Source organism: Danio rerio, chromosome 1 (genome assembly GCF_049306965.1).
Source record: "Danio rerio strain Tuebingen ecotype United States chromosome 1, GRCz12tu, whole genome shotgun sequence".
In the NCBI taxonomy this organism is placed as follows: domain Eukaryota; kingdom Metazoa; phylum Chordata; class Actinopteri; order Cypriniformes; family Danionidae; genus Danio; species Danio rerio.
In genome coordinates this window covers 44,687,850-44,976,207 of record NC_133176.1, presented here as the reverse complement: position 1 = coordinate 44,976,207, position 288,358 = coordinate 44,687,850, and the positions used below count along the sequence as shown (strand labels likewise).

General features: G+C 37.0%; 6 protein-coding genes and 1 long non-coding RNA gene across 15 annotated transcripts in view; 1 reads left to right on the top strand and 6 right to left on the bottom strand.

Moving 5' to 3' along the window:
* Positions 1-85,475, bottom strand: part of fbxo41 (F-box protein 41) — a 100,275-nt gene extending 14,800 nt beyond the window's left edge. Inside the window, exons 1-6 of one of the 4 annotated variants that reach the window (XM_073953180.1) lie at positions 85,397-85,475; positions 85,155-85,298; positions 49,306-50,292; positions 24,599-24,803; positions 16,345-16,418; positions 9,558-9,919 (exon numbers count right to left, since the gene is read on the bottom strand). In XM_073953180.1, coding sequence (XP_073809281.1) covers positions 9,558-9,919; positions 16,345-16,418; positions 24,599-24,803; positions 49,306-50,024 — 1,360 coding nt within the window. In that variant the 5' untranslated portion in view covers positions 50,025-50,292; positions 85,155-85,298; positions 85,397-85,475. Of the gene's footprint in view, positions 1-9,557; positions 9,920-16,344; positions 16,419-24,598; positions 24,804-49,305; positions 50,293-73,571; positions 73,819-85,154; positions 85,299-85,396 lie in introns of those variants that run through there. The other 3 variants (XM_073953170.1, XM_068220877.2, XM_691106.10) reach the window with 3 other exon arrangements.
* Positions 85,476-107,600: 22,125 nt separating this feature from the next.
* LOC797711 (uncharacterized) lies at positions 107,601-120,465 on the bottom strand. 3 transcript variants are annotated; one of them, XM_073953222.1, is made up of 6 exons: positions 119,831-120,465; positions 119,651-119,704; positions 119,538-119,581; positions 112,781-112,809; positions 110,467-110,575; positions 107,601-110,280 (listed from the first exon to the last, which is right to left on the bottom strand). In XM_073953222.1, the coding sequence occupies exons 5-6, from the start codon at positions 110,549-110,551 to the stop codon at positions 109,016-109,018; spliced, it is 1,350 nt and encodes a 449-aa protein (XP_073809323.1). In that variant the 5' UTR covers positions 110,552-110,575; positions 112,781-112,809; positions 119,538-119,581; positions 119,651-119,704; positions 119,831-120,465; the 3' UTR covers positions 107,601-109,015. The 3 variants fall into 3 exon arrangements, with proteins under 3 accessions (XP_073809323.1, XP_073809314.1, XP_001338177.4); XM_073953213.1 differs by lacking the exon at positions 112,781-112,809; XM_001338141.9 differs by lacking the exons at positions 112,781-112,809; positions 119,538-119,581; positions 119,651-119,704; positions 119,831-120,465 and having other exon boundaries at positions 110,467-110,717.
* A 2,861-nt stretch (positions 120,466-123,326) lies between these two features.
* mogs (mannosyl-oligosaccharide glucosidase) lies at positions 123,327-131,155 on the bottom strand. 3 transcript variants are annotated; one of them, XM_073948174.1, is made up of 5 exons: positions 131,064-131,155; positions 130,361-130,758; positions 130,037-130,260; positions 128,176-128,369; positions 123,327-125,410 (listed from the first exon to the last, which is right to left on the bottom strand). In XM_073948174.1, the coding sequence occupies exons 2-5, from the start codon at positions 130,707-130,709 to the stop codon at positions 123,652-123,654; spliced, it is 2,526 nt and encodes an 841-aa protein (XP_073804275.1). In that variant the 5' UTR covers positions 130,710-130,758; positions 131,064-131,155; the 3' UTR covers positions 123,327-123,651.
* Positions 131,156-134,320: 3,165 nt separating this feature from the next.
* On the bottom strand, positions 134,321-144,348 carry si:dkey-56e3.3. Of its 2 annotated transcripts, none has more exons than XR_012407403.1 (8): positions 143,983-144,348; positions 143,714-143,823; positions 141,126-141,243; positions 140,084-140,181; positions 139,895-139,997; positions 138,730-138,821; positions 136,968-137,766; positions 134,321-136,634 (listed from the first exon to the last, which is right to left on the bottom strand). XR_012407403.1 is itself a non-coding variant. In XM_005160080.6 (8 exons), exons 1-8 carry the CDS (start codon positions 144,317-144,319, stop codon positions 134,763-134,765), a joined length of 1,728 nt encoding a protein of 575 aa, XP_005160137.3. In that variant the 5' UTR covers positions 144,320-144,348; the 3' UTR covers positions 134,321-134,762. The 2 variants fall into 2 exon arrangements, 1 of the variants encoding a protein (XP_005160137.3); XM_005160080.6 differs by having other exon boundaries at positions 134,321-135,550; positions 137,685-137,766.
* Positions 144,349-146,987: 2,639 nt separating this feature from the next.
* wu:fc34e06 lies at positions 146,988-230,508 on the bottom strand. The gene is made up of 131 exons (XM_073953148.1): positions 230,420-230,508; positions 226,720-226,772; positions 223,206-226,529; positions 223,002-223,123; positions 222,854-222,915; positions 222,581-222,681; positions 222,437-222,485; positions 222,201-222,355; positions 221,958-222,079; positions 221,807-221,868; positions 221,548-221,648; positions 221,399-221,447; positions 221,156-221,310; positions 220,946-221,067; positions 220,734-220,795; positions 220,469-220,569; positions 220,326-220,374; positions 220,083-220,237; positions 219,856-219,977; positions 219,707-219,768; positions 219,447-219,547; positions 219,298-219,346; positions 219,055-219,209; positions 218,845-218,966; positions 218,630-218,691; positions 218,365-218,465; positions 218,216-218,264; positions 217,973-218,127; positions 217,763-217,884; positions 217,612-217,673; positions 217,366-217,466; positions 217,216-217,270; positions 216,973-217,127; positions 216,744-216,865; positions 216,595-216,656; positions 216,356-216,456; positions 216,208-216,256; positions 215,950-216,104; positions 215,727-215,848; positions 215,574-215,635; positions 215,372-215,472; positions 214,048-214,120; positions 213,789-213,958; positions 213,564-213,685; positions 213,387-213,448; positions 212,752-212,876; positions 170,290-175,308; positions 170,076-170,197; positions 169,924-169,985; positions 169,708-169,808; positions 169,558-169,624; positions 169,278-169,432; positions 169,068-169,189; positions 168,853-168,914; positions 168,588-168,688; positions 168,438-168,486; positions 168,195-168,349; positions 167,985-168,106; positions 167,770-167,831; positions 167,505-167,605; positions 167,355-167,403; positions 167,112-167,266; positions 166,902-167,023; positions 166,687-166,748; positions 166,422-166,522; positions 166,272-166,320; positions 166,029-166,183; positions 165,819-165,940; positions 165,604-165,665; positions 165,339-165,439; positions 165,189-165,237; positions 164,946-165,100; positions 164,736-164,857; positions 164,521-164,582; positions 164,256-164,356; positions 164,106-164,154; positions 163,863-164,017; positions 163,653-163,774; positions 163,438-163,499; positions 163,173-163,273; positions 163,023-163,071; positions 162,780-162,934; positions 162,570-162,691; positions 162,355-162,416; positions 162,090-162,190; positions 161,940-161,988; positions 161,697-161,851; positions 161,487-161,608; positions 161,272-161,333; positions 161,007-161,107; positions 160,857-160,905; positions 160,614-160,768; positions 160,404-160,525; positions 160,189-160,250; positions 159,924-160,024; positions 159,774-159,822; positions 159,531-159,685; positions 159,321-159,442; positions 159,106-159,167; positions 158,841-158,941; positions 158,691-158,739; positions 158,448-158,602; positions 158,238-158,359; positions 158,023-158,084; positions 157,758-157,858; positions 157,608-157,656; positions 157,365-157,519; positions 157,155-157,276; positions 156,940-157,001; positions 156,675-156,775; positions 156,525-156,573; positions 156,282-156,436; positions 156,072-156,193; positions 155,856-155,917; positions 155,601-155,701; positions 155,446-155,494; positions 155,194-155,348; positions 154,984-155,105; positions 154,833-154,894; positions 154,640-154,740; positions 154,469-154,520; positions 154,213-154,391; positions 153,953-154,074; positions 153,771-153,832; positions 153,511-153,614; positions 152,721-152,790; positions 152,454-152,629; positions 152,149-152,264; positions 152,012-152,067; positions 147,701-147,935; positions 146,988-147,533 (listed from the first exon to the last, which is right to left on the bottom strand). The coding sequence occupies exons 1-131, from the start codon at positions 230,440-230,442 to the stop codon at positions 147,438-147,440; spliced, it is 21,102 nt and encodes a 7,033-aa protein (XP_073809249.1). The 5' UTR covers positions 230,443-230,508; the 3' UTR covers positions 146,988-147,437.
* LOC141386139 (uncharacterized) lies at positions 208,072-210,820 on the top strand. Its single transcript, XR_012407406.1, has 2 exons — positions 208,072-208,665; positions 209,546-210,820. It is a non-coding gene; the product is annotated as an uncharacterized lncRNA (long non-coding RNA).
* Positions 230,509-243,968: 13,460 nt separating the features above from the next.
* On the bottom strand, positions 243,969-285,111 carry LOC141386138 (uncharacterized). Its single transcript, XM_073953132.1, has 8 exons — positions 247,529-285,111; positions 246,052-246,106; positions 245,796-245,974; positions 245,562-245,683; positions 245,380-245,441; positions 245,178-245,281; positions 244,932-245,089; positions 243,969-244,428 (listed from the first exon to the last, which is right to left on the bottom strand). Exons 1-8 carry the CDS (start codon positions 285,090-285,092, stop codon positions 244,330-244,332), a joined length of 38,343 nt encoding a protein of 12,780 aa, XP_073809233.1. The 5' UTR covers positions 285,093-285,111; the 3' UTR covers positions 243,969-244,329.
* Between the last annotated feature and the right edge of the window lie 3,247 nt (positions 285,112-288,358).

Genomic DNA, 288,358 nt, shown 5'->3' with positions numbered 1-288,358 from the left:
ACTGCACAGAAACCTGCAATCTTACAACCAGGAGAGGTTGTAAGATTGTAAGACACACAAAAGTAGGAGAGGTTTGTGTGTTGTTGGTAAAAAACAAATGGTTTGTCTAACCCCATTACTTTGTTCACTATGGTCAAAACCAAAAAGTGTTACTTTGTGCCCCGCTCTCCACTATGAGATAAAAACATGTAATAATACTCCAATCTACAGACTGGTACTACTCCCAACTCGAGTTTTATGGAAGCAAAAACAGATTTTTTTTTTTTTGAGATATCATGTTTTATACTGTAATTTAAAAAGTTCAATTGCAAAAAACAAAACATGATTTAAGCAAATTACTAAACCTGGAGATTTTAGGAGACTAAAAACTTTTAAAAGATGTTGGCAATTTTTACCATCAAGAGATGTAGTTATTATCAGCATTAAATGTTTTTTTTTTACAGTGATTAAATAGATATTCTTCAAGACAGGACTTTCTGTATGAAATTTGTTCTAAAATCTATAGGACAATCAAAGAGAAACACACTTTACATCATTATGAACACCTCCTCATGTACAGTAGAGGTGAATGAGGTGCAGAGCTTAAGGAGTTTAAGCTGACTTAAACTTGCTCAGAGAAAAGCTGCTGCTATCAATCATTGTTTACTTCACTAATGATAAAGGGATCAATGATGAAGTTCAATGATGAAGGGATTGATCCAATAGGCCTATTGATAGAACAATTTGTGAAAAAAATTAAGCAGTATTTTGTAGTATTTTTAAAATACAAAAATACAGTATTTTATTTTGATACATTTGTGACTGCTGCATTTTGTAGTTCATTTTGATACACTGAAAATTGAGGTTTTTAGTAACTAATTTTAAAATACATTTCAATGTATTTTCCACATCCCAGTATTTCCCTGTATAGCACCAAAACCATAAAAAAGTGTGAAATAAAGTACAGTTGAATACAATTAAATAACGATAGAGATTCAGGATTATACTTTGAAAAAAAACAAAAACATATTTAAACATATTTGAATAATGTAACTCTTTTAATATTTTATTTTTTTAATTAAAACATAACGTAAACAGTTTTATTAATATATTAATATTAATGCTGTACATTTTCTGAGGCCCTCTAGTGGACTACTGCTTGAGAAGCGCCGCTTTTACTGGCCACATTCTGCATTACCACTGATTCCCATGATGTGGCGCCAGAGTCAAAATGAGGAGAGTTTTCATTTTCCGTCCCTTATTTCACTGCCTCCCACAGGTTCTGAAGATCCTCCAAATCAAGCAATCAGCAAGACATTTCTATCTCACAGCTCCAGCCTGACAGACCCAGATCTCCTGAGTCACACACACACACACAATCTGCTGGAGATCTAATAAGACAGAGACTGAAGAAACGGGTGCTGGCAGATTCGCCTACATTTAGAAAACACTTCAGATCAATCAAGCAAAATCTGGCAAAAGTTGTGACTCAAACAGACTCTTAAAAAATCACAGAGAACTAACGGTCCTGCTGCCTGAGCCTTCACCTGCGCATGAGCACGACGTGTGTGAATACACTCAAATACAAATGTCAGTGGTAGAAATGGGATAAATCAGACATGATCAACAGCCTAGAGACTCTGTTACTCTAACCGATATAAAATAACCCAAAATCAAACTATTAGTGGGGTCGAAAAAGTGAATTGTATTATGAAATATAATATCACAATGTATTAAATATCACAATAAAAAAATATGTAATTTGTATGGAATAATTGTATGGAATCTTATAAAATATATTATAATAAATAGAAAGCCAACATACTGTTATGCTACTTACAACATACTTGAGAAGGCCAATACTGTTATGCTACATAAAATTCTTCTTCTTCTTCTTAAGACTATTTTAAGAAGGCATCTCCTCTAGCTACCGCTTACATCAACCTAGCAACTGTTCCATAGACTTCTTTAAAAAAAGAAACTGCCATTGCCTTTACATTGAACAAACACCAATCCATACAAACAATACACTAATCCATACTAGAAACACACTAACAAACAAACTAATCATACTAAATTCATGTTAACAACATGCTAGTTTATGCTAGAAACATGCTAGCAACATGCTAATTCATACTAGAAACATGCTAATTTCATACATTCATTCATTTTCTTTTCGACTTAGTCCCTTTATTAATCTGGGGTTGCCAAAGCAGAATGAACCGCCAACTTGTCCAGCATGTTTTATGCAGCGGATGCCCTACCAGCGGCAACGCATCACTGGGAAACACTCACACATTCACACACATACACTATAAACAATTTTAGCTTACCCAATTCACCTGTACCACATGTCTTTGGACTTGTGAAGGAAACCGGAGCACCCGGATGAAACCCACGCAAACATAGGGAGAACATGCAAACTCCACTTACCTTAACAACTGCCTAGCAACCACTCAGAGCACCCTAGCGACCACCTATCAACAACTTAGCAATGACCTAGAACACCTAAGCAATTGCCTAGCTACCACCAAGCAACATCCTAGCAACCACCTAGCAATCAATCAGAACACCCTAGCGACCACCAAGCAACACCCTAGCAACCATTAGCAACATCCTAAGCTATGACCTAGCAACACCTTAGCACCAACCTAGCAAGACCTTAGCAACAACCTAGCAGCACCTTAGCAACCACCTAGCAACCACCTAACAACACCTTAGCAATTACCTAGCAATACCCTGGCAACACCTTAGCAATGACCTAAAACACCTTATCAACCGCATACCGACCACCTAGCAATTCCTTAGCAACCACTTAGAACACCCTAGCAACCAACTAGCAATGTCCTAGCAACCACAAAAACACTAAAGCAATGCCTTAGCAACTACTCAGAACACCCTACCAACCGCATAGCAACAACTTGCAACTGCCTAGCCACACTTTAACTATCTGGAACACCCTAGCAACCACCCAGCAACCAGTTAGAACACCTTAACATACCGCCTAGCAAAGCCTTAACAATCAGTCAAAACATCCTAGCAACCGCCTAGCAACCATGCAGAACACCCTAGAAACCATTTTATAAAACTACTTCAGTGATTCATTAATTCATTTTCTTTTCAACTTAGTCCCTTTATTAATCTGAGGTCGCCACAGTGGAATAAACCACCAACTTATCAAGCATGTTTTACACAGCAGATGTCCTTCCAGCTGTAACCCATCACTGGGAAACATCCATACACACTCATACACACACATACACTAGGGACAATTTTAGTTTACCCAATTCACCTATAGTGCATGTCTTTGGAGTGTGGGGGAAACCCGAGCTCCCGGAGGAAACTCACACGAACAGGGGAAGAACAAATGTCAGCTGACCCAGCCAAGGCTCGAAACAGCGACCTTCTTGCTGTGAGGCGAACGTGCTAACCACTGCGCCACCGTGCAGCCATACTTCAATGATTTAAACTGTAAAACTACTTCAAACTTTCAGACTTGACTTTCTCAAGCCACCGTTTGTCTACGGACTTTACTGTTCTAGTTAAACACTAAAATATGAATTTTTTATAATAACACACTGATGATAGAACGATGGCTTTTTAAAATTATTATGCAAATCACATGATTTGAATTAATTATTTTTAATTAAACAAAAATAACATAACATTAAATACATAAAAAAACTCTTAAAGTGAATCAGTATTAGAAATGTGTAACCAAACTTTTTAAAACCACTACATTACATAATAAAATAGGTAATTAATGAACAAAATTTCATTATATCCAAAATAAACTCTACAATAAACTCTAATCCAGGGGTGCCCTAACTTTTTGTATAAATGGCCAAAAACCAAATACCATCGAGAGCTGTGGGCCGAAGGTAAATATACTAAACTATATTAAATTAAAGTTGCCATGCGTAATTCCTAATGCACTTTATAATATTTCAAAATAAAAAGAAAACATTACCTCAAATTAGATTAAGTAATGCAGTATAACTTTATTGCAATAAAAACAAACAATCCCATTTATAACACAGTGGAGTTCAATGCTAAAAAGTTTGTAAATAGTATGTGCTGTATACTATGGTATACTTTTTCCATTCGTAGGCTCAAGCATTGGCATATCTGTATTTACAAATCTATACTGGGTTTACCCCCATCATACCTACAGAATTACATTTGTAAAAAATCTGTCATTAACTATGGCCTTCGGTCACAGGATTTTTATTTACGGTCTGTTCCTAAAGTGCGTACTGAGATGGGGAAAACGGCTTTTAAATACGCAGCACATATTTCATGGAACAATCTGTAAAGTGATCTAATCTAATAAAGTTGCAGTTTCAAGAGTTGATTTCACTAAATGCTTTTTATAAATGATTTAGAAATTTAATCACAGGCTTGTATATGTTTTGAATAGTATGTCAATGTGTGATTCGTGTTAGTTGTCAATTGTTTTTTGTTTGTTTTTTGTTAGACCCAGGTGACGTGTATTGCCTAATCTTAGCCAGGACGCTCTTGTAAAAGAGATGTTTTTTATCTCAATGTGTCTTTCCTGCAAATTTAAAGGTTATAATAATTATAATAATAAATGCTAAATACGCTAGTCATGCAGAATCTGCCTTTGCCTTGACTTGCGTCAGCTGGTGACAGTATGTAGATTTAAACTAAATCTGATTCATTCACACCATTTAATTTAATCATTTATTTCAGTTTGCTTTTAACAACAAAATAAACAAGGAGTTACATTAGATTTGAATTGACAATCTCAAAACCATCCCCATCATTCTCCCTGTCTTCTCAGATGGGATGGTGGGCTAAATAACCATGGGCCAACTTTGGTCCTAGTTTGGGCATCTCTGATCTAAGCGCACTATTCCACTATTCTCCTCTGGAATTTGGGCCAAAATCATTTTCAGGCTAGTGCTGATATTGTTGGCATGGAGCACTTACAGTTGAAGTCAGAATTATTAGCCCCTAATTAATTCTAATTATTAGAAATTATTGTTTATTTCTTTTCCAATTTCTGTTTAACGGAGAGCAGATTTTTTTCCAACACATTTTTAAACATAATAGTTTTAATAACTCATTTCTAATAACTGATTTAGTTTATCTTTGTCATGATGACAGTAAATAATATTTGACTAGATATCTTTCAAGACACTTCTATACAGCTTAAAGTGACATTTAAAGGCTTAACTAGGTTAATTTGGTTAACTAGGTTAGGGTAATTAGGCATGTTATTGTATGACGATGGTTTGTTCTGTAGATTATTAAAAAATAGAGCTTAAAGGGGCTAATAATTTTGTCCTTAAAATAGTGTGTAAAAAAATTAAAACTGCTTTTATTCTAGCCAAAATAAAATGATAAAGACTTCCTCCAAAAGAAAAAATATTGTCAGACATACTTTGAAAATATTTAAAAAAGAAAATATAATTCAAAGGGGCAGCTAATAACTCTGACTTCAACTGTAATCAAGATATAGGGTTTTACAATGAGCTCAAACCATGCACACATGGTCTTAATTCCTTTTGAAAATGATTAAAATGGTGGTTCATTTATCTGAGAAAAGAGAGTTGGCACAATCAGCCCAAATGTAAATAATCAATGTAATGCGTTCAAGATATTCAGTATAATGGCCTGAAATCACACACTGCACAGTAGCGTCTAGTTCGTTGCTCTGGCGTCAGTATGTGGAAAAGTGTGTTCATTGCTCATGGTGCTGTGACACACTCTCTCCACTGATCCCTGGCCTGTGCTCCCGATGCCAGTTCATTCATCTGACCTCATTTCCCTCCGCCAGACTCCTGCTCCTCTGACCTGGCCAAACGCCGACTGACAAACTCTTCACTCGCTAATGTACATTCAGCACACTGACATTTGCAAGAATAGAAGATTGACTGTTTCTGCCCTGGATTCTTCTGTGAATGATTGACAAGCACAAAATGACATTTGCTTTAGACAAATGACAGCTACGCCATACTAGAAAAAAAAACCTGACACTGGGATATTTTGTTTTTCTGTGACTTATTGCTGTACATGCTAAATAAATTGAGACTTTATTTAATCAACTAAATATGACAATTATTATTAATTAAACTAATATTAATTTAAATAATTATTTAAAGTAAATAAAACAGATTTTACATATGGTATTAATACAATTTTTTTTACATCCTATTGAAAATGTTCAGATTTGAGTTACTTAGTTAGTTTCTTTGCATTTATTTGTGAAATGTACTAGTAAGCTTTTAGTAAAAAATAAATCTCTTAAAGTAAATCCTATTCCATTGATTTTTTGTCTTGTTCTTTCTCTCTTTCTCAACTTGAGATCTCAAATGCCTCAGGTTTTGACCAATTTAATGATTAAAGTAGTAATTATGTTCATTATTATGTAATTAGTAAACAATATTGCAACACTAGTGTACTTTAAAAAAAAATATAAGAAAGATAAATAGATTTTATTTAAGTTTACTGTAAAAACAAACCTGAAATTTATGTGTTCATTTCTTCAATTTCAACTTTAGGCCTGTCATAGAAACATGACGTTAAAAACTCCAGCAGGTGACAGCATGTTTCTATTTTAATAAGTGAGTCATTGAATCAATTACTTGACGAAGGCTGAATCATTTTGAAAAAAGCAAGAATGAATGGATTTATGAACGGATCATTGCATCATTGACTCAAATTATTCAATTAGGAATGAAACACTGTAGTTTTAGTCAGAGATGCATAATCGGTTTGCTCTTCTTTGTTCAGAATTTTTCCACAGGCGAAAACAGAAACAAACATCCGCTTATCTAAATTTCCAATTCGTTGAACTTGTATAAAATCAATATTAGGTTTATAATTATGTTCATGCTGACATTCAGAAATGTGTGACGTAGTGATAGTTAAAGGGATAGTTCACCTAAAAAAAAAAATTGTCATCAGTAACATCCTTTACTGGATCCAAAACTATATATGTTTTTGATTCTTCTGTTGAACACAAAGGAGATATACTGTTGGAGAAAATCAGCCATTGACTTTCATAGTATGTATGTTTTGTTGCTAGAATAGATTTCAGTGGCTGCTTTTTCCAAAATTCTACAGAATATCTTGTATTGTGTTTGAAAGAAAATGAATCATAAAAGTTTAAACCACTTGAGTGGGAATAAATCGTTAAGACAATTTTCATTTTTGGCTGAACTATCCCTTTTTTGTTTATATCCACAAAATGGTCTGCTATCTTTATTGTGAATTACAGCACATTTAAATACATATTAATAATCATCATCACATAGTGAGGATATGAAGACTAAAGTTTAAAGATATTCTTTTGCTTTTATTTTATTTTTTTGCAAAGATTGTGACATATTTAAATAGACCCCTTTAGCGGACACTTTTATCCAAGCAATGAGCAAAAATAAAAAAAGCATATAATTTTTGAATAATTGATAAGAAAGTGTATTCTAGATTATCTTTCCAGGATTGTTTTATTTAAACAAGACACAAACTGAATTTTTTAAAATAAGATTTTCCCAAATGTATTCTTATTGTGCAATAAATGTAAAAATTCTGAAGGTACACTGACTTACTCATTCTGGTCATGCTATATAATTAGCTCAATTTGGCAGAACATTTTTAATTTAATATCTGAAGTATACAGGATTGATTTGGCACTAGAGCCAACTTGGGCATTTTTGGAGACACCTCAGAAATAGGAGATAAATATATCTGTTTTGCTCTGGGAATATTGCTTGTGTGTCTCTCTCTTTCGATCTCTCTCTTCTTCTCTCTTGCGCACACGCGTACCTGTTCTCTCTGTCTCGCTTCTCTCTCTTTCGGTTTTACATGTTCAACCCTGATCAGATTGTTATTGGCTGTAGGGTCAGTCAATCATCATTATCTTCGGTGACGTGGTGGCTTCTGCAGCCAATCTGAGTGGTCGCCAGGTTTTTAAAAAGACAACGAGTGGGACTCTGGACAGAGGATTTTGCGTTCCTGTTTTGCACTTTATTTCAATCTGCCCCCCGTTATTTCTTTAGTTTTTTTTTTTTTTGGTACTTTATATTGCTTTGCCACAAGTTGTTAATGCCATCTTGTTTATTTTTATTAATTTTCTTTTTATTCTTCACTTGAGATCATTTGCTGGAATGATTTGTTTTCCTCAGGGGGATTTGGAGAGGAAGATGTCACGTGATGTACATCCTTACATCACCCACTGAACCTGTGTATGGACACACCAGGTTTAGGAGTGAGCGCTGGTATTTGTATTTTTCTGTTTGGTTAAGTTTAGAGTAGGTAAGTTATGGCATGTAGACTTGCTTTCGATTATTTTGCTTTTAGTTAGGTAAAAGGATTATACTGAGTTTTTGGTTTAGTTATTTTCTTTCCTTTCAGCGCCACTTTTGTCCTCTTCCCCTGTGGGGTTTATTGTTTTTTTTTTGGGTTATTTTGTTATTATAAATTGTATTTAATTTACCTTTTGTGATATTTGTTGTGAACTATATAATTCGTCTTCATTATTACTATCTTCTGTTTATCTTTGATTTTTGTATAATAAATGGTTCTCTTTTTTGCAGTATTTTGCTTGATGCATGGTTCTTCTTCTTCCATATTACACAAAACTGTCACAATATAAATGTTATTTACTTCAGTCCCTGATCTAACATCATGAAGTTGAAACAATATCACAGGAAGTATCTTTGTGTATGATATTAGCAAAGAAAATACTTTTACAAAATTGGTAGTCAAATTACGCGACTGCCTTTGAAAACTAAATTAGGAGCGTAAATTATGTGTTGGAAGAAATGTGATATGGGATGGCAAACAAACAAAACATAGTTTTTTAAAATCTGGAACCAAATTAGGTTTTATATCAGTAATGCTGACTTGTAACTCATTATAGGTGGGATTGGTTTGGCATAATGTCGAGTTGTGGAGTTTCTTTTTAAATAATTAATTTTTTATATTGACATATTGTAATATGTTGTGTCCGACTGTTTGTGTATTGTGAAATGGCCTTTGTACTCCCTCTTTTTTTCTGTTTATGTTATTGTTTATTTTGTTATACTAAAAAAAAAAAAAGAAAAGAAATTGTCTGGTGCATATGGAGAGGAGAGAGTGTGTCCTAAAGGTAGGTTTGTCAGGCGCAATGACCTGTATGGTGCACACTCAGGATTGCACAATGGTTTTGATGAGAATGAGCTGCTTAAAAGACAGTGTCTGGTGCATATGGAGAAGAAAAGACTATTCTGTAATGTCAGCTTGTAAGGCATTAATTTAAAGTAAAATGGCTGTTCATTTTGTGATTTTGTAACATGAGAAATTATTATACAACATAAAGCAAGCTACACTTTTTAAAAAGGTAATCAGCAACTTCTTGTATTTTTGCTGTACTTTTATTAGTTTAAATGTGTTTGATTGATTAAAAAAGATTTTTTTAGAGAACAGTAATGATTTCATCTATGAACCTGGTTGTTTTGACGACTGCACACATACTGTGATATTGATTTTAATTCTTAGTGTTTTAATGAAGCATTACTCTCACACTCAACCGCAGGGCAAACGTGAACCCACAGAGGTCAGCGACGCACCTGTAGGCAGCCTGTATCCTCCACGGTGTCCAGCGTGCTGACTGCTATCTGCTCTCCTGTCCTGCTCCCACATCTCGGCCTCAGACTCTGTTGTGCGGGACCCTACGTCAGACACATCCCCTTCCTCTCCCTCCATGCTGTTGCGGTACGGCCGGCGCTGCCAGTTCTGGATGGCCTGTTTGCGGAGACCCCAGCTCCGTGAGGCAGCCGCTCTTTCATAGCCTGCGCCTCCTCCTTCCCCGAGTCTGCACTGCACGTGGTAGTATTGGGCATCGGGACAGTCCTCCAGAGCGTGGAGATCCACACTGTCACTGTCATAACCTCCGGAGCCCTGCGACACAGACTTTCCTCGCACCGATGCACTGTTAGAAAGAAGACACAGAGAAAAACTCATAGCAGTTCAAGTGAGGAATTTTTGGCAAACAAACACAAAATGGTGCTTGCTTTATCCTTTTTTTTTTTTTTAAATGTTAACATTTACTATATACAATATTTCTATATGTGCTATTTTATTTGGCTATTTTTATTATGTGGAAAATACTTCATGGATATACAATTTTTGTATTGTTGTATTTCAACATATGTTATATTTTAACATTGCAATAGTTTAATTTACCTTGCAAGCTTTATAATTTACTTTGCAAATGGGCATCAGTGTCAATACTGTTAGTTCAAATAATTTTCAATAAATAAAAATTAAGTTAAGCTGAAGTATACTACAAATATCAGATACAAATCTAACTAACTAGTTTTGTACTAACTAACTAAACTAAATTATTATTCAGATAATTAAGTTGACGTACTACTATTACTAAAATTAAAAATGAAATGAAGTTATAAAGAAACACACAAAAACAATAATAAATAAAAACTTAAAAAATTCAACTTAATTTAAATTGAGTAAACTATAAAAATAATTCAAAATATTAATGAATAACAACAATTTACACTTAAAATATTTTAAGAATATTCATACTAAAAATATTTAACACTTTATGTATTTTATCATAAAGATGGTGAATGAATTTATGAATTTGTAACAATAAATACAAAGTAGATCTGTGCTCTTAACCATATCATCCTAAGGAACACAATGGATATTAAAAAAAAAATTCTATCATATTTACAGATTATGTAGTGTTAGGCAAAGATTAATCATGATAATTACATCCAACATTAAAGTTTGTTTTGACATAATATATATTTATGTATTATATATTTATTATGTGGTACACATGCATACATGGAAACAAAATTACACAAAACACTTTTGTTACATAGACAAATGTAATTCAAATGTATACATAATTTGTATCATATACACATATTTTATAACTAAATATAAATAAAACATTGCATGCTAGTATTTTAAACACATAATAATTATACACAGTATACATACACATATTATGTCAAAAACTGACTTTGGCTTTTATTTTGATTGCGATTAATCATGTTTTTTTTACCCCCATATATATATTTATTTCTATATTTCTAAAGTAACTGTCTGTCTTTTAATACTAAAAATGTCATTACAAATTTTGGTGAAAAAAACAAACTGATTTCACAGAGCCCTAGCATAGTTTTGTCTAGCTTCAACCAGGTATTCGGATCAGTAACTAAATGTCAGGATCGCATTCTGCTCTCTTTTTAGTAATGCTTTTTTATTTGCAATTCTAACTACAAACAACTATATGGTTAATTACATTTTCTAATATAAATGCCATGCTCCGAAAAGTCTTGCAGCTTTTTTTCTGTGTCTAGTCACCAGTAAAAGCACTGCTTCAGGATTCAGTGTTTGTGCTCAGAGTGTGAGAAAGAGCAGTGAGAGTTATCCAGGAAATATGATCAGATCTGTCTAGACAGACTTCCTAAGACACACACAAACACACACACACCCACTAATTTAGTAATAAGAGACTCTGCTAACTCACTTAGAAGGGAAATGAAGATTCAACTCATCCTGCAAATACTATTTTTAAAGCCTGAATGAGTAATGAGTTATTTCCTTAATTGCACATACGAGAGTGACTCTCGGTTGTTTTCAGTCAAAACACTCCAGAGAAGACTGTTCCCACCACTGAGCAGCCTTAGGAGAGAACCCCATACACTCCTTCCAGCTCCTCCGGGGTGGATCCCAAGGTGTTCCCAGGCCAGCAGAGACATAATCTCCAAGCATATCATGGGTCTTTCTCGAGGGGGACTAATAATTCAGGGGGACTAATAATTCTGACTTCAACTGTATATATTATGAAAAAAATAAACTTTTTAGATTTTTTATTATTATTAACAAAAATTGTAGATAAAATGTGGAAAAATTTCAAACTAATAGTTATCACCATACTTCAGTTGATTGATTACATTAGAAACTGCCAACATTGTAATATATTTAAAAATGCGAATGAGTTATGTGATTACCTAATTAACCTAATTTGCCTTGCTTAATCAACCAAGTTAAGCCTTTAAATTGCACTTTAAGCTAAATTCTAAAATTCCTACAAAAACAGTAAATACTGTCATCATAGCAAAGACAAATATATTAGTTATTAGAAAATAGTTCTTAAAAATGTTATGCTTAATAATTTGTTGAGTTTAATTGGCATTAGCACCACACACAAATTTCCCATAATCATTACAAGAGAAATCACTGAACTCAGTGAGGAGTAAAGGGTTTCACATGGGATTGCGGGTATGGAAGGCTTAGCAGGGACAGAATTTCCACTGGGAAATCCAGCCAGACATTTAGTCACTCTCCAGATGTTACAGTTCAAAAGACTTGCAGAGATCCTTTGCTAAAGCAGCCACCAGTCACTGCAGGCTCTGCTGAAGGCAGACAGCACAATGGTGGACTTTTCTACTCCACTGTGGTCTGAAGAGCAAAGAACCTGCTAGAGATGATTTCTGCACAGTAGGAGTGTGTAATCCGTGACTATATATAAAAGAGACCTCTAAAGCTATTTATATGACCACATAAAAAGTCTAAAATTCTGAAGAACTACAGGACAGAATGTGGTCTCTTTTTTATGTAATACACAGTTTTCCTGATGTTTCAACACTTCTTACTTCATGCAAGAACTGCAAATTTGTGCCTTTTATTTGAAGCCAAAAATAGGGTTGCTGGGAAACAAAGAAAGATGCAGCAGCTAAATCTACTGCCAAAATGGATTACTGTATATAGTACAGCATGATTTAATTCAGAAAAAAAATGTTTATGATACATTATGTTTATGTATTTACATACATACATTACATAGTTTCATGTACCTAATAAAGTGAGAGTATAAATATTTTTTCCAGAGTCTTTATTGAATATTAAGTTAAGAATAACCAGCATTTATTTAAAATAGAATATTTTCCAACTCTATAAAAATATTTTTTGTTACTGACATTAAATGTAGTACATCCTGGCTAAATAAAATAATAAGTGTCCTATTAATATGCCATTTGGTTATATAATATGTTCATAGCTGCCTCAGATGGACGATGACGGTTATGTCAGAATAAAGAGCAGCAGTGATCATTTCAGTCCTGCCTGCCACGTCTGTTTCAGGAGGAAGTCCTGTGGATTCTGTGATGTCAGTTTAGGGATAGCAGACTCTGGGCAAACCTACGCTCCTTACACACAAACACACACACACACACACACACACGCACGCACGCACGCACGCACGCACGCACACACACACACACACACACACACACACACACACACATATGTAAGCACATGCACGCACACAGATGGACGACGCTGTGTCATTCACAAATCTTAAAAGATCAGCCATTTTAAAAAGGGTGCAATTTGTTAGCGATTCATATGTGTAGCCACATTAAAGGTGCTGTATGTACGTTTTTGACTCTTCTATAGCATAAAATACTATAATATGTTTGCAGATATTTAAGAAACATGCTAAGCAAACATTCTTGTTTATCTGATAACAATGCTGAGGTCAGATATTCTACTTTGAAAATGTCCGTTATGTGCCAGAACGTGTCTCCATTTTGGTCATTTAACCCACCTATGCCACTTTAGCCAATTATATTTCAGCACCCTGGGTTACTTGACAACCGATTCAAATGTTATCACTCGATTTAATGGATGTTATCAGTGGTTATCAGCTGATAGATATGGGCCAGTAGGGGCCTTCTGCACCAACTGGTAGGCTCAGAAGGCTGTTATCATCTATACTTGTGGTTAATCAGCTATAGATTACATATGGCTGCGGTCGGAAGTTAAAGAGAATTATTTATATTATTTATTACATTTCCAATAAATTGTATATAATTTACATCTACCCCTACTCCAACCCTAAACTCACAGTAATGTAAAAACAGATCTGAAGTCTTCTCTATAGCTGATTAATCATGGACGGATGGTAACAGCCTTCTGAGCACTGATAACGCCCATTTAATCAAGTGATAACATTCGAAGCGGATGGCCTTGACAGAAAACCGCATGTTTCATTCAATCAGTCATGAAAGCTCTCAAAGCATGCGTCCAATACCAAAAGCAGACTCTAAAATAAGACGCAGATTCAGAGTTCCACATCAGGTTATTAATGAGCAAATAAAATAAATATTACGAATGTAAACATTATGTGAGCAGGTTACATTGTAACCCTGTGACACTCACGTGACGAGATTTGCAGTAATAAGCAATCTGGCTGTTTGCCACAGACGAAAGAAATTTAAATACAGCCATTCAGAAGCACAGAATAGTGCACTTACTGGACTCTAACAAAATGGTAAGGTTTAAAATCTAATACATATTAAACCTCTTTAAAACTATTAAATGTAGATGCTGAATCACTGGTATGTGTTGGCTTGCACAGAAGTTCCATTTCAAATGGTTTATTTTACTTTCAAGATCTGAGGTGAACTATCTGCTGCTGCTTTCAGTGGTATGGCAATAAATGTCAAGGTAAATAGCATTCAAACTCACATAATTAGCATTTAACACTGAATAAAGCACATGAAGTGTACCTGAGGTGATCATTTAGTTTATCCTGTTGTTCAGCTGTGAGAGATATAGGCCGTTCCTAAAGTATAACCCTAAAATATAAATTTCAGTTGTTGTTGAGAGTTTTAATATGGAAAATGTTCCCATTGCTTTAATACAGAACATGGTTTAAATCACACTGCTGTTGGTGTCGTCAATCTGGCAACCTGTGCTTGCATTTGTTTTGAGCCAGGTGTGCAATACCTAGTTCAACCACTGGGTGTCAAACTTACATACTGCACCTTTGAAAGCAGAATTTATAGAGCTGCAAAAAATACATACTTCACCCTATGTTGTCCTAAATTAAAGCTTTACAAAAAAAATTAAAAATTCTGTAAATGAAACATCTTTTATAAATTTGGTAAAAATATATGTTTTGCTATCTGTTTTTCCACTATGTAGCCAAACTGACTGTAACACACATGCTCTCGATACACACACAAGAAGTGTTCACGACTCTTTCTCAGCCTTGGGTACTGGTTGTTTTTGGCCTTGTAGTTTCAGGCACTTTAGGTTTCTACACACAGAAGTGTGTTCATGTGTCTGTGTGTTTCCTTTCGCATATCTTCTGCATGGCTGAGAGATTACAAACTGGTTTAACCCCCGAGGCAAATGCAACAGTCGAGTGATTTTTTTCCCCAGACACATCACAAACCAGGCTGACTCCAACAAACCTTCCGCTCACGGCAGATAAAAACAAACTTGCTACTGTGCCATATTTGAGATATAGCTGCAAAACTTCTGATGCCAAATTTAACATTAAATCTAATATTTCAAAGCTATGAAGCACACATTTTATAATGTGTCTTATGATTGAGTTATTAAATTAGACACTCAACCAAAATGCTCAAGCACATTAATTTTTTCAGGAGCTTGTGACTTTTACTTAACAATTAAATGATCTGTAAACAAAAAACAAACCCAGACTTTCTCTCTGCTTCATATCATGAGAATCAGTTTAGGAAATAGTGTCTATTTATTACTATGGAGTGCGTCAGCTGACAGTCATGAAGCGCTACATGACTGTTTTGAGGATTGCATATGAAAGGGAGACAGCACCTGTAATGAAAAGGAAGGGAATTGTGCCATTTTATGTTTATTTCGAAGTGTTTTCATGTCCGAACAAAGCGAAAGCAAAGAACAGACTCATATTTTAAGAGCAAGGGCAGCCCCTGGTGGTTCGGCAGTATGGGATGAGTATTGGGAGGCTCAGCTCTTTAATGTTTATTTGCCACCCTTCAGAGAAAGACTGAATATACGGGAGAAATAGGGGAAAATATTTTTATGGGATGATAGTGGGATAGAACCGTAAAATATGGGAGAATCTCGGGATAAACGGTAGGGTTGACAGGTATGTACTGAAGTCCATGTAAACATAGTCACTGTCTATCTCCCCTGCGTCTGTGTTTGTGTTGCCACTGTGAAAATCAGCTGTTGTGCATGTAATGAAACTCCCCTATTCATGCAAACCCTTCCCTCTTTCACTGTTAGACACTCCCACCTAAACAAAGCTGGACTCACCTATTTTCCTGACTTTTTTTAAACTAGAGGTGTGAAAACACACAACACTTCTCTGCCACTGATGAGATAATTTGGCTTTGTTTTCACTGTCATATGAAAGAGGCACTGTAACAATTTTGTTACAGATCTCCAAAAAAACTAATGATATTATTGAATAAAATCTAAATACAGCATAACAATTGTGTAATACTACAAGTATACAATTTTGATAAAATGTAGCTGATGAAAAAACATCAGTATATTTGAGAAGTTACACAAGGCAACACTTACGCAGTACTGGGCGAGGAACGTCGATCTGACACTTGGTACATTCCTCTGGACACACCGGACAGACTGGAGTTTCTCTAAGAGGGAAAGAGTCAGAAATCAATTAGGGAAAAAATTCTCCAAAATTACACTGAACACTTCTAAAATACTGTGACAGAATCAAGGTAGACCAATTGCAAGGTAGGGCAATTGTTCAGACATTACATTTATGTCAAAACTTTATTGACGAGAGTACCACTTAAACACTTTTACCTAACCATCCATCCTTAATGAGAACTAGCATAAATCTGGGTCAACACCTAAAGTAAAAATTCAATGTGTGCAAAATAGCCAAATTTATAGCAGGTTGTGTTGCATGGCTGATTACTCCATTGACTAATTTCTAATTTGTCATTTAGCTGCTTTTATGTAAATTAGCTCAGCAATCACATGGTACAACCTCTGATTATACACCTTGCTGAAAGTCTTAACCAGACCAAATAACTGATAAAATTTCCTTAATTACTGTTTACAGACAATCACACTCAAACTATTACGAAAGTTCAACAACTCATGTCACATTGAATGTTTTGACAATGCTTTTGGTTCCCTTTTCTAGGCTCTGAGGGATGAGGGACCTCTCAGATTTCATCTAAAATATATTAAAGGGCCATGAAACCCCCTCGTTTTAGCAGGGTGTTTTCACACCTCTACTTTGGAAAAAGTCAGAAAAGTCGGAGGAACTAAAGTGGGATGGTGTGGGAGTGTCTATTTGGGCACACGCGAGTTTCAGTCAAAATACACACACATGAGAAAGTGATGGTGTTTAACCTACATGGACATCTGTAGTCGAATTATTTGCCAAATTATTAAATGTTGGACTTTAACTGCAGTTTGGCTCTTTCATTCAGGGAATTCATTCATGCCCCTTGCGACAAACGCGATATTTGATTCGAGGATCTGCTCTAAGCGTGTATTTTTCATGCAATGTTTGATACCGCACGGCGAACGAGAGAAAAAAAACTCTGCATTTCCCGGAAACTTGGATGCACACGGCAGGTAGCGTCAGAAAGCCGCATTTTTATTCCGGTCACAAAATGCGGTGCTATGTTTGCACTCAGTGCAATAGTTAACTTAATTCGATACGAATAAACTGAATAAACGAAGAGCACTGGTCGCTCACTTACCAAATCTGTAGAGACAGGACAATCACCAGCAACTAGAGCCGCGTCTTTATGAAGAGAAGACTAACGTTACAAGCGAATCCGGATTTCAGCGTTTGCAGATGAGAACAGCTCTCAGGTAAACAATAATCCTCCTTAGACACGTAAGTTATTGTTGTCGAGTGTCGCGTACACTGTTAATCCACACGTGACTCCAGATGAGCTCTCACAGAGAGAAAATGAAAACGAAACTTAATGGCAGCAAACTATAAAAGCAACACTTCACGCTTGTTTTGCCAACACAACGTGGCGTCTCTGTGGCATAAACGCGGTGACACTAATGAATATTAATGAAGTTGCACAATAGAGCGCGCTGATTGGTTTGAAACCAAGCCTTACTCATGCATTAATGCAACACACTGTAAGACGTAATAAGACACACTCTGGCACAGACGCCCAGTCTGCACGCTGGAATACACGCTATTATGTCATGACCATGACGCAGCTTCAAAAATTCGTTTCAAACAGGAAGTACGAATTTGCTTGAAATAACGCAAAAACAACCAATTTACACTTTTTAGTGAAATATAGGTGTCCTAATAGTGTTTTTAGCAGTGTGGGACACATATACGACTGTCAACAGCTCAAAAAATGTGTTTTGGTGTTTCGTGAGCCTTTAAAGGTGCAGTATGTAAGTTTGACACCCAGTGGTTGAACAAGGTATTGCACTCCTGGTTCAAATTACATGCAAGCACATGTTGCCAGATAGACCAACAGCAGTGTGCCTGACTGTGGAGCCTAAAGGCTGATTTAAATCATGTTCCATATTAAAAGGAGTTTTTGCTTTAATCAACACCAGAAATATATATTTTTAGAAACGGCTTCAATTTCTTGCAGCTGAAAACAAGGGAAAATTGTGTGTTTAACTCAGGTACACCTCATGTGCTTTATCCAGTATTAAATGCTAACGGCGTGAGTTTGAATGTCATTTACATCACATTTATTGCCATATACTGAAAGTAAAGAAAATACTGATCTTGAAAATGAAATAAAGCTTTTTGAAATTGAGCTTTAGAACCGTGACTTAGTGTAAACCAACACATATCAGTGAATTAGCATGTACATTTAAAATGATAAAAAGGTTTAAAATGTATTAATTAGATTGTAAACCTTACCATTTCGTTGGAGTGCAGTAAGTGCACTATTCTTTGCTTCTGAATGGCTTTATTTCAATATCTGTCGTGTTTCATCTGGCGCAAATAGCCAGATTACTTATCACGGCAAATCTCGTCACGTAGCGTGTTGTTAGGACACTGGGTCACAATGTAACCTGCTGACCTAATGTTTACGTTCGTAATAATTAAATGATTTGCTAATTAATTACCACCTCATGAAAAACTCCCACATCTGAGTCTCATTTCAGAGACTCTTACTGTCCATCGGAGGTCATATTTCAGTCACGGATGCACACTTTGAGAGTTTTTCCTGACTGAATGAATGAAATACACTGATTTCAACTAAGGCAACCCAGGGTGCTGAAATATAATTGGCTAAATTGGCAGTGGGCGGGTTAAAAAAAACAAAACAAAGAGTTGTTCCGGCACGTAATTCACATTTACAAAGCAGAATTTTTGACTTCAGCATGGCTTTTCAGATAAACATGAATGATCACTTAGCATGTTTCTTAAACATCTGCAAACATATATTTTTTACGCTTTAGAAGAGTCAAAAATTTACAGCACCTTTTATTTGTACTCAAAAATGAATAAAGGTCTCAGGGGTTTGGACTTTAGATAGCGTAACTATTAATAGAAATTTAATTTCTGGGCAAACCTTTAAACAAATTGGAGTATTTGATTCCCCAGGGTCATGCAAGAAACAGGAAAACAGAGCCTTTAAATAACTGCTGTAGCTGGTTAGGTGATACACCCCAGAAAATGTGGGCCAAGCAAGGTGCCACAGTGCTGACAAGGCACACACACACATTCACATTCACAAACACACAGTGGGCGCAGCGCCCGCAGGAAGAAAAAGCAGCACTATTGATCTCCTGAGAGATGCATAAAATGCTAGACAAAATAGTGGGAAACACTTGAGACGGGAACAAGAAATCTGCATTTTCCTTTTATTTTCCATTTTTCCAGCACCTGTTTCTGCTCTAATTTAGGCCAAATGTCCTGAATCACAGCATGCATGCTCCTGAAACACTGTGCCCTTCTTCTGACATCACCGAACGCTCTTCCTCTCCAGATAGTAGGAGACGGAAAGGCTTTGGCTGGCATTTGGGAACACAGGCTGCGTGTGAACTGAATCTGAGTCAACAGTGCTGTGTGCTGTCTATATAAGCAAGTGACAAATGTAGATTGCTGTTTCTATGGTGATGAAGGGGGGTTCCCGATGATGTCAAAGTTTTAAGGTGTCGCCTGAATGGGCCATTAAGTCAACATGAATAACACAAGAAAATCAATAACCATGCAGACTCTTGAGTTTTGTTCAACCCTGACTATTGCTAATATATGCAGTGGCCAAAACAGTTTCAACAAACTAAAGTCACAATTTCTATACTGAGTTTTATTTCTTCAGGGAAAAACAGAAAACAGGTTTTCGGTGATCTGAATTGATTTATACTGAGTGGAGAAGGATGAAACCACTGAGTAACCAGCCACATTTTATTCTCATCTAGTGCGCCAGGCCAATCTATAAGAGCATCTCTGGAGGTTTACAGAACTCAGGTAAGTATTGATGAGCATTTAGCACAAGGCATTTCTTGGGTGCTGCATTAAGATTTATTTTTATCCCAACAAAACTGCAGACAGGACTGCAGCCATGACAAAGCACATTTATGCAATTTAGGTCACTGTGGGTTACAAAAACCCTGCATAATTCTCTAAGAGGCCAAAAAAGGTAATCAGTTTTTATATATGCATTGTTGTACATGTTTATTGAGACAATGTACACTCACCAACTACTTTATTGGCTACTTTATTAGGTACACTTGTCCAACTGCTTGTTATTGCAGAGTTCTAATCAGCCAATCACATGGCAGCAACTCAATGCTGAGTCAAGATGATCTACTGCAGTTCAAACCGAGCATCAGAATAAGAATGAAAGTTGATTTAAGTGACTTTGAATGTGGAATGGTTGTTGGTGCCAGACAGGTTGGTCTGAGTTTTTCAGAAATTGCTGATCTACTGGGATTTTCATGCACATCTGTATGGAGTACAGAGAATGGTCCGAAAAAGAGAAAAAATCCAGTGAGCGGAAGTTCTGTGGGCGCAAATGCCTTGTTGATGCCAGAGGCCAGAGGAGAATGGCCAGACTGGTTCCAACTGATAGAAAGGCAACAGTAACTAAAAAGCTGCTTTTCCACTATCGTGCCAAACCGTTCTAAGAACACTTCGGTACGGTTACGGTTGTTTCTCTACTGAGCCTGGAACGGCGCGGCACGATTACAAACCGTTCTCGGCCCGGAATTCTCGGCACGGTTAGACAACCGTGCTGAACTGTGCTGACAGATTCTGTGTTGACGTCGCGACTCGGTTGCTAAGCTACCACAGCTGGCTCAGCAGAAGCGCGCTAGTCATCAGACATCCTCAATAAACTACAGTACATTTAATATAAAATAATGATCCAGGTCTAAACGATACAGTTTGAAAAGGGTTTTAAAACCATAGAGCAGTCTCTGGCAGAGAAGTGAATAGCTCATCACATTCTTACGAAGATATTTTATTCATTAAAGTTATTATTTTATTGACTTTAATACAGACCCTTCTTCGCCTGCCTGAATGTGAGTTTATTGCACGCAGTGCTGTATTCCACAGCACAAAACTCGCTCTGATCCGGGAGAGACATGCCAGCGACTTGCGCTGCTGACTTTTTTTTCCTGCTGCGCATCGAATAAAGCGAATAAAGTCACGCTTTGCATCTTCGATGTCCAAATTCCACAACAACATCACTATATCCATGGAACACGAACTTGCAGACTCTTTTAACAACGAGGAAATAATTGCACTTTTTAATTCAAAGCCAGGACAGCTTGTTAATACCGGCGAGACCACCTGAAGGACGGCGTGTTCGTGTTGTAATGTCGGCCGTCCAAAAGACTTTGCTTGAAAGCTTTACGGAGCGGCACTGTAACTGTCCAAGGTACTGTTGTATGATTTATATTATAGCATATGCACTAATAAACAAGTCAAAAGAATGAATGAATTAAATAAATATGGATTCTTAAATGTCAGTATTGCTTTTACTCAAAAAATATCAATACGTTTTGACAAATGTTTTATAAAAATAAAATAAGCAATTTTCATAATTTCAGCTATAGGCAATTATATGATTCAGTTAAACATAAGTTATATGACATTTATGAGGCATGTAACATGTTTCTGTGTTTTTGTTTTTTTGTGGTGATCTTTAATATAGCTACGCAAATATTTTCTAAAACGTCTAGCATTAATTCGCCTACAGCTTGTTAGTTAATTATGAACACAAAAATAATTATAATAATAAAAATAAAATGATCAAAATAAAAAGATAATAGAGCAGCATTTTGCTAAATATAATAGTGCTTTATATGATTTAAATCCTGCGATATACCTATGTGTTGTTTCATATTCTTTTTTTTTTTTCACTTGCTGCATTCGTTATTTAATGTTTGAATAGTAAAACAAATAACTGCCATCACTTAATTGGTTTCATTTTACCATCAAAATGTAGTATATTTTATATCATTATCAACTTTTGATATAAAAACGCAGTATAATTTAATTAATTGTTAAAAATGAAATAATTTATGTGCTATGTTTTTATTAGTGAAAGTGCCCGCTCACCTTTGACAAGGCCTGTCCAAAATTATATTTCTGCCACTATAATGCAAATGCACTATTATTGTGGTCTTATCATTGTTTATTTTTCTGTTATGTTCAGAGATTTTAAATATTATTTATTTCCCCTCCAATTATTTTCAATCATCACGTTACATTTTGGTAATTTTCCCTCCAAATAAAATTTAGCCAGAGCTGCGCAACATATAAATAAGGGTGCACATGTACCTATATTTAGCACCCCTATTTGATAGAGCGGCATAACAGTGTTTAGTCACATGGTTGCTTTTGCTTATATGAAAAAAAAAAAAAATAGTTTTGGCTCTTATTTAACTTTAATTGAACAAAGTGAGTCGTTTACATTGCGTTACCAAGGCAACTACTGATGCGTTTTTTTGTAATGTTTTAAAGAGCTTTGTCGCAGCACGACAGTGGAAAATGAAACTGTATCCGTGCTGTCTGGCCCGGTTTGGCACGGAATGGAACAGTTCTGTTTAAAGAACGATTCAGCACGATAGTGGAAAAGCGGCTAAATAAGCACTCGTTACAACCGAGGTATGCAGAAGAGCATTTCTGATAGGCCTCCACAGTCACCAGTACTCGATCCATAAGAGCACCTTTGAGATGTGGTGTAACGGGAGATTTGCATCACAGATGTGCAGCCGATAAATCTGCAGGAACTTTATGATGCTATCATGTCAATATGGACCATTATCTCTGAGGAACATATCCAGTATCTCATTGAATCTATGCCACGAAGAATTAAGGCAGTTCTGAAGGCAAAAGGGGATCCAAGCCGGTACTTGTAAGGTGTGTACCTAATAAAGTGGCCAGTGAGTGTACATGACAATGTATACAATAAACAATAGGCTAATATATTTGGCTGGTATCATAACATGTATATGTTTATAACAAATAAATAGTAACACTATAATAACTACACACTATGAATGATTTATTAAGCATCAGCATCTAGTGAATTCAATATTTGTTAAGCATTAACTCTACATTAATAAACGTTAGTAAGCAGTTTATAAATGAAGCAACAAATGATGTATTCTTGACTTATTACCACCCTTATAATGTGCTTAATAATTATACTTTCATAATTTGATACTGGTTGATTTTTCATTACTAGATTAAGTATTGAATTATTTACAAACCATTTGTATTTGTTGGTGGTTTTTAAGATAATTCAGAATGAGCTAGTTAATGAGTAATAAACTATTGCAATCAACATTTATGTATTTTATTATTCAGGCATTTAGTAATGGTTACTACGTATGTTATTAAATGCTTTATTAACTCATTTCATGCATAGTGACCTAATCTAAATGTTAATTTCAATAGTTCATTAACCATTTACTAACTCACTCTGAATGATCTTAATAAACACCAACTATGCTTAAATAACTTGTTTGTAAAAAATGCAATACTTAATTTAGTAATGAAAAATAAATCATTAACGAAGTATAAAAGTACAATTATTAGGCACATTACAAACAAGCTTATAAGCCAAGAATACAGCATTTGTAGCTTCAGTTATAAACTGCTTACTAACATTTATTAATGTAGAGTTAATGCTTAACGGATAATGAATTCACTGTTTGCTAATGCTTAACAAATAGTGTGTAGTTATTATAAAGAGTGACCAAAAATTCTTGTGTTATTAATTTGATCATATTATAAGATATAACTAGTTTTGTGATGGGAAAGCAGCATTTTCAGTAGACATAACTACAGACTCAAGAAACGTTTGTTATTATTATTTAGTCAGTACTCTCCTTACATGTTAAGCAATTAAATAAGGCCCCTGTGGCCATCAGAAGGCACCATGGTGTTAGACTTTAATGCAACAGTACAATGAGTCTGTGTAAGATGTGAGGGTGTTGAGTTGAGCAGTGAAACAGCTAGGGAGAAATGTTGAGAAACTTGTAATGATTTGCTAAAAGCTCCTGAAATATGAGGTTCAGTCCTGTTTTCAATGTATAAAACATTAAACATAGTTGCCCTGTTTGATATTATTGGGAAAATAGAGATTTTTTCTCTTTCAACTCTTTGCTGTTGTTCTATTTTTATGTTTCTGTATCTGAAAGCCTTTGATGGCAAATTGAAGGGCTAATCCATGTCGATACAGTATCAAAACATTTCAAAATACAGACTTTACGCTGGCATAAAGTCCAGTCTCGTCAAAATATAACTTTCATGTACTGTCAGTGATTTATCGCATAATCCCTGATATCTCTCAGTCTTCAATGCTTTCATGTAATTCATCTTTCTCCATAATTTTACCTGTCGTCCATTAGATTTGGAGCCCAGACTGCAGTGTCCCAGGCTGCCATTTGGGGTTGTGCCGCAGTTGCTGATGATCTGGAGCTGTTTCTCAGCCCGGTCGGCCCGGTCCAACAGTTCCTCGATGAACTGCTGAAGACGCAGTTTAGCGTTGGCTTCACGAGCAGCTGTTTCCTGCAGGAACTGGTCGATCTGAGACACTTCTCTGAATTAAGAGGAAATAAACAAGAGAGGAAAAAAAATATGTGAGGATTACTGAGTGGGAAGAACAGTTAGAAATATTGATCAGTGTGTTTTGAGTATGATAATATTAGTCACTCTATTATGCTTTATTGGAATATTGCCTACAATGTAGTATGTACTATAACATAGTAACAAGAGCACAGCACATGATAAATAAGAGTTTGTCTCAATCCCACTCTTACTTTCTGCACAAACAAATTTGCACAGTGACAATCTATGGCAGGGGTGGCCAACTCCGTTCCTGGAGAGCCACCTTCCTGCAGACTTCAGTTGCTACCCATATCAAACACACCTGAACCAATTAATTAGGACCTGAACACCACGTGATAATTACAGGCAGGTGTGTTTGATCTGGGTTGCAACTGAAATCTGCAGGAAGGTGGCTCTCCAGGAACAGGGTTGGTCACCCCTATATAAATATGAGCCACCAGTATACTTTCTCTATTATTTTAAAACTTAATTTCTATAAATATAGTTCTGCATACATTCATGCATTCATTTTTTTTAGGTTAAGCCCCTTTATTAATCAGGGGTCACCACAGCAGAATGAACAGCCAGCTTATCCAGCATGTGTTTTACACAGCGGAAGCCCTTCCTGCTGCAACCCAGTACTGGAAGACACCCAACGCTCTCAATTACATTCACTACAGCCAATTTAGCTTTTTCAATTCACCTATAGCACATGTCTTTGGACTGTGGGGGAAACTGGAGCACCCGGAGGAAGCCCACGCCAACACGGTGAGAACATGCAAACTCCACAAAGAAACGCCAACTGACCCAGCTGAGGGTCGAACCAGCGACCTTCTTGCTGTGAGGCAACAGTGCTTCGGCATACAATATATAGTTTAAAACTACTACTACAAAAAATCTATGTCACTTTGTTAGAATTATAAGTTATAATTAGTCACCTTAGAATTATAAGGTTCTAGCTGACATTTTTGTCAAAATTTAGTTATTGACATATTCATATTAAATGTCAACTTATTTACTTTATGGGAAGTTGTTTACATTTTAAGACATGTTATTTTAAAAAAACAAATGTTAGACACATACTGTTTGCTATGTAGTGCAAAAACTTGAAACCTCATTATCTCAAAATTATTCAGAACGCAGACAGAACCTTATAATTCCAAGGTGACGAAATAGAGTATTAAATTTGCAACAGAAAATGTTGGAGCAGTGGTCAAGGTCAAAAAAACGTGTTTTGAATCAATACATAAATAAATGGAAAACACTTACGAATTATGGGTAGACATCTTTTAATCAACATATATTTTTGTGCAGATCCTTAAGAGATGCATTTCAAACACTGAGAGCAAAAATGACGTAATATACAGGTACTGCATAGTGCTCAGCATAATTTAGTAGACCCCATTTAGAAAATTTATATTTTTTCAGTAAATATAGGCAATAGATTTTAGTGCATTTGAACAAAATATAGGTTTATTAAACAGATAAATTTATTTAAAAAAATATTTTAGTCACCAAACATATTTATATAAATAATACAATTAAATTCAAGCAAAATATTGCAGAAAAAATTTACAAACTACAAAATTTCAACTAACTTTTATACATATTTGTTTTATCTTGAATTTTTAATTTTTTTTTTATAAATCTTTTATTTAATATTTTCTCTAACATATAAACTTGGGTGTACTAGTTTTTGGAAGTTACTTGTAAAATAATCTCCAGATTTGGCTTAAGTACTGACTAATCTAATGTTTATGCACATATTTAATTCAAACATATTTAACTTCCTAAACAATTTATTAATTAAAATGAGAGATTTGTGAGGGGTGTACTTCTATATGTTGAGCCCTGTATGAGAAAATTAAGCAGTTTTTTGCCCTTGGTTTTATGTACAGTAAGCTTATTGTAAGACACCTCCAAAAATCAAGCAAAATCTTGAACTTTAAAATGTGCCGGTATGGTCTGACTTACAACTGATACATCCTCACCCCAACAGCATTTCCTTTAAAGAAATGAAAGTCTACAGAGCATTCAGATTTAAACCTGTCACACCTCAGCAAATGGGAAAAGGGCATCTGATACCACTTTCTCCCTCCCTATTTGTCCCTTTTCTCATACTTGTTTATCTTCTGCAGCATTCTGCAAATCCCTGGAGGGCAAATTCAGCCAATGAAAGCACCACAACTGTTATCTCGGTGTAGGAAATGTCTCTGTACACATAAACACTGGCTTGCGCCTCTGTCGACACCATCACTTCAGATATTCTAAGCTTCTCTCACACTCATAGCAGATTCTCACGCAGTAGGACTTTTGATTTTCATACGCCAACAAAATCATATTTCGAGATACTGACATTTTCGGTATGGCATCAACAGAGGATGAAATCAACGTCATAGTCCGGAGTGAGCATGCAGCGATCCCTGTGCTGCTTTAATTATCCACTAAAATTAAAAGCAGCGATTTATAAAGCAGAAACATGTGCGTAAATGTGATCTCAATGGTTTTTATGTAATTGTGTACTCTCCAATGATCCTGTAAGTAAATGACAATGATAAAGATCAGGCTGTATATTGAATTATGATGTCAGGCAGACTCTAGTCTTCTTCGCAGCCTTTTAATAAATCACGGATCTGGCGTACATCATGTCGGAAATATTATTTCCAGATTGCTTCTCTGGTGCAATAATTAATCATGACCAAATTAAGACTTCTGTCACTGATCAGAAGAGAACTCATGCCCAGTGATAAACACATCAAAACTGAAATATCTTCTCCTGTTTTTTGATGTTCAGTAGATATTTAGTCAGTCGTAAGAATTTAATAATATGGTCTACTTCTGTATGTTTGTACAGGAGAACATAGACTTGAAATTTGTGTAACCTAAACCTAAAACCAATACAAATCAAGTCTAATTAAAGACTATGTTAAAGTAAATGAATACAGCATTATAGAAGATCAGTAATTGAAATCTGATGTTCGAATAAAACAAATATATTATTTAAATAGCAGGTGGGTAATACTATATTATTAATAATATCAAACAAACAAACAAAAAAACATAAGGTAAAGCTGTTTACACAAAAAGTTGAAATTACTCTTGTTTTTTGTTGGTTTGACAAAAAAACAAAACAAAAAAAACAGTAAAATTTTCAGTACAACCACATTTACCATGTTAACGTAATTCAAAATGTTCTTCATTAAATTAAAAAGATTAGTTTTGTGAGCAAAAATAATTAAAAAATTAGTTTATCCAAAAAGCTTCTGCCAACTTGTTGAGTTGAGTTAACCTCCTTGCTTAAAAAAAATAAAGGTTACAGTATTTCTAACTCTAATAACAATGACAAAAATAATAATAACACCAATATTAACACTCATGTCATTATTATTATTAACAACAACAACAACAAAATACTGCATTTGAAATATTAATCATTCGTAGTTTACCTTTTTTGTGTGCGTGTGGCGAGGGGGGGGGGGGGGGGGGACTGTTGTGGACTGTTAATTTGTATTTAATTGTTATATATATGGATGTTTTTTCCTGACAAAATAAAAATGAAAATTCAAATGCCTAAAACGATCAAATAATAAATCAAACTTTTAAAACAACTACCCAAATGATAAATCAAATACTCAAACAATAAATCAAAATGCATTCTCAAATGACAAATCAAATGCTCAAACTATAATGCCGCGGTCACCCTAGAGTTTGTGCTTGCGAAAGTCTGTCGTAAGGCGCTGCAAAAAAGGCGGGATTATACAAGATGATTAGACATTGAAAAACGCAAGTGATTGCTCCATGTTTTAAATTTCTGTTCAGAGAGGTCATGTTTTGATGCATGCAATCATGTGATGTGATTACCAGGTTATAGTACACCAAGCTTGAACTTTCCAACACATCGAACTGTGAAACTTGTCACGCAAGCTTGCTTTTCCGGGCTGACATATTTGCGCTCTAATAAATAAAAGTCTATGGGAAAAAATGCAGTGTGATTGCAGCCTATTTAAAATGAAGGAACCAATTTAAGTCTCCTGATTACACACACAAAGCTGTAAGCTCATGATGGACTGATTACTAGGATTATAAAGACACCTCATTCACACATATTTTGCTGAGTCTTGTTTTTCGCTGTGAAGCATTACAAATCATTTTTTCCTGTTTGCCCTGCCATGTTTTGATCCTTGTCTTGTTTACCATTTTTTTGTTGTTTTGCATCCAGTACTGTTTTTAATTCTGTGTCTAATAAATGTTTTAACATTTTTTCTCTTTTTTTTCAATTAAACTATGTTTGTTTGTTCTGATAATGTATTGTTTCTTAGTATCAATTTCCACAAGAGTTTTTTGTTCCCTCAACTTCAGACATTTTAGGTCAGTGCAGATGATGTTTTCAAAAATTAAGTAAACATGAAATAATAAAAAGTAAATAAGAATTGTTTTTTTTCCTGCTGACTCAACTTCAGGCATTCAGTTCTGCAGACAAAAAAATGTTCAGTTGGCACAACTTAAAAAGTTTTGTCACAGAGTAGTTCACCTCTCCAGAAAACTAACAATCTTGTGTTAACCCAACTAATTGTTTTTGTATTACTGACAAATAATTTTAGGTCAGTGCAGCTGATGTTTTCAAAAGTTGAGTGAACAAGAGAAAGCAAAAGGAAATAAGGATTACGATTTTTTTGTTATTATATTGGCTTACGTTTTTTTTTTTTTTTTTTTTTTTACAGTGCAGTGCTTTAGTATCTTTTAAAGCATGAAATCATAAGTCTCCATTAGTTGTCAATTTATAGAAAATAACATTTAAGTAACAGTACCTTGTTAGAGATTCCTCCTTTAGTTTTCCATTGAAGAAATCCTATTGGTTTGAATTGGTCTAGGGGTGGATACATTTCAATTTTTGTGTATAGCTATAAATTCAAAACAATTTTTTTAATTCTTCTTCACAACACCTCTCTATTCACTCACTCGCAGCATTCTTATTGTAGTAAAGGTCAAAAATGCTTTTGTTTACTAGGAACAGAGAGAATGACAGTCAATCAACACAGTGTAAACGAGACTAATTACAGGCCCTGTATTGAGTTGGCAGGGCAGAGCAGTGTGTGTAGACTGTGTTCACCACATGCACATTCACATACATTATGACTGCCTCTGCCTTCACTGTATCTTCAATTGATGTAATGACTTTTCAGTAATTAAAGGGCTGCCACTTAATTTCTTTGGTCAGCTTGATCTGTTTATCTACTCATAATGTGAAGGACCTCTCAAGGCGGAATAAGGCTGTGATCAGTGTGTGTTTGTATTGGAGACCCCAGGAAATTAATTTTTTTTTTTTTTTTAGCTCATGACTTTTGCATTGTGACTGTCTCTACGTGAAAATAAGTTTATAAAACAGTTTCATGGAAAATAAGCATTTTCATATACAATAAAAAAGTAATTTTTGGATTGACATAATTTTGGTAAGTTTTTGCAAATAATTTTCATGGGCTGAATTTAAACAAACAAGTTAAATTGAACATTACTAAATTTGTTTTGTTCAAATCCAGCCCATATAAATTGTTTGCAACCACTTGCCCTATTATGTATATTATGTGAATGCAATAAATTTTTGGAAAGAAAAAGACAAAACTAAATGACATTTTCATTAGAAACTTTGTAACAAAATGTTATCAGACCTTCATAGAATAAAACAAATAATAACATTTTATCCAAACCCAAACAAGCAATTTAATTAAAGAAAATTACATTTGTGTTTAGTTTCGACATATTTTTGTGACATTTTTTCCCCATTATCAACTATTAATCCAATATTAACAATTATTATTAAAGTCCTTTTAAGGCAAGTCAATTCACTCTTTGGCCATCTTTAAAAAGTCTCTTGGGCGGTATGCTCAGGCATTCTGACTGAATGGGGAAACATCAAATTCATCAAAACTGTTTGCCAAGCTTACGATTACATTACATTTTTTGGAATAAGAAATAAAATTAAACAACTGTCTCTTTAGTTCCTAAACGTCCGAATCAAACAAAATCAGCATATTTTCAGGTTGACCGAGCTAATGTGCATGTGCACTTTAAAGAAACGAGATCACGACACCAACCTTATTTATGGCTGTTTTACACATGATCATCCTCTGGTTCAGGGGTCTCAAACTCAAATTGGGGGGGCATTTCTGTGACTGACAGTTCATAGGAGGGCTGTTTTTGGTGCATTTTAGGACAACAGGCATGATGTTTATAATTAAAGCATTACCGGTTACAAATCAACAAATCAGCATGTTTTTTGCTTCACACAACTGATGAAATATATCTGTGGCTGTTTAAATTAGCATTTTGGCATTTAAATAGTAATAATAATGGTAATAATAATAATTATTATTATTCTGTCCCAACCAACTGTTGCTTTAACAAAAGTTTAACAGATAGTGTAAGAACAGCAGAAAGCAGATTGAGTAACATTAGTGATTTTACTGGCAATTGTTCTACTCAGTATCTTTCTTTTTTGTAAAAAAAATTAAATAAAATAATAAAAAAAGAGGGGGAAAGTAAGTATATATTCAAATTAACATGTTCACTTCATCCAGCAGTTAAATGTACATAGTTTTCATAGAAATCTTAATATGCATATGAGGAAAATCTGTTACATGAGACCATTTGAATCGAATAGTAGCAAAATTAGCATATTTGTTAGACCACCAGCAAAAGGTGTAAGCCATGAAAAAGTTTTTGTTCAACATAATACAGGTGGTATGAACCTGATAATAATCAAATGACCTTTGAATGTTTACAAAAATAGAGCTATAGTAAAAATAGAGCATGTATGCACATTTATTTCAACGCTTATATAAGTGACAGCCCAACAATATTGAGTCAAAAACATGTGTTTTGGGGAAGTGAATCTCATCATATTTTTGACGTCAGTTGCAGGCCAGGTCGTAAATGGTACCTTGCATTCGCTTTATATAGATTACAAAACTAAAAAACTTTTGTTTTCAAGTGTACTTGGTTTAATTAAAAGTAGAGATTTCAAGCTTAATCTTGATATATTTCTTATGTCTGAGAAGCAAGTATTCGCTGATATTCCAGTGTGTTTTCCGATCTTCTCTATCAGTTATAGTAATTACTGATCGGCTCCTGTACTAGTAGGCGGGGCTTCATTCACTATATTGACCAATACACTTTTCCCCATTCATAACTATATGAGTGACATGTCTTGTGTATTCTGTAGTTTTTGTTATTATTTATTTAATAGTTATGAAAAGACGACGTGGATTTCTTAAAAATGTGTGCATGTTATACGGTTCATCTAAAATTTGAGGGTCCTTCATTCAGTGTATTTATCACACAGCTTCTAATGTACAAATTAAATCTCAACAGGAGATGATAGAGCATGGTTTAAAACAGTCTGTACTGTATACGGTATAAGAACTGGCACAGTGTTCAGTGATTCTCACAGAGTGTGATAACCTCTGTGCCTGGTTACTTCCACACAGCTCTTATCTAAAGCAATGGATTAAAACTGCTATTTTGATGTTGATGTTGATGTTGATATGGTGTTGCCAGTTGTATGGACTCCAAGGAGAAACAGTTTGAAACGTACGACCAAAAGCATATGCTGTTCTCATGGTTGTAGCTTATCAAAAAATCCAGTCCAGGCTCCTTGGAAATATGTGCTTTAACCCAGGGGTTACCTATTATACTTTTTAGCCCACGACCCCCAAAATAACAATTCCAATGACTCACGAGTTCCATTACTCTCGGAGGTGGTTATATACAAACATTGCACACGAGGGTTGAATGGCAAGAATATTGAAGACACAAAAGAGAGCAACAGTCTAACAACCATATCTTTTTTATAGTCATTATTAATTTGTTAAATTTAATATTAACCTCGCTTAATGAGAATGGTGAGAACAATGCTTACAGCATAAGAACATTCTGGATTTAATTTTGGAGATCATCCTCCATGTTTAGTCGTGGCCTTTATTTTTTAATGTACGTGAGTGCCGTAAAGGTGTCAAAGGTGCCGCAAAAATCAATCCGCTGCATCTAACACTATTGCTCTGTTGTTAATCTAGCAAATAATGCCATGGGTCGCAATCCAATGGAAAACTAGTTAAAAGGCTGATGTTTTTTTGTTTGCATGTTGTTTAAATGTAACTATTAAATAATTTTTTTAAATACATAAAGGTTATGAATAAAATATGGTAATTCTAATAATTTAACAACATACAGTTGAAGTCAAAATTATTTGAATTTTATTTTCTTTTTTTAATATTTCCCAAATTATGTTTAATAGAGTAAGAAAACTTTCACAGTATGTCTGATAGAATTTTTTCTTTTGGAGAAAATCTTATTTGTTTTATTTTGGCAAGAATAAAAGCAGTTTTAAATTTTTTTTATCCAAAATTATTCGACCCTTTGGCTATATTTTTTTCTGATAGTCTACAGAACAAACCATTATTATACAATAACTTGCCTAATTACCCTAACCTGCCTAGTTAACCTACTTAACATAGTTAAGCCTTTAAATGTCACTTTAGGCTGAATAGAAGTGTCTAGAAAAATATCTAGTCAAATATTGTTTACTGTCATCATGACAAAGATAAAATAAATCAGTTATTAGAAATGAGTTATTAAAACTATTATGCTTAGAAATGTGTTGAAAAAAAAATGTTTAACAGAAATTGGGGAAAAATAAACAGGAAGGGGGGGGGGTCATATTTCTGGGGGGCTAATAATTCCAAGTGGTGCTCGCTGCAGAGCCATTTGAGGAGAGCTGAGCTCCAGCGAGGGGGAGCTTAAGCTTGAGCTCCACCTTTTTTGCACTTCTTCTACGAGTGATGTCACTGGGGGTAGGGTTAGGGGTGGGGTTGGTGTACGCATTAAAACAGCTTACAGGAGGAGGAGCGACAGCTCATGCTCCCCCTCGCTGGAGCTCAGCTCTCCTCAAATGGCTCGGCAGCGAGCACCCTCTCAATAATTCTGACTTAACTGTATATGAGATTTTTGGAAATCACCAAGCGACCCACATCATTGTCACGTGATCCTCACTTTGGGAACCACTGACTTAGCTTACGTTTTGCGAACCATAAAATATGGTCAATCAGTGCTTTTTAAAACACTATTAGTTGGGTTTATGGAAGGGGGAGCATGGTCAGTCAGTCGGTCAGTCAGTCATTGAGTCAGTTGACAGAGGCCTCTGGTGGATTTACACGAGAACAGCACGAGCAAATGGTTCTCGTGAGAGAAATTTGAGATCTGAAACAGTATACAGGGCGACGCGGTGGTGCAGTGGGTAGCACGTTTGCCTTACAGCAAGTGGTTTGTTTGTTGGTCCAAAGACATGTAGTACAGGTAAATTGGGTAAGAATAAATTGACAGTGGTGTATGAGTGTGTGTGTGAATGAGTGTGTATGGATGTTTCCCAGTGATGGGTTGCAGCTGGAAGGGCATCAGCTGCATAAAAAACATATGCTGGATAAGTTGACGGTTCATTCCGCTGTGGCGACCCCAGATTAATAAAGGGACTTAGTGAGAACAAAACTGAATAAATAAATGAATGAACAGAGTACAAAGTGGCCTCTGGTAGTTTTGCGAAAACAAAAACTGGAAAAAAAGTAGCTACTGAGACATATTTTGCTCTGTTCACAAATGTATATACAATTACATAATCCGAATGAACCTGGGTTGTTCACAACATTGAATAAGTGAAAACTACAGCAGATATTCTGACTCAGATTGGTTGTTGTCATTTTTCACTCTTGTCTTGACTCATAAGTATTTATTTTCTCCTCTGGGTTCACCTTTGGGCTGCTCAAGCCAATAGCAGAACAGCAACTACTGGTAAGGCAGGGATCAATATAGTAGGGCTGGTCAACTTTAGATAATCAACCAATGCATAAAATAAATGTCATTTATCAGACGTTTGCCATACTGTATATATGTATATACATACACACACACACACACACACACACACACACACACACACACACACACACACACACACACACACACACACACACACACACACACACACACACACACACACACACACACACACACACACACACATATATATATATATATAGTCTTTAATGGGACTTTTATTTCAAGAGCCCTGATGCAATCCCTTTGGACTCTAAGGAACTGGACTGAACTGCATGATGGTGCAGGACGCTGGTGCAGCTGGCACACAAGGTTCAACTTGTATTCAGAGAATTATGAAAAAGGAGGAATTTATTTAAAAAGAGACCTTGATCCTTCAATGACTACAGACTGTTTCCATGGAAACAACTGTTGGTTGGCAGTCAGAAATGTCTTAAACAATAATGTTTCTTACTGCTATAGGGAAAAATATTGAACAGTGCACCAGGGGTTTTAAAGAACACTATGCTTACATTTCAAAAGCTATTTCATTCATATTGAAAGACTGATATGCCATTCACATAAGGTAAGATGACTAATAAAAGGTGTACAATGTATAATATCTTCATTGCATAATACAGAATTAATTTAGTTCAGACGCAACTAAATATGAAACCCTTATAATAACATCAGCATTTCTTTATGCTGTATGTAATAAATGTCAAATCATGATATGTATGTAGCACAGGGTATACATACAGTGTCTGTTAACATTGAATGACGTTCTTTAGAGACGTGTCAAGCATTTTTAGCATGAAACAGACAAAAACGCTTCCTAACTAATTAGCTTATCAGTTGTTGGACAACAACATACTGAATGTAAATTGCATACAAATGAGCTATTTAAATGAGCTAACTGACTTGCTGAAAATGATGGAAATGGAAATGAGCCATTAGCTGCATATCGTCTCTTGTGAGAATAATGTTGTTTGTGCAACATCCCTGAGAAATTAATAAAATAAACTAACATATTTTCAGAAATGAAGTCAATTTTCTATCTTATGGCTGGCAATATGGAAACATCATTAATCAATTAGCTATCATTCTCCGGCAAAAATAAATAAATATTTGTAGATTATACCACAGTAAAAATTGCTGGGTTCCACACAACTGATTTGTGTTGGGAAGACATAAAGAAATTGATTTAGCTTGCAAACATAAGTGAATTTTTTTAAAACAGCTGTCTCAAAGAAACTGAAGAATTGTGTTGTTTCAGCTCATTTTATATAAGTAGTTAAAAAAACTTTTTGAGTGTATGGTGATTTATATAATGCAAAACAACAGGCACTTAAGGCATATTTTGAAGAATGTTGGTCGCTGGTAGTCTTCGACTTCTTTAGTTGGAAAAAAATTACAATGAAAGTCAATGGGTGCCAGATATACCAGCATATTTCAAAATATTCATTCATTCATTTTCTTTTCGGCTTAGTCCCTTTATAAATCTGGGGTTGCCACAACCGAATGAACCGCCAACTTGTCCAGCATATGTTTTACGCAGTGGATGCCTTTCCAGCTGCAACCCATTACTGGGAAACACCCATACACTCTCATTCACACATACACGATGGACAATTTTAGCTTACCCAATTCACCTAAAGCGCATCTTTAGTCTTAGGACTTGTGGGTGAAACCAGAGCACCCAGAGGAAACCCACGCAAACACGGGGAGAACATGCAAACTTCACACAGAAACGTCAACTGACCCAGCATAGGCTCGAACCTGTGATCTTCTTGCTTTAAGGTGACAGCACTACCTACTGCGCCACCGCGTCACCTTCAAAATATTATATTCTATATTATTTTGTTTTCAACAGAAGAAAGAAATAGGTTTTAAACAAGTAAAGGGTGAATTTAAATAAAATACTTTTCTTTTTTTCTGAAATTATCTGTTTGCACAAGAACATTATTACCTTCGATTCTCAAACTAACCTGAGCATAAGATTAATGCATTATTTGTTTGCTTCTCTATATTCTTTAAAATGCCAATGACCATTGACTTACAATTTAAGAATTGCCAAGGACCAAAATTTCAGCAAAAGTCTTAATTAATGTTCGACTGAAAAAACAAAACATTTCGTTTAAAAACCCTTCATTTCCAGCCGAATACGAATGTTATCACTTGGTAGAAGGGGTGTTATAAGTGGTTATCAGCTGATAGATACTGTCTCATCAATCCACATGGTTAATCCGCTATAGATCACATATGGTTGCGGCCGGAAGTTAAAGATAATTATTTATATTATCTATTACATTTCCAATTAATTGTATTTAATTAGGTAGTGCTGTTGCCTCACTGCAAGAAGGTTGCTGGGTCGCTGGTTCGAACCCCGCCTCGGCTCAGTTGGCGTTTCTGTGTGGAGTTTGCATGTTCTCCCTGCGTTCGCGTGGGTTTCCTCTGGGTGCTTTGGTTTCCCCCACAGTCCAAAGAAATGCGGTACAGGTGAATTGGGTAGGTTAAATTGTCTGTAGTGTATGAGTGTGTGCATGAATGAGTTAGTGGATGTTTCCCAAAGATGGCTTGCGGCTGGAAGTTCATCCGCCGCATAAAAACAAGCTGAATAAGTTGCCGGTACATTCCGCTGTGGTGACCCCGGACTAATAAAGGGACTAAGCCAACAAGAAAATGAATGAATGAAGGAATTTAATTAACGTCTACCCCTACCCTCACCCTAAACCCATTCATCATAGTAGTGTAAAAACAGATCTGGATCTGGAGTCTTCTATATTACTATATTGCTGCTATACTGCTGATTAACCACAATAATTGCTTATATTATATATTAAATTCCCATTAATTGTATTTAATTACTGTCTACCCCTACCCCAACCCTAAACCCAAATGTCACAGTAATGTAAAAACAGATCTGGATCTGGGTAGAGTTGCACCAGCTGTTTGTAATTTCTTTCTTAAACTGGAACGTAAAGCCCAACTTTAGTTCCAAACTAGCTAGTAGTTACTAAGCCTCTAGGGAGATGACAGAGATGACGTGAATGCATGCAAAATACACTTCAAGATTTCACACTCAGCTGATGATTTATTATAAATCTTGTTTGGCATGCTGTCAGATAGTGATTGCTCTTAAGAGATAACTACATACTAAGTGCATGTCTATGGTGCTGATTTGGATTAGTCAATTAACTTAAATTGCATGTTTTTGGACGATGGGAGGAAACCGGAGGACCTGGAGGAAACCCACGTGAGAACGGGGAGAATGTGCAAACTCTGCACAAAAATGTCAGCTGGTTTGGTAATGACCAGAACCAAAGACGTTCTTGCTGTGAGGCAACAGTGCTAACCACTAGGCCACCATACCTCCCATCTAGGAAAGGAGGAGGAGTAGTGGTGAAAGAGGGGATTCTTCAAAACGAAGATGACTGTGGTATGAAACCTCGGGCACTTATAGTGGCTTAGGAGTTGTCTGATTGGTGAATAATAAATTGGATAATGCGGGGCCAGCCGCAAGCAATCATAAGCAAGTTATCCTCTCGAAATTAGTTCATAAATAAACTTCACAAAATTATCCAAACATTAAACTTGATTTTTTTATATCCTACACATAAAAAAAGAGCAGGGAGAAAAACTCAGTAATGAAGAAACTCTCGATTTAGTTGATGGATACAATTAATAGAAAACACTCCTTGAAAGAAAATGAAACTCTTCTTTCACAAACCAAAAGAAATGCGGGATTTGGAAGGAAAATAGGGCTGTGAGTAGGGGGAGATCATTCTGCATTATCATAGCGAGCTCCTCAATGGTAACTAATCTCACCGTCATCTCACTTCTGCCGTTATACATGGGGGGAGGGGAGGCTGCCGTAAATATTTAGTTGTAGTGTAGCGTTACGTTTAAACTAAGTGAAATAGTGCAACACAGAAATATTTAGTAGTGTGTAAATTGTTACTTAGTGTCCCTTTAAGTCACCACTAGGCTACGTTTTAACTTATGCACTGCTGTTGCAACCGGCCCCTGGAGTCTTCTCTATTAATATAGCTGATTAACAATGCGGATGGATGATAACAGCCTTCTCAGCCTGCTAGTAGGAACAGAAGGCTACTACTGGCCCATATCTATGAGCTGATTACCACTGATAACACTCAATCGAGTGATAACATTGGAGGCAGGTGTCATTTCACTTTTTAAATTGTGTAATGAAGTGAATGAGCTGAAGGCACTTAAGTAGGTTTTTATAAACGCGCAAAGATTGTGATTTACTGGAGTGGAGAAACATGAGTTCATTCATCAACTGAAAACAACGTGGACTGACGAACTGATTCTTGTGGTTTGAGAATGGAAATGGGTTCATCAAAATGAGAATCTATCAGCTGTAATCTACAATAAAGTTCCATGCTTACAGTAAGCCATAAATGTTGATGAATGCATGCAGATGAGAAAACAGAGATGTTGATTGGATATGAGAACTGCTCATCTGACACTTAACATTCTTCCGCACTAATGTGGTGACAATTATTTCAAGCACACATAAAAATAGCAGCAGAGGTCTAATCAGCAGCTCACTGTATTCAGAATAGTAAAGGATTATGTAATGCATAAGCAACACAGTGTCTCCAGACAATATCAATGATAATTAGATACAAAAAACAGATGAAACACGAGTGAGTAACGAGGTGAAATTAGAGAAAGGTAAAAACGGGGTCTTGGAATGCTTTGGAAGTATTATAGTTTATTAGCTTAAATAAATTACACTCACGCTGCAAGGGCGTTCATGCTATATAGTCACTCAACTGACCCTCATACAACTGGCAGATTTATATTCGCATGCGACAAAATGTACAAAGAGATGTCTAGACAACAGCCTCATGTCCTCAAATGTTTGCCAGTCCTGTAATTTTGGGATCGGTGTGACAGGATAGGTCACAGAAAAAGACAGAAATAGAACATTTAGCGGGGATATGTTCTGAATAAAGAGAGGGTATTATGTGAGCCCCCTTATGAACAGAATATTAACCACACCATAAAGCAAATCAAGCTGACATTCACAGCTCTGGCCTCAAGATGAATATTATCTTAAGGCTGTCTGTTTTTTAAGGAAAAAATATCTAATGCTGTTGTTTTTTTCTGATAATAACTGTAACTGCAATTAAAAATCTGCCATACATATGTGACATTTATACTGTATATAAAGTATACACTCACCGGTTACTTTATTAGGTACGTCTTACTAGTACCGGGTTGGACCTTCTTTTGTCTTTAGAACTGCCTTAATCCTTTGTGGCACAGATTCAACAAGGTACTGGAAAAATTCCTCAGAGATATTGGTCCATATTGACATGATAGCATCATACAGTTGCTGTAGATTTGTCGGCTGCACATCCATCTCCCATTTTTCCACATCCTAAAGGTGCTCTATTGGATTGAGAACTGGTGACTGTGAAGGCCATTTGAGTTTGCGAACTCTTTGTCATGTTCAAGAAACCAGTCTGAGATGATTTACGCTTTATGACATGGTGCATTATCCTTCTGGAAGTAGACATCAGACGATGGGTACTCTGTGTTCATAAAGGGATGGACATGGTCAGCAACAATATTCAGGTAAGCTGTGGTGTTGACACAATGCTCAATTGGTACTAATGAGTGTGCCAAGAAAATATCCTGCACACTACTACACCACCACCTCCAGCCTGAACTGTTAATACAAACGAGGATGGATTCATGCTTTCATGTTGTTGAAATCAAATTCTGGCCCTACCATCTGAATGTCGCAGCAGAAACCGAGATTCATCAGACCAGGCAACTTTTATCCAATCCTTTATTGTGCAATTTTGGTGAGCCTCTGCGAATTGTAGTCTCAATTTCCAGTGGCACCCGGTGTAGTCTTCTGCTTCTGTCGCTCACTGGATATTTTCTCTTTTTTGGACCATTCTCTGTAAACCCTAGAGATGGTTGTGCGTGAAAATCCCAGAAGATCAGCAGTTTCTGAAATACTCAAACCATCCCGTCCGGCACCAACAACTATGCCACATTTAAAGTCACTTAAATCCTCTTTCTTCCCCATTCTGACGCTGGGTTTGATCTGCAAAAAATAATCTTGACCATGTCCACATGCCTAAATGCATTGAGTTGCTGCCATGTGATTGGCTGATTAGAAATTTGCATTAATGAGCAGTTGGACAGGTGTACCTAATAAAATGGCAGATAAGTTTATTTACTGACTGACTACTTAATTGATTAACTGTTCTAGACTTTAGGGCACAGCTTTACACCCCTTTTATTTTGGTTCTCCCGGTGTCCACGTGGGTTTCCTTTAGGTGCTCCGATTTCCCCCACAGTCTAAAGACATGCGCTATAGGTGAATTGAATAAACTAAATTGGCCGCCGTAGTGTATGAGTGTATGTGTAAATGGAAGATTGTATCGGTGCTTCCTATTTCTGGGATCATTCCGCTGTGGCAACCTCTGTTAAATCAGAGACTAAGCCGAAGGAAAATGATTGAATGAATGAAGAGAGATCTGTAACAGGTGTACTAATTTATTTATATATTATTATCATTAGTATATTCTGTTATCATTTATATATATTACACTATAATAATTATTAATGTACATTTTTATGGCATGGAAAGACAGATGAATAATCATGGTCCACAAACCTACATTTGCATAATAATGGCAGCCACAGACACCGGATCTGTGAATATTCACATGTAAAGCAGCTGAATAGGACATTGTGACACAAATGAGCATCCAATGGATTCAAGGATGATCTTTGTTTAATATGCAGCAAGAAAATGCTACAACAAAGATGCCAATAGCAAGCCAGATGAAGCCAGCACATAACTGCTTTTCAGAATCTCCATGGTGATATAAATCCACTCATTCGATCAGTTAGAAATGTAAGAAGTTAGAACAAGCTGAAGGTCTGTGTTTAGCTTCAGACACCATGCATAAAATCAGCAAACCGAGCCAGTGAGAGAAAGAGCGAGTCTACAGAGGACGATCAGAGATCAGATGGGGATATGAGGTGCTAACAAGATCGAGGTGACAGAGAGCGACAGAAAGTGAGAGCCGAAGAAGGGCGCTGAGGGTCAGAAAACAGAGAGGTGAGAGAGAGAGGAGAGAGAAATGAGGCCTCTTTCTTTCTACCTGCCAGCGGTGCGTGACCGGTTTTTCAAGAAAGCTCTAATCCACAGGCAGCTACAAATCAATCACAGCGGGTGTGTATTTCAGATAAAGTCCTGCTGAGAATATCCCACTCCGCATGAGGCTCTAACTCAGACCCCTCCACCAGCTCAATCGCTTCTCTTTTGGCCTTCTGAATTCAGTAGATGAAACAAAAATCATTTTGATATTATACTTAATGGAGTAGTCAAAAGACCCTTTGTGACAACTTTAAACTGGGATTTTAAGAAAATGGAAGTGACATTGTCATTTTTCTTACAGCCATTTGAAAGATCCACTCTTAAAAATAATAGTTTTCCATTGCACAAATTTTCCTTTATAGTGGAAAAAAGCTCTTTGGATTTGTATGACATCACTGAGTACATGTTCAAAGACATCAATACTTTGATCTTAATACCATTAAGACAATACTCTAATTAAGAGTCTAACATGTAAACAGTGATTTGACATGAAACAGTTGAAACATCAAATCATGAAACAGTTGATTTGATCATCTTAATCTGACTAAAATCATAATCCAACTAAACAGAAATTGAATTAAGATGTGGAGTAATCCTATTTTGGTCACATTTACATGCAGTACATGACATGTAAAGACTGTAATCAAACTATTACCATCAAGTAAGGCTTTTTGCAATTTTGCAAGAGGACATACACGGCAGTTGTGAGACATTTGACAAAAAACAAATGAGAATGGCTTCAAGCTCGAGAGCATTTTTGGTAAGGAAATAAAATAAAACTACAGTGCATGCGGAAAGTATTTATAGCGCTTCACTTTTTTCACATTTTTTTTCTATGTTACAGCCTTATTCCAAAATGGATTAAACTCATTTATTTCCTCCAAATTCAACACACAATAGCCCATAATGACAATGTGAAAGAAGATTTTTTGAAATTGTTGCAAATTCATTAAAAATAAAAAACCTGAATCACATGTACTCAAATAGTATTCACAGCGTTTAGATTTTCTCTAAATTGAGCTCAGTTTCCACTGATAATTTTTGAGATGCTTCAGCAGCTTAATTGGAGTTTACCTGTGGTTGATTGGACATAATTTGAAAAGGCATACAACTGTCTACATAAGGTCCCAGGGTTGACAGTGCATGTCAAAGCACAAACAAATCATGAAGACAAAGGAATTGTCTGTAGACTTCCGAGACCAGATTGACTCGAGGCACAAGGCTGGAAAGGGTTAAAGAAAATTTTCTGTTGCTTCCAATGAGCACAGTAGCCGCCATCATCCTTAAGTGGAAGATGTTTGGAACCGTAAGGACTCTATCGGGGGAGAAGGGCCTTAGTCAGGGAAGTGATTAATAACCCGGTGTTCACACTGTCTGAGCTCCAGCGTTCTTCTGAGGAAGGGCAACCATCTGTGCAGCAATCCACCAATCAGGCCTGTATGGTTGAGTGGCCAGGCGAAAGCCACTCCCTGCCTGAAATTTGTCATAAGGCATCTGAAGGACTCTCAGACCATAAAAAACTAAATTCTCTGGTCTGATGAGACTAAAATTGAACTCTTTGGAGTAAAAGACAGGTGTTACATTTGGATTAACCAGACACTGCTTATCACCAGGCTAATACCATCCCTGCATGGTGGTGTCAGCATCATGCTGTGGGGATGTTTTTCAGCAGCAGGAACTGGAAGACTAGTCAGGATAGAGGGAAAGATGAATGCAGCAATCTACTAAGACATCCTGAACGAAAACCTGCTTCAGAATGCTCTTGACCTCAGACTGGGGTGACATTTTATCTTCCAGCAGGACAGTGACCTAAAGCACACCGCCAAAATATCAATGGAGTGGCTTCACAACAACTCAGTAAATGTCCTTAAGTGGCCCAGTCAGAGCCCAGACCTAAATCCTATTGAACATCTCTGGAGAGATCTGAAAATGGCTGTTCACCATCGATTCTTATCCAACCAGAGGTTCTGCAAAAAGGAATGGGCAAAAATTCAAAAGACACGTGTGTCAAGCTTGTGGCATAATATTCAAAAACACCTGAGGCTGCAATTGTTGCCAAAAAAGGATCAACAAAGTATTGACCATTGCGTATTGAATACTTATGTACATGTGCTTTTTCAGGTTTTTTATTTGTAATAAATTTGCAACAATTAAAAAAAAATCTTTTTTTCACATTGTCATTATGGGGTATCGTGTGTAGAATTTGGAGGAGATAAATAAAAGCTATGAATACTTTGCGGATGCACTGTATACTGAGGATTCTTAAAGAAATGAACATTATGAAGTGCTTTGGTTTTAATGTGACTTTGTCATTGGGCATGAATGAAAGGTTAGTGAATGAAATGGCAGAGCTGGCTTGTGCTTGAGAATGTCTTTATTGCTGCAAAGTGTGAGAAATAAACTTGAGTTAAAATTGTAAATTTAAAAAATTGTAAATAGTAAATTGTAAAAATTAAAAATTAAAATCGAAATGACCACCAAAATCACATATGGTGCCATGACGAGCATGAACTGTTGTTGCATGTTGACGTAATGACAATCAAACTACTGTATGTACTATAACATGTATAACAGAAACTTGAAGAGAACATTCAAAAAGCAGCTCATGTAAACACCTTAATCATTTTATTGTCAATATAGATTAAGGGACATAATTTGATTATTGATGTCCATGTAAACAAAGTCACTCTGAAAACCTCCATTCAAAATAGTTATTGTGTTTATAATCCGTTTTGTTTCGTTTTTCTCTGGTATTGAGTTTGAAAAGGCTTTCTAACTTTGATACGATACACAGAAAAGTATCGATATTAGATATTATAAATGTTGTAGATACATAGAACATCACTAAAGCTGTGACTAAAATTAAAAATGAAGCAAATTCAAACTACAGTTACTTGATACTAAAATGACACTAAATAAACTAAGATATCTAAACGACTCCAATTTCTCTCAATGTGAACACTCTATTATGACAGTAAAATCTAACCATGATAACATGAATATGCTTTTATGCGATGCAAGTTTCAGCTTGAGTTGCCTCAGATGACTAGAGATGGGATGTGTCAGTGACATTATAAAAGCAGAAGTGACTACGGTGAAAGATCTGCAATTAGAGGCAATGGCCCGTAGGGTGCAGTTGAGTTTGCATCAGCTCTAAGAGAGACACAATAAAAACATCTGCAGACCACAGGAACACAAGCCTTCAGAACACAGCGTTACAGGAATAGTTTACCATGGAATTAAAACTCGCAAAAGTTGTTTTTATTACAAACCTGTTTGACTGATCTCTTCTGCACAACATTAAAGAGGATATTTTTGAATATGCATTTAATGAAAAATATTTACATGAATTGACTTCAAATGAAAAAAGATGTTTGCCAAAAATAAAAATTTTTGTGTGTTCCACTAATGACAGTAAGTTTGAAAGAACATACCAGGGTGAGTGCATGATTTATTTATGCGTATTATCCCTTTTAACAGTCCCTATGTTCAGCCTGCTGTAAGTTCATGTTTAAGAAGAGATGCCCAGGGCACCTATAAACTATGCAAATTCTGGGGAAATACAAGCTGAAGGAAAAAAAAACATGTCCTACTACAAAAATCTACAAACAACTATAGACTTGAAAAATACACTACTTGAAAAAAGTCTTGTCGTCAATCCCAGTTGTAAGAGCAACAAATAATAACTTGACTTCTAGTTGATCATTTAGAAAAGTAGCAGGAGGTAGATTTTTCGGATAAATCCTCTGTTGAACTGCTTCCCAATCTTCACAAATACTGCAGAAGACCTATTGAACCCGAGATTCTCACAGAAATCTGTCAAGTTTGGTGAAGGAAAAATAATGGTTTGGGGTTACATTCAGTATGGGGGCCTGCAAGAGATCTGCCGAGTGGATGGCAACATCAACAGCCTGAGGTGTCAAGACATTTGTGATGCCCATTTCATTACAAACCACAGGAGAGGGCAATTTTTTCAGCAGGATAGCACTCCTTCTCATACTTCAGCCTCCACATCAAAGTTCCTGAAAGCAAAGAAGTTCAAGGTGTTCCAAAACTGGCCAGCCCATTCACCAGACATGAACATTATTGAGCATGTCTGGGGTAAGATGGAGGAGGTGGCTTTAAAGATGAATGCAAAGAATCTTGATGAAATATTGGAGTCCTGCAGGAGAACTTTCTTTGCCATTCCAGATGACTTTATTAATGAGTTATTTGAATCATTGCTGAGATGTATGAATGCAGTTCTCCAAGCTCAAGGGAGTCATACACAATATCATTTTTTCCCCTTTGCCTTTCATAAAAGCTATTCTGATACCAAATGATCAACTAGAAGTCAAGTTATTATTTGTTGTTCCTAAAACTTGGATATGAGACAAGACTTTTGTCAGGTAGTGTAGTAGGGTAGGTAATATTAATTACAATAGTAAAATATAAAACTTTGAATGTCTGAGCAATTTTGAAATAATACCTTTGTGTTGTGAGCCAAGATATCTATGGATTGGGGATAAAATCAGATGTATTTGACATTTCTTAATTATGTAATTGTTTTGTATCTGTTAAACTCACACGCACTCACTATCCTTCAGCTTAGTCCCTGATTTACTGTATCAGGGGTTGCCACAGCAGAATAAACCGTTACAGTGCCATATGTTTTATGCAGTGGATGTCCTTCCAGCTGCAACCCAGCACTGAGAAATGTCTGTTAAACTTGTAACTTCAATTTATTTTTTTTTAATGACATTACATTGTACTACTAAACTCCTTGCTTTTTTTGTACAGTACCTCACAAAACAATAGTAAAAAATATCTTTTTAAAGGATTGATTAAACTGACCTAAAAAATAAGCCTTTTTTTCTATAAATGATCTTTATATGTTCTGAACAGTTTTTAACTGTTATTGTATGTGTGTATTGATAGATGAATGATGTTACCTGCTATTAGTTTTTTTGTTTGTTTGTTAAACCCATGTGAACTGTATAATGCCAAATCTTGGGTAGGATGCTCTAATAAAAGAGATTTTTAATCTCAATGTGCTTTTCCTGGTAAAATAAAGGATATAGTAAATAATAGGAATAAATATCAATTTATTAATGAGTTTCTATTCATAACCAATATGTTATATTATAATAGTTTTCAATAATAATAATATTACTATTATTAATGAATGTTTCTTGAGTGACAAATTAAGTTGATTTTTGACCATTTTTTAAAAACCTAAAATCAATTTGACAAAATCCCAAACTATTCAATGGTAGTTTATGATGTATTATACTACATGTCTCCGCTGTTATATTTCTGTCTAGCTCAGCCGTAAAAATGTTTAAATATTTGTCACACCAATGAAGTACACTAAAGTGAAACAACTAGAAAAATAAAAAGCCTGCCAAAGAGAGCAGATTAAATCCGACTGCAGACATAGTTAACAACTCAGCAACTGTGGCGTCTCTCTACTGTCTTGCTCAACTGCCTAGTCCAAATGAATCTAAACTTAGGCGAAATCAAAAGCGAATCTAGCATGTCTTCTTTTGTGAAAACACTGTTTGCTGCACAGAGTAAGGTCTTTTGAAAATAAACTAGAGTGAATCAAGCATTCAAGCAAAAACCCTGAGGTTCAAGCAGTTAAAAGGACAGTTCAGCACAAAAATGAAACTTACTATTTACTCTGCCTCGTGTTATTTAAAATCTCCTTTTTTTCAGTTAAACACTAAAGAAGATATTTTGAAGAAAGCTAAAAACCTGAAAGCATTGGTTTTCAGCTTTCTTCAAAATCTTTTGGGTTTAACAAACAAAAGAATATCATAAATGTTTGATACAAGGATGAGTAAATGATGACAAGATGTGCATTTTAGGTGAACTATCCCTTTAAGCTAACATTTTCTACGTATACCAGGATAAAAGTCCAAAGTATACTTGGATTTTACCTGTGCATTAGACATATGCATAGTCAAATATAAAAGCAAAGAACACAGGTGACTGACACATGCATACTAGAAGGAATCCTATTTGTCTAATGTCTGTCTTCTCTCACTAAATGTTATGATTGATCCTTATAAAACCTTGTATCACAGTGGTTATTCATAGTTTTGACATCTTCAGTAGTTTATTTTTTTGTTCGGTTCCATCTGCTGAAATATTTTACAATTCTGTAAAAAAATAATAATAATAATACAAGCGTGTATACATAGAAAGAAAAAATGGCATGTGAGTGTGAAATTTGTATTAAACACACAACCTTTTCTGTCAGCACTACCAGTCTATTTTATTTATATTCTGTTTTAATGAATCTAAAATAAAATTCTTGCTCTTGTACTGCTTATGAATAACTAAGACTTATCATAGCACTTACAAATTGTTGTTTTTTTGTTGCCTAATTGTCTTAATTTGTAATAGACCTTATACTTAATTTGCCAAGTGAATAAATGTAACTGTAAATATAGTATAAGAGTAAAATCAAAATATTTGTTGGGGTTTTTTGAACAGTTGCTCACATTGTTTCAAAGTACGCTCCACATTTACAAACACAGGTGCTCAAGACATGCACATTAGAAAGATTTCATGCTACTCCACAGAAATGAGAAATAAAATGCTTGCTTAAACTAAAGCTTTGGGTACCTGTTAATCTCACTGATCACTCATTAAGGCAAGCGTTTATTGTTTTTGCTGTTTTTAGTAGTTTGTTGCTGTTGTTGCTCAGTTTCTTCATGTTTTTTTGATAGAAACCACAGCCCAACCCACATTGTGGGCAAACCAACTAGTGGAAAAAACAACTAAATACAATAAAAAGATTATGTGTATCTGCGCTGATAGCCTAGTTGGCAGAGTGGCATATAGCACCACAGCACTTCAGGTATCCTGAGTTTTTGGTGGACTCATGGACCTTTCCCAATCCCATCGCCCAATCTCTGTCCAAGTTCATTTCCTGTCTAGCTACTGTTCTGTCACAATGATTTCAAAAATCTTTTTAAAAAGTGCAAGGTCAAAGCTCAGTGGTTAGCACTGGTGCCTCACAGCAAGAAGGTTACTGGTTTGAGTCCCGGTTGGACCAGTTGACATTTCTGTGTGGAGTTTGCATTTTCTCCCCGTGTTGATGTGGGTTTCCTCTAGGTGCTCCGGTTTCCCCCACAGTCCAAAGACATGTGCTATGGGTGAATTGAATAAACTAAATTGGCCGTAGTGTATGAGTGCGAATAAGTGTGTATTGATGTTTCCCAGTACTGAGTTGCAGCTTAAAAGGCATCCGCTTTGTGAAACATGTGCGGGATAAGTTGGCGATTCATTCCGCTGTCGCAACCCCTTATAAATTAAGGGACTAAACCGAAGGAAAATGAATGATTGCATGGTTAAGTTACATTTTGTAACTGGATGGTACAAAGTATGCATAGTTACAAAATTCGGTCAGCATGCACACAATACTATTGCGGTGATAAAATGTGAAGCATTTAGGTGTAGGAGGTTTATCATGAAAAAAAGAACTCACTGTTGTTTGTGTGAAAGCTCCTGCTCTTTGTTAACCAGATCCTGCTTAAGGCTGGCCAGCATCTCCACGGACACGTCCACTTGCCGTGAAAGCTCTGTGGCTTTGTCCTCCAGGTCTTGCTTCTCCTGACTGAGCCTCTCGCTCTCCAACTTTGCCTTTTCCAGCTCTGAGCTTTTCCTCTCCAACTCGGCCTGCAGACGACTGACTCTTGCTGAAATCTTTTGCTCCACCTCTTCTGACAGCTTCTCCAGCCTCTCGTCCAGCTCAAGTCTTTCAAAAGCTCGGGCTTTCAACCGAGCCAGCCCTTCCTCGTAAGCTGCCTCCACCGCACTAGCGGCCACATTAGCGGCCACTGCCACGGCATTGTTCCCTGCAGAGGACAAGGCGTCGCTGGAGCTCATGGCTGTCTTCACCAGAATCTCCCCCAGGGGAAACTCCACATTGGGCAGGTAGCAAGCAGTTGACGAGGGTGCAAGGCCAAGCTCTTCACCAGAGCAGGGCAGCTCGCGGTACGGAAAACGAGATTCTGCAGTGAGGGCTCCGTCAGCCACTAGGGGGAGCAGCGCTGCGGCATCGCATACGCTGTTGGACTTGGACAGCACATACAGGGTCTCGTAGGTATGATTGTACTCCAGATGGGCGCGTAGAGAGGACAGGCTTCGAAAGCGCTTGTGTTCCCCACAGCGAGGACAACGGTATGGCAGGTCCAAAGAGGCCATTCCACGCTCCCGCGGCTGCCAGGATGGAGCAATCTGCTCACGCCACCAAGCGCTGCCAGGAGCAGGCAGGGACGACGGCCGGGCAGCACAGAGGATCACTCATCTCAGACATGCTGGGTTTGCTTCGGGCTGAGCGGGAGCAGGGGATCATCACACATGCTCCTTCTGAGTCACAACTTCTTGAATTAGTTCTTCAATGAGGTCTTGACTGCTGTTACGCCTCTTCCTGCCACCTAATCCGTCTTTCTCGAGGTCCAAGCCTTTTGTCCTAGAAAAAGAACAACAAAAAGTATTGACAAATCTGCACAATTTAATACAAACATGCAACATCTTGCTACATAATAATATTAGTAATAATAATAATAATAAATTGTATTTTATTTGTAACGCACTTTCATGGATGCCCTTCCAGCCACTACCCAGTACTAGGAAACACGCTCATAAATTACGGCCAATTTAGTTAATCCAAATCACCTATACCGCAAGTCTTTGGACTGTGGGGGAAACCGGAGCACCTGGTGGAAACCCACGCCAACTGAGGACAACATGCAAACTCCACACAGAAAAGCCAACTGACCCAGCCGGGACTTGAACCAGTGAACTTATTGCTGTAAGGCGACAGTGCTAACCAATGAGCCACCCTCACTACCAAAATTCATTCATTCATTCATTTTCTTGTCGGCTTAGTCCCTTTATTAATCCGGTGTCACCACAGCGGAATGAACCGCCAACTTATCCAGCAAGTTTTTACGCAGCGGATGCCCTTCCAGCCGCAACCCATCTCTGGGAAACATCCACACACACATTCACACACTCACTCATACACTATTACATTTATCAATTTAGCCTACCCAATTCACCTGTACCACATGTCTTTGGACTGTGGGGGAAACCGAAGCACCCGGAGGAAACCCACGCGAAGGCAGGGAGAACATGCAAACTCCACACAGAAACGCCAACTGAGCCGAGGTTCGAACCAGCGACCTTCTTGCTGTGAGGCGACAGTACTACCTACTGCGCCACTGCCTCGCCCTACTACCAAAATTAATCACCGGAATTTAATTTTGATCCAGAATTTTTTTGTGCCTCAAAAATGTTATTTCTTGCCTGTGTGAGCCTACATGGCCCAAAAAAACTTTCTTCTGATGTTTAGCAAACAAGCACAGGATGCACAGACATGCTTCGCTTGCAACCTGACAAACATAAAAGCTGATATCAGCTCACTGGAGGCACACCTTTGTATCTGTGTAATGCAATGTGCTGCAAAGTTTGAATAAAACCATGGTTTAAATAAACCCTGCACAAACCGAAAGTCATTTCTTTTGTCAACAACCTAACAACCCTTCTCTGGACAATTTCCACTAAACTCTGCATGCATGAACTAGCAAAATAAACAGAGCATGCCATTTAGAATGATAAAATAACCACAGGACATTTGAGGAGTAAATGACTTTAAGTCAGCTAATCTCTCTGAGCGATTCAAGCCTCTACGGGACTGAGAATGTACTATTGCAGAATAGAACTGATCTAGCTGAATATGCATTTTTGTGCACTTATGAAAATTATTATATTTTGTCTGGACCGCTGTCTGGAAAATATATCTTACAATACGCCACACTACACCATGATTGCTAAATGTAACTTCTGCAACCGTTTAAGAGACAGTCTCAAAGGCTTAATAACAGCAAAGAAGGCACCTTTTGTGTGAAATTATTGGTAGTAGGTTATGTGCTATGATATTATCTAACTATTCTCAGAGAGAATAAAAGTCTAAAGGTCTAAAAGTCTGAAGGTGTAATTAATCCCCATTAGTGTTTTTCAGCCTTCTATACTGCTCCAGTTCTTACCCTTTTCATCCCCTCAGCGTTGTGAACAAAGCAGATAAGAATGAGAATGAAATGAAAATGATGAGAATTTATCCTGCACAGTGCACACACAATCCTGCAATCATTTTCAGCTGAAAATCCAATGCACAAACCAGTTATATATTCACTCAGCTGGGATTTAGAAAAGTTAAATTCCCCGAATTTAATCCATGATACTGAATCAAATAATCTGCAATGGCACGTTATGTGAAGTGCATTTAACAGGTCAATATAGAACACATCGTTCACCACTGAATTATCCGGCACTTTTGCCTTTGGAAGTTTATTTGACATTTGTGTCAACTTAAATAATTATTTTGAGCTTGGAACCAAACTTATTAGCTGTTAAACGTTTTGAAAGACTTAATATTTCAAATCTTTGAGTGTGAATCACATTTTGAACTTTCATCTAATATATCATCTAATACAGGGTGTCACGGTAGCGCAGTGGGAAGCATGATTGCCTCACAGAAAGAAGGTTGCTGATTAGAGCCTCAGCTGGGTCAGTTTTCTGTGAGGAGTTTGTATGTTCTCCCCATGTTTGCGTGGGTTTCTTCAAGGTGCTCTGGTTTCCCCACAGCCCAAAGGCATGTGGTGTAGGGGAATTGAATAAACTATATTGGTTGTGGTGTATGTGTGTGAATGAGTGTGTACGAATGCTTAAAACTTATGCTGTATAAGTTGGTGGTTCATTCCGCTATGCCGACCCCAGATTAACAAAGGGACCAAGCCGAAAAGAAAATATATGAATGAATGAATGCATGTAATATAAAAAAGTACTTCTAAATCATAATATGAAATATATTAAAAAATATCTGAGAAAATGAAATATTCTTAAATATTCATTTATAGAAAGTACAAAATATTATATTAAAAAAGACGTGACAAAAAACTGTTGTTATCATTAATTTATTCTATATTGATTGTATTTTTATTTTACAGACCAATATAGTCTGTCCAGATGTTTAGGATGTATTGTTATGAGGGTTTTAGATGCATGCTCTTCAATTTGTGAGAAATCTTAAACAGCCCCTATTTTGGTTTTTTGAAAATGACCTTCTATGCAGTCTGTAACACAACACTGAAAACATCCAGCTGAGGTTTAAATCTGAAAGTGCACTATGTTTCAAACTATTGATTCTTTAACAAAATAGTCGACTTAGAATCGAATAAATAAATCGAGTTGGGTTTGGATCTTTTGCCTGAGCGCATTGACATCGATGCGGTACATCACCAAATATGAAGTGCCGGATCCGGTAAAACGTGAACGCACCTTTCCCTTCAGACATTAGTGGAGTGAGGGGGAGCACGGGACTGATCATGGCACTAAGATGACAATCACTGATAGATGGAGATTTAGGCCCCGTTTACACTTGTGCGTTTTAGTTTTAAAACGGCGTTGTAGAATGAAAACGATCCGCGTCCACACTCGCGTTTTACCCAGCGTTTCTGAACTGCTCTCCGTCCACACCAAAACGCTGAAAACGCACATCACGTGACCACACACACACTCTCGGGCAAGCGCACCAGCTTTTCTACCCAGATGAGAGCTCTGCTTGTCGGACTGCTCATCAAGCATCTCCCGCTGGATCTAATCTCACTATATTTGCTAAACGTGATATTTCATTCATGTTGTTGTCTTTATCTAACGACATAGGCCAATTCCCTGACTTTGGTCATTGGAATCTATTAAGTTACTTGTTCACGGGTAACATGTTTTGGTTAAGCGCAAAGATAAGTTAATGATTAATCCAGGTACATTGACTGATCGCTTACCTTTATTTCCTACAATGTATAAACTTATTGTATGTTATACTTTTATAATTATCAATTATTAAAACTGATATTCAGCAAAAGAGAGGGTGTGTTTCGTATTTTCACTGAAATTGAAAGGAGGCAGTCGTTATCGGCTCCGTTTTGTTATAAATATCCACACAGTGAAGATGACGCTCATAAATGCAGCACGACGCCTCAACATTTCTGCTGTCTGTTAAGTAGCTAATATTAAAAAGAAAATAGGCAGTTCCTTAAATCATGTTTACATTTTATTGTTGAGAAAGTGAAACAACGTAGTGTGGAAATATAAATTTCTATCAACTAATTCCAAATGAACAATAATCTACGTATAACTGAAAAGTTATATTCTCTGTTTTTTATCTATATAATTTCATTAACATCCCAGCTAGGAGGGACATTTAACCTTTATCTCTCTGACTACAGGTTAAGCCAGTGATGCAAATGCTTTAAACGACTCTGTCTTTGTCTTCGGGTGTTGCTTTTATGCTACAGAAACCCTATGTTGATTAACTTGTGTGGTCAGTAGCTGGGCCGTTTTTTAACACCTATGCCATGCTGACTCCAACTCTTAATTTGCATGCTCTGTTTAGCCATGTCCCCTCCTCCTAACAGGACAATATAGACAGGACATCTTAATTCAGACTAATTCAGACTTGTGTGAGACTTGTGAGAGACTTGTGAAAGAACTTGCAGACTGCGGACCTCTAGTAGTCTCTTGCAGACACATTGGACACCTTGAAGACGCTGTATGACTGCAGATTAACCAACACGTCTCAATAAAGGAATTCTGCTTGTTCTGAGTCTCCTGGACTGGGTTCTCTCTCTTCTTTTTCACTCATTTATTTTTTTTTACAACAGTAGCCAAGGTGATGTGAATGAAGTTATAAAGTACACTGTTCCCTTTAAAGATTTACGCGTGTCCTCGGTATGTTTTCCATATCAAACTGAGAAGGGGGAGACTGCAGCCTTGATCAAACTTGCGAAGTCTTAACTTACAAGAAGAGGATGCGAGACTGAACTGTGTGTGGGCTACTTAATATTGAGGAAAAGCCCCAATCAGATAGGCGAACGTTTGCAGCCCCGCCTCCGTTTTCAGATGTCTCCGTCTTTCCCCATCCACACTGAGACGGAGCAGCAGCGTTTTAGAATGAAAACGGCCTTTCCAGCGTTTTCAAAAAGCTCCGTTTTCGGCGCTCGAGAACTCCGGCGTAGTGTGGACGGATGGCGTAACCGTAGCAAAACTTATGCGTTTTCAAACTAAAACGCACTAGTGTAAACGGGGCCTTAGCTGCAGGGAATAAACAGTTCATTTTCACAACAACACCACAGTATAGCCAACCATGTGCTGTGTTTGTTCCTGTCATTTTCCTGATTTTTTATACAATAAGCTACGCTACAATAACATGTAAGTGTAAGTAAAATCGATGCCTCATTTTGTGTAGTTTGCAAAATATGTAACATTATTTAATTGTGTGATGTAACTTGTTATCGCTCCATATGGCTTGTAATCCTTTATCTGTTATAGATCAGTGCTTGTAATGTATCTCTTAGGTTTAATCTTTATAGGCTATTCACATATTGCGTCCAAAACCACGTTGAAAATGTGAAGCATGCTTCTTCCTTAAGCAATTTAAATACATTTCTGAACTTACGATCCTCTGCTGGATCAATTTTCAAAATAGCTCAAAATTTTGCCACTGTGTGGATTAATACTGAGGCCATGTTTACACTAGTGCGTTTCAGGTTTAAAAACGGCGTTTTAGATCGAAAACGATCCGTGTCCACACTAGCCTTTCACCTAGCGTTTCTGAACATATCTCCGTCCACACTACGCCACCAAAAACGTATATCACGTGACCATTCGCACACTCTGGGCATGCGAGTTCTAGTATAAACAGAAAGCATAAGTCTCGCTCTGCATTTGGTTATTGTTAGTCAACAAACACCGGCTGAACAATGAACACGAAGGAAAAGAAAGCAAGAGAGGTTTTTTGTGGACAGACGACGAGGTCGAGTTGTTACTAAACGTAACAAATGAATAACTGCACAATGCCGCCTAAAACAGACAATGTTGTTGTTTACAGTGAAGGCTGGTCTGCTGTCTTCCGGTAGTGTTAAAGTCACGTGATAGGGGCTTGACGAATAAGGGAAGGATACGCAATGACACAAAGGCCCCAATCAAGTAGCGAATCTCAGCAGCCCTGCCTCCGTTTTCAGATGTCTTCGTTTTCCCTCATCCACACTGAGACAGAGCAGCAGCGTTTGAGAATGAAAGCCTCTCCAGCTTTCCAAAATGCTCCATTTTCGGAGCTCGAAAACTCCGGTGTAGTGTGGACAGATGGTGTAACCGTAGCAAAACTTATGTGTTTTCAAACTAAAATGCATTAATGTAAACAGGGCCTAAATGTGTATCGTACTTGGGTTTAGGGTTAAGAGTACAGTAACATGCTGGTGTTTAACTGCATTGCTTTAATGCATTTATGCATTGGGCTCTCACATACTTTTTGGCTGCTACTTCATAGCCGTGTTGGACGTTTCTCTTTGTCTCGCACTGAACCCAGTCGACCAACAACAGACTGGGTCATCGGACCAATCACAAGAGATTAGCGTCATGCAAAGGAGGGCTTTGGTAACAAATTAATCACTGAAAGAACCAAATGGGAGTTGTTGGGATAATTAGGATAAAATAAATGCATATTTTAAGACAATGAAAGTGTTTTTTGGCCTTGCATACATATCAACCTGTTGTTGGAGACCCCCAAAACCAAAATATGACCTTTTATAATGCAAAATAGGGGCTCTTTAAAACCTGCTCAAAACAGGTAACACCTGGTGTATGCTGTTACTATCTAAATGACCAGTTCATACTCCCGAAACACAGTCTGAGGTAATAAATGAAACGTGATTTCAGAGTTAGTGACATTGAGCCAGATTGTCTAGACTACATCTCATTGCCAGAAAGGTGAAAGAAGGAAAACAAATCTGACAACATGCTTAAACAATCATGTCAAAACCCAGAGCGCATCTGCTGTCCAGAGCTCATCAAATCCTGCTTCTCTCCCACAGGGTCCAAAACACGGGCTCTTACCCTGAGGGTGCTTGCTGATTTAAGAGCGTCATCATTATATCATCTACTGTGACACACATTTTAAAGCATCTGCAATCAGTGTCATTATGTGGATGTCTTCATATGTCAATCCATCAGGGGTGCACATCATTATAGGCACTTTGATCCGTCCCGGTTGTGCCAAAAAATGATCTCTGTCTGGGTTTGTCTTCCTCCATAACCTCCTTCCTCCTTCAGCCGAGGAGACGGAGAAAACCTTTTCATTGCTAATGGGGCTTGAAGACTCTCTCGTCTCTGATCCGTAATGGGATAACAAAAGACTTTTGATTAGGGTCTTCTTAGCGAGCATTAGCAGCAAAAACATAACTAAAACCATTAAAGCGCTCTTTTAAAGGCAGCTATTTAAGCATCAGATGTGGCTGGGTGGTATCAGAGGTTATGAATGAGCATCTGATCAACGCTCCTGTAGTCAGTTTGACCTTAATGACCGAGAAACGTTTGAGTCGCGCAGACAAATGACTGCTTCCAAGATGGAGGCCCATTGTTGCCAAGGATACAAGCTCAGAAAGTGATGTACAGTAATAAATGGATACAAACAAGCCGGTCGGTAATGATGAATCATCAGAGAGAGGAGGATCAGCTGGAGGAGTGCAGGAATGCAGGACAAAATGATGGACTGTGATGGTGAATAAATGACAGTAGATTGGTTTTCATAGAGATAGGTGGATGCTGAAGAGAACAAAGGAAATATGCTAATTCCTAATCACCAAAATAATTAGAATACATATAAAAATATACAGTTGAATCAGAATTATTAACCCCCCTGAAATATTAGCCCCTCTGTTTATTTTTTCCCCAATTTCTGTTTAACGGAGAGAAGATATTTTCAACACATTTCTAAACATAATAGATTTAATAACTTATTTCTAAAAACTGTTTTAGTTTATCTTAGTCATGATGACAGTAAATAATATTTGACTAGATATTTTTCTAGACACTTCTATACAGCTTAAAGTGACATTTAAATGCTTAATTAGGATAAGTAGGTTAACTAGGCAGGTTAGGGTAATTAGGCAAGTTATTGTATAATAATGGTTTGTTCTGTAGACTGATCAAAAAAAAATATTGCTTAAAGGGACTAATAATATTGACCTTAAATGGTTTTTAAAAAATTTAAAAACTGCTTTTATTGTAGCCAAAGTAAAACAAATAAGTCATTCTCCAGAAGAAAAAATATTATCAGACATATACTGTGAAAATTTTCTTGCTCTGTTAAACATCATTAGGGAAATATTTGAAAAAGAAAAAAAAAATCAATTCATTTTCTTTTCAGCTTAGTCCCTTTATTAATCTGGGGTCGCCACAGCGGGATGTACTGCCAACTTATCCAGCATATGTTTTACACAGCGGATGCCCTTCCAGCTGCAACCCATCACTGAGAAACACCCATATACTCTCATTCACACACCTACACAACGGACAATTTTAGCTTACCCAATTCACCTGTACCGCATGTATTTTGACTGATAGGGAAACCGGAGCACCGAGAGGAAACTTACTCGGACGCGGGGGGAACATGCAAACTTTACACAGAAACGCCAACTGACCCAGCCGAGGCTCGAACCAGTGACCTTCTTGTGGTAAGGCGACAGCACTACCTAATGCGCCACCATGTAGCTGCTAATAATAAATTTCGTCCAAATTTAGAATAAAATGTTTTGAGTTTTTTTGCTAAAATAAACAAAAATACATGCCAGTTATATTTTCATTAAAACTCCACGTTCATGTTTTTGTATTGTTATGCTTAAATTCACTAAAATCACCTAAAATGTCATTTATGTGTGTTTTTAAAATTATTTTAAAATATGCACAAAATGTATCATACTGAATATTATTCTAGTATTACTTTGAGCTGTTTGCAGTTATAGCCAGTATTGTTTTAGTTGATTACTAAGCTATTATATTATATTATATTATATTATATTATATTATATTATATTATATTATATTATATTATATTATATTATATTATATACCTACTTACAGGGACATTTATATCGAACTTGATATTTAGGCGCACCATATACTGTTTCATAACATCTAGTTTTATGAGGTGGGTTGTTAGCCCAATGCTCAAACAGCAACCTGGAGGAACAGAACATATACACATACACTACGGACAATTTAGCTTACCCTGTTCACCTACAGCACATGTCTTTGGACTCTGGGGTCAACCAGAGAAAACCCACGTGAACACGAGAAGAACAGGCAAACATCACAAAGAAATGCCAACTGACCCAGCCGGGGCTCAAACCAGTAACCTTCATGCTGTGTTGACCACCGTGTCAACGTATTGTAATATATATATATATATATATATATATATATATATATATATGTATATATATATATATATATATATATATATATATAAAAATGTAAATAGAGATGCGCGGATGGGCTATTATTTCATCCGCAACCGCATGACAAAATTCATCATCCGTCCGCCATCCATCCGCAGTAACATTTTTGACCAATTTTTAAAACCGCACCCGCCCGCCATCTGCTGATTGGGCTCTTTATTTGAATGGCTTATTCCTTTTTTTATTAAATGAATGTTTCTTTATTGATCATTATATAATAGAGAATGACTTATGTAGACATGCAGTTAATCCAAACGTGCAAGTCATTAATTGACGACGCTTTGAAGTTACGCTAAAGATACGAGGACGTGTCTTTTCACTTGATTCGATTCCTCGGTCCTTCAGTCTTTTTCTTGCGTCCTTCCCTCGTAACGTTATCCCGGTGGGGTGGAAACACGAGGAAAGAAAGCAAGGAAAGGAAACGAGGATGCACAAATAAGAAACGAGAAGCACCCGAGCTCTCAGAATATCAGCAGTGAACTCCGTCTCCAATCGGCGCACAGGGACAAAAATAAATAAATAGCCTAAATTAAACGCACTGTACTATAAAACTTTTTTTTTTTATTGTAGCCTAATAGAAAACGCATTGACACGTCATTTCAACATGCTGCTATTTAGCCTAATACTAAATGCCTATTTCACTTATTTTTTTAGTAAATAGATAGAATAATAAGTCATTTACATTATAGCCTAATAATGTTTACATTTGTAGTTGTCCATAGCAACCCCAAAAACGTACCTGCTTGCCTTGCACATATAATTATTGGGCACAGTTTTTCGACTATTTTTTATTTTTTGCTGTGGATGTTATTGAGCTTGTAGAAATCGGAAACAACACAGTTCTGCGACACAGATGAACCTTTATTGATATCTCTATCAGACAATACCTATTTTCTATGCCAAAAGAAACAACAGGCAGTAAAAAAAATATTAACATAAATATCTTAATGTAGGCATAGGCTATAGTCGCATGCTTTGGCAAACAAATTTTTAATAAAAACGTCATATCGTGCCTAAGCCTTGTAGGCTCAGTCACCCCCACAATTAGAAATTAAATTAGAAAAATAGATATGCCATCCCTCTTTGAGCGAACCTGACCAGGCTAAAGTGCATGTATGACAAGTGCCCCAATAACCCATGGACTTAGGATCATCCCCATTCCCCTCAAACTTGAAGCATAACGAAATACTACGCCATTAAATTTGCGACAAAGAAATTCTGGCAAAATAACCTTAGCCTCGGAACGTAAAAGCGAGGCCAACATGTCTAGAATAGAATAGGCTCAACCAATATGAACGTAAAATTATCAGCTGACCGAACTCAAAAGTTTATATTGAACATATGTGTAGCCTAAATAACATAGGCTAATTGGTTTAATATGCCTGACCTTAGGTCTAGTTTGATTTTTTCTTGGCACAATGCAGGAATAAAATAGCATCCACAGTGTCAGGATTCAGACGGGAGCGCCTGCATAGCCACTGCGCCCTGCTGCACTGAAGGAGCGCTCGATCGCAGCACTTGTTGCTGAAATGCATAGAATTCTCTTGGAAAGGTGCTGCAGTCGTGGGAATGCCTGGCCTTATTTCTCCCAAAAGGAAAGTAGATTTTCCTCTGCTGATCCGTCTATACGGAAGTTTGTAGAGGAATACTTCTGTACACTTCATCCAGAATTAGTGTATCCGATTCCTCCTCCCATTCTGTGAAGTCAGTCCTAGGCTTTTTCGTTGGTGCGCCAGCTATGAATATAAAAACAGTACAACCACCCGCCACCCGCCCAAATTTAATTAAAATATTATTTTTTCGTAACGTCATCCGCCCGATCCGCGGCTATAACCGCCAACCGCGCATCTCTAAATGTAAACAAATGTAGTGTTTACACAAATGTGCTGCCATTTTTATATTTGTCCATACTATATTTTATAAATTTTGTTATTTTGATACAAGTTAGACCAAAAATTTTATTTGTTGTTACAATGACAACAAGCTAAAATAAAATAAGTGTTTTGCATTATTTTTTTATTTAACGTTTAATTTGTTACAAAGTATAAGTAATTACATTTAAAGCGTGTTATCGTTTCAGCTTTAGTTTCCTAACATCTCTGAAAAAATATTATCATATAGAACACCAGTATCCTTGATTTGTAAGGCAGAATTGCACATATTTTGTCAATGTTCCAGCTTAATTTTTTTATGCAACACAACAAATGACCAAATGACAAGCCATGTCCCTCCTAAATCTCAGTGGACCACTCATTCATGTTTGAAAGCGACTGAATGTGGAACATCAGGTATTATTTTGTCAAATACAAAAAATGGCATTTAAAGCATAAGAAATACTTATGAAAAAATCTTGTTTTTTAGTGATATGATTGTCTGTGCTTTTCATTTTTGCTTTCAAAGCAGATGGAAAAACATGCTTTTTGCATCATGTCTTGCTAGGAAAAAGCCTTAGCATTTTACTAAAAGATTCATTCAAATGCAAATCATATGTGTCCATATCATTGTGAAGTATTTCATCAGGTCATAGTGAGCACTGTTCTCTGTACGTCTTGCCACATCAGTCCATTACATATAGTTTTCAGTATGACAAACCTTTCAATTCTATTAATGGATTTAAAAGAGGCTTTGTACAAGCTGAATGCTGTCATTTCATCCATTCAGCCACCACAATGACATTTCTTTACTTTTTAAGTCTCGGAACTAAACAGTCATATTATTAGGCAAAGAATACAGTTTTGTCTGATCTTTTGTTATCTAAAAGCCTAATGCAAAATTCATGACACCACGCATTTCACATTCAGTGTATGAAGTGAGGTGTAATGCAGTGAGTGCATCTCTGGAACAGCTGCTTTCTCCTGAGTGAGTAAAGCCAGACACGGTAGCGTCATCACAATACCCTCGTGATTAAAAAGTAGTAGCCAAAATAGCTGCATTGTGTGAGAACACAAATCTATTTCCACCGAAAGACTGACAACAAGCAAAAATCTATAATTCTAGTGGAAATAAAGAGAAAATGCAGAAGCACCAGACTGCAATTTTCAAGAAGCTATTACTATGGTGGGCCACTAGTGCACATCACACTTAAACAATTACTTTTGCTGCTTTTTCAAACTATCTTTTTAACATAAGTTGGACCAACACACTTCTTCGGGACTCGAACCAGCAACCTTCTTTCTGTGAGGCAACAGTAATAACCACTGAGCCATAAGGGTGTCACGATCCTCCAAATCCTCGATTCGATTACATTTTCGATTCTAAAGGCACGATTCGATTCGATTTTCGATTATGAATAATTAATTAATTAATGACCAATTAATTATTTGTAGCCTACCGTTTAAACTACCTGACCTGCATGGTATTTGTTTTACCCATAAACAAATCATACAGTAAATAAATAAAGGCAAGATACACACATTTTACAACACATAATTACAACCTGTCAATCACTTTTTCAGCGGGACTCCTGAATAGGCAGTGATCTGTGTCGTTATAATGGCGTCGGTAAAAAAGACGCACAACCAACAGGAACCAGCCAACAGTATCTGAGGTGTTCGCTAAAATGACAAAGTACAAGTGAGTGAAAGATTGAAGCAGTCTACTGATCCTCTGACTGCCTGGACCTGCTGTCTCGAGCCAATAGCTGTGTGTGTGCGTCTTTGTGTGTGTGTGTGTCAGAGGTAGAGAGGAAGGAGGGCTGTTTAGAAATGCTACACGCCACTGTGGATGTCAAATCGTTGGATCGAGTGGATCTGCAACGGGGGCGGGCGGAGGATCGCGATGCCGGTGTTGTCTATCGGACGAACCCTAATACGTACATAGCAGAGCTAGCAAAACTGTGTTTTTTTTTTTTTGTCGACAACACGAACGTTGTCAACATAACTCACTGGAAATCCAAAATGCTTACACACCGGCGACTTCATTGAAAGAGGAGAGGGTTTAAGTTCTGTCGACGGGTCTCCTGTATCTGCAGTTCAACAAGCACTTCAACAAGCCTGTTATTTTCCCGCTTGGCAAGCCAAGCTGACGTGACATGGGGGCGTGGCAGCATCGACGATTCTATTTTTTGATTCGCTAATCGAAATTGAGCATAAATTTCGATCGACTGAGCCACCATGCCACCGTTTTATTAATTCCCTTTAAATGTGTAAAATTAACCTAAGCGGTTTGTGTTAGGACAACAGGAAGAAATTGTGTGGAACCGAGCATTTTTTACAGTGTAACATTTACAAAAAAATTCACATGTTAAGCTCACAGCACAACATTTAAAAAAAAAAAAATTCAAAACACAACATTTCAGAAAGCAAACATTAACTCGCAACACAACGACATTTAAGAAAACAAATTTTAAAAATTTTATATTATTGTGTTGTGATTTTAACCCTCTGGGCTCTGAGGGTGTTTTGGGGCTCTGCAAAGTTTGGACATGCACTGACATTTGTGTTGTTTTCAGTATCTTAAAAACATAGTTATGGCTAAAGTGTGATAGCACTGTAAACAGCTACAGTAATACCTAAGCAGAATGTTTGTATGTGTTTGTGTTTTTGAGAAAGAAACGTTTATGCGTGGTTAGTAAAAAAGTAAAAATTTAAAGTCATTGAAACAAGGCCATGAAACACACTGAGAATATTTGTGCACAAGACTTTTGAGAACTGGATCTTGTAGCCTAGTGTTTTTGCTTCAAAATGATGTGAGAATCATCTTGTTCACTTGCTCACAGTAAACAATGTAATGAATTTAAATTTCTAAGTCACTTTTTGAGTGAAAATGGTTTATGAGAGAAGGCGTGAACTATCATTACTATGCAGTGAGTCACACCTGAGAAGACGAAGACCTGCATAATGATCTGCATAATGAGCCATCAGACGGGTATGTGACTAAAGGCTGATTTATACTTCTGCGTCAAACGCCGGCGTATGCTACGGCGCTGACGCATAGCCCTTCGCCGTGGCCGTCGCTGTCACTGATGTGCACCTCTCAAAAATTGTAACTACACGTCGCAACGACGCGTAGCGCAAGCTCTGTGATTGGTCGGCTTGGTAGCGCTGACGAGTCTGGGCGGGACCGAGAGCCGCGCGAATGGCGCGAGCGATTGTTTACAAGTGTGGAGTCCCGTGAAGTAGCTCCGGATGGAAAGTTCTGTTTTGTGTTTACCTCATAGTTAAAGTTGTTGTACGTCCGCCGGTTCCTGCCTCAAAATGAGCGAGTTTGAGCCACTTGTAAATCCCGGAAGTGTTCAGGAAAAGCCAAAAAGCAGCGAAGAAACTCGACACAGAGGAAAATTTACACCTCACTGCCAACTAGCGTTTCGGAAGTGTTAATGCAGACCAACAGAGACAGCGTGCAGAAGTATAAATGCACAGCCACGCGCGTTGCATGCGCCGTGAGTTACGCCGGTCACTTGACGCAGAAGTATAAACCAGGCTTAAGAGGGAAGAGTTTCAAGAAGGAATCAAAGAAAAGTTTATATACTTTTTTGTTTGCAGTTTATTTAAAATATATTAATCACACAAAATAACTGGATATACACTTTTGAGAGTCAGCGCACTCTATAAAACTCTTTAAACTTTATAAACTAACAAATAGCAAATCTACTGAAAAAGTTATTTGTAAATGAAACATAATAACATATAGAAGGTGCTGCTCAGCGTCAGTCACACAACACTAAACACCATTATGGTAACAGACATAAAATTTAAGTAATGCAATAAACAATATTTATCAAGATGTAACATGAAACTCTAATTTACAGTCCAGGCTGAAATTATTCATACTACTGGCAAATTCTGACTGCCATTTTTCTTGTTCAAAGGTAAATAAAAGCTGAGAGGAAAAAATCCACATTGATGCCTCTTGTGCGTCATATTATTATTTTTTGGGAGAATCCCGTATCATTTCCAGTCAAAAAATATTTCTGGTTGAATAAAGATAACTTTAAGTCACAATTTGCCAGCTGTATGAATATTTTTGGGCTTGACTGTGCATAACTGATGACTTAAAAAACTTATAAGGATCATAGTCACCAAAAAACCATAAAAAGTGAAGTGCCATGGGGAATTCTTGGAAAGTCAATATGCAATTATTCACCATATTTACTGTACAAAGGAAAGTTGCTGTTAGCCAGGATACAGATTTTAATGTAGCATTTTTTAAATAATGTATTTAATTGTTTACTAATTTATCTTAATCATTTCCTAAAAATTGAAAGGGAAATTCATCTACAGCAATTTAGCCCCAACCAAACTTTCAGTTTAAAGAAACCCACATAAATGAGCTCATTATGTAAATTTAGGTCACAAATGATATGTACTGGAAAACCCAATTTACATAATACATATTTATGGTCTTACTCTGCACACTTCATCATGCACATTATTCCAAAGGAAAAAGATTTGTCTTCTACTTTCATCAAAATCTAACAACTTATTTTACCTCACAAATAATTTTCCAAGACGGTGCCATGATAAAGATTTCTACTCAATTTTATCTCAGTTGATCAAATCAAGTTTAGTCCTACACTTCTGACGTCTGATTAAATATGTTGTCACAGCCAGAATCTCACAACAGAAGGGTTAGTATCTCAAGTAGGCATGTGACAATGCTGATAAATGAATGCGATAATTGCTTAAACATATAAAGGTATAGTTCACCCCAAAATTTAAATCTCTTTACAATTTACTCACAATCAAATGGTTCTAAACTTTGATTTTTTTTTCTTCTGGTGACCAGATATACTTCAGAACGATTGAAAAAGTAGCCATTGATATCCAAAGTGAAAAGAATTAAACGTATGTAATACTATAGACTTTCTTTAAAATATCTTTTGTGTTCAACAGAAGAAAGAAACTCAAACCAGTCAGGAACAAGTGGAGGATGAGTATGACAGAATTTTCCTTTTTGCATGAACTACCACTTTAAAGTACTAATAAAATCGGTAACACTTTACAATAAGGTTCATTAGTTAATGCATTTACTAACATGAACTTATCATGAACAACACTTGTATAGCATTTATTAATCATAATTGAACATTTACTAATGCATTATTTACATCCAAACTCATGCTTTTTAACATTAGTTAATATACCGTGAGTTAACATGCTCACAATGAACAACTGTATTTTCCAACACAATCTCACGGCAATTCGTAACTTTTTCATTTAGTGGCTAATTCGTATGAATTCGTACGATCTAATTCGTACAATTTAATACGATTTGCTTATCCCCCAATGATGGTTGGGGTTAGGGGTGGGGTCAGGTGCCACGCCTCCTTTTAAAAATCGTACCATTTCGTACGACTGAACTCGTACGAATTCGTACGAATTAGCCACTAAACTGGCAAAACGTAAAATACTTACGTTTTCTCGTGAGATCAGGCTGGTATTTTCATTAACTAACGTTAACTAACATGAACAAATACTGTAGTAAATGTATTGTTCATTGTTTGTTCATGTTAGTAAATGCATTAAGAAACATTAACTAATGAACCTTATTGTAAAGTGTGACCATAAAATCAAAAGTAACCATACGACTTTGTTAGCTCACATTGCTAGTTTTGTTGTGAACAACTCATCTGTGCATGTCATTAAGATAAAAAAATAAATAGTTTGCCCTTCTAATCTTTAATTGAAATCTAAAAATACACTTCCTGTTTGTTTTCAGATAAATTCTCATAGTATGTCTGTCTGAGGTATTGGACGAGGCTAACATACTTAACCACGCCCCTCCAATGGTCAGATCTGACAGCACTAAGACAACAAACAGAAATGGTGAGGAGGAGCAGTCTGTTAGGTTGTAATAACACATCTGAAAGCCTTTTCCTGATCTTTTTAAATGCAATGCCTACTGTACTACATCCAATCAGCTCGGAGTAGAAAAAAACAAGCCACACCCACTGTTTTCTCATTTAAAATTTCATTTCTCTAGAAACTGCATAACAATATGAAGAAAAAATGGTTGCAGCTTCCGATTTATGCAGACATGATGTACAGTATCATCATAATATTGACAAAAGCAGGAAAACATGGTTACTTTCAAAAACCAAAAAGAAACATATCAAATAGCACAAGGATTATAAAGTGAGACAGGTAGCTGGCATTAGGTACTATAAGGTCTAATTAGTAAATGTTAGTTAATTGGTAACTATGTTTAAAAACGCAATTACATTTTATTAGCTTTTAGGTCTATTAAATAAAACTGTTTTAATGGTTTCTTTTCTTTTTTATTGAATTATGCATTGGGCGACACAGTGGTCACTGGTTCGAGTTCCTGCTGCAGGCCCGTAGCCAGCCTGGTCAAAGTTGTGGTTCTATTTTTCTCAAATAGTGGGCCTTTTTGCAGTTATGGGCCTCATTGAAGCTACTATTTACTGTTGGATGGTCGTCATAACTAAAAAGGTGCATTTAAAAATTCATGGATAACAACAGCCAAAATAGTATTCAAATTAATTTAAATTTTTGGTCATTTTTGGTGCTTAATGGCTTTGAAATTGGTAAAAAAAAATTGGGATAAATGTTTGGGATAAATTTTGGACATTTGTCAGTGAGGGTTCCGTCTTTCAAACCACCCGAACTCCCCCTGGCTACAGGCCTGGGCTAAGTCAGTTGGCATTTGTGTGGAGTTTGCATGTTCTCCCCGTGTTGGTTTCCTCCGGGTGCTCCGGTTTCCCCCACAGTCCAAGACATGCGCTATAGGTGAATTAAATAAACTAAATTGGCTGTAGTGTATGAGTGTGAATGAGTGTGTATTGATGTTTTCCAGTACTGGGTTGGAGCTGGAAGAGCATCCCCAGTGTAAAACATATGCTGGAAAAGTTGACGGTTCATTCTGCTGTGGTGACACAGGATGAATAAAGGGATTATTGATAAATGAATGAATGAATGAATGAAATCTATCTATCTGTCTATCTGTCGGTCTGTCTGTCTGCCTAATCAGCGCTACAAATCCTCCTTTACACAATGCCACCACACAGTTTGGTTTCTCCGCATGTCACAGCAGTCATGACCTACCAGGAATTTCATTAGACAGCAGTACCTCCAGAAGAAAAAATACCCAAAAATACAGTTTTGAATTGTAAAGAAATCTGTTTTAGAAACTAATGAAGACAGCAGAAGTCAATGGTCTATTTGAATTGATGCATAAGAACATCATTTGGACTAATAAATGCTTTACAAATAGTTTTCAACATCAGTTTAGTTTAAAGACCTAATGTCAACAATTAGTTTTGAGACTTTCAAATGGAATGAAAAACAGAAAAGGACAAACGGATCAGAAAATCAATCAATATCTCAGGCATATACCATGTTAAAATGTAAAAAAAAAAATATTTCTGACAATAAATAGACTGTTAATTCTTCAAGCATTTGGTGGAGTAATGAGCAACAATCATTATTTTAAATTGCTTTCTAAAAGTTTAAATAATAAATAATTATTAAAAGTATTCACAGTATTGAAGTGCCCACAATAAAAACAATATTATGCATGTCCATGATAAATTGTATTATGGAATATGTGCAAGTCTAATCTTAAATGTTCCTGTAAAAAAAAAAAAAAACCTTAAAGCTGGTTATTTATTGACTTTTAGTTCATTTTTTAGTTATTTTAGTTCATTATTTGAGTGATACTTCTATGCACTGATTTTGCAAAACCACAATTTTGGTTTTATCTGATTTAACCACAGCAGCCATCTATTGTTTATATGGACATTTGCAAAACCTCGGGAGGTTCTTGAAAATAAAAAGAACTTCAGAGCACATTTAACATCAGTTGGACCACTTGAGATGGATTAACCATGAAGTACAATGGGTTGTGAATGGCATTTCAAGTGCAAGCAAAAAGGCAAAAGTCAATGCAGGAAAATAACTAGAAGTACAAGAGCCAACTAAAATAGCAGAATCACAAGGACAATACTAATGCTTGTAAGAAACATGCGAAAAATCTTGGTAGCCGCCTCAGAAAAACAAAAGACAGTGAAGGCCAGGCCAAGGCTGCTCTGGATGCTTGGTTCCAAAACTTAAAGCTCGGCTGGTGAAAGACTTGTCTGGATCCTATTGATCCATGGGATTTCACTGAGCCAATTATCCATCATTAACCACAGCTCATCACATGCCACTAGTCTGGGAAGAGATCCCAATAAAACACTAAAGGCCCTCTCACACTTCTCTTTCTGTACCGTGAGCTGATGCAAGCCAATCGATTTCACAATTATGTTATTTTTCACACAGGTTAGCAAACATGCACTTCCACTGAGTGCACTGTTTTCTGTGCTTGAATTGCTAAGGAGGATGTGTTCTTAAATAACACATTATTATTGTATTTAGAGCTGGGTGATTGACTTTTCATTAAATTAAATCAAGGAATATTTAAAATATTGACTATGGATATGTTTTCAAGGTATACCATAGTTTGGAATAGTCAAGGTTTTAAGACAGTCAAACTTTTCTGCTGTCTGTCTGTCTGTCTGTCTGTCTGTCTGTCTGTCTGTCTGCCTAATCAGCACTGCAAATCCTCCTTTACACAATGCCACCACACAGTTTGGTCCCTCCGCATGTCACAGCAGTCATGACCTACCAGGAATTTTATCAGACAACAGTACCTCCAGAAGAAAAGATACCCAAAAATACAGCTTTAAATTGTAAAGAAATCTATTTTAGAAACTAATGAAGACAGCAGAAGTCAATGATCCATTTGAATTATTTACCCTGACATGTTTACTGCTCCAAAATACTTAAAATGTTTCTCAAATTAAAATAAATTGTATTTAAAGTGGAAAAACTACTCAGACATTTAAAAAGAATATATATTAGAGAAGTTATCACAATATTATGAAACAGTGATATATTTATCCAAGGTTATCATACTGTCAGAATCTGATACCGGTCCATCCCTAATATTAAGCATTTTTTTACATTTTAAAATAAATTTAAAAAATGCTTCCTATTCAATTGTTTTCTCACTTGTGTAGAACATCTTTAACTTTTTATTAAAGAATGTAAAACATATGAAATATATACAAAATAATAAACAAAGTAGGGCTGCACCATATTGGAAAAATCGGACATTGCAATATTTATCTTTTTCTGCGATATATATTGCGATATGAATACAATTTCAGCAGATGGCTTAAATAGCTCTATTTGGAATTAAATCAATAATTTAGACTGATTGGAATAATCTTGAATCTAAGAAATAGAAGGATAAAAAGGTGGAGCAAAAATAAAAGTGAAATAAGTAGTCAGATATTCAGGTTAGAGCTGGGCGATTTGGTCTAAAATCAACATCTCGATTAATTGAACATTTTAACTCAATTACAATAAGTAAACCATTATTTTATTTCTTTATTTTATTTTTTTGCCCTCATAGTTCACGGACAAGTTTGTAGAGTAAATATGCTCACATTTTACAACTGAGAGATTTCACATTGAAGGGTGCATTACTAGATTTTAAAATAACTGAAGGAAATACACGCCAACGTTAAACAACTGAAATTAAAGCACACATTGCCTAAAACCATTGCCTAAAACCACGCAAAGTCACGTATATTCTTATAAAAAAGTGAAAATAAATAGCTTGCACCTTTGGAAACATTATAAATAATAACTAAAATAACTTTTGCATATCCTGTAAATTACATTTTAAACACTACATTTCTTGCATCTTCTGTAAACAAATGTTTTAATGTAAATAATAATTTTAATGAAATGGATAATATGCCGTCTCAAGGAATCTCTGGCACAGCTTACAATCATCGTCAGTGAAGTGCAAAGTAAGGCTCAAAAATGAGTTCATCATCCGACTTGATCAGAGATCCGATGTGGCTGCAAAAGTAGAAATCAGCCACAGCCTTCAACAGAGCGGGGTGACGTGACACATAGGGAATATAATTAGAAAAAATCATCTGGTTCTGAATGTCGATTTCAATTACTTTTCTATTAATCGCCCAGCCTTAAATCAGGTACAGTAATACGTTACAATTTGATATTATCATGATATTTTGCCACCAGTAATGATAGATCACAATGTCTGCAATACTACAAGAAAACCATCCACAATATATCATGATATATGTAATTGAATGGGGAAAAAATGCCTCAAAAAGTTATAAGATGTATTTTTTTTACTATTATTTAATAATCAAACGGAATGTAAAATGACACTGTAAATTCTTTATTGCTAATTAACTATAATATATATATATATATATATATATATATATATATATATATATATATATATATATATATATATATACACACACACACATATATGAAACTCATTTCTAATAACTGATTTATTTTATCTTTGCCATGATTACAGTAAATAATAGTTGACTGGATATTTTTCAAGACACTTCTATACAGCTTAAAGTGACATTTAAAGCCTTAACTAGGTTAATTAGGGTAACTATGCAGGTTAGGGTGATTAGGCAAGTTATTGTATAACGGTGGTTTGTTCTGTAGACTATCGAAAAAAAAAAACATTTGCTTAAAGGGGCTAATAATTTTGACCTTAAACTGTTTTTTTAAAAAACAAAAAGCTGCTTTAATTCTAGCCAAAATAAAACAAATAAGACTTTCTCCAGTGGAAAAAATATTATCAGACATACTGTGAAAATTTCCTTGCTGTTAAACATCATTTGGGAAATATTTAATAAAGAAACAAATTTCAAAGGGGGCTAATAATTCTGACTCAACTGTATATGTATATAATAATGAATAAAGAGTCCACACAGGAAGTACACAAACCAGTCCTGAACATGCTTGAAATCAATAGCAGAACAGACACAGGGGACCACCAGTGTCTGAAGCTGTAGATAATACTCGCTCTCATTGTCAGTTCTCATTAAAGGGATAGTTTACCCAAACATGGAAATTCTGTCTTTATTTACTCTACCTCAAGTGTTTACAAACATGTTTACATACTGTTGAACATAAAATAATTTATTCTGGAGTATGTTGGAAACTGGTAGCAACTGACTTTCACAATATTGTCTTTTTTCTGTCAGTGGCTGCCACTTTCCAACATTCTTCAAAATATCTTCTTTTGTGTTCAACAGAAGAAAAAAACTCACAAAGATCTGGAACCACTTGAGGGTGAGTGCATTATGTGTTATTTTCTCTAAATCTCATTCTAATCATGTAATGATACAAAAAGATACAAAATTTAAAAAAAGATTCTGCATTAACAAGCATGTTCCCCTTTACTATAGTAACAGAAGTGATGTACACTCAATTTCACTCAGTATCAGTAATTGAGTATTCACTCTTGAAAGCAGCTCTTTAATACAGTACCACCACTATGTTTGTGTGAATTTTCAGTCACTGAACTGAACTACACTGAACCTCAACTCTTAAAACTGGACTGACACAGTTTCGGTTTACTAGAACTTCTATGTTAGGCTGCTTTGACACAATCTACATTGTAAAAGTGCTATTGAAATAAGCATGAATTGAACTGAATTTGTGTGTAAAAACATTTCGGCTCTCGGCATTCAACAAAAAACAATTTTATAGGTGAAGTGTCCAAAATAGGAGACTGCATGGACAAACAACTCTGCATGCATAACAATATTATAGAATAATTAAATAAATCTAAAATAATAATATTGAATTTGAAGTTTAGTAAAACTTAAATTAAAACAATGTTTAAATTAACAAGAAATTAAATTAAATCTGAAATAATTAGAACTCAAATCTACACATTGGCTATCTAGTTTGACATTTACACCAAACAATCTAGTTAGTCTTTATAACTTTTGTATCACTTTGAAGTAAAGCAAATGAAACATCAATTAAAAGAGAAAATAATACGTTTTAATTTTTAGTCAGACTGATCTTAATATTGCAATATTAAGCCATAAAATTAAGCAGTAACCTGTCTAAAGCAGCCTAGTCAGTGTAACAAAACAAAGGTAAACGCAGGTGTAAATAGCAAGCATCATGAATTCAAAGTAAATGCTTTAAAACAACTACAAAATTGTTAAACTGATTGAGTTACTGTCCACCATATCTGGAATCATCCAGACAAGAAAAAAGGCCGGCGACATTATGGTTTACGTAGGCAGCTAACTAGAAAGGCAGCTCAGTATGTTTTGAGATACAACCTATCATTTGACAGGGGATTTCTCCCTAAATAATCAGGATTGTTCTCCGTCTCAATGACAGCTGATGCGGTCGTGGGCAAACATGTCATGTAAGATAAGGGTGGAGGCACTAAATAATCAGAAATGGAGCTCATGCTCTCACTCTCCTGGGTACATAGATGTGAGGGATGATTCCGCATGCGGCTCTACCTCTTTCACATTAACCGTGGAGATGCCACAATTCATGAGACAAATAATAATAATGTCAAGCGCAATTCGAGCATGTCGGTCACGGGCATATATTTGGAGGTATGTTACCTCGCTGCAAATTCGTGCCCGACGGCGAAACCACGGTTCAGCAGATTTTCACCATTTTTCTCCAATAACGTAGGCGAGTCGCGGTACAAATCCGTCTCCTCGAGCTCACTACGTGACCGCCGTTTGATAATACCAGCAATACCAATGACAAGAAACACGTCGTCCCCGCTGTCATCATCCAAAACATGTTACATGTGTCAGAAAGTGTGCCTCTCACCTCGCAGATCTGTGCCCATTTTCCGCCCGTGCCCAGCAGCCGCTCCAGCAGGATGACGTCACGAGCGCCACTCTCTGCAGCAGAAGAGCGCGAGCGAACACGCGTCGCGTAGAGCGGCAAATGAAAAGGGGCGTGTGTGACGCGCGCCGCAACGAGCACAATACTTGCCCTACTTGTCCCGCCAGGAGCTCGGGGTTTTTGTAAGTAAGGTAACAACCGTGTTTCAGGATTGTTATTGGTGTATTTAAGGATGAAAAGCTTTGCGGATTGTTTTGAGTCCGAAAATGATGATGTAGGCAAGGCTACGCCACACAGAGTAAGATACACGCTATGCTTATTATTACATAGTAGTCATGTTAACTCTTATGGAAAATTACCAAAATATATATTTTATTGTTATCCACTCGCAATAAAAGCAGATTCAAACAGCTGTGAGGAACTGAACCACTGAATGTTTAGAGTCTGTTTGCCCATGCGCACCATTTAGATTCAAAATACAATGAGATATTGAGAAGTATTATAGAAATAATAAAAGTATAGCATATATAGTAATCTATAAATAATGATATATATATATATATATATATATATATATATATATATATATATATATATATATATATATATATATATATATATATATATATATATATAGTATTTATCCATTTAATTTAATGTTTGGATTGCATTTCTTATCTCCTGTCGCTAGTTAACACATGCATTTTTTTTCAACACATCCCATAATTTCTAAAATATCAGCCTCTACCAAATTGTAGACATGTCAATATATGGTAAAAGTACCAGACTTAATACTATGAAAAATCTGAAAATATGTATTGTAAGTGACCAATTTATAAGTGACTAATTAAAAAAAAGTAAATAAAATCTTTTTGAATACTTTTTTTTTTTTTTTACAATAAAACTAAAATCAAGTCTAGTAGTGCAACATGATGTTTGTTTGATTTGATTGATTATTTAAAACAGTCAGTCTTTAAATGACTTTGTCATTGTTTAAAACAGTAAAACATGGTCAACTGTTTGGTAGAGGGGCAGTCAAAGGGTTAAAATATTTTTCACCAAAATATGAAAGTGCATAACGTCAGAAACCTTTCCTGAACAGCAAATCAGCATATCAGAAAACATTTTACCATGATTTACAGAAGACACAAACTAAAAGTACTGCCAGGCATATTTTGAACAGAAATAATTTGATGAGACATTAAAAGGCTATTTATGTATCACAATAAAGCCCAAAAAATCATTGTCATTTTAAATCTTTAATAAACTTTGCTGTTCTTTATATCTCTATATCGTACAATGTTGTCAGCAAGTAGTATTACGTTATTTAAATTTAATAAAATGTAGTAAATTATTTGTTTATATATTTAATGTCAGAATTATTAGCTACTGAACTATTAGTCCAATGTATATTTTGTCCCCATTTCTGTTTAATGGAATTTTTTTTTTCTTATGGGCAACATTCATTAGATCAAATATAATTATTATTATTAATTAATAATTAAATGTGGAATAATATTTATTTTACTTTTCAATGTTTTTTTTTTTTTTTGCTGAATTGCTCTACTGTAATAATAGTGCTCAATTATTAATATTGGTTCCCATCAATGTTGACATTTTTTAGGCTACTTTTATTACGGAAAGCATTTTAATGTCATGATTATTTGTTGAATAGAAGATGTAAAATAATACCAATTATTTCAAACTAAATAAGAAAAGGGTTATGTTGTTGTGTCACTTTTGATCAATTATATTTGTACCTTTTTAAGAAAATGCATTTTTGAATTATACTTTTAAATGATCATATAGCATATAAAGTAATTAATAATAACAAATTCTTTAATATTATATTAGTATATATATATATATATATATACTGTAAAACCCAAAAAGTTAAGGTAGCTCAAACCATTTGAGCAAATTAATTGCAACAAACCATTTAAGTTAAAAAACTAATCCTATTGAGCACTGTGAACTTTATCCATCAGTAAATGAAGAAATTTTAGCAAAGTAAAACCCAATAAATGAAGAGAACTCAAACCAACTGTACTGTAAAACCCCATTAGTCAAAGCAACTTAAATTGTTTGAGGAAACTGATTGCTACAAACCATTTGAGTAAAAAGCTAATCTATATGACTTTTGTGAACTTACTTCCTTTAAGTTGAAGTAATGAGGTATTTAATTAACTCAACAACATCTACACTTAGTTCAAAACTCTTTTCAAATAAGTAGAATTAACTTTTAGTCAATTTTAAATTCACTACACTCATTTTAATTGATATGGTTAACTGTTGGGTTTTACAGCGTGGTATTTATGACAATATTTTTTTTCACCAAAATATGAAACAGCACAACGTCAGAAATGTTTCCTGCACAGCAAATAAGCACATCAGAATTATTTATGAAGGACCATGTGACAATGAAGCCTAGAGAAAATGCTGAAAATTGAGATTTGAATCACAGGGAAATGAAATAGTGTAGAATTGTAAAAGCATATAAGTGTGTGGAACTGCAGTGTAGAATTGTCCTGTCTCCCTAAGGGCTTCCAGAGGCTTTATGTTTGACAGCAGCTGGATACATTTGTAAAAAGCCCAGTGGAAAAGATTTAGATAGAGCAACATTACAGCCTGAAATATACTTGAAGATTTCACTTCAGAATAACATCTGCGCCATCTACTGGTTGCATCTTTAATACGCACTAGGCACCCAATTTAAATCTATCAATCTATCTATCTATCTATCTATCTATCTATCTATCTATCTATCTATCTATCTATCTATCTATCTATCTATCTATCTATCTATCTATCTATCTATCTATCTATCTATCTATCTATCTATCTATCTATCTATCTATCTATCTATCTATCTATCTATCTATCTATCTATCTATCTGTCTGTCTGTCTGTATGTCTGTCTGTCTATCAACTGTCTATCCGTCTGTCTGTCTGTCTATCTATCAACTGTCTATCCGTCTGTCTGTCTATTTATCTGTCTATCTTTCTACTATCTATCTGTCTGTCTGTCTGTCCGTCTGTATGTATGTATGTCTGTCTGTCTATTAACTGTCTATCCGTCTGTCTGTCTGTCTGTCTGTCTGTCTGTCTGTCTGTCTGTCTGTCTGTCTGTCTGTCTGTCTGTCTGTCCGTCTAATCAGCGCTGCAAATCCTCCTTTACACATGGCCCTTATACAGTTTCCCTCAGTCCCTCCGCATGTCACAGCAGTCATGACCTACCAGGAATTTCATCAGACCTTCATCAGTTCCCTTAGCTTTATCCATTCCCTTCCCAGATAACAATGTTCAGTCTTGTTATCTGCAAAGGAGCATCACATAATTGTGTGTGTTCCAGTGTCCTCCTCGAACAGCCTTTTTTAATGAGACCAGTAATTCTTAAACACCTGCTGCAGATGAAACGCTGTCGTCTTCAACGCTGCTCAATTATAGCAAGTGTTCCCCCCCAATCCTTCCATACACACATGCGCACACACACACGCGCGCGCACACATTCTCTCTACAGTCTTTTTAATTCAGACATTTCAAGAAGTGACAACCACACTATGGGCTAATTACTAGCCTGTCATCCACCTTTGTATTTTGATGGATTCCATTCATGACGTGCAGTGCTTTTCCATAGCTTTTTAGCAATAAATGCTTACTGAGGATATTATTAGCTTCTGTTTGCTTAGCAACGATAGCATGTGTCTGAAATGTGTCGCTTTTTCTGCTGTAATTTAAACACTGAGACATTGCAGACATGCAGCTCTGGAGCAAAGCAAGCAATCAGAAGGAAATCTCTTAGCATAATGTGTGTAAATGGTATGTTGCTGTGCATAATGGTAAAATGTGCATTGCTTTTTGCAGCCAAATGGAAATCAATGTACCTGCAAACCATATGCATAAGGCCTACTCACATCCTGTATTACAAGAGTACTATCAACAGGGGACAGCAAAAGCTTCTCAAAAGGGGCAAACAACAGCATGTACCACAACCACAGAATTGCTGTCACATATTAAGGCGCTAAGACCATGAAAAAAACAAGACATATGAATGTGCAGTACAGCTTTGACGCTGTGTGATCATTAACATAATCAAAGGCAGCTTAAATAAGAAGCCATTTATACAGTTTCTGTAAATAGACCTACATAAAACATTTTTTTCTGGAAAGACACCAACTAAAAGAACTGCCAGGCATATTTAGAATATAAATATTTTTAAGAGACATTAAAGGGCACGTATGATGAAAATCATCTTTTGTAAGCTGTTTGGGGTGTCATATTGTCATACAGTCATATTGGGGTAATATACACCCAATAATTCTCTTTTTTAAATTTCCTGACCTTAAAATAAGATCCAAATCCCTCCTATTTAGAGGCCGACAGCAACATGATGTAGGAGTGCTGTTTTCCCACCCACCGAATTGATTGACAGCCGCGTATTAACATGGCTCCGTAGTCATTCATTCATTAATTTTCTTGTCGGCTTAGTCCTTTTATTAAAAAAAGGGATCGCCACAGCGTAATGAACTGCCAACTTATCCAGCAAGTTTTTACGCAGCGGATGCCATTCCAGCCGCAACCCATATCTGGGAAACATCCACACACACATTCTCACACACACACACTCATACACTACGGACAATTTAGTCTACCCAATTCACCTGTACCGCATGTCTTTGGACTGTGGGGGAAACCGGAGCACCCGGAGGAAACCCACGCGAAGGCAGGGAGAATATGCAAACTCCACACAGAAACGCCAACTGAGCCGTGGTTAAAACCAGCGACCCAGCGACCTTCTTGCTCTGAGGCGACAGCACTACCTACAGCGCCACTACCTCGCCCCCTGGGCAAACAACCAGGATTAAAAGATCTGTTCAGCGCTCTGTGATCATCAGTCATCATCAAATGTGATTAAGAGTGAGTTTTACAAGTTTAAAGTGTTTTAAACAGTGCATGTTTGTAATGAATTACAGAGATGTTACCATCTTTATCACCACAGCCGCGTGTCAGTACAATTATAAAAGAAGATGCTTCAATCCCGGTTTGTGAACGTTAAATCAGGTTTATTATGTAAATTAACATAACAGATAGCCATACAGCAGTGGATATTAATGTGTATTCTGTCACATTGGCATAAACATGCACGCCGTGTGTATGTGCATGAACTTTGTAACAATATTGTGTGCAACTCATCTTTGCCGAAAGGCTTTAAATTAACTCCACAACAAATACAGTTGAAGTCTGAATTTTTAGCCCCTTTGATTTTTTTTTCTTTGTTAAATATTTCCCAAATGATGTTTAACAGAGAAAGGAAATTTTCACAGTATGTCTGATAATATTTTTTCTCCTGGAGAAAGAATTATTTGTTTTATTTTGGCTAGAATAAAAGCAGTTTTTAACTTTTTAAAAACCATTTTAAAATCAAAATTGTTAGCCCCTTTAAGCTATATATTTTTTCGATAGTCTACAGAACAGTACATCATTATACAATAACTTGCCTAATTACCGTAACCTGCCTAATTAATCTAATTAACCTAGTTAAGCCTTTGAATGTCACTTTAAGCTTTATAGAAGTGTCTTGAACAATTTCTAGTCAAATATTATGTACTTTCATCATGGCAAAGATAAATTATAAAATAAATCAGTTATCAGAAATGAGTTAAAACTATTATGTTTAGAAATGTGTTAAAAAATCTTCTTTGTGTTAAACCGAAATTGGAAAAAAAAGGGGGCTAATAATTCAGGGGGGTTAATAATTCAGACATCAACTCTATATGCAGAAACATGAATAACAACATCATTGGTGTTTTGAGCGGAAACTTTACAGACACATTCTGGAGACACAAAGACTTATCGTAAATCTTGAAAAATTTGTAAAATAGGTGTAAATTTGTAAAACAGGCTATTTCTATTTCACAATAAAGCTTCAAAAATCATCGTCATTTTAAATCTTTACCAAACTTTGCTATTCTTACCCCTATATCGTACACATTTGTCAGCAAGAAGTTTTACGTTATTTAAAATAGAAAGAAATGCAGATATAGTTGAATATTCATTTATATGTGAACACTTTTGTTGAAATTATTAGCACTCCTGAATTACAGTATTAGCCCCCCTGTATATATTTCCCAACAATTTCTGTTTAATGTAAAGAAGCTTTTTTCAACACATTTCTAAACATAATAGTTTAAATAACTCATCACTAATAACTGATTTATTTTATCTTTGCCATGATGACAGTAAATAATATTTTACTAGATATTTTAAGACACTTTTACACAGCTTAAAGTGACATTTAAATGCTTAACTAGATTGGTTAGGTTAACTAGGAAGGTTAGGGTAAATACACCAGTTATTGTATAACGATGGTTTGTTCAGACTATCGGAAAAAAAAAAAAAACATTTGCTTAAAGGGCCAATAATTTTGACCTTAAAATGTTTTTTAAAAAATTCAAAACTGCTTTTATTCTAGCCTAAATAAAACTTTCTTCAGAAGAAAAAAATTTTATCGGAAATACAATGAAAGTTTTATTTAGGAAATATTTGAAAAAGAAAACAAATCGAGGGTTAGGAAATTTGACTTGAACTGTGTATAAAGAAGTATGGGTCAGAATTTATCTTTATTCTGAACCAGACCACTTGAAAAAAAAATCTCTGGATTTATTTGTTATGTGTTGAATGTTTGTTTAATTCTTTATACTATAAAACTCATAACATTTCTTCCATTTTGTCACAGAATTTGCCATAAAATAACAGAACGAGTGGCATGTTTTTATAATTGCTTATGCAAATGTTTGCCCAACACAATATCAATGTTAAGAAATGAATATCTCAATAATCATTAATAACCCTGATTTTCAATCACTTCAAATCAGGTTCAAATGCATCACACGCATAAAGTTTGTTTTCTCAGTGAAATATTGTGGTCCAAACAATAAGCATGTATGTGCTAATAATATGACTCAAGAGGCCATTGAGCATAATGAGAGGAAAATATGAACAAAAAAGGCTCAAGTGAAGGGTGTGATTATAACAGGCACACAGTATGCATATCAGCCTAGATTAGGCACTACATGCCACAAACCACATTTCAAGGACTGTTAGCTTACTGAAGACCTTCACAGGCAGGCGATGTTTAAAACTAGCACATCAAGTCAAACTTGTGCACAAAAAAAAATCCTAGTAATCTTTATGCGTTAATGACACTGTGCAGATAAATGTGTGAAAATCACGTTCAGCAATGACAATAGTACAGACCTCTGCATTCTTAGCTTGAGCCACAGATGTTGCCATAGTAACAGAGTATATCTTATCAAGTATGGCTCTTGTGTGTATGTGTGTGTGTGTGTGCGTGTGTGTGTGTGTGTGTGTGTGTGTGTGCGATTTTGTGTGTGTGTTTCTGCAACTTATTTGGGCTTTCAGTGTAGGTATGACAACAGGCTGTTGAGTTGTTACACTGATTTGCATTTTAATAGATTTAACAGCTATGTGTTTGTTTAACCTCGATCAAAAGGATCACGCCGCAGCCATATAGCTAGAATTAAGATCAATATGGGCTTTTATGTAAACGGTAAAGACACTTGTAAACTAAAAATAGCCGGCTTCCAATGTTAGGGTGGATGTGGCTGTCAGAAGTATTAACTGTACACCAAGCCAGTAATTCTTCACACCTCTGAAAAAAATGCATCCAGTTTCGTAGTAATTCAAATATTTGCATCCCGAGGGGAACTGACTATCCCAGGCATGGGTGATTGACAGGTGTAACTGTTCCAAACCCAGGCTTTGACGCTCGTGCGATCTGCTCTGAGCTATAAGGCAACATGAATTTCACTTCCTTAGCCCTTAATTCAACAACGTCTCCATAAAACAAGACGGGTGGCCCATGGCCCTTGTTGCATATCCATACAGACTAAATTGTTTGAACCTGTTAGACTTTATAGCCCCCGCTCTGCTCAGGGAATGGCCTGGCGCACATCCCATTGTCAAATATAATGAGGGTGTTTGATGTAAGGGCAGTGTGGCACATAATGAGGTGCACATAAAAGCACATCTGGCCAATGCTGACCACTGCTAGAGCAACTCTGAGCCCTGGTGGCCTGGACATAAGATTTTGGCCCATTTTAATGGAGATCTGCAAACACTATGTTGAAATAATGTAGATGTGTATGCTGTGTTGAATTTAAAAGGCACCAGCATGTACATTCTTTAAACTTTTCATGTAATTTTGTATTATGTATGTAATTTTTTAAAGTAATTTTATATTGTTTATGATTGATTATTAATTAGATAGTTTCAGATAATTGAACAAAATGTTAAATGAATATAAAAGAACATAATAAAGAGCGTTTTTTTCCATAAAATGAATTTTATTGAGGTCCAAATCAATTGATGAAGAATTTACTCATTTATTTTTATGGGGAAAACCATTGGAATTTTGTCAGTTGTTTACTACAGAAAAAAAAATAGAATGTCGTACAGATGTTTGTTAGTTTATAATAAGTGATAGTTTCAATGTTTTGTACCCATTTATTTTATTTAATTGGAAATTATTTAATATCAAATTACAAAAAAATATTGTAAAATGTATGTATGAGCAATTCCAGCATTATGTGACATTTGCAGTAAAAACTCAAAACATAAAGTTCACAGAGAAAGTATATGTTAATATTATATTGAAACAACTGTTTATATTTCCAAAAAAAAAAAAAAAACTAACCACAGACTAACAAGAGCAGAAAAATATCAATCTGTAAACATGCTTTATACTTTGGATGAGGAAAATAAATTTGCAACATATGGATGTGACGTGACCAAAACAGTTAGCAAGTTTACAGTGAACAACATACTTTGTAGAAATTCTGTAAATGAAACTGCACAACCCAAAAGGGAAAATTCTAATCAATGGATAAGAGTTGGCCCTCTACAGGACAGAAGTTATTGATTTTATTTATTTTACATTTTTGCATTTATGAAGAAAAAGCTTTGGTATGGATGTGGCGTTATGATGTGACAGATGTGAAATTGCCACTTGTGTGAATTTGGTAAATCAAATGTAATTGCTTGAAATCATTGACAGAAACATTTTTGAGTATTTCCACAGTACTGTAAAATACATGCCTACACACACAAAAAAATGTAGAAAGGTTTTTGCTATTTTGATGACAACTTAATTTTTTTATGGCAAGGTTGACATTTGCATGGAATTACTCGTATTTGGAAATTAAAAATATGCATTACCTTATGCTTTTCAAAGAAAACCAGAAATAGAACATTCCCAAATGACCCTGCATGACACATCTCATATTTATATATATATATATATATATATATATATATATATATATATATATATATATATATATATATATATATATATATATATATATATAAAATCAATTTAGAGAAATTTTGCATTTAGTGAAAATAAAATGTGGGTGGAGTAATGTTCCGTTATCATTTACTTTAACAGATAGATAACCATAAAAATACAAGTAGAAATAATTATATTTTATAAATGTACTCACATATAAGTTACATTGAAGAGTAAGTGGTTATACTAAATTCTATTTAAATGATTAAACACTTCTTACTGAAGAATCTTTTCTAGGTGAACTATTTAGGTGTATTCTATTTTAAATTAACTATTTTAACCATTTAATTTCTCATTCTTCATTAAATCGGTTAAAAATATTAATCTTATTCATTATTTTTGTGTCTAATTTTCCACCATCTTGTATACAAATATACACTACCTGACAAAAGTCTTGTCGTCAATCCCAGTTGTAAGAGCAAAAATAATAAATTCACTTCTTGATTATTTGCAAAAGTGGCAGAAGGTAGATTTTTCTGATGAATCATCAGCATCCCAATCATCACAAATACTGCAGAAGACCTACTGGAACCCACATGGACCCAAGATCCTCACAATGTTTGGTGAAGAAAAAATCATGGTTTGGGGTTACATTCAGTATGGGGCAGTGCGACAGATCTGCAGAGTTGATGGCAACATCAACAGCCTGAGGTATCAAGACATTTGTGCTGCCCATTACATTACAAACCACAGGAGAGGGCAAATTCTTCAGCAGGATAGCGCTCCCTCTCATACTTCAGCCAATAAAATCAAAGTTCGCTAAAGCAAAAAAGTTCAAGGTGCTCCAGGATTGGCCAGCCCAGTCACCATTCCATAATACCAGAAAAATCATTCTCATAATATTTTTTATTAAGAATATCTAGTAACCTCAGCTAAATGTAACAGGATCTTTTTTAAGCTTTCAGTTGGACAATATAGCTACAAACTAATATCCCAAATAATATGTAGATCCATCAACCCGTGTGTTATCGGCTGAAATGTGGTATCTATCACTGTAGAAATAAAGATGGATGATGTATTCTTGCCTTTGGAGATCTTTGGCATGTTCAATTGTTAGACCGAGCCTGCAGGATGCTCAAAACTTTACCTCAAACATCCAGATACACTGTACTGGGTTAATACTTAACCTGTACATCCTGCCACCAGCCTGTTAAGCACAAAGAAGCAAACCCTGTAGATCAGCCCAGTGAAGGAACGGGCTTCCCTCTTAACACTGTTTCCCTCACTCAAGTGATCGCCAATGGCAGAAGGCTGACACTTCATGAATGCATTAAGCCATCAATCCAATCTACTGTCAATGCTCACTGAGAAAAGGACGAGAGGAACGGGAATGGGATCCGTCTCCCACTGACTTCTAATAGATCTGAATGGGTAGCCAACACTGAGAGGATGTAAACGGCATCTAACAAGCCGTGAACGTCAAGGGATCAAAGGTGTTCCTGCTGGTTGATGTATAGAGTACTTTGAGAATAGAAACTAGATTTTTTTTAAAGCTGTTAAAGCAATGCTCATTTTGGCTTCACAAAGCCTGCCAAGAAAGTTTCATTAGCTTAAATTTTGACAGACAGACATACAGATAGATAGATAGATAGATAGATAGATAGATAGATAGATAGATAGATAGATAGATAGATAGATAGATAGATAGATAGATAGATAGAGTTCTTATGGTTTATAAAAAGATTTGGTGAAAATTATATTTCTTCCACATAATTTATATATTATTTAAAGAAAATCCTGACTTTGACCATTAGTCTATGTGCATGACTGCATATTGATGAGACTATTAGCACCATATTTTACCATAAAATGTGACAAAATACTAGTTCTAGTTATCACGTTTTTCCGTTTTGATCCACTTATTATTTTTAGACATTGTGTTTCATGTTTTATTCATCTTGATTTATCATATCAGTTATCTTGTGTGTTTTTTCTGGTTAAACTGACATGAACCGTGGAACTAAAGACTGGGACTCACCAAGCCGATGATGAGCAGTTGAGTAGTGTTGTTTGGTGTTTTCCACATGTTGTCTCTTGTCGGACTTGGACGAAGATCAACAAATTCGGCATGTTCAATCGGCATCAGAGAGTGTTCTTATTGGCTGTTCAGGTACATACAAATCTGAAGCAATGAAACAAAACAAACGAGCAAAGTGGAACACAAAAGCTGGCAGCCATTTTGTTGCATTTCTTAAATATTTGCAAACAATATAGATATACATTTAAAACTATTCCCGCATACCACACATGCGCTCCTGTGTGAATCTCGGTTGTTTGCATGCACGTCAATAACATATGCACTGCTCATGCGCCGTGAAACCGAAGTAATAGTCTTTTGTGCAGAGGTGTCGGCATGCAGCGAGTTTTGCAAGTTGACAAAATTAAAGTTTAAGGAATATGATAATGCATTGCTATAAAGCAGAAAGGAAGGATGAAGAGTCCGGGAGCTAAGACTTTATAACATTAATTCTCAGCCATGAGTCGGATCTAAAACAACAGATTTTTTTTTAATTGAATTGAATTAAATTGTCATAATATTCATGCAAAGGTTTTCTTAAGTGATCTTAGCATATCACTCCAGTTGTTACATGGTTTTCCAGTAACATTTAGGATTTATTTCTGCTTTTTATTCAGAATAATAATTTTATAATAATATTAATATTATCAAAGATAAATAAATTGTTATATTTATTGAAAAATAAATATTACAAAATAAAGGGGAGGGGTGTATGGGGTGGTTTGCCCAGGGTGCCATTTAAACTAGAACCGCCACTATTTATGGACAGAACCAGATTCAGCAGACGCAGTGACAACATTTGACGTCAGCTTGATGTCTATGTTTATGTTCATGTAACACATAGCATAGCACGTAGACATAGCTTGGTGTGTCCAGGGCTTTATAGTGTTGACTATGTTATTAGAGTCGAGTATTTTATTACAGTATGGCAATACAAACAGTCAAGGTCAGGATTATCAGTGAATTCATTCATTCATTTTCCTTCAGCTTAGTCCCTTTATTCACCAGGGGTAGCCACAGCAGAGTGAACTTATCCTGCATATGTTTTACGCAACGGATGCCCTTCCAGCTGCAAACCAGTACTGGGAAACACTCTCACATTCACACATATACACATATACTGACCCAGCTGGATCTCGAGCCAGCAACCTTCTTGCTGTGAGGCGACAGTGCTAACCACTCAGCCGCCGTGTTGGCTGATTATTACTAAATAGTACAATAAATTTCAATTTGTCTTCCCTAAACTTTACATGCCCAGAACACTTGGAATCTATGCCATGTGTCACATAGGATCATTCGTTGATACAATTGGTTTTTTTTTAAAAGCTTGATGCTGATTGCTACTCACTGTCATTTTAAGAACAAGCTTAATCAGGATTCTTTTATTATTATTATTTCTCCTGTTGTGGTTGAAAAACAGAAGAAATTGCATATGGCATCAGAAAAAGCACCAGGGTTAGTAAACTATGACTGAATGTTCATTTTGAGCTGAATGATCCCTTTAACAGACCGTTAGCTTTGACAAAAGTCTTTGATTTGTCAGCAAAATGAAGCAGATTAAAATCAAAGTTGTGAAAAATAGCTCAAGTGCCCTCGCCGATAGAAAATCTCACATCTATCTAGGTGAAGATTGTGTTGTGCACAGGGAGTGACCATGTCTTATATATATCCTAATGTAATTTCAAACAGACAGCAGTGTAGCCAAATCTCTATCGGAAACACTTCCTCTCAGTAGTAAATGCCGATAATTACTGTAGAGAAGAGTCTACATGTGTCCTCCCAGTGCTTCACACACATCTCACCTGATGTGGCCTCTCGAGGATAAGAAAACTAGGCTTTCTACTAAGAGGAAACAACTGTTGTTTCCTGCTCTGCTTTTAAAGGTATTGTCCTATTTAATTTGCACACACACATACACACACACCAGCATTCAGCCTATGTCATTTCAGTAATTAACACACGTTAGAAGAAGTCAAATAATTATACAATTTATAATGGCCTGGTAATTAAGGGTATAATTGAAGGGTATTTCTGAGTGCTCAAGCACTGTAGGATACTAGCAGAGGTCAGTTTCATCCTCCGTCATTCTCTTGCCTACCCACTGGTCAAGTAGAGTCCTTAAAGAGCTACTGAGTTTTCACAGCAAGGTCCCCAAAAAGATCTCCCACATTTCAGGGCCCCCCCTTCACTCTCGGTGACAATCCATTTCCAGCAAAAAGCCACAGTGGGAGGGAGCGGATCTCAGTGTGAAGGAGAGGGGGTGGGGAGATGACAAGGCTCTTACGCTTCAGTTTCTGCTCAAACAGATGGGAAAAAAGAATAAAAACCTGACTTTTTTTCACAATACCATGCACATATTCCCCAGAGACCAATAACAAATAACACAGCTTGAAAACAAGCCTAAAACGAACCAGATTAAACAAAGAATTTAATATTTCTGGTCATCAGTGTGTGCCAGAGATGGTTAATGAGGTTGTAATGCTCTTAGATCTCCCATAATGTGTAACACAGATGAAACCCAATTATATAATATCACTTTCGAAAAACAAATTAAAGCAGATTCCAATGCAATACTTATGGTGCGTATAAACACCGACATGCACATTCGTCTGGATGTGGAAGTGTTAGCTGCTGAATGTTTCTGTGGAAACTTTTGTGCATTTCTTATGATTTTTTTTTTATTATTGAAAACTCAATAAAAGTTTAAATTCACAATTACAATCAATTAATGCCAATATAAAGATAAAGTATATATTACCTTATGTATACACTGTAAAACCCAACAGTAAACTTTATCAAATGAAATGAGTGTAGTTACCTCAAAATTGACTGAAAGTCAATTCTACTAATTTGAGTTTTGAACTAAGTGTTGAAGGTATTGAGTTAATTAAATACCTCATTACCTCAACTTAAATGGAGTAAGTTTACAGTACTCATATAGATTCGTTTTTAACTCAAATGGTTGAAGCAATCAGTTTCCTCAAATTATTTGAGTTGCCTTAACTTATTGGGTTTTATAGTACTCAGTTGATTTGAGTTCTCTTTACTCATTGTGCTCATGCGACCCTGGAGTTTTTAGTGACGATTTACGAATGAATTAACTAAATTTTAAAATACTGAAAATTGCTGTTTTATTGTATTTTGGCCTTGCTGAGCATAAGATCCTAATTTAAAAATATTATTTTAAAATCTTAAGTAGAATACCTGAAAAAAGTGTGATTGCTGTCAATCCCAGTTGTAAGAGCAACAAATAATAACTTGACCTCTAGTTGATCATTTGGAGAAGTGGCAGAAGGTAGATTCTTCTGATAATTCATGTGTTGAACTGCATCTAAATAATTACAAATACTACAGAAGACCTATTGGAACCCACATGGAGCCAAAATTCTCATAGAAATCAGTTAAGTTTGGTAAAGGAAAATCATGGTTTGGGGTTACATTCAGTATGAGGCCGTGTGGGAGATCTGCTTAGTGGATGGGAACATCAACAGCCTGAGGTATCAAGACATTTGTGCTGCCCATTACATTACAAACCACAGGAGAAGCAAATTCTTCAGCAGGATAGCGCTCCTCATACTTCAGCCTCCACATCAAAGTTCCTAAAAGAAAAGAAGATCAAGGTGCTCAAGGATTGGCCAGCCCAGTCTCCAGACATGAACATTATTGAACATGTCTGGGGTAAGATGAAGGAGGAGGCATTGAAGATAAATCTTGATGAAGTCTAGAAGTCCCGCAAGAATGCTTTCTTTGCCATTCCAGATGACTTTATTAATACGTTATTTGATCATTGCAAAGATGTGTGGATGCTGTGGTCCAAGCTCATGGGAGTCATACACAACATTAATTCTTTTTCCACTGCACCATGACTTTATATTCTATAATGTACATTATTTCTGTTAAGTGACAAGAATTTTGTCCAGGCAAAGTCAGACTTTACTGTCCTAATGCAATAATTAAAAATTAAAGGCATGAACAAACTTTATTTTAATAAAATTAGCATAACCTAGAGGCATTTGCCTTTCATATAAACCACTTTTGATGGCAAATGATCAACTAGAAGTCAATTTATTATTTGTTGTTCCTAGAACTTGGATAGGCGACAAGCCTTTTTTTCAGGTAGTTTATTCTTAATCGATAGGCTTACATATTTACACACACACACACACACACACACACACACACACACACACACACACACACACACGCACGCACGCACGCACGCACGCACGCACGCACGCACACACACCACACACACACACACACACACACACACACACACACAAAGAAAAACAAATGTAAGTTACTGAAAATATATCACACCCCTAAGTTGATCTATAAATAACAGAGATAAGAAGCAAATATTGAAAGATGAGAAAAATTGTTCCAATTTTAGATTTCTTAAACAGAATATAATCTGTCACATATGTCTATGATAAATTAATAGCACAACACTAAAAATAAAACATCTTTAGGTTCAAGGAAGTGCACTTACCTTTCAGATATATCTTTGACTGTAAATGAAATAAATGAGACTATTTATCTTGACGGAATGTGGCTTGTATGTGCATGAATGAATATGAAAAGTGGCTGATAATTAAAGATCAGTCCATTTCCATGAATAAATTCTTTCGCAATCATCATAAAACAAGACGTCAAGAAAAGTCAGCTACATCCATCTGGACACAGAAAAGCAGGTTAACTCTCTTACAGAGAATATACATCAGATAGGTGTCATTATTGTCATAGCATGACACCTCAAAAATGCCATTGGACATTAGACTGAATGGTTAAAATTCAACACAAATATTAAGTCTACCAAGGACATAAATCTCACTGAAAGCACTGAATAATGTTGCAGTCAGCATGCATTTAGTGGTAATTATATGCCTCCACCAGAGCATTTGCATGAATAAATATATAAAAATACCTGTCCATCACATTCTGTGTCTTACAAAACATTCTTCATGTGGTTAACCTTCTATAAAGACATTCTCTGAGTGCTAAACATTTTACCTAACCATAACACAACCCTTACATAACCCCTCAAGAGTGCACAGGGGGCCACTGTCATACTTTTATCTGTGTGCAAGCTATTTTATGTGCGAGTCGCTTTGCGTTATTTCTACAACAAACTTGTCATTTCTCAAGCATGAGCCAGTGTGAAAATGTCAGCATAAAAAGCAACATGTCTGTTCAGACACAAATGATATATGTGCATACAGCTCATGCACATATAATGGCACAGTGATTCACAGGCAGCGTTGAGGAATAGTACAGCAAGTGTGTATGTATAGACTACTCCTGCTGAGCCCTGACAGTGTGAGTTAAGCACAGCCAACCCACTCATTTGCTAATGCCCTTTTGGAACAGGATTTCAACTATTACATTCTGATAGTGTGGGGGCGGTGGGGGTTGGGGGGTGGTGTGAAAAAAAAAGGATAAACATGTAGGAATATGATGCCGTATAGAAATGTAATCTACAAATGATACTAAGAAAAAAATCTATAAACGCAAAAAATAGGTTACAACGTAACGAATGGTGGGATTGGGGAGTTAAATAATATGTGTACACAAAGACATGTTTCAAATACAAAATCTGAGTAACTTTACCTCATTATAGATACATTTGAAATGAAGTAATGACATTACAGGTACGGTTGAAGTCAGAATTTGTTAGCCCCCCTTTGAATTTGTTTTTCTTTTATAAATATTTCCCAAATTATGTTTTACAGAGAAAGGACATTTCCACAGTATGTCTGTTAATATTTTTTCTTCTGGAAGAAAGTCTTATTTGTTTTATTTTGGCTAGAATAAAAAGCAGTTTTGAATTTTTTAAAAGCCATTTTAAGGTCAAAATTATTAGCCCCTTTATTAGCTATATTTTGTTACGATAGTCCACAGAACAAACCATCATTATACAATAACTTGCCTAATTATAAACTGCTTAGCCTTTAAATGTCACTTTAAGCTGTATAGAAGTGTCTTGAAAAATATCAAGTCAAATAATTTTTTCACTGTTATTTATTTATTTATTTATTTGTTTGTTTGTTTGTTTGTTTATTTGGCAGGGACAGTGTACACTTATTAGCATTTCTGCCAATGCACCCGAATTAACCGGAAGGCTATTTTTCATCTGTTGTCCCTTAACAACCTAGAAAAAAACAATACAAAAATTATACAATCTATCAAACATATTTAAAAAGTACTAAAATAGACATGGTCATATAGATGTTAAAAGAGAATACTTACAAATTAAGCTAAAACACCAACATTTTGTAATAGAGATAAAAATAGTTGAAACACATTTAAACAACAGACCATTAAGATGGTGGGGACAATTGGAAACATGCTAATCATGGCAAAGATAAAAAAAATCAGTTATTAGAAATGAATTATTAAAACTATTATGTTTAGAAATGTGTTGAAAAAAATCTCTGTTAAACAGAAATTAGGAAAAAAATTAAACAGGGGGGCCAATAATTCTGACTTCAACTGTACATCAGAAAAGTGTTTTAAAAATTTAACTGATTTAATTTATTTCAATCAAATTTATTTCATTTAGACTTTAATGTAAACTGTAAATGTCAATGATGTAAACAGCAATTAGCGATTACTCTGCAAAAGCATTCAGCCACAGTTCATAAGTTTACATATCCCTTGTATACAACTGTAGCAGTTTTAAGCAAAAAAAGAGGAATCTTTACATTTATTGTCACGTTATTTAAGCTATTTCACATTTTAGCATGTTTACCCACACTGTAAAAAAAAGTTTGTAAAACAATGGTCAAAAGACTAGCAGCAGGGTTTCCAGAGATATTCAGTTAAACTACAGAAAATAACCATTTCACAAAATTACAAGCAAACTGTAAAAATACAGAACATTTACGGTCAAAATTTATTAAATTACAGATTATTACTGTTGATAATTTGCATTTAAACTCAGAATAAAAAATGTAAATAATCTGTAAAGAAACAGTAATTTCTTTCTTCATAATTACAAGTTATTACTGTCATTTTACAGATTATAACTGTAATGATACAGGTAATTGCTGACATTTTACTAATTATTACTGTAATCATACAGATTACTTCTGCCATTTTACAAATTATTACTGTAAATATATTATTTATAATTGCAATTATACAGGTTAATTGATGTGATTTTAACGATTATTAGTGTATTTATACAGGCAATTAATGTAATTATACAAATTAATTAATGTGATTATAATGATCATTACTGTAATTTGGCAGATTAATTCATGTGATCATGTTTATTACTGTAATTATGTAGATTAATTAATGTTATTATACAGATTAATTAATCTTATTATGCACAAAATCTTAAAAATGTTAAAAAAGAAAAAAAAGCTTTTAAAGAATGATAAAAAAAAATGTTTAGGTACAAATAATTGCTGTTATCATGAAACAATGTAAATAAAACTATAAACTATAATATAGTTTAACAATTATTTTTTATGATATGTAGGTTAAACTCCAATTTGCTTGAAAAAATTACAAAACTGTTTTATATCTGTTTTTATATCTTTTTTATTTATTTATTTAAATTTTTTATTTTTGTTTTACCATTTGCTCATCATTTAACAATAAAAACAAGATTGGTGTCATGTGGGGATGCCTGCACAACATCAAATGAGGATCAAATAGCAATTAATTATTTGAATCGTCTTGCAATTAAAGGTTGAAACAGGAATAAACAGAACAAACAGGTGCATACAATCCCAAGCGTGAAGGAGGCAAAAACAAAGTAAGCAAAGCAAACCAAACATTTTATAGTTTACAGTGCATTCATAATATGCAGCCTACAAACAATAGGCTATTATTTGACATTATTAGCCTCCCTTTAATCTTCATATGATTACTATCTTCAATAGTACTAAAAACAATTTGACAGAATTTTTGTTTTCCTATTTTTACAGGAATAATCTGTGAATATTGACGTAAAATTACGTGTTACTCTCTGAAAATACAAAAATTACCTTTAAAAACAGAAAAATAAAGTTTACCAAAATACAAGCAGTAACTGTAAATTTATTGTTAGAATTGTTTATTACAGAACATATCTGTAAAACAACAGGTATTTCACTGTATAATGAAAAAAACTGGAAAATTACCTGTAAAACATTGTTTGTTTTTGACAGCGTATACAAGATAATTACATTTTTAAAAAGGCCCTGTTAACACTTTACTTTTATGTGGTGAGTATGTCATGGCACCTTCATAATCATGACATGACTCATATTTTATGCATGCTTATGACAACTGTCATTAAATGTCATTATATCCTTTTCAAGAGTTCACACTTAGCCGATGTTTGATTATAAAGCATGTTTGGCATGCTGTTCCAGGAGAGAGCCCTGAGCTCATAAGCTAATAAGGGGAGTTTGAGCTCAGGTAGGTCTTGAGAACTCCCCTGCTTATTTATGGCTAATATAAAATTAGGCATCACTATGGAGAGATATACTGCTGACTAGAAGCTCATCTAAGGTGCCAATTTGGTTTGGTCAATTCACTTATGTCACCGGAGAACCTGGGGAAAACACAAGCGAGCATGGGGAGAACATGTAAAAAGCCAACAGAAGCGTTGACTGGCCAGGAAGTGCTAACCACTGGGCCGCCATGCTGCCCTATCAGGGGTGGAAGGGGGATTTTTCAACATAAAAAAAGATTAGGTAAGAAACTATATTATTTATTTTTAGAATCAGTCGATTAGTGAATCATGTGTTAGCCAATGTGGGACCAGCTATGGTCAATCATAAGCACGTGATCCTCTCGAAATCAGTTTATAAATAACTCACCATAAATGTGGAGAGAAATGGGTTATTATACCCAGACTTATGTCTTTGATTACCAGATTTAATAAACTACCATGGACGTTGTACAAGTATAAAGTTCAAGATGTAACAAATGGAAATAAAGATAACGTTAAGCAATTTGGTAAACAAAGACCAACTGTGTACAACACGTAACATATTTAAAGACAATTATAAAATGCAAGAAAATAACATTGACAAAATAATACATCTGAGAACAAATAATGGATTTAAAAGACCAAAAGTGGCCGATAGATTTACACAAAATGTATTAAATATCATGTTTTAACTATAATGGATAGATGAGATGGACTGGACGATGTAAAGTTGCTCTCGATGGGGGATGTGATGACGGAGCTCAAACTGACAAGATGGGGCTCAGGGTCCGCATCAATTAAAGAACGCCATTAAATACAGTACATGGCATCTTTTTAAATAAACAGCAGATTTGAGGTTGAAAGAACCACATTCTTGCCCTGAAAAACTCTGAAAACTTACAGAGGAGTATTTTTAAAACAGTGCAGGTTTTCTTCTCCGCCATTAGCTTTCGCTAGTTGGTCTGCAATGCAGTCTGGGATACCTGTGCTTCGCAAGTTCATGTAAGTCATTTCTGAATGCGTCCTAAACAAAAGGTGCGGAGCAAGTACACATCTGGGAATTTTATCTGTACTTAGCAAGATGTGAACTTTGAGATGGAACAGTACTTTGGCGAAGGTTGATGATGTGTCACGAGAACACAAGAACACAAGTACAGACAAGAACGCATGTTGTGAAACAGCCCCTGTCTTTGTCCTTATCATGACAACTTGATATTACCACGACAACATAACTCACATAAATCAGTCATAAACATGATTGGCAGCCATTATAATTGTGCATGAATATTTTCTGATCCCACTTTTTCAGTGAAACAAACTGAATATTTACACTAAAAGTGTCAATGCTCTGTGATATTATTTTAAAAGACTCATTAATATTCATTGACATTTAATGATAAATTCAATTCGTACCAGTGTCGTTGAGGTCAAGAAAAATATTATTTAAAAAATTTATGACACAAATAAAACAGCTTCATGAAAATCATGTTTATGACAGGTTTATGACAAGTTTTGTTGTTGTGGTAGGCCTAATGTCAAGCTGTCATGAAAAAGACAGACAGGTTATGATGAATTTGAATGTGTCAAGTTGTCATAACAGGGCATCTCGGTGGTGCAGTGGGTAGCGATGTCACCTCACAGAAAGAAAGTTGCTGGTCGAGCCTCGGCTGGGTCAGTTGACATTTTTGTATGGAGTTTGCATGTTCTCCCAGTGTTTGTCTGGGTTTCCTCTTAGTGCTCCGGTTTCCTCCACAAGTCCAAAGACATGCGCTATAGTTGAATTGGGTAAGCTAAATTGTCCGTAGTGCATGTGTGTGAATGAGAGTGTATGGGTGTTTTCCAGTGATGGGTTGCAGCTGAAAGGGCATCCGCTGTGTAAAACATATGCTGGACAAGTTGGCAGTTCATTCTGCTGTGGTAACCGCAGACTAATAAAGGGACTACGCCAAAAATATAATGAATAAATGAAGTCATAACAACAACAACACAAATAAGGTCATCCTTGCATTTAAAATTACATAACTGAGCAAATGGCAGTTGTCATAAGCATACATAAAATCTCCTTCATATTCAATTTGTATCATGTTTTGATTATAAAGGTCTGATGACAATGAACACCTTAAAGTGTTACCCTGACCCCTTTCAGCTGTTTTTATGTTTAACGAGTCCCTTCTTTCTGCAGATCAGTAAAAACGCCTGCTGTTCTTCAAAAAAAAAAAAAAAAAAAAACATCCAGCTCCTTCAAATTCTTATGTTTACAACATCTTCTGCATATTTTTCCACTTCCCAGCTGTGACTCTGTGATACTGACATCCATCTTTTCAGACAAAGTAGTCAGCAGTTGATGTTGTTTATGTTCACACAGCTACAGCACACATCAACTAAAGTTTAAAATATGATATCGTAGTGGACCACACTTTTAAAGAAACCTTCCTCTAATGTACTTAGATTAAGTAACTATTTGACTAACCTAACAAAATACATTACAGATGACTTTTTAAAGAATGTAATTTTGTAATAGATTTTAAAAGCAACTTTCTCAACCCCATGTGCTGGCGGTGATTACAGCAGCGCAGCACTGGAGCCTGGTTCTGCCAGTGGATTCAGTGTGTAGAGTTGAGGTAAACTTCATTTGAGGTAACTGTTGCCTCACTGTGGCACTCAATCGTCTGACACGGCGTGTGAAAGCATTGGCAGCGCGCTGTGACTGTGACTGACCATATTGTTTTCTCTTTCACGCTTAACAATCTCAATATCTCTCCATATCCGAATACATGTCATGCTGTTTCTTTCTTTTTATCTTGGCCAATTTCATCCCTCTCTTTCTCTTTCTTTACCTCTTTCTCTCTTTCTGACACACGCTGACATGGGTGGCCTGAAGTGACATAGCCGTTGCTGGCCAAGCCTCATTACCGCGGCACAAATGTCAGCCACACCACAATCACTGTCCCGCTGAGGACAGGGTAACGGCCTCTACTCAAGGCTTTTTTTGACTTATCACTACAGAATTTTTGCTATGGATGCATGGGTATTTTTGCATTTTAGTTTAATGTGTTGAGTTACCATGATTATGGACTTAATATTGGCTTCTGCTAGATACAGCTTGTATATATTTACAATTTCCCAGTGCGGATATCAGCAATATCTTGTAACTTGTCAGATTGGACAATGAGGTTCATTGAGAAAGCTGGTTTTAGCATTTGCCTCCATTCATTCATGTTTAATTAGGATTTGAATTAATACTTTGCTTTTATCAGCTGCATTTTTTTTCTATTTTGTAGTGTTGCATACTTTGTACTTTGCAGCACTGCATGTTTTGTATGTGTCTCCTTTGTCTGTCACACCCATTACAGGTCTTTCAGTCTTTGCTAATTAGCTGTTGATCTGAACCAGGTGTGTTTGGTTAAAGAGACATGGGCTGCTTCTCAATTCCAAGAGCACAGAGAACGGACTTGTGTTCTTGTGAAGACTGGTTTTGCCAAGATATCTCAGAAGAACAAACTCGGGAGACCACGGATGTTTCGCAATTCCAAGAACGCAGAGAAGGGACTTGCGTTCTTGTGGAGACCGGACTTGCCAGGTGTCCTCGGAAGAATGAACTCGGGAGACCGCGAGGACAATGAACGCGATCTGTGAGAAATGAGATGCTGTGTTCTACCTGATGGTCACATGACCTTCAAGTGTTTTAATGGAATATTATTTAAACATTACAGCATTCATACAGGGATTTATTGTTTTTCCATTTTTTTAATTATATACTATGCATAGAAACATTATAAATATACGTTGCACAATGCAAATAAAATAGATTTTAATATGAATTTCAGCAAACAAACACCCTTAATGTGTTTATTCCTTTATTAAGATTTTTATAATAATGTTTATATTCACCGTTTAATTTAGGGAAACTCTTGAGATAAATAAGTCATATCTCAGAACTTTAATAATAAATCTATATAAAATGCTGCGCTTCCCACCTCCAGTCACAATGACTTTTGGGACTTCTAGAGTGAGTTCGGTGCCAAGTCTGCATCGGTGTGTCCTCGATATCAAGAACACATCCTGGAAGTTTCACATATCCTTCTTTCTTGCGGTCTTGAGTATTGGAACTGAACTTAGTCAGCTGAGGATGACGTTACACAAGAAAATGAGGACGCAAGATCGCTGAAGAACACATATTGAGAAACAGCCCTCATCTTCTGAGAAATGAGATGTTGCATTATTCCTGATGGACACGTTAAAATTAATTACAAAATTACAGCATTCATACAATGATTGATTGGTTTTGCTCTTTTCTATATATATATATATATATATATATATATATATATATATATATATATATATATATATATATATATATATATATATATATATATATATATATATATTGTCTCATTTAGAGAAACTCCTGAGGTAAATAAGTTCTATGTCTGAACTTTAATAATAAATCTTCATAAAATCAACGCAGGCTCATTCTGAAAACAAAGTCCCACAGATGTTTCTGCAGACCGCAAATTATGTAGCCGGAGGTAGGTATGGCTGTATTAAATTTTTTTAAGCGAACGCTACGGGGTGGTATGACGCCATTCCTTTTGACGCTTACCGGCTGACCGCTTTTCTAAGAGTGGAGAGCTTTTCACCGCAACCAGTTTGTCCAGTTAGCTCGTTGTTTACGTTGGCGGACTTGAGGTGCAGAAAGAAGTTGACCATGAGGACGACCGGGTTCGAGTGCGGGGAAGAGCTGTTCCAGAAATTAGGTAAGACAAAAATAGAATCCAAAAAATAAAATGAATGAGTGAAAACAGGGTGAGAATGTGGTAAAATCTGAAAATGTGGTAAAAATCAAACAAGGGCTTTTCTTTTTCTGGATGGCATTTTTAAACCGTCATTTGGGTTTAGGGAATTAAGCGGCAAGTGGGCGGGTCAATCGGTAAAATTAGTTGGGTTTAGGGAAGGAGAAGAGTGGGTCAGTTGATCGCCCAGTCAATCATTCAGTCAGTCGACAGCGGCCTCTGGTGGGTTTACGCGAGAACAGCGTGGGCGTAAACGGCACTCGCAAGAGACATTTGAGATTTGAAAAAGCACAAACAGCGACCTCTTGCAGATTTGCAAAAACAAAAACTGCAAAAATAAGTACCTCGAAGTACATATTTCGCGGTCTACATAAACGTCTATAGGACTAAGTTTTCAGAATGAGCCTGGGTTGTATAAATTGCTGTGCTTCCCACCTCCTTTATTCAGTTGCAATGACTTCTGGGACTATTAGAGCGAGTATGGTGCATCATCGATACTAAGAACACATTCTGGAACACAATTCTCAGTTTTGAAATGGAACTTTAGTGGTTGATGATGACGTTACATGAGAACATCAGGACACAATATTGCTAAAGAAGGCATACTGTGAAATTGCATACTTCCATACTATATCATACGCTAAAAACAGTAGTAGTATGGTAGTAGTAGTACTACTTAGTATCAAGTAGTATGTCCGAATTCATAGAATTCGAAAAACTGTATGCGAGACGCACATGGATAACTTACTACTTCCAGCGAGTTTCTGAAGTGCTCATTCAATACATGCTATGCTATCCCATGGTGCCATTTGAGAGAATTCATGAATGGGAGTGAATTGATGCAACTGACCCAAGTAGATAACGTGATCATGACAAAATGGTGGATGTTCTGTAATACGTGTGAGTTCCATTCACACTGCTCATATTCATACGGTAAAGAAAGTACCTTTTTAACGGTCGAGTAGTACGTTTGAATTCAAATGCAGTAACTACTGAGTAGTAGGCGGTTTTGGACGCAGCCATGGAAAATATGCAGAGCTGGTGGTCCTTCAGGAACATGGGTGATAAACACTGTATTAGATTACACATTTTGGGTAATGTTTTCTGACTACTGTAGATTACTTGGCAAGCCTTTTATTATCATACAGTTGAAGACAAAATTATTAGCATGCAATGAATTGAAAAAAAAATTCTGATATTTTAGATGTACTTTTTTGGAGTAAGGACATTTTTCACAGCATTTTCCTGTTATTTTGTTTCTTCTGGAGACAGTCTTATTTCTTTTAATTTGTCTGGAATAAAATATTATATATATATATATATATATATATATATATATATATATATATATATATATATATATATATATATATATATATGTCTAATGATTTGCCTACTTAACCTAACTAGCCTTGTTGACCCAATATGTTAAGCCCTTAAATTGCACTTTTAGTTGCATAATAGTATCTTGCAAAACCACAAAATAACAAACTAATCTTGCAAGTGAAATATTATGTTCTGTCATCATGCTGGTGTGCCAGTTGATGAAAAGTTAACAATCCAATTAATCATTAACATGTAATATCAAAATGACCATAATAAAGCCAAAATTTACTAAATATTTTACTAATTAACCTGAACGTCACTGTAACAGTTAACTGATATGCAGGAAAATGTGAACATCAAAATGTTTTGGTGGACTTTAAACAAAGCGTTTCTGAACTCGTATTGCCTTGTTTGGAAATCTCTGCATCACACATACAAACAGCAATGGGGTATGAGCACACAGACTTTTAATTTTAGCCAGCCAGCATTTAAAATTATAAAATTGCCACATTGAAGGTCTGATTTCCTTTAAAATCAGTAATCTTCACTGCCTGATAGATATGCGATTTAAAGTGGGTCTCAGACAGGACAAGAGGCATTGTATAAGCCTGTTTCCCCCTACCATGAAAATATGACCATTTTTTTTTACCCCAGAATTTTCAATTGAGTTTCTGCGCTAGCCTGATGGCAATGATGGTGCTAGCGATTACACAGTCCCTCATCTCGTTTTATGCTTTAACAACTAAATGAATGCTTAAGTCTATTTAACTAAATGATTTGTAATTACATTACAGCATTTACAGTATGCTGTAAAAGGAACCTTATGAAATTGAAAACAGTCACATTAAGCTTTCACTGTCAGTTTATGAATGCTAAAAACACTGGCTGTGTATAGAGCCCATTACATGGTCGAAGTCCATGTTTTGAAGTCGAATGTTTTGAATATTTGCACCTTGTACATGGTAAATTTGATTGATATATGCTTTCGTCACTAACTTTAGAAGCATGGTTTGCAAAATAATTTACATGACACCTGAGTAGACATTCAATACTGAGACTATTCAAAGTAAAATAAAATGTCAGAGTAATGAATAACACTTAAGTATAATCTGATATAGAAGAATCTGATAGAAGTTTTGGGATCTGATTACAAAATACAGGTTACATTTAATCGGTTACTATTCAATGAAATAAAACAATAATAGCAGCTTTGTAGCAGTGGCCTACCAAAGCCTAAGCGTTTACTGCAAGTTTTGCTTGCTGAATTTCCACAGTGTGTTTCTGTCAGCTTGTGTAACCCACAAAAAGACACGTATTACTCGTTTGCAAGCCCCATTCTTCTGCTTCAAAGCCGACAGTATTATACCAACAGCATTGCATTAACTCCTGAGAGTTTTAAATGAACTGTTTTGGGGGTCTGAAGGCTCTTTGCCTCCACCGCACCATCAAGGACAGCTCTGAACTGTTCCAGCATGTGATTGAATTGCTTTCAGGCAATTCATCTCACTCAAAATGTTCACCTCTCCATTCCGTTTTGGCGCACCGTGACGCTTAACCCTTGTTGCCATAGTGATGTTCCAGCGTGGATAACAGCGGTAGCCTGGACAAGACTCCTTGACCCCTCGGATTAACTTGCCATTTAGTGCGGAATAAAAACACCTCGGCAAGTTCTCGAATCCATCCACTAGTGTCTACCCTGACCAGTAATACTAATGAAGAAATTCGCTTTCGGAACAATGGTGAGAATCAAACACTTAAATGTTTGCATAACGAGCTCTTTTACCTCGCCACTTCTCCATCTTAATCATTTGCACTCTCCAAAACACCCACACCCTTCTTCAAGATCAGAGACAGGACCGCCGGGCCGGGGAGCCATCCGATGAATTAATCCGCTAAGGCTGATTGCCATCAGTAGCTTATGATTATGCACCCTGATTACGAAGCCCACCCGAGGACCATGCAACGCCGGCTACACATCGTCAAGGTGGATATAAAATCACGCAATGATTGCACTGGGACGGATCAATCTAGCGGCCGCATCGTCTTTTAGCTTAGTCTGAAGTGCAACTATGATTAATAAGGTGTACTTGAGACCTATATAGCTAGTAACACTTAACGAGACCTCCGGCTTTTAAAAGTCGGGCCTTTACGCGTCATAAAACAAACACTTAATTTGACGGACAAGGAGACATTTTTGCTGCCAGTGAACTGGAGGAACTGCTGCAGACAATGAGTCTGTCTTATATAAACTAGAAGTTCCTGTTTGCTAGTTATTTTTAGATTGAAATTAACTAGCCCACAAGAAACCACCCAACAATAACCCAAGCTAAAAAATGTTACTGTAAAATGTTGACCAGAAAAAAATTGCCAATCCTGAAGTTTGCACCACTCTGATTTCTTCAACAAAAACTAAACAATGGTGCCCTGCATTGACATTTTCAGGAGCAATGTTTTCAGAAGCATTTTTGCCACAATAATTTTAAAAAGTGTTCAAATCGATGACCCACATCAACCAGTTGAGTAGAATTATATCATGACAAACTTTGATTGGCCCAATCACAATTCGATTTTTGTACCCCTACCCCTTCCTCTTGATCTTTGAAACAGAGTGTGAAGGGGAAAGGCTTCAAAATTGACCCCTAAAAATGGGACAGCACTACAACACCACAACACATCATCATTTGTCATCCTGATCTCTTGCTACATATAAGGTTGACGATCGCGACTGCTGTAGTTATTCCAGTTCTTGGTATTTATCTTCAGAAAATCACTGAAGTCATGTATCAAGTTATTATAACGATATATTGTGGCAATAAGATCGTAACTATACTGCGCATTTACACCGTGGCCATATTTATCTATGTAAACACAAGAAAACAACATTAACATTATAGCAGACACTGTAAAAAGGTAATCCCCAGCCACTAGACTTCTCTGACAGGGGATTTGAGTGTCATCAGGTGACAGATGTGAAAGTATGTTGTAGGACTACAGGAGTTATTATTAGGGGATATAGATAATGAAGTTTAGATGTTTTTCTTAAAAGCATGGTGGTAAAACACGAACACCGTTATGAATGTATTAAAACAAAAGCTTGTTCGTCATAAAAATTCATAATATTGACAAAAATTGTGCAGCCATGCTGCTGTTGTTGCTGGTGTTTTCTGGGAAATTTTCTTACCCCTTGGTTTTGAGTGTGGCCTTGAAAAATCTTTGTTTTATGGGCTATATAGCCTAATCCCTTACCCCTAAAGAGAATTAGGACACCCCTTCCCTTCATGTGAGTGCATAAAATGAGGAGTAGGGGTAAGGGGATACAGGGTAAAATTGTAACATGAAATCAGACAAACAGACAAAGGTACAATACTGGAAAGAATCCCACAAAGCATTGTGAATTCTGTCTGTAATTTTCTTGTTGTGATTAATTATAGAAACTTGTGGAAAATCACAGTATATCTGGTATTATCATGATATTGACCTAACCTATAAAGATTACATGAACAGGTATAAGAAACATATGATAACTCGTGCTGGCGTAGTGTTTTTTTTTTACACTCATTAATTCTCCTTCGTCTTAGTCTCTATTTCAGAGGAATGACCCGCCAACTATTCCAGCATGTTTACACTGCGGATGCCCTTCCAGCCACAGCCCAGTATTGGGAAACACACTCATACACTACGGACAATTTTAGCTTTTACCCAATTCACCTGTACCACATGTCTTTGGACTTGTGAAAAAACATAAATCATCATATAAACTAGAAATTCCAAGAGTTCAGTCAAAGCAGGGAAATTTGGCTTTATGCCCCCGCTGCTGGAATCAGCTTCCAGAAATGATCAGATGTGCTCCAACATTAGGTATAAATCAAATCAAGACTGAAAACACATCTGTTTAGCTGTGCCTTTACCGAATGAGCACTGTGCTACGCACAACAGATCACACTAATATGTTTTTTTTCTTTTTCATTGTTTTATAACCTGTTTTTAATCATTTTTGTTATTTGTTTTTATTTTTATATTTTATTTATTTTTATATTTTATTTTGTATTCTTGTCTCTTTAATTCCTATATATGTAAAGCCCTTTGAATTGCCACTGTGTATGAAATGTGCTATATAAATAAACTTGCCTTGCTTTACTCCCCAAAAAGTAACTATTTGATTTACTTAGATACTTTTTATGGAAAGTATTGTTTTATGTTACTTTTGAGTTACATTTAAGTTACTTTTTTATACCTGCCTGAGGCTTGATCTCTTTCAAAACTTGCAGGGTATTTTTCTTTTTTAAAATAGAGGAGCTCTGCATTTAATGACACACTATATAACTTACACCTTCATTTTCCTTTAAAAAATAATAATAATAATAATTAAAAAAATTTAATGTTCCCTTCTGAAACCTTCCTGACGCTACATGCCGTATTACAGATTAGTGAAAATTGAAAGCAATGTGCTTGCTACTTTTGTATTTTTGTCTTATTAGTTCATTTAAATCACTATTCATTGAGACTGTAATCCCCTTTACTTCCATGTGTTTAAATAATGAGACTATTTTCATCGCAGAAATGTAAGCTCTGCTATCTTGGTTTTGGTCTGTTCCCGCGGGAAGCTCATTTTCTCATTGAGCGTGATTCAACATTACACTGATTTTAATTAATTCAGCAAACTATTTTTAAAAACTCAAGTTACATTTTTAAAAAAGTAACTCAAGTATTATAACTTAATTTTCTAATGTATATGCATTACTTTACTCATTTTTTTGAAAAGTAATATTATTTATAATATTATATGTCACTTATAATGCGTTACTCCAGCACTGGTTGTTATTTATCTATAGAAATTAAATATACATAAAAATATAGAAGCATTTTGACTGACTTGACTACATTTGTGGTTCTTCATGGGAATGGGCATATCTCTGCTACATTTATATTCTCATTTTGAAACTGAGTGTTTCATGAGTAATGTACTTTTACTCAATTAAAGCACACAAATAGATTCAACAAAAACATATCCTGTCAATTTACCACCAGAGAGCTCACAGCAGTGTATCTTTAAAACTTTTTAAGTTAATCAATTTATCTATGTTATGAACGTTTACTTCTGGAACCCAGCTGTTGTACTTTATAAGACTAGTCCATAACTGGCTTTAGGATCAACACAGATAATTTGCACATTACTATGGACACATCAAGTCTCTGAAAGCATTTCTACTACTTTGTGGATGAGCTTCCCTATCCAGCATAACACCGTGCACTCTCCCAGACAATCTCTGCAGATCTAATTTACCGACTTGTGTATTCTGAGACACATGTTACTCTAAGTACTAACTTTCAAAAATCGTATGGGGTAGTATAGCAGACTATTTATGTAGTAGAATAAAATTGTGTTAGTGTTAACGGCTGACCTTTTTCAACTCAAAAGTACTTTTTTTGGTAGAAAACGGAGCAGGAAATGTTCAAACAGTAATTATTTCCCAAGTTTTAACCTTAAAAAATGTATAGCATTCCTGCAGCACTCTGTTTCAATGAAGACTCTCAGACACCAATTATGTGGCTGTTGATATCTGTATAAGACATATGGCTGCCTAACGTAGGCTGTTGCTTTTTTAGTCACATGAAGTCATATCAACCAAAAGAGAAACTTTCACCAAAGTTTCAGATATACTACACTTTTCATCCTCCCTTTTTCTTTGACTTCATTAAATCAGCTTCAAGTGGGAAATGGAATGATTTGAGGCAATCAGAGCATTTAGTTTTGAAGTTATTTTTCAGTTCTGGAGATTCTACACTAGTAAGAATTGTTTCAACAATTTAACAACAATCAAGCAATGTTAATAGTTAAATATGCTCTTCAACATAAAGGTTTTTGCAGCAATGCCTTAGAAGAACATTTGTTCTTTTTTTCCCACTCTCAAACAGCATTTGTGGCCTATTCACCTTGTTCTTAGCATATGCGACGTCGAGTATTGAATCACAGCCACTTGAATCTTTTTGGCTCAAGACTTCCGGTCTCATTCACTTCCATTCATTTTTAGACATTAAAAACAGCTCATTAAACTGCTTGATGTTGCAAACTGATATTTTCTTTCTGTATTTGTCTGCAAAGTCATGCAAACACTTGCTTGTAAAGCTTGACCACGTTCTGTCATTTATTATTTATGATCAATTCTCCCATAGATAACTGATTCAGAAGTTCTAAAACAATCCCAAAAACGAGTGCACTTCCACATTGAAGAATAAGATTCCATGGTTTGATATTCCAAATCCCTTTTGTTTACTCTACAGAGCTATTTGTGCAGCTAAAAATGTTTAAGAATGCTAAAGTTTCTTCATGGATCTTTTGATGCCAATAAAGAACCTATATTTTTAAGAGTGTAAAGACGTGTTATTAGCATGTATGGTTTCATGAAGATCCATTAACATCTTCTCAAGTTCATTCATTTATTCATTAATTGTCCTTCGCCTTAGTCCCTTTATTCATCAGAAGTCGCCACAGTGGAATGAACCGCCAACTTAACCAGCATATGTTTTACACAGCGGATACCCTTCCAGCTGCAACCCAGTACTGGGAAACATACATACACACTCATACACTACGGACAAGTCCTTTATTTTATTCACCTGTACCATGTCTTTGGATTGGAAACTGGAGCACTCGGAGGAAACCCATGCAAACACAGGGAGAATGCAAACATGCTAACCTCACACAGAAATGCCAACTGGCCTGGCCGGGGCTCGAACCAGCATACTTCTTGTTGTGAGGTGACAGTGTTAACCATTGAGCCACTGTGTCGTCTCTTCTGAAGTTTTTTTTTTAATGTTCTTCATACAAAAACAACAATATTTTAAGATCTACATTCACTGAAAGCAAAAAATGGTCCTTCTAGGCACCCCTTACTTTAACCTCCTAGGGCTTAGTGGCCCCATATGTGGACCATATTTTAGCTCTTAAGTGGCTATTTAAAATCCTTTGAATGTTTTATATTTTGTTACAGACATACAGTCTCATCCTGCATCTGTTTTGCAGCATATGAAATGTCCCCAACACTATTTTAACTGTCCAATATGGGAATAAAATGTTGTTTTTACTCTCTGATAGTTTAAAATTTTCAAAAAAATTTAGATGTTATATATGCATTAAAAACAGTCAGGAAGAAATTGTTTTATGTAAATTCGGACCACGAGTCCACATATATGGACATATTTTTTTCTCAAAAAGTACATCATATTAATAGATGATACTTAAATTTTTATTCTAAGTTCCAATTAGCCCAAATAGCCAAGAGAAATAAAAAAATGCATGTAAAAAACACCTTGGTCCTGGTTTCTGGATTGAATACAGGCTTGAGTCTGTTAACCCCCACTATTGAAAATGTGAATGACATTGATAGAAGCACAGCGCTATAACTGCAGCCACTACAGTACAAAAGCAGCACTTAAAACACTTATCATCCACGACACACCCTGTTCCAAAGAGGACAGCGATGGCATCCGTATCAACTAATCGACCAAATTGACCACCGTTTGATCAAATGCATTATGGCGTAATGTAACGCTGCGCAGTCCATCGCATGCTGATAACTGACAGTAGTGGAGTGTCAGGCAAACAGCACAGGCTCTTACGCACTGGAGTGGGAGCCAGTGATGTACTGCCAGCGGGACGCGTCATGTGTACAGGGCAGCCTACATGCTGAGGAGACCCGTTTGCTGCTGCTGAGCACTTGGCGACAGATTGCAAGAACTCAGAGCCAGTTTAGACATCTACATGAGAAGGGCAGGACAGATGGGAGGAGTATAACATTTATAGCACATGCTGCTTTCCCGTAATCACTTGAATGATCATTCTCAGTCAAAGGCTTTCTCTTTAAACACCTCAAGAAATCGTTTTATTCATAAATATTCGTCATAAAAATAACACACATCAATGTTCATCCAAAGTATTGCGTATAAATGGTTCTCAATATGTACAAAATCATTTCTCCAGTAAAGTTATTATAACTTAAGGCAAATGCACATTTTCTACAATTCTCCCTATTGATTAAATTGGCTAGTACAATACAAAAGCTTGTATACTGAAAGGCATGATGAACTCTTCTGAAAGACTATTGAAAACTGTATGCTTTCAAATCACTCAACATCAGTGTCAAACTCTGTTCTAGTCTACTTCTCATCGCATCACAAAATATAGGAGCCGTGTGAACTGGATAATTCATGATTCATGAATTTGTGTCAGAAGCTCACACAATAACACACAACAATGATGTGGTTAAATCAAAAACGATTGAAAAGCAGATACTCAGGGTTGGGCAATTGGCTTCATACATTCAAATATTCTAGAAATTGTGGACTGAACAAATTTCAAGACATCTTTTGCGTGGCCTGTGCTTTCCATAACACAAGGGACACGTTGAAAATAAGGATATAAATAGTCTTTCAGCTCAACAGAAAATGTAAAAAGTAGTACTTGTTAGAAAAATACAAATGATCATTGGCATATAAATGTATTTATTTCTTCCCACTCGCTGTGTAAGTTTGACAACAGTAGAACTGGATTTTTTTTTCAAATGTACAACACAATTACTATTGGATAGGCATAGCAACAGAAATTAAACATATAAAGAGGGGGAAATACGTTGTAAAAACCTTGGCACAATGATCAATCAATAATGCCAGCATGTCGTAAAACGAGGTAAATTTGACTTGTGCTGTTAAGCATCTATCGGTGATTATTAATATCACGTAAACATATACATGCATTGTTCAAGAAGGTGACAGCGTTAGAATAGAAAAGACCAAAAAGCACGAATTAAAACGATTTGAAGTTTGAAAGTGGAGATAAGTGCAATACATTCCAGCTGTGCGTTTTACTGCCGCATTACAATGCAAGGTCGAGGTTGGAGCTGTTCCGTAGTAAAAGTGCTGAACTGCAGTTCGTTTTCTTCTGCAAAACACGCTCCTCGATTGTGAAATATAGTGGTCGAGGAATATAGAAATTAAGTTTATGAGCTTGCTGCACGCACCTCAAGCTGCGCGCAAGACTCATTGTGGGAGGTCCAGGTTTTAAAGTCAGTCCCCGATTCAAGATCTGTTACCTCGCTGGAGCTGTACGCTCATGTGGGTCTCTCGAATCAGTTTCCACAGCGTTTACTTGAGCTTTGGATTTGTAATCTGTAGCCTAAGCAACTGTATTAGTAAGATTGAATCTTCCAAGACGGAAAGATTTGACATCACGCACGACGAGTGCTTTTTACGCCGCTCTCTGCAATCGGCGCTTAAATTGCCTCAGGCAAAGTGAACGGCCACGCGTTGACCACTTGTGGCTTCAACTCCATCTTTTCTTTCTGTTTGAGATGCACCCTTCCGTGCCGTTTCCTTTCGTCGCTTCTGGCGAAGCGTTTGCCGCACACATCACACGAGAACGGTTTCTCGCCCGTATGAGTGCGGGTGTGTGTGGTCAGATGGTCGCTTCTGCTGAAGCTGCGCAAACAGATGCGGCACTGGAAAGGTTTGTGTCCCGTGTGGATGCGGATGTGCCTGTTGAGCTCATCCGACCGAGAGAAACGCCGGTCGCAGGTCTCCATCGGACACGTGAAAGGTTTCTCTTTGGCCGGGCCGGTAGAGGAGGCAGGGCTTTTTCTTACCCGATTAGGTTTTTGAGCCCGTGTATAAGTTTGACTGAAAGACTCGGGCAATAACGATGAATACAGAACCGAGTCTATTGTAGAAGTCGAGTAGCTTGTGTCGCAACTGGACTGGAATTCAATATTGGGGAAAATAGTCGGTTTTAAAAGACTGGTGGGTGGGATATCCATAACTGGAGTGGGGTAGTTAAACATGGGAGCACTAAAGCCTTGTGTGCAAGCATCTCCAAAGCACTGCTCTTGTTTTAGGGTGCTTTCCACTTTGAATTCAGTCTCTGTGTTCGAGCAAATGGGAGAATATGAGTCTAAAAGTTCCTTCACGTCCACCTGTTGTTGATCAGCTGAAAAGCTATTCGACATGGAGAATGGCTCTGACTGGAAGCCAGCATCCAAGTAGGACTTGCTGAAGGTCCCCCACTCATAGCAGCTGCTCTCGAATTCATTTTTGATGACCACCGGGAACGTCGCGCTTTCAGACAACGGTTCAGCGTCTTGCGCAGAGGAGGCAAAGTTTAAATGCGATGTGGCGGAGTCTTGGGCCTGCGTGGCGGTCTGAGTGTCCGGGTAGCTGTGGCCTGTCTGTCCCGGTGAATACAACGGCGGGGTGGTGCACGTGGAGGCCTGCGTCTGGACCCCCTCGTCACCAAAACTGCTACGGCTTGCGTTCATTGTACCGTCTCCACACGGATGCGCATCCGACACAGGGGTTGTTGAGATGCCAACGATTTCGGTGATCATGTTGAGCAGCGTTTCCGTGCTGCAAGGTGTTCCTTGAGATGTTTCCACATAGAAGCTGCCTGAGTAAGCTAGGGAGGTTGTGTAGCTTTCTTTCGGACCCTGACAAGAGTTAAACTGATCTGTACTTGTGGGCTCCGTTTTGGGGGTAATAGGCGCACCTGATGTGGAGAAGAAAAAATAAAACAGCCATGCGTCAGTGCCTTGAGTGATATGTGCAAACAGTTATATAACGATACAGTTTCGTGATTGCCTTGAATTGACTTGCATTACATTATATCTACTGCACCTGATATTCGGTCTATAAAAATTACAACGAAATAAGAGCTAATATCTCAAAAACTCACCGTGTGAAAACTGGGCAGGTGCTGTCCTTCCAGAATCCATGAAAACATCCTGGCTGTCTTTGGAGCCCTGAGTTTCCATCCCCATCGCAGAACTGTTACAGTTTTCAAACTGAGAATAAAAAGAATCTTGAGAGTTCAAATCCATGTTGTTAAGCATCTTTCCGTAAATGGCTTTCCAATGGCTATCAGTCCGAGCAGGTTATTGATCAGAGGGTATTGCAAACTCAAGAAAGAGCAAGAACGGTCCGACAGTAAAGTCCGTAAAGGCGTACGTCCAGAAAAGAAATGTAAATACTTTGGAATTCCCCTTTTTGAGATCTGCGTCAAGGTAATATAGCTCTCCAGCTATCTGTAGATGTGTAGATCTGTTGATTCTCACACTAGCGGCTTCCCTTCGCTCGGCTTTTATACACTCCGTCTCGGCGATCAGCCCTCCTCCCCATTCATTGTCTCCAGTGAGAGGATTCCCCGCTGCGTGTCATCTTCGTGACCATATAAGGACAGAGGATATGACGGGCTTCCCCAAAAAAGGAGAGTTACGGTTCTGACGCTTCGATAAGTCTGTCGTTAAGTGTAAGGAAACGAGGGAGCGCCATGCATCGGCAATGTATGTTTCTTATCGCTAATTCCAAATACATCTCTAAGCGTTAGATTGCATTTTTTGTAGATATAATGAACGAATAAACGCAAGGTGTTTCTTTGAGTTATTTAATTATTTCGTTTATTTTCCGTCTGCAAACAAAGTTTAAACGTCGACAACGAATTTCAGCTCATTTAATTTGATTTTGTTTAAAGTGAAACTTTATTAAATCTCACGCCATGCTGTAGCAGCATAAAAACGCAAACTCGACTGTGCGAACATGCCAATAAGAAGTTATTGGGTAAAAAGCAGTGCTCCAATTTACTTTAAATGGCAAAAGCAATTATTAAAATATATTATTAAATTGTTACCTCCCTTGAGCAGTCTGGAAAACCTTTGCTGTCCCCTTTCCCTCCAGAATTCAAGATCTGATAATAGACCTTTTTTGTGCATGTGCAAAAACTTCCATATGCACGCTCCGTGGGTTATCATAATATACGTAGATAACGATTTGTGTGCAAAAGTAATTATACTGTACAACGTTAAACAAAACGGCCCCTGGAATATGTTTTTCCCAAAGAAAAAGATTGTGGAGATGCAATGGCTGCGTCGCGCAGAGCTGGCGGTAAAAGCGCACTGCTGTCCAGCACCATGGAGAGCGCGCAACTGAAAATAGCAGGCTACTCTATTCTACAATTATAGTTCACGGCCTGCAGTCTGTGTTCCAAGAATTATTGGTGACATTCTTGCCGTGTTTTTTTCTTTATGACATTAAATTTGAATTGAGTTATTCCAAGTATAGAATAAGTATGTTTTTAGTAATTCATAAAATTAAAATTATCTTCTATAGAAAAATAGCAAATGTGACAAGTTTAAAGGTGCAAAACGTGTGATATTTACAGCCATTAAAACAGTCACTCACTCACTAATCTTCAGCTTTAGTCCCTGGTTTATCTGGAGGTCACCACGGCGGAATGAACCACCAAATACTATAGCACGTTTTATGTGGTGGATGCCCTTCCAGCCGCCACCCAGCGCTGAGAAACACCCATACAATCTACATATCTTTGTATACTGTGGAGGAAACCCACATGAACATCGGGAGAATATACAAAATCCACATGGAAATGCCTCTTGGTTTAAATCGAATTTAATGCTTTGAGGTTATGGTGCTAACCACTGAACCACAGTGCCACCATTTGTCATTGACAAAAAGAAAACTGAATTTTCAGTATTACTTAAATTAATAAAAATGTGTGTTAAAAAATTAATGTTCTTTTTTCAAAGACGTCCAGCCAATTTGATCCTAAATTGAAAATACAAGACGGAAATTAATTTTTCACAGTGCAAGGGAGGTGAATCTAGGACAGTTTCTAGGATTTTGGTTCTCCAACAAGATATGACAGGAATATTGAAAGCTGTTTAACAATATTTATAACACCTTCCCTGAGAATGTATCTGACAAGAACAAAAATGTAGCCTAGATTTTAGATTAATAGAAGTTCTGTTTTGCACTCTCTTTAAAGCCAAATGTTCTTAAAAATACCACAGTTGAACACAGAAACTCCTACACTGGTGGCTTTACTCTCTTCAACTACAATTCCCTGTTGCAAAATCCAGTTTAATCTTGAAGCTGTGTTTTGGAACATGTTAGCAGATGGCTGATCTGCTATAACGTTCCACAATATCAAGGGATAGTTCACCCAAAAACAAAATCTGTCATTATTTACTCACCCTTCACTTGTTCCAAAGCTGATTGACTTCTGTTGAACACTAAAGAAGATATATTGAATGCCAAAAAGCTGTAACCATTGACATACAGTGTTCATCATATATACACACCCATCACAAGTCTTTCTAATAAATTCATATTTTTAATAGGAAGCTATACAATATTATATTTGTGCAAATACATTAGTACTGAAGACAAATCTGGAGCTTATCTAACAAAATAACTTAGAATAATGGTCCAAAAATTAGTACACCCAAATTTATGTTATAGAATTTTTTTTAAATACAAATTTAAAAAAAAGAGGAAAAATCAAAAGAAGCAAAAAATTGAAAAGTTCAGTTGAAACGTTTGTAGGTTGTACTTTTTTTTTTTGCAATATTTTTCATGAATTTAATTGTATTTTCTCTCAGTTTCTAAATATGTTTGGTGACTAAAATTACTAATTAATAAATTACTAATTATTTTAATAAATATATCTGTTTAATAAAACTGTTTTGTTTAAATGCACCAAAATACATCGCCTATATTCACTGAGAAATGGATACAGATATTCATTTTCAAAACGGGCTGTACTCAATTACGCAGAGCACTGTACATATTTGTTTTTCCTATATGAAAGTCATTGATTACAGGTTTTCAGCTTTCTTCAAACTCCAAAGCTTTAGTGTTTAACAGAAGAAAGAAATTAAAGAAGGTTTGGAACCAGTTGAGGGTGAGTCCATTTTAATTTTGGGGTGAACTTACAATTTAAGTAGCATTTCTATGCAAAACCCCTATGAAAGAACCACTGAAGAGGCACAATGATGTCCACTTGTCCTGTATTAGGTAGGTGCCTTCAAAATCACTTGAGAATTGTGGCTTGCTTGATCTAAACGTGCAGTAATAGCTGTGACTGCCACTCTTGTGCAATTTACTTTGCACAGGCCAATGAAGCACCAATGAAAGACAAAAGGAGACGAGGAAGAATATGTTGAGCTGTGGGCTGAAAAAAGCGAGGCTCTCATTTAGCACATGCCTACTCAAGTATCCTTTGCTCACCAAGTCTATTTATGTATTTTTTTGTTTTATTTTATGGCTTATTTTTTTCTCCAACATGCAGTGTGTGCATAGAAAAGTTGAAAAATGCAGGCAGTTGTTGTATTTTATAGCTATTTTCAGAATGAACCAGAGTAAATAGGTTAACATGCAACCCATTCAGGTGCACAATAGATTTTTTAAAGAGATAGTTCTTCCAAAAATGAACATACAGCTGTTAATTTACTCACTCTCAGGCTATCCAAAGATGTTTTTTTTTCTTCAGCAGAACATTAAAGATGATTCATACTGTGGAAGTCAATGACTACTGCCACTTTGAGAATCAGAATAGCATACACAGGGGAAAAAACTAAATTACTACACATGGCTCCTGCTGCTGATTTGTTACATTTTACAAAGCAAAAGATTTGGTCTGTGCAAAGAAAGTAGAACATGATTTACAGCATTATTACCTTTAATAGAGCATGAATTTCCTATTGTAAAATGATGTTGCAGCATCCATGATAAGTTCATGCTGTTTTGGTAAAAACACAGCATGCACCCTCTCTCTCTCTTGCAAACAAATAACATCCTGAATTTGCATCCTAACATACAGCATTATGCATCAGGTTACATGTCAGACTGTTGTAAATGCCCTCTTGACAATTTTAAATTTTTTTAAAAATTAACCATTTACCAGATAAAGAACCCTATAACTTTATTGACAATATTAAAGAAAGTAAAGTAAAAGTAAGTGTTGTGCTATTCATTCATTTTCCTTCATCTTAGTCCCTTATTTATCCATAGTGGAATGAACCGCCAACTATTCCGGCATATGTTTTACACAGTAGATGCCTTTCCAGACCCAACCCAGTACTGAGAAACATTCATACACACTCACACACTACAATCAATTTCAGTAGGGATGTTCCCCCATTACCCCCCGATCAGAACTATATATATACTCATTACTTTTTTAATACGTCTATAGTTTTGCAGTGGCACAGACTTATACCTCTTTCTTGACTTCACACGAAAACAGCAACGCGTGCGGGATGACATCACTTTGTTGCAGAGATGCTATTGGTTAAACGCTGGCAAAGTAGAACATGAAAGCAGCTTGAAACAGAAAGAATGAGTATGTCTGCCAGATATGTAAAGTTGGGATTGTCTGCCAGGTATTTTAAGTTAAGGTGCTATTTGTTTTATATTTATATTTATATTAGATTCTTTTTAATATTTACTGTTGCACTAAAGTCCAAAAGTGAAGAACTGATATTATTTATTACTTGATTGTTCAAGCTATCTCACAAAAGTGCTCTGTTTGTTAACGGAGTTGTTAAATGTTAAAATAAGGTGAATAAAATAAAAAATAAGGAATATACCGGATCTGTTTCTTTGGTCTTTATTCTTTTTTACGTATTATAGAAGTATTCGACTGGGTTTCGGTATCGGTAGCTACTCAAAATCAAATGACTTGGACTCGAGGGCAAAAAAACCTGATCGCAACATCCCTGGATTTTAGCTTTTCCAATTCACTTATAGTGCATGTCTTTGGACTGTGGGGAAAACTGGAGCACCTGGAGGAAAACTCCAGACACACTCCACACAGAAATGCCAACTGGTCCAGCTGGTCGAACCTTCATGCCATGAGGTGACAGTGCTAACAACTGAGCCACTGTTTTGTAATTTTTGCATATATACATAAAAAAATAAATAAAAATTACATAGATCATTTCAATGTGGTCATGTCATTGGCCCATTGACATTTCCTGCTTGTTATTAAACTATCTCATGACTGTAACAAGAGGCAATTCAATCATAACCTAATTTTAAAACAGCTCTCATAACATTATTTATCAATGTTTGGCTCTTTTTGGATTCTCGGAAGCTGTAGAAATTAAAAATGTAAAACAGGAAATATCCTGGGGATACTGTTTAAGTTTACATCTCTCAAAATGGTCTATAATTCTTTTTTTTTTACCACAACATTTACCATAAAACTTGTAATAACCCTTAGTAACACTCCAGGACTTTTCCAATGAGTATTTCAAGGAGTGCCTTATAAAGGGTTAAAGGTAATAATGTTATAATGATTCTCACACAGATATTAATGTATTCATTTTTGTTCATCATTGTGTTTTTTTGACCCTTCAGGTGCTTAAGATGTTGGTTTGTATTTTATGAAGCACCAAGTACCACAGTTACAGCTAAAAATCTTAATGTTCTGCTGACAAAAGTCACTTAGATCTCAGACAGCATCAAGGTGAAAAAATGAAGAGCAAATGTTCCTTTTTGGGTAAACTAACCCTTTAAATTCATATGCACAATGATGAACAAAGCTATGAGCATGATGGAGCTGTGTTTGGTGGTGCACAAAATATTCCTCTTTTATTATGATGCACGGTGCAAAATCGCACTTAACAACGAGTTTGACATTTTCTGGAGGTAACTGTTCACATCATGCTATACTTTCCCCTATTCGAGGCCCTAATATCCCCCTCTCCAGTGGTCTCTCCCAGTTGACCTAAACCTATTAAAAAGCTCTCCTCTTAAAGAGTTCATAACACTGAGACGCTGTTGTGATAACTGCCGAGCAGCGCTCACCTCTCGCCTCTGCAAAATGCCACGGAGCTCAGTAATGGATTTATGTAATTCCTGCACTTACCAAGATTATTATACCAAAGAAATGCAATGAAGGTAAAAGTGTAATGAGACCATCGATGTGTCTGTATTTTCTTAAAAGTTTGTTTGAAAGGAAACGCTAGGTGATCTGAGCTGGCACTGCAATATCTACAGATGCCTTAAGCCCCTTTCAGTTCCTAAATCAAGATTTGCCAATGGTAAAATAGATGATCTCTATACTATAAGCTCCTGACAGTGCAAAGCATGGGAAAATAAAATGAATACTGTGTCTCTACTATGCCCTCACTCGTTTTCTTTTCATGCTTGTAATCCATCTGTTCAGAGCAGCATTTTGTAGATGCTCGGCAACACCATTAACAAATGGTATAATCATATCCACACATAATTTGACTAATTCCCAAGGCAATGATTGAGCTGAGGGAAGAGGCAGCACTGCAAAAGGAAAATATTGCAACTAAAAGTACAAAAACCGAGCCATAAAAAAACAACAACTAAGATTTACCACTGCAAACATCTTGTGTGCTTGCAATGCCGAAAGACATGCTGGAAAAAAAAAGGGTTGGAGCACTTTCAAAAATGTCTGGTAGGTTTTCAAGAAGCAAAGATATGGTACGCCCTCCACATCACATTTCTGCAGTATGTCCCATATTCTAAACCCCCAACGGCACCGGATGAAGCCTCGTCTTCCTCATGCCATAGCAACAATGACAAACCGAAAAAAGGGATTGGGAGCACCAACATCAGAGATTTCCACGACCGGAAACACGACTCGATGCAAGCTTGCATCACACTGCCAAATCATTTAGCTTTCTTTTTGCCTTTCACTCACAATCTCTTGCATGACTACGTTCCAGTGCTTGAACCCCTTTCAGAAAGCATAGCTCTTTTGAACCAGCAACTTATCGCCCGCCTCCATCTACCAGTGTGGGAGTGGGGTTAGGGAAGCCCGATTGCGAAACCAACCAAAACCCCACTCAGCGAGCTGCAGGTTTCCCTTTCAGTTCCAGAAATACACCCTTGCGCTCGCCCACCCTTGTCCCCGGACATCCATCCTCGCCTCTCAGGCTGGGAGGGGTCGGAGCTTCGGCTTTCTTCCTGATCGTGACTGCGGAGGGTTCCAGCAGATCCCCGCCCGCTCTGACTGACTCCCCCACATTCCCAGCAACCTCCTCTCTACTCTGAGCCACAGCTACAGAGCACACCAGCAGGCCAATCTGGCTCTCCTCCAGCTACCTGGAGTTATCTAATCACAGATAAACGAGGATCAATTAGCTTAGCAGCACGCTGACAGGGCTCACTCCATGTCACGCAGCAGGCCCCTCAATGTTTCAGCACTCTTGCTTGTTATGGGGACGAGGCCCATAACTTTTCCCTCAACTCCCAAACCGGCACCTGAGCCGTTTGGAGAAATAAACAAAGTGAATGTGCACTGCGAACTTGCTTCTCTCCCTGCGGTGTCATTCGAGCACTGCGTATTTCTTTATGAGCCAGACTTCATAACGCCTGACCCTATCAAGGTGATTCTATAAAAGGCTATAAAAGAATTCATCACCTTTTCTGAGGGACAACTATAGACTGAAAAGGGATGAGTCTATTCAAGCAGATTGCACTGCTGCTATGAGGAAACCAAATAAGAATGTGGCGTCTCTCTCTCTCTCGCTCTCTTCTCGCTAACATAAGTAACTATGGTAACAGGCGCTCTGCATGGCACTGCTTCCACAAGCTCTCCAGAAATAAAACTGTTGGGCTAAGAGCGAGCAGGTAAAGACAAAAGATCCCGGGCGCCACTATTTATGGAGGCAAGCTTACATAATCTCCACACAGACCAGCGCTGGTCGAGGGAGGTTGGGTTTCGGGGTGGCACTGGGGCTGCGACCCTAGAATCGAGTGATGTGTAGATGTTATGCTGTCGATTGAGCAAACATCGAAGGCTAGGGGAGGGGTATAAATTGGGATAGAAAGAGTTTAAATGGAGAGATGAGGATGATGATGGTTGCACTGCTAAAGGGTGAACGTTTGGCATACAAGCGCTTGTTGATCAGCATCTCAAGCTCCCATGGGACGCATATTAGCCTGTGGTGGTGGGAGATATTCACCACTGAACGTCACTGTAGCTGTGATTACATCACCACCAGATTCATTGAGGTAACAAGTGTTTATGACACAGAAAAAGAGCGCTTTCAGGGATAACAAACACAAGAGTTTACCCTCGGCACTATGAGCCATCCTCACAACATTTCACACAAAATCAAGAGAGCAATGCTGACGACAACATCAGTCTGTTCGGCTAATGATATTGAAATGACTGAAAGATAGAATGAAGGTAAATTAGTTAGACCAAGTGTCACAAAATATGTATTTCTGATCCACAGTGTGATTAAATGGCTCCCCCTAGCAGTCTAGTGTCATCATTACAATCTCCACTCTATAATATTGATTCTTTTGAGCTTGAAGTGTGAATGAACAGCTCTATTCTGATCCATTGGCTGATATAATCAGCAAATGAATCCTTCAGACTCCATAAAACAGGAAGATTTGAGAATTTAATTCAGTAAGTGTCCCATTACGGGGCAAAAGAAAGTGTGACTCACGTAAATATGCCCCAACTACTCTTACCAATGGATGCAAACAGAGGCTCAGGATCTCATCAATGCGCAAATGGAGGAACTCTGACTCATCTATTTATGCCTGTGCGTTAGATCTCGCTAATGCTGTTTTGGCTATTATCCCATTGTGCCGTGCGTCTGGGGAGAGGGAGGGGGATTGCGCTGTGAGTGTTTTAGTCACACTGAACAACCAAAAACTACAAAGGCTGGAAGATGCATTTCAAATGGCAATAGCTATGAGGGCACACATGCTACGATGCTGAAGGGGAATGAAAATGTAGAGGAAGATGTGTGCTTATCTCCTCTGATCATTCGTCAGACTGCTCACGTTGTCACATGGTTGTGAAAATATGCTGAAGTTTGAAAAAACAAAATACCAAAGAGAGACTGACTCATCAAGAGACTCAACCAGGAGTGTGTGAGCAAACTTTTGAACCTACCTTCTAATCATCAACAACACACTTAAACAATCATAATTAATCTACAAGCTTACCTAGCTTTCCTGTTACAGGCCTGAAAAAACTGTTGCTCCATTGCCTACATGAATAAAAAACATGAATTACAAAGTTTAAAAGACCCTTTAAATAAACTAGTGAATTCACTTACATTTGAATATGAGTTTCATTAGAATCTCCTGTTGAACATGGCACCATTGGAACTCTGTAAAACAGACCTAATTATTAATTCACTCTTTATGTAGTTGTAAAATACTTCACTTAATTTGTCTAATGTATACTGGATCTGGTTTCATTTGTGAATTGTTGACTCCATGTCCTATACACTTGCCTTATGTTCAATACTGTCTGTGACTGTCTGCCTGAAAAAGAACAAAGCATAACATGCAGAGAATACAAACATCACTTCCTGCCACACACAGACAAGCAATATTCACACTGAAAGCAGCCTAAATGGTTTTGAACTTTGTACAATCTCTGACAAAAGTCTTGTTGCTTGTGTTCAAACTGACTTTACAAGAAATGGCTCGTTTTAATCCCAACAGCTTTTGTAATAATGTTTCAGTACAAAGTGAAACTGTCAAAAAGTATTCCAATATTCTGAGCGTGGTAAAGTCCATTGAGTGAGTTTTTGCAAAACCATGTGTTGCCGCCTTGTCATTAGAACTTCACCTGTAACTAATAATGAATAAATTAGGTCTTAGGTGTGTATAAAAAATACCCCAATACACTAGACCTCTGCAAACAAGCCTACGATTCACCTAGAGACAAAAGGGTTGGTTATCAAAAGGCAGACACCTTCAACATGTTTCAGCGTCAAGTACAGAGGATAACAAAAAGGATTTGAAGACTGGAGACGTTTTTGACTTGCCCAGGTCAGGCAGACCCCGCAAGAAAACTGCTCGAGAGAACCGTTTGTTGGCTCGAAAATCCAAGGCCAGCCCATTTTCCACAGCAGCAGAGCTCCACGGGACCTGGTCACCTGGAGTCCTTGTGTAAACAAACAGTTTGTCGAAATCGGTTTCAAAATGGCCTCCATGGCTGAATCAGTGGCCAGAAGCCAGCACTAAACAAAAGACAATTGAAAATACGTGTGGCATTTTTTTTTTTTTTATTTTTTTTTTTTGGCTTATTCTTGTTGCTTTGTTTGCTGAACTTTATTTTTCTTCTCTCTTATTGTTTCTTTTTTCTTCTACTCCTCCCCTTCCTTTTCTGTTTTTATTTTTTATTCTATTTTATTTATTTATTTTTATTATAAGTATTTTATTAATTTTTGTTTATTATCATTAGTTTATTTTCTCTTTTCCTCTATCTCCCCTTCAAACTTACTACTTACTACTATTATTATTTGTTATTATTATTATTATTATTATTATTACTTGTCCTCTCCCTGATTTTCCCATCCTTTTTCCCATCCTCCCCTCTCCTCGACACCTTTGTCATAAATGGTATTACTTTTATTTTTTGAAATCATTATTATTATTATTATTACTGTTCTGACTTGTCCTGTTATCTTTCCATTATCATTATTACAAGTATTTATACCATTATCATTATTAAGGTTGCAGTTGTTGTAGTAGTAGTAGTAGTAGTAGTTGTAGTTGAAGTAGTAGACAGTGTAATAGTATCGATTGTTATTGAGTAATTGTTACGGAGATTTTTGAAGTAGTAGTTCATGTAAGTAGTAGCAGAAGTAGTAATGGTGTGGTAGTTACAGTAGTAGTAGTAGTCGTTGTTGGTGTAGTAATATCAGTAGTAGATGTTGTTGATGTAGATGTAGTAGAAGTGATTGTAGTAGTAGTAGTAGTAGTGGTAATAGTAGTAGTAGTAGTAGTAGTAGTAGTAGTAGTAGTAGTAGTAGACGTTGTATTAGTTGTAGCAAACGCTATAGTAGTATCAGTAGTGGTAGTCGTTGTAGTAGTATCAGTATTAGTAGACATTGTAGTAGTAGTAGTCGTGGTTGTGGCTGTAGTAGAAGCAGTAGTAGTTGTAATATAAGTAACTTTTTGTAGTAGTAGTTTGTGTAGCACTTGTGATTTATTATTATTGTTGTCAGTTATTACTGTTGTCCTTTCTTTCTTTTTACTCTAATTTTTACTATCATACATTAATAAGCATTGTTGTTACTCCCTACCTCTGACTGGTTTCTTTCTATATGTTTTATCTATATCTGTGACACTTGCTTCATTTATTGACTGTTATTGTTCCTTATGTATGTACTCTGACCTGTCCACCAAGTTACCTTTACATGCATACACACACTCACACACACACACTCACGCACATACCAGTACATGACTATATTGTTGTTGTTTTTGTTTTGTTTTTGTTTCGTTGCTTTGTATTTGTTATTTGTTGACGTTTTCTTGTATTTGTATGATTTTTGCATATTCTAATAAAAAAAAAAAAAAAAAAAAAAAAAAAAAAAAAAAAAAAAAAGAAAATACGTGTGGCATTTGCCAAGGCGGAAGATTTTTTTTTTTTTTCAGATGAATCTTTTGTTGAATTACACCGGTTGCCGCAAATATTGAAGGAGACCTACTAGAGCAGGGGTGTCTAAACTCGGTCCTGGAGGGCCGGTGTCCTGCATAGTTTAGCTCCAACTTCCTCCAACACACCTACCTGGGACTCTAGTATACCTAGAAAGAGCTTGATTAGCTGGGTTAGGTGTGTTTAATTGGGGTTGGAACTAAAATATGCAGGACACTTGCCCTCCAGGACCGAGTTTGGACACCACTGTCCTAGAGTCTGCATGGATATAAGATTCACCTAAAAAAAGTACGTAAAACAAGGTCTAGAGTTACATCCAGTATGAGGGTGTGCGAGGGATCTGCAGGTTGCAAGTCAACATCAATAGTCTAAAATACCAGGAAATCTTAGCTACCTCTTATATTCTCAACCATAAAAGAGGGCAAATTCTGCAGCAGGATGGTGCTCCATCGCATACTTCCATCTCCACATCAAAGTTCCTCAAGGCGAAAAAGATCAAGATGCTCCAGGATTGGCCAGCCCAGTCACCAGACATGAACATCATTAAGGATGAAAGAGAATACATGGAAGAGGAAACCAAAGAATACTGATGAACTCTGGGAGGCATGCAAGACTGCTTTCTGTGCTATTCCTAATGACTCTATCAATAAATTGTATGAATTCTTGCCAAACCGCATGTATGCAGTCCTAAAAGCTTATGGAAGTCATTCAAAATATTAAATTTGGATCTCACAGCACCACAACCTAATGCACTGTTATATATTTTTTGCAGTAAATATGTTCAATTTCTGTAAAGGTGACAAAACTTTTGTCTTACTAAAATTTGACCTTTCTTTCTTGATTAAATGATACATCTTTTTTCAGTGAAACTAATTTATTTCAGTGCATCAAACATCATTTGAGAGAGGTTTAGCTTTTCATATGAGCGATTTCTAACTTCTAACATTTGGTTGATTAAAAGTCAGATTAATAGCAGGCGTTTGTACAAAATAGATAAGCGACAAGACTTTTGTCAGCGACTGTATACAAGCTTAGAAATTAAAGCATACAAAAGCTATCACTGGGGTGCATCTATTTTACCTAAAAAAGTACAAAAGTATACTTTTTGAAAAGATAACATTCCAGTGACCGCTTTCGTATCTTTACTTGCATCTTTTCTATTTAATTAACAGCACACATAACACATGAATTACACACAATAAAATAAAGCAAATCTTATCAATCAGAAAAACACAACGGTTTAAAAAAAATCATAAAGAGCAAGATATGAGAAAATCTATGAATATATTATTTCAATATTTAAATAAAATATTTAATTAAACTAAAGAAATAAGAACTTTTGGATTTATTTTCTTTAATGAAGCCAAACAGCAATGGACCAAAATAAGTGCACTGTTGTCTACTGGTTCACACAGATGACATTGTATTGTCTGAGCCAGAAAAAGCCTTCAGCGCTTCAAACCTGAGGATATAATCACATTAAACCAGATGTAAAATTGACATAATTTAACAGGCTTCCAGATTATTACATTAAACAAGCAAATAAAAAAATTACACCAATTATCTAAATCACTTAAGAATGAATTACACTTTGTTGTAACAAACATATGGCACCAGTTGAGCATCTTGATTTACCACTCGATTCTGGCTTGCTACTGATTTTTAATACTTCTCAGCCATAATAAGTACAGTCAAAGCCGACCAGCCAGTAAAAGGGTGACTTCCCTGCCCCCTTCCAGTGCTATCATTGTACTGTTCCCAAATGTATCCTGTTTCCAGATACTGCTTGTAAACATTATTCATGAGGTTAGTCCTGAGCTCTTGGTATAAGGTAGCTGCCTTTTCCTTGTATGGCCCTTCTATGCTGCCATAGTGATGCAGTGCTCTAACAGCCAGGTAGTTGATGTTGATCCAGATGGGTCCACGCCAGTAGGGGGCGTCATGTTCTGTGTTCCTCTTCATGTAGAGTGGATCTGCGCGGGACAGTGAGCGGAGGCCATATGGTGTCCAAAGGCGCTCTGGATCTTTAATGGCTTGCAATATATGCTCAATTTTTGGCGAGTCTGGTGTCAAAATATGTAGCAAGAATGGAAATAGGCTAACGTAGCCTAATGCATTCACATACTGCAGCTTAGGGGCTCTGCGGACAGAACGAACCAATCGAGCAACTGGGAACTGGTGCCGTGGTTGTCCAGGTGGCACAAACACTTTCTCCTGCTGAAGTGAGACTGCTTGGGTATGATTTCCGTAATCACTAAATGCGTGTAGATTCTCGGACCAGTGCAGCTCGTTCAACAGGTCGTTATTGCTCAGACTACGATGGGTGTTTTCATATACTTGGTGGGGCTCTCCAAGTATTCGTGCAACATTTGCCATGACACCAGAGGCTAAGGTCATCCAGCAATACAAGTCCACGTGCCTTTCATCAGCAGATGGGTGGGAAGCCCGTGGGTAGTCATCCAAGCCAGAGGTCAGCGTCTTGGGATTTAGGAAAAGATTGGTGTCTTTGTCCCTTCCTCGCCAACGGTAGGAGTTGGGAACAGGTCCAACTTGTGTGGTGTTAAACCACTCGAACCAAACCTGCAATCTAGGGTACAACTTTCTCAAGAAAGGAAGCATGGTCTGAGAGGACACTAACTCTGCATCAAGCTGCTCCAGCAGCTCCTGTAGGGCCAGGAAGAGCGTGGGAGGGTTTGCGTTTTCATTGTGCTGCACTATAAACTCAGATGGTACTTTGCTGCGTGCTTCATCATCCAAGATTTGCTCCCGTGGGATCCAGCCTTCTATGTTGATCAGATCGAGCCAGTGTGCAAAGACCTCCTGTGTTAACTGGGTGTCCCATTTGCTTAGGAGAAGCTGATGAAATCCTTCATCCCAAAGAAAGCCTCTTGGAAAGAAAGATCGCGATGGTACTGCTGTGAACAGCGGCCCCTCAGGGTAAAGCACGGGGTGTTCATTGTAAACCGACTGCACCACCGATGGTCCGAAAAAATATCCCATGCCACCAAGCATGTTGCTTAAAGCTGCCTTGGCAAATTTGATATGTGAAGATGTGAATCCTTTAGCTTGAAGACCAAACGTAGCCTCAAACTTCTCATCAAATGCCACCTTACGCTTCTCCAGTTCATCCGTGAGCACAGAGCCCACAAGCTGATTCGGTCGTTCACGGAAACTTCCGGATTCAAACAAGACTTCAATCTGAAAAGGTGTTTGAACAGTCACCTGATGCACGACAAAATCACTCTCCATCTTGGGATCGTTCTGTTGATTCTGGTGGTTAGTTACTTTGTAAGTATCCACAGCAAAATAAGACCTTTTTTCACCTTTGGGAGGACTGAAAATGAACTTGTGATTCAGGCTGTTCTTCACTATATCTGTCAGCTTATCAAGACCAGGGCTTCTTGTTTGCAAGAAATTATATCTGAAAAGATATAAGAAATAAAGTAAAACAATAGAGTAATTTGAAATAAGATGTTTTAGTATTTAATTTTCCCTCACTCGTCTGCTCTGCATACAATTCAAGTATAATTTTGTTCTTAAAGAGCTGTACAATATTTCAAATAGATTTAAAAATTAATTTGAGCTCCAATAAAATTTCATTATAAATTACTCATTGTTTCACTGCTCTGTAAACAAATGTTGCAAATATTCAGTCTTTTTTATTATATTGTATATACTGTTAAAGTCAGAATTATTAGCCCCCTTTGATTTTTTTTTCTTTTTTTTTTAATTTCCCAAATGATGTTTAACAGAGAAAGAACATTTTTTACAATATGTCTGATAATATTTTTTTCCTCTGGAAAAAGTCTTATTTGTTTTATTTTGGCTAGAATAAAAGCAGTTTTTTTTTTTTTAAACAACAGAACAAACCATCACTATACAATAACTTGCTTAAATACCCTAACCTGCCTAGTTAACCTAATTAACGTAGTTAAGCCTTTAAATGTCACTTTAATCTGTATAGAAGTGTCTTTAAAATATTAAGTAAAATATTATTTAATGTCATCATGGCAAAGATAAAATAAATCTGTTATTAAAAATGAGTTATTAAAACTATTGTTAAGAAATATGTTGAAAAAAAAAATCTCTCCATTAAACAGAAAATGGGGGGGAAAAAAACAGGGGCTAATAATTCTGACTTCAACTGTACATTGACTAGTACAGCTCAATATGTACAAGTAATTGTTTTTTTTTTATTCATTATTGTTTTTTTACTGATTGTGTTAAATAGGAACTTAATAATTTTTGTATACTGTACAATCACGAAAGCAAATTTATATTTTGAAGACTTTGGGGTTTGTTTGTGTACATAATATCGGCATTTTGCAATAAACATTTTAATATAATGGCTCTCAGTGCAACTCTGAAGACATTAATGTTCACAGGCAGTAGTCCAAGTTGTGTTTGGATTAGGCGTACAGCATACTTTTGCTTTATTATTTTAAATCTGCCTCATTCTGTAACATCAGCTAATTATGCTCTTATGACTTGATTCCATAAAATAAATAAGCATTTTCTGCATTAAAATCCAATGACCCATATTATAGAAAGTAATTAAAATTAAATAAAATCCTGCATTTGACCAAATACAGGGGCGCCCCCAAGGGTAAACTCTGGCCACCCCTGTGGCCACCCCTTTGGCCACCCCAATATAATTTTGCTGTTGACATTATGTACTTATAAATCCACAACGTTTAAATAAATAAAATGGAGCCACTAAATTATTGTTGGTGTTACTGATGTAGCTGATTCATTGTCTCTCCCCCTTAGTGCTGGTTCAATGCTGAATGCTGGTGAAAGCAAACTGACGCATGCGCGCAGAAAACCATTCCCGCGCGCCTCACGCACTCCTGTGTGAATCCCGGTTGGTTGTTTGCATGCACGCCGACAAAATACAGTACGCGCCGCTCATGCGCCGTGAAACGGAGTAACAGCCTTTTGTGCAGAGGTGAAAGTCGACTAAAGTTTATATAATATCATGATGATGATGATGATGTTACTTTCACTAAGCATGCCTTTAAAGCAGAAAGGAGGGATAATGAGTCAGGGAGGTAAGACTTCATAACATGATTTCTCAGATCTGGTCTAAGACCACAGATAATTCTATAATACATTTTTTGTTTTCTTTAGAATTGTCATAATTAATTTTCATGCAAAAGGTTTCTTAAGTGATCTTGGCATATCACTCCAGTTGTTGTTTTCCTGTAATATTTAGGACTGATTTCTGTTATTTATTCAGAATAATAATTGTATAATAATATTAATTGTATTTATTTAAAATAAATATAAATAAATTTTTATATTTATTGAATAACAAATCTAACAATTCAAGGGAGGTGGGGTGTATAGGGTGGCTCGCCCAGGGTGTCATTTAAACTAGAACCACCACTACCCTTCCCGATCGTCGTTGACAGCACGCACACACCTTCAATAGACAGCAATGGCAAATTAATATTTACCTTAAGGTACAGTATATCAATAGAAGAAGCTGCATTAATAAAATGGCTCAAAAAGTAATATGGATAAATGATATTATTTGGTACAGTGAGTGTGTATAGTAATGCCTTTTTGTTTCAGTTTGATCATTTGTTTGGGTTATTAATAAACTCATTATTCTTTCATTCATTTTCTTTTCGGCTTAGTCCCTTTATTAATCCAGGGTCGCCACAGTGGAATGAACCGCCAACTTATCCAGCACATTTTTACACAGTGGATGCCCTTCCAGCAGCAACCCATCTCTGGGAATAATAAACTCATTAATCTTCATTAATTTTAGACATGGCATATACCGTATGATGTACAATAAAAGCACGTAAAAAGTTATTTATGTATATATATATATATATATATATATATATATATATATATATATATATATATATGAAAAGTGTTTTTAAACTAAACATAGATTTTTATTTGGTTTGCACATGTACTTCTTGAATTACTTCAAGGAATAAATAGCAATATTTCAAGAAGAATTAATTAAATGAATAAAAACTACATTATTACATTTACCAAACACAAAAATATAACATTACACTGAATTCATAATTTTTTTTTTGTGTGCCACCCCAAGATTTGGTGCGGCCTCTTCTGGCCACCCCTAAGAAAATTTTCTGGGGGCGCCACTGACCAAATACATACACAATATTCACAGTTAATAATTATTACATGAATAATAAATACCTGGCATATTTGGCACTAGCACCTTCTCCTGCTGTCGGTTTGCCAAAAGTAATCTTAAAGTTGCCAAGCTCCTCAGATGTTCCTGTGACAGAACTCACACGATTTTTCTCCTCAACGTGAGCCTGCAATGAACCTTGACCATCTGTGGAAGCGTAGAACATTAGCGAGACCACAGGAGTCGACAAAGCAGTGCCCTGTTAATCAGAAACAGAAAGACTTGAATTGACAAAGCATTTTTGATAAACCATAAATCTTAATATTCCTATACTTTTGATTTATCTAATTGAACCACTCTAACTGTATATCATTTTTTTTAAATAACAGGAAAAGTGTAAAGTTATGTAAAGCTGATTAAACTACCATATAGTATCTGACATTTGAAAGATTACAGAGACAATAAATCATAATAAATAAAATAATAATGAATAAATAAAACGACCCAATTAATTTTAACTTCCTGAGCATGTGTACTGACAGTAGTTAATTTTCTTTATTTTGTGTTTCTTTCTGTACAACTTATATTACAGGGTCAAACATGAGATTTCCCATTTTTGGTGTCTGCATCAAGTTAAATTTCCAAACAACTAAAACAAACAGAGACCATATTAAAACCAAAGCTTGTAATGTTTCAAATAACAATTGTGAGGATAAAACATCAAAATATGGGTGTAATACTGTTCCACTGTCATTCAGAGTAACATTTATTTATGTACAAACAAAAGATCATTCTTTTTCTGCCCTCTACTTCCTAAAATACTGTATATAAAAACATATGTGATGATCAAAAATGTTATATTTTAAACTAATAAAATCAAATAGGCAAAACCAAGTTGTTTTATTGATAGCGACAAAATGTAAAAATGTAAAATGACAATTCATTTGTGTTTTGGAGATGCACTGCAATCCCTACATGGAGTCTTTCAATATGTTTTCTAAATATTACCTAAAAATAATTTTAGTACATAAACTTCTGTTACAATAAATAACTTCTGTAAATCAAGATAAAAATGTATGATAGTCATTTATTTTTTGCTCATATAATTGTAAACATAATTTTCCGAACAATAAAAAAACAACACTTTTAATCTATAGACATGGACATCTAGACAGATAATAATATAGATAGATAGATAGATAGATAGATAGATAGATAGATAGATAGATAGATAGATAGATAGATAGATAGATAGATAGATAGATAGATAGATGGACGGAAGGACGAACGGACGGACTAACGGACAGACAGACAGACAGATTGATAGATGGATGGATGGATGGATGGACGAACGGATAGACAGATAGGATAGATAGGATAGATCGATAGACGGACGGACAGATAGATAGAAAGATAGACAGATCAATAGATAGACAGACAGATAGATAGACGGATGGACAGATAGACAGACTGATAGATAGAAAGATAGACAGATAAATAGACAGACAGACAGATAGACGATGAGATGGATAGACAGACAGACAGACAGACAGACAGACAGACAGACAGACAGACAGACAGACAGACAGATAGATAGATAGATAGATAGATAGATAGATAGATAGATAGATAGATAGATAGATAGATAGACAATTATATAGATGGATAGATAGAAGGATGGATGGTAGGATAGACAGACGGTTGGACAGACTAATGTACCGTTAATTAAATAATTAGCTAGACAGAAAATTAGATAGACAGATGTATAGAGAGATAATTAGGCAGACAGACAGACAGATAATTAGATAGATGGATAGATAGACGGATGGTTGGACGGATGGACAGACGAACTAACAGTTAATTAGATAAGCAGATAATTAGACAGACAGATAGAGAGATAATTAGACGGACAGATGTGTTATTTACATGTTGTTTTGCAGTGATTCTCCAAGTCCAGTCTCCCCCATGATCTCCACCCATGCGCTTGACGAACTCTGTGGTCAGGGTGAAATCCCGGTCATGGATCTCCTGGACTCCAAAAGAGACTCCATCATGCATTAACCATCCATAGCCCAGCAAATGGTCCCCTTGCTCACATGTGTGCCTGAGATTTCCATCCATTTCAGCAAACTGGTGCATCCACATTAAACCTAAAGAAAAGGTATGTTTGTAACAACACCACGAAGACAAGTAAAAACCACACAAACTAAGCAATTTGGGCACACAGAGAAAGCATACAAAACACCTCACCTGTCACAACAGATCGAGGACTTCTTGTTTTCATCCCAAAGTACACCTGGGGACGATAGGAACCCCAGTATCTTTCGGGAGAGACTGCAGGGCTTGAACTATTAGCATCCAAGACCCTTGGAGAGGGGTGCAGTGTCACAACCCTTCTGGCTAAGGATGAGCGCATATAAAGAGCATAGAAGAACCAGATGAGGCTGAAGATGCACAGACCGATGGATATATTGATGAACACTTTCCCGATGTCAGTTTTTTTCTTCTTCTCCTTGCGTGGTGGAGCAGGTGCCTTTTCCTCCTTTCTTGGACTTGGAACTCCATCACCTGTTGCAACCCTCTTCCTCCGCCTACCCATCTTTCTTATGATCTGACCAGGCCCGTCTGAGGATCACATTCAAATGCACCTGCAAAACACCAAAAGTCAACAGATTGATAACAGGATTAGATGATTAGCCAAGTAATTCATTAACTAACGCTACATTTACATCTTATGATAATGCATTTCGTGGAAAATAAGCCACTAAATATCACTATTAGGTTAACCTTTCAATTGCTTTTCAAGTTGCTGCACATATAATAAACAACTAGCTAACTTAACAAAAGGACAAGGATATGAATGAAAGAACGAATGAATGAATGAGATTCAGATCGAGAGGGCCTATTAAACGCGTCTGCAAGTGTTTTTCTCTATACTAATTATGAACGATACCTTAAGCTAACTGAATATAGGCAAACATATGTTTTATTTTATCGATGACGTTACCTTATGTACGTGTCAGTAATCTACTGAACATGGTAATCAGCAGCACAGGCACTTCCGCGTTTCTTGAGAAGCTGTCAGACGACTGTAGATGCAGAATCACTCCTTTTCAAAATAAAAGTCCGCGTTGTCGCATTTATGGTTTGTTGAAGAACACGCCGGTTCTCTATTCATTATCACCACACAAAAGCCATGGGAACCTTTATATCTGAGGCATCTGATGTCTGTACACTTGTTGACGTTTTATTGTTGTTATTTGTGTAATAATTTTAGAGAACATTTGATAATTAATTTACACTAGACGTTTACACGCTATGACTCTCATCAAAAGACTAACCAAATACAGTTCTTAAATATAGTTTGCAACAACGACAACAAACAGTCCAGAATTTTAATTGGATTTAAACAACCTTCAGAACTTGTAACTTGTAAGGAAAATACAAGAGGAAAAATAGATTAGGATAATTTTGGGTTTTCCAAACCTACTGGGTCAGCATTGTCAATATCACTCTGTACCCCAAGATTGGTTGCCCACTGAGGCTAAGCAGCATTGTACATCTGTACTTGGATGCTGGACCACCTTGGAAAACAAGCTTCGGGTGGTGTTGGTGAAGCCAGCAGGGGGTGCTCATCCTCATTGCCACAAAAATGGGGACACTGTTATCTGGTTGGAAGCACAATGGGATCGTCTCGTCCTCACCTATAATGGCCTCCAAATTATCCCTTTCACTGACCTGTCTCTATCAAGGTCTCTCTCTCCACCAACATCTTGTGTGGTGAGTGAACTGGCTGTTCGGTCCTGTGGCTGCAGTCATATCATCCAGGTAAAGCTGCATACTGGTGGTGGTGGTGGTTGTAGAGAGACCACTTCTTATGATTGCAAAGCAATTGGGGTGCACGACAACAATACAGGTTAAAGGCACTATTTCCATGCAATAATTCATAATATCACTAATATACTAAGATAGAACATACATTAAATCAGTTTTATACTAATCAGTACATATTAATACAAGAAAATGTAGGTTTCTTTGATTTAACATTGAAAAGTACTTACAGGTGGAATAAAGATTCAAGATCTTTAAAAGTTTAAAGAACTTAAGCTGTTACCTTGATGATGCTGCTACCACTAGAAGACTTATGAAAGATATTAAGGTTTTCCTGTAAGACTATAAAATTAATAAGGTTTAACTGTTTTTGCATATTGTATTTGAATGAATTATTACATCCCCTAATGAATCAAATGCCACAATGTTAATAAGGTAACTGTGTCCCAGACTTACAAAAAAAAAATAAAATAGAAATCACCTGAATTTGTTTCTCTGTGCGATGTGGCAATGTGAACTATAATATAAGGACTGGTCTTTAAAACTATTGTCCTAGCCATGAACTAAGCTCTTATCTTTCCCTAATGCTGATCATTTGTGCAATAATTAATGTTACAGTAACATGCATAAAATAATTATATTCATAGATCATTTTTAATTTTTAAAGGGTTTTAAAAGTTCAAAACATACAGATTGATAGATTTTCAACTCTGGGCAAACTACAAAAACTCAAACGGAAGTGTCATGGATATACGAGTACTCATCAACCAAAACAACAGTGGTGGACTACAGAACCATAATCATATGAGTGCAGAGTAGAAAAGTTGCGTTTCTTTACAAAAGTGACATCTAAAACCAATGGTCTGGCATGCGTAATACAACATTTGTTTGTCATTTTCATGGATACATGTTGACAATGTTACTGTCAGTATAACTGCAGAATTGCAGTTATGGTTCAGGGTTCATACACATTTTTCCTACAATAATTCCATGACCTTTCCAGGGCTTTTCAAGTCAATTTTCATGACCTTATGTTTCATGTAATGTCTACATATGCATGGTAAATCATAAAGAACGTTTAATTTTATTGCAGCATATCATAAAACATGCAATAGTTTTAATTTATTTTTATATCTATGTAAAATAGATGATGCTTAAACAGCATTAATAATGTGAGAGCATGTTTTTGGCAAAGAAAAGAAGTAAAAACAACTGACCTCCATTCCAATACACAGATATTTGTCAAACTAATTTTAGATAATCTTAATAGTTTGTTAAACCAGTAATAGTAGGTAAAACTACTTCTATTATAAAGCCGTGATCACACTGCACTTTTCACTCCACAGACTTCCATTCATAGGCATGCAAATGCGGCACACCAGAAACGCAAGCACTTGTGACAAGTTTCGCATTTCACTGCATTCGAAAGTTCAAGCTTATTGAATTCTTACCTGCAAAATCACATTAGGTGATTGTGCGAGACCGATAGAAGATAATTAAAAAAAAGAAATGTAAAATATGGAGTAATCGCTTTTATTAATGTCAAATCATATTGTTTAACCCCGCCCATTTTGCAGAACAGATTTTTGCAAGCACAAGCTCTAGTGTGACCGCAGCTTAAGTTGCTTTGGACAAAAATGTCTGCTAAATGACTAAATGTAAAAGTAATTTCCATGACTTTTCCAAAATCTTGTGGGTTTTTCTGTATTTCCAAAACTTTTCCAGACCCGGAATTTGCCATGTCAAAATTCCATTACTTTTTTAGGTTTTGCATGACCGTATGAACCCTGATGGTTGAACTTTTGGGTTATTTCAACTTTTTAAAATAAAATATATATTATAGTCTTTTTGTTGCCGTCACGGTGGCTCAGTGGTTAATACTGTTGCCTCACAATAAGAAGGTCGCTGGTTCGAGTCCTGGCTGGGCCAGTTGGCAATTCTATGTGGAGTTGACATGTTCTCCCCGTGTTGGCATGAGTTTTCTCCGGGTGCTTCGCTTTCCCTACAGTCCAAAGACATTGAATAAACTAAATTGGCCATAGAGTGTGTGTGTGAGAATGTGAGAGTGTATGGGTACTATTTCCCAGTACCAGGTTGCAGCTGGAAGGGCTTCCGCTGTGTAAAATATATGCTTGAATAGTTGGTGGTTCATTACACTGTGGCGACCTCTGAAATAGAGACTAAGCCGAAGGAAAATGATTGAAAGGTTTTCATAACAAATTACACACATCACTATCAGTGTAAAAAAGTATGACAATTAAATGAAATATATACAATTAAAAAAATTTGTAAAATAAATATATATGTTCATATTTCATGTATAAAAACCCAAACAAACTGTAACAGTCAAAACTTTTGTTCATAAATAACCATGCGATCTGCTGTTATAAGGTGTATTTATTAAGCATATAATAATATTTTATGTTAAAATGTATACAATAATCTGTCACATTTACTTCAATTAGTGTAAAGACAATATTACAATGTTTACTGTACATTACAGCACAGATAAAATCAAAGAAAAGAACGTGAAAGTAATTTCCATGAAATAAGTAGGGTGTTGAATTTATCCACTTGCAATTGTTTGAATTGTTGGGAATGAATTTAATATTGATTATTTTGTTGTTAATGGTAAAAACTGCAATTGCACATAGTTCCTTTTGATAAAAGACAGTCTTTTCTATTATCCGCAATAACGAGCAACAGTAGAACTTAATACTGTAAAACCAATAACCATGGACAAAGTATGTAGAATCAATTTTTAACATGGTTAAGTTAATTTTGAATTGATTGATCATGACTTCTTTCTACCTTATGCCATCTACACTTGTCCAGTAGACATGCAGATTCTCTGTTGGTGTTTTACCAAAATGTACTTGTGTGCAAACATCCGTCCGCATCGATCGCAACCGAAAGGCTTCTCACGCGTGTGGATCTTCATATGCGTTTTGAGGTTTGAAGACTGGTTGAACATTTTCCCGCAAAGGCTACAACCATAAGGCTTTTCGCCTGTGTGAACAGTCACATGTTTTTTGAGGTTACTTTGGTCTGAGAAGTGTTTCCCACAGTGCTGGCATCTGAATGGTTTTTCTCCTCTATGAATGCTGTGATGTCTTTTAAGGCTAGACGCCTGACTGAATCTTTTTCCGCAGAGCGTACAGTTGTGAAGCCTTTCTCTGGTATGAAGTTTTTGATGTAAAAGAAGAGTGCCGGGTTGAGAGAACACTTTCCCACAATGTTTACACATAAACCTATCTTTCCTCTGCATGTGAGGAGAATCAGACTGTTTGAAAGAAAAGCATGGTGTGAATGGAGGCTGTTCAGATTGAGAAATATTACCTTCATTGTCGTGTGTTAAATGGCCTTCAATATTAGACACAGACAAGCTATTGGAGTTAATTGGAGTTGCATAGGAACACATGGGATCGGTGCTCCCTCTGTACATCAAATACTGATTCACAGACGGTCCCCCATTGCATTCAGATTCAGTGTAGGATGGATGGTTTGCGCTTGCGTCAAATCTTCTGGAGACCCATGAGGCATAGGAAGACACAGGCTGGAGGTTAGAATCCACCTCTCCATCACAACGTCTCTCCATTCTGGTGTCACCTATTTTTAAATGACATGCTTACTATATTTTGAGCAATACATGGCAGCTTTATTAAATCATTTCAATCTTATCTGAAATTAATTAAATGGACATTAAACAAACAAACATGCACAAAGCAGGCACACATTAAGTTTAAATGATGATAAGAGACATCAGTTATTCATTCATTCATTTTCTTTTCGGCTTATGCCGAGTTCAGACCAAGGTTATTATAGTTAATGAAAATGAACAAAAAAAACAAAAACTTAAATGTAAAATAATTGTCGTTAACTGAAATAAAAATGAGAGTTTTTAAAAAAACTTTTACTAGCTGAAACTGCATTGTGTAAGTACACAACTAACCGAAATGAGCTAAAATTATAGCAAAAACCTCGCTGTTGTTCCCACGACAAAAACAATGAGTGGACACGACAGCAGCGTGGTGACAGCATTACATACAGACACATAGAACTATTACTTTAATACATTTGTGCCCAATAATGGGTTTTATTTCTACATAGCGATTGCAAATGATTTTTTTTAAACGGACCTTCTAAGTGAAGAACTAGTACACCAAATCGAACCAAATCATTTAAAACGATTCGCTTCTCCAGTAAGCACTCATCCACAAACGACTAAAATACCCCCACAAAGCCCAATACCCCCTCTGACTCTAAATAACTTAATAAATATACTCTCATTCAGTTATTAAAACAGTAACGTTACACTGAGATCAAATTTGAAAGCAGTTACCGATAATACTGCACATGCGTGATTCAGTGAACCAAACACAAACAGTACATGACAGGCTGCTGTGACTGAACTAAACTTGAACAACTGCAGCGCGGGTAAACCGAGGGCTTAATGAAAGGATCTGGAGAAAAACGAAAGTTTATTTTATAACGGAAAATCGTAACGGAATTTAAATAAAGTGAGCCATGATTCAGTTTGGTTGCAAAACTTTACTGTGAGACATTTTTCAGATCATGGTGATGTTTTAACTGACTGAAATTACTATTGCTGACTACATAATGTTGAGTCCTAACATTCGCGTTAAAGATCTGAACTTCCCATCACTACTGTGTATCTAACCTCAGAAGGAGCCTTGCACACATATTGTACTTAAGGCTGCTATCTTATGGGCTGCTGTATTTGAATTTGAGGATGGGTAGATGGTTGTGGTAGATGATAGTGTTCATGTGTCATCTGAAAACAGGTTTTAAAAGATGTTGTTTACACTGTAGGATGGATCGGCGACAGGAGAGTTCAAACTGCATTACTTTAAAATAGGAAGTATTACAGACAACTCTGTGATTTCAGGCATTTGTCTGCGATTTCTCAAAACCTGTCGGCGAGTCAAAATCAGGGCTAAAATCATGCAGTCTGAACTCAGCATTAGTCCTTTTATTAATCTGGGGTAGCCACAGTGGAATGAACCACCAACTTATCCAGCATATGTTTTACGCAGCGGATGCCCTTCCAGCTGCAACCCAACACTGGAAAACACCCATACACACTCTTTCACACTTACACACAATGGTCAATTTAGCTTATTCAATTCACCTATAGCCCATGTCTTTGGACTTGTGGGGGTAAACCGGAGCACCCGGAGGAAACCAACACGGGGAGAACATCCAAACTCCACACAGAAATGCCAACTCACCCAGCCAGGGCTCAAACCTGCGACCTTCTTGCTTTGATGTGACAGTGCTAACCACTAAGCCACCATGCCACTTTAAAGCGACATTTCACACCAACAATATTTATTTAATTACAATTTTCTCACCCTGAAATGGTTCCAAACCTTTATGATCTTTATTTATTCTGTAAAAACCTGTAACCTTTGATTTCCATTGGAAAAACTAACTATATGCAGGTCAATGGTTTTCAGCTTTCTTCAAAATATCTTCTTTTGTGTTCAACAGAAGAAAGTAAGTCAAACAGGTTTGGAACAATTAAAGGGTGAGTAAATGATGACAGAACTTTTAATTTTGGGTGAATTGTGGCTTTAAGTCTTGGAAGAAATTAGCAATAGCAAGCAAAAAATTAAACAAATGTAGTAATTAGGTCACTTACACCCAACATCATGCATGTCACATCAAGCTAACTATAAAACATGCAAGTGAATAACTGAAAACCCAATTTTATAATTACCATTGAGTAAATGTGTGTCTTCATCTATAGCATTGACTTCTGTATTTTCATCCTGAAGGAGATCAGGCTGGATTGCATCAGACTGCCAGAGAAACAAATGATTGACAACACATTTAGCAGAACAATTGGCAAAATCTGATTCAAATGTAAAATGTATCATTGTTAACATTATTTAATGAGAATTCAATAGTTTGTGTTAGTTCACGTCCATTAATTTTAACAGAAGCAACTTTTGATTTTTAATTATTACACCAATACACCTTTTATCTGTCTTGTTGCATGTACTTACCATAGTAATAACAGTAAATTATAAATAATTATACACAACCAAACACTAAACCCATATTAAGTAGTATGTTTATATGTTATAATTACACTGTAACATGGTGGATTAATATATGCTTTAGGAATTTTCCTTGTATTAATGGAGTTGTAGTTAATCTAGTTATACAATGTGGGCTCACTTTATATAAGGTGGGTTTTATTACAATAAACAACCAACAACTATGTAAATATGTTAAAGGTTTAGTTAAGCCAAAAATGAAAATTACCTTTGAATTTATTCTACCTAATGCGGTTTTAAACCTTAATGAATTTTCTTCTGCAAAACAAAATATATATTTTGAAGAATTCTGGTTGCAGGCACCCATCGACTTCTGTAGTAGGAAAAATAAACTCTTCATGGAAGTAAATGGGTACCATGATTTTTCAAAAAGAAGAAAGAAACTCAAATAGGTTGTGAAAAATTTATGAGTGACCAAGTGTGAACAGGATTTTTAGTTTTGGGCAAACTATCCTTTAAAGTACAGTTTACATGCAAAATTACTCTGCTGTTAAGGTGTGGAGGTGAGGAGTCAACTCTGTAATTATAAATGAAACTAACTACAGAAACTAACAAGAGATATAATTATATGGATTTATTTTTAAATAAAAGAATATCAATTTCTGAGTATGTGGAAACGGTCACTGCTTGAGAAAAGTGGTTTGTCTATAAAGAGCCTCATATGGAAACTATTACAGTTTTGTTGGAGCATGTCGTATCTACCTCTTGATGGCAGTGCTGGACTGTGTCCTGGTCTATGTAGCTTTCTCTGTGGACTGGTACAAACACTCCTGCACTCCCGTACTGTGTGCCATCTTACAAAGAAAAAGTAGAAAACAAAAAGTAACAATAAGACAGGAAAAATAAAAAATACAAATATTATCATTCTTAATTTCAATACCAATTCAAAGTTTTTCATATTGAAATATTTTTTTATAAATGATTAAAATAAATGAACAACACCATTTACACTATGCATACATGCTATATTATTATTATCACTTATATGGATTCATTTTATTTAGCCAGTTCAATTGCTTCCAGTGAACTGTTGCTCCATTTCAAATTCGCCACATTTTGGATTTGATTTCTTTAAAAATTAACGATCTTTACTGCTTGACTGATAAACGATATAAAGTGGGTATCAAACCAGAGAAAAAGCACTGCATTAAATTCCATTTTTCTGTGCCATGTCTTTAATATATAGACATTTATTTTAACCTAGTATTTTCAATATTTAGAGTTTCTGCACTAGCCTGCTGCGACTGACAGTGCTTGGGTTGGCCATATCACCCTGCAGCCCAAGACCAGTTACTCATTGAAGCTAAGCTGGGCTGAGCCTGGTCAGTACCTGGATGGGACACCACATGGGAAAATTAGGTTGCTGCTGGAAGTGGTGTTAGTGAAGCCAGCAGGGAGCACTCAATCTGAGTCCTAATGACCCAGTAAAGTGAAGGGGGCTCTATAGTGTCAGTGAGCGCCACCTTTAAGATGAGACTAAACTGAAGTCCTGACTCTGTGGTCATTAAAAATCCCATGGCACTTTTCGTAAAGAGTAGGGGTATAGCCCCGGTGTCCTGGACAAATTCCCCAATCGGCCCTGACCCATGATGGCCTACCTATCATCCCTCTCCGTCGAATTGGCTCTATCACTGTCTCTTCACTCCCCCTATAGCGTGTGTTAGTGTGTGGTTGCTGTCGCATCATCCAAGAGAGACTTATATAGCCCATTATGCGCAAAAAGAAAGCCCCGCCCCTTACTTAATATTATATTTCAGTTGGAAGTGCTTCGACAAACTGGAATAAAAGTCCCAGCAATTTTCGGTTCATGCAGACATGAGGAATAATTTAAGAATAAACAAACAAACATCAAGTTAATCATACTCACTATTATTTGTAGCATTTAATTCCGTTTCTGAGCGTTCACATCTCATGTTGTCGGGTCTCTCCTCTTTAATAATGATAACATCTGACTCATCATCTGCTACAGGCTGATTCAAAGCAAAACACAGTCAGGATTCTGGATACATTATTAGTTTTAGAATGAGCTCAGAGATTGAGGAAAGCAGATTTCTACCTCTTGATGGCAGTGCTGGACTGTGTTCTGGTCAATGAAGTTCTCTCTGTGACCTGCTACACAAACCCCTGAACTTTTGTTCAGAGCTTCATCTTTATCTGAAAGATGGACATACCAGCAATGCAAATATATATAAAAAATGATAATAATACAATGTACAATGTTTTTAAATACATATCCATTTATACTATAGTACATTTCAAAACATTAATTCCATTGTCAATGGTCATTTATGAGTTGTTTTAGAAAACATTCAATAAAAAGATGTTTTTTTTTTTACTGTGAGTGTAGGTTTTTCCATGTTTGTTTTATTTTTATTATGTATCTATCTGTTCATCTATCCATCCGTCCATCTATCTAAAATGAATCAACTCTTAATTAGGGATGCTCCGATCAGAATTTTTGCAGCCAATACCAAGCATTGATTCCCTGTCATGGTGATACTGAATACCGATTCTAGCTTCAAGCTTTATAATGCATTAAGCACATTTTCCCTCCAAGTATGAACCTAAAGGGAAGATCTCACCTTACATGAGAGAATAAATTAAGGATGCTGCATAAAATACCTTAAACACGTTTCTTATAACCATTTAGGTGTGAACGTGTTATCGCCAGAAGCAGCTTTACAAAATAGCAATTAATTCATTGATTTTACTTAAGCTTTGGCTATATTTTATATATGGGAGCGCTTGTCCATCTTCCTCTGCTTTAAACTCATAAACAAACACCTGCGGTCAGTCCATGAGATTGGCGAGTACCGATCCAGTCATGAAATGTGATTATCGGCCAAAGCTCGATTAGAGCATGCCTACTATCAATATTTATTAAACTAGTAATATACAATTTATTTATAAAATTCACATATTATTTCACAAATTATTAGCGTCTCTTAAAAATTTATATTTTGATACAATGTCTAAAACAACATGAACAACAACTAATTCAATGTCTGACTCTAAAGTAACACACAAAGGACAAAACACATAAAAGAGATGCATTAAGCTATTTGACAGCCCCTATTACAAACACCTCCCATACTCACGATTCTCGGTGGTCTGTTTTTCTCTTTCAGACTGTTCACACCTCGTGTTTTCAGGCCTCTCCTCTTTAATAATGAGAACATCTGGCTCTCCATCCTCTACAGACTGATGATAAGCCTGCTGTTAAAATGAGTGCAGAGAAAAATGATTAAATTATTGTTCAGCGGATATAGGTCTTATATATAGTCTTAATTTACATTAGGCTTCATTTTCTGTATCGGCCGCTAACAGTTATCCAAACCATTTTAAAAGATTCATTTAAGAGGTTATTAAAAGATTCAAGACATATCAAACCTTTTTTTGTAAGTACTTCTTTTGAAAATTACTTTAGCTAACTCCAGTTGTTTTTAAATGTGATATACAAGTTTATATACAAACAAACAAATAAATAACAATAATAAAAATTATTTTCTTGGTATTACTATCATTAAGCCTATATGTTACTCAATGATATTCCAATTATATTTAATTTAAGCTGATAATTGGCCACTTTACTGGTGATTTTGCAGCTGCTGCTGTAACTACCTGCATTCTGACTCAGAATTTCTGAGCGGTTGTGAGATATTGAAGATTTTGAATTAAATATGGGAATCAAGTTTCCAAGTTTATATATATATATATATATATATATATATATATATATATATATATATAATACATTTTGTTTCACACACTTTGAGTACCTTGAACTAATTATTGCTGTTTATTCTAATGAATCCCTTATCCAAAATGCACTGACACATTATTTATGCTAGCCACTTTTTAAACACTTTTTTTTGTTTAATTTTGGTTATTTGTAGTTACCAAGGGAAAAAAAGGAGTGTACAAAAGTTCCCAATTGTTCTTGATATGCTGGACTTATAACATGGTTTCTGCAGGTTTCACCTAACTCAATTTAAGACTTGAAGACATTCTTAAGACCATTATGAATGAAAGTTTAGACCCATAAAGGGCTAAAGGCTAAGGAATTTTTTGAATGGCCCAAATGCCCTATGAATTTATATAGATAGATAGATAGATAGATAGATAGATAGATAGATAGATAGATAGATAGATAGATAGATAGATAGATAGATAGATAGATAGATAATTTAATACATTTATTAATAATTATTTATAATAATAATAATATTATAAATAGAATATTTTAGATTTTATTTCTTAGCAAAATATTTTAAATATTGTGTAAACAAGCAAGTTTGTATCCATACACTTTTTTTTCCCAACATAAACTTAAAAAATATTTAAAAACTAGAATAAACTAAATGGATGCACAACAATCTGTCTAGGCCAGTATCCTCAGCTGTAAACACAAGGAGCACTTTTAAACAAATGTTATTGTAAGGAAAATAATTAAACTATTATGATAAATAAAGCTAAAATTAAAATAAATAAAATACTGAATAAAATTAAATAAAAAGTTTAAAGTTTTATTGAGATTATTGTCGATAATTGCATGGGTTTTGGTCAGATTTGGTGGCAACACATGAACAAAGAAAAATTAAGACCTGTTAATAAAAGATTTAAGACCTACAACACAATATTTCTGTAAAATTAAGACTTTTACAAGCCTATAATTTGGATTTTGAGATTTAAGACATTAAGACTTTTTACGTCCATGCAGAAACCCTGTATTAGATATGTGTGAACAAGCAAATAACAATAATAAAAAGTAAATAAAATAAATTATTTTATTCTAGAAATATTGGTTTAAATTTAAATTAAAAATAAGATTTATTGTTATTGTTATTTGTATTTATTTGTTGAGAGTCAAAACAATAAATATTTTCATTTTTGTGACTGAAAATTATGGCCTTACCACCAAATGTTCACTTATAAACTCTTTGGAAGTAAATCAATGGTTTTGATGTCTAAAAATAAATTTATTCAAAAAGAAATGTTATGAAACCATAACAGAATAAAACAAATGTGCAATTCCAGTGTTATAGATGTGACATTTGCAGTAAAAACATAAATTCAAAGAGAAAGTATACGTTAACATTATATTGAAAAGTTTATATTTTGCAAAACTACTAACCACAGACTACTGAGGTCAGAAAAATATCAATTTATAAAAAAAAAATTATTTAAATGAGGAAAATAAACATGCTTTATGGACGTGACAAAAAAGTTAGCAAGTTTACAGTATACGGTATACTTTCTAGAAATTCTGTGAATTAAAGTGACCAACCCAAAATAAATAATGCTAATCAAAAGAATAAGAGCTGTCTCTTTAAAAACAAAAAGGACTGATTTTACTTATTTGACAATCTTGCATTTACAAGGAAAAACCTCTCTGTAATGGATGTGACAGATGTGAAATTGCCACTTGTGTGATTTTGGTCAATCTACTATAATTATTTGAAAACACTGAAAGAGACATTTTGAGTATTTGTAAAGTACAGTAAATACTATTTTGGTAAAAACTTTTTTCATGCAAGGTTGACATTTGCATGGAATTGCTCATATATAAAAAAATTTACTTAAACTCACACCTAATAAGAAACTGGTAAGAAATAAATTGCTAAGAGTAAATGTACATAAATAATCTGACTGTATATAATCAGTTCCAGGTGTTGGTTGTGCAGACCTGGTCAAGCCTTTGTTGTTGTTGTAAAACTGAGGAGTTTGAAGAGCGAACATGTCCTTCTTCATGATTAGCACCAGAACACACAGAAGACACTTTTACGCTGATTCGTCCTGAAGAAAAGAAAAACACAATGCCTTCCTTCACCACGAGTAATAAGCACGTTATAACCATAGTTTTGAATGTTATTAGAGTTGGTTCGAAACAAGTCAGTAACGTTAGTGGCTAACTAGCCTACATGACCATTACCAACGTTACCACCTTTAACTTACCTGACTGTTTTTCGCGAACACTAGTTTTGTTTAAGGCAGTCGACTCGTTCCTCAGTTTATTTGCCCTTCGATAAAACGAATCCCGGATTTCTATCATTTTCAATCTCTTTTTAAGCAGGCTATTTTCCTTTTGCGTTTGAGATATTTCAAGCTGTAAATCGGCATAGCTGTCCTCAACAAGTTTGCAGATTTCTGCCACAGCGGCGTTTGCGAGAACTTCAATAACTGACGTGATTTGCGTTTGGAACGTTATAATATTCGCCATTGTGTTAAAACAAATCCGTCCAAATGAAAATGTGTGTGTACGGGAAGCTGCTGTCCCGTGTGTCAACAACATCCGCTTGTGCTATTTTAAGATAAAAGTTCTCATTCAACCTGCGTTCCACTTCTTCTTCTTCAATTTATTGGCGGTTGACAAACAACAGAATTCTGTGTTTCCGCCACCAACTGGTATGGAGTTTGGATATTTATGACTTTACCCTCCTCACTCTCACCTACCCATTTCTTTTATAAAATTCTCTCCCACAAATGAGTATATTTAAGATAATAAAATTAATCAGCAATAAAAAAGGTATAGCATTTATTTCAGGAGTTATTTTGAAGAATGTTACTTAATTTAAAACTTTTATCTCGAAAGGCCCACCCTCCTTCTGACAAAGTTCAGAATTTGGCCCTTACGAGCTTGTTTGTTTCATTTTTGACAGTGAAAATAACCAATAGATGAGTTGTTGATTAATGGAGGCTTTGAGAAGAATAACAAATAACAATAACAAATAACATTAGCCGTTTATTACTTGAATGGACAAATTCCGACTGAGGAAATGAGCTGTACGGTTTTTTATTTGCCCATAGGCTAGATTTTTTATTTAAAACGAATTTTAATAGAGTCCTAATTTTGTTGTTGCTATTTGTTTGTTTTTTTAATGGCTGATAATAAATTAGCATTTAAAATATTATTAAAGTATTTTTTCATAGTTCTAAAATTTTAATCTCATTACATTAAGTATAAAACTGTAATAACTTACAGTTTAAATGCACATTTGTAAATAAACATACATTTTTGTAAACAAAAAATAGTATGATAAACACTTTGACAAAAATGTAGGTAGTATTTTTGTTCCATCAAAAAATGTGGTAATGACAACCATGCGACAGGCTATTCCAGCACAAATTACAGCTTAAAATGTCACTAAAATGCAGTATTTAAACCTCCAATAACTGCAAAAAGGTCCACTTTATAAGAACAAAGGACCACCCCTTTTAATAGGCTGACTACGAGCCTGTGTTCAACTGTTTCTTCTTATCCATAAACTCATAAACTCCTATACCATGTTTGCCCATTTTAAAAAGTATGCTATTTAATTTTGTGTCCAAATCTTACCCTATTGGTATTATGATCTCCTCTCCCCCTTTTTCCCTACACTTCTCATTTCTTCTACTTTCTTTTGAATTCTGTAAAACCACCAGCCCTCTTTCTCATCAACCAATATATTTTTGTCACCTTTTCTTTATTCTTTTCTTAATAAAACTCTTGATTTCACTCTTACTACTTACATTTAGACTAATGTCATTATTTTTAACAGCTTGTTTCAACTAAGCCATTTTCTAGTCTTCTTGATTTAAATAACAGTGGACAAAATTGGAACTCATTTTTTGAAGATTAGCCATATTAGCAAAATTTACTTTAGCACCATTTCACAATTAAGTGAATAAAGTGGTTAATTTTTTAATAATTTTAAGACTTTTTAATAATTTTGCAACCAAAAAAAGAAGTGACCAGGCTTTTCTGTGTTTGAAGTGAAAGTATTAATAGATCAACATTTACATAAAGTGCTTTTCTTCAACATTTTTTTTTTTTTGCTTATGCAGGTTTTTAATCAGCAATCACTTTTGATTTTTATTATTTTTATTTATTATCATTTCGTTTTTTTTATTACTAAATATTGATAAAATTGTATTTTTTAAATTAATTTTTGGTGTCGTAGTGGCACAGTGGGTATTACGATCGTCTCACAAGAAGAAGGTCACTGGTTCAAGTTCCATCTGGGTCAGTTGGCACTTCTGTGTGGAGTTTGCATGTTCTCCTTATGATTGAGTGGGTTTCCTCCAGGGATTCAGGTTTCCCCCAGTTCAAAGACATGCTCTATAGGTGATTTGAATGAACTAAATTGGCCATAGTGTATGTGTGTGAAAGAGTGTCTATGGATAAATCCCAGTGTTGGGTTGTGGCTGGAGGTGGAACCACTATGTAAAACATATGCTGGATAAGCTGGCGGTTCATTCCGCTGTGTCGACCCCTGATTAACAAAGGGACTAAGCCGAAAAGAAAATGAATGAATGAATGTTGATTCTTTGTTGTTGTTTTTTTTTAATGCATGTTCTTATTTAATCTGGGTTTTCTCTTATTTTATTAATAGATTTTTCTTATGCTCTATAATTTGCAGATTTACATTTATATTTGAAGGTTTGTTTAGGCCTATGTATTATATAATGGGTTTTATGCCACTTAAAATTCCTAAAACATGATGAAAATGTATTTACATTCTTGTTGTTGCCAAGTAATTTCTGATGTCTCTATGGAAAAGTATACTGGTACTGTATGTTTTGATTTTGCTAGTCATATGCTGATCCTGACCAGCACTTAAAGTTCCAGCATTTTTAAGTAAAAGCATGTCTCAAGTTATAAACTTGATTCAATACTAGCAATGTATTGTAAACTAAGTATGCCTATGAAGAACAAATGCCAAGTATGCAATTGACCCTAGGCACACTTGCCTTCACATGTCTTATAAAGCTTTTTATTTTACCCTGTTCAGTCAAACAATAATAAAATGGATAGATTTTTAGTACAAGAGAAACATTGCATGAACAGAGAAAAAAAAAGTTTAAATGTAACAGAACTAAGAAAAACTTCTTCAATGATGCATAAATTGATGTACAAGATTAACAACAATCATAAGCAAACTTTATGGTGATATTATGAACAGAAACACAAACATTTTATATTGATTTAATTATTAATTTGTTTTATTACATTTTTCACAGATTAAAACAACATTTGTATTACATCTATAAAGTGCATGGAGTATGAATAAATAAATATTTCATTTAAAAATATTCTACCCTTCTCCCTATTAAAGGTGTTTTGTCATATGAAGTATATTAAAATCATTAACTGTAAACTCTGCAGATTATTATAAATAAATAAAAATAAATAACAACACAATTTCATAATACACTACAGAGAAAGTATGAAAACATCACATTTAGGAACATTTTATGCAGATCCTGTCTGCCTAATAATACAGGCAAAATAAATTAAATAATTCATAAAAGTACATTCATAAAAGCAACAAAAAAAATATCACACAATGAATACCCAAAATCCAAAGATTAAATTATGATTTCTGATAGTTGTTCAGTCCGGTTTTAGTCATTAAATATCTCTGAACTCTTTAGAAGAGGCTGTTTCGAGTGGTGTACTGTACATTGTAAGACCGTCTCCTGTGCCAGCGTCTTCTGATTGCTGCACAGCAACCACACAGCAAACACTGAGGACATAAACAGATAAAGTAGGTGTAAAACACTTGTAATTAGCTGTGCATAATCATAGTCCCAATTATAAATCACATTTAATAGGCAGATTAAGGAAAGAACATTTCATTATTAATCTCTTCCGCAATGCACAATTTTGACATTGAGTCATCATAATACTTACGCAAAGGAGAATCCAACAAGGTACAAGCATAATGACAATAGCGCAGGGTACAATGATAGCCACAACCCATGCTGCATTTGTGCTGTTGCCTGCGACTGTAGTGTTAAAGAGGGTTGGAGTTGGTGTGGGGAAAGGTAAGTAAAGACTGCTGACTAAAACACCCGCAGAGCCATTGCTGTCTTGTGGTGTGAACAAATATGTAACATTGGCCTCAATCACCGTAGGAAAAACATCCCTGTGAATAGATTAAAACACAAACAAAAATCTATTAAAATAAATATTAATATATATTTATTTATTGATGCATGGGAAAGACCACTTAAAAATGCAGATTTCTTAAAATCATTCATCGTGCAGAAAATGTTTTATGCAGTTTGACCCTACTTTTTACCTAACAACTGCTTTAGAGACCTGAAAACACACAAATCTAAAAATTACTGAAAAAAAAAAAAATCTTCATTTCTACATTGTAAAAGGACTATACAAATAAAAGTGAATTGAATTGAAAGTTTGACAAGGACAATCAAAGAACTGTACCAGAATTTGCTAGCTACAAAGGTAAATTTCATCTGCCTTTTCTGGCGCTATATAATGCGCCTGTATAAAAGTGCACAGCATAAATGAGTATACCTCTTTGTAAATAAATATTTTTCTCAGTATGTAAACAATATATTTTGGTAAATTTTTTTTAAACAGTTATATTCATTAAAATAAAATGTGGTCACCTAACATCTTTAGGTATATAAAGGTAATGCATTTATATTCAAATTGAATGTACCATTTAAAGAAAACCTGGGAATATGGGCAAGGTCAATTAATAGTCAAGTTCAGAACATGGAAATTATTTATACCATGAGCCTCAAACACAATTATTTCCTCTTCTCATGTAAATTCCTGGTGTAAAACACCAGTGAAAAGCAGGTCATTTAGAACAAGACCGACTTACATTATTTACAGCCCATGCTTAGTGTTGTCAGATTGGGCAGTTTTGAATTTGATGTGGGTAATAATTTGGCAGCGGGATGACAAAATTTGGGTCGTTTTGAAACGTAAATTTTATGTGGAACTTATTTAACACTTATCTACACTACTTAGTAGTGACCAGTGTATAGCACAAATGACAGCAAGAACAAACATTGAAGCATTGTCTCCATGACAGGCAGCACCTGATTATGTTCAAAAGAATTTAAAACGTCAAATAGGATGAATTTACACCCCATTTCGAAAGTAAAAACATACTCTAATAGGTAGTGTAATCTACACAACATTAAGTGCAGTGTGTGTGTGAGAGAGGGTAGTGTTTCGATGGGATCGGGTTATGTTGTAGTTCTGTGACTGCTGGTGTTCCCTGCTGTATAGTTAAAATTATGACAGCTAAAGTAACTAGGTTAAATTTGAACACTGCCCATACATGTATTTTAGGTCACATTCTACTCATCTCTACGTCTTGAGCATTTGAAGATTACAACATCAATGATTTTCCTCCCTTCATTTATAAGTGTCTGAAAATTTGTATTAAACCAACTTTGTATGTGGGACTCGTATTTTGAAAACGAGTGGCGCCGCAAATACAGCAGTTTTTTTTATGTGTTACTAAGCAACGACTCAAACGGTCGTCCCTTTTAGTTCTTCAGAACGCAAAACGAGGCGGGAAATGCAGATTACAAATGTATTCAGCTCCACCTAAGAGGCATAAGGTAAGCTGAAGTGTAGCTTTTGTTCATTTATCATGTTTATTGAGAAATTTGTATTGTGTTTAATACACGTTTCTAAACTGTTTTATCATTCAGCTCTTACTAATATTTATCTGAAGTGAGATAATAGCAATACAGTACACTTTATTAACGTAATCTGTTTACTGGTTGATACTACTTTCTGACTGTATTTACATGTATACTATGGCTTCAAAATACAGCACAATACAACTCTGTCAGACTTTGTTGTCTAGTTTAATGAGAATCACACAAAATAGGATTCTCTGGTGAATTATATTAAATATCTCATTCACTCAATCTAAGGGCGTACTATAGGCTATATAGACTATAGGCCTGGTTGCCTTAAACCGTACAGAAGCGCGGTTGTCCCCCTCCCCTCTCCCCCGATGACCTGCATTCACACTACATCTTTACCAATGACTGTAAAAAATATGGACGACGCGACAGCCCTTTTTCCCATTGAACGCCTTGAGGGCAAAACGCCTGCTTGACGGGCACAAACTGTCGCAAAAGACTGCTGAAATTGGAGCCTTGACATGCGCAGAAGGACTGTCTGATGGAGCCAGAGGAGGAGCCGCGAAAATGAGCGGAGTCGAGCTTCCAACCAAACGCTTTATGTAAAATCAACCACGCCCCCCGAACTTCTCAGCATGCGTTTGCTGTCATATCAACACAAATGGATGTAATAACGTGAACAAATATGAGGGTTTTATATATTAAATCGCGCCACCTCCGGACCGCAGCGCATAACCTACTCGCGGCGTCGCGGGCTGATTCTGGCTCGCATGCGGCAGCGCCGGCTCGCTCGGCCGCCGCATCTGGCTCGATTGACTCGGGCTGGAATCGGGTAGTGAGTCCAGGCATCCGCAGTAGGTCCAGCAGAGGTAGTCAGTCTGAGCTCTAAGGGATAAGTCTCCGGCAGGCGAGAATCTAGCCGGAACTGTGTTTTGCTATCTGGGTGGTTAGGCGTGTATCAGCAAACTAATAAAGCCCGAAAAAAGCCCTGAACTTAGCGAATAAACAGTGTTCCACCAGGATCATGTATGTCAGAAACTATAGTTTACTGCTGAACTCATTTTGTCATGGTAAAATAACACAGAAATCGAATAAAAACACTTCAGTCTTCTGCCGAAGCTCAGACGCGCTGCTTTGAGAAACTGTCAATCACAGCTGTCAATCACGATGACACGCCCAGCATTAAATTACTGCTAAAAACAAACTGTTTACAAAAATGAAGATCTGCACCTATTTCAGCACCATAACCAGTGCCTTAATCGACCAGAACCATCTTTCGGGACATTTTATTGCAAGTGTAATTTTTTTTTTTATTTGGGCTCAAGTCTCCTTCATTAACACGGAGGAGGCGGGCTTTATGACTTGTACTGCAGCCAGCCCCCAGGGGGCGATCTAACGGCCGAGACCTTCACTCAAACGCAGGCTTGCGGCACACTTGATCTTTACCTACCGAACCTGAGCAGGCTTACATTATTGATGATGCGACTGTTCAGTTTAACAGAAAGAGAAGCGCTCTCGCTTAGCACAGTGAACATTGCTTTAATCAAATTGTTTTAGTCGTTTAGGATGCAGTTACATGCAGTCAAACATTTTGACAAACAGATTCACAACTTTTGACGCTCATAATTTATCATAAAAGCCCTTGTGCTGCATGTATTAGGAGGTTTCTAATTAGGAGGTGAAGTGTGGGGTTTGTGTCTTTAATAAACTACAACAGCTTGTGTTCATTGAAAAGTAAGAATGATTTATAAATCCATATGAAACAGTCTCTTAAAAATGATGTTGCATCTTTAATTTCGGGCTAAGGCGTGCTTTGCATTGCGCTATAAGCATACCACGCCAAAGCCCAGCTAAAACACGCTCTGGCACACATCTTTCAACTGGGCCAGGGTCAATATCCTGACATTTTTTCTACCCATTAGATTATGCTACCAACACTGTATTTGAATGGTTCCAAGGATTAGGTAGGCTAGGGCGATACTACAGCTTTATATAGAAACTAATAGACATTAAAGTTTACACATATTGCATCATCAAAATTTGCCACCCACTTTTTGAATGGGAGGTAGGACAATCTGACAACGTAGGACAAATAGAAAGAACACCGCCGGCCAACTGAACCGTGCCTAGGCCAGATTCGGAGCACTCACATTTGTCAAACGAACCGGGAAACGTGCCTGGGCATGGTTCAGGTAGCTTAGTGTGAGTAACCCCTAATCAAGTCAAATCAATATCTCTTCCGGTTAAATTAAAAAGATCTAACAAGGCATCTACTTGTCAAAATATTATGCACACAAGCATTTATTTCAGAGCAGGGGCACTGCTAGGGGGCACTGCTAACCCACACTTCAGTTTTGTCCGCAACACCCTCTCCCTGCTTTTTCAATTTCGCGATCTGTCAATTTGTGAAAATGTGAAATGCGAAAATGTGAACTTGGATTGGTTTAACCACATAATAATCAGAACAAAAAACATTTGATGGGAAAATAAAATCCTTGTGTTTTCATTACATTGTTTTCATGTAAATGTTCCCTAAGAAATACTTTTACTCAGCGCAATGAAGTTTATCAGAAGAACTCACGTGAAAGTGGCTGGAACTAGCACAAACGAAGAGGGGCTCTTTAGGATCTGCGTCATCTGATAGAAAGATAGAGAATAGGTTAGCGTTATTTAAAAAAGTTTTAATTTCTGAACCACATATATGTGTTTCCAACTCACAAGTGCATTGATCTTGTCTTGTATTTCTTTATAGGCCACAGCTGTTTGTGTCTCTGTCACAGGCACTTGACTGATTTTAAATTTGAAGAGGAGTGCATATGCGGTGTCATTGATTTCTTGAAAATACAAAGAATAAATATTTAGTTCTGTTATAGTAAGTGGTTGTCAACATTTTTATAATCGATTAGCCTTAAAATAGATTTACACAAAAGCTTCTAACAGACCTACACAATTACTACAGGTATTTTTTTTTTGCATTCAAATGTTGTACACACAACAAAAAGGGAGCAACACAATAGACCTACTTGTATAGACGACATTGTCCAATATTACAGGGTCCCTCACAGTTGTTGCTACCCTAGAGGTAGTTGTAAGATTTGAGGCCAGCACAGATTTAACCAGCTGTAGGACATCACTCTCACTTGGTGCTGGACCCAGTGTGATAAACTCAAGACGGATGTAAATAATCACACTTTTGATCCTAAAAAGAACAAAAACACAAAGAAATGTGAGCACAGAAAATGGACAATAGTGGCCTTTATAAAACAACTTAGCTGACTCATTAGCCTTACGTGGTTGCTAGTGAAGTCGTCGATGGCGTTGTGGTTGTAGGAGGTGAAGCTGTGGTTGTCAGACTGCTCTCTGTAAGAAGATGGAATAATTAATGGAGAAGTCTCAAACTCTGAATTACTGTAAATTTTAAACAATGCATTTAAAACACGACATCTTAGATAAAGGTAAATATAACCTTTTACTATCAGTTTGGGACAGAATTTCTAAACAGCCAAGTTGGCGTGAAATCACTATCTCACAATAAATGTAGAATATAGAAGTGGACATATAGGCAATTAACGAACACTTTTCCAAGATGATCAACAAATACACCAAGAGCAACACTTATTAGCACAAAGCTGCAAATATTTTAGGTGCTGTCAATCTACTGCCACAGGTGTGAAATACTCTATATAGCTTTTTTGTTGCTAATATTGGCAGAAAAAGCCATACTGTATTTAAAGCTAAAATGGATTTGTGGGTCAAGAAAATACATTCCCAGCTTTACAATAACATGTGGATGTATATCCAAAGTATCCATTTTAAAAAAAAAGATGATTTAGAAGAATGACATTTTAAAATAGTTTAAATCAGGTTGCATGATTCATTTTTTGTGGATTCTTAAATCTCCCAAAAATGTTATAAATAAAAGGGAAACTCAGACAAATACATTTGCATTTAGCTGCAAAAATAATTGCATTTAGGCCTTTAAATCAATACTTTACACTGTGTAAAATACAATAATACACTAAAAAACTGCTGTGTTCAGCGTCACAGGGTAAAGAGCAACAGATGTGAATGTGGCAATACCTGCGTTAATTTGGAGAAGCTGCTGGACAAAGATGTTGGGCTGTGTGACATCACGTTCTGAGAAAACATACTCCACATTGGCCCGAATTACTGTGGAATTACCTCTGTGGGGACATTAAAATATTCAATTAGAGAGTCAATAATTATTTAAAATAACCAACTCATGTAGTACCCAGGTAACAGCACAGTTTTAACACAATGAAGTCATGTTAAAGTCATGTTAGTCATTAAAGCATAATGGCTCAACATTCAGAACTTACGTGAAATCAGCTGGTTGGAAATTAATCAGAGGAGCCGAGTTATTACTCAAAATCTTGTTCAGCTGAAAAGTGCAGCAAAAAGTATGATTATTATTGATATTTATATAAGTTGAATATAGAAAAATTCAGGTCAGGGTTTTGTTTATGTTAAAGGTCTCTGTATCAAAATGTGTCCAACTCACCAGCCCATTTATAGAGTTTTGAACTACCAGGTAGGTTCCATTCCTGAACTGAACATTTTGAGACATGGACACATTGCTGATTTCAAATCCAAAGTTAAGACCATACGCTGTGTCATTAATTTCTAAAATAGAAGCAAATAGTTGGGTGGTTATATACAGGTAGTCAAAAATCATTGATTTATTACATTGCGTACTTCAACGTCAAAAATTGAAAAAACATTCACTATTAAAATCAGCCATATGACTGGAGAAATACTCACTTGTAAATGTTACATTAACAAAGCTCACAGGATCACTCAGGGTTTGCGCTCTGTTTGCTTGTTTAGTTGAGAGACTTGACTCCAGCAGAGAGTTAGCCACCTTAATAATTTTATCCTGATCTGGTAGGGGGCCCAGTGTTACAAACACAAGGCGAATGTATATAAGCACTTTGCCAAGCCTGTGAGGATAATGACAATACAGATTAAAAAAGATAAAAACAATAGTTAAAGGACAGGCTACAAATTTTGTACTTACAAAATTGGCGGAGTAGTTGTGGTTAATGGCAAACTGCTAGTTGTAGTTAAAACTGTAAAAAAAAAATTATAATCATACAAATTAAAGTTTGCAAATACAGTATTTGGTGGATTAAATCCCTTAAAATGCGGTAATACAAAGAAATCTAATTAACTGTCTGTTTTCACAAACCTGTCTGTACAGTAAGCTCATTTAGAAAGCTGACTGGTTGGATGACATCTTTATCCTTGAAGGTGTATTCCACAATGCCATCAACTTGGTTAGATGTGCTCCTGTAGGGAAAAAAATAGATATTGTTTTAGGTCTTGGGCCTATATAAAAATGACTCCTTTAAAAAGCCAAGAAAGTCCAGATTTTTCTTTACATGAAGTTTGCTGATTTGGGTTGTAAAGGTGCACTGGTCGGTTCATTCAGAAGAATATTCAGCTACAAGAGAAAACCAAACCAGTTATCAAACTCTGGAGAAGATTAACATTGAACTCAACCTGGTTTATTCATTAATGCATTATGCTTACTGCATTATTGACATTATTCTCCACTTGATCATAGCTCTTGTTTTTGAGTACAGGGTCTTCAGGAATGCTGATATTGGGCAGATTAAATGTAAAGACGATGGCATATGAGGTGTCTGAGAGTTCTGTTGGCAAAGAAACAATCAATTATTTCAGTTAATACCTACATTAATCAGTGCTTGAAGTGTTCATAATGCAAAATATGAAACTTACTCTCGTAGGTGACATTCACAATTTTCACTGATGGATCCAACTGTGGTTTTCTTGAGTCACGAAGAGTGTTGACAGCAGTGAGGACCAGAGCTTCACTGGGGACTGGAGATGAGGAGTCGAACAACAGCCTGCTTGTGACCACCGCTAATCCAGATCTGTAAAGGGCACCACTTGTTATGCATATTGTTGAGGGTTGTGGGTTTGAAATGTAACTTTCTGAACTAGTATCTATTACAAGGAACAAAACCTTACATTGGGATTGTAGGAGTCATTGTAGAACTGGCTGGTGTAGTTGTCACTACTAAAATAAGAAATATGAATAGAAATAATAAGTACTAGTGATTAACAGCGAAGAAAAAAAAACAATAAAAAATGTAATATCGCCACAAGTCAAAAATTTTACAAACCTGTCTGTGATCGAAGTTCATTTAGGAAGCTGACTGGTTGGATGACATCTTCATCCTGAAAGATGTATCCCATAATACCATCAACCTGGTTAGATGTGCTCCTTAAGAAAAAACAAGACATTTTTCAAGACTTCCATCTACATTGAAAATAACATGATAATGAGTACATTATTAATGCATTTATTACTTTATCATTAGGACTGCATAAAATAACCAAAGACTAATTAAAGGTTGTGAAATCAGGATGTTTCGTACTTGAAATTTGCTGTTTTGGGTTGTAAAGGTGCACTGGTAGGTTCATTCAAAAGAGTATTCAGCTGAAGGAGAAAACAAAACCATTTGTTAAACTCTGGAGGAGATCCTTTTTATAAAGATTTTTTTCTTCTTCTTAGCTTTGAATCAATGGTGCTTAACATTTCTATTTTTATTTTTGGACTCAAACTGCTTAATTTGTTAATGGAGAATGCTTACTGCATTGTTGACATTACTCTCCACTTGATTGTAGCTCTTGTTTTTGAGTACAGGGTCTTCGGGAATGCTGATATTGGGCAGATCGAATGTAAAGACGATGGCATATGAGGTGTCTGAGAGTTCTGTTGGCAGAGAAACAATCAATTATTTCAGTTAATACCTACATTAATCAGTGTTTGAAGTGTTCATAATGCAAAATACGAAACTTACTCTCGTAGGTGACATTCACAATTTTCACTGATTGATTGAGCTGGGGTGTTCTTGAGTTAAGAAGAGTGTCGACAGCAGTGAGGACCAGAGCTTCACTGGGGACTGGAGATGAGGAGTTGAACAACAGCCTGCTTGTGACCACCGCTAATCCAGATCTGTAAAGAGCACCACTTGTGATGAATATTGTTGAGGGTTATGGGTTTGAAATGTAACTTTATTCATTATTATCTAACAAAGCCTTACATTGGGATTGCTGAAGTCACGGTAGTACTGGCCGGTGTAGTTGTCACTACTAAAATCAGAAATAGAAATGTTCAGTGCTAGTGATGTACAGTAATGAAAAAAAATCGATTAAAAATGTTAAATGACCACAAGTCAAAAAGGTTAACAAACCTGTCAGTAAACGAAGTTCATTTAGGAAGCTGACTGGCTGGATGACATCTTGATCCTGGAAGGTGTATCCCATAATGCCCACAATCTGGTTAGATGTGCTCCTTAAGTTAAAACAAGACATTCTTTTAAGACTTCAGTCCACAATAAAAGTAAGATGAAAATGAGAACATTATTAATGTATTTATTCCTTTATCTGTTGGGCTGCTTTAAAATCCAAAAATGCACAAAGACAACTAAAAGGTTGTGAAGTCAGGATGTTCCTTACGTGAAGTTTGCTGATTTGGGTTGTAAAGGTGCACTGGTAGGTTCATTCAGAAGAGTATTCAGCTAAAGGAGAAAACAAAGCCAGTTGTTAAACTCTGGAGAAGATCCCTTTTACAAAGATTTTTTCTTCTAATTAGCTTTGAATCAATGGTGCTTAACATTTCTATTTTTATTTTTGGACTCAAACTGCTTAATTTGTTAATGGAGAATGCTTACTGCATTGTTGACATTACTCTCCACTTGATTGTAGCTCTTGTTTTTGAGTACAGGGTCTTCGGGAATGCTGATATTGGGCAGATCGAATGTAAAGACGATGGCATATGAGGTGTCTGAGAGTTCTGTTGGCAAAGAAACAATCAATTATTTCAGTTAATACCTACATTAATCAGTGCTTGAAGTGTTCATAATGCAAAATATGAAACTTACTCTCGTAGGTGACATTCACAATTTTCACTGATTGATTGAGCTGGGGTGTTCTTGAGTTAAGAAGAGTGTCGACAGCAGTGAGGACCAGAGCTTCACTGGGGACTGGAGATGAGGAGTTGAACAACAGCCTGCTTGTGACCACCGCTAATCCAGATCTGTAAAGAGCACCACTTGTGATGAATATTGTTGAGGGTTATGGGTTTGAAATGTAACTTTATTCATTATTATCTAACAAAGCCTTACATTGGGATTGCTGAAGTCACGGTAGTACTGGCCGGTGTAGTTGTCACTACTAAAATCAGAAATAGAAATGTTCAGTGCTAGTGATGTACAGTAATGAAAAAAAATCGATTAAAAATGTTAAATGACCACAAGTCAAAAAGGTTAACAAACCTGTCAGTAAACGAAGTTCATTTAGGAAGCTGACTGGCTGGATGACATCTTGATCCTGGAAGGTGTATCCCATAATGCCCACAATCTGGTTAGATGTGCTCCTTTAGTTAAAACAAGACATTCTTTTAAGACTTCAGTCCACAATAAAAGTAAGATGAAAATGAGAACATTATTAATGTATTTATTCCTTTATCTGTTGGGCTGCTTTAAAATCCAAAAATGCACAAAGACTACTAAAAGGTTGTGAAGTCAGGATGTTCCTTACGTGAAGTTTGCTGATTTGGGTTGTAAAGGTGCACTGGTAGGTTCATTCAGAAGAGTATTCAGCTAAAGTAGAAAAAAAAGCCAGTTGTTAAACTCTGGAGAAAATCCTTTTTATTAGGATTTTTTCTTCTTCTTAGCTTTGAATCAATGGTGCTTAACATTTCTATTTTTATTTTTGGACTCAAACTGCTTAATTTGTTAATGGAGAATGCTTACTGCATTGTTGACATTACTCTCCACTTGATTGTAGCTCTTGTTTTTGAGTACAGGGTCTTCGGGAATGCTGATATTGGGCAGATCGAATGTAAAGACGATGGCATATGAGGTGTCTGAGAGTTCTGTTGGCAGAGAAACAATCAATTATTTCAGTTAATACCTACATTAATCAGTGTTTGAAGTGTTCATAATGCAAAATATGAAACTTACTCTCGTAGGTGACATTCACAATTTTCACTGATTGATTGAGCTGGGGTGTTCTTGAGTTAAGAAGAGTGTCGACAGCAGTGAGGACCAGAGCTTCACTGGGGACTGGAGATGAGGAGTTGAACAACAGCCTGCTTGTGACCACCGCTAATCCAGATCTGTAAAGAGCACCACTTGTGATGAATATTGTTGAGGGTTATGGGTTTGAAATGTAACTTTATTCATTATTATCTAACAAAGCCTTACATTGGGATTGCTGAAGTCACGGTAGTACTGGCCGGTGTAGTTGTCACTACTAAAATCAGAAATAGAAATGTTCAGTGCTAGTGATGTACAGTAATGAAAAAAAATCGATTAAAAATGTTAAATGACCACAAGTCAAAAAGGTTAACAAACCTGTCAGTAAACGAAGTTCATTTAGGAAGCTGACTGGCTGGATGACATCTTGATCCTGGAAGGTGTATCCCATAATGCCCACAATCTGGTTAGATGTGCTCCTTTAGTTAAAACAAGACATTCTTTTAAGACTTCAGTCCACAATAAAAGTAAGATGAAAATGAGAACATTATTAATGTATTTATTCCTTTATCTATTGGGCTGCTTTAAAATCCAAAAATGCACAAAGACAACTAAAAGGTTGTGAAGTCAGGATGTTCCTTACGTGAAGTTTGCTGATTTGGGTTGTAAAGGTGCACTGGTAGGTTCATTCAGAAGAGTATTCAGCTAAAGAAGAAAACAAAGCCAGTTATTAAACTCTGGAGAAGATCCCTTTTACAAAGATTTTTTCTTCTAATTAGCTTTGAATCAATGGTGCTTAACATTTCTATTTTTATTTTTGGACTCAAACTGCTTAATTTGTTAATGGAGAATGCTTACTGCATTGTTGACATTACTCTCCACTTGATTGTAGCTCTTGTTTTTGAGTACAGGGTCTTCGGGAATGCTGATATTGGGCAGATCGAATGTAAAGACGATGGCATATGAGGTGTCTGAGAGTTCTGTTGGCAAAGAAACAATCAATTATTTCAGTTAATACCTACATTAATCAGTGCTTGAAGTGTTCATAATGCAAAATATGAAACTTACTCTCGTAGGTGACATTCACAATTTTCACTGATTGATTGAGCTGGGGTGTTCTTGAGTTAAGAAGAGTGTCGACAGCAGTGAGGACCAGAGCTTCACTGGGGACTGGAGATGAGGAGTTGAACAACAGCCTGCTTGTGACCACCGCTAATCCAGATCTGTAAAGAGCACCACTTGTGATGAATATTGTTGAGGGTTATGGGTTTGAAATGTAACTTTATTCATTATTATCTAACAAAGCCTTACATTGGGATTGCTGAAGTCACGGTAGTACTGGCCGGTGTAGTAGTCACTACTAAAATCAGAAATAGAAATGTTCAGTGCTAGTGATGTACAGTAATGAAAAAAAATCGATTAAAAATGTTAAATGACCACAAGTCAAAAAGGTTAACAAACCTGTCAGTAAACGAAGTTCATTTAGGAAGCTGACTGGCTGGATGACATCTTGATCCTGGAAGGTGTATCCCATAATGCCCACAATCTGGTTAGATGTGCTCCTTTAGTTAAAACAAGACATTCTTTTAAGACTTCAGTCCACAATAAAAGTAAGATGAAAATGAGAACATTATTAATGTATTTATTCCTTTATCTGTTGGGCTGCTTTAAAATCCAAAAATGCACAAAGACTACTAAAAGGTTGTGAAGTCAGGATGTTCCTTACGTGAAGTTTGCTGATTTGGGTTGTAAAGGTGCACTGGTAGGTTCATTCAGAAGAGTATTCAGCTAAAGTAGAAAACAAAGCCAGTTGTTAAACTCTGGAGAAAATCCTTTTTATTAGGATTTTTTCTTCTTCTTAGCTTTGAATCAATGGTGCTTAACATTTCTATTTTTATTTTTGGACTCAAACTGCTTAATTTGTTAATGGAGAATGCTTACTGCATTGTTGACATTACTCTCCACTTGATTGTAGCTCTTGTTTTTGAGTACAGGGTCTTCGGGAATGCTGATATTGGGCAGATCGAATGTAAAGACGATGGCATATGAGGTGTCTGAGAGTTCTGTTGGCAGAGAAACAATCAATTATTTCAGTTAATACCTACATTAATCAGTGCTTGAAGTGTTCATAATGCAAAATATGAAACTTACTCTCGTAGGTGACATTCACAATTTTCACTGATTGATTGAGCTGGGGTGTTCTTGAGTTAAGAAGAGTGTCGACAGCAGTGAGGACCAGAGCTTCACTGGGGACTGGAGATGAGGAGTTGAACAACAGCCTGCTTGTGACCACCGCTAATCCAGATCTGTAAAGAGCACCACTTGTGATGAATATTGTTGAGGGTTATGGGTTTGAAATGTAACTTTATTCATTATTATCTAACAAAGCCTTACATTGGGATTGCTGAAGTCACGGTAGTACTGGCCGGTGTAGTTGTCACTACTAAAATCAGAAATAGAAATGTTCAGTGCTAGTGATGTACAGTAATGAAAAAAAATCGATTAAAAATGTTAAATGACCACAAGTCAAAAAGGTTAACAAACCTGTCAGTAAACGAAGTTCATTTAGGAAGCTGACTGGCTGGATGACATCTTGATCCTGGAAGGTGTATCCCATAATGCCCACAATCTGGTTAGATGTGCTCCTTTAGTTAAAACAAGACATTCTTTTAAGACTTCAGTCCACAATAAAAGTAAGATGAAAATGAGAACATTATTAATGTATTTATTCCTTTATCTGTTGGGCTGCTTTAAAATCCAAAAATGCACAAAGACTACTAAAAGGTTGTGAAGTCAGGATGTTCCTTACGTGAAGTTTGCTGATTTGGGTTGTAAAGGTGCACTGGTAGGTTCATTCAGAAGAGTATTCAGCTAAAGTAGAAAACAAAGCCAGTTGTTAAACTCTGGAGAAAATCCTTTTTATTAGGATTTTTTCTTCTTCTTAGCTTTGAATCAATGGTGCTTAACATTTCTATTTTTATTTTTGGACTCAAACTGCTTAATTTGTTAATGGAGAATGCTTACTGCATTGTTGACATTACTCTCCACTTGATTGTAGCTCTTGTTTTTGAGTACAGGGTCTTCGGGAATGCTGATATTGGGCAGATCGAATGTAAAGACGATGGCATATGAGGTGTCTGAGAGTTCTGTTGGCAGAGAAACAATCAATTATTTCAGTTAATACCTACATTAATCAGTGCTTGAAGTGTTCATAATGCAAAATATGAAACTTACTCTCGTAGGTGACATTCACAATTTTCACTGATTGATTGAGCTGGGGTGTTCTTGAGTTAAGAAGAGTGTCGACAGCAGTGAGGACCAGAGCTTCACTGGGGACTGGAGATGAGGAGTTGAACAACAGCCTGCTTGTGACCACCGCTAATCCAGATCTGTAAAGAGCACCACTTGTGATGAATATTGTTGAGGGTTATGGGTTTGAAATGTAACTTTATTCATTATTATCTAACAAAGCCTTACATTGGGATTGCTGAAGTCACGGTAGTACTGGCCGGTGTAGTTGTCACTACTAAAATCAGAAATAGAAATGTTCAGTGCTAGTGATGTACAGTAATGAAAAAAAATCGATTAAAAATGTTAAATGACCACAAGTCAAAAAGGTTAACAAACCTGTCAGTAAACGAAGTTCATTTAGGAAGCTGACTGGCTGGATGACATCTTGATCCTGGAAGGTGTATCCCATAATGCCCACAATCTGGTTAGATGTGCTCCTTAAGTTAAAACAAGACATTCTTTTAAGACTTCAGTCCACAATAAAAGTAAGATGAAAATGAGAACATTATTAATGTATTTATTCCTTTATCTGTTGGGCTGCTTTAAAATCCAAAAATGCACAAAGACAACTAAAAGGTTGTGAAGTCAGGATGTTCCTTACGTGAAGTTTGCTGATTTGGGTTGTAAAGGTGCACTGGTAGGTTCATTCAGAAGAGTATTCAGCTAAAGGAGAAAACAAAGCCAGTTGTTAAACTCTGGAGAAGATCCCTTTTACAAAGATTTTTTCTTCTAATTAGCTTTGAATCAATGGTGCTTAACATTTCTATTTTTATTTTTGGACTCAAACTGCTTAATTTGTTAATGGAGAATGCTTACTGCATTGTTGACATTACTCTCCACTTGATTGTAGCTCTTGTTTTTGAGTACAGGGTCTTCGGGAATGCTGATATTGGGCAGATCGAATGTAAAGACGATGGCATATGAGGTGTCTGAGAGTTCTGTTGGCAGAGAAACAATCAATTATTTCAGTTAATACCTACATTAATCAGTGCTTGAAGTGTTCATAATGCAAAATATGAAACTTACTCTCGTAGGTGACATTCACAATTTTCACTGATTGATTGAGCTGGGGTGTTCTTGAGTTAAGAAGAGTGTCGACAGCAGTGAGGACCAGAGCTTCACTGGGGACTGGAGATGAGGAGTTGAACAACAGCCTGCTTGTGACCACCGCTAATCCAGATCTGTAAAGAGCACCACTTGTGATGAATATTGTTGAGGGTTATGGGTTTGAAATGTAACTTTATTCATTATTATCTAACAAAGCCTTACATTGGGATTGCTGAAGTCACGGTAGTACTGGCCGGTGTAGTTGTCACTACTAAAATCAGAAATAGAAATGTTCAGTGCTAGTGATGTACAGTAATGAAAAAAAATCGATTAAAAATGTTAAATGACCACAAGTCAAAAAGGTTAACAAACCTGTCAGTAAACGAAGTTCATTTAGGAAGCTGACTGGCTGGATGACATCTTGATCCTGGAAGGTGTATCCCATAATGCCCACAATCTGGTTAGATGTGCTCCTTTAGTTAAAACAAGACATTCTTTTAAGACTTCAGTCCACAATAAAAGTAAGATGAAAATGAGAACATTATTAATGTATTTATTCCTTTATCTGTTGGGCTGCTTTAAAATCCAAAAATGCACAAAGACTACTAAAAGGTTGTGAAGTCAGGATGTTCCTTACGTGAAGTTTGCTGATTTGGGTTGTAAAGGTGCACTGGTAGGTTCATTCAGAAGAGTATTCAGCTAAAGTAGAAAAAAAAGCCAGTTGTTAAACTCTGGAGAAAATCCTTTTTATTAGGATTTTTTCTTCTTCTTAGCTTTGAATCAATGGTGCTTAACATTTCTATTTTTATTTTTGGACTCAAACTGCTTAATTTGTTAATGGAGAATGCTTACTGCATTGTTGACATTACTCTCCACTTGATTGTAGCTCTTGTTTTTGAGTACAGGGTCTTCGGGAATGCTGATATTGGGCAGATCGAATGTAAAGACGATGGCATATGAGGTGTCTGAGAGTTCTGTTGGCAGAGAAACAATCAATTATTTCAGTTAATACCTACATTAATCAGTGCTTGAAGTGTTCATAATGCAAAATATGAAACTTACTCTCGTAGGTGACATTCACAATTTTCACTGATTGATTGAGCTGGGGTGTTCTTGAGTTAAGAAGAGTGTCGACAGCAGTGAGGACCAGAGCTTCACTGGGGACTGGAGATGAGGAGTTGAACAACAGCCTGCTTGTGACCACCGCTAATCCAGATCTGTAAAGAGCACCACTTGTGATGAATATTGTTGAGGGTTATGGGTTTGAAATGTAACTTTATTCATTATTATCTAACAAAGCCTTACATTGGGATTGCTGAAGTCACGGTAGTACTGGCCGGTGTAGTTGTCACTACTAAAATCAGAAATAGAAATGTTCAGTGCTAGTGATGTACAGTAATGAAAAAAAATCGATTAAAAATGTTAAATGACCACAAGTCAAAAAGGTTAACAAACCTGTCAGTAAACGAAGTTCATTTAGGAAGCTGACTGGCTGGATGACATCTTGATCCTGGAAGGTGTATCCCATAATGCCCACAATCTGGTTAGATGTGCTCCTTTAGTTAAAACAAGACATTCTTTTAAGACTTCAGTCCACAATAAAAGTAAGATGAAAATGAGAACATTATTAATGTATTTATTCCTTTATCTGTTGGGCTGCTTTAAAATCCAAAAATGCACAAAGACTACTAAAAGGTTGTGAAGTCAGGATGTTCCTTACGTGAAGTTTGCTGATTTGGGTTGTAAAGGTGCACTGGTAGGTTCATTCAGAAGAGTATTCAGCTAAAGTAGAAAACAAAGCCAGTTGTTAAACTCTGGAGAAAATCCTTTTTATTAGGATTTTTTCTTCTTCTTAGCTTTGAATCAATGGTGCTTAACATTTCTATTTTTATTTTTGGACTCAAACTGCTTAATTTGTTAATGGAGAATGCTTACTGCATTGTTGACATTACTCTCCACTTGATTGTAGCTCTTGTTTTTGAGTACAGGGTCTTCGGGAATGCTGATATTGGGCAGATCGAATGTAAAGACGATGGCATATGAGGTGTCTGAGAGTTCTGTTGGCAGAGAAACAATCAATTATTTCAGTTAATACCTACATTAATCAGTGCTTGAAGTGTTCATAATGCAAAATATGAAACTTACTCTCGTAGGTGACATTCACAATTTTCACTGATTGATTGAGCTGGGGTGTTCTTGAGTTAAGAAGAGTGTCGACAGCAGTGAGGACCAGAGCTTCACTGGGGACTGGAGATGAGGAGTTGAACAACAGCCTGCTTGTGACCACCGCTAATCCAGATCTGTAAAGAGCACCACTTGTGATGAATATTGTTGAGGGTTATGGGTTTGAAATGTAACTTTATTCATTATTATCTAACAAAGCCTTACATTGGGATTGCTGAAGTCACGGTAGTACTGGCCGGTGTAGTTGTCACTACTAAAATTAGAAATAGAAATGTTCAGTGCTAGTGATGTACAGTAATGAAAAAAAATCGATTAAAAATGTTAAATGACCACAAGTCAAAAAGGTTAACAAACCTGTCAGTAAACGAAGTTCATTTAGGAAGCTGACTGGCTGGATGACATCTTGATCCTGGAAGGTGTATCCCATAATGCCCACAATCTGGTTAGATGTGCTCCTTAAGTTAAAACAAGACATTCTTTTAAGACTTCAGTCCACAATAAAAGTAAGATGAAAATGAGAACATTATTAATGTATTTATTCCTTTATCTGTTGGGCTGCTTTAAAATCCAAAAATGCACAAAGACAACTAAAAGGTTGTGAAGTCAGGATGTTCCTTACGTGAAGTTTGCTGATTTGGGTTGTAAAGGTGCACTGGTAGGTTCATTCAGAAGAGTATTCAGCTAAAGGAGAAAACAAAGCCAGTTGTTAAACTCTGGAGAAGATCCCTTTTACAAAGATTTTTTCTTCTAATTAGCTTTGAATCAATGGTGCTTAACATTTCTATTTTTATTTTTGGACTCAAACTGCTTAATTTGTTAATGGAGAATGCTTACTGCATTGTTGACATTACTCTCCACTTGATTGTAGCTCTTGTTTTTGAGTACAGGGTCTTCGGGAATGCTGATATTGGGCAGATCGAATGTAAAGACGATGGCATATGAGGTGTCTGAGAGTTCTGTTGGCAAAGAAACAATCAATTATTTCAGTTAATACCTACATTAATCAGTGCTTGAAGTGTTCATAATGCAAAATATGAAACTTACTCTCGTAGGTGACATTCACAATTTTCACTGTTTGATTGAGCTGGGGTGTTCTTGAGTTAAGAAGAGTGTCGACAGCAGTGAGGACCAGAGCTTCACTGGGGACTGGAGATGAGGAGTTGAACAACAGCCTGCTTGTGACCACCGCTAATCCAGATCTGTAAAGAGCACCACTTGTGATGAATATTGTTGAGGGTTATGGGTTTGAAATGTAACTTTATTCATTATTATCTAACAAAGCCTTACATTGGGATTGCTGAAGTCACGGTAGTACTGGCCGGTGTAGTTGTCACTACTAAAATTAGAAATAGAAATGTTCAGTGCTAGTGATGTACAGTAATGAAAAAAAATCGATTAAAAATGTTAAATGACCACAAGTCAAAAAGGTTAACAAACCTGTCAGTAAACGAAGTTCATTTAGGAAGCTGACTGGCTGGATGACATCTTGATCCTGGAAGGTGTATCCCATAATGCCCACAATCTGGTTAGATGTGCTCCTTAAGTTAAAACAAGACATTCTTTTAAGACTTCAGTCCACAATAAAAGTAAGATGAAAATGAGAACATTATTAATGTATTTATTCCTTTATCTGTTGGGCTGCTTTAAAATCCAAAAATGCACAAAGACAACTAAAAGGTTGTGAAGTCAGGATGTTCCTTACGTGAAGTTTGCTGATTTGGGTTGTAAAGGTGCACTGGTAGGTTCATTCATAAGAGTATTCAGCTAAAGGAGAAAACAAAGCCAGTTGTTAAACTCTGGAGAAGATCCCTTTTACAAAGATTTTTTCTTCTAATTAGCTATGAATCAATGGTGCTTAACATTTCTATTTTTATTTTTGGACTCAAACTGCTTAATTTGTTAATGGAGAATGCTTACTGCATTGTTGACATTACTCTCCACTTGATTGTAGCTCTTGTTTTTGAGTACAGGGTCTTCGGGAATGCTGATATTGGGCAGATCGAATGTAAAGACGATGGCATATGAGGTGTCTGAGAGTTCTGTTGGCAGAGAAACAATCAATTATTTCAGTTAATACCTACATTAATCAGTGCTTGAAGTGTTCATAATGCAAAATATGAAACTTACTCTCGTAGGTGACATTCACAATTTTCACTGATTGATTGAGCTGGGGTGTTCTTGAGTTAAGAAGAGTGTCGACAGCAGTGAGGACCAGAGCTTCACTGGGGACTGGAGATGAGGAGTTGAACAACAGCCTGCTTGTGACCACCGCTAATCCAGATCTGTAAAGAGCACCACTTGTGATGAATATTGTTGAGGGTTATGGGTTTGAAATGTAACTTTATTCATTATTATCTAACAAAGCCTTACATTGGGATTGCTGAAGTCACGGTAGTACTGGCCGGTGTAGTTGTCACTACTAAAATCAGAAATAGAAATGTTCAGTGCTAGTGATGTACAGTAATGAAAAAAAATCGATTAAAAATGTTAAATGACCACAAGTCAAAAAGGTTAACAAACCTGTCAGTAAACGAAGTTCATTTAGGAAGCTGACTGGCTGGATGACATCTTGATCCTGGAAGGTGTATCCCATAATGCCCACAATCTGGTTAGATGTGCTCCTTAAGTTAAAACAAGACATTCTTTTAAGACTTCAGTCCACAATAAAAGTAAGATGAAAATGAGAACATTATTAATGTATTTATTCCTTTATCTGTTGGGCTGCTTTAAAATCCAAAAATGCACAAAGACAACTAAAAGGTTGTGAAGTCAGGATGTTCCTTACGTGAAGTTTGCTGATTTGGGTTGTAAAGGTGCACTGGTAGGTTCATTCAGAAGAGTATTCAGCTAAAGGAGAAAACAAAGCCAGTTGTTAAACTCTGGAGAAGATCCCTTTTACAAAGATTTTTTCTTCTAATTAACTTTGAATCAATGGTGCTTAACATTTCTATTTTTATTTTTGGACTCAAACTGCTTAATTTGTTAATGGAGAATGCTTACTGCATTGTTGACATTACTCTCCACTTGATTGTAGCTCTTGTTTTTGAGTACAGGGTCTTCGGGAATGCTGATATTGGGCAGATCGAATGTAAAGACGATGGCATATGAGGTGTCTGAGAGTTCTGTTGGCAGAGAAACAATCAATTATTTCAGTTAATACCTACATTAATCAGTGTTTGAAGTGTTCATAATGCAAAATATGAAACTTACTCTCGTAGGTGACATTCACAATTTTCACTGATTGATTGAGCTGGGGTGTTCTTGAGTTAAGAAGAGTGTCGACAGCAGTGAGGACCAGAGCTTCACTGGGGACTGGAGATGAGGAGTTGAACAACAGCCTGCTTGTGACCACCGCTAATCCAGATCTGTAAAGAGCACCACTTGTGATGAATATTGTTGAGGGTTATGGGTTTGAAATGTAACTTTATTCATTATTATCTAACAAAGCCTTACATTGGGATTGCTGAAGTCACGGTAGTACTGGCCGGTGTAGTTGTCACTACTAAAATCAGAAATAGAAATGTTCAGTGCTAGTGATGTACAGTAATGAAAAAAAATCGATTAAAAATGTTAAATGACCACAAGTCAAAAAGGTTAACAAACCTGTCAGTAAACGAAGTTCATTTAGGAAGCTGACTGGCTGGATGACATCTTCCTCCTGGAAGGTGTATCCCATAATGCCCACAATCTGGTTAGATGTGCTCCTTTAGTTAAAACAAGACATTCTTTTAAGACTTCAGTCCACAATAAAAGTAAGATGAAAATGAGAACATTATTAATGTATTTATTCCTTTTTCTATTGGGCTGCTTTAAAATCCAAAAATGCACAAAGACAACTAAAAGGTTGTGAAGTCAGGATGTTCCTTACGTGAAGTTTGCTGATTTGGGTTGTAAAGGTGCACTGGTAGGTTCATTCAGAAGAGTATTCAGCTAAAGAAGAAAACAAAGCCAGTTATTAAACTCTGGAGAAGATCCCTTTTACAAAGATTTTTTCTTCTAATTAGCTTTGAATCAATGGTGCTTAACATTTCTATTTTTATTTTTGGACTCAAACTGCTTAATTTGTTAATGGAGAATGCTTACTGCATTGTTGACATTACTCTCCACTTGATTGTAGCTCTTGTTTTTGAGTACAGGGTCTTCGGGAATGCTGATATTGGGCAGATCGAATGTAAAGACGATGGCATATGAGGTGTCTGAGAGTTCTGTTGGCAAAGAAACAATCAATTATTTCAGTTAATACCTACATTAATCAGTGCTTGAAGTGTTCATAATGCAAAATATGAAACTTACTCTCGTAGGTGACATTCACAATTTTCACTGATTGATTGAGCTGGGGTGTTCTTGAGTTAAGAAGAGTGTCGACAGCAGTGAGGACCAGAGCTTCACTGGGGACTGGAGATGAGGAGTTGAACAGAAGCATGCTTGTGACCACCGCTGAACCAGATCTGTAAAAGGTATAAAATGTTTTTTGACAACAGTTTGTAAATGTTTTCAGTTTGTAAAACTGAAATAAAATAACTTCTTTACTTTTGATTGGAAGTTCTTTAAATAGAATATAATAATAACTTACAATAGTTTTACAGGAGCCAAAGTGAACGACACTGTTGATTCAGGAATCACCGTTGTAGTGATCAATTCTGTGATAAATATTAAAAATAAAAAAACCTTATTGATTTCCAGAATATTTTATTTATAAACTAAATCATAAATATTAAGTAACCTGTTGGAGAACGAAGCTCATTCAGGAAGCTGACTGGTTGGATAACATCTCCTTCCGGGAAGGTGTAAACCATAAAACCATTAATTTGGTTTAATGTGCTCCTGCAGGAAACACAAATACCATCTGTAAGGCGGCTCAGTCCATATATCCAAATAATTTATTTTATTTTTTGAGAGTTCCAAAAAAAGATCATTTTAAAATCACTTGACTGCTTACGTGAAGTTTGATGATTTGGGTTGCAAAGGTGCACTAGTGGGTTCATTCAGAAGAGTATTCAGCTGCAGGAGAAAATCAAATCATTTATTAAATTGTTGAGAAGAATTCCATTGATCCAACCCTTTTTAATAGGTTAAATTCTAAATTCATACCGCATTATTGACAACATCCTGGACATATTGGTATGTGCTGTTTCTCTGCTGAGGATCCTCAGACATGTTGATATTATTTAAGTTAATATTCAAGATGACAACATAAGCAGTTTTAGAGATGTCTGTATGAAAAGAAACACTCAGGTTAATTCTGAGATTAATTACTTATTTGTTGGTCATTATTATTATTTTAAATCAAAATTATGAAACTTACTCTGATAGGTAACATTGACAATCGTCAGAGATTCATTGAGGTGTGACATTCTAGAGTTCAGGAGAGTGCTGATTGCACCAAGAATTTGATTTTCCTGGGGCACTGAAGACAAGGATGAGAATACCAGCTTGGTTGTGACTGTTGCACTACCAGTCACATTTGTTGTGAGTGCTTTAGGTATGCCTGAAACATCTGATTGAATAGTTGTTGAACCGTTCATAGATGTAGCACTGCTTGTTAGAATCTCTGCTGGTGTTGTTTTAATTGATGTTTGACTTGGAATTGTAGATAGTGTGGATGTTTCTAAATTTGACATATTTGCATTCTGACCTACTGTAGCTGCTGTTACTGGAATCACTATTGGAAATTCAACTGTATTGGTGAGACCTGTTAAAATTCCTGTTGTAGTTGTTGATGTAGTTGTAGATTCAGGATGCATGTTTGCCCCTGTTGTTGGACTGGAAGTGGTTTTGATTGTAGTTGAAAATGAATTACCAGCAGGAGATGTGCTGGTAACAGCTAGGGTTGTGGGTAACATATTTTCAGAAGTTGCTTGAACTGTGGATGTTGTTTGAGTTGCAGTTAGGCTTGTGCTTGAAGACGTTGGGACTGTTGTTGAAGCAAGTGTTGTTGTTGCCGATGTAGTTGTGAAAGGCTCAGTTGGGTTTGTAGATGGTTTAGTTGTTGTTCCAGCTGCAGTTGTTGTTCCTGAGGATGTTGGCACTATTGTTGAAGCAAGAGTTGTTGCTGATGTAGTAGTTGAAGGATGAGTTGGGGTTGTGGATGATGTAGTTGTTGTTTCAGCGGCAGTTGTTGTTCCTGAAGATGTTGGCACAGTTGTTGAAGCAAGTGTTGTTGTTGTCTCAGTTGTTGTTGAAGCTGATGTAGTAGTGGAAGGATGAGTTGAGGTTGTAGATGATGTAGTTGTTGTTTCAGCTGCAGTTGTTGATCCTGAAGATGTTGGCACAGTTGTTGAAGCAAGTGATGTTGTTGAAGCCAATGTAGTAGTAGAAGGATGAGTTGGGGTTGTGGAAGATGTAGTTGTTGTTTCAGCTGCACTTGTTGTTCCTGAAGTAGTGGGCAAAGATGTTGAAGCAAATGTTGTCGTTAAAGCTGATGTAGTAGTGGAAGGCTCAGTTGTGGTTGTAAATGGCGTAGTTGTTGTTTCAGCAGCAGTTGTTATTCTTAAAGTAGTTGGCACAGTTGTTGAAGTAAGTGTTGTTGCCTCTGTTGCTAAAGCCAATGTAGTAGTAGAAGGATGAGTTGGGGTTGTGGATGATGTAATTGTTGTTTCAGCTGCAGTTGTTGTTCCTGAAGTAGTTGGCACTGTTGATGTTGTCTTGGTTGTTGTTGAAGCTGATGTAGTAGTGGAGGGCTCAGTTGTGGTTGTAAATGGTGTAGTTGTTGTTTCAGCTGCAATTGTTGTTCCTGAAGTAGTTGGCACAGTTGTTGAAACAAGTGTTGTTGTTGCCTCTGTTGTTGAAGCCAATGTAGATGTGGAAGGATGAGTTGGGATTGTGGATGATGTAATTGTTGTTTCAGTTACAGTTGTTGTTCCTGAAGTAGTTGGCGCTGTTGTTGAAGCAAGTGTTGTTGTTGTTGTTGTCTCGGTTGTTGTTGATGCTGATGTAGTAGTGGAAGGATGAGTTAGGGTTGTAGATGGTGTAGTTGTTGTTTCAGCTGCAGTTGTTGTTACTGAAGATGTTGGCACAGTTGTTGAAGCTGATGTAGTTGTTGCTTCTGTTGTTGTTGATGCTGATGTAGTTGTGGAAGGCTCTGCTGTGGTTGTAAATGGTGTAGTTGTTGTTTCAGCAGCAGTAGTTGTTCCTGAAGTAGCTGGCACTGTTGTAGTAGAAAGATGAGTTGTGTTTGTAGATGCTGTAGCTATTATTTCAGCTGCCGTTGTTCCTAAAGACACCATTGTGGAAACATGTGCTGTCGTTGCCTCTGTTGTTATTGAAACTGATGTGGTAGTTGAAGGTTCAGATGTGGTTGTAAATGGTGTAGTTGTTGTTTCAATTGCAGTTGTTCTTGATGATGTTGGCACAGTTGTTGAAGCAAGTGTTGTTGTTGCTTCCGTTGATGTTAAAGGTGTTGTGGTAGTGGGAGGCTCAGCTGTGGTTGTAGAGGGCGTAGTTGTTGTTTCTGAAGTAGTTGGCACTGTAGTTGAAGCAAGTGTTGTTGTTGCCTCTGTTGTTGTTGATGCTGATGTAGTAGTGTAAGAAAGAGTTGGGGTTGTGGATGATGTAGTTGTTGTTTCAGCTGCAGTTGTTCCTAAAGATGTTAGCACAGTTGTTGAAGCAAGTGTTGTTGTTGAAGCTGATGTAGAAGTGGAAGGTTCAGTTGTTGTTTCAGCTGCAGCTGCTGTCCCTGAAGTAGTTGGCACTGTTGCTGAAGCAAGTGTTGTGGTTACCTCTGTTGTTGTTGAAGCTGGTGTTGTAGTGAAAACTTTGGGTGTGGTTGGAGATGGTGTGGTTGCTGTTTCAGCTGCAGTCGTTCCAGAAGAAGTTGGCACTGTTGTCGAAGCAAGTGTTGTTGTTGCCTCTGTTGTTGCTAAAGCTGATGTAGCAGTGGATGGTTTAGTTGTGGTTGTAGATGGTGCTGTCGTTGTTTCAGCTGCAGTTGTTTCTAAAGATGTTGACACAGTTGTGGAAACATGTGTTGTAGTTGCCTCTGTTGTTGTTGATGCTGATGTAGTAGTGGAAGCTTCGGTTGTGGTTGTAGATGGTGTAGTTTTTGTTTCAACTGCAGTTGTTGTTCCTAAAGAAGTTGGCACTGATGTTAAAGCATGTGTTGTTGTTGAAGCTGATGTAGTAGAAGGCTCAGTTGTGGTTATAGATGGTGTGGTTGTTGTTTCAGCTGCAGCTGTTGTTCCTGAAGATGTAGAGACTGTTGTTGAAGCAAGTGTTGTTGCCTCTGTTGTTGTTAAAGCTGATGTAGTAAAAGGTTCATTTGTGGTTGTAGATGGTATGGTTGTTGTTTCAGCTGTAGTTGTTCCTGAAGATGTCTGTGTTGATGTTGAAGGAAGTGCTGTTGTTGGTGCCTCTGTTGTTGTTGAAGCTGATGTAGTAGTTGAGCTTTCAGTTGTGGTTATAGATGATGTAGTTGTTGTTTCAGCTGCAGTTGTTGTTACTGAAGATGTAGGGACTGTTGTTGTTGCTTCTGTTGTTGAAGCTGGTGTACTAGTGGAAGGTTCAATTGTGGTTGTAGATGGTGTAGTTGTTATTTCAACTGCAGTTGTTGTTCCTGAAGATGTAGCGACTGTTGTTGAAGGAAGTGTTGTCGCCTCTGTTGTTATTGATGCTGATGTAGTAGTTGAACTTTCTGTTATAGTTGTAGAGGGTGTGGTTGTTCCTGAAGATGTGGGTGTTGATGTTAAGGGAAGTGTTGTTGTTGGTGTTTCTGTTGTTGTTGAAGCTGATTTAGTAGAAGGGTCAGTTGTGGTTATAGATGGTGTAGTTGTTGTTTCTGATGATGTTGGCGCTGTTGTTGAAGTAAGTGTTGTTGCCTTTGTGGTTGTTGAAGCTGGTGTAGTAGTGGAAGGTTCAATTGTGGTAGTAGATGGTGTAGGTGTTGTTTCAGTGGCAGTTGTTGTTCCTGAAGATGTAGGGGCTATTGTTGAAGGAAGTGTTGTTGCCTCTGTTGTTGTTGAAGCTGGTGTTGTAGTGGAAGGTTCAATTGTGGTTGTAGATGGTGTAGTTGTTGTTTCAGCAGTAGTTGTTCCTGAAGATGTTGATGTTAAAGGAAGTGTTGTTGTTGAAGCTGATGTAGTAGAATAGTCAGTTGTGGTTGGAGATGGTGTAGTTGTTGTTTCAGCTGTAGTTGTTTCTGAAGATGTGGGTGTTGATGTTGAAGAAAGTGTTGTTGTTGGTGCCTCTTTTGTTGTTGAAGCTGATATAGAAGGCTCAGTTGTGGTTATAGATGGTGTAGTTGTTGTTTCAGCTCCATTTGTTGTTCCTGAAGATGTAGGGACTGTTGTTGAAGTAAGTGTTGTTGTTGCCTCTGTTGTTGTTGATGTTGTAGTAGAAGGTTCATTTGTGGTTGTAGATGGTGTAGTTGTTGTTTCAGCTGTGGTTGTTCCTGAAGATGTGGGTGTAGATGGTGCCTCTGTTGTTGTTGAAGCTGATGTAGTAGTTGAACTTTCTGTTGTGGTTGTAGATGGTGTAGTTGTTCCTGAAGATGTGGGTGTTGATGTCAAAGGAAGTGTTGTTGTTGGTGTTTCTGTTGTTGTTGAAGCTGATGTAGTAGAAGGCTCAGTTGTGGTTATAGATGATGTAGTTGTTGTTTCAGCTGCAGTTGTTGTTTCTGATGATGTTGGCGCTGTTGTTGAAGTAAGCATTCTTGCCTCTGTTGTTGTTGATGCTGATGTAGTAGTGGAAGGTTCAATTGTGGTTGTAGATGGTTTAGTTGTTGTTTCAGCAGTAGTTGTTCCTGAAGATGTTGATGTTAAAGGAAGTGTTGTTGTTAGTGTCTCTGTTGTTGTTTCAGCTGCAGTTGTTGTTACTGAAGATGTTTGGGCTGTTGTTGTTGAAGGAAGTGTTGTTGTTGGTGCCTCTGTTGTTGTTGATGCTGATGTAGAAGTGGAAGGATCTGTTGTGGTTGCGGATGCTGTAGTTGTTGTTTCAGCTGCAGTTGTTGTTCCTGAAGATGTCGTGACTGTTGTCGAAGCAAGTGTTGTTACCTCTGATGTTGTTGATGTTGATGTTGTAGTGGAAGGTTCCGTTGTGGTTGTAGATGGTGTAGTTGTTGTTTCAGCTGTTGATGTTGAAGAAAGTGTTGTTGTTGCCTCTGTTGTAGTTGAAGCTGCTATAGTAGTGGAAGTTTCAGTTGTGGATGCTGTAGTTGTAGTTTCAGCTGCAGTTGTTTCTGAAGATGTTGACACTGTTGTTGAAGTAAGTGTTGTTGCTTCTGTTGTTGTCAAAGTTAATGTAGTTGTAGGCTCAGTTGTTGTTATAGATGGTGTAGTTGTTGTTTCAGCTGGAGCTGTTGTTTCTGAAGACGTTGTCGCTGTTGTTAAAGTAAGTGTTGTTGTTGTCTCTGTTGTTGTTGAAGCTGGTGTAGTAGTGAAAGTTTCAGTCGTGGATGCTGTAGTTGTTGTTTCAACTGCAGTTGTTTCTGAAAATGTTGACACTGTTGTTGAAGGAAGTGTTATTGTTGTTTCTGTTGTTGTCAAAGCTGATGTAGTAGAAGGCTCAGTTGTAGTTATAGATGATGTAGTTGTAGTTTCAGCTGCAGTTGTTGTCTCTGAAGATGTTGGCGCTGTTGTTGAAGTAAGTGTTGTTGTTGATTCTGTTGTTGTCGAAGCTGATGTAGTTGACGGCTCTGTTGTAGTTATAGATGGTGTAGTTGTTGTTTCAGCTGCAGTTGTTGTTTCTGAAGATGTTGGCACTGTTGTTGAGCGAAGTGTTGTTGTTGATTCTGTTGTTGTCGACGCTGATGTAGTAGAAGGCTCAGTTGTAGTTTTAGATGATGTAGTTGTTGTTTCAGCTGCAGTTGTTGTTTCTGAAGATGTTGGCGCTGTTGTTGAAGTAAGTGTTGTTGTTGATTCTGTTGTTGTCGAAGCTGATGTAGTAGAAGGCTCAGTTGTAGTTATAGATGGTGTAGTTGTTGTTTCAGCTGCAGTTGTTGTTTCTGAAGATGTAGGCGCTGTTGTTGAAGTAACTGTTGTTGTTGATTCTGTTGTTGTCGAAGCTGATGTAGTAGAAGGCTCAGTTGTAGTTATAGATGGTGTAGTTGTTGTTTCAGCTGCAGTTGTTGTTTCTGAAGATGTTGGCACTGTTGTTGAAGTAAGTGTTGTTGTTGATTCTGTTGTTGTCGAAGCTGATGTAGTAGAAGGCTCAGTTGTAGTTATAGATGTTGAAGATGTTGTTTCAGCTGCAGTCGTTGTTTCTGAAGATGTTGGCGCTGTTGTTGAGAGAAGCGTTGTTGTTGATTCTGTTGTTGTCGAAGCTGATGTAGTAAAAGGCTCAGTTGTAGTTATAGATGGTGTAGTTGTTGTTTCAGCTGTAGTCGTTGTTTCTGAAGATGTTGGCGCTGTTGTTGAGGGAAGTGTGGTTGTTGATTCTGTTGTTGTCGAAGCTGATGTAGTAGAAGGCTCAGTTGTGGTTATAGATGTTATAGTTGTTGTTTCAGCTGCAGTCGTTGTTTCTAAAGATGTTGGCAGTGTTGTTGAAGTAATTGTTGTTGTTGATTCTGTTGTTGTCGAAGCTGATGTAGTAGAAGGCTCTGTTGTAGTTATAGATGGTGTAGTTGTTGTTTCAGCTGCAGTTGTTGTTTCTGAAGATGTTGGCGCTGTTGTTGAAGTAAGTGTTGTTGTTGATTCTGTAGTTGTCGAAGCTGATGTAGTAAAAGTCTCAGTTGTAGTTATAGATGTTGTAGTTGTTGTTTCAGCTGTAGTCGTTGTTTCTGAAGATGTTGGCGCTGTTGTTGAGGAAAGTGTGGTTGTTGATTCTGTTGTTGTCGAAGCTGATGTAGTAGAAGGCTCAGTTGTAGTTATAGTAGGTGTAGTTGTTGTTTCAACTGCAGTTGTTGTTTCTGAAGATGTTGGCGCTGTTGTTGATGGAAGTGTTGTTGATTCTGTTGTTGATGAAGCTGATGTAGTAGAGGGCTCAGTTGTGGTTATAGATGTTGTAGTTGTTGTTTCAGCTGCAGTCGTTGTTTCTGAAGATGTTGGCGCTGTTGTTGAAGTAAGTGTTGTTGATTCTGTTGTTGTCGAAGCTGATGTAGTAGAAGGCTCAGTTGTAGTTATGGATGTTGTAGTTGTTGTTTCAGCTGTAGTCGTTGTTTCTGAAGATGTTGGCGCTGTTGTTGAAGTAAGTGTTGTTGATTCTGTTGTTGTTAAAGCTGATGTAGTAGAAGGCTCAGTTGTAGTTATGGATGTTGTAGTTGTTGTTTCAGCTGGAGTCGTTGTTTCTGAAGATGTTGGCGCTGTTGTTGAAGTAAGTGTTGTTGATTCTGTTGTTGTCAAAGCTGATGTAGTCAAAGGCTCAGTTGTAGTTATAGATAGCGTAGTTGTTGTTTCAGCTGCAGTAGTTGTTTCTGAAGATGTTGGCACTGTTGTTGAGGAAAGTGTTGTTGTTGATTGTGTTGTTGTTGAAGCTGATGTAGTAGAAGGCTCTGTTGTAGTTATGGATGTTGTAGTTGTTGTTTCAGCTGCAGTCGTTGTTTCTGAAGATATTGGCGCTGTTGTTGAAGTAAGTGTTGTTGTTGATTCTGTAGTTGTTGAAGCTGATGTAGTAGAAGGCTCAGTTGTGGTTATAGATGATGTAGTTGTTGTTTCAGCTGCAGTCGTTGTTTCTGAAGATGTTGGCACTGTTGTTGAGGAAAGTGTTGTTGTTGATTGTGTTGTTGTTGAAGCTGATGTAGTAGAAGGCTCAGTTGTGGTTATAGAGGGTGTAGTTGTTGTTTCACCTTCAGTTGTTGTTTCAGAAGATGTTGGTGCTGTTGTTGAAGTAAGTGTTGTTGTTGATTCTGTTGTTGTCAAAGCTGATGTAGTAGAAGGCTCTGTTGTAGTTATAGATGGTGTAGTTGTTGTTTCAGCTGCAGTTGTTGTTTCTGAAGATGTTGGCGCTGTAGTTGAAGTAAGTGTTGTTGTTGATTCTGAAGTTGTTGAAGCTGATGTAGTAGAAGACTCAGTTGTGGTTATAGATGGTGTAGTTGTTGTTTCAGCTGCAGTCGTTGTTTCTGAAGATGTTGGCACTGTTGTTGAGGAAAGTGTTGTTGTTGATTCTGTTGTTGTTGAAGCTGATGTAGTAGAAGGCTCAGTTGTGGTTATAGATGTTGTAGTTGTTGTTTCAGCTGCAGTTGTTGTTTCTGAAGATGTTGGCGCTGTTGTTGAAGTAAATGTTGTTGATTCTGTTGTTGTCGAAGCTGATGTAGTAGAAGGCTCAGTTGTGGTTATAGATGTTGTAGTTGTTGTTTCAGCTGCAGTTGTTGTTTCTGAAGATGTTGGCGCTGTTGTTGAAGTAAGTGTTGTTGTTGATTCTGAAGTTGTTGAAGCTGATGTTGTAGAAGGCTCTGTTGTAGTTATAGATGGTGTAGTTGTTGTTTCAGCTGCAGTTGTTGTTTCTGAAGATGTTGGTGCTGTTGTTGAAGTAAGTGTTGTTGATTCTGAAGTTGTTGAAGCTGATGTAGTAGAAGACTCAGTTGTGGTTATAGATGGTGTAGTTGTTGTTTCAGCTGCAGTCGTTGTTTCTGAAGATGTTGGCACTGTTGTTGAGGAAAGTGTTGTTGTTGATTCTGTTGTTGTTGAAGCTGATGTAGTAGAAGGCTCAGTTGTAGTTATGGATGTTGTAGTTGTTGTTTCAGCTGCAGTTGTTGTTTCTGAAGATGTTGGCGCTGTTGTTGAGGGAAGTGTTGTTGATTCTGTTGTTGTGGAAGCTGATGTTGTAGAAGGCTCTGTTGTAGTTATAGATGGTGTAGTTGTTGTTTCAGCTGCAGTCGTTGTTTCTGAAGATGTTGGCACTGTTGTTGAGGAAAGTGTTGTTGTTGATTCTGTTGTTGTTGAAGCTGATGTAGTAGAAGGCTCAGTTGTAGTTATGGATGTTGTAGTTGTTGTTTCAGCTGCAGTTGTTGTTTCTGAAGATGTTGGCGCTGTTGTTGAAGTAAGTGTTGTTGTTGATTCTGTTGTTGTCGAAGCTGATGTAGTAGAAGGTTCAGTTGTAGTTATAGATGTTGTAGTTGTTGTTTCAGCTGTAGTCGTTGTTTCTGAAGATGTTGGCGCTGTTGTTGAGGGAAGTGTTGTTGATTCTGTTGTTGTCAAAGCTGATGTAGTAGAAGGCTCAGTTGTAGTTATAGATGTTGTAGTTGTTGTTTCAGCTGCAGTTGTTGTTTCTGAAGATGTTGGCGCTGTTGTTGAAGTAAGCGTTGTTGTTGATTCTGTAGTTGTTAAAGCTGATGTAGTAGAAGGCTCAGTTGTAGTTATAGATGTTGTAGTTGTTGTTTCAGCTGTAGTCGTTGTTTCTGAAGATGTTGGCGCTGTTGTTGAGGGAAGTGTTGTTGATTCTGTTGTTGTCAAAGCTGATGTAGTAGAAGGCTCAGTTGTGGTTATAGATGTTGTAGTTGTTGTTTCAGCTGCAGTCGTTGTTTCTGAAGATGTTTGCGCTGTTGTTGAAGTCACTGTTGTTGATTCTGTTGTTGTTGAAGCTGATGTAGTAGAAGGCTCAGTTGTAGTTATGGATGTTGTAGTTGTTGTTTCAGCTGCAGTTGTTGTTTCTGAAGATGTTGGCACTGTTGTTGAAGTAAGTGTTGTTGTTGATTCTGTTGTTGTCGAAGCTGATGTAGTAGAAGGCTCAGTTGTAGTTATAGATGGTGTAGTTGTTGTTTCAGCTGCAGTTGTTGTTTCTGAAGATGTTTGCGCTGTTGTTGAAGTAACTGTTGTTGATTCTGTTGTTGTCGACGCTGATGTAGTAGAAGGCTCAGTTGTAGTTATAGATGGTGTAGTTGTTGTTTCAGCTGCAGTCGTTGTTTCTGAAGATGTTGGCACTGTTGTTGAGGGAAGTGTTGTTGTTGATTCTGTTGTTGTTGAAGCTGATGTAGTAGAAGTCTCAGTTGTAGTTATGGATGGTGTAGTTGTTGTTTCAGCTGCAGTTGTTGTTTCTGAAGATGTTTGCGCTGTTGTTGAAGTAACTGTTGTTGATTCTGTTGTTGTCGACGCTGATGTAGTAGAAGGCTCAGTTGTAGTTATAGATGGTGTAGTTGTTGTTTCAGCTGCAGTTGTTGTTTCTGAAGATGTTGGTGCTGTTGTTGAGGGAAGTGTTGTTGTTGCCTCTGATGTTGTTGACTCTGGTGTAGTAGTGGTAGGTTCAGTTGTGGTTGTAGATACAGTTGTTTCTGAAGATGTTGACACTGTTGAAGGAAGTGTTGTTGGTGCCTCCGTTGTTAAAGCTGTTGTTTCTGAAGTTCCAGCAGTGGATGCAGTTGACACAGTGGGCTCTGCCTCTGCCGTCGTTTGACCTCTGAATTAAAACAAAAAAAGATTTAAAAGCCTTTTATTAGATAAACAATAACGCATGCTTTGTAAATAAAGATTTAAAAACAATTATATTGACACTTACTGAACTCTAGTTGTAGAATGAACCGCACACCAAAAGCACACTATAAAGAGAAACAGGTTGCTTTAATATATTGTTTTTTTATTTTGTTCGTAGACATTTTGTTAAAATCCAAACTACTCCAGAGAAAACTTTATTACAGATTTTAGTACTTACATAGGGTGTATAAAAATTTCCTAGTGCCATCTTGCCTGAAAAGAAAAAAATTGCTAAAGGAAAGAAAAAAGACATTCTGTCATTTAAATTTCCAAGAAAAGAAAAAAGAACAACCGTAGTTTAAAAAATGATTAAAAAAAATATTTGCACACAGAAAGAGTTTTATTTAGATTTTTTTTTTTTTTTTTTTTTGATGAGGTGAAATGTATGGAACAAAATCAATGCCAAAAGTATTGAATTAAAAATCTTGTTAAATAGCACAAACTGAAAAAAAAAATAATACACCGAATTAACAAGTTCTTGCATTTTAATGACTTGAATTGCAGGGTTTGTATTTTTAGGTCCTGAAATTTAACATAGCTGTTTATTTAAGTTGTGAACATTTCAACAAAAAATATTTCAAACACGTTTTTTTACTTATGAATTCAATAATTCATATTTTATTTCCAGATTTCACTTACAAAATATTCAATACCCTTTAAAAATATGATGTATAATATTCTAAAGGCAATTTTCAGTTTTCAGTATTTCAGTCATTTTCAGCATTTTGCTTCAGATGAAATATTCACTTCCATATATTCAATGGTTTAAATTCTACTGTTAAAATTCAACATTACATCCAGGAACTGCAGGAAAAGCAATAGATTGCAGATTGAAGATCGCCAGCTGCTCTTTTCCAGCAAGTGGAGATGGAATAATTTAAGATTTTTAACCCAGTAAACAGGCAAGAAAAAAGCAAGTAAAGGCACAAAAGTAGCATATTAATATAATTGCCTTGGACATTATAGGTAATAAAAGGAGTATGAGTAAAATGAGTAAATGATGTTTTGGTCATTTATATTTGTCCTCATCTAACGGAAGCCAGCCGGTATCGCCGGCTCGTGCCCTGCTCGGACCAATGTGGTTACATGCACATAAACTGTCTTTTGACAAATAGGGAGACAAATGCTCTGAGGATGCTAAAGATTGCTGAACGTCTGTCGCTGGATCAGAGGAGTGAGGTTTATGCGATCACCAGCTGGCTTACTCATTTTACTCATACTCCTTTTATTTTTTATAATGTCCTTGTTGAATTTAAACCATTAAATTTATAGAAGTGAATATTTGAACTGAAATAAAATGAACTAAAAGTTACCTCTTGAATATTATACATCGTATTTTTAAAAGGTATTGAATATTTTGTAAGTGAAATCTGGAAATTGAATATCAATTATTGAATTTATAGGTATGAAAACATGTTTCTTATAATATTTTATTACAATATAATATTTTTATTTGAAATATTTACAGCATAAATAAAAAGCTATGTTAAATTTCATGAGTTAAAAATACAAACCTTGCAATTAAAGTCATTAAAATGCAAGAACTTGTTAATTCGGTGTATTATTTTTTTCAGTTTGTGCTATTCAACAAGCTTTTTATTCAATACCTTTTTCATTGATTTTGTTTGAGAAATGCTTTAAACATTTAACTCACAAAGCACAGTATTACTATATTTTTTAACTAAACCATCAACATTACATACTGTCAGCACTCTCTGAACAGGTAAATTAGGTATCCTTTTATTTTTTATCTACCTATAATTCTATAATGAGAATTAGTTGGCAGTATAACTTAAACTCTTAAACAAAATATCAAAATGAAGTGATACCATTATATATTAAAATGTCTACACATTTCAACCTTCAATGTGTAACGTGTTTCCTTCCAATTGTTTTTTTTTAAACAGAATGTTTAAAAACTTTGTAAAATAATCAGAAATATTAAATTAATGAGAATTCCAACAGAAATATTAACAGAAACCGAACAGAAATATTGAATTAATGAGAATTCTAGCAGAAATATTAACAGAAACTATAACAGAAATATTGAATTAATAAAAACTCTAACAGAAATATTAACAGAAACCTAAGAGAAATATTGAAATAATGAGAATTCTAACAGAAATATTAACAGAAACCGTATTAGAATTATTGAATTAATAAGTTCTCTAACGGAAAATATTAACTGAAACCCAACAGAAATAATAAAGTAATGAGAATTCTATCAGAAATATGAACAGAAACCTAAAAGAAATATTAAAATAAATTTTTCTTAATTATTTTTGATTTAATGCTAAAACTGTCACAAAAAATATGAATGATATGCCATGAATTCAGCCACTGGCATTGAATTATCAAGAATTATTTTTAGTGCCCTGTCATTTTGCTACCAGTTTACAATAAATGAATGAATGAATGAATAAAGTACCTAACATGTGCTGTTGGTTATTTATATTATGTGTTTGTTTTAAACTTTAACAGAATGCGGGATGTAAACCAGTAATGTAATTAATAGCCTATAAAGAAGATGCCGATAATACTAATATTAATAAAACAAATGCTTTATAATAATGACAATAATATTTGTTCATTCATATTCTTATCGGCTTAGTCCCTTAATAATCAGGGGTCGTCACAGCGCAATGAACCGCCAACTTGTCCAGCACATGTTTCACGCAGCAGATGCCCCTTCAGCTGCAATCCATCACTGGGAAAAATACATACACTCCCATTCACACACATGCACTACGGACAATTTCTAGCACCCAATTTACGCCCCTATTTAGTAGCCTATTATAAATAGCCCCTAAGTATTATAAAGTGATAAGGCACTTTAAAATTACGAAAAAACTTTAGTGCTTTACAAATAGAGCTTATCACTAACATGGAGTAATTTTTTTAATAATAAAAAATAAGAATGTTTATTAGAGTGGTCTGACGATCGATTAATAGGGCCAGAAACAGATTAATACAATCAAAGACGAAAAAAAATGAATTTGTTTAGCCAGACAGAGGTTTTACTTTATCATGAACCAGAAATAAAAATACTTCTAAAGTTTTCATCAATTAACATAGATTTGAATATATATAAATGATCTAAATCTAAAGAATCTAAAACTAAATGTTGTTCATTATAGCTAATGTACTGCAAAATATTTATGCATTCAGTCCATATTCATGATTTATTGATTTGTTCGGCCGTTTTTGTCTAATCGACTAATCTTTTAACTTAATCTTAATCGACTTTTATAAAGAAGGCGTTATTGTCATCATCGGAATCAAGCGTGTTATATTGGATTTGATTTGTATACAGGGAAAAAAGGTTATCCGCTTATGTGTGCAACAGAACAATGAGTGAAACATAGTTAGCTGTTTTCTAACCATAAGTGCAACAGAACAATGAGTGAAACATAGTTAGCTGTTTTCTAACCATAAGTGCAACAGAACAATGAGTGAAACTTAGCTGTTTTCTAACCCTGACAATATAAGCCTGATATAATATTAACAGGGATAACAACAAGCAACATCAAATAACGGAAGATATTAGACAATTTACGTGTAAATACACCAGCTCTTTTCCCCAAGTTCATTCTTTCATTTAGTGACCTACCTCCTCCTGCTCTTCAAAGTCATAACCATAAATAACAAACGATATCCCTTGAGATAATCCTTGCAGTGCTCTATGTGATGCGTTTTGGGTCAATATGAAGATACTAAAGAGAAAACATTTGGGCCAGCATATATCATAGGTGTGTTGACGTTTGCGAGGTGTGGTAGCACAACAGGTGTAATTTGGTGACGAACCCATGTAGCCTGCACTGCAGCATCAGATTTACGATGTTACTCACTATTCCGTCAACAATAAAGGGTGTACCCTCAAGCTCAACTGCGTTAAAATGTCTTTATGTCCTGAAACGGTTGTACCTCATCATAAACTTAAAAATAGATCTAAAATACAATAATGAAATCGCAACGTCCGATGTAGAACATTTAATGTTACAATAAATGCACAGGTATTTTAAGATATTTTGTAAATAAAACAATAAATAGTCACTTAAATGTTCCGACTTTAAATAAAATTAAAATAGCACGAAATCCTTTTCTCTGTCGGTAATTGAATTTCTGTATATTAGAAAGGAATTTAAAATGAATAATTATCTTTTTAAAAATTTACCTTCACAGGTACAGACTCAAGGAACTTTTCACAAGTGTTTTACCGTTTATACAGTTGAAGTCAGAATTATTAGCCCCCCTTTGATTTTTTTTTTTCTGTTTTTTAATATTTCGCAAATGATGTTTAACGTAGCAAGCAAATTTTCACAGAATGTCCGATAATATATATTTTTTTATTCTGGAGAAAGCCTTATTTGTTTTATTTCGACTTGAATAGAAGTAGTTTAAAAAAAGTTTACTCTAACCTGTCTAGTTAACCTAATAAACCTAGTTAAGCTTTTAAATGTCACTTTAAGCTGTATAGAAGTGTCTTGAAAAATATCTATTAAAATATTATTTACTGTCATCATGGCAAAGGTTAAATTAATCAGTTATTAGAAATGAATTATTAAAACACTATTATGTTTAGAAATGTGTTGAAAAAAAAATCTTCTCTCGGTTAAACAAATAAAAAGGGGGGCTAATGATTCTGACTTCAACAGTACCTATATATATATATATATATATATATATATATATATATATATATATATATATATATATATATATATATATTTATTTATAAAATCAATAAAACATACACATTTTTTGTATCTAATTGTTTATTGTAATACTTGTACAGAAGAACAGTGTAGCATTACCTAAGTGCAAGTAACAGTGTAGAATTACTTCAAATCCTATTATGACAATGGCACATTTTGTCACATTACAAAAAAGAACAACTCTGACTGCATTCTTTACTAATAGATTTACAAATATAAACCTTTAAAAAAAACTGTTTTTGATGGTGGCAATTATTGATTACAAATATGTATTAGAAGAAAAAAATGATTTACTTTAATGGTCGGTCTGAATATAATTGGACTATTTACTTGAAGTATTATATTTATTACCATGAAAAAAATAAAGTTTTCTTTAATATTTTAATAAGACATTTATTCTGCTCAGCAAGTCTTCATTTATTTATTTCAAATTTAAATAACGCTTTTCTAGGTGAATAAGCTTTAAAAAAAACATTTATTTATTACTCTTGTCTTTAGTGACACATTATTTTTCAGAAATGATTTTCTGCTATAAATCAATTATTATTGTTGCTGAACCATTAATATTTATAGTATCAATGCAATAAAAACATTTTTTTCAGTTTTAATATTTTACTTTTTAGAATTCCTTGATATAAGGCTGCGCAGTGGGTTGCGCCCTCATCTCACAGCAAGAAGGTCACTGGTTCGAGCCTTGGCTGGGTCGGTTGGCATGTTCTCCAATGTTCACGTGGGTTTCCTCCAGGTGCTCCGGTTTCCCCCCATGTCCAAAGAAATGTGCTATAGGTGAATTAGGTAGGCTAAAATTATCTGTAGTGTATGTGTGTGAATAGGAGGGTATGGGCGTTTTCCAGTGATGGGTTGCAGCTGGAAGGGCATCCACTGCATATGCTGAACTTATTCCGCTTTGGCGACCCTGTATTAATAAAGGGACTAAGTTAAAAAGAAAATGAATGAATGAAGGATTGCTTAATACAGAAAGCCTTTAATGTGTCCAAATTTTTTGTTTAATCTTCAAAATTTTGATTATTCATATTTAAATATTTATTATGTATATACTTTATAAATATATACACATACTGTACATAAAACAAAAATAAACAAAACACTTTTGTTAAAATATTATTTTTATGAATATTGATTTGCATATTGCACTTATAGTACTGTGTACAAAAAATTAATTCTGTTATTTTAATGATGGTATAATACATAACCATAGCCATACATGTTTATTTTTTTCATTTCATTTATTACAATTAAATATATTTTTAGAGAAAAAATGTCATGAGAAAAATGGCAGACCTTGACAGAAAAATAAAGATGACAGGCTCAATCTATTGATGAAAAATGATGAAACAGACATTGTTAAAGCACATGATTTCAGAAAAGGGCAACACAGTGGCACAGTAGATAATGCTGTCACCTCACAGCATGAAGGTCGCTGGTTTGAGCCTCTGCTGGGTAAGTTGGTGTTTCTGTGTGGAGTTTGCATGTTCTCCCTGCGTTCACGTGGGTTTCCTCCGGGTGCTCCGGTTTCACCCTTAGTCCAAAGACATGCAGTACAGGTGATTTGGGTAGGCTAAGTTGTCTGTAGTCTATGAGTGTGAATGAGTGTGTATGGATGTTTCCCAGAGATGAGTTGCAGCTAGGAGGGTATCCGCTGCCGAAAAATATGTGATGGAAAAGTTGACGGTTCATTCTGCTGGGCGACCCCGGATTAATAAAGGGACTAAACCAATAGGAAAATAAATGAATTAATGAATGAATAATTTCAGACAACTTCAGGATAGTTGCACAGTGCAAAGGGAGGTCAGATCAAAGACTTTGGCTTGAGGAAATAGTTTTGTTCTGAAAATTGTTCTTTTTAGTATTTTTTTAAATGTTGTGTATTTAAAGTAAATTTAAAGTGTTTTTTTTTTTTTGTAATATTGCATAATTTCTGGTAACACTTTATTTTGATGGTCCATTTGAGTATTTGTAGACTGTGTTTAGTATCAATAAATATTGATATTGGTCCTTCAACAGACACCGCCAATTAGAAAAGTCAAGGTCAAAATTTTCTGCATCATCGTTCCAGTGTACAATTTTGCATCTTCTTTTTTTTTTTTGCTTTTTAGGACAACAGTATCTCCAGCAGAAAAGATATCCAGAGATGCCAACAACATGCCGTTTTAAATTGAAAAAAAAAAAGGACAGCACAAGTCAATGATTTAATTAAATTATTTAGCCTGATATGCTTACTGCTCCAAAATATTTTTAATGTTTTTCAAAATAGAACATATTGTGTTTTTAGTTTTTACTCAGAAAGTCAAAAGTTTTTGGTTTTTACTCAGACTTTTAAAAAGAAATTATTTTACAGCAGTAATGACAATACCGTGAAACATTGATATTTTTGTCCAAGGTTTTCACACCATCAGAATTTATACCGGCCCATGCTGTACACACACTTTCTGTGAAAAGGGAGCAATATGTGTTATGCAAATTTGCATTGAATTTATTTACAGAGGTGTTCTTTATCACATTAATTTGTAAGCAGAAGATGGTGCAGGCAGTGCCGTTGTTAATATAAATGAATAAACAGTCCAAAGACAAATAAAGATTTCTTATGCTCGGGCGTAGGAAGCAATGTTCACTGTGTAGGGGCCTGTTCATGCACGGAGCTCTTCTAACAAACTTACATGCATCAGGTGTGTTAAATAAGAGAGACATGTAAAATAAGAGTGGTGGAGGACTGAAGAGTGGGGCCACCGTTTGCAGCTTTCATGTTGGAAAACAAGATTTGGCTTGCAGTCTCTGCTCTCATTCATCTAAGATGTGATCTATTGGTTTGATGTTGGATTCTGTGCAGTGTTTCCACACTAAATTATATACCTTGCCTTGCACTGGCCATCCCCAAACAGCTTTTTTTCCCCATAAAGTTGAGAGCATAAATTTTTCTGAAATGTCTTTGCTAAAACATTAGGAGTTTCTTTCATTGGAATTAAGAGGCCAAACCCAAATCCTGAAAAATAACTCAACACTATAAACAGATGACACTTGTCAAAATGGAGTCAGGCAAGTACTATTCTCCCGGCAACTGTCAAACCCAGAATTGTTCATCCAAATTGCCAGACAAAAAAACGTTACTCTTCATTTTAGAGAACCACTAACTATCAACAGTTGACTGTGTAATATTTAGTAGTGGAGAAATTACATGAATGGACTTATTGCTCAAGTGGCAACCTCTTATTGTACTGCAAAGTAATTCTCTGAGCTCCCAAGCAATATATTCTTTCACATATGTTTGTAGAAGCAGTTTGCATACTTAAGCACTTGATTTTATATTTTTGAGCTTACCCTAATGACTTCACCAGTCCATGTAGCTGAACATCTCATGTGCTCCAGCACCAGTGTGGTGGTATAATGCAGATGATGAGTGGTGCCTGGATTCTTTCACATACCATACTTGAAATTGAGAATCATCAGGCTACATGAGCATGTTTTTTACATTCTGAAAGTGATTAAGGTCCTTGTTTATTTCAAGGTTTTTATTTGTTACTTGAGTTTATACATAAACAGTCACAAAAATATGAAAGCTATTTTATTTAACACACTAAAGGTATCACATACTGTTAAGGATTATGGAGGCTTCTGGGTCATGTGAACCTTCAAACTAATTTTTGTGGTATGTGACATATATTTTAAGCCAATAGGCCTCATAGACAGGTGTGTCTTTTTAAACAATGCCCAATCAATTGAGATTACCTCTAGTTAAAAGAATAATTTACCCAAAAATTACAATTCTGTAATTATTTACTCATCCTCCATGCGCCTACTTGATTTAATTGTTTCTTCTTTTTTCTTTTCCTACTTAAGATGTCAGTGGCTATCTATTTCCAACATTCTTCTTCTACATGATTTTTCATAAGAAAACAATGCATAAAGGTTTATAACCACTTGTGGTTAAGTAAATGGAGTATAAATTTAAATTCTGAGTGAAATTTACTTCAGGGACTATTCTTTGAAAGTGGAATGGTCCCAAGCAGTGTTGGGGAAAGTTACTTTTGAAAGTGATGCATTACAATATTGAGTTACTCCCCAAAATGTAACTAGATGCATTATTTGGGTAAGTTATTTTTAGTACTGCATAGTACTCTTACGAATGTAAGGATTCATAGTACGTACATAGTACTCTTACAAAAGTAAGGATTCAGTTAAATTATTTTTTATTTATTTAGATAGCACATTTAAAGACAACCATCATTGACCAAAGTTCGTCACAATGTCAGAAAAATAAATAAATAAAATAAAATCAAAACACTTTTTTATATAGTTGTGTCTTAAGGATGGATTTAAAGAACCAACAGGTCAAGCACTTTTGAGAATGAGTGGCCTTACTCACGTTTATATTCCAAACTTACCCTCTGAACATCCAGGAGCATCTGATTTGACAACCTCAGTGCTCTGACAGGTGTGTAAACGTACAAGCTTTGTCAAATAAGATAGCACCAACTACTGTAAAATCTTAAAAACTATCAACAAATTCAATCTTAACAAAAAAATAAATAAAATAAAAAAAATCAAGCCAGCTTAGTGAGTTAAAAATGATCATACTTTTTAATCACAGTTAGTAGTCGAGTGCTACATTTCTTAGTTATGGAAAAAAATATTTTAAGCAGCTTAATATATGACTGCAAAAAAAAAAAAAAAAAAACGGGCTATGAGCATTATTGCAAGGCAGTGATTACAGAGTAAAAAAAAAAAAAAAAAAAAACTATGAACTATAAAAACATTTTTTGACCAGCAATAGATTAATTGGAAGCAAAATAAAGTAAAATGGTGAAAAGTTTTGATCTATTATTTGTTTTAAATATTTTTTTTTACTTTTATATTATTGTATTTAAATAAGCATATACAATATATATATGTACCTTTGCACAGAGGCAAGACCTTAGTACATGAGTTTCTTTTTACCCTCTGTTCTTAAAACCAGGGTGACCAGCTTATGCTTGAATTTCTTCCAAGAATCTGTTGTGGAGCAGGTTATGAACTAAATTAGCCTGCTTCAGGCATCAAGCTTCAGATGATGTCTGCATGTACAAACTGGTGAGGCTACTAATAGTGGAAGATCAGAATATTATCATTTTGTAATAAAACGATTACAGTAAAAATAAATTGTATCATGAAATAAGCTTCACTTTACCCAAGAAATCCTATGAAGTAATTTATTTTAGATCCCCTTCAAAAAGAAACAATAATACTGAAAAAGAGTTCAATCAGGTAAATATTACATTTAACTGTTGGTAACAATTTAGTAAATGTTGGTCAGGTTTAATAGAAAATATCTTCAATAATTGTATAAATTCAGGGTTTTCCTATGTATAAAGCATGGAACTTCACAACTATAGGCCCAGAGTAAAACACCTGTTATGTTGGAGGTCGGCTAAAGGCATGTGACAAAACAATCCACTCATACTAACAGTAATCCTTTTAGAGAACAACTGAAGCTTGAAGTTCAGCTTCAGACCCAAGCTAATTAGATGTTGAATTTAAACTTAACAAGGGTGGAGTTGTTGGTCCTGTGCTTAGTCCTGACTAAAGCCTTCGGCACTGTTGAACATTGTGGTTTTCAATTACAAAACATGCGCTTGACAAGATTCAAGCAAAAGTCTAGACTTCACAAATATCCGCCAAACCCATTAAGATAACTCTTCTAGCATCTTCACTGAAGTTTTGTTCACTGATGTTTTATTTGCTTGAGCTGTTTAAAGCAGTGTTAACTAAAATTTGTTAGCTGCTATCATGCATCAGCTACTTTGACGCATCATTTATATGTTTTAAATAGTTGCGCTGTGCGCTGTGCTATTATTTTGCATTTAGAATGATTTTAATTCCTAATATTTCTTTGTACATTACCGAGCTGGGAAAACTTGGTCAAATGCACAGATCCTCGAGATAAATCTTGCTTGTCTGGTTTAAAAAGGAAATGCGGCATCAAAGTGCAATGTGCAGTACTTTACTTTTTAAGATTTAGAGTAAGAGAACACAACAAAGAAGCCAGTGCTCTTTTGTTGACTGCTTTGGATAAAAGCATCCGCTAAATGTATCAATTTTACGTAAATATAAGAAGTCCCAATTAACATAGCCCTTTTGTCTTAATCATTTAGGGCAGTACAGTAAAGTCTATGGTATTTTCTCTCTTTTAAAGCTGACATCTGCTAAATATGATGTAGTAGGTTAGTTGGCACGATGGCAATGGTTGAACATGGTTAAATCACAGCAAAAAAGTCTCCTGGTTCGAGTCCTGGCTGGAAAAAAATAAGAATTAAATGGTAAAATACCAACTAAACAGCACAAAAAATAATTTTAAATTGTACGCAAAGCTAAAATGGGAAGAAGCTAAAATGGGTAGCACAATGCATGTTTCCCCCTGGAAATAAATCTGTTCCAGTTCTTCAGTTGCTGTGGATGAATGTGATCACCTCATACAGAGATTAAAAAAAGACCTGCATTCTGGTTACAGTTCACCTCAATCTGAAAATTCTATAATCATAAATTAAATCTGATGTCGTTTAAAAACTATAAGATTTTTGATAATACTCAGCGCTCAATTGAAACAAAAATGTTTAATAGTAAATGTTTACATGTGAAAAAAAAATCCAAAATGAGATCAATCTATAACATGAAGGCATTGTATCTCTGCACCACAAATTGAGAAAACTATTGCATTTGCATGGAATTTTTCCAAGGTAAAATTTTTCATTATAGGGGCAGAAATTCTAATTTCATTGAAATATCTTCAGATGTTTTCAAGATAAACAAAAGTGTAATAGGTTCGGAATGGCACAATGGTGTACAAACATTGCCAGAATTGTTATTTTGGGGTGAACTAAATCTTCAACATGAAGTACACTGTAAAAAAAAAAAAAAAAATCCGGTATTTTTTTTCAGCAGCTGGGGTGCTGAAAAAAACCTTAAATAAAAGCAGTTAAATTACAGTCATTTACCGTAAAATCACAGACATTAAATTACAGAAATTTCCTTAAATTTAAATTTCCAGTAAATTTCTGTAGTTTACAATCTGTTGTTTTATGACAAATGTCTGTAATTTAATGCCCGTTATTTTACATTTTTCTTCCGGCACCTCAACAAAAGATCTTTTTTATTTTACTGTGTAGTGAGGCCGAATCAATTGAGACAAATTGACCTAAAGCTGCTTTATTTTGGTTTGGCAAAATCAGCTAGTCATCACTGGGTTAAGAAAATAGGAACACCACAATAAAAGTGATTTGATTTGATATGTAACCTTTTCTATTCATGTAGTGTGGCTTTATTTATGTTTTATTGCTTTACTAATGTGAAAAATTACAAATATGAAAAATGGAGGAAGCATAGGATTTAAAATAAATGGAAGAAAGAGGAAGTTAAACATGAAACATTAAATTCTCGGCAGACAACATATTATGTCAGACGGCACACCTAAATCGAAAAAGCAGCTAAATAAATGAAGAGGAAAAAGCAAATACCATGATTAAGATATAAGAAACGTGAAACATCGTTCAAGATAAGTAGTATATTAAGACTTGTTAATCCAGAGGTGACATCACAGGCAGCCCAAAAACAGGAATGTTTGGAACCAATTATTTTACCAAATCACATATTCGTCCTTCTAGTCTCCTTGTAACACTTTAAAATGACCACATATTTCCATATTTTTGAATGGCATTGTCCTTGATCTTTATTCTAACAGCTTTTGATGCAGAACATTTTGGAAAAGTTATCTTGTTTTTCTGACATTTTGAATATCTGTATAATGGTATATTGTCTGTGCTGGTGATGTATATTACAATACAAAAACCTGCCACACACACTCACACACACACACACACACACACACAAACACACACACACACACACACACACACACACACACACACAAACACACATATATATATATATATATATATATATATATATATATATATATATATATATATATATATATATATATATATATATTCTGTACTAAAATATCAAAAAGTCACTTTGTTTAACTGCAGAATTCAATTTTCAATTCAGCGCAGAGATCAAGGTCCCACAATGCAATTCATATCTACAATTCAAAAAACTTTAGACATAAATAATATAATTTATATGTATTGTTTTATTGTTTTCATTGAGTTAAATGAACTCAATGGCTGTCATAGCATGTATTTGCTTTAGAAACATGTAAATTGTTTGTTCGTAAAATCAGATGGCAGATGAGATTTTTTTTTTTTTGCGTTCTTATGTAATGACAGTGTGACATCCTAATTCCAACAGAGAAATGACATAGAATATGACGCATGAAGGGCACCAACCCACCGTCTTTTATAAATGTAATTCATTCATTCATTTATTGTTTTTTCGGCTTCCTTTATTAATCAGGAGTCACCACAGCAGAATGAACCGCCAACCTATCTACCATATGTTTTATGCAGCGGATGCCCTCCAGCTGCAACCCATCACTGGGAAACATCCATACACACTCATACACACATGCACTACGGACAATTTAGCCCAATTCACCTATAGCACATGTATTTGAACTTCCAGGAGAAACCAGAGCACACGGAGGAAACCCACGCAAACATAGGGAGATTGTAGGGGGGGTTGGGGTTGGAGCGGGGGCACTTCAGTTCAGATCATTTTGGAAGGGCTCTTTCTATCCAAGACTAAAAAGGGCACAGGTTGAGCCCTATGTATGCACGTGCCTGTGTGTGTGTGTGTGTGTGTGTGTGTTTATTTTTGTGTTGTAAGAGAAGGAGATTTGTTAAATGTTTTCTTAGATTATTACACTTATAAAAGACAGTGGGTTGGTGCCCTTCATGCGTCATATTCTACGTCATATCTTTGTTGAAAAATTAAGACATCACACTGTCATTACATGAGAAGGCAAAAGAAAAATGTCATCACAACTTCTCAAATGCATAAGGAAAAAGGGAAACTGGGAAAAAATTCAACAGAAAACACTTGTGAATCACAAAACATAAATCAATCAATTCTACTGCTGTTTGTGTCAAAGCAGCCTAATATAAATGAACAGTAAGGAATAAAAGCCATCAAATTTCAAATAAAAAACAACAACAGCTTTTCAGCAATCTAGGTAGGGATGTGAGTGTAACTGGTGAAGTTCTAGATTAATTCATATTGCTTTAGATCAGTATGAATGTCACTGTCAAATTTCTGTTCATATTCATTCAAATCAGTGTAATGCAAATGTCACTGCTGAAGGCACCGAGCCACCAAAGTGCAGCTCCACCAACATCAGTCAAGCAAGGCAACAGGCAAGGAATGAAATCTTCACCAATTGACAGAAGTGAAGAGCAAACCTCGAAAGAATAAATGTCTACAACTTTTATTAATATTAATTTTTTTTTTTACTATTTACTTAAATTTTTTACGAATGTATTTAGTTTTTAAAATATAATTGTTGGATTAAAATATGGAACCTAAAGTGTCACCAATTCTTTAAATGTGTAAATTGATTTGGTGTACAGATTTGACCTTTTTCCTCTAAAAGTTTGTCTTTTCCCTTCTCTTTTTGGGACAGCTTACCCAATAAAATATTTATAATTTTTTTAACATTTCTCTTTCTCCCTCAAGAGTTATTTTGGTTTAAGCGTACTTCTTTTTCCTCCCTCATAGTTCTAGACAATTTCCTTTAGGGTGTGAGTACATTCTGAACCTGTTGTACTTGCACACAAACAAGCAGTCTATCAAGAACACAAATTGTCCTATCTTTCACAATCATTTTGTATTGTATTGATTTCCTGCTGGGTGTGGAATGTTACAAACACGCACAGACTCTTATCACATAAACATCTCAGTTGCATTGATAGACACATGCGTACACACAGACACACCTTCGGTATTATTAGGTATATCTAACAATACGCAAGCAGAGTATCATAACAGAGCATTTCATTTGGATAAATTTCTCATGAACCGAAAACCCCCCTGATACTTATCTTGTCAAAACAGCAGTGATTGGTTTCATAAACACAAGCTAAACTAAAATAATAAGAACTGAGGAAATCATTCATCAAACTCGCATTATGAATAACTGCAAAGTAAATTAAAACATGTTAGCACATATTGCAGCAACTTCATGCACTGCAACTTAACCTGGCTGACAGTCAAAATAAACTGCATTACATGAAACTTCTGGTGCAACACTGAACAGGTCCAAAGTGACTCAGACGCAGACTGAATGCAGCAAAAGGATGAACCATCAAAACAGCCAATAATTGGCCTGTCAACATACATCTATTCACCTGACTGTTTTGATGATACCCGATCTTTTTTTTTTTTTTTAATGGAAGACTACAGTACGCTCCACCCTTTTACGTTTACAGTTTTGTTTGTTGTGATTTTTAAAGGCTCTGACATCAAGCCAGAGATGTCATCGCTTCACTCTAGCCATACACTGTGTTTAGTTTTCCATACCAAGTTCTCCCTTTTCACGGTATTGTACAGTGTGATGTAAATTAAATGATGTGTACAGGCAAAATACACTTGTGTTTTTTTTTTTTTTTATTTGTCAAAAGAAAAAGCACGACTGTATTTTGCCTCTTCATACTGCTCAATTCCGTGAAATTCCATGTTTTGATTCACATTTTTACTTATTGCTATGATATTTAGCATTGCCAGACTGTAAATTGTTAGTGTTTTAAAAAAATGAGTGTAGGCTGGAGTGTTTTGCAAATCAAAGAGGCATCGGCAAACAGTTCACTTAAAGGCTGCAATTATTAAAGAATGAATAAGTTTAGGGGCAAGGCGGGGATCCTTTTTGAAAAGCATAGTTTTTAACACATGTCATTGTGTTATTCTCTTCAGTTCTCACGTTCAAATATGGTACCAAACAAATGAAAAAAAAAAGTCAAGATTGACAAGATTTAATTGTTTTGTTAAAAAAGTGAATAAGACATTATTGCAGATTTAATCTTTGTAATTTTTTAGGTTTTCTTTTTAAAATTAGAAGTAATATAAATGATTATTTTTTACATGCCTAGATAGTTTTTATAAAAAAATTTATTTTAGTCTCAGTTATTTTAGTACTTAACGTTAAACTAAAATATTTAAATTAGTTTAAATAAAGTAAGATAATATACAACTCGGATTGATTGATTTTTAAAGGCAAATTCACTGATTCTAATACTAATTTTATAATTTTTTTGAATCATGGGCAGTTTGCATTTCTGTGTGGAGTTTGCATGTTCTCCCAGTGTTTGCGTGGGTTTTCTCTGGGTGCTCCCGTTTCCCCCACAAGTGCAAAAAAAAAAAAAAAAAAAAACCGTGGTATAGGTGAATTGGGTAGGCTAAATTGTCCATAGTGTATGTGTGTAAATGAGTGTGTGTGGATGTTTCCCAGTGATGGGTTGCAACTGGAAGGGCATCCGCTGCGTAAAACATATGCTGGATAAATTGGCAGCCCTGGGACTAAGCTGAAAAGAAAATAAATGAAAGAATGAATTATTTGAGTTTGATTTCCTGTCAATTTTAGAGTAAAACCACTTTAGAAAAAGACAGGTCGGTAGTAGAGCTGCACAATTAATTGTAAAAAGATCATGATCTCGATTCGACCCCAAAGACGATCTTAATTCAGCATTTCTACAATTCTGTCAATTATATAGCAATGGTGGCCACACAAGTCTTCACATTGTTTTACATACATTGTTCAGCAACGTGAACACCTCCAAATGGTGTTGAAAGAGTCACATGCTGTATTTATAAGATATAATTCACCCCAAAAATGGCATTTCTGTCTTCATGTAATGTATTTGCGACCACAAAATCACACGTGAAGTGAGCTGACCATCACCTGCCCCAGAGAGTGTGGGCGGGCGCGCGCGTGCCTCTGATTGAAGTCTACTGTAGTGAACAGAACCTGCATATGCTGTGAATAACAGCTAATAAAGTTGTAAATAACATTCAGTTTGTGGCACAGAGGGATCGTTTGAGAGACGCGCAGGGAAGTGAACCGCTCTTGAAAGTGAAAATGAAACCGAAAGCGCAAACAGTGTTGCCAGATGTAGCTGAAAAAAAGTATCCAAAACCTGCCAAAATGCAAAAATACCCACCCAGTCTTCAGTATTCATGAAAATCACATCAATGACAGATTTTAGGCAGAAAATGACAGATTGTAAGCATGTGTCTCAAACACAATAATTCAACATTCCAAGTCTATACCAAATTTAGCAATTTAACCAACAGTAGACCTACACAAAGCCTATTGCTGTTTTACAACATGTTTGAGAATAACAATAATAATAGCCCACTCATATTAACCCTAATTTTACATCTACAGAATCGTGAGAAAATCATGATCTTTATTTTAGGCAAAAAAAAAAATAAAAATCTCGATTCTCATTTTAGCCAGAATCGTGCAGCTCTAGTCGGTAACATTTTAATTTTTTTAAAATAATCTTATCGTGCCCACCAAGTCGGCACTTATTTCATTAAAAATACAGTATAAAAATGTAAAATTGTGAAATGCTATTGCACTCTATCATTGCTGTTAAAAAGTAGTTTATAGTTTAATTTAATAATTTATCCCAGTGATATTAATAGTAAATTTTCAGCTTTATAACTCCAGTTTTCAGAGACACATGATCATTCAGAAATTGCTCTATTATTATTATTATTATTATTATTATTATTATTATTATTAATGTAATTGTAATAAAAGCAATAATGACTGAAGAAATAATTTCATTTGAAATATTTGAATAAGAAAGCAGTTATTTAAAATTTTAATAAATATTAAAAAAAATTATTTTACATTTAATGAATGCTGCCTTGAAAAACAGAACAATTTCCTTTAAAAATGACAGAAGTCACAGAAACAAAGAGAATATGAGAATCTTGGTCTATTGGTCCACTTCATTCTTTAGACATTTAAGTTTGTCTTTTTCTTCTGGAGAAAATCTTGTTTGTATTATCTCGGCTAGAATAAAAGTGTTTTTTAATAATAAAAGAAATAATCTTATTATAAAACAAATCAGTTATTAGAAACGAGTTATTAAAACTGTTATCAATGTGTTGGAAAAGAAAATCTGGCTTATAACTCTGACTTCAACTGTATTTGTGCGACCAACACCCTCAATTGCAAAATGCTGTGACTTGGATGTTCCCTAAACAAGATTATTTGTGACAGATTGTGTGACACATTTTTTCCCTTATGCATTTGAGAAGTTTTTTTTGCCTACTCATGTAATGAAAGTTTGACGTCCTAATTAAAGATATGACATAGAATATGATGCATGAAGGGCACCAACCCACTGTTTTTATAAGTATAATAATCTAAGAAAACATTTTAAAAATCTCCCTCTCTTTCTCTCTCTCTTTGGTAAATGTTTTGTTAGATTATTCCATCTATAAAACACAGTGGGTTGGTGCCCTTCATGCGTCATATTCTACGTCATTTCTTTGTTGAAAAAATAAGGACATCACACTGTCATGACATGACAACTAAAAAAAAAAAAGTCATCATAACTTCTCAAATGCATAAGGGAAAAAAGGAAACCAAGAAAATATATAATTTTAATTTAAATGTGTTTCACAATCTAATACAAAGAGTCTTGTTTAAGGAACACCTAAGTCATAACGTTTTGCGTTAGAGGGTGTTGGCTGCACAAATATATACTTTTGGACGAACTTAAATGTCTAAAGAATGAGGTGGACCAAGATTCTTCTTATAAAGAGTAATCTGAATGCACTGCAACATAACGTCTTGTTATTAACCAAGGTGGGGCTGCATTCATCAGTCTAAAAAAATGTGGATCTCCCACCAGAGAGACTAATTAAAGTCTAAATACAAAGCTGGTGGATAAATTTACAGCCAAGTTATTTTTAGTTGGCTTATCCTATCATTTTACTTGAAAATATTTTCTATAATAAGATGACAATGTTTTTTAAGTTGATACACTATAAGCATTTATAATTATGACAAAGTGAAGTCATCTGTGGAGACTAACAAGTCTTTTATTTGTTTTATTTTCTCTCTCTCTCTGTTCAGGTAATCCCAACTAGCTCTTTAACACTGAATTCTGTTTTTCTGTGTTTCATTAGTGGATTACGCCAAAGATTATAGAATACACAAGACATGTCACTCGTATAGTTTTGAATGGGAAAAAGTGTTAATATGGCAAATGAAGCCCCGCCTACTAATACAGGAGCCAATCTTGATCACTATAGACTGACGTTTTTCTGTAGAAGTTCGCACAGACATGTGCTTTTACGACAGTTTTTGTGGAGAACAGACACACTGGATCTCAGCAAATACTTGCTTCACAGACATGAGAAATATATCCAAATAAAGCTATACTAATTAATTAATCAACTATACTTGAAAACAATTTTTTTTGTTTTGTAATCTGTATGAAACAAACGTGAGGTACAGTCTAACACGCACATGACATGACACCAATTACACAAATGCCCACAAACTAGTAAACAAATAGTCGCTGTCAATTCTGGAGGAGACTCACCATCAAGACCAAGTAGTGAATTACTTCAGAAGATCAACGCAATCTGACAAGGCATTATTCAGAGGATGATAACACAGCCATTAGCTCAGGCAACTAGAAAAAATGCTGATATTGTTTGGTTCAAATGTTTAGAAACTAAACCTCCGGGGACATACGAGTCTTCGCTGAGGCCATCTTCCAGCCCACCGCAGTGACTGAAGCTCTGCACAAGACTTTTGGCCAGAAGAGAAATTAAAATGGTCGTGCCGAACTGAGTCTGGTTCTCTCAAGGTTTTTTTTTTCTTCACTCCCATCAGGTGAAGTTTTTTTTCCCTCTCCGCTGTCGCCACTGGCTTGCATGGTTCAGGATTGGTAGAGCTACGCATCGATGAATTTGCTCTTCAGTGTTTGAACTCTCAGTAATGATTAAATCACACTGAACTGAGCTAAACTGAACTAAACTGAACTTAAACACTAAAAACTGAACTACACTGTTCCAGTTACTATGACCATTTATGTGAAGCTGCTTTGACACAATCTACATTGTAAAAGCGCTATACAAATAAAGCTGAATTGAATTGAATTAAACTAAAGAGACAAGTGCTGTTTAATTTAATTGGTGATTCCAAATATGTAATATAATCATAAGCTAGGCAAATAGTTTTGGAAAATTTGATGCTTCCCCATTCAGACAGATTGCCCGAGCATACTGCCCGAGAGACGATTCAAAGATGGTCACAGACTTTAATGACTTGCCCTAAAGGGACTTATTGACGATTTGAAACAATACAATATGGTTGCATTTTATCCAATTCATCCAGGAGTAGTTGTCATAGCAACAAATCAATATAGCATATTTTTTGTGACACTGTAAAATAATAATTCATATTTTTACATTACTATGAAGCCAACCTGATTTCACCAAGTACGACATGTTCCTGTTTTACCATCTACGTTGATCGTGGAACAACATTCCAATCAGCCAATCAGAATTAAGGCATACGTTCACCGTTTATGGTACGTTTAGCCTTATGGTTAGGTTTATGCACTTCTACTTGATTGTTAACCAATTACTATTCCACCAGATTTTGCATATAATTTACAGTTGGGTTTAGGGGTAGGGAATAGGTTACATTTTCCAACAAAAATTATGTTCCAGAATCAACACAGATGTTATTCTAGGATTGGATCGTACTTGGCAAAACCATGATGTTCTTACTGTAAGGGGTAGGTTTAGGATAAGGTGGGGGTGTTAATAAAATACAATTTAATGGGTAACTTCATAACTAATTTGTAAAATACTTGGTGGAATTTCTGTTTTTACATTACTGTCATGGTTGGGGTAGACATTATTAAAATACAATTTAGAAATTGATGATAGAAATTTTCCGGCCGCATACATGTCCATTCTAGCAATAACTTGAGTAGGCTTATTTCAATTAAACATTATTAGACTGTCATTTCAAGTGAAAGTGATACTAAAAGTCTGCGCCCAGCAACTGCTGATATTTTCTTACAATAGTACTGTATTCAATTTGGGAAAATATACAAATTTTGTATTATTATATATTTAAAAAGAATTAGCATTAGGGGTAGCACTTTTTCAAAGGTGTTCAAACAGAACATTTTTGCACCCTTTGTTGACTACTAATATACTTTCAAGATACCAATATGGATTACAAATGGATTTTATATACAAATGCATAATTTTAAAAGTTATTTCCCCAGTTTAGTACAACAATTTATGTGTGAATAATAATATACAGTTGACATCGGAAAAAATTAGCCCCCCTCCCCCCCTTTGATTTATTTTTCTTTTTTAAATATTTCCTAAAATATGTATAACCGAGCAAGGAAATTTTCACAGTATGTCTTATTATATTTTTTCTTCTTGAAAAAGTCTTATTTGTTTTATTTTGGCTAGAATAAAAGAATTTTTTTAGAAACCATTTTAAGGTCAAAATTATTAGCCCCTTTAATTTTTTGATAGACTACAGAGCAAACCATATTTATACAATAACTTGCCTAATTACCCTAACTTGCCTAAGTTAACCTAAATAACCCAGTTAAGCCTTTAAATCTGACTTTAAGCTGCATAGAAGTGTCTTGAAAAATATCTAGTAAAATATTATTTACTCTCATCATGGCAAAGATAAAATAAATCAGTTATTAGAAATGAGTTATTAAAACTATTGTGTTTAGAAATGTGTTGAAAAAAATCTTCTCTCTGTTAAACAAACAGGGGGTCTAATAATTCAGGGGGGCTAAAAATTCTGACTTCATCTATACATGGCCAGAATTCTCATAACAGGAGTCATGCGATGTTAACAACTAATATGCAGGTGATATGATGCTGCAGGAGATGCAGACCACTTCACAAATATTAAATGTAATTGAACGAGCCAGTTATGACTTAAACCAAGGGATTAGCAAACTTAAAGTACTGTCATGTAAAACATCCACTCTAAAGGCATTCCTGTCAACACTGGGATTTGCAAATGAATATCTTCATAGTATAGCACAAATGTTTTAACATTTTACTAAAATCCATACCAAAAAAAGTGGTCTGTTATTTTTTTAATGTGTGAAATATTTCAGGACACATTTTTATGACAAGAATGCAATTAAATTTATTGTGACTTCTAAATGTCCTCATTTGCACTGCGTCCCAGTTCCTCCACACATCCACCCATTTCAGAGGCAACTACATTGTCTATGTATTCCTTTTGCTGTCCTACTTTTTCCCTTCATCCCTTTCACAGTGCTGCACCCAGCTGCAGTGACAGGTATGAATATAAGAGATCAGTTGGAACAAAGGGGATTATCATAAAATAAATGCATGTGATGGTACAGTATGGTCTGTGAGAATGTTTTATGGATTATAGAGACAAAGAGATAAAAGGACATGAAAACAGCTCTGTTAGTATCAGCCTGTTTCACTGCTTTTACTGCTACAGGTATACATAGATCCAAAGCACAGAATAGATAAGGGCAATGACGAAAGACACTATAAAATTATTAGTAGGTCCTGCATGAGCTCATGCGGTGTCTCCTGAGCACGGGATGATATTTTGGTTGTATCATAATCAGAAACGTGGTTTAACAATTGAGTTTTGTGCTGTGTAAACATGATGAAAATCAGTGTATAAATAAACAGAAAAATTTTTGGTCTCTCTGTTGTTTGCTTTGAAGTTGCACACATATTTGTTGGATGTACCGTCACAGACTGCAGAACCAGTAGAGCCAGTTGAGCATCAACCAACCCTATACTTCACATGCATCGAATGTGAATCACTGTGAAATTAAGAAGTAAAAGTAATATTTTATTAAAATTGTATTATCGTCAGCCTTGCCAGAAGATATTAGATTTAATAATAAAACCAAGCAATCGTTTTTAAATCAACTGTAGCTCTAGTGATTTAATTCATGTGGATTTCCTCTACAGTTCACCTACATACTAATAGAAGACAGCAAACATATTATGTTTCTATATTGGAAATAGTTAAAGTGCAAACTTAAACTTTTAAAATTTTTGTAGCATAATATAGCAACCCAGACAGTCTATCACTTTAAAAATATTAATGTCACATTTTAGAACTTTTTAAGGTTAAAAGGTCTAGAAATGCTAATTCACTGATATTATTTACATAATTTATAGAAAATATAGCAATCTACTGAAGATCACTAGTTGAAACAATACCCATTTCATCTCTAAAACATTTCCACTGCTGTCATTTGAAGAGAGCTGTGTATGTTGTTTTTGTCAGGGAAAAAAAATGATAATTCTATGATTATTTTTGCATAAATGCAAATAAATGGCAAGTACGTTAATTGATTGTGACAGCAAATGTGATAACTGATGCTGCTATCTATAAATATGAATTAGGTTATTCCAGTTACGTCACCAAACAGCTACACACAATGTATTCATAATTATATTTACAAACTGATATTATATGTACCATATAAAAAATTAAATAATAAATAAATAATAAACAAATAATTAAGTTAATTAAATAATTAATTAACATAAAATGTGACTTCTGTCTTTGTTAACCTTGTGGTTAAATGAATGTTTGATTAATAACAACAGCCAAGTTGGCTTGACAAATAACAAATAAGCCTAAAAATATACTGAACAAGAACATGTGATATGCACAAGATTTAAACACTTTAAACTTTTAGATTTTGATTCACTGCCTGACTTTTCTTAATTAGCATAACGGCTGTTACACACTGCACACGAGAGCAGCGCAATGCGTTCTCTCTCTCTCTCTCTCTCTCTCTCTCTCTCTCTCTATCAGACACACACACACACACATGCACGCACGCACGCACACACAAACACACAGGCTTTATGTCAGTTTTTTTTAATTTAATAAATTTGTATTTTTGGAGCTTTGGTGTTGCCGCCTTCGATGAATATTTAATTAGCACCTTTTGCGTTTTTTGGCTGAGCACCCAGTTAAGAGGGACGTGCATGCTTTTGTACAGTTTCTCATAAACTAAGAGTACAACAAATCATTTTTATACAATTCTATTTTCTGAAATAAAAGAAAAAAAAAATACTTCAAGACTGATAACAACAGCCAGAAGAGAGAACAACATCAAATTTACTGTCCTGCCCATAGATGCTGCATTAGAAACACCTCACATAAGCGATAATTCGTTTTTGTAATTTGACGCAAAGATGATACAATACATTTATAAATGCATATAAATGTTCATTTGTTTTATTTTTATATTAAAAACTCTCAAGGATTTAAGAATATGATGACCGTTAAACGCTTTTGAAAAGGGTCCATTTAAACCACCAGAAAGAGTAATACAGGTTAAAACTTGATGAAAGAGACCACCTGAGATGTACTGTGTTGTGGCAGCCAATAATTATTATCAAAATCTGTGTAAACAGATGATGTTTAATAAAATCACTCCAGACAAACTGCAGTAAGAGCTGGGGGATAAGGCGCCATGCTTAAACAATATATAAACAATACTTAACAGCTTGCTCCACTTGCAAATGGCACTAATCAAGTAAGGATTAAGATATTTTTGTCCAATGTGTGATTAATGAAAAATTCAGTTTTCCTATTGAAGATGTAGTAACAGTATTGATAATGTACAAAATAACCCTGTGTGTAAGATCTTTTAAAATTAAATAATTTTGTCAGAGAGAGAGTGAGTCCACCACACACCTGTCAGTGCTTCACCTTTTATCAACAATGGAAAGTGACACCACTGTCTGTGTTTTACATAGTTGTGGGGGTTAATTCCACTAATTTTAAGGCAAAGTGTGGTATGTTAAAATAATTGACACAAGATTTTTGGACACATTTTTTTTGTTAGATTAAAGTTAAACAATTAAACAATTTACTGCTGTAGAATTAGGAAACTTATTAATTAGAGCTTTTATAAACACAATAATAATAATATTAATATTAATAATAATACTTTTGCCAAAAGAAGAGTAAAATTAAATATTTGGAGAACATAGAAAATATTGTATTGTTATGCTATGTAACATTCTGTGATCTGAAAATAAGGAACACATTTAATAAATTATAAAAAAAAAAATCAAACCATTTTTTTTACCTGAAAAAATGATGGTTTTGGCCACCAAATGTACCTGCAATTAAAGAATCACCCATATGGATGTATTTGGTATATTTCTGGACTAGTTTGAAATAGTCTGATGCCTGCTGTTGATAGCTCAACCAAGAGATTTTATCCAAAATATCTTCGGAAGATGAGGAGAGGTCTCAGGGGTTTGGATTGACTTGGGAGTAAGCAAAAAAACATGTTTATTTTTATTTTTGGACCCTTTAAAAAGCTTTTACAAAGCGAGTCATCTCAACATTGCTTGTGTAAGGGCTTGACTGAAAGTTGAGCAGATCCTGTGTAACTGGTTAGGTATAGGCGGTTTCCTATAATGAGGTGCTGAATGCCAATCAAAAGAAAAAGAATGTCTTCGTGGAAGTAGTGTATTACTTTGATACACAGATCAGAATAGTTCAAATAAGGTGAACGCCTGTGGAATCCAAGTTCATTCGACACACTGCACTGTTGACCTCTGCTGGTCAAAAATTGCAAGTCAAAGAATTCAGGTGGTGCAAACGGGCAATATACTTATTTTCAACGTTTTACTATTATACATTAAACAACAAGGAATTATTAGGTTCTACGTTTGAAACCAAGATTTTTTTTCATCAGTTACTGCACCAACTTCAACAGATCTATTGACCACTTCATAACACATAATGTCCTTCATAGTGCAAAGCCGTTTACCTTCTTCAGACTAAGAAATGCATTTTAGTTATAAAGTTAGGCTAATTTGCCTGCTAACGTTACACAAACAAGTTACCTGTCACTCTATCTTTCTCACTCTGTTGCTCTTTTTTGCTCCCCTCACTGTTGGGTTTCTTTACTTATTCCATTTCATGTCGTTTCCCACCTCCCAAATAAACCGCCACCGCATTTTCCGGTTTTCCCATATAAGGACTGGCTGCAGTGAACGTGCGTAATTTTACTCTGTTGGTATGGTAAAATGTCTAATTTTCTTACATTTAAAGGGGTGGTCCAGAATGTAATTTTAAGGCTTGGTTGTGGAGCAATGTGTGCTCATATTTCACTTGAAGGAAATCATGTTATTTTTTCATATATCTCACTTCGATTATACACAGCTACTTAACTAACATGAAAAGACTGTCATATTTCCTAGATCCTCTGAAAGGCCTGCCCTCAAGTGACTCTGATTGGTCAACATCATAATGTGCTGCGATTCGCGGATCAGCTCCACGTCACGCCTGCTGACAAGCACGCGCGTTTTGTGTTAACAGTCAGTCAGTCAGCAGGTGTCTGTAATGAGTGAAAATTGGATGCAGCTCCTTTAAGAGTGTTTGTGTGCCACTGTGTGTGTATTTATGTGTGTGCGTGTGTATACTATGAAGTATCTGTAACACGATAAGCGCACGTGCGCGGGACCGATGTTTATTGTACTTTTTCTTTCATGCTCAGATTATGTTATTTTCTGTGGTGACGCTGGTGACAGAATAAAACACAAGATGTGGGATAAGACCTGTGTGAGCCTTGATTGATTTGTTTTATGCTGTTACACTCTAGTTGGGAGAGCATTGCTGTATGTTTTTTTTATCAACGTGTTACATGACGTCTTTCACGTATATCCAGAATATGCCTGTGTAAGTAACTTGTATCGTTCACTTATCTTTTGCGCCTTTATTTTCAGAGATGTAAAATGCATGGAAAAGCTGCCTGTGTAGTGAAACACTGCTGTGCCGTCTCACACAGAGAGACGCACGTGCTGGTCAAGAGTGCGTGTATGTGTGTGTGTGTGTGTGTGTGTTTACAGCAGTTTGACTGATAAATATGGATTTGTAGCTAAATCGTTAGCGGTGGTGAACATATTCCCGTTGTTTACATCATTTTACAACATACCGTTAAGGCTAGACACTGTGCATGTCATGATCAATTTTAACAAAAAAAAACACTTACAGATCGTGGCTCAGTCAGAGATCACAGCGTCTCCTTGCTTCATCTTTGAGGAAATTTAAGCCGAATCCAGGACTGAACTGGGAGAGATTCTGGAAGCTGCGTTTTGTCAAATCATGCTTGCTATGTATTTTATAGTTCTCTGGAACATAATTAGTATTGAACTGCAAGCACTTCTGTGTTTGGGGCGTGTCATTTGGAAAAAATACAGAAACAGAGAAGCTCTTTGGAAATAGCAGGATGGCCTTTTCTCCCTCTGCGCGTTACAGCGCCTCTGGCAATGGCCCTTAGCTGCGCAGTGTGGGTGCGCAATAAACGAACCTTTGTGATCTCACAGGGGGCGGAAGTATTTTTTGTAGTCCCCAAAATTCGTTCATTGTAGGCTTTGCTAAGCTAACTCTGTAAAAATCAAGGTCTCCCTTTGCATTGAAGTTTGAGCATTTTACATTTTACAAAAAATTAACGCAATTAATGCAGTTGGTGTGTGTATGTGTGTGTGTGTGTGTGCGCGCGCTTTGGAGTGACACAAAGTGTACCTGTATGTGCCATTGATGTACCGCTTGATGTTTCTTACGTCCTTGTCGCATCACCAGTGGCCACAAAATTAGGCACAAAAATGCATATGCTGATTCAGTAATCCTGTTTGTGATCCTGCCTGTTCTCACTCTCAGCTCACATCATTCAAAATAAAAGGTCCACATTGTCCCCGATAATGTCAACAGACTGGACTGTCTTAGCAACTGTCTGAGTGTAATTGAGGACTTGGCAAAACTGTTTCTGCTTTATAATTAATGTTTTCAACTCACAGCAATACAACTTTTTAATAAGTACAATTGTTTGTATTCAATACTTTATTATTATTATAATTTTCCATAATTGCATTTACAATAATAATTGTAATAATTTACATGAAGAAATCTGTGTTAAACTTAAATAAAAATTCTAATAATGAATTATATTTTGAAAATAAAACTTTTTGTCTTGTGTTTACATTAATTTTAATGTATATAAGTTATATATAGTTGAAGTCAGAATTATTTGCCCTTCTTTGAAATTGTTTTCTTTTTCAAATATTTCCCAAATGTTGTTTAACAGAGCAAGGATAATATTTTTTCTTTTGGAGAAAGTTTTTTTTTTTATTTATTTCAGCTAAAATAAAAGCAATTTAAATTTTTTATGAAACTTTTCAAGGTCAAAATTATTAGCCTCTTTTTTTTTTAACTGTGTACAAAACAAACCATCGTTATACAATAACTTGCCTAATTACCCTAACCTGCCTAGTTAACCTAATTAGCTCAGTTAAGCCTTTAAATGTCACTTTAAGCTGTATATAAGTGTCTTGAAAAATATCTAGTCAAATATTATTTACTGTCATCATGGCAAAGATCAAATAAATCAGTTATTAGAAATGAGTTATTAAAACTGTTATGTTTAGAAATGTCTTAAAAATCTCTCTGTTAAACAGAAATCGAGAAAATATGTATAAAAAAACCTGAAATATAAATATAAAATATAACTTCTGGGTGACACAGTAGGTAGTGCTGTCGCCTCACAGCAAGAAGGTTGCTGGTTTGAGCCTCGGCATATCTGTGTGAAGTTTGCATGGTCTCCCCGTGTTCACGCAGATATCTCCCAGGTGCTCCGGTTTCCCCCAGAGTCCAAAGACATATGGTACAGATGAATTGGGTAAGCTAAATTGTCCGTAGTATATGAGTGTGAATGAGTGTGCATGGATGTTTCAGTGATGGGTTGCAGCTGGAAGGGTATCCTCTGTGTGAAACATATGCTGGATAAGTTGGCGGTTCACAGACAAAAACCAGTACTGGAAAATAGCCATACACCTTTTCATTTACACACACACTCATACACTATGGCCAATTTACCATGGACTGTGGGGAAAACCAGAGCACCCATAGGAAGCCCTCACATGGGGAGAACATGCAAACTTCACACAGAAATGGCCCAGCTGGGACTCGAGCCAGTGACCATCTAAAAGTTTTTCAAGTGCAATATTTCTATTTAGTCTTCAGGGAAAGACAGCACAGTGGTGCAGTGGGTAGGGCTCTCGCCTCACAGCAAGAAGGTGGCTGGTTCGAGACTCAGCAGGGTCAGTTGGCCCTTCTTTGTGGAGTTTGCATGCTCTACCTGTGTTTGCGAGGGGTTTCTTCTGGGTGCTCTGGTTTTCCCCACAAGTCCAAAGACATGCACTACAGGTGAATGTGTTTCTCAGTGATGGGTTGTGGCTGGAAGGGCATCCTCTGCATAAAACATATGCTGGATATATTGGCAGTTCAATCCACTGTGGCGACCCCAGATTAATAGAGACAAAGCCGAAAAGAAAATGAATGAATGGTCTTCAGGAACACTGCTGCACCCAAAGGGATCAGTTGCTGCATTTCATTGCGGCTCAGTAATTAGCACTGTTGCCTCACAGCAAGAAGGTCACTGGTTTGAGTCCTAATTGGAATTTTTTATGTTAAGTTTGCATGTTTTCCCCATGTGTGGGCTTCCTCCAGGTGCTCTGGTTTCCCCCACAGTCCACAGACATGCACTGTAAGTAAATTGGATGAACTAAATTGGTCGTAGTGTATGAGTGTGTGTGTGAATGTGAGAGTGTGTGGGTGTTTCCCAGTACTGGGTTGCATCAGGACGAGGATCAGCTGCATAAAACATATGCCTGAAAAGATGGTGGTTTGTTCCGCTGTGATAAATAAGGGACTAAGCCAAAATAAATGAATGAGTGAATAAATGCAAGGATGCATGGATGAATGGATAAATAAACCTAGCTAAATGTATAAATGTCATTGCCACAGGATTTTAATTTTTAATACTTATTAAAAAAAAACAAAGCTTTTTATGACAATAGATTGAAATGGAAGATTCTAGCTTTATATCTTTATTTAACTGCTCACAAACATCATTACAAAATGTCTGACACCATGGGCCTAATAAAGGGAGATAAGTACAATGTTGAAAATACTTCATAAATTGTTTTCTTTTTGTCTTTTGCAGAGTCTAAATGTGTGTCTGTATGTGTCAACAACTTTCAATACAAAATCATATTTGTATAAACTGCTTTTAATAAAATACCATTTCAACAATACAGACAATACATTCACATTCATGTGGATTTGTGGAAAAAGGGGGCAATTAAATATATTATGAGGATAAAATACATGAAGTGTGAAGAAAGAAGTGATCAACACATTCTACATTTGTCCCAAACATTACGTAAATTCAAGTTCATCATTACATTAGCATCATTTTCAAATAAATAAATATTTCCTTAAATAATAGTTTACATATTATAGACATCCAGGCTTTGCTCTTGAATTTCTCTAGAAGAGGCTGTTTCGAGTGGAGTACTGTACATTGTAAGACTGTCTCCTGTGCCAACGTCTTCTGATTGCTGCACAGCAACCACACAGCAAACACTGAGGACAGATAAAATAAGCGTCAATATCCTGGAAATCACATTTTAGCATATCATTTACCATGAAAACAAAGCATGCATTGCAAATATTTGACATCCTGTCATCATAATACGTACACAAAGGAGAATCCAGCAAGGTACAAGCATGATGACAATCGCGCAGGGTACAATGATAGCCACAACCCATGCTGCATTTGTGCTGTTGCCTGAAATCGTAGTGTTCAGAACTGTAGGGTAAGTGGTGGCTGGAGCAGGTGTGGTGGAAGCTCCGAGTATAGAGGCGACCAAGCCAAAAGCACCAACATCACTGTCTGAGAACACGTACGTGACATTGGCTTCAATGATGGAGGAATTGCTCCTGTAGAGAGATTAAAACGCACAATGAGAAATGAATAAATAAATAAACTGAGCATGTCATGCTCCTACCATCATTCATAAAACTACTAATGAAAGCTGTTTTTAAATCAGTGTTGCCAGATTGGAAATGTCAAAGTATCGTACCAGAACCTCAAAATTATCTTATTGGAGGAAAATTATCATACACAAGTCAAACGGAGAGTATACAGGCATTATCTAGTCAGATAGCGTTTTGACACCTGGTGCAAATTACCGAATTACGTAAAAAAAAAAAAAAAAAACACTAGGCATACCTGAGGGGAAAGATCTAAACTCCACCTCCGAGTCACTGTCCTGCTTGTGTTGCCAGATGTTAAGGGATTCATTTTGGGGTACAAATCGGATGCCGTCATGCACGGGCAACATAGTGCTAAATGGCTTGAAAGCAGTGCACTTTCCCAAATTTTTACAAACTCTGAGGTGTGCATGAGCCTATTTAAAGTATAACTTTGGAAAAACACGTTGACATGACGCATTTGAATGGGCAAACTCCCCTGTCCTTCTCACTTTCCTTTCCAGCACTACTTTTACAAAACTTTATTGCAATAAAGCAATAAAGTTCAACCTCAATCAACCTGTACCTGAAACTGACTGACTTAAGCACTGCCATGCGCAGCAGGAATGTTAATTCACAAGAAAAAGTCATTTTCCACGTTGATTGGCTGAGAAAGTGTAACGTGAGATGAGATAGAAAATGTGTCTAACTCCACGTTCTCTTCACAGACAGTAGACAAAAGATGCAGCTAGATCAATATATAGAAGCCCTAAGATTACAATGAAATGTGTTTTAAATGCCATAAAATTCTGAAATTATCGTATTTTATAGGATTTTTTTCATTATTGATCATACATCGTACAGAGGTCAAAATTATCGTACAAAACACTAATTATTATCCGTCTGGCAACACTGTTTTAAATCATTAAAATATTTCTTCTTAAAGTGAACTTACAAGAAAGCAATTTGGTTGAAGTTAAAGTCAACAGTTGTTGTTTTATTGAGGATCTTGGACACCTATGGAAGAAAAAAAAAAGATGAGTAAAATGTTGTGATTGATGGGCATGAAATAACGCAATTTCTCTCACAACTCACAAAGCTGTTTATGTAGGTCTGGATCACGACATAGGTGTCATTCCTGAGTTCAACTTTCTCAGACATGGTTACGTTGCTGATTTCAAATCCAAAGTTCAGAGAGAATGAGGTATCATCAAGTTCTTAAAAAAAATATTAAAATAAAACAACAATTAGTGGTGCGGTTACATGTGGATCTAAATATTTCACTTAACCATTTATTATTTAATAAAGATTTATACACAGTTCATTTTGCACTCATATGTTATTTTTCAAAGCAGCGACAAAACAGGAATGTAAACTATAAAGAGAACTCACTTGTATAAGTGACATTGACACCATTCACAAGGTCTTGCAGCTCTTTTTCTGTGATGGATCTTTTAGATTTCATTTTAAATCTCAACAACAGGGAATTTGCCATCTGAAGGACGTTGCTCTGACTTGGCAGAGGGCCTTTTGTTTTAAATATAAGGCTGATGTAGATAACCACCTTCCCAAGCCTGCAAAATAATTTTTTTGTCACCATCAAGTTATCACAGCATCAAAATAGTAGAATCAGTCCAATACAGCAATGTTATCAGCATAAGACAAATTACAGGAGTGAGATGAAAGCTTTATCATATGTTTAATATGATTAAAAGAAAATAAATACTGGCTTTGTATAGCTAGATTTGAATTATTGCTCTTACAAGGTTGGAGGAGAGGTTATCAACAATGTGCTGGCTGTCGTTAAAGCTGAAATAAAAGTAGTAGATTAGTAGGGCAGAATTCTGCTTTAAAATACAGCAGTTATTTGTAAAGAAAGGCAATTAAATTTGACATACCAGGTGCAGATGTGGTAATAACTCCATTAACTTTCAGAATTTCTTGGACCAAGGTACTGGTTGTGTTTACATTACTTTGTGAGAAAACAAACTGAACATTGGCCTGAATCTCATTATTAGTATTGCTGTGGAGAGATTTAGACACGTGGTTAAGAATGCTGGTAAACAACTAAATGATCGTATCAATCAACTCCATCTTAACCTATTAACTACCCAATCAAGAAAAAAAATGTTTAGATTGCATTAACTTAACTCCTAATGTTGCTAGCTAACACACTCAATGCCTTTTTCAACACATCCCATATTTTCTAAAATATCAGCCTCTACCAAATGGTTGATATGTCGGTTTATGTCAAAAGTACAGAGCTTAATACATTACTATTAAAAATCTAAAAATATATAGCATAAGACCAATTTTTTTAAAGAAAATATTTAAAATGAAACACTTTTTAAATACTAATATTTATCATTCTTTAATTGACTTTAACAGGCATTATTTAAAACACTAAAACTATGGTAAACCGTTTGGTAGGGTAAGTCAAAGGGTTAAGCATCTAATCAAATACTGAAAACTACTGAGAAAGATTACTTGAATCATCAAACATTACTGATCAATAAAAGATTGCAGAACTCACTTGAACACCACTTGATTTAATTCAATTTGAGGAGGTGTGGGGTCATTCAGGACTTTGGGCAGCTAAAGAATGATTCATTTAAAAATAGATTAATGTTTATTAATATGTCATGGGTAATGTTATTTAAATAAGACATAAATTTAATTGGGGTATCTCGCCAAAGTTGGGGTAACTTACCAAATTGTTTATAGAGGTTTGGATTTGAACGTAGGTTTCATTCCTCAGTTCAAATGTCTCACGCATGGGCACATTGCTGATTTTGAATTCAAATATGAGTACATAGGAGAAATCACTAATCCCTTAAAACACAATAAAATCATTAGTTGTGTAGTAACATACTGTATTTTCTTCTGCACTATTTCCATTAATAAAAAATAGCTGAAATAGAAAGGAAAAACTCACTGTTATAGGTGACATTCACATAGCTCGCTTGCATGTTTTGTGTGGTGACATCCTTAGTTTGCAAACGAGAAGTGACCAAAGAATTGACCAGTGGTATGATGCTGTTTTCACTCGGTATTGGGCCCAGAGTGATGAACTGAAGCTTAATAAATATAGTAACCACTCCCATCCTGCCAAAGATGATAAAATGATAGGATTGTAAAAACAGATTCGGAAAGCACCTGGCTTTTACAAAATCATACTAGAATAATGCACTTACAAAGTTGGTGGAGACGTTGTTGTTGTTGTTGTAGTTGTTGTTGTTGTTGTCAGACTGCTGGTTGTTGTTGTGACTGTAAAATAAAGAAATTGTTAAAGTGATAGTTCACCCAAAAGAAAAAATCCTCATTTACCCCACTCAAGTGTTCTGTTGTCTGTTATTAAATAATGACTTCTAGTTGATCATTTGGTATCCGAAATGGCAAAAAGCAAAGGCCTCTAGATTGTTTTACCAAAATAAAATATAATCATGCTTTGATTTTATTTATTGAATTAGGAAAGTAAGGTCTGATTTTGCTTAGACAAAAGTCTTGTCACTTAACAGTAATAATGTACAGTATAGAATATAAAGTCAAGGTGCAGTGGGAAAAGAATGGTGTGGGGTAGTTCTGGTGGGAGTGGTAGGGATGTCTAGATGTCGGGGGTAAGGTGTCTGAATAATAATAATAATAAAAATAATAATAATAATAATAATTCCGCTTTTCTGGGCACTCAAAGCGCTTTACACATAGGGGGGAATCTCCTCTTCCACCACCGGTGCGCAGCTTCCACCTGGATGATGCAACAGCAGCCATTTCGCACCAAACTGCACTTCACACACCAGCTGACAGGTGGAAAGGAGACAGAGTTATGAAGCCTAGTATTATATGGGGAGAGGTGGGGGGCCATGATAGACAGAGCACAGTGGGCAGAATTGGCCAGGATGCCGGGGTGAAACCCCTACTCTTTTCGAAGGACATCCTGGGATTTTTAATGACCAAGGAGTGGTCCTCAGTTTAAAGTCTTATCTGAAAGACGCCGATCTCTGAACATTAGAGTCCTTGTCACTATACAGGGGCATTAGAACCCACACAGACCGCAGGTTGGGTGCACCCTGCTGGCCTCACTAAAACCACTTCCGGCAGCAACCTAGCTTTCCCATGTGGTCTCCCATCTAGGTACTGACCGGGCGCAGCCCTGCTTAGCTTCAATGGGCAACCATGTGAGAGTTGCAGAGAGCAAGCTGCCAGCTAGAAAGCTAGCTGCCGGCTAAATAACACAGCTAAATAACACAGCTAAGTAACTGTACTATGCACCAGGTTTCAGGCAGCCACTGTGACCGGATACCATACAGTCGTCGATCTGAGGTTGTTATAGACTCTACCAAAATGCTGAGGACTGGAGGGGGTGGGAGTGAAATAACAGGAGTTTTCCTGGAAAAATAACAAAACGGGAGGGTGCCGGGAGATGGGTCTAAAATACGGAAGACTCCCGGGAAAAACTGGAGTGTTGGCAGGTATGGGAGCAACACACTTAAAATCTTAAGCAATGCTTGGTTGACAGACCTGTCAATAAACTAAGCTGATGTAGGAAGCTGATTGGTTGTAGGACGTCATCTTTTTGGAATGCATACTCCATATTTCCCTCAATACGATTTAATGCACTCCTATAGAAAAAAAAAAACAATGTACAGCATATATATAGATTTTCTTCTTATATTTTTTTCATTTTAAATTTAAATATGAGGTTTAAAAATGTATGCCTTACTTGAAGTTAGATGACTTGGGCTTTAAAGTTGGATTCTTAGGTTCGTTCACAAGAGTGTTCAGCTGTGAGAGAAAATCAAATTTGTTATGAAACTTGTTGGAATCCACTTACATGATACCAGAATATTTCAACAGGTTTATGTTAAATCCTTACTGCTTTGCTTATAGTATCCTCTACTTGCAGGTATGTGTTGTTTCTAAGCCCAGAGTCACTTGGCATGCTGAGTTGAGTTATATTAAATTTAAAGGTGACGGCATATGAGCTTTCTGAAATTTCTGATTTGGAAAGAAATTATTTTAGTTTGACATTGCATTGATTTTTATTTTCCTCACTTTCATTAAAAAAAACCTTCTTAGCAGAGACTGATGAGACTTACGCTCATATGTGAAATTCACCACCTTCACTGATTCATTGAGCTGTGACTGTCTGGATGTGAGAAGAGTGTCGACAGCAGTGAGGACCAGAGCTTTACTGGGGACTGGAGATGAGGAGTCGAACAACAGCCTGCTTGTGACCACCGCTGAACCAGATCTGCAAAGAGCACCACTTGTGATGAATATTGTTGAGGGTTATGGGTTTCAATTGTAACTTCATTAAGGAATATATGGTTTATTACAAAATGGGGGGAAATTACATTGGGATAGCAGGAGTCACAGTGGAACTGGCCATTGTAGTTGTTGGTACTGAAATTAAAAACAGAAAGAGAAATGTTAAGCACTGGTGACTTATATTGAATAAAACTAATTATTTAAATAACCACAAATCATAATTTCTTGACAAACCTGTCTGTGATCGTAGCTCATTTAGGAAGCTGACTGGTTGGATGACATCTTCATCCTGGAATGCGTATCCCATAACACCCTCAATCTGGTTAGATGTACTCCTACCAGAAAAACAGAAGACAGTATATCAAGACCTGAGCCTTAACTAAAAATAACATGAAGCATATGTTTTGAACAGCTTTAGTACACATAAATGCAAGAGGGCAAATTATACATTTTGAAGTCAGGATGTGTCTTACGTGAAGTTTGCTGATTTGGGTTGTAAAGGTGCACTGGTAGGTTCATTCAGAAGAGTATTCAGCTGCAGGAGAAAACCAGAACATTCATCAAATTGAAGAAGGTTTACGCTGGACTACAAATACTCTAATCATTACTAGAGAATGCTTACTGCAATATTGATGGTATCCTCGGCTTGTTTGTAGCTCTTGTTTTTCAGTACAGGGTCTTCAGGCATGCTGATTTTAGTCAGATTAATTGTAAAGATGATGGCATATGAGGTGTCTGAGAGTTCTGTTGGCAAAGAAAATCACAAACATATTTAAGTTAATGACTTACATCAATCAGTGCTTGAAACTTTTATAACCCAAAATATGCTTATTTAAGAGAATGAAACTTACTCTTATAGGTAGCATTAACAATTTTTACTGATTCATTGAGCCGTAACTCTCGGGATTTGAGAAGAGTGTCGACAGCAGTGAGGACCAGAGCTTCCCTGGGGACTGGAGATGAGGAGTTGAACAACAGCCTGCTTGTGACCACCGCTAATCCAGATCTGTAAATAGCACCACTTGTGATGAATATTGTTGAGGGTTATGGGTTTGAAACGTAACTTCATACAAGATTGTATATTTAAAATTTACATTGGAACTGCAGGGGTGGAACTGGCAGTGGAAGTGGCCATTGTAGTCGTCGGTGCTAAAAATAAAAACAGAAAGAGAGATGTGAAGCACTTGTGACTTTAAATTATTATTTTTTATTTTAATAACCAAGAGTCATACATTTTGACAAACCTGTCTGTGATCGAAGTTCATTTAGGAAACTGACTGGCTGGATGACATCTTCCTCCTGGAAGGTGTATCCCATAATGCCCACAATCTGGTTAGATGTGCTCCTACAGGGAAAACGAAAAAATATTGTTTCATGTCTTCAGTCAATATTAACAATAACATGAAATAAGTAAATTTTTTTCAACAGCTTTAGTACACAAGACTGCACAAAAACCAATAAAAACATTTTGAAGTCAGGATGTTTCTCACGTGAAGTTTGCTGATTTGGGTTGTAAAGGTGCACTGTTAGGTTCATTCAGAAGAGTATTCAGCTAAAGGAGAAAACAAAACCATCATCAAAACTCTAGAGAAGATTTACACGGGACTCAAACCACTTCAATCATTATTAGAGAACGCTTACTGCATTATTGATGCTATCCTCCACTTGTTTGTAGCTCTTGATTTTCAGTACAGGGTCTTCAGGCATCCTGATATTGGTCAAATTTATTGTAAAGATGATGCCATATGAGGTGTCTGAGAGTTCTGATGGTAAAGAAACAATCAATTAATTAAGTTAAATCTTACATTAATCAGTGCTTGAAGTGTTCATAATGCAAAATATGAAACTTACTCTCGTAGGTGACATTTACAATTTTCGCTGATTGATTGAGCTGTGGAGTTCTTGAGTTAAGAAGAGTGTCGACAGCAGTGAGGACCAGAGCTTCACTGGGGACTGGAGATGAGGAGTTGAACAACAGCCTGCTTGTGACCACCGCTAATCCAGATCTGTAAAGAGCACCACTTGTGATGAATATTGTTGAGGGTTATGGGTTTGAAATGTAACTTTATTCATTATTATCTAACAAAGCCTTACATTGGGATTGCTGAAGTCATGGTAGTACTGGCCGGTGTAGTTGTCACTACTAAAATCAGAAATAGAAATGTTCAGTGCTGGTGATGTACATTAACGAAAAAAATCGATTAAAAATGTTAAATGACCACAAGTCAAAAAGGTTAACAAACCTGTCAGTAAACGAAGTTCATTTAGGAAGCTGACTGGCTGGATGACATCTTGATCCTGGAAGGTGTATCCCATAATGCCCACAATCTGGTTAGATGTGCTCCTTAAGTTAAAACAAGACATTCTTTTAAGACTTCAGTCCACAATAAAAGTAACATGAAAATGAGAACATTCTTAATGTATTTATTCCTTTATCTGTTGGGCTGCTTTAAAATCCAAAACTGTACAAAGACTACTAAAAGGTTGTGAAGTCAGGATGTTCCTTACGTGAAGTTTGCTGATTTGGGTTGTAAAGGTGCACTGGTAGGTTCATTCAGAAGAGTATTCAGCTAAAGGAGAAAACAAAGCCAGTTGTTAAACTCTGGACAAGATCCTTTTTACAAAGATTTTTTCTTCTTCTTAGCTTTGAATCAATGGTGCTTAACATTTCTATTTTTATTTTTGGACTCAAACTGCTTAATTTGTTAATGGAGAATGCTTACTGCATTGTTGACATTACTCTCCACTTGGTTGTAGCTCTTGTTTTTTAGTACAGGGTCTTCGGGAATGCTGATATTGGGCAGATCGAATGTAAAGACGATGGCATATGAGGTGTCTGAGAGTTCTGTTGGCAAAGAAACAATCAATTATTTCAGTTAATACCTACATTAATCAGTGCTTGAAGTGTTCATAATGCAAAATATGAAACTTACTCTCGTAGGTGACATTCACAATTTTCACTGATTGATTGAGCTGTGGTGTTCTTGAGTTAAGAAGATTGTCGACAGCAGTGAGGACCAGAGCTTCACTGGGGACTGGAGATGAGGAGTTGAACAACAGCCTGCTTGTGACCACCGCTAATCCAGATCTGTAAAGAGCACCACTTGTGATGAATATTGTTGAGGGTTATGGGTTTGAAATGTAACTTTATTCATTAATATTTAACAAAGCCTTACATTGGGATTGCTGAAGTCACCGTAGTACTGGCTGGTGTAGTTGTCACTACTAAAATCAGAAATAGAAATGTTTAGCACTGGTGATGTACAGTAACGAAAAAAACCTATTAAAAATGTTAAATGATCACAAGTCAAAAAGGTTAACAAACCTGTCAGTAAACGAAGTTCATTTAGGAAGCTGACTGGTTGGATAACATCTTCCTCCTTGAAAGCGTATCCCATAATGCCTTCAATCTGGTTGGATGTGCTCCTGTAGTCAAAAAAACAGAAGACATTTTTCAAGACTACATTGAAAATCGCAAAAATGAGTACATTATAAATGTATTTATTCCTTTATCTGTTGGGCTGCTTTAAAATTCAAACATGAACAAATACTACTAAAAGGTTGTGAAGTCAGGATGTTCCTTACGTGAAGTTTGCTGATTTGGGTTGTAAAGGTGCACTAGTAGGTTCATTCAGAAGAGTATTCAGCTAAAGGAGAAAACCAAACCATTTCTTAACCTGGAGAAGGTTTACATTGGACTGAAACCACTTTATTCATTAACACAGAACGCTTACTGCATTATTGACGCTATCCTCTACTTGTTTGTAGCTCTTGATTTTCAGTACAGGGTCTTCAGGGATACTGATATCGGTCAAATTTAATGTAAAGATGATGGCATATGAGGTGTCTGAGAGTTCTGTTGGCAAAGAAACCACCAGTCATTTCCATTAATACCTTAAATTAACCAGTACTTGAAACTTTTATGAGACAAAATATGTTTAAGTAAGAAAATTAAGCTTACTCTCATAGGTGATGTTCACAATTTTCGCTGATTGATTGAGCTGTGGTATTCTTGAGTTAAGAAGAGTGTTGACAGCAGTGAGGACCAGAGCTTCACCGGGGACTAGAGATGAGGAGTTGAACAACAGCCTGCTTGTGACCACCGCTAATCCAGATCTGTAAAGAGCACCACTTGTGATGAATATTGTTAAGGGTTACAATTTTGAAAGTTAACTTCATAAAGGAATTCATACTAAAAAATTACATTGGAATTGCAGGAGTGTCAGTGAAGCTGGCCATTGTAGTCGTTGTTGCTAAAATTAAAAACAGAAAGAGAAATTTTAAGCAATCATGAATTTAAATTATTATTTTTATTTAAATTACCAGAAGTCATGAATTTTGACAAACCTATCTGTGAGCGAAGTTCATTTAGGAAGCTGACTGGTTGGATGACATCTTCCTCCTGGAAGGTGTATCCCATAATGCCTTCAATCTGGTTAGATGTGCTCCTTTAGTTAAAACAAGACATTCTTTTAAGACTTCAGTCCACAATAAAAGTAACATGAAAATGAGAACATTCTTAATGTATTTATTCCTTTATCTGTTGGGCTGCTTTAAAATCCAAAAATGCACAAAGACTACTAAAAGGTTGTGAAGTCAGGATGTTCCTTACGTGAAGTTTGCTGATTTGGGTTGTAAAGGTGCACTGGTAGGTTCATTCAGAAGAGTATTCAGCTAAAGAAGAAAACAAAGCCAGTTGTTAAACTCTGGACAAGATCCTATTTACAAAGATTTTTTTCTTCTTCGCCTTGAATCAATGGTGCTTAACATTTCTATTTTTATTTTTGGACTCAAACTGCTTAATTTGTTATGGAGAATGCTTACTGCATTGTTGACATTACTCTCCACTTGATTGTAGCTCTTGTTTTTGAGTACAGGGTCTTCGGGAATGCTGATATTGGGCAGATCGAATGTAAAGACGATGACATATGAGGTGTCTGAGAGTTCTGTTGGCAACGAAACAATCAATTATTTCAGTTAATACCTACATTAATCAGTGCTTGAAGTGTTCATAATGCAAAATATGAAACTTACTCTCGTAGGTGACATTCACAATTTTCACTGATTGATTGAGCTGTGGTATTCTTGAGTTAAGAAGAGTGTCGACAGCAGTGAGGACCAGAGCTTCACTGGGGACTGGAGATGAGGAGTTGAACAACAGCCTGCTTGTGACCACCGCTAATCCAGATCTGTAAAGAGCACCACTTGTGATGAATATTGTTGAGGGTTATGGGTTTGAAATGTAACTTTATTCATTATTATCTAACAAAGCCTTACATTGGGATTGCTGAAGTCACCGTAGTACTGGCTGGTGTAGTTGTCACTACTAAAATCAGAAATAGAAATGTTCAGTGCTAGTGATGTACAGTAATGAAAAAAATCGATTAAAAATGTTAAATGACCACAAGTCAAAAAGGTTAACAAACCTGTCAGTAAACGAAGTTCATTTAGGAAGCTGACTGGCTGGATGACATCTTCCTCCTGGAAGGTGTATCCCATAATGCCTTCAATCTGGTTGGATGTGCTCCTACAAGAAACACAGAAAATATTTTTTCAAGACTTCAGTCTACATTAATAATAAGATGAAAATGAGTAATTTAAGAATATATATTCTATTTATTTCATTCTTTTTTACACAGCTTTAGTACACGACATTAAACATTTTGAAGTCAGGATGTTCCTTACGTGAAGTTTGCTGATTTGGGTTGTAAAGGTGCACTGGTAGGTTCATTCAGAAGAGTATTCAGCTAAAGGAGAAACCAGACCATTCATTAAAACTGTAGAGAAAATTTACATGGGACTCAAACCACTTTAGTTAATAATAGAGAACACTTACTGCATTATTTATGCTATCCTCCACTTGTTTGTAGTTATTGTTGTTCAGTACACGGTCTTTACGCATGCTTATAATTGTCAGATTAATTATAAAGATAATGGCATATGAGGTGTCTGAAAGTTCTGTTGGCAAAAAAACACAGTCATTTTCATAAATGTCTTGAAAATGGCATGCAACTTCTGAAACTTTGTGCTTGAAACTTCTACTTTACAAAATATGCTTAATAAGGAAAATGAGACTTACTCTCATATGTAATATTGACAATTTTCACTGATGGATCGAGCTGTGACTCTCTGGAGTTGAGAAGTGTGTTGACAGCACTTAGGACCAGAGCTTCACTGGGGACTGGAGATGAGGAGTTGAACAACAGCCTGCTTGTGATCACTGCTGGACCAGATCTGTAAAGAGCACCACTTGTAATAAATATTGTTGAAATTTAACTTAAAGGAATACATATTACAAACTTGAAAAAAAATTACATTGCAATTGCAGGAGTCACCGTGGAACTGGCTGTTGTAGTCGTCCATGCTAAAATTAAAATCAGGAAGCAGAATCTTAAGCACTTGTAACTAATAAGGAAGACTTTTTTATGTACATTTCCAAAAATCTATTTTTTGACAAACCTTTCTGTAAACGAAGTTCATTTAGGAAGCTGACTGGTTGGATGACATCTTCATCCAGGAATGTGTATCCCATAATGCCCTCAATCTGGTTAGATGTGCTCCTGCCAATAACAACAATGAAAAAAATTTAAGATATTTTATTCAAGACTTGAGACTATTTTAAAAATCTTTAAATTTTTGTCATTTAGTTTTTTTATTTATCTTTTGGACAGCTTTAGTACACAAGAATGCACAAAGACAAATTAAACATTTTGAAGTCAGGATGTTCCTTACGTGAAGTTTGCTGATTTGGGTTGTAAAGGTGCACTAGTAGGTTCATTCAGAAGAGTATTCAGCTGCAGGCGAAAAAGAAAACCATTCATCAAACTCTTGAGAAGACTTACATTGGACTCAAACCTTTTTATTAATATAAATTACTTACTGCATTATTGACATTACTTTCCACTTGATTGTAGCTCTTGTTTTTGAGTACAGGGTCTTCAGGAATGCTGATATTTGTCAGATCAAATATAAAGATGATGGCATATGAGGTGTCTGAGAGTTCTGTTGGCAAAGAAACATCCAATTATTTCAGCTTAACCATTTTCTAATGTACAGTATGTGTAATTAAGCTAATAAAACTTACCCTCGAAGGTGACATTGACAATTTCCACTGATTTATCAAGCCACAACTGTCTGGATGTGAGAAGAGCGTTGACAGCATTCAGGACCTGAGCTTCACTGGGGACTGGAGATGAAGAGTTGAATAACAGTCTGCTTGTGACCACAGCTGTTGTTTGGTTTGTTCTTTGGGTAGAATCAGTTGTTGACACTGGCAATGATATAGTGGTCTCTTGTGTAACAATTATGACCGTCGGTTCAGGGCTTGTTATTGACATTGTTGGCTTTTGAGTGTCTGTAATTTGAATTGAAGTCACTGCATTTGTAGTTTCATTTTGCAAAGATGTGGCTGCTAGAAAGGATGTCGTAATTTCTGAGAACATTGGCATAGTTGTAGGAGTGACAAATGTTGTTGCTGTGCCAGTTTTAGTTGTTGTCTTGTAAACTGGTGTATTGGTGGGATACATATTTGTTGTGTTTAAGGATACTAGTGAAGTTGAATATATTGAAGCTTCATTTGTTGCTGTAATCTCAGATGGTATTAGAGTAGGGATGGAGGTCACAGATGTTGTGCTATAACCTTCACTGGTGGAAGATGCAGTAGGAGCAGCATTTGAGGAGGTTGAAGGTGCAGGTTCTGAGGATGAAGACTTGGAAGTAGGAGTTACATCTGTTGTTACTGAAACCTCATTTGTTGTTGATAATGGAGTTGTTTTATCAGGATTTTCTGTTGCTGGAGGTGCAGCTGTAAATGATGCAGGAATTGTATTGGGGTTTACATCTGTGGTTTCGAAAGGCACAGTAGTTGACAAAACTGTTGTTGGAGTAACATTTATTGTTGTAGTTTCTGAGGATATATGAGTGGTTACAGGAGTCACAACAGCGGCCACTGAAGTTTCAGTTGTTGAAGGTAGTATTGTGGCACCAGCACTTTCTGTGGCTTGAGGTGCAGTTGTGGATCCTGAGAATAAAGGTGTGGTATTAGGCTCCACATATGATGTTGTGAAAGCTTCAGTTGCTGAAGATTCTGTTGTTGTAGTAGCACTAACTGTTGTTGTAGCTTCTGAGGATATAGGAGCGGTTGTGGAAGATACAACTGCTTCTGTTGAAGTTTCAGTTGTTGAAGATGGTGTTGTTGTAGAAGTAGCACTGACTGTTGTAGCTTCAGAGGATATGAGAGTGGTTGTGGGTGTCACAAATGTGGTTTCTGCAGTTTCAGATGTTGAAGACAGTGCTGTTGCTGGAGTAGCATCTGTTGATGTAGTTTCTGTGGGTATAAAAGTGACTGTGGAAGATACAACTGTAGATGTTGAAGTTTCAGTTGTTGAAGATGGGATTGTGGCACCAGCACTTTCTGTGGCTTGAGTTGCAGTTGTGGATCCTGAGAATAAAGCTGTGGTATTAGGCTCCACATATGATGTTGTGAAAGCTTCAGTTGCTGAAGATGCTGTTGTTGTAGTAGCACTAACTGTTGTTGTGGCTTCTGAGGATATAGGAGCGGTTGTGGAAGATACAACTGTGTCTGTTGAAGTTTCAGTTGTTGAAGATGGTGTTGTTGTAGAAGTAGCACTGACTGTTGAAGCTTCTGAGGATATGAGAGTGGTTGTGGATGTTACAAATGTGGTTTCTGAAGTTTCAGATGTTGAAGACAGTGCTGTTGCTGGAGTAGCATCTGTTGATGTAGTTTCTGTGGGTATAAAAGTGACTGTGGAAGATACAACTGTAGATGTTGATGCTTCAGTTGTTGAAGATGGGACTGTGGCACCAGCACTTTCTGTGACTTGAGGTGCAGTTGTGGATTCTGGGAATGTAGGTGTGGTATTAGGCTCCACATATGATGTTGTGAAAGCTTCAGTTGCTGAAGATGCTGTTGTTGTAGTAGCACTAACTGTTGTAGCTTTTGAGGATATAGGAGCGGTTGTGGAAGATACAACTGTGTCTGTTGAAGTTTCAGTTGTTGAAGACGGTGTTGTTGTAGAAGTAGCACTGACTATTGAGGCTTCTGAGGATATGAGAGTGGTTGTGGGAGTCACAAATGTGGTTTCTGGAGTTTCAGATGTTGAAGACAGTGCTGTTGCTGGAATAGCATATGTTGATGTAGTTTCTGTGGGTATAAAAGTGACTGTGGAAGATACAACTGTAGATGTTGATGCTTCAGTTGTTGAAGATGGGATTGTGGCACCAGCACTTTCTGTGACTTGAGGTGCAGTTGTGGATTCTGGGAATGTAGGTGTGGTATTAGGCTCCACATATGATGTTGTGAAAGCTTCAGTTGCTGAAGATGCTGTTGGTGTAGTAGCACTAACTGTTGTTGTGGCTTCTGAGGATATAGGAGCGGTTGTGGAAGATACAACTGTGTCTGTTGAAGTTTCAGTTGTTGAAGATGGTGTTGTTGTAGAAGTAGCACTGACTGTTGAAGCTTCTGAGGATATGAGAGTGGTTGTGGGAGTCACAAATGTGGTTTCTGCAGTTTCAGATGTGGAAGATAGTGTAGTTGCTGAAGTAGCATCTGTTAATGTAGTTTCTGTGGTTATAAAAGTGACTGTGGAAGATACAGCTGTAGGTGTTAAAGTTTCAGTTGTTGAAGGTGGGATTGTGGCACTAGTACTCTCTGTGGCTTGAGGTGCAGTTGTGGATTCTGGGAATTTAGGTGTTGTATTAGGCTCCGCATATGATGTTGTGAAAGCTTCAGTTGCTGAAGATGCTGTTGTTGTAGTAGCACTAACTGTTGTTGCAGCTTCTGAGGATATAGGAGCGTTTGTGGAAGATCCAACTGTGTCTGTTAAAGTTTCAGTTGGTAAAGATGGTGTTGTTGTTGTAGAAGTAGCACTGACTGTTGTAGCTTCTGATGATATAAGAATGATTGTGGGAGTCACAGTTGTGGTTTCTGCAGTTTCAGATGTTGAAGATAGTGTTGTTGTTGTAGTTTCTGATGGTATAAGAGTGGTTGTGAGGTTCACATCTACAGTTGTTGATGTTTCTGTTGTCAAAGATTCTGTTAATGTTGAAGTAAGATTTGTTGTTGAAGCAGCATCTGTCGCTGTTGGAGGTGCCGTTGTAGCTGATAAGGATCCGAGTATAGACGTGGGAATCATATCTGTTGTTGTTATAATTACAGATTCTGTTGTAATCAAAGGTAACATTGTAGACATTGAATTTGGACCTGTTGTAGGAAGTGTAGGTGTGAAAGTCACAGCTGTACATTTGGGATTTTGTTTAGTGGTCATAGGTGTGCCAATAGATCCTTTAGTTTTTATTGTACAAACATCATTGGCTGTTTGTAAAATCTGTGTGGTTGGTGCATCAGTAGTTAAAGATGAAGCTCCACATAGGGTACACCATACATATACTGTCAAGAAATAACAAACATATTTCATAATTTTCGTTTAACCTCCTAAAATGTCATTTAGACTCTTCTTTTTATTTGCATTTATAAACAATTTTTGATGATGATTTTTGACTATATCATCTCACCATCCCCCCACTCCTTCCCCCAATCTCTTATGAATTGTATTCAGATTTATCATAAACATACGTACATATGGTGAAGAAAACTGTCCATCTGACATCATATTTTGGAATGAAACACCACCTAAAATAGAAGACAGATCATTATGTTTATGTTTCTACTCATCTAAGAATGATCATTCTTTGCCATTTAAAAGTGTCCAGAGAAACTAACATGTTTTCTTGCTTATTTTTATTTTTTTAGAATAACTATGTTTGGATGTATCTACAGAGTAGTATTCAAGATCTTTGCGTTGCTTGTGTTATGCTTCCCAAATTATACATTTGATGTGAGTATACTTTTTTGGGTCCATTTTGCACTTTTTATTAACTATAATTTACAATGTAAGTGAATAGCTACTATTTGCTGACACAGATCCAGTAGCAGATTTTCTCCTGAATATAAGAATGAGATATGAGATAAGGGGGGGGGGGTTGTATGTGGAGCCAAGTCCATGAAGGGAAACAGGACAAGGGTAATGGGGCAGGAATAGTAATAGGAAGGACTGACAGGGCTAGAGGCCAAGACAAAGCCAATGAGGAAGCAAACTAGGGCGGAACTGGTGGAATGTGAGAGACGGCATAATAAATCAGCCAGGGTGGAGCAGACAGTTCAGAAGAGCAGGGAGGAACACAGGGCAAGAGTGGAGTCATTGGCATAAGAGAGAACAGGCAGGTACAAAGGGCCGAGGTGGAGCAATCAAAACAAGAAGCCTGATGAGTGGAGCCCATCACGGTAGAGCAGATGGTGCCATCAACCAACTGGCACAGGTTTAGAAGAGCTTTTGAGTAAGGGCTCAGTGGCAACAGTGCTTGAGAGCATGGTCTAGCTGTGATGCTAGTACACTAACTGTGCACTGCAGTCTGGTATGTGGTGGAAGAGCAGTTTTGGGTATGGCTGGAATAATGGCAGGAGATCAGTCAGGATTCAGGAATGGTGGCTAACTTGCAATGAGAGAATAAGCATGCAGCCATTTTGAAATGAGATTTTGTTATGGCAGCCATGATGGGATGAGACCTTGGAATGATGGTCATCTTGTCGGGAGTCTCTGAAATGAAAGCCATCTTGAGGAGTCACTAAGGTGCAGCCATATTGGATGGTGATATTACAGCAGTGGCCATCTTTTTGAGTGACTATAGAGTGGCCATCTTAGATTCTGACAGTGGGCTAGCAGCTATCTTGGGTGCTGACTACCCTACTTGGCAGGTGAATACTCTGGACCGTTTTCTTGAGTAAGTGTGTAGCAGCTATCTTAGATTCTGACACTGGGCTAGAAGCCATCTTGGTTGCTGACACTTGGCTGGTGACTACCCTGGGCCGTCTTGTTGTGTGACTGTGAAGCAGCTATCTTGGATTCTGACACTAGGCTAGCAGTCATCTTGGGTGCTGAACTGGCAGTAACCTTGAGTATTGATGCTGGGTTGTTTGCCAAGGAGCAGGAGACTGGAGGACGGGTGTGGCAATCATTTAGGATGTTGTGGTCTTGTAAGTAAGTCCTCTGGCCTTCAAAACCCACTACAGTCCTCGCTAAAATAATATTTGAGAAAATTCTTCTGCCACCATGCCAACAGTAATGAATGACACACTAATTAGAAGAGCAAAGTCCATAATTGCATAATACATTTTGAGCGCCATAACAGATTAGGATTGTTTTAGTGGTGCCTTTAATCCGTGGCAGAAGAAATCAATCAGTGTAGAGTCAAGAAAGTGATGTGAAACATTTCAAAACACAATAATGTAGTTTCTGAGGCTTCTTAAACACTGACACAGGTGAACAAAGCAAACAACTGGATCCATGTTTCAAAAGTGAGAGGTGGATCTACAAGCAGTTACAAATTTAATTAAGTAATCCACTAAACAAGAAATAACACACAGCGATACTGGAGAACCAGAAAAAAACACATACCAACACATTCAACACTGACTGAACCAGAAGGGCTTTTTATGCACCAGAATATAACAAGAGAACAAAATAACAGGGGCTAGAGACAGTAAATGGGGTAACTAACAAGGGTAACCATGGACATTAAAGAGGGTGTGGCACAAAGATCACAATTGCTTTACATAGGGAGCAAAAGCGTAAGCACAAGGGAGCAAAACAAGAGTCACAGGAAACAGAGAAACACTGGGACTGTAAAACAGTAAGGTTCCATTAGTTAATGTTATTTAATAATATTAAAATAAAATGAACAATACTTTTACAGCATTTTTAAATATAGTAAATGTTCATTTCAGCATTTACTAAAGCGTTATTTAACTCCCAATTTGTGCTTGTTAAAGTTGCACTGTTGCAGGGGTGCCGCTAGAGAAGGGAAGTTAGGACTATGCTAAGGGCCCACACCATTTTGAGACTCCCAGAGACATTATTAGGGGCCAATCCAGCCCCAACCCACCCATACCACCCCCCACCCATCCCTTCCCCCCACATACCGCCTCACCCCCCTTCCTGCGTTCAACTTTCATCCATGCCACCACATCAACTTCGTTCTTTACTCTCGTCCGTGACCACCCACCCCTCCTCCCCTCTCCGCTTTAGTCTGATACGCCACCCTGCTCCGCTTTTCACTTCCATCCCAAACCCCAAACACCCTCCACCCCCTGCATTATTTTTGTCTGCGACGACCGCCCAACCCTTCTTCACTTTTGTCCGTGACAACAAATAACTGTTTACACATGGCTCACACCAATCGGCACCCCAGCACTGTGAATGACGATTAATAAATATTACAATGAATGTATTGTTCATTGTTTGTTCATGTTAGATACTACATTAACTAACATTAACAATAAAAGGAACCTTAATGTAAAGTGTTATCTTTTTTGTGCACTGTCACATTACAAAAAAAATAAAAATTTATAATAATCACTCACACACATAAAGGTTTCTCTGTAAATACATAAAAAACAAACTCTGATATCCGTATACCAGCAAACCCACAAATTTCAAAATAAATTGGCCACACCTCAGCAAGTTCTTGAACTGGACAAATTACAATTGGAATTGGGAAATGCTTTTGTCAAGCTACTATTTAAAAACTTTTACACTTTAACAAATCAGTTAATCAACAGTTTATTCGTTTATGACTTAAGAATGCTTTTTTGTGTATATACTTATATACTTTTTTGTACAGTTTTAGTGGTTTAAATTAATAGATGACTAGGTTTGTCATGTTATTTAGGAAACAAAAACAGGGTAATAAGCCGCTTGTACTTTTTAATGTTAGTTTACTTATTTACTTCATTATACATATAATTTATTATACAATTCACAATATGAATAAATCCCTTTGTAGTTCAGTAAAATTGTCAATCTGAGTAAAGATCTTATATCATAAAATCTGTCTGTCTGTGAGGCAATTTACAATTTTATTTGTTCATTAAACCTAAAAATTACATTTTAAAACACTTTAAGAACTTCCAAGTTTGACTTGTAATGCCAGCAACAAAAAATCACTTTTAATATTAATTTTAATTAAGTTTATTCCTGCTTCCTTACATGAACCTTAGCTGAATATAATTTTAAATACAATAAATAATTTGCTATTTAAAATGTATAGTTAGTTCAATTCCAAATATGGCGCAACCTTGCTTTTAGGTGTTTGTAAAGCTGATACAAAATAACAACAAATCAAACAAGCAGATGGAGAGAATTATTTAAACATCACATATAAATGTCACATATATTTATTAAAGTATTATAATAAGTTAAATAATGTCAATCTTTCGCCTACCTCCTTCTGCTGTTCAAAGTCATAACAATGTTTACCAAATGGTACTGCAGTTCTCTACGTGTTTTGTCTTAGTTCAAAAGTAAAAGACTGAAAAGATCATTTTTGAGTGATACTATATCAACTGCAGGTTGACGTTTGTTGGGTGTGGTTAAAAAGTGTAGTTTGGCAACCGAACCCTTTCTGTACGCAATACAGAAGAACATACTGATGGTATTATTATTTCCAATCCACAATGAAGGGTGTAAATACAATGCTGAATACTGCTAAGTTGAATGACAGGAATTCATTTATGTCATGGTGATAAAAGGTGTTTTGGTGACTATTAACACATCTAGTCTGATTCAAGATAAAAATAAGTGACATGAATAAATATAAGGTAAAATATAAGTAAAATAAGGCCTCTGTGCAATAGAGGAACAAAAAACAAGAATAAATAACATTATATTGATTACACATGACAAAACAAGCAGTAAACTTGAATTATTGTTAATTTGTTATCATTTTGGCCAGGGTGGGAGAAAAGGTAATTACATGCATCCAAATACTATTTTAGTTGCTTGATGGTATGAGGGATTTGACAGTGAACTTATCTTTGAAAACATGACTGTCATGAGTTGTTACTAAAATGGCAGGGTGTATACAATGGCCCCTCATAACAGGGGTTATAATATAACCCCTCTTCACAGCTCACCTCCATTGCAATGATCTCTCTGCCACAAATATCATCCTGAGATTTCAAAATGTGAATGTTGAGGGAAGATGAAATGATTATCATCAAACATAAATTAAATCATTATGTCAAACATTGTCCCCTCCAACCCCCCTTTATATCACATTTAAATTAAATAAATTAATCAATAATGGTGAGCACAGTATCTGCGGATGTTAATAAAAATCAATAAAGCTGCAGCAAAACTACATACTAAAATGCTATGAAGAGTATATTTATATAAATGAGTTATATTTATAATAACAGATTTAGGGTGTGTGAGAGTCAGTGTTACTGGTTATGGGCGTGTCTAGGAATGTTCAAAGCACACAATACTTCACTCAAATTTACGTAGACAAATCTTTATAGGGAGGTGGTAATTCAGAATGAACAATCACTGTATAATCTTTATTTAGTCTAAAGGCTTTTCCAAAAATCCACACCGATATCTCACCTGACTTGTAAGCCAACTTCTATAACTTAATCCCCTGAAATAATTACCAATAATTAGTTTTCTGTGATTTTAATTACATCCTATTTGGAAATATCAGTATGATAACTATTTAAACTGCTGTTCAAATGCCAATAAAACGCGCAGCGTTGTAACAGCATATTTACGGAAGCAAAAGCCAGTGAATCTGATAAATGCATCTTGACAGAACTTTTATTACAGACATGCTTTTTTGTTTAATATGTGTTCATCTTTGATGAATTAGTATAACATTATAGAAAAGTAAAGGAAAAAAGCTAATGTGTACCCTAGCAAACAAAAATATCTAAATGTTTACTTTATATAGTCCTAAATTGGTTTAGCTCTGTTTTACTGCCATTATTTGTGCACATGTCTATAGTATTTATTATAATCATTTATAATGAAGATTTGTTCTAGTGTTGGCATAGTATCCATGCTTAATTATTAAAAATGGGTCTTGTTCTTCTTCTTCTTGTTGTTCTTATTATTATCTGTGCTAAATAACTTGCAGTTGAAGTAAGAATTATTAGCCCCTTTGATTTTTTTTCTTTTTTTAATATTTCCCAAATAATGTTTAACAGAGCTAGGAAATTTTCACAGTATGTCTGATAATATTATTTCTTCTGGAGAAAGTCTTATTTGTTTTATTTCAGCTACAATAAAAGAAGTCTTTAATTTAACACTATTTTAAGGAACAAAACTATAAGCTTCTTTAAGGTATATATATATTTATTAATCTACAGAACAAACCATCATACAATAACTTGCCTAATTACCCTAACCTGCCTAGTTAACCTAATTAACCTAGTTAAGCCTTAAGATGTCACTTTAAGCTGTATAGAAGTGTCTTGAAAAATATCTAGTCAAAAAAATAAAAAATAAACAGAGGGTTAGTAATTCAGGAGGGCTAACAATTCTGAATTCAACAGTATTTCTACTTTAGGTTTTCATGGAAACCTTTTACTTACCGATCTTAGTTGATAAATAGAAAATAAATGCATTTATTAGAAATATTTTTGTTTAATTTAATATTTAGTGTCAATTTTAGTTAATTTACATTCATTCATTTATTTTATTTTCAGCTTAGTCCCTTTATTAATCTGGGGTCGCCACAGCAGAATGAACCACCAACTTATCCAGCATTTATTTTACACAGCGGATGCCCTTCCAGCTGCAACCCATCACTGGGAAACATCCATACACACTCATTCACACTCATACACTACGGACAATTTGGCTTACCCAATTCACCTATACCACATGTCTTTGGACTTGTGGGGGAAACCAGGAGGAAACTCACGTGAGCATGCAAAGTCCACATAGAAATGCCAGCTTAGCTGACCCAGCCAAGGCTTGAACCAGCGACCGTTTTGCTGCGAGGAGATCTTGCTACCCACTGCACCACCGTTACACCTAATTAATTTACAATGTAGGCTATATAATGCATAAACATTCAAATCTATGTATTTATTTATTGTACGTTTAAATGGTAAATAAAATCAGTTTTTTAAAAAAGCAGTGCAACTGTTTTCAAACCAGCATATTTCAATGAAATTTTGGGAAATGAACATTGAGATTTTAATCACAGAAGTTATTCATATTTTAAAGCATATTCAATTATTCAAACTGTATCAGTTTAACTGTTGTAATGCAACATAAAAAAATCATTTGAAATAATTAGAGTCCTTGTCAATGATATTAAATGATATTAACTTAAGTCATTATTGCTTAGCTCAGCCTTGAGAGAATGTAGGCTGCACCAAGTATAAGGGAGGATCCTTCATTTTTGAAAAACATACTTTAATGAAGAATAAATAAACCAGTCTGACCAGCTTTCTTGGGCTGCAGTTCAATGATAATACAGTGAGACAGAGGTCAAGAATTGGCAAAGGATTATATTGTGATGAGATTCAACATTTGATATACAGATAGAAAATTTCAGCTCAAAAATGTGACTTATAAAAAGAAAATTAATTAACACTGTCATGTGTTGGTAAATATTTTTTTATAACGATAGCTTTATAATAAAAAAAAATAATAAAATAAATTCTGATGGTTCCGTTTAAATAATTTGAGTAATTTGGCACATATGCCTACTCTAGCTCCATCAGTTAACGGTAGACAAATGTGCCATCAGTATGAAGACTTTTACATGTAGGCTGGCATACAGTAAGCCAATTTTATAGTCATATCGTAATCATTTTATAATATTAACAAAATGTAGCCTAATTAAGTGACTGTTGTACTCTGATTAGTAGGCCAACTCATAATGATAACAAACATTGGCATTGAAACATTTTGAGCCATTAAGCGTATGAATGTAAAAAGATCTACATTGAAGCATCAATGCAATCAGGAACCGTAATTTTTAAGAGTTATTTTTTTTTGTTGTATTAATCAGGTATTAAAAGAAAACAGTTTCTGGCTACATGTTAAAGTCCATTTTATTCAACTTCTACTTTCATTTATATTATTTTCACAGTTAGTGTCAAGTTGCAGGATGTTTTGTCAATCAAGTACAACAGCTGGGGTGTACTCGCTGAAAATTACGTCAATCACTACCAATTATCTGAGGAGAATCTAGACAAACTTCATTCTTTAAGCTGTGGGGGTGAGGAAAAGCATCCTCTGTTTCCACTATACTGCTAACTCTATTAAGATTTTAAATCTGATATTTGCAACTAGTTTTTCCCCTTCAGGGCACCCATGAGCTATTTATGCGCGTCACTCATTCACAAATGACATGTATGTACAGTCATGTGAAAAAAATAGAGCACCTGATGAAAGCCTGGGTATTTTGTAAGGTTTTTTAAATATATGGTTATTTAATCTCAATTTTAACAATGCAGAAAGATGAAGGTAGATTAACTAAACAATTAAAACTGAAAGAGGACTTTTTAAGATCTTCTGTAAATGTATTTCTACCAAACTGCATATTCTAACTGGGGAAAAAATTAAGACGCCCTACCCCCTAGCTAGTGTTACGCCCTTTGGCTGAAAAAACTACAGAGAGACATTTCTTGTAGACATCTAACAGTCTTTAAAATCAGTCTGAGGAAGGTGTAGCCCTCTCTTCAATACAGAATCATTTCAGCTGTGAGATGTTTGAGGTGTTTTTTTTTTTTTGTATGTACAGCTCGTTTCAAGTCACCTTACAGCATCTCAATGAGATTACGATCTGGGCTTTGACTTGGCCATTCCAGGACTCTCAATTTCTTAGTTTTCAGCCAGTACTTCGTTGATTTACTGTTATGCTATGTTATGGGTCATTGTTGCATTGCATGCTCCAGTTTCGTTTAAGGTTTAATTTTTGGACACATATCTCACATGTTCCTCAAGCACCTTTTGATACACCATAGAATTCATGGTGGATTATGATGGTGAGCTGACCAGATCCTGCTGCAGCAAAGCAACCCAAAATCATGACACTTCCACCTATGTGCTTTACAGTTGGTATGAGGTTCTTTACCTTGAATGCTGTCTTTGGTTTACGCCAAACATGTTATCTGTTCTGGTTTTCAAAAAATTCTATTTCAAATTCCAATATTCCATAAGTCCTGGTCTTTGTCAATACTCTCTCTGGCCTTGATGGATTCCTCCTTGCACACCTCTCATGCAAGTTAAACTTGAGCATTGTCTTTCTGATTGTAGAGACATGCACTTTCATATCAACAGTAGCCAGAACCTGCAGTAGGTCCCGCTTGACATTCATCGGGGTAAACTTGAGGTGACCTCTGCACCTGTCTATGATTTGAGCCATTTTAAGTGAAAATAAATGTGAGGGTGTCCTAAAATTTTCCTCAGTTACAATATGCATTTTTGTAGAATTAAATCAACACAAGATCTTGAAAAGTTTTTTATTTTTTTATTTTATTTGTTTAGTTATATTACCTTACTATTTCAATATAATTTTAAATTCAATATAGTTAAAATTCCAATTCAATAATCTTAGAATAAACCCAGGCTTTCATAGTGTGTCTTTCACACTATGAAATGAATTTTTTTCACATGATTATATGTATGTATGTATGTATGTATGTATGTATGTATGTATGTATGTATGTATGTATGTATGTATGTACATACAGCTGAAGTCAGAATTATTAGCCCCCTTTGAATTGCTTTTCTTTTTTACAGTTTTTCTCAGTCGCTTTGGTGTATTTCTCACAACACTATTTACATTTGCACATCAATTGATGCATTCCTCAAAACTATTAGTCATTTGTGCACATCATAGTAACAGTTTCTCATTCCTTCCAACAAATTGCAAATGCTTTTGGACATGCATCAATTGCTTTCATGCAACTCTACTGTTTTATTACATTATCATTTGCTTATGTCATGTCAGTCAAAATTAACTGAACTTGTGAATGCTGAATAGTCATTCCATATAAAACTAATAGTCCTCGTTTCATTACTTGAGTCATTACATACTAAAATGTTGAAGTTGTTCTCAAAATCTGTCAAGCTAATTAAAAAAAAAAAATCTTTAAATCTTTTATTTTTCCCTGTAAATGTCTCCATAATTGAACAATTTCATGAATGATTTACAGACTATGTTGTAGATTCAGTTTCAATATATACTGTAATGTTGTATACAGTTACACACAGCTCTACCCAAAGGAAGTTTATTTTTGTTGTAAATAAGGGTGTATTTATTCTTTTGCACAATGCTGTGAATAAATTACAATTGCAAAGAGCAAATGCAGTAAAAATGTGAAAGTTTTTAATAAAAAAAATAATAAAAAATTAATAAATAAATAATAAATAATATAATATAATAATAATAATAATAATAATAATAATAAATTTATTATAATAAATTAATTTAATAATAAATTAATAAATTAATAAAAAAAAAACAAAAAAACATTTTAGGGACAAAATTATTAGCCCCGTTGAGCTAATTTTAAGTAAAGCATCGTTATACAATAACTTACCTAATTACCCTAACCTGCTTAGTTAACCTAGTTAAGCTTTTAAATGTCACAGCTGTATAGAAGTGTCTTGAAAAATATGTAGTAAAATATTATTTTTACCAGAAAGACTTTAGGAGGCAGAAAACGTTTAAACATTTATTGTGAATTGTTTGCTTCAATGAGAGTTCGTTATGGTCCTTTCATAAAGTTCTTTGGAGTAAGCCCCGTCTATAGAGCAGAACTCTGGATGAAACAGAGAATGATAATAGATAAGATAGCTTAAATTGTATATTCATGCAAATCGTGCCCTGATGGGCAGAGAGATATATAAGAGATCCAACATGAAGATAAAACGAAGCACACAATTAGGCTAATATATGCTAGAAGCCCAGATGAAGATAAAAGAGAGAGCATGCCCCAACAGGTAGAGGAGAGAGCGTGCCCTGACAAGCATAAGAGAGAGAGCGTGCCCCGACAAGCAGAGGAGAGAGAGATTGCCCCAATGGGCGGAAAAGAGAAAGCGTTCCCCGACAAGCAGACGAGAGAGAGTGCCCCGACAGGCAGAGGAGAGAGCGCGTGCCCCGACATGCAAAGGAGAGAGAGACAGAGTGCCCCAACGGGCGGAAAAGAGCGTGCCCCGAAGGGCAGAGAGGAGAGAGAGAGTGCCCCGACTGGCAGAGGAGAGAGAGAGAGAGTGCACCGACGGGCAGAGAGGAGAGAGAGAAAGAGAGAGTGCCCTGACGAGCAGAGGTGAGAGAGCGTGCCCCGACGGGCAGAAGAGAGAGAGCGTGCCCCGACGGGCAGAGGAGAGAGAGCGTGCCCCGACAGGCAGAGGTGAGAGAGCGTGCCCCGACGAGCAGAGGAGAGAGAGTGTGCCCCGACGGGCAGAAGAGAGAGAGCGTGCCCCGACAGGCAGAGGAGAGAGAGCGTGCCCCGACGGGCAGAGGAGAGAGAGTGTGCCCCGACGGGCAGAAGAGAGAGAGTGTGCCCCGACAGGCAGAGGAGAGAGAGCGTGCCCCGACAGGCAGAGGAGAGAGAGCGTGCCCCGATGGGCAGAAGAGAGAGAGCGTGCCCCGACGGGCAGAGGAGAGAGAGAGTGCCCCGACGGGCAGAGGAGAGAGAGCGTGCCCCGATGGGCAGAAGAGAGAGAGCGTGCCCCGACGGGCAGAGGAGAGAGAGAGTGCCCCGACGGGCAGAGGAGAGAGAGCGTGCCCCGATGGGCAGAAGAGAGAGAGAGTGCCCCGACGGGCAGAGGAGAGAGAGAGTGCCCCGACGGGCAGAGGAGAGAGAGCGTGCCCCGATGGGCAGAAGAGAGAGAGCGTGCCCCGACGGGCAGAGGAGAGAGAGAGTGCCCCGACGGGCAGAGGAGAGAGAGCGTGCCCCGATGGGCAGAAGAGAGAGAGAGTGCCCCGACGGGCAGAGGAGAGAGAGCGTGCCCCGACAGGCAGAGGAGAGAGAGCGTGCCCCGACAGGCAGAGGAGAGAGAGCGTGCCCCGACGGGCAGAAGAGAGAGAGCGTGCCCCGACGGGCAGAGGAGAGAGAGAGTGCCCCGACGGGCAGAGGAGAGAGAGCGTGCCCCGACAGGCAGAGGAGAGAGAGCGTGCCCCGATGGGCAGAAGAGAGAGAGCGTGCCCCGACGGGCAGAGGAGAGAGAGAGTGCCCCGACGGGCAGAGGAGAGAGAGCGTGCCCCGATGGGCAGAAGAGAGAGAGAGTGCCCCGACGGGCAGAGGAGAGAGAGAGTGCCCCGACGGGCAGAGGAGAGAGAGAGTGCCCCAACAAGCAGAGGAGAGAGAGATTGCCCCAATGGGCGGAAAAGAGAAAGCGTTCCCCGACAAGCAGACGAGAGAGAGTGCCCCGACAGGCAGAGGAGAGAGCGCGTGCCCCGACATGCAAAGGAGAGAGAGACAGAGTGCCCCAACGGGCGGAAAAGAGCGTGCCCCGAAGGGCAGAGAGGAGAGAGAGAGTGCCCCGACTGGCAGAGGAGAGAGAGAGAGAGTGCACCGACGGGCAGAGAGGAGAGAGAGAAAGAGAGAGTGCCCTGACGAGCAGAGGTGAGAGAGCGTGCCCCGACGGGCAGAAGAGAGAGAGCGTGCCCCGACGGGCAGAGGAGAGAGAGCGTGCCCCGACAGGCAGAGGTGAGAGAGCGTGCCCCGACGAGCAGAGGAGAGAGAGTGTGCCCCGACGGGCAGAAGAGAGAGAGCGTGCCCCGACAGGCAGAGGAGAGAGAGCGTGCCCCGACGGGCAGAGGAGAGAGAGTGTGCCCCGACGGGCAGAAGAGAGAGAGTGTGCCCCGACAGGCAGAGGAGAGAGAGCGTGCCCCGACAGGCAGAGGAGAGAGAGCGTGCCCCGATGGGCAGAAGAGAGAGAGCGTGCCCCGACGGGCAGAGGAGAGAGAGAGTGCCCCGACGGGCAGAGGAGAGAGAGCGTGCCCCGATGGGCAGAAGAGAGAGAGCGTGCCCCGACGGGCAGAGGAGAGAGAGAGTGCCCCGACGGGCAGAGGAGAGAGAGCGTGCCCCGATGGGCAGAAGAGAGAGAGAGTGCCCCGACGGGCAGAGGAGAGAGAGAGTGCCCCGACGGGCAGAGGAGAGAGAGCGTGCCCCGATGGGCAGAAGAGAGAGAGCGTGCCCCGACGGGCAGAGGAGAGAGAGAGTGCCCCGACGGGCAGAGGAGAGAGAGCGTGCCCCGATGGGCAGAAGAGAGAGAGAGTGCCCCGACGGGCAGAGGAGAGAGAGCGTGCCCCGACAGGCAGAGGAGAGAGAGCGTGCCCCGACGGGCAGAGGAGAGAGAGAGTGCCCCGACGGGCAGAGGAGAGAGAGCGTGCCCCGACAGGCAGAGGAGAGAGAGCGTGCCCCGATGGGCAGAAGAGAGAGAGCGTGCCCCGACGGGCAGAGGAGAGAGAGAGTGCCCCGACGGGCAGAGGAGAGAGAGCGTGCCCCGATGGGCAGAAGAGAGAGAGAGTGCCCCGACGGGCAGAGGAGAGAGAGAGTGCCCCGACGGGCAGAGGAGAGAGAGAGTGCCCCAACGGGCAGAAGAGAGAGAGCTTACCCCAACGGGCAGAGGAGAGAGAGCGTGCCCCAATGGGCAGAGGAGAGAGATTGTGCCCCAACGGGCAGAGGAGAGAGAGAGCGCCCCGACGGGCAGAGGAGAGAGAGAGCGCCCCGACGGGCAGAGGAGAGAGAGAGTGCCCCGACGGGCAGAGGAGAGAGAGCGTGCCCCGACGGGCAGAGGAGAGAGAGAGTGCCCCGACGGGCAGAGGAGAGAGAGCGTGCCCCGACGGGCTGAAGAGATTGAGAGTGTGCCCTGACCGTCCGAAGAGATTGAGAGCGTGCCCAGACGGGCCGAAGAGATTGAGAGCTTGAATCGATACCAAATTGTCTGTGTCTGCATCGCGGCTCTAGCTTTATGATATAGCATAAGACTTGTTTATATAATGTTGATTCCAGCTAGAAAAACATTTAGAACTAAATGATTTAAGGCCATAACGTTAGATATGTGCTCTTTCAGACATTAACTTGCATATCATGATTCAGTGACTACATATAACGTTAATAAAACAAGAGTTAGACTTAACTCATGCAGACTATGTATACACGTAATGAATAAACACAGAGTATAAGATCACTGAGATGGAATGGCTAATGAAGATGGCATGAAATCCCAATAAATAAGATTGACAGTGTTTAACCAGGCTGTTTTCAGTAAAATCGCATGATCATTCTGGTATCCAGCATAAAAGGCTAAACAGCGAAACAGATTGTTTAGATGAGCTTATATACATGGCTTGCTTTGGTTGTTATAGGCAGACACAATAATTATTATGAATGACATGACATTTCAGTCTTCCTGGTAGAACTATAGCTAAAGCTTTCATTTACTGTCATCTTGGCATAAAGTTATTAGAAATGAGTTATTAAAACTATTACATTTAGAAATGTGTTGAAAAAAAATCTGTTAAACAGAAATTGGGTAAAAAATTAAACAGGGGGCCTGAATAATTCAGAGGGCTAATAATTGTGAAATTCAACTGTATGTATATATGTATGTATGGAGGAATGAATGGGTGGATGTTACATAGAAAGCCTAAACAGACAGACAGACAGACAGACAGACAGACAGACAGACAGACAGACAGACAGACAGACAGACAGATAGATAGATAGATAGATAGATAGATAGATAGATAGATAGATAGATAGATAGATAGATAGATACCATCACAATGATGAGCCACAACTGAGCGCCTATTGGTTACGACTGAAACAGTCGAGTGGATTTTTTTTTTTTACCTTTCAAAGACATAACAAGGCCAGACTCAGTTCCCATATAAACGCTCACAAACTAACTAAGAAATGTAAACAGTCGAGTGGATGTGACAATGTCTATGTGTTTACGTTCATTTTTCCTGTATTTTAGCTTTTTTTTGTAAGTATAATAGCCTATAGGCTATTTACACAACTTACATTTTACTAAATTTTAAATTACTCAATACTCAATTATAAAAGATTAATGACTTTTAATTTGCATAGCTGTGTCAGCTCATGTTTTTCAGCCATTATAAATATTATTATTATTATTTATTTTATTATTATTTTTTGTTGTTGTTTAAAAAAACGTGGTCACTGTTCATATGAAGTAAAATAAAAAGTGTTTGCATTCAATTAACTTAGTCAATAAAACGCAAAAATACAATTATAAATGTTATATGAAGAAAGTAAATAAAAAAGAGTGATAGCTATTGCTGTGCCCGTAAGGGTTCTGCCCAGCCTGGTTGAATGTTTCTTGTCTCTTGTTTATCTTACTTATTTGGTTTTATTGTAATTTTATTTTTATTTATTTATTTATTTTTTTTGACGTGCTATTTTATATACGTGCTATTTTCGTATTTTCGTTTGGTAGTATTTGTTCTTTTTTGTTTCATTTATTTTTGTGTAGTTTGCTTTAATTTATCTCTCCGTCTGTTTTGTGTTGTCTTGTTATGTATTTTTGTCTTGTTTTGCTCCACCTGTGAGTCTCTTGCTGCTGGTTTCCTCCGCCCGGCTGCTAGACCGGTTCTGAATCGGAGTCCTGTAGTATCTTCACCTGTGCCTCTTCACAGGCCCGGAGACCCAACTGCACGCTCAGACAAGCGCAAAGTGCTGCACTTCCAGACCTGTCGTTTTCTCAGACAGTGCCACCTGCTGTTGGGTTGGGTGAAGCGGCAGGTACGGAGACCCAACTGCACGCTCAGACCAGCACTTTCTAGCAAGTTGCAACATCAGAAACGCCAGTGGGGTTATTGATAATTAAAGCGATTCCTGAAAATTACCAGGTTTTATGGCATAAATCAATGTTATGTAAAATATTACACTAACAAACAATTATTTCAGTGTTTGATTTGATTAAAATAAGTGTCAAAAGAGCATTATTTTATGATATTTACAGCTTGCTCTTACTTTATGTATTAATGTACCATTCTGGAACAATTTTCTAGCAATGTTTTCTAGCAAAATAAAAAAAAAAACTTTAAAGTAAAAATGTTAAAACAAAATGTATACTATATAACACAATTATTATTTGTAACATTTTAGTGCTACATATTACTGTATTATCTATCTGAAAGTGCTCCCAAAGACAATAACAGTAACACAATAACAGTTTATCAATTATTAATAAGTTCTGTAATGATTACAAATACGTTTTTGGAAATCAAAATATCAGCTACTCTGCATAAAATTTACAATATAAGCTCTCTAAGGTGAAATCAAAAATAATTTGCTTGTTGTGTGTATTTTTCCCCACATTGATATTACAATTTTAAAAAGGGGTCTCTGCCTACACTAATAAAGTGCACCAAAGACTGCAGATGTTTCCAGTTTTTTTTGCTGTAGAAATGAAAAATCTCCCCAACAAGAATGTAAAGCATTTATTTTACTTGATGTTATTTTCTACGTAAAAAAATAGTTATTACTCTAATTATTTTATTACTCTATTATTTTTCACAATTTTTCTCTGCATTGTTTACAGCTTGTAGGACCTCATAAAAAAGTACCCAAAAAAAAAGTTTGTTCTGAGAAAATTACTCAGAGTACTATGATTTATTGTATGTGAAGAAATTATTGTATATGAAGATAATATTAATTCTCTCAACTCAATACGAAACAGTGATAAATCCTTAATGAATAAAAAAGGACAAAAAATTGTCTGAAAATATAAAGTAACTGAACAAAATCTATTTACAAATGCAATGAAAAAAAATACAACAGAATCAATGCATTAAATCAAAATCTAGTATATTTAATATTTCATATAATAATGTATTCAATCATAGAGTAATATTTTATAGTAGAAAAAAACTGTTTAAATTACAATTTAGAAGCAGCGGAATTCAGTTTAGTCGATCTTTTAAACAGCAGGTGGCACTGTGAACGTCTGGAAGTGCAGGTCTAGCTGTCTGAGCGAGCAGATCTAAGCGCGGTTAGCTCAGCTCTCCTCAAATGGCTCTGCAGCGAGCACCACTTGGGGCCTGCAGCTTCATAATGTTGGTGCGGGTTTTCACCACCTGCTATTTCTCAGCAACTCCCTTGTAGTCAAGGCTGATTCAGCGCTCACCCACAATTGCCCGGCACAGCTCACTGTTTCCCCCTATTGTTGGACTGTGTTGTTGTTTGCCTTTCTTTAGTTCCATCTCTGTCAGTAAACTAATTTCTGTATTAGCCAATTATATATTTGACAAAAACATTTTTTCTCATTTCTTTCCTTTCTTTGTATTTTGTCTTAGTTTATCTTAAACAAAAATTCATAGAAGCAAACAGGCTTAAGAATGGCATTAAGGCAAAAGGTGACAATTTTATTTCTTTTTAACGATCAACATAGTGATTCTCGACATTATATTAATGTTTGTTAAAGAAAAAAATTGACATGGTTGTAACAGAGTTTTTTTAAACTGCACAACAACTTTAACATATTCATTATTGTAAAAAAAATGCAATGAAAATAAACATCAATGTTTAACAATGAAAATTTTTATTAAGTTTGCATCAGATTATCGTCAAAGATGAATGAAAGAGTTTAGAGTTTGCATTAGATTATCATTAGTCACTTGATTATACATAAATGGTACTTGGTACTGTAGATAAATTGAATATATATGAATAGATGAAAAAGTTTGACTTTTCTAACTGAATTTCTCTTTAGCACCTGTTAGCAAAGTTACAGAGGTGATCATTACTAACAGAAGTGATCGTTAAGACATGCACTTATACAGAAAAAAAATTTAAAAATTATGTCAAGCTGTGTGCGTATATTGCTGCTATTTTACATATTATATATATATATATATATATATATATATATATATATATATATATATATATATATATATATATATATATGTATATATATATATATATATATATACATCTATTTCTAAATATATTATTTTACATTTATAAGCACACAATGACTTTTTTGAGTTACACAAAAATAAAGTTAATCTAATTGTAAATAAGTTAAACACAATCAATATAGCCCCATGAAATGAAATGAGTAATGTCAAATAAATTAATTAGGGAGTAATGGTTCTAAAATTTACAGAGGTTGAACCTCACACTCTTATTAAATACATTTAATTACTGGGTAATACAATTCTGAAAATAAATTACATTTATGAAAATTTAGGAGCACGTCTGTACAGCAAAATTGATACAATAAATAAATAGTGCATTTTACAATTAAAAAGATAGCGTATTCATTATAGAAAAAAACAGAAGTGATCAGTGTAATTAATTTTGTCATGATGTATTCCTCTTCTTGAAATTGTTCTCCAGTTGTCTATAAGAAGCTGGTTTGGGCTGTGTGTTGCAGATTGTATGAGCCTCTTCTTCTGCGCCATCGTCGTCTTATTGATGTGCAGCAACCACAGAGCAAACACTGACAATCAAGAGATAGCAATATTAGATTAGCAAATAACCTTAGTTGCCTACATAACTTTCAGCTGTCATATCACTTTTACCATTTATTAATTCATTTATTTACATTCAGCTTAGTTCCTTTATTTATCAGGGGTCGCCATAGTGGAATAAACCACCAACTTATCTAGCAGATGTTTTATACAGTGGATGCTCGTCCAGCCGCAACCCACTACTTAAAAACACCTATACACTCTCATTTTCACACATTCACTATGGCCAATTTAGTTTATTCAATTCACCTATAGCGCATATCTTTGGACTGTGGGGAAAACAGGAGCAAAATCCTTGCCAACATGGAGAGAACATGCAAACTCGACACAGAAATGCCAACTGGCCCAGTCGTAACTCGAACCAGCAACCTTCTTGCTGTGAGACTACAGTGCTAACCACTGAGCCACCATTTACCATTATCATTTAAATTATAATATGCATACTTTCTTCTTAAATTTTTATGGAACTTACACACAGTAGAATCCAGCAAGGTACGAGGATGATAACGATTGCACAGGGTACAATTATGGCCACAACCCATGCTGCATTTGTGCTGTTGCTTGGGACTGTAGTGTTCAGCACTATGGAGTAATAGGTGGTGGTTGTTGGTGGAGGTGTGGTAACTGCATCTGTTGATGACAAGGTGTAATTCCAATAAGATTCCAATAATATACAAAGCTATTAATGATAATCGAATTTATGAGCAGAAGTACACACCTTTGTTAACCACAAGAAGGGCACTAATAAAGGCGTTGGGTTGTGTGATGTCACTTTCTGAGAATACATAGTACACACTTGCCTGGATAGAGGTGGAATTACCCCTGCGGAGAAAAAAACAAATCAACATTGATAAATAAACACCTCAAAAACACCTTGGAATCAGTGCATATGTCTGCTCTAAAGAAGGTTTATATCTTACGTGAAATTGACATTTTTGAACACAAATGGAGTGGCTGTGGGGTTATTTAGGATTTGGTTCAGCTGAAACATGAAGCAAACATGAAAGGAAATTAATTAATGAAGTTATATCAGGAAAGTTGATATCAGGAATTAAACTTTATCAAAAGCTTATTTATTTACAAGAAATGTTCTCAAACTCACCAGTTTATTTACAGACTCCTGGATTAACTTGTATGTTTCATTCCTGAGTTCAATTTTCTCAGACATGGAAACATTGGCGATTCCAAATCCAAAATTCAGGGCATATGATTTGTCAGAAATTTCTTAAACAGGTAAAACACATAATACATGTTAGCTGATGTTGTATAGGGATATCCTTGTATTGTAATAAGTACAGCTATTCATTGGTGACTAAACGGAGGAGGGAAAACTCACTTGTATAAGTAACATTCACAATGCTCACAGGGGTGTTCAGGCTTTGTGCTCCTACATCTCGTTTGATTCTGAAACGTGAGTCCAGCATAGAGTTAACCAACTGCATTATTGTATTCTCGCTTGGTATGGGGCCCAGTGTGACGAATATGAGCTGGATGTAAATGATCACTGTCCCAATCCTGAAAGGGAGGAAAATAAAAATGATGAGTAAGATCATTGAAATAAATGAAACTATATACTTTAAAATTGCACTTACACAGTTGGTGCTTCTATGGGATTTTGAGTTACTGGAACTGGAGTTGTCGTTGTGGCTGCAGTATAAAAAAAAGAGAGAAACGGAAGAAAGAGAAAAGGAGAGTAATGATACATCATTAGTAGAACATTTAGATATTGAAGCGTCACTGCATGATGAAATTAAAAGAGATTTCAGTTTTGAAGCTTGCTAAATCATTTGCAGATTTACTGTTTTTTATTTTTTTTAGGAGAATTGGGCTCCTTTAAAATAAGCAGTAACCTAAGTATGACATTTTATTTTTCATTATTCTATTTATTTTGTACTTTTAATAGTCAATCAGACTTTCAGTTCTGTAGCTGATTGTGACATAACGGCCGATTCGAATGTTATTACTCGATTGAATGGGTGTTATTAGTGGTTATCAGCTGACAGATATGGGCCAGTAGGGACCTTCTGTGCCTACTGGTAAGCTCAGAAGGTTGTTATAATCTATCCACATGTTTTATCAGCTATAGATCGCATACGGCTGCTGACAAAGGTAGTGAGTATTTTTTATTTAATTTATTAAATTTCCCATTAATTGTATTTCATTAACGTCTACCCCTACCTCAACCCTAAACCCAACCATCAAAAACAGATCTGGATCTAGAGTCTTCTCTATTAGAACAGCTGATTAATCATGAGAATAATTTTAAAATGTATTAAATAATATTAATAAATAAAAATTGTAAATAAAATTGTATTTTATTAACGTCTACACCTACCCCAAGCCTAAACGCATCCGTCACAGTAATGTAAAAACAGATCTGGAGTCTTCTCTATTATATAGCCTCCCAGTAGGCACAGAAGGCCCCTACTGGCCCATATCTATCAGTTAATAACCACTGATAATGTCTATTTAATCGAGAAGATTAACATTCGAAGCAGGTGGACACAACAAGTACGCCTGTTCAAAATAAACAAACAAAAATTGGGGATTTGAGCTTATTCCTGTTCTACCGAACAGAACCTGTACTGATCCGTGACCCCAAAACCTGAGGTAAGTACCGAACCATGATTTCTGTGTACGATTACACACCTAGTAGGTTGTGTGTGTTAGGATTTCTTGTAGATTTAAATTTCTCTGCGATCTACTGTGTCAGAATAATTGTCAGACCAATCAAATTTGATGACAGAATTTTCAGTTTTGGGTGAACTATTCCTTTACCATCCATTGTAGGGACTAAAAATACTATGGAAGTCAAAATCATTCTCCAATGAATCTTCCTTCAACAAAAGAAAGAAACTCAACCACGTTTGTAATTAGTAAAATGTGATGACAGAACTTCCATTTTTGAATGAAAAAAGCCTATAGCACAAATCACTGCATCAGAAACGTTTTAAATTTTAGAGTAAACATGGCAGACGTGACATATGTTTTATGATATTTAAAATAGACAAACAATGAGAATGACTATAGTGGTCATTTTAATAGCAGTAGTAATTGCACATATCTCACCAGTAGTTGTAGGAGGTAAAATGGTTTCAGCCAAAATAGTAGTTGTTGGTGGATTTGTAGCCAATGTATTGTTAGTATCCAAAGTTTCGGTTGCCACACTAATAGCTGATGTGGTTTCAGACATAGTTGTGGTTGCTGATTCAGTTGCCAACATTGGTGTTAATGGTGAGGAGGTTGGAGAATTTGTATTTAATTTAAGACCAGATGTTGTTGGTTGGACTGAAGTTGTTGCCACATCTGTTGTTGATTGTGGAGCAATCGTTGATGAAGATTTAAGTGTGGTTGAAGGTGTTGTTGTGAAACCAATTTCTGTAGTGATTTTAGAATTAGTTGTTGGAAATGAGGATGTTTCAGGTCTTGTTGTTACAGCAAAATTGGATAATCCTTTATCTGAAGTTGTTGTTTGAAGGTTTGTTGTAGTTTCAGGCACAGTTGTAATTGATGCATTAGTTGTCGACATCTCTGTTTCATTTAAAGCTGATGGAAGGTTGCTTTCTTCAGCCAAAGTTGTTGCACTAATGGTTGTCGAAAATACAGATGGATTAATTGTGGCATTCAAAGTTATTGTTGTTCCACCAATATAAGTTGTGGTTTCAGTTGTAACTGTGGTTGCTTCATCTGTAGTTGAAATTGGTGCTTCTGTTGAGGATATTTGAGTGGTTGTATCATCCAAAGCTGTTGATGTATCATCATTAGTTGTGTTTACTGGTATTGCTATGGTTGCAGGATGAGTTGCTGACATTTCAGTTGCATTTGAGGATGGTGAAATAGTAGCTGCGGCATCTAAAGTTGTTGTTGTGTTCACAAGAACAGTTGCAGCATCTGTTAACTTTGATGCTATACCTGAGGGTGCTGAAAATGTTGTTGTGGTATCCAAACCTGCTGTTACACTAATATTTGTTACTGGTTCAGACATAGTGGTGGTTGGTGCATCAATTGTAGATGTTGTTTCTGAAGTTGAGGATGCTGTATAGGTGGGTGTGGCTGCCAAATGTGCCAGTGTTGTATGATTAGTTAAAAAAGGCTCAATTGTAGTTGTGGATGCTTCATCAGATGTTGTTTTTGGTGCAGCAGTTGAGATTTTTGGAAAAGTTGAAATGTCCGTATTTGTTGTGGTTGCAGCAAAAGCTGTGTTGGCCGGCAGAGTTGTGGTTGTTACATGAGCTAATGTTTGTGCAACAGTTGGTAGTGGTAAAGAGGTGGTTTGTGCATCAAAAATAGTTGTTGTTGCACTGGTGGTTGTTTTTGAAAGGTCTAGTATTGTTTCAACCATAGTTGTGTTGACTGGATAAGTTGCTGAAGTCCATTCCATATTTGAGAATTTTGGAGAAGTGGCTGCTGCCTCTAAATTTTTTGTGGTTGCATCAAACTTTGTTTCAGGAAAAGTTGTGGTTGGTGCATTTAAACTTTGTGATGTTGCATCAGCAGTTGTTACTGGAGCAACTGCTATGCTAACATCCCCATTACGTAATGTTGTTGCCTCCGCTGTTGTTGTGGTTTCAGTCATAGTTGTATTTGTTGTATCAAGTGCTGTAGTTGTTGTGTCTGCATTAGTTATTGAAGTTGAATCCACAATTGAGGACACTGATGAGGTGGATAGGGTATTATAGGTTAATGCTACTCCAGCAGCTGTTTTGTTACTTGTGGTTGGAAAGGCATAAGCAGAAGTCATTGTTTCTGAATTACTTGTTGAGGTTGACCCCACAGATGAAGATACAGATGAGGTGGACGTGGCATCAGAAGGCATTGTTGTCTCAGCAGCTGTTATGGTTTCAGGCATAGCTCTTGTTGCTAAATCAAGTGTTGTAGTCGTTGTTTCTGTTATACTTGTTAAGGTTGACTCCATAGTTGAGGATACCGATGAGGTGGAAGTGAAATCAAAAGTTACTGTTGCTGCCCCAGCAGTTGTTGTGGCATGGGCTGTAGTTGTTTCTGTATCAGGTGCTGTAGTTACAGTGTCTGTCTCAGTTGTTGAGGTCAATTCTACAATTGAGGAAAGTGATGAGGTGGATGTACCATCAAAGGTTTTTGGTGTTGCCCCAACAGTTGCTGTGGTTTGAGCTGCAGCTGTGGTGTTATTAGGTGTTAAAGAAACAGTTTCCACAGTACTTGTAGAGTTTGACTTAACAGTTGTGAATTTTGCTGAGGTGGATGTGGCATCAAAACGTGTTGTCCCAGCAGCTGTTGTGGTTTGATCTGCAGCTGTGGTTGTTGTATCAGATGTTTCTATCGTACTTGTTGAATTTGACACCACAGTAGAGGATAACATTGATGTGGAATTGACATCAAAGGTTGTTACTGCTGCTGCTCCAGAAGATGTTGAGGATTGAGTTGTAGTTGTGGTTTGTGTATCAGGTCCTAAAGACATTGTGTCTGCATTTATTTTTGATTGAGATCCTAAAGTTGAGAAAACTGGTGAGGTGGATGTGACATCATAAGATGTTGTTGTTACCCCAGTGGCTGTTGTGGATTCGGACACAGTTCCAGTTGCTGTATCAGGTGCTGTAGTCATTGTTTCTGAGGTATTTGCTGAAGTTGACTCCACAGTTGAGGACACCCATGAGGTGGATGTGGTAGCAGAAGCTGTTTTTGTTACTGACCCAGCAGCTGTTGTTAATTGAGCTATAGTTGTGTCTGGTGCCAAAAAAACAGTTTCTGTATTACTTGTTGAAGTTGTCTCCACAGTTGAGGATACTAATGATGTGTATGTGGCACCAAAGGTTGTTGCTTTTGATGCCCTGGCAGCTGTTGTGAATTGAGCTGTAGTTGTTGTTGATGTATCAGGTGCCAAAGTCATTGTTTTTACATCACTTGTAAGGACTGGCTGAACAGATGAGAAAATGGGTGAGGAAGAAGTGGCATTAAAAGATGTGGTTGCCCCAGCAGCTGTTATGAGTTCAGGCATTGCTCTTGTTGCTAAATCAAGTGCTGTAGTCGTTGTTTCTCTATTATTTGTTGAGGTTGACTCCACAGTTGAGGATACTAATGAGGTGGATCTGGAATCAAAAGTTACTGTTGCTGATCCAGCAGTTGTTATGGATTGAGCTGTGTTTTTTTCTGTATAAGTTACTGCAGTTACTGTGACTGGATCTGTTGATGTTGATTCAGCATTTGAGGATACAATTGTGCCATCATAGGTTTTTGTTGTTGACCCAGCCGTTGTTGTGGTTTGAGCTGCATCTGTGGTTGATGTATCAGGTGATAAAGTAACGTTTTCTTCAATATGTGTAGAGGTTGACTCAACAGTTGAGAATACAGGTGAGGTGGATGTGGCATCAAAACTTGTTGTCCAAGCAGCTGTTGTGATTTGATCTGCTGTTGTGGTTGATGTATCAGATGTTTCTATATTACTTCTTGAATTTGACACCACAGTAGAGGATAACATTGTTGTTGATGTGGCATCTAAAGGTAATGTTGTTCCTGTTCCAGCAAATGGTGGAGATTGAGCTGTAGTTGTGGTTTCTCTATGAGGTTCTGTAGACATTGTGTCTGCAATAGTAGTTGATGCTAATTCTACAGCTGTGGATATTGGTGTAATGGATGTAGCATCATACCTGGGGGTTATATCTTCAGCAGCTGGTGTAGTTTCAGATGCAGTTGTGGTTGCAACATCAGGTGCTGTAGTCTTTGTTTCTGCAAAACTTGTTGAAGTTGTCTCCACTGTTGAGGATGCCAATGAAGTGTATGTGGCATCAAAAGTTATTGCTGTTGATGCCCCAGCATCTGATGTGGATTGAGCTAAAGATGTTATTGCTGTATCAGGTGTCAAAGTCATTGTTTCTGCATTACTTGTAGGGGTTGACACAACAGTTGAGAATATGGGTGAGGTGGACGTGGCATCAGAAGATATTGTTGCCTCAGCAGCTGTTATGGTTTTAGGCATAGCTTTTGTTGCTAAATCAAGTGCTGTAGTCATTGTTTCTCTTATACTTGTTGAGGTTGACTCCATAGTTGAGAATACTAATGAGGTGGAAGTGAAATCAAAACTAATTGTTGTTGCCCCAGAAGTTGTTGTGGATTGAGCTGTGGTTGTTTCTGTATCAGGTGAAGATTGTACTGAGTCTGTCTCAGTTGTTGAGGTCAATTTTACATTTGAGGATACAGATGAGCTGGATGTGCCATCATAGATATTTGCTGTTGCCCCAGTAGTTGTTATGGTTTGAGCTGCAGCTGTGGTTGATGTATCAGGTGCTAAAGTAAAGTTTTCTTCACTATGTGTAGAGGTTGACCCAACAGTTGAGAAAACTAGTGAGTTGGATGTGGCATCAAAACTTGTTGTCCCAGCAGCTGTTGTTGTTTGGTCTGCAGTTGTGGTTGATGTATCAGATGTTTCAATATTACTTGTTGAATTTGACACCGCAGTAGAGGATAACATTGATGTTGATGTGGCATCAAAAGTGGTTGTTGTTGTTCCTGTTCCTGCAAATATTAAGGAATGAGCTGTAGTTGTGGTTTCTGTATCAGGTTCTGTAGCCATTGTGTCTGCAATAGTTGTTGATGATGATTCTACTGCTTTGGATATTGGTGTAATGGATGTAGCATCATATGTTGGCATTATTTCTCCAGCAGCTGGTGTAGTTTCAGATGCAGTTGTGGTTACATTTTCATTTGGTGTAGTCCTTGGTACTCCATTACTAGATGTAGTTGTCTCTACAGTTGAGGATGCCAATGAAGGGTATACGGCATCAAAAGTTGTTGCCGTTGATGCCCCAGCATCTGTTGTAGATTGAGCTGTAGATGTTATAGCTGCATCAGGTATTAAAGTCATTGTTTCTCTATTACTTGTAAGGGTTGACTCAACAGTTGTAAATACTGCTGAGGTGGATGTGGCATCAAAACGTGTTGTCCCAGCAGCTGTTGTGGATTGATCTGCAGTTGTGGTTGTTGTATCAATTGTTTCTATATAACTTGCTGAATTTGACACCACAGTTGAGGATAGCATTGATGTGGAATTGACATCAAAGATGGTTACTGTTGCTGCTTCAGAAGCTGTTGAGGATTGAGTTGTAGTGGTGGTTTTTGTATGAGGTCCTAAAGACATTGTGTCTGCATTAATTCTTGATTTTGATCCTAAAGTTGAGAAAACTGGTGAGGTGGATGTGACATCATAAAATGTCGTTGTTACCCCAGTGGCTGTTTTGGATTCGGACGCAGTTCCAGTTGCTGTATCAGGTGCTGTAGTCATTGTTTCTGAAGTATTTGCAGAAGTTGACTCCACAGTTGAGGACACCCATGAGGTGGATGTGGTAGCAGTAGCTGTTTTTGTTACTGACCCAGCAGCTGTTGTTAATTGAGCTATAGTTGTGTTTGCTGTGTCAGGTGCCAAAAAAACAGTTTCTGTATTACTTGATGTTGTCTCCAAAGTTGAGGATACTAATGAGGTGGATGTGGAATCAAATGTTATTGTTGCTGCTCCAGCAGTTATTGTGGATTGAGCTGTAGTTTCTTCTGTATTAGTTGCTACAGTTACTGTGACTGTATCTGTTGAGGTTGATTCAACATTTGAGGATACAGTTGAGCTGGATGTGCCATTATAGGTTTTTGCTGTAGACCCAGCCGTTGTTGGGGTTTGAGCTGCAGCTGTGGTTGATGCATCAGGTGCTAAAGTAACTGTTTCTTCAGTAATTGAAGAGGTTGACTCATCAGTTGAGAATACTAGTGAGGTGGATGTGGTATCAACATTTGTTGTCCCAACAGCTGTTGCGGTTTGATCCACAGATGTGGTTGATATATCAGATGTTTCTATATTACTTCTTGAATTTGACACCACAGTAGAGGACAACACTGATGTAGATGTGGCATCAAAAGTTGATGTTTTTCCAGCAAATGGTGAGGATTGAGCTTTAGTTTTGGTTTCTCTATCAGGTTCTGTAGCCATTGTATCTGCAATAGTTGTTGATGATAATTCTAAAGCTGTGAATATTGGTGTAATGGATGTAGCATCATACATTGGGGTTATTTCTCCAGCAGTTGGTGTAGTTTCAGAGACAGCTGCGGTTGCATTTTCAGGTGCTGTAGTCATTTTTTCTGCAAAACTTGTTGAAGTTGTCTCCACAGTTGAGGATGCCAATGAAGTGTATGTGACATCAAAAATTGTTGCTGTTAATGCCCCAGCATCTGTTGTGGATTGGGCTGAAGATGTTATTGCTGTATAAGGTGTCAAAGGCATTGTTTCTGCATTACTTGTAAGGGTTGACTCAACAGTTGAGAATATGGGTGAGGTGGAAGTGGCATCAGAAGATATTGTTCCTTCAGCAGCTGTTATGTTTTCAGGCATATCCCTTGTCGATAAACCAAGTGCTGTAGTCATTGTTTCTCTTATACTTTTTGAGGTTGATTCCATAGATGAGGATACCAAAGAAGTTGATGTAAAGACAAAAGTTACTGTTGCTGCCCCAGCGGTTGTTGTGGATTGAGCTGTAGTTGTTCCTGTATCAGGTGCTGAAGTTACTGAGTCTGTCCCAGTTGTTGAGGTCAATTCTACATTTGACGATACAATTGAGCTGGATGTGCCATCATAGATATTTGCTGTTGCCCCAGCAGTCGTTATAGTTTGAGTTGCAGCTGTGGTTGATGTATCAGGTGCTAAAGTAACTGTTTCTTCATTATTTGTAGAGGTTGACTCAACAGTTGAGATTACTGGTGAGGTGAAAGTGCCATCAAAACTTGTTGTCTCAAGAGCGGTTGTGGTTTGATCTGCAGTTGTGGTTGATGTATCAGATGTTTCTATATTACTTCTTGAATTTGACACCACAGCAGAGGAAATCATTGATGTTGACGTGGCATCAAAAGTGGTTGTTGTTCCTGTTCTAGCAAATGGTGAATATTGAGCTGTAGTTGTGGTTTCTGTATCAGGTTCTGTAGCCATTGTGTCTGTAATAGTTGTTGTTGATAGTTCTTCAGCTGTGGATATTGGTGTAATAGATGTAGCATCATACGTTGGGGTTATTTCTTCAGCAGCTGGTGTAGTTTCAGATGCAGTTGTGGTTGCATCATTAGGCGCTGTAGTCTTTGTTTCTGCAAAACTTGTTGAAGTTGTCTCAACTGTTGAGGATGCCAATAAAGTGTATGTGGCATCAAAATTTGTTTCTGTTACTGCCCCAGCATCTGATGTGGTTTGAGTTGAAGATGGTATTGCTGTATCAGGTGTTAAAGTCATTGTTTCTGCATTACTTGTGAGGGTTGACTCAGCAGTTGAGATTATAGTTGAGGTGGAAGTGGCATCAGAAGGTATTGTTACCTCAGCTGCTGTTATGGTTTCAGTCATATCCCCTGTTACTAAATCAAGTGCTGTAGTCATTGTTTCTGCTGTACTTGTTGAGGTTGACTCCATAGTTGATGATACTGATGAGGTGGAAGTGAAGTCAAAATGTATTGTTGCTGCCCCAGAAGTTGTTGTGGATTGAGCTGTAGTTGTTTCTGTATCAGGTGCTGAAGTTACTGAGTCTGTCTCAGTTGTTAAGGTCAATTCTACATTTGACGATACAGTTGAGCTGAATGTGCCATCATATATATTTGCTGTTGCCCCAGCAGTCGTTATGGTTTGAGCTGCAGCTGTGGTTTCTGTATCAGGTGCTAAAGTAACTGTTTCTTCATTATTTGTAGAGGTTGACTCAACAGTTGAGATTACTAGTGAGGTGGATGTGGCATCAAAACTTGTTGTCCCAACAGCTGTTGCGGTTTGGTCTGCAGTTGTGGTTGATGTATCAGATGTTTCTATACTACTTCTTGAATTTGACATCACAGTAAAGGATAAGATTGTTGTTGATGTGGCATCAAACATTGTTGTTGTTCCTGTTCCTGCAAATGGTGAGGATTGAGCTGTAGTTGTGGTTTCTGTATCAGATTCTGTAGCCATTGTGTCTGTAATAGTTGTTGATAGTTCTTCAGCTGTGGATATTGCTGTAATGGATGTAGCATCATACGTTGGGGTTATTTCTTCAGCAGCTGGTGTAGTTTCAGATGCAGTTGTGGTTGCGTCATCAGGTGCTGTAGTTTTTGTTTCTGCAAAACTTGTTGAAATTGTCTCCACAGTTGAGGATGCCAATGAAGTGTATGTGCCATCAAAATTTGTTTCTGTTACTGCCCAAGCATCTGTTGTGGATTGAGCTGAAGATGGTATTGCTCTATCAGGTGTCAAAGTCATTGTTTCTGCATTACTTGTAAGGGTTGACTCAACAGTTGAGATTTTGGTTGAGGTGGAAGTGGCAGCGGTTATGGTTTCAGGCATATCCCCTGTTACTAAATCAAGTGCTGTAGTCATTGTTTCTGCTGTACTTGTTGAGGTTGACTCCATAGTTGATGATACCGCTGAGGTGGAAGTGAAGTCAAAATTTATTGTTGCTGCCCCAGAAGTTGTTGTGGATTGAGCTGTAGTTGTTTCTGTATCAGGTGCTGAAGTTACTGAGTCAGTCTCAGTTGTTGAGATCAATTCTACATTTGACGATACAGTTGAGCTGGATGTGCCATCATATATATTTGCTGTTGCCCCAGCAGTCGTTATGGTTTGAGCTGCAGCTGTGGTTTCTATATCAGGTGCTAAAGTAACTGTTTCTTCATTATTTTTAGAGGTTGACTCAACAGTTGAGATTACTAGTGAGGTGGATGTGGCATCAAAACTTGTTGTCCCAACAGCTGTTGCGGTTTGGTCTGCAGTTGTGGTTGATTTATCAGATGTTTCTATATTACTTCTTGAATTTGACATCACAGTAGAGGATAAGATTGTTGTTGATGTGGCATCAAACATTGTTGTTGTTCCTGTTCCTGCAAATGGTGAGGATTGAGCTGTAGTTGTGGTTTCTGTATCAGATTCTGTAGCCATTGTGTCTGTAATAGTTGTTGTTGATAGTTCTTCAGCTGTGGATATTGTTGTAATGGATGTAGCATCATACGTTGGAGTTAGTTCTTCAGCAGCTGGTGTAGTTTCAGATGCAGTTTGGGTTGCGTCATCAGGTGCTATAGTTTTTGTTTCTGCAAAACTTGTTGAAGTTGTCTTCACTGTTGAGGATGCCAATGAAGTGTATGTGCCATCAAAATTTGTTTCTGTCACTGCCCAAGCATCTGTTGTGGATTGAGCTGAAGATGGTATTGCTGTATCAGGTGTCAAAGTCATTGTTTCTGCATTACTTGTAAGGGTTGACTCAACAGTTGAGATTTTGGTTGAGGTGGAAGTGGCAGCGGTTTTGGTTTCAGGCATATCCCCTGTTACTAAATCAAGTGCTGTAGTCATTTTTTCTGCTGTACTTGTTGAGGTTGACTCCATAGTTGATGATACTGATGAGGTGGAAGTGAAGTCAAAATTTTTTGTTGCTGCCCCAGAAGTTGTTGTGGATTGAACTGTAGTTGTTTCTGTATCAGGTGCTGAAGTTACTGAGTCTGTCTCAGTTGTTGAGGTCAATTCTACATTTGACGATACAAAGGAGCTGGATGTGCCATCATATATATTTGCTGTTGCCCCAGCAGTCGTTATGGTTTGAGCTGCAGATGTGGTTTCTGTATCAGATTCTGTAGCCATTGTGTCTGTAGTAGTTGTTGTTGATAGTTCTTCAGCTGTGGATATTGGTGTAATAGATGTAGCATCATACGTTGGGGTTAGTTCTTTAGCAGCTGGTGTGGTTTCAGATGCAGTTGTGGTTGCATCATTAGGCGCTGTAGTTTTTGTTTCTGCAAAACTTGTTGCAGTTGCCTCCACTGTTGAGGATGCCAATAAAGTGTATGTGGCATCAAAATTTGTTTCTGTTACTGCCCCAGCATCTGATGTGGTTTGAGTTGAAGATGGTATTGCTGTATCAGGTGTCAAAGTCATTGTTTCTGTATTACTTGTGAGGGTTGACTCAGCAGTTGAGATTATAGTTGAGGTGGAAGTGGCATCAGAAGGTATTGTTGCCTCAGCAGCTGTTATGGTTTCAGTCATATCCCCTGTTACTAAATCAAGTGCTGTAGTCATTGTTTCTGCTGTACTTGTTGAGGTTGACTCCATAGTTGATGATACCGATGAGGTGGAAGTGAAGTCAAAATTTATTGTTGCTGCCCCAGAAGTTGTTGTGGATTGAGCTGTAGTTGTTTCTGTATCAGGTGCTGAAGTTACTGAGTCTGTCTCAGTTGTTGAGATCAATTCTACATTTGACGATACAGTTGAGCTGGATGTGCCATCATATATATTTGCTGTTGCCCCAGCAGTCGTTATGGTTTGAGCTGCAGCTGTGGTTTCTATATCAGGTGCTAAAGTAACTGTTTCTTCATTATTTGTAGAGGTTGACTCAACAGTTGAGATTACTAGTGAGGTGGATGTGGCATCAAAACTTGTTGTCCCAACAGCTGTTGCGGTTTGGTCTGCAGTTGTGGTTGATGTATCAGATGTTTCTATATTACTTCTTGAATTTGACATCACAGTAGAGGATAAGATTGTTGTTGATGTGGCATCAAACATTGTTGTTGTTCCTGTTCCTGCAAATGGTGAGGATTGAGCTGTAGTTGTGGTTTCTGTATCAGATTCTGTAGCCATTGTGTCTGTAATAGTTGTTGTTGATAGTTCTTCAGCTGTGGATATTGTTGTAATGGATGTAGCATCATACGTTGGGGTTAGTTCTTCAGCAGCTGGTGTAGTTTCAGATGCAGTTGGGGTTGCGTCATCAAGTGCTATAGTTTTTGTTTCTGCAAAACTTGTTGAAATTGTCTCCACAGTTGAGGATGCCAATGAAGTGTATGTGCCATCAAAATTTGTTTCTGTCATTGCCCAAGCATCTGTTGTGGATTGAGCTGAAGATGGTATTGCTCTATCAGGAGTCAAAGTCATTGTTTCTGCATTACTTGTAAGGGTTGACTCAACAGTTGAGATTTTGGTTGAGGTGGAAGTGGCAGCGGTTTTGGTTTCAGGCATATCCCCTGTTACTAAATCAAGTGCTGTAGTCATTTTTTCTGCTGTACTTGTTGAGGTTGACTCCATAGTTGATGATACTGATGAGGTGGAAGTGAAGTCAAATTTTTTTGTTGCTGCCCCAGAAGTTGTTGTGGATTGAACTGTAGTTGTTTCTGTATCAGGTGCTGAAGTTACTGAGTCTGTCTCAGTTGTTGAGGTCAATTCTACATTTGACGATACAAAGGAGCTGGATGTGCCATCATATATATTTGCTGTTGCCCCAGCAGTCGTTATGGTTTGAGCTGCAGATGTGGTTTCTGTATCAGATTCTGTAGCCATTGTGTCTGTAGTAGTTGTTGTTGATAGTTCTTCAGCTGTGGATATTGGTGTAATAGATGTAGCATCATATGTTGGGGTTAGTTCTTCAGCAGCTGGTGTGGTTTCAGATGCAGTTGTGGTTGCATCATTAGGCGCTGTAGTTTTTGTTTCTGCAAAACTTGTTGCAGTTGCCTCCACTGTTGAGGATGCCAATAAAGTGTATGTGGCATCAAAATTTGTTTCTGTTACTGCCCCAGCATCTGATGTGGTTTGAGTTGAAGATGGTATTGCTGTATCAGGTGTCAAAGTCATTGTTTCTGCATTACTTGTGAGGGTTGACTCAGCAGTTGAGATTATAGTTGAGGTGGAAGTGGCATCAGAAGGTGTTGTTGCCTCAGCAGCTGTTTTGGTTTCAGTCATATCCCCTGTTACTAAATCAAGTGCTGTAGTCATTGTTTCTGCTGTACTTGTAGAGGTTAATTCCATAGTTGATGATATCGATGAGGTGGAAGTGAAGTCAAAATGTATTGTTGCTGCCCCAGAAGTTGTTTTGGATTGAGATGTAGTTGTTTCTGTATCAGGTGCTGAAGTTACTGAGTCTGTCTTAGTTGTTGAGATCAATTCTACATTTGACGATACAGTTGAGCTGGATGTGCCATCATATATATTTGGTGTTGCCCCAGCAGTCGTTATGGTTTGAGCTGCAGCTGTGGTTTCTGTATCAGGTGCTAAAGTACCTTTTTCTTCATTATTTGTAGAGGTTGACTCAACAGTTGAGATTACTAGTGAGGTGGATGTGGCATCAAAACTTGTTGTCCCAACAGCTGTTGCGGTTTGGTCTGCAGTTGTGGTTGATGTATCAGATGTTTCTATATTACTTCTTGAATTTGACATCACAGTAGAGGATAAGATTGTTGTTGATGTGGCATCAAACATTGTTGTTGTTCCTGTTCCTGCAAATGGTGAGGATTGAGCTGTAGTTGTGGTTTCTGTATCAGATTCTGTAGCCATTGTGTCTGTAATAGTTGTTGTTGATAGTTCTTCAGCTGTGGATATTGTTGTAATGGATGTAGCATCATACGTTGGGGTTAGTTCTTCAGCAGCTGGTGTAGTTTCAGATGCAGTTGGGGTTGCGTCATCAAGTGCTATAGTTTTTGTTTCTGCAAAACTTGTTGAAATTGTCTCCACAGTTGAGGATGCCAATGAAGTGTATGTGCCATCAAAATTTGTTTCTGTCATTGCCCAAGCATCTGTTGTGGATTGAGCTGAAGATGGTATTGCTCTATCAGGAGTCAAAGTCATTGTTTCTGCATTACTTGTAAGGGTTGACTCAACAGTTGAGATTTTGGTTGAGGTGGAAGTGGCAGCGGTTTTGGTTTCAGGCATATCCCCTGTTACTAAATCAAGTGCTGTAGTCATTTTTTCTGCTGTACTTGTTGAGGTTGACTCCATAGTTGATGATACTGATGAGGTGGAAGTGAAGTCAAATTTTTTTGTTGCTGCCCCAGAAGTTGTTGTGGATTGAACTGTAGTTGTTTCTGTATCAGGTGCTGAAGTTACTGAGTCTGTCTCAGTTGTTGAGGTCAATTCTACATTTGACGATACAAAGGAGCTGGATGTGCCATCATATATATTTGCTGTTGCCCCAGCAGTCGTTATGGTTTGAGCTGCAGATGTGGTTTCTGTATCAGATTCTGTAGCCATTGTGTCTGTAGTAGTTGTTGTTGATAGTTCTTCAGCTGTGGATATTGGTGTAATAGATGTAGCATCATATGTTGGGGTTAGTTCTTCAGCAGCTGGTGTGGTTTCAGATGCAGTTGTGGTTGCATCATTAGGCGCTGTAGTTTTTGTTTCTGCAAAACTTGTTGCAGTTGCCTCCACTGTTGAGGATGCCAATAAAGTGTATGTGGCATCAAAATTTGTTTCTGTTACTGCCCCAGCATCTGATGTGGTTTGAGTTGAAGATGGTATTGCTGTATCAGGTGTCAAAGTCATTGTTTCTGCATTACTTGTGAGGGTTGACTCAGCAGTTGAGATTATAGTTGAGGTGGAAGTGGCATCAGAAGGTATTGTTGCCTCAGCAGCTGTTATGGTTTCAGTCATATCCCCTGTTACTAAATCAAGTGCTGTAGTCATTGTTTCTGCTGTACTTGTTGAGGTTGACTCCATAGTTGATGATACCGATGAGGTGGAAGTGAAGTCAAAATTTATTGTTGCTGCCCCAGAAGTTGTTGTGGATTGAGCTGTAGTTGTTTCTGTATCAGGTGCTGAAGTTACTGAGTCTGTCTCAGTTGTTGAGATCAATTCTACATTTGACGATACAGTTGAGCTGGATGTGCCATCATATATATTTGCTGTTGCCCCAGCAGTCGTTATGGTTTGAGCTGCAGCTGTGGTTTCTGTATCAGGTGCTAAAGTACCTGTTTCTTCATTATTTGTAGAGGTTGACTCAACAGTTGAGATTACTAGTGAGGTGGATGTGGCATCAAAACTTGTTGTCCCAACAGCTGTTGCGGTTTGGTCTGCAGTTGTGGTTGATGTATCAGATGTTTCTATACTACTTCTTGAATTTGACATCACAGTAGAGGATAAGATTGTTGTTGATGTGGCATCAAACTTTGTTGTTGTTCCTGTTCCTGCAAATGGTGAGGATTGAGCTGTAGTTGTGGTTTCTGTATCAGATTCTGTAGCCTTTGTGTCTGTAATAGTTGTTGTTGATAGTTCTTCAGCTGTGGATATTGCTGTAATGGATGTAGCATCATACGTTGGGGTTAGTTCTTCAGCAGCTGGTGTAGTTTCAGATGCAGTTGTGGTTGCGTCATCAGGTGCTGTAGTTTTTGTTTCTGCAAAACTTGTTGAAATTGTCTCCACAGTTGAGGATGCCAATGAAGTGTATGTGGCATCAAAATTTGTTTCTGTTACTGCCCAAGCATCTGTTGTGGATTGAGCTGAAGATGGTATTGCTCTATCAGGAGTCAAAGTCATTGTTTCTGCATTACTTGTAAGGGTTGACTCAACAGTTGAGATTTTGGTTGAGGTGGAAGTGGCAGCGGTTATGGTTTCAGGCATATCTCCTGTTACTAAATCAAGTGCTGTAGTCATTGTTTCTGGTGTACTTGTTGAGGTTGACTCCATAGTTGATGATACTGATGAGGTGGAAGTGAAGTCGAAATTTATTGTTGCTGCCCCAGAAGTTGTTTTGGATTGAGATGTAGTTGTTTCTGTATCAGGTGCTGAAGTTACTGAGTCTGTCTCAGTTGTTGAGATCAATTCTACATTTGACGATACAGTTGAGCTGGATGTGCCATCATATATATTTGCTGTTGCCCCAGCCGTTGTTATGGTTTGAGCTGCAGCTGTGGTTTCTGTATCAGGTGCTAAAGTAACTGTTTCTTCATTATTTGTAGAGGTTGACTCAACAGTTGAGATTACTAGTGAGGTGGATGTGGCATCAAAACTTGTTGTCCCAACAGCTGTTGCGGTTTGGTCTGCAGTTGTGGTTGATGTATCAGATGTTTCTATACTACTTCTTGAATTTGACATCACAGTAGAGGATAAGATTGTTGTTGATGTGGCATCAAATGTTGTTGTTCCTGTTCCTGCAAATGGTGAGGATTGAGCTGTAGTTGTGGTTTCTGTATCAGATTCTGTAGCCATTGTGTCTGTAATAGTTGTTGTTGATAGTTCTTCAGCTGTGGATATTGGTGTAATAGATGTAGCATCATACGTTGGGGTTAGTTCTTCAGCAGCTGGTGTGGTTTCAGATGCAGTTGTGGTTGCATCATTAGGCGCTGCAGTTTTTGTTTCTGCAAAACTTGTTGAAGTTGTCTCCACTGTTGAGGATGCCAATAAAGTGTATGTGGCATCAAAATTTGTTTCTGTTACTGCCCCAGCATCTGATGTGGTTTGAGTTGAAGATGGTATTGCTGTATCAGGTGTTAAAGTCATTGTTTCTGCATTACTTGTGAGGGTTGACTCAGCAGTTGAGATTATAGTTGAGGTGGAAGTGGCATCAGAAGGTATTGTTGCCTCAGCAGCTGTTATGGTTTCAGTCATATCCCCTGTTACTAAATCAAGTGCTGTAGTCATTGTTTCTGCTGTACTTGTTGAGGTTGACTCCATAGTTGATGATACCGATGAGGTGGAAGTGAAGTCAAAATTTATTGTTGCTGCCCCAGAAGTTGTTTTGGATTGAGATGTAGTTGTTTCTGTATCAGGTGCTGAAGTTACTGAGTCTGTCTCAGTTGTTGAGATCAATTCTACATTTGACGATACAGTTGAGCTGGATGTGCCATCATATATATTTGCTGTTGCCCCAGCAGTTGTTATGGTTTGAGCTGCAGCTGTGGTTTCTGTATCAGGTGCTAAAGTAACTGTTTCTTCATTATTTGTAGAGGTTGACTCAACAGTTGAGATTACTAGTGAGGTGGATGTGGCATCAAAACTTGTTGTCCCAACAGCTGTTGCGGTTTGGTCTGCAGTTGTGGTTGATGTATCAGATGTTTCTATACTACTTCTTGAATTTGACATCACAGTAGAGGATAAGATTGTTGTTGATGTGGCATCAAACGTTGTTGTTCCTGTTCCTGCAAATGGTGAGGATTGAGCTGTAGTTGTGGTTTCTGTATCAGATTCTGTAGCCATTGTGTCTGTAATAGTTGTTGTTGATAGTTCTTCAGCTGTGGATATTGCTGTAATGGATGTAGCATCATACGTTGGGGTTATTTCTTCAGCAGCTGGTGTAGTTTCAGATGCAGTTGTGGTTGCGTCATCAGGTGCTGTAGTTTTTGTTTCTGCAAAACTTGTTGAAATTGTCTCCACAGTTGAGGATGCCAATGAAGTGTATGTGGCATCAAAATTTGTTTCTGTTACTGCCCAAGCATCTGTTGTGGATTGAGCTGAAGATGGTATTGCTCTATCAGGTGTCAAAGTCATTGTTTCTGCATTACTTGTAAGGGTTGACTCAACAGTTGAGATTTTGGTTGAGGTGGAAGTGGCAGCCGTTATGGTTTCAGACATATCCCCTGTCACTAAATCAAGTGCTGTAGTCATTGTTTCTGCTGTACTTGTTGAGGTTGACTCCATAGTTGATGATACCGCTGAGGTGGAAGTGAAGTCAAAATTTATTGTTGCTGCCCCAGAAGTTGTTGTGGATTGAACTGTAGTTGTATCTGTATCAGGTGCTGAAGTTACTGAGTCTGTCTCAGTTGTTGAGGTCAATTCTACATTAGAAGATACAAAGGAGCTGGTTGTGCCATCATATATATTTGCTGTTGCCCCAGCAGTCGTTATGGTTTGAGCTGCAGATGTGGTTTCTGTTTCAGATTCTGTAGCCATTGTGTCTGTAGTAGTTGTTGTTGATAGTTCTTCAGCTGTGGATATTGGTGTAATAGATGTAGCATCATACGTTGGGGTTAGTTCTTCAGCAGCTGGTGTGGTTTCAGATGCAGTTGTGGTTGCATCATTAGGCGCTGTAGTTTTTGTTTCTGCAAAACTTGTTGAAGTTGTCTCCACTGTTGAGGATGCCAATAAAGTGTATGTGGCATCAAAATTTGTTTCTGTTACTGCCCCAGCATCTGATGTGGTTTGAGTTGAAGATGGTATTGCTGTATCAGGTGTCAAAGTCATTGTTTCTGCATTACTTGTGAGGGTTGACTCAGCAGTTGAGATTATAGTTGAGGTGGAAGTGGCACCAGAAGGTGTTGTTGCCTCAGCAGCTGTTATGGTTTCAGTCATATCCCCTGTTACTAAATCAAGTGCTGTAGTCATTGTTTCTGCTGTACTTGTAGAGGTTGATTCCATAGTTGATGATATCGATGAGGTGGAAGTGAAGTCAAAATTTATTGTTGCTGCCCCAGAAGTTGTTTTGGATTGAGATGTAGTTGTTTCTGTATCAGGAGCTGAAGTTACTGAGTCTGTCTCAGTTGTTGAGATCAATTCTACATTTGACGATACAGTTGAGCTGGATGTGCCATCATATATATTTGCTGTTGCCCCAGCAGTCGTTATGGTTTGAGCTGCAGCTGTGGTTTCTGTATCAGGTGCTAAAGTAACTGTTTCTTCATTATTTGTAGAGGTTGACTCAACAGTTGAGATTACTAGTGAGGTGGATGTGGCATCAAAACTTGTTGTCCAAACAGCTGTTGCGGTTTGGTCTGCAGTTGTGGTTGATGTATCAGATGTTTCTGTATTACTTCTTGAATTTGACATCACAGTAGAGGATAAGATTGTTGTTGATGTGGCATCAAACATTGTTGTTGTTCCTGTTCCTGCAAATGGTGAGGATTGAGCTGTAGTTGTGGTTTCTGTATCAGATTCTGTAGCCATTGTGTCTGTAATAGTTGTTGTTGATAGTTCTTCAGCTGTGGATATTGTTGTAATGGATGTAGCATCATACGTTGGGGTTAGTTCTTCAGCAGCTGGTGTAGTTTCAGATGCAGTTGGGGTTGCGTCATCAGGTGCTATAGTTTTTGTTTCTGCAAAACTTGTTGAAATTGTCTCCACAGTTGAGGATGCCAATGAAGTGTATGTGCCATCAAAATTTGTTTCTGTCACTGCCCAAGCATCTGTTGTGGATTGAGCTGAAGATGGTATTGCTGTATCAGGTGTCAAAGTCATTGTTTCTGCATTACTTGTAAGGGTTGACTCAACAGTTGAGATTTTGGTTGAGGTGGAAGTGGCAGCGGTTTTGGTTTCAGGCATATCCCCTGTTACTAAATCAAGTGCTGTAGTCATTTTTTCTGCTGTACTTGTTGAGGTTGACTCCATAGTTGATGATACTGATGAGGTGGAAGTGAAGTCAAAATTTTTTGTTGCTGCCCCAGAAGTTGTTGTGGATTGAACTGTAGTTGTATCTGTATCAGGTGCTGAAGTTACTGAGTCTGTCTCAGTTGTTGAGGTCAATTCTACATTTGACGATACAAAGGAGCTGGATGTGCCATCATATATATTTGCTGTTGCCCCAGCAGTCGTTATGGTTTGAGCTGCAGATGTGGTTTCTGTATCAGATTCTGTAGCCATTGTGTCTGTAGTAGTTGTTGTTGATAGTTCTTCAGCTGTGGAAATTGGTGTAATAGATGTAGCATCATACGTTGGGGTTAGTTCTTCAGCAGCTGGTGTGGTTTCAGATGCAGTTGTGGTTGCATCATTAGGCGCTGTAGTTTTTGTTTCTGCAAAACTTGTTGCAGTTGCCTCCACTGTTGAGGATGCCAATAAAGTGTATGTGGCATCAAAATTTGTTTCTGTTACTGCCCCAGCATCTGATGTGGTTTGAGTTGAAGATGGTATTGCTGTATCAGGTGTCAAAGTCATTGTTTCTGCATTACTTGTGAGGGTTGACTCAGCAGTTGAGATTATAGTTGAGGTGGAAGTGGCATCAGAAGGTATTGTTGCCTCAGCAGCTGTTATGGTTTCAGTCATATCCCCTGTTACTAAATCAAGTGCTGTAGTCATTGTTTCTGCTGTACTTGTTGAGGTTGACTCCATAGTTGATGATACCGCTGAGGTGGAAGTGAAGTCAAAATTTATTGTTGCTGCCCCAGAAGTTGTTGTGGATTGAGCTGTAGTTGTTTCTGTATCAGGTGCTGAAGTTACGGAGTCAGTCTCAGTTGTTGAGATCAATTCTACATTTGACGATACAGTTGAGCTGGATGTGCCATCATATATATTTGCTGTTGCCCCAGCAGTCGTTATGGTTTGAGCTGCAGCTGTGGTTTCTATATCAGGTGCTAAAGTAACTGTTTCTTCATTATTTTTAGAGGTTGACTCAACAGTTGAGATTACTAGTGAGGTGGATGTGGCATCAAAACTTGTTGTCCCAACAGCTGTTGCGGTTTGGTCTGCAGTTGTGGTTGATTTATCAGATGTTTCTATATTACTTCTTGAATTTGACATCACAGTAGAGGATAAGATTGTTGTTGATGTGGCATCAAACATTGTTGTTGTTCCTGTTCCTGCAAATGGTGAGGATTGAGCTGTAGTTGTGGTTTCTGTATCAGATTCTGTAGCCATTGTGTCTGTAATAGTTGTTGTTGATAGTTCTTCAGCTGTGGATATTGTTGTAATGGATGTAGCATCATACGTTGGAGTTAGTTCTTCAGCAGCTGGTGTAGTTTCAGATGCAGTTTGGGTTGCGTCATCAGGTGCTATAGTTTTTGTTTCTGCAAAACTTGTTGAAGTTGTCTCCACTGTTGAGGATGCCAATGAAGTGTATGTGCCATCAAAATTTGTTTCTGTCACTGCCCAAGCATCTGTTGTGGATTGAGCTGAAGATGGTATTGCTGTATCAGGTGTCAAAGTCATTGTTTCTGCATTACTTGTAAGGGTTGACTCAACAGTTGAGATTTTGGTTGAGGTGGAAGTGGCAGCGGTTTTGGTTTCAGGCATATCCCCTGTTACTAAATCAAGTGCTGTAGTCATTTTTTCTGCTGTACTTGTTGAGGTTGACTCCATAGTTGATGATACTGATGAGGTGGAAGTGAAGTCAAAATTTTTTGTTGCTGCCCCAGAAGTTGTTGTGGATTGAACTGTAGTTGTTTCTGTATCAGGTGCTGAAGTTACTGAGTCTGTCTCAGTTGTTGAGGTCAATTCTACATTTGACGATACAAAGGAGCTGGATGTGCCATCATATATATTTGCTGTTGCCCCAGCAGTCGTTATGGTTTGAGCTGCAGATGTGGTTTCTGTATCAGATTCTGTAGCCATTGTGTCTGTAGTAGTTGTTGTTGATAGTTCTTCAGCTGTGGATATTGGTGTAATAGATGTAGCATCATACGTTGGGGTTAGTTCTTTAGCAGCTGGTGTGGTTTCAGATGCAGTTGTGGTTGCATCATTAGGCGCTGTAGTTTTTGTTTCTGCAAAACTTGTTGCAGTTGCCTCCACTGTTGAGGATGCCAATAAAGTGTATGTGGCATCAAAATTTGTTTCTGTTACTGCCCCAGCATCTGATGTGGTTTGAGTTGAAGATGGTATTGCTGTATCAGGTGTCAAAGTCATTGTTTCTGTATTACTTGTGAGGGTTGACTCAGCAGTTGAGATTATAGTTGAGGTGGAAGTGGCATCAGAAGGTATTGTTGCCTCAGCAGCTGTTATGGTTTCAGTCATATCCCCTGTTACTAAATCAAGTGCTGTAGTCATTGTTTCTGCTGTACTTGTTGAGGTTGACTCCATAGTTGATGATACCGATGAGGTGGAAGTGAAGTCAAAATGTATTGTTGCTGCCCCAGAAGTTGTTTTGGATTGAGATGTAGTTGTTTCTGTATCAGGTGCTGAAGTTACTGAGTCTGTCTTAGTTGTTGAGATCAATTCTACATTTGACGATACAGTTGAGCTGGATGTGCCATCATATATATTTGGTGTTGCCCCAGCAGTCGTTATGGTTTGAGCTGCAGCTGTGGTTTCTGTATCAGGTGCTAAAGTACCTTTTTCTTCATTATTTGTAGAGGTTGACTCAACAGTTGAGATTACTAGTGAGGTGGATGTGGCATCAAAACTTGTTGTCCCAACAGCTGTTGCGGTTTGGTCTGCAGTTGTGGTTGATGTATCAGATGTTTCTATATTACTTCTTGAATTTGACATCACAGTAGAGGATAAGATTGTTGTTGATGTGGCATCAAACATTGTTGTTGTTCCTGTTCCTGCAAATGGTGAGGATTGAGCTGTAGTTGTGGTTTCTGTATCAGATTCTGTAGCCATTGTGTCTGTAATAGTTGTTGTTGATAGTTCTTCAGCTGTGGATATTGTTGTAATGGATGTAGCATCATACGTTGGGGTTAGTTCTTCAGCAGCTGGTGTAGTTTCAGATGCAGTTGGGGTTGCGTCATCAAGTGCTATAGTTTTTGTTTCTGCAAAACTTGTTGAAATTGTCTCCACAGTTGAGGATGCCAATGAAGTGTATGTGCCATCAAAATTTGTTTCTGTCATTGCCCAAGCATCTGTTGTGGATTGAGCTGAAGATGGTATTGCTCTATCAGGAGTCAAAGTCATTGTTTCTGCATTACTTGTAAGGGTTGACTCAACAGTTGAGATTTTGGTTGAGGTGGAAGTGGCAGCGGTTTTGGTTTCAGGCATATCCCCTGTTACTAAATCAAGTGCTGTAGTCATTTTTTCTGCTGTACTTGTTGAGGTTGACTCCATAGTTGATGATACTGATGAGGTGGAAGTGAAGTCGAAATTTATTGTTGCTGCCCCAGAAGTTGTTTTGGATTGAGATGTAGTTGTTTCTGTATCAGGTGCTGAAGTTACTGAGTCTGTCTCAGTTGTTGAGATCAATTCTACATTTGACGATACAGTTGAGCTGGATGTGCCATCATATATATTTGCTGTTGCCCCAGCCGTTGTTATGGTTTGAGCTGCAGCTGTGGTTTCTGTATCAGGTGCTAAAGTAACTGTTTCTTCATTATTTGTAGAGGTTGACTCAACAGTTGAGATTACTAGTGAGGTGGATGTGGCATCAAAACTTGTTGTCCCAACAGCTGTTGCGGTTTGGTCTGCAGTTGTGGTTGATGTATCAGATGTTTCTATACTACTCCTTGAATTTGACATCACAGTAGAGGATAAGATTGTTGTTGATGTGGCATCAAACGTTGTTGTTCCTGTTCCTGCAAATGGTGAGGATTGAGCTGTAGTTGTGGTTTCTGTATCAGATTCTGTAGCCATTGTGTCTGTAATAGTTGTTGTTGATAGTTCTTCAGCTGTGGATATTGGTGTAATAGATGTAGCATCATACGTTGGGGTTAGTTCTTCAGCAGCTGGTGTGGTTTCAGATGCAGTTGTGGTTGCATCATTAGGCGCTGCAGTTTTTGTTTCTGCAAAACTTGTTGAAGTTGTCTCCACTGTTGAGGATGCCAATAAAGTGTATGTGGCATCAAAATTTGTTTCTGTTACTGCCCCAGCATCTGATGTGGTTTGAGTTGAAGATGGTATTGCTGTATCAGGTGTTAAAGTCATTGTTTCTGCATTACTTGTGAGGGTTGACTCAGCAGTTGAGATTATAGTTGAGGTGGAAGTGGCATCAGAAGGTATTGTTGCCTCAGCAGCTGTTATGGTTTCAGTCATATCCCCTGTTACCAAATCAAGTGCTGTAGTCATTGTTTCTGCTGTACTTGTTGAGGTTGACTCCATAGTTGATGATACCGATGAGGTGGAAGTGAAGTCAAAATTTATTGTTGCTGCCCCAGAAGTTGTTTTGGATTGAGATGTAGTTGTTTCTGTATCAGGTGCTGAAGTTACTGAGTCTGTCTCAGTTGTTGAGATCAATTCTACATTTGACGATACAGTTGAGCTGGATGTGCCATCATATATATTTGCTGTTGCCCCAGCAGTTGTTATGGTTTGAGCTGCAGCTGTGGTTTCTGTATCAGGTGCTAAAGTAACTGTTTCTTCATTATTTGTAGAGGTTGACTCAACAGTTGAGATTACTAGTGAGGTGGATGTGGCATCAAAACTTGTTGTCCCAACAGCTGTTGCGGTTTGGTCTGCAGTTGTGGTTGATGTATCAGATGTTTCTATACTACTTCTTGAATTTGACATCACAGTAGAGGATAAGATTGTTGTTGATGTGGCATCAAACGTTGTTGTTCCTGTTCCTGCAAATGGTGAGGATTGAGCTGTAGTTGTGGTTTCTGTATCAGATTCTGTAGCCATTGTGTCTGTAATAGTTGTTGTTGATAGTTCTTCAGCTGTGGATATTGCTGTAATGGATGTAGCATCATACGTTGGGGTTATTTCTTCAGCAGCTGGTGTAGTTTCAGATGCAGTTGTGGTTGCGTCATCAGGTGCTGTAGTTTTTGTTTCTGCAAAACTTGTTGAAATTGTCTCCACAGTTGAGGATGCCAATGAAGTGTATGTGGCATCAAAATTTGTTTCTGTTACTGCCCAAGCATCTGTTGTGGATTGAGCTGAAGATGGTATTGCTCTATCAGGTGTCAAAGTCATTGTTTCTGCATTACTTGTAAGGGTTGACTCAACAGTTGAGATTTTGGTTGAGGTGGAAGTGGCAGCCGTTATGGTTTCAGACATATCCCCTGTCACTAAATCAAGTGCTGTAGTCATTGTTTCTGCTGTACTTGTTGAGGTTGACTCCATAGTTGATGATACCGCTGAGGTGGAAGTGAAGTCAAAATTTATTGTTGCTGCCCCAGAAGTTGTTGTGGATTGAACTGTAGTTGTATCTGTATCAGGTGCTGAAGTTACTGAGTCTGTCTCAGTTGTTGAGGTCAATTCTACATTAGAAGATACAAAGGAGCTGGTTGTGCCATCATATATATTTGCTGTTGCCCCAGCAGTCGTTATGGTTTGAGCTGCAGATGTGGTTTCTGTTTCAGATTCTGTAGCCATTGTGTCTGTAGTAGTTGTTGTTGATAGTTCTTCAGCTGTGGATATTGGTGTAATAGATGTAGCATCATACGTTGGGGTTAGTTCTTCAGCAGCTGGTGTGGTTTCAGATGCAGTTGTGGTTGCATCATTAGGCGCTGTAGTTTTTGTTTCTGCAAAACTTGTTGAAGTTGTCTCCACTGTTGAGGATGCCAATAAAGTGTATGTGGCATCAAAATTTGTTTCTGTTACTGCCCCAGCATCTGATGTGGTTTGAGTTGAAGATGGTATTGCTGTATCAGGTGTCAAAGTCATTGTTTCTGCATTACTTGTGAGGGTTGACTCAGCAGTTGAGATTATAGTTGAGGTGGAAGTGGCACCAGAAGGTGTTGTTGCCTCAGCAGCTGTTATGGTTTCAGTCATATCCCCTGTTACTAAATCAAGTGCTGTAGTCATTGTTTCTGCTGTACTTGTAGAGGTTGATTCCATAGTTGATGATATCGATGAGGTGGAAGTGAAGTCAAAATTTATTGTTGCTGCCCCAGAAGTTGTTTTGGATTGAGATGTAGTTGTTTCTGTATCAGGAGCTGAAGTTACTGAGTCTGTCTCAGTTGTTGAGATCAATTCTACATTTGACGATACAGTTGAGCTGGATGTGCCATCATATATATTTGCTGTTGCCCCAGCAGTCGTTATGGTTTGAGCTGCAGCTGTGGTTTCTGTATCAGGTGCTAAAGTAACTGTTTCTTCATTATTTGTAGAGGTTGACTCAACAGTTGAGATTACTAGTGAGGTGGATGTGGCATCAAAACTTGTTGTCCAAACAGCTGTTGCGGTTTGGTCTGCAGTTGTGGTTGATGTATCAGATGTTTCTGTATTACTTCTTGAATTTGACATCACAGTAGAGGATAAAATTGTTGTTGATGTGGCATCAAACATTGTTGTTGTTCCTGTTCCTGCAAATGGTGAGGATTGAGCTGTAGTTGTGGTTTCTGTATCAGATTCTGTAGCCATTGTGTCTGTAATAGTTGTTGTTGATAGTTCTTCAGCTGTGGATATTGTTGTAATGGATGTAGCATCATACGTTGGGGTTAGTTCTTCAGCAGCTGGTGTAGTTTCAGATGCAGTTGGGGTTGCGTCATCAGGTGCTATAGTTTTTGTTTCTGCAAAACTTGTTGAAATTGTCTCCACAGTTGAGGATGCCAATGAAGTGTATGTGCCATCAAAATTTGTTTCTGTCACTGCCCAAGCATCTGTTGTGGATTGAGCTGAAGATGGTATTGCTGTATCAGGTGTCAAAGTCATTGTTTCTGCATTACTTGTAAGGGTTGACTCAACAGTTGAGATTTTGGTTGAGGTGGAAGTGGCAGCGGTTTTGGTTTCAGGCATATCCCCTGTTACTAAATCAAGTGCTGTAGTCATTTTTTCTGCTGTACTTGTTGAGGTTGACTCCATAGTTGATGATACTGATGAGGTGGAAGTGAAGTCAAAATTTTTTGTTGCTGCCCCAGAAGTTGTTGTGGATTGAACTGTAGTTGTATCTGTATCAGGTGCTGAAGTTACTGAGTCTGTCTCAGTTGTTGAGGTCAATTCTACATTTGACGATACAAAGGAGCTGGATGTGCCATCATATATATTTGCTGTTGCCCCAGCAGTCGTTATGGTTTGAGCTGCAGATGTGGTTTCTGTATCAGATTCTGTAGCCATTGTGTCTGTAGTAGTTGTTGTTGATAGTTCTTCAGCTGTGGAAATTGGTGTAATAGATGTAGCATCATACGTTGGGGTTAGTTCTTCAGCAGCTGGTGTGGTTTCAGATGCAGTTGTGGTTGCATCATTAGGCGCTGTAGTTTTTGTTTCTGCAAAACTTGTTGCAGTTGCCTCCACTGTTGAGGATGCCAATAAAGTGTATGTGGCATCAAAATTTGTTTCTGTTACTGCCCCAGCATCTGATGTGGTTTGAGTTGAAGATGGTATTGCTGTATCAGGTGTCAAAGTCATTGTTTCTGCATTACTTGTGAGGGTTGACTCAGCAGTTGAGATTATAGTTGAGGTGGAAGTGGCATCAGAAGGTATTGTTGCCTCAGCAGCTGTTATGGTTTCAGTCATATCCCCTGTTACTAAATCAAGTGCTGTAGTCATTGTTTCTGCTGTACTTGTTGAGGTTGACTCCATAGTTGATGATACCGATGAGGTGGAAGTGAAGTCAAAATTTATTGTTGCTGCCCCAGAAGTTGTTGTGGATTGAGCTGTAGTTGTTTCTGTATTAGGTGCTGAAGTTACTGAGTCTGTCTCAGTTGTTGAGATCAATTCTACATTTGACGATACAGTTGAGCTGGATGTGCCATCATATATATTTGCTGTTGCCCCAGCAGTCGTTATGGTTTGAGCTGCAGCTGTGGTTTCTGTATCAGGTGCTAAAGTACCTGTTTCTTCATTATTTGTAGAGGTTGACTCAACAGTTGAGATTACTAGTGAGGTGGATGTGGCATCAAAACTTGTTGTCCCAACAGCTGTTGCGGTTTGGTCTGCAGTTGTGGTTGATGTATCAGATGTTTCTATACTACTTCTTGAATTTGACATCACAGTAGAGGATAAGATTGTTGTTGATGTGGCATCAAACGTTGTTGTTCCTGTTCCTGCAAATGGTGAGGATTGAGCTGTAGTTGTGGTTTCTGTATCAGATTCTGTAGCCATTGTGTCTGTAATAGTTTTTGTTGATAGTTCTTCAGCTGTGGATATTGCTGTAATGGATGTAGCATCATACGTTGGGGTTATTTCTTCAGCAGCTGGTGTAGTTTCAGATGCAGTTGTGGTTGCGTCATCAGGTGCTGTAGTTTTTGTTTCTGCAAAACTTGTTGAAATTGTCTCCACAGTTGAGGATGCCAATGAAGTGTATGTGGCATCAAAATTTGTTTCTGTTACTGCCCAAGCATCTGTTGTGGATTGAGCTGAAGATGGTATTGCTCTATCAAGTGTCAAAGTCATTGTTTCTGCATTACTTTTAAGGGTTGACTCAACAGTTGAGATTTTGGTTGAGGTGGAAGTGGCAGCGGTTATGGTTTCAGGCATATCCCCTGTCACTAAATCAAGTGCTGTAGTCATTGTTTCTGCTGTACTTGTTGAGGTTGACTCCATAGTTGATGATACCGCTGAGGTGGAAGTGAAGTCAAAATTTATTGTTGCTGCCCCAGAAGTTGTTGTGGATTGAACTGTAGTTGTTTCTGTATCAGGTGCTGAAGTTACTGAGTCTGTCTCAGTTGTTGAGGTCAATTCTACATTAGAAGATACAAAGGAGCTGGTTGTGCCATCATATATATTTGCTGTTGCCCCAGCAGTCGTTATGGTTTGAGCTGCAGATGTGGTTTCTGTTTCAGATTCTGTAGCCATTGTGTCTGTAGTAGTTGTTGTTGATAGTTCTTCAGCTGTGGATATTGGTGTAATAGATGTAGCATCATACGTTGGGGTTAGTTCTTCAGCAGCTGGTGTAGTTTCAGATGCAGTTGTGGTTGCATCATTAGGCGCTGTAGTTTTTGTTTCTGCAAAACTTGTTGAAGTTGTCTCCACTGTTGAGGATGCCAATAAAGTGTATGTGGCATCAAAATTTGTTTCTGTTACTGCCCCAGCATCTGATGTGGTTTGAGTTGAAGATGGTATTGCTGTATCAGGTGTCAAAGTCATTGTTTCTGCATTACTTGTGAGGGTTGACTCAGCAGTTGAGATTATAGTTGAGGTGGAAGTGGCACCAGAAGGTGTTGTTGCCTCAGCAGCTGTTATGGTTTCAGTCATATCCCCTGTTACTAAATCAAGTGCTGTAGTCATTGTTTCTGCTGTACTTGTAGAGGTTGATTCCATAGTTGATGATATCGATGAGGTGGAAGTGAAGTCAAAATTTATTGTTGCTGCCCCAGAAGTTGTTTTGGATTGAGATGTAGTTGTTTCTGTATCAGGAGCTGAAGTTACTGAGTCTGTCTCAGTTGTTGAGATCAATTCTACATTTGACGATACAGTTGAGCTGGATGTGCCATCATATATATTTGCTGTTGCCCCAGCAGTCGTTATGGTTTGAGCTGCAGCTGTGGTTTCTGTATCAGGTGCTAAAGTAACTGTTTCTTCATTATTTGTAGAGGTTGACTCAACAGTTGAGATTACTAGTGAGGTGGATGTGGCATCAAAACTTGTTGTCCCAACAGCTGTTGCGGTTTGGTCTGCAGTTGTGGTTGATGTATCAGATGTTTCTGTATTACTTCTTGAATTTGACATCACAGTAGAGGATAAGATTGTTGTTGATGTGGCATCAAACATTGTTGTTGTTCCTGTTCCTGCAAATGGTGAGGATTGAGCTGTAGTTGTGGTTTCTGTATCAGATTCTGTAGCCATTGTGTCTGTAATAGTTGTTGTTGATAGTTCTTCAGCTGTGGATATTGTTGTAATGGATGTAGCATCATACGTTGGGGTTAGTTCTTCAGCAGCTGGTGTAGTTTCAGATGCAGTTGGGGTTGCGTCATCAGGTGCTATAGTTTTTGTTTCTGCAAAACTTGTTGAAATTGTCTCCACAGTTGAGGATGCCAATGAAGTGTATGTGCCATCAAAATTTGTTTCTGTCACTGCCCAAGCATCTGTTGTGGATTGAGCTGAAGATGGTATTGCTGTATCAGGTGTCAAAGTCATTGTTTCTGCATTACTTGTAAGGGTTGACTCAACAGTTGAGATTTTGGTTGAGGTGGAAGTGGCAGCGGTTTTGGTTTCAGGCATATCCCCTGTTACTAAATCAAGTGCTGTAGTCATTTTTTCTGCTGTACTTGTTGAGGTTGACTCCATAGTTGATGATACTGATGAGGTGGAAGTGAAGTCAAAATTTTTTGTTGCTGCCCCAGAAGTTGTTGTGGATTGAACTGTAGTTGTATCTGTATCAGGTGCTGAAGTTACTGAGTCTGTCTCAGTTGTTGAGGTCAATTCTACATTTGACGATACAAAGGAGCTGGATGTGCCATCATATATATTTGCTGTTGCCCCAGCAGTCGTTATGGTTTGAGCTGTAGTTGTGGTTTCTGTTTCAGATTCTGTAGCCATTGTGTCTGTAGTAGTTGTTGTTGATAGTTCTTCAGCTGTGGATATTGGTGTAATAGATGTAGCATCATACGTTGGGGTTAGTTCTTCAGCAGCTGGTGTGGTTTCAGATGCAGTTGTGGTTGCATCATTAGGCGCTGTAGTTTTTGTTTCTGCAAAACTTGTTGCTGTTGCCTCCACTGTTGAGGATGCCAATAAAGTGTATGTGGCATCAAAATTTGTTTCTGTTACTGCCCCAGCATCTGATGTGGTTTGAGTTGAAGATGGTATTGCTGTATCAGGTGTCAAAGTCATTGTTTCTGCATTACTTGTGAGGGTTGACTCAGCAGTTGAGATTATAGTTGAGGTGGAAGTGGCATCAAAAGGTATTGTTGCCTCAGCAGCTGTTATGGTTTCAGTCATATCCTCTGTTACTAAATCAAGTGCTGTAGTCATTGTTTCTGCTGTACTTGTTGAGGTTGACTCCATAGTTGATGATACCGATGAGGTGGAAGTGAAGTCAAAATTTATTGTTGCTGCCCCAGAAGTTGTTGTGGATTGAGCTGTAGTTGTTTCTGTATCAGGTGCTGAAGTGACTGAGTCTGTCTCAGTTGTTGAGATCAATTCTACATTTGACGATACAGATGAGCTGGATGCGCCATCATAGATATTTTCTGTTGCTCCAACAGTTGTTATAGTTTGAGCTGCAGCTGTGGTTTCTGTATCAGGCTCTAAAGTAACAGTTTCTTCATTATTTGTTGAGGTTGACTGAACAGTTGAGAATACTGGTGAGGTGGACGTGGCATCAAAACTTGTTGTCTCTACTGCTGTTGCGGTTTGATCTGCATTTGTGGTTGCACAATCAGGTCCTGTAGTCATTGTTTCTTCATTACTTGTTGAGGTTTTCTCTGCAGTTGAGGCTATGAATGAGTTGTATGTGGCATCAAAAGTTGTTGTTGATGCTCCAGCAACTGTTGTGGTTTGAGTTGTAGTTGTTGTTGCTGTATCAGGTGTCAAAGTCATTGTTTCTGCATTACTTGTAAGGGTTGACTCAACAGTTGAGGATATGGTTAAAGTAGAAGTGGCATCAGAGGATGCCTTTTCCCCAGCAGCTGTTATAGTTTTAGGCATAGTTCTTGTTCCTAAAACAATTGCTGTAGTCATTGTTTCTGTATTACTTGTTGAGATTGACTCCACAGTTGAGGATGAAGATGACATGGATGTGGGAAAAAAAATTGTTTCCCCAGCAGTTATTGTGGATTGATCTGTAAATGTTTCTATATCAGGTGCCGTAGTTTTTGAGTCTGTCCTAGTTGATGAGGTTGATTCTACATTTGAAGTTACTGATGAGGTGGATGTGCCATCAAAGGTTTTTGCTGTTGTGGTTTGAGCTGCAGTTGTGGTTGATGTAACAGGTTCTAAAGTCACTGCATCCTCATTACTTGTATGTGATGTCTCAGCAGCTGTTATAGTTTGAGCTGTAGTTGAGGTTGTTGTATCAGCTGATGTAATAGATGTTTCTGTATTACGTGACTTTGACACCATAGTTGACGATACTATTGATATGGATGTGGCATCATAAGTTGTCAGTGTTCCTGTTTCAGCAACTGTTACTGACTGAGCTGTAGTTGTGGTTTCAGCATCAGGTGCTGTTGTCATTGTGTCTGCATTAGTTGTTGACATTAATTGCACAGTTGAGGATAGCGGTGACGAGGATGTGACATCATAATCTGTTGTTGTTGCTACAGTCGTTGCCAGAGCCACACTTTCTGCATTATTTCCAAAGGTTGATTTAATAGTTGGTAATACTGATGTTGACTCCACAGTTAAGGATTCTGGTGAGGTAGATGTGTCATCATACATTGGTGTTGTTGCTACAGCAGCAGTTGTGATTTCAAACATAATTTTGGCTGCAGTAACAGGTGATGTAGTACTTGTTTCAACATTGCTTGTTAAGTTTGAGTTCATAGTATGGGATACCAATGAGGTGGATATGGCATCATAAGTTGTTATTTTTGGTCCAGCAGCTGCTGTGGTTTGAGCTGAAGTAGTGATTACTGTGTCATTTGCTGTAGTCTGTGTGTCAATATACGTTGTTGATCGTGATTCCACAGTTGAGGTTACTGTTGAGGTGGTTGTGGCAGCATATGTTTTTGTTGTCGTTTTGTCAGTAGTTGTGGCTGGAGAGGTTGTTGTTGTTGTTGTATCAGGTAATGTAGTCATAGGGTCTGCATTAGTCATTGAAGTTAATTCAAGAATTGAGGATACTGTTGATGTGAGTGTGGGATTATTATAGTTTGTTGTTGTTTCACCAGCAGCTGTTGTGGTTGCAGTATCAGGTGATGTAGCCAATGGGACTGCATTACTTGTTGAGCTTGACTCTACAGTTGTGGAATCTGGCAAAGTAAATGTGGTATCTGTAGTTTTTGTTGTTGCCCCACCAGTTGTTGTGGTTTCAGCTGTAGTTGTTCTTGTTGTTTCAGGTGATGTAGTCAGTATTTCTACATTTGTTGTTGGTGTTGTTTCCACAGTTGAAGACACTGTTGAGGTGGTTGTGGCAGCATACGTTTTCGTTATCGATTCCTCAGTAGTTGTTGTGGCTGGAGAGGTTGTTGTGGTTGTTGTATCAGGTGATGTAGTCATAGTATCGGGATTAGTTGTTGATGAGGATTCGACAGTTGATGATAGTGAAATGGTGGATGTCACATCAGAAGTTGATGTTGTTGCCCCACCAACTGTTGTGGTTTCAGCTGTAGTTGTTCTTGGTGTTTCAGGTAATGTAGTTAATATTTCTACATTTGTTGTTGGTGTTGTTTCCACAGTTGAAGACACTGTTGAGGTGGTTGTGGCAACATACATTTTTGTTGTCGTTTCCTCAGTAGTTGTTGTAGCTGAAGAGGTTGTTGTAGTTGTTGTATTAGGTGATATAGTCATAGTGTCTGCATTAGTCGTTGATTCCACAATTGAGGATACTGTTGATGTGGATGTGGCATTACTATAGTTTGTTGTTGTTTCACCAGCAGCTTTTGTGGTTGTGGTTGCAGTATAAGTTGATGTAGCCAATGGGACTGCATTACTTGTTGAGCTTGACTCTACAGTTGAGGAATCTGGCAAAATAAATGTGCTATCAGACATTTTTGTTGTTTCCTCAGCCGCTTTTGTGCTTTGAGCTGTAGTTTCTCTTGCTTTATCAGGTGCTGTAGTCATAGTGTCTGGATTAGTTGTTGATGATGATGATTCGACAGTTGAGGATGGTAAAATGGTGGATGTCACATCAGAAGTTGATGTTGTTGCCCCACCAGTTGTTGTGGTTTCAGCTGTAGTTGTTCTTGTTGTTTCAGGTGATGAAGTCAGTATTTCTACAATTGTTGTTGGTGTTGTTTCCACAGTTGAAGACACTGTTGAGGTGGATGTGGCAGCATACATTTTTGTTGTCGTTTCTTCAGTAGCTGTTGTGGTTGGAGAGGTTGTTGTGGTTGTTTTATCAGATACTGTAGCCATAGTAACTGGGTTAGTTGCTGATGATGATTCGACAGTTGAGGATAGTGAAATGGTGGATGTTACATTAGAAGTTGATGTTGTTGCCCCACCAGCTGTTGTGGTTTCAGCTGTAGTTGTTCTTGTTGTTTCAGATGATGAAGTCAGTATTTCTACATTTGTTGTTGGTGTTGTTTCCACAGTTGAAGACACTGTTGAGGTGGATGTGGCAGCATACATTTTTGTTGTCGTTTCTTCAGTAGTTGTTGTGGCTGGAGAGGATGTTGTGGTTGTTGTATCAGTTACTGTAGTCATAGTATCGGGATAAGTCGTTGATGAGGATTCGACAGTTGATGATAGTGAAATGATGGTTGTCACATCAGAAGTTGATGTTGTTGTCCCACCAGCTGTTGTGGTTTCAGCTGTAGTTGTTCTTGTTGTTTCAGGTGATGTAGTAAAGTTTTCTACATTTGATCTTGGTGCTGATTCCACAGTTGAAGACACTGTTGAGGTGGTTGTGGCAGCATACGTTTTCGTTGTCGTTTCCTCAGTAGCTGTTGTGGTTGGAGAGGTTGTTGTGGTTGTTGTATCAGGTGATGTAGTCATAGTACCTGGGTTAGTTGTTAATGATGATTCGACAGTTGAGGATAGTGAAATGGTGGATGTCACATCAGACGTTGATGTTGTTGCCCCACCAACTGTTGTGGTTTCAGCTGTAGTTGTTCTTGTTGTTTCAGGTGTTGTAGTCAGTATTTCTACATTTGTTGTTGGTGTTGTTTCCACAGTTGAAGACACTGTTGAGGAGGTTGTGGCAGCATACATTTTTGTTGTCGTTTCTTCAGTAGTTGTTGTGGCTGGAGAGGTTGTTGTGGTTGTTGTATCAGTTACTGTAGTCATAGTATCGGGATTAGTTGTTGATGAGGATTCGACAGTTGATGATAGTGAAATAGTGGATGTCACATCAGAAGTTGATGTTGTTGCCCCACCAGTTGTTGTGGTTTCAGCTGTAGTTGTTCTTGTTGTTTCAGGTGATGTAGTCAGTATTTCTACATTTGTTGTTGGTGTTGTTTCCACAGTTGAAGACACTGTTGAGGTGGTTGTGGCAGCGACCACTTTTGTTGCTGTTTCTTCAGTAGTTGTTGTGGCTGGAGAGGTTGTTGTGGTTGTTGTATCAGGTGATGTAGTCATAGTACCTGGGTTAGTTGTTGATGATGATTCGACAGTTAAGGATAGTGAAAAGGTGGATGTCACATCAGAAGTTGATGTTGTTGCCCCACCAGCTGTTGTGATTTCAGCTGTAGTTGTTCTTGTTGTTTCAGGTGATTTAGTCAGTATTTCTACATTTGTTGTTGGTGTTGTTTCCACAGCTGAAGACACTGTTGAGGTGGTTGTGGCAGCATACGTTTTCGTTGTCGTTTCCTGAGTAGCTGTTGTGGTTGGAGAGGTTGTTGTGGTTGTTGTATCAGGTGATGTAGTCATAGTACCTGGGTTAGTTGTTGATGATGATTCGACAGTTGAGGATAGTGAAATGGTGGATGTCACATCAGACGTTGATGTTGTTGCCCCACCAACTGTTGTGGTTTCAGCTGTAGTTGTTCTTGTTGTTTCAGGTGATGTAGTCAGTATTTCTACATTTGTTGTTAGTGTTGTTTCCACAGTTGAAGACACTGTTGAGGTGGTTGTGGCAGCATATGTTTTTGTTGTCGTTCCTTCAGTAGTTGTTGAGGCTGGAGAGGTTGTTGTGGTTGTTGTATCAGGTGATGTAGTCATAGTACCTGGGTTAGTTGTTGATGAGGATTCGACAGTTGATGATAGTGAAATGGTGGATGTCACATCAGAAGTTGATGCTGTTGCCCCACCAGCTGTTGTGATTTCAGCTGTAGTTGTTCTTGTTGTTTCAGGTGATGTAGTCAGTATTTCTACATTTGTTGTTGGTGTTGTTTCCACAGCTGAAGACACTGTTGAGGTGGTTGTGGCAGCATACGTTTTTGTTGTCGTTTCTTCCGTTGTTGTTGTGGCTGGAGAGGTTGTTGTGGTTGTTGCATCAGTTACTGTAGTCATAGTATCGGGATTAGTCATTGATGAGGATTCGACAGTTGATGATAGTGAAATGGTGGATGTCACATCAGAAGTTGATGTTGTTGTCCCACCAGCTGTTGTGGTTTCAGCTGTAGTTGTTCTTGTTGTTTCAGGTGATGTAGTAAAGTTTTCTACATTTGATTTTGGTGCTGATTCCACAGTTGAAGACACTGTTGAGGTGGTTGTGGCAGCATACGTTTTTGTTGTCGTTTCCTCAGTAGCTGTTGTGCTTGGAGAGGTTGTTGTGGTTGTTGTATCAGGTGATGTAGTCATAGTACCTCGGTTAGTTGTTGATGATGATTCGACAGTTGAGGATAGTGAAATGGTGGATGTCACATCAGACGTTGATGTTGTTGCCCCACCAACTGTTGTGGTTTCAGCTGTAGTTGTTCTTGTTGTTTCAGGTGATGAAGTCAGTATTTCTACATTTGTTGTTGGTGTTGTTTCCACAGTTGAAGACACTGTTGTGGTGGTTGTGGCAGCATACATTTTTGTTGTCGTTTCTTCAGTAGTTGTTGTGGCTGGAGAGGTTGTTGTGGTTGTTGTATTAGTTACTGTAGTCATAGTATCAGGATTAGTTGTTGATGAGGATTCGACAGTTGATGACAGTGAAATGGTGGATGTCACATCAGACGTTAATGTTGTTGCCCCACCAACTGTTGTGGTTTCAGCTGTAGTTGTTCTTGTTGTTTCAGGTGATGAAGTCAGTATTTCTACTTTTGTTGTTGGTGTTGTTTCCACAGTTGAAGACACTGTTGAGGTGGATGTGGCAGCATACATTTTTGTTGTCGTTTCTTCAGTAGTTGTTGTGGCTGGAGAGGTTGTTGTGGTTGTTGTATCCGTTACTGTAGTCATAGTATCGGGATTAGTGGTTGATGAGGATTTGACAGTTGATGATAGTGAAATGGTGGATGTCACATCAGAAGTTGATGTTTTTGCCCCACCAGCTGTTGTGGTTTCAGCTGTAGTTGTTCTTGTTGTTTCAGGTGATGTAGTCAGTATTTCTACATTTGTTGTTGGTGTTGTTTCCACAGTTGAAGACACTGTTGAGGTGGATGTGGCAGCATACGTTTTCGTTGTCGTTTCCTGAGTAGTTGTTGTGGCTGGAGAGGTTGTTGTGGTTGTTGTATCAGTTACTGTAGTCATAGTATCGGGATTAGTTGTTGATGAGGATTCGACAGTTGATGATAGTGAAATGGTGGATGTCACATCAGAAGTTGATGCTGTTGCCCCACCAGCTGTTGTGATTTCAGCTGTAGTTGTTCTTGTTGTTTCAGTTGATGTAGTCAGTATTTCTACATTTGTTGTTGGTGTTGTTTCCACAGCTGAAGACACTGTTGAGGTGGTTGTGGCAGCATACGTTTTTGTTGTCGTTTCTTCCGTTGTTGTTGTGGCTGGAGAGGTTGTTGTGGTTGTTGCATCAGTTACTGTAGTCATAGTATCGGGATTAGTTGTTGATGATGATTCGACAGTTGATGATAGTGAAATGGTGGATGTCACATCAGAAGTTGATGTTGTTGTCCCACCAGCTGTTGTGGTTTCAGCTGTAGTTGTTCTTGTTGTTTCAGGTGATGTAGTAAAGTTTTCTACATTTGATTTTGGTGCTGATTCCACAGTTGAAGACACTGTTGAGGTGGTTGTGGCAGCATACGTTTTTGTTGTCGTTTCCTCAGTAGCTGTTGTGCTTGGAGAGGTTGTTGTGGTTGTTGTATCAGGTGATGTAGTCATAGTACCTCGGTTAGTTGTTGATGATGATTCAACAGTTGAGGATAGTGAAATGGTGGATGTCACATCAGACGTTGATGTTGTTGCCCCACCAACTGTTGTGGTTTCAGCTGTAGTTGTTCTTGTTGTTTCAGGTGATGAAGTCAGTATTTCTACATTTGTTGTTGGTGTTGTTTCCACAGTTGAAGACACTGTTGAGGTGGTTGTGGCAGCATACATTTTTGTTGTCGTTTCTTCAGTAGTTGTTGTGGCTGGAGAGGTTGTTGTGGTTGTTGTATTAGTTACTGTAGTCATAGTATCAGGATTAGTTGTTGATGAGGATTCGACAGTTGATGACAGTGAAATGGTGGATGTCACATCAGACGTTAATGTTGTTGCCCCACCAACTGTTGTGGTTTCAGCTGTAGTTGTTCTTGTTGTTTCAGGTGATGAAGTCAGTATTTCTACTTTTGTTGTTGGTGTTGTTTCCACAGTTGAAGACACTGTTGAGGTGGATGTGGCAGCATACATTTTTGTTGTCGTTTCTTCAGTAGTTGTTGTGGCTGGAGAGGTTGTTGTGGTTGTTGTATCAGTTACTGTAGTCATAGTATCGGGATTAGTGGTTGATGAGGATTTGACAGTTGATGATAGTGAAATGGTGGATGTCACATCAGAAGTTGATGTTTTTGCCCCACCAGCTGTTGTGGTTTCAGCTGTAGTTGTTCTTGTTGTTTCAGGTGATGTAGTCAGTATTTCTACATTTGTTGTTGGTGTTGTTTCCACAGTTGAAGACACTGTTGAGGTGGATGTGGCAGCATACGTTTTCGTTGTCGTTTCCTGAGTAGTTGTTGTGGCTGGAGAGGTTGTTGTGGTTGTTGTATCAGTTACTGTAGTCATAGTATCGGGATTAGTTGTTGATGAGGATTCGACAGTTGATGATAGTGAAATAGTGGATGTCACATCAGAAGTTGATGTTGTTGCCCCACCAGTTGTTGTGGTTTCAGCTGTAGTTGTTCTTGTTGTTTCAGGTGATGAAATCAGTATTTCTACATTTGTTGTTGGTGTTGTTTCCACAGTTGAAGACACTGTTGAGGTGGTTGTGGCAGCATACATTTTTGTTGCTGTTTCTTCAGTAGTTGTTGTGGCTGGAGAGGTTGTTGTGGTTGTTGTATCAGGTGATGTAGTCATAGTACCTGGGTTAGTTGTTGATGATGATTCGACAGTTGAGGATAGTGAAATGGTGGATGTCACATCAGAAGTTGATGTTTTTTCCCCACCAGCTGTTGTGGTTTCAGCTGTAGTTGTTCTTGTTGTTTCAGGTGATGTAGTCAGTATTTCTACATTTGTTGTTGGTGTTGTTTCCACAGTTGAAGACACTGTTGAGGTGGTTGTGGCAGCATACAGTTTTGTTGTCGTTTCTTCAGTAGTTGTTGTGGCTGGAGAGGTTGTTGTGGTTGTTGTATCAGTTACTGTAGTCATAGTATCAGGATTAGTTGTTGATGAGGATTCGACAGTTGATGACAGTGAAATAGTGGATGTCACATCAGAAGTTGATGTTGTTGCCCCACCAGTTGTTGTGGTTTCAGCTGTAGTTGTTCTTGTTGTTTCAGGTGATGTAGTCAGTATTTCTACATTTGTTGTTGGTGTTGTTTCCACAGCTGAAGACACTGTTGAGTTGGTTGTGGCAGCATACATTTTCGTTGTCGTTTCTTCAGTAGCTGTTGTGGCTGGAGAGGTTGTTGTGGTTGTTTTATCAGATACTGTAGTCATAGTAACTGGGTTAGTTGCTGATGATGATTCGACAGTTGAGGATGGTAAAATGGTGGATGTTACATCAGAAGTTGATGTTGTTGCCCCACCAGCTGTTGTGGTTTCAGCTGTAGTTGTTCTTGTTGTTTCAGGTGATGAAGTCAGTATTTCTACATTTGTTGTTTGTGTTGTTTCCACAGTTGAAGACACTGTTGAGGTGGTTGTGGCAGCATATGTTTTTGTTGTCGTTTCTTCAGTAGCTGTTGTGCTTGGAGAGGTTGTTGTGGTTGTTGTATCAGGTGATGTAGTCATAGTATCGGGATTAGTGGTTGATGAGGATTTGACAGTTGATGATAGTGAAATGGTGGATGTCACATCAGAAGTTGATGTTTTTGCCCCACCAGCTGTTGTGGTTTCAGCTGTAGTTGTTCTTGTTGTTTCAGGTGATGTAGTCAGTATTTCTACATTTGTTGTTGGTGTTGTTTCCACAGTTGAAGACACTGTTGAGGTGGTTGTGGCAGCATACATTTTTGTTGTCGTTTCTTCAGTAGTTGTTGTGGCTGGAGAGGTTGTTGTGGTTGTTGTATCAGTTACTGTAGTCATAGTATCAGGATTAGTTGTTGATGAGGATTCGACAGTTGATAACAGTGAAATGGTGGATGTCACATCAGAAGTTGATGTTGTTGCCCCACCAACTGTTGTGGTTTCAGCTGTAGTTGTTCTTGTTGTTTCAGGTGATGTAGTCAGTATTTCTACATTTGTTGTTGCTGTTGTTTCCACAGTTGAAGACACTGTTGAGGTGGATGTGGCAGCATACGTTTTCGTTGTCGTTTCCTCAGTAGCTGTTGTGGTTGGAGAGGTTGTTGTGGTTGTTGTATCAGGTGATGTTGTCATAGTACCTGGGTTAGTTGTTGATGATGATTCGACAGTTGAGGATAGTGAAATGGTGGATGTCACATCAAAAGTTGATGTTGTTGCCCCACCAGCTGTTGTGGTTTCAGCTGTAGTTGTTCTTGTTGTTTCAGGTGATGTAGTCAGTATTTCTACATTTGTTGTTGGTGTTGTTTCCACAGTTGAAGACACTGTTGAGGTGGTTGTGGCAGCATACAGTTTTGTTGTCGTTTCTTCAGTAGTTGTTGTGGCTGGAGAGGTTGTTGTGGTTGTTGTATCAGTTACTGTATTCAAAGTATCAGGATTAGTTGTTGATGAGGATTCAACAGTTGATGACAGTGAAATAGTGGATGTCACATCAGAAGTTGATGTTGTTGCCCCACCAGTTGTTGTGGTTTCAGCTGTAGTTGTTCTTGTTGTTTCAGGTGATGTAGTCAGTATTTCTAAATTTGTTGTTGGTGTTGTTTCCACAGCTGAAGACACTGTTGAGGTGGTTGTGGCAGCATATGTTTTTGTTGTCGTTTCTTCAGTAATTGTTGTGGCTGGAGAGGTTGTTGTGGTTGTTGTATCAGGTGATGTAGTCATAGTACCTGGGTTAGTTGTTGATGATGTTTCGACAGTTGAGGATAGTGAAATGGTGGATGTCACATCAGAAGTTGATGTTGTTGCCCCACCAGCTGTTGTGGTTTCAGCTGTAGTTGTTCTTGTTGTTTCAGGTGATGTAGTCAGTATTTCTAAATTTGTTGTTGGTGTTGTTTCCACAGCTGAAGACACTGTTGAGTTGGTTGTGGCAGCATACATTTTCGTTGTCGTTTCTTCAGTAGCTGTTGTGGCTGGAGAGGTTGTTGTGGTTGTTTTGTCAGATACTGTAGTCATAGTAACTGGGTTAGTTGCTGATGATGATTCGACAGTTGAGGATGGTAAAATGGTGGATGTTACATCAGAAGTTGATGTTGTTGCCCCACCAGCTGTTGTGGTTTCAGCTGTAGTTGTTCTTGTTGTTTCAGGTGATGAAGTCAGTATTTCTACATTTGTTGTTGGTGTTGTTTCCACAATTGAAGACACTGTTGAGGTGGTTGTGGCAGCATATGTTTTTGTTGTCGTTTCTTCAGTAGTTGTTGTGGCTGGAGAGGTTGTTGTGGTTGTTGTATCAGGTGATGTAGTCATAGTACCTGGGTTAGTTGTTGATGATGTTTCAACAGTTGAGGATAGTGAAATGGTGGATGTCACATCAGAAGTTGATGTTGTTGCCCCACCAGCTGTTGTGGTTTCAGCTGTAGTTGTTCTTGTTGTTTCAGGTGATGAAGTCAGTATTTCTACATTTGTTGTTGGTGTTGTTTCCACAGCTGAAGACACTGTTGGGGTGGTTGTGGCAGCATACGTTTTCGTTGTCGTTTCTTCAGTAGCTGTTGTGCTTGGAGAGGTTGTTGTGGTTGTTGTATCAGTTACTGTAGTCATAGTATCGGGATTAGTGGTTGATGAGGATTTGACAGTTGATGATAGTGAAATGGTGGATGTCACATCAGAAGTTGATGTTTTTGCCCCACCAGCTGTTGTGGTTTCAGCTGTAGTTGTTCTTGTTGTTTCAGGTGATGTAGTCAGTATTTCTACATTTGTTGTTGGTGTTGTTTCCACAGTTGAAGACACTGTTGAGGTGGTTGTGGCAGCATACATTTTTGTTGTCGTTTCTTCAGTAGTTGTTGTGGCTGGAGAGGTTGTTGTGGTTGTTGTATAAGTTACTGTAGTCATAGTATCAGGATTAGTGGTTGATGAGGATTCAACAGTTGATGACAGTGAAATAGTGGATGTCACATCAGAAGTTGATGTTGTTGCCCCACCAGTTGTTGTGGTTTCAGCTGTAGTTGTTCTTGTTGTTTCAGGTGATGTAGTCAGTATTTCTAAATTTGTTGTTGGTGTTGTTTCCACAGCTGAAGACACTGTTGAGGTGGATGTGGCAGCATACATTTTTGTTGTCGTTTCTTCAGTAGTTGTTGTGGCTGGAGAGGTTGTTGTGGTTGTTGTATAAGTTACTGTAGTCATAGTATCAGGATTAGTGGTTGATGAGGATTCAACAGTTGATGACAGTGAAATAGTGGATGTCACATCAGAAGTTGATGTTGTTGCCCCACCAGTTGTTGTGGTTTCAGCTGTAGTTGTTCTTGTTGTTTCAGGTGATGTAGTCAGTATTTCTAAATTTGTTGTTGGTGTTGTTTCCACAGCTGAAGACACTGTTGAGGTGGTTGTGGCAGCATATGTTTTTGTTGTCGTTTCTTCAGTAGTTGTTGTGGCTGGAGAGGTTGTTGTGGTTGTTGTATCAGGTGATGTAGTCATAGTACCTGGGTTAGTTGTTGATGATGTTTCGACAGTTGAGGATAGTGAAATGGTGGATGTCACAT

Excerpts from the sequence above, each read along its gene's own strand:
- LOC797711 (XM_001338141.9), bottom strand. The coding sequence starts at position 110,623 with ATGCTTAACAACATGGATTTGAACTCTCAAGATTCTTTTTATTCTCAG. Across the intron at positions 110,281-110,466 it reads ACCTGCCCAGTTTTCACACG|GTGCGCCTATTACCCCCAAA; the intron begins GTGAGTTTTTGA and ends TCTCCACATCAG.
- mogs (XM_073948174.1), bottom strand. The coding sequence starts at position 130,709 with ATGGGTAGGCGGAGGAAGAGGGTTGCAACAGGTGATGGAGTTCCAAGT. Across the intron at positions 128,370-130,036 it reads GAATCACTGCAAAACAACAT|GGCACTGCTTTGTCGACTCC; the intron begins GTAAATAACACA and ends TCTGATTAACAG. Across the intron at positions 125,411-128,175 it reads GCTAGTGCCAAATATGCCAG|ATATAATTTCTTGCAAACAA; the intron begins GTATTTATTATT and ends ATATCTTTTCAG.
- si:dkey-56e3.3 (XM_005160080.6), bottom strand. The coding sequence starts at position 144,319 with ATGTTGTTGACACACGGGACAGCAGCTTCCCGTACACACACATTTTCA. Across the intron at positions 139,998-140,083 it reads TCCAGCACTGCCATCAAGAG|CCTGTAGCAGATGATGAGTC; the intron begins GTAGAAATCTGC and ends GCTTTGAATCAG. Across the intron at positions 138,822-139,894 it reads ATTAAATGCTACAAATAATA|ATGGCACACAGTACGGGAGT; the intron begins GTGAGTATGATT and ends TTTCTTTGTAAG.
- wu:fc34e06 (XM_073953148.1), bottom strand. The coding sequence starts at position 230,442 with ATGACTTTGAACAGCAGAAGGAG. Across the intron at positions 167,832-167,984 it reads AGAGTAATGTCAACAATGCA|CTGAATACTCTTCTGAATGA; the intron begins GTAAGCATTCTC and ends TTTCTCCTTTAG. Across the intron at positions 147,534-147,700 it reads CTTGTTGGATTCTCCTTTGC|TGTTTGCTGTGTGGTTGCTG; the intron begins GTAAGTATTATG and ends TTATGTCCTCAG.
- LOC141386138 (XM_073953132.1), bottom strand. The coding sequence starts at position 285,092 with ATGACTACAGTATCTGATAAAACAACCACAACAACCTCTCCAGCCACA. Across the intron at positions 245,975-246,051 it reads CCCATAGAAGCACCAACTGT|GATTGGGACAGTGATCATTT; the intron begins GTAAGTGCAATT and ends CCTCCCTTTCAG. Across the intron at positions 244,429-244,931 it reads CTTGCTGGATTCTACTGTGT|TGTTTGCTCTGTGGTTGCTG; the intron begins GTAAGTTCCATA and ends CTTGATTGTCAG.